Here is a 288,358-nt window from a genome sequence, read left to right as displayed (position 1 = left end):
TTGTTGTGCCCCAACACTGTGGTTAAATAGCGTTCTTTTCACAGCTTGTCCCAAGATGGTAAATATAGCCAGCTAACAGAGTTTAATTAGGCCTACATCTCTTATGTGCTCGTTTTCTCAAGAGAAGATATAATTACTCAGTTTCAAGCAGGGCAACAGCTATATTCTTTTTTGTTACTGAGCTGAAAATAAACAAGTTCCCTCTAGAAACCTGTTAGATGAGAAAAGCGTTTTCTTTCATTAGGAAATGGTCCCATAAATTTCAGAGAATTGACTCAGCTGCACAAGATGTAAGGCATAAACATACAGATACTCAAATTTAGTTTTTTCAAGTGACGGACCACCAGAGAAAATTGAGACAAGAATTTGATTCAGTGGTTCAATGCATTGCTCACAAGAAAGTTATCACATTAGTTAATTTAAAGTTTGATCTTTATCAAATATGTATTGTTCACATTGATCTGAAAAAAATAGATGAAAATAAGTTTGGAAGTCTTGATGTATAATTTCTATATCACATTCTTTCCTGTATAGCGCATACTTAGACAGGAAGCATGGCTTTGCGATTAATACCCAAAACCCCAGACATAACACAAATTCTATATAATTTTGTATTGCAGAAAGCCAACATACCATTGGAAAATTGACTCATTTGCTCTCTCCTCTAGTATATGAAGTAATTCCCTATTTACAGGGTAATCTACGACTACAGTCACTTACACTTGTAGAATGCAAACAGTTGGAAATCACTTTCTCAACACAAAATACTGCACCTACTTCAATGCCAGTATATGAAAAAAATCACTGTTAGCCCAGGAGCAGCAGCTAAGTGGGTTTGGATTTGCTGTTGCCCTGCAGCACTGTGTATTTGCACTTTAACTGCCAGGTCACAGTCTGGCTGCTTTATAAAGTCAGCTAGGTGGAATCTGCACAATGAAATGATAAATCAAACCAACTGGCACTTTTTTTCCTTTTAGGAACTGTCGCACTGTACACCATTATTTTTATGCAAATAGTTTTTCCTTAATTGTATAATTATGATGGAACATAGACGTAGTGCCAAAGCCAAATGGCTTGGCTTCAAGATTCAGGATGTCAAAATGTGAGCTCTTGATAGATTACAGAATTAATCATTGAAGTTAAAATGACATCAGAAAATTAACCAAGTTTGAAACTATCTTATTCTGCTTTTCAAGACTGTTCACAACTTTTGATGGGATACAGAATGTTCTTATTTGCTACTCATTCCACTGCCTACAACCAGTAGGAAATGAAGAAGATTGGCCAAAATTTTTTAAACGTACTTGTAAAATAGACCCACAGAGTTCTGTCTTTCAGAGTGAATACTGTTCAGTGATAAAGTGTTATTTTCCATCTGCAAAGTTTACATCACATCATACTATTATGAAAAAAGGCTACTTTTATAAACATCCCTTTTCAAAGGTTTACGTTTGTAGAAGTTCTCCAGAAACTTCCCACTTGAAAAACACTCACTGGAAAACCCTACTGAGGCAAGTGCCTCCAAAAAAATCGTAAGAGTACTGAATAAGCCCATTGTCATGGAAAAATTGTTTTCAGTACCGCTTGCTAAAAAAGATATAGTAAACAAAACCACTAGGACCAGCACTTCTAAATGCAGACATGGCAATTAATATCGCTGGTCTCTCTGCCTTGAGGACATATCCCCAGGACCGTTTTCAGCACTCCTTCATACCTTCCATCTTCAAATGTAGGAGCTTTCCTCATCTTTTGTTTATGATGCTCACCTCTGAACAAACCTATTCATTCACAAAGCAGCAGAAAAGGCTTCTGCAGCTGTATCTACAGTGATGGCTAGCAGTAGAGAATTGTCTTTACCTGTCCAAATGTGTTCCAATATCTGCTTTCCTAAGATGACTTCAAATTTATCACCGGATCTCAGTGTCCTACCTGTTCAGCTTCCTCTCCTATTACCCACAACACAATCTAGCAGATAGAAAAAAGCTGAATGTTAATTTGCTCCTGAATTCACCCTTGCCAATTGCAACTCAGACAGGAAGCATTAAGTTGATGCAAAACAGTTGCTGGCTTTGGCTTTGTAAATGGTGATGCTTATTTTGGATTAAACTTTTATTTAACTCTATTCATGTAGAATAACATTTTAAAAAACAAAACCTCTCTACTTATTTATGCTAATGGGCTTGTTTTCACTGTTTATTCTTTTTTACATTATGCTGTCAAATTAAAGATGGACAAAAAGGAAAATCTGAGTAATTTTGTTTTAGGTGTTCAAAATGGGATGTAAAGCGGCTGAAGCTGCTAGCAATATCACAGAGCCTTTTGCCAGGGGACCATCAACAAACGTACAGCCTAACACTGGCTCCAAAAATTTTGTAATGGAAACGAGAGGCTTGAAGATGAGAAGGGTCATGGATGGTCTTCTGCAACAGACAGCAATCAACTGTGGGCCATTACTGAAACGATCCCATGCAAAACAACTTGAGAGGTTGCAGAAGAACCAAAGCTGACCATTAAACAGTTGTTCAGCACTTGCTCCAAACTGGAAAATGCTTGTCAAATCAGTGCTGAACAAGCTGAACTAAAATTTTAAAAATTGTCATTGTGAAGTCTGCTCTGCCTCTCTTCTGCATAAGATCAATCCATTTCTTGACCACATCATGGCATGTAAGGAAAAATGTATTCTATACAACAACAGCATTCTGTGCAGTGGCTGGACTTCGGTGAAGCACCAAACACTCCCCCAAACTAAAGCTGCATCACAAGAAGGTTACAGTCACAGTTTTGTGGTCAGCAATGGAACGATCATTTACAACTTCCTGAAACCTGGTGAAAGAGACCATCACAGAAGAGAAGTATTGTCAGGAAATCGCCAACATGCAACAAGAACTGCAATATTTATGTCCAGCACTGGTCATTGAAACGGATGGATTTTTATTTATGACAACACCCAACCACATCTCACAGATGGCTCTGCAGAAGCTGCATGAACTCGGTTATGAAAACTGCCTCACTCAACTTACTCTCCTAACCTGTCTCCCACAGATTACCATATTTTCAAGCATCTTGCCAAGTTCCTGCAAGAGGTTTTCCACAACCGAGCAGCAGCTCTAAACACCTTTGACGAATTCACCAGTTGCAAAATTCAGGAATTCTATGCTATCAGAATAAATAGATTTGTGTCTTGCTGCTAATAATGCGTACATTCTAATGTTCTTTTTTGAGTAATACATCTTATGCTAAGCTGAGCTATACTGCTTTAAAGTTGATGGCTAAAAAAGGCAATTATTCTTGCACCAACAAAATAATTTCAAATTTTATTAGCTTTCAAAGGCATACTGCAGATATTTTCCCTTTTTTCAGCCTTTCAGAGAAGAAGCTGAGTTACTTGTCTTTATATGAAGATGTTGATTTTTTTATACATAAAGAAGCAGTGCACAGTAAAGGGAGGAAGCTAATTGAAAATTAGTAAGTTTAGCTATTCTACCTCTTGGGTGAGCCGTCAAAACTACAACAAAAGACCTTATTTAAGCCAGAGATTTTGAATGGAGGAAGACCATTTCACTTGACCACATCATATCCCAGCACCCAACTGTGAGAAGAAAGTACAGAGAGCGCAGCGGGCAGTCGCTCTCATTTTGGTATAAAGAATATAATTTCTACAGAACAGAGACCTAAAAATTCTCTAAAGCAAGGCAGGGCAGCCTTAAAGTCAGCCACATCATCAGCCTCATAAGATTGCTGGAATGTTGGGCCAATGCCACCACAATGAACCAAGCGGTGCAAGATGAGAAGCTGCCTTCTGCCTTCACTCTTATCACCTCTGAAAAACAGTGAAGGCCAAGGCCAGGAAAGGGAGAAAGACAATGGATATTATTCTTCAGTTTCAATTTTAATTCATTCCAGGGTACATAAACCTACCGATGATTTCATGTCCTCTTCCTTTGCATCATGGAGGTTGCTGTAAGCAGAGGCTATGTAATACACTGACAATGACAAGCAGAAGTTCCTGTACCACCCTTTTAGTTGATAATAGAAAGAAGAGTTTCCAGCCAGAGACCTCAGACTGCAAGACTCAGGTTCCGTTTGTTTTGGATTTTTTCAGGCAAGACAGGCATTTAAGTATGTGCCAAATTTATAACATGACTGTGTAAATATAATTTCAATAATCAGATGTTCATCAGTTATGTAAAAAAATAAACCTTCAGAATAGATACAATCCTCTAGGAAAAACATTTATTCAACTGATTTACAAAGTAAGCCAATTACGGCAAACTATATTATTCAGAAATAGACAGGCTTTCGCTGGGTACAAATATGAGATGGCTTAACAGCATATTGTATATAAAAATGTGCTTTGAAAGCATCTAAGAAAGGTAAAGGCAGAGCAATATAAGCTAAAAAACTTCTTTAAGGCAAACAAAAAGTATTTGTTTATTCCACATTTCCTGAAAAAAACAACCCTATTATTACCAAAATATTTTCTTCACAATTACTTCCATATTTCTAAATAAAGATTGAAGACTGTGTGAGCATGGATAGAGGACATTTATAGCCATGAAAAAAACCCAAACAGACAATACTGAAGACTTATATGAGAAACAGTGAGCTCATGACATCAAGAATGCTTTAAGACTTAAAAATGTTTAGGAAACCCAGAACAGCAAAGCAAGTGATACACATCTCACAAATTTCCTTATCAAATTGCTGACAACCATAACTGGACAGAAGAAATCACGTAATTCCCTATGAGCTATGAAGTTTGGAAGCACTGGAGTAAATTATGTTGTTGAAACTGCTGCGACAATTTCACGTGTATGCAGTACCTACTCTAAAAACCACTGAAGCTACACGAAATTTGTCTAGCATTTTAATTGGACAGGAATTTCATGACTATTACTTAAAAAGAAAAAAAAGACACAGCACAGATAATGAGATTACAAAATTATTTAGCAACAACTTCATCTAACGGGGCATAAATTTGTGCTCTTCTTCAGCAGCTCACTGTTTTATGTTGTAAAACTACTCAGCACTCACTCCTGAGATGTTATATACAGACACCAAACCTGTATGAGATTAGGTATCATTTACGCACAGGCCCCAAGAAAATATCTAATGCAGAGAAGGTAGTCTCTGTGGACTGAAATGCATATATAACATACATGTTTTCTTGTCAACATGTTTTTAGTACTAATATAATAGAAATAGCTGAGCAATGATCCCCATCTTTTAAAAAGTATAGTAACTAAAATATCTCAGCAAACGTTAAGTAAGGTGTCAAGTAACAATTGCACATTGCACTTTACAAACTGTAATGCTGTTTATCCCAGTTATAAATATACATTTCTTCTTATTTCCTGTTTTGTGAATGATACTGAAATCATATAGTAGTTAAAATTGCAATTGGTTATTTCCACTATTGGAAATTACCTTCACTTCTTAAAAAGTAAAATACAGTTTACAGTTAGATTACGAATCTGTGACGTATCCACTGAGAATTAGAATATGCAGCTTTCATTTCAATTCCAGAATCAAAACCAGTATTCCTTAGTGTCATGGATCAGCCTTCCTTCACACGGTCCTGGGTGGTAAGTGGTGTTTGTACATTCCTGCTAGAGCCTTAGCTGCACTGTAGATCATCTGCCGACGGGACATGCCAGTGAACACTACGTGCCAATCAGTCCTGTTGACGTTCAGTATGCTCTTCTCAAGCACTTCGCCCACAGTTACCAGCAGGCCTGACCATCTCAGACTGTAGTCTTGAGGAGTGAGACTCTTAGCCTGTGTAACATTTTGAGAAGTGATTATTGAGTTTGAAATTAGTAGTTTTGTTTCCATCTTCACCATTACCATATTTCCTAAATAATCATTCTTATATCAATAGGACTACATGGCAAATTAAAGGGTATCAGAATCCAAATTTTAGACTGCCCTATAACTTGCCTAGCCAACTAAACTTTTTTGATTTCTATGTATCATGATGCAAATAACACATGAACAGTACAAACCTAAAACATGATGCTTAAAAGAGTAAACACATTCTGCCATTACCAGGAAGAAGTTTTCTCTTTTGAAGTAGCCAACAGATGGAATCAATAACGATACATATTTCTGCAATGATTCTTACCCTCCAAAGACTTTAAAAGTGGTTAAAATATACCCCTGAAGCTGGCAAGTAGTCAATACAAGAACATACCTGAGTCTGGCAGAAATGGAAGACTTAGCTATTCACATGAGATCAGAGAGGGATTACCCTGTAATTCCCCGAAGTTGGAAGCAAAAGGGAAACAGTGGGGGAAGTATCACTGCAATTATCTGTCTGATGTTCATTCTGGGCAATGACCACTGGCCACTGTCACATACAATGAACAAAAGACTTTAAGCCTAAGTAAGACTGTTCTTAGTATTACTCAGTTCTTCACAGCACTGCACAATAGGCCCAGTTCTTCATACAGATTTTATTTTGACAAATATTTGAGGTAGTCTGTGTCCAGTGCATGTAGAGCAGATCAAAGTTCATTAGTGTGTTCCAGCCTACCTAAAACTACTGTCTTGCAAAAATACGAGCATATATTTGTTAGAATATACAGTCTGCTGCAATATTAACTCATTATTATAAAGAGGTACAGAGAAGTCAGATTTCTTAAGCAAGGGAAGGGGAAATTTTCCTTATTAGTCAGAATATACTGGCAGTAAGAAGTAAATAAGATATCTGATTATGATATCTACATTATGATCTGCAATTACATATAACTTTAAAAATTAATTATTTGCTATATTTACTGCTAATAATCAGTAAACTTCAATAACAAAAAACCCCAATCCTGCAGTATTACAATCTCTGGCTCGCAAAGCCTAGATGACACCTGTTCTCTTAACAGAAAAGGTTCTGAAAACAAGCCATCAAATCCATCTTTTCACTTTCTCAAAGATTTAGACATATCAACAGCCATTATGCCCTCAGAAAATTCTATGCCACTGGTAAAGGCATTAACAAAGGAGTATCTATTCCACACAGATAGTTTTATCACTAATTCCAACAAACAGAACAATAAAATGCACAACTAGGAAGAATTTGGAGGAACACAACTGCTTTTAATGTTGCCCCTATTAAACCTTCGTAATGGGAAAACCAAATAATATTGCCTGTCCAACACAATTTTTTTCTCATTTCTGAATCTGAAATAACTATACAATTGCTGTTTTTTTCCTGTTGTAATCTAGTTTTCTTGAAAGATATTGCACTGGATTTATACAAATGTGTGTTTCTTGTTTACCCCTGAGAGAAACCCATTTTGGTTCTAGAACAGACACAACGGGGAAAAAGGTAACAAATAGGGCATACAAACAATGAATAGCCCAATGATTCACCACCACACATTATGCACAAGTTAATTGAAATATACAATAGCAAGACTAGAAAAAATTTAACTCTGAAGGTTTGAAAAAAAGCTACATTTTGTTGTTAATGTATATACAAGAACAATTTTCTTTAAACGGGAGAGGAGAATTTAATCTAACTCAAGTTTAAAGGCTTACAGTTCCACTGAAAACTACACTATAAGACACTAAATGGGTAGCATAAAAGTTAAAACAAGAACACCTTCTGCTATCGCAAAGTAAATCCTACATTCCACAGCTATAAAGTAAGCTTACCCCAGAGAACAACTTACACAAAAAGTTAAGCTATCAACTACAGTTTAAAAACGACAAGAGGATATTTCGTGAAACAAAAATCGAGGCTATCTATTGTTCTTTAAGTTTTAAAAAATCATTTAGTTCAAATCAATGTTCCTTAGAGAATATGGAAACTACTAAAGTAGTAACTTCACATTGCTGTGCCCATTTTCATAGCATCCCAGAATGGTTTGGGTTGGAAGAGACCTTTAAAGATCATCTAGTCAATGAAGTTGTATGTGCTCAGATATATTTTTTCCCTTCACACTTTTTAGCTTCACACTTTTCTCCACTATTTTTGAAAAGCATTCTGGAAAACTACAGAGAGACAGAGGAGTTCTTCTCCTCTTGTCACTCATCAGCTTTGCAAAGTTGTAAGAACGCTGAAAAATAAGAACTAAATACAACAAACGTTCACTCTGTTGGGATTGGTACTACAAAAACAAACAAACAAACAAAAAAAACCCCACACTAAACCCCTACAATTACTAATTACAGTTACTAATTGTTTTCTCAAAATACTTCCTGGGGATCAAACCCCTGACAGTTTTGGCTTTAAATTCTTCATGGACACATTTATTTCAGAAGAAATTTCAGACCCAAGTTAGCTAATATATATATATAATTATATCTGCTGCCAGGCCAGAGTTCGGAGTAATTCCCAGTATGTGCACAAAGAAATGTAAACAATCGCATGAAAAATTTCTTTTGGTGATATTTAAGAACTGCACAGTACTGCACTATTTTCAATGGGGTCAGCCATGGTATTTCCAACATACAGTCTTTCAGTTTCAGAAATTTTACATCCTTGCCAGAATACCACAGCCAGAAGTGAAAATCAGTTTTTCCTTTTAGGCAAGTCTATATGTTCACAGTGGAATTAAATACAAGCACAGATCTGAAGAACGGGTATCCTGTATTTAGTTATCACAAAAATGAGTTTTCGGAATACTAATCAGTACAGCATGCTGTCTGTTTGCTGGTAATTAACAACATAAATACCAAGGCTTTATGACCTTTATCAAAAATTGAGTGGTAAGAGCTGAATTTATAAACTTGTTCCTAAATTAAATATACACAACTGAACTCCTAACACGTATATGTATGCACACAGACACTTCACTATTACACAGTTTTGTGGGCATTAGCTGAAACTCCAATACATATGTGAAGTAAATTAAGGAAAGACTTCAGAGGGGTAAGAGAGCTTACTGCAGCTTCTTGGTGCAGTTGCTTAGTGCACTGCTTAAGCTGCAGAGACCTCCTGCTGCACCTGAGGAAGAATGCATATTTTTATCTGTGTAAAGATTCACGAGAATTAATTTTGAGTCATTGAACCAGACTGGAACAATGCTACAATGATTAAAGTTACATGTCCTTTCTGAGGGAATATTACTGTGTGGTTAATTTCTTCTTGGAATATTTCTTTTTTGTTAATAGAGAAGTAAAACTAGTGCTTTCAAGTGCCATATATTGCTGAACGAGACTCTTGATTAAGCATTGCTTTGCCCCAGATGCTTGAAGATTTTTAGGTAATACATACACATGATTCAAAAATAGTTTTTATCCTCATTTTGTAAATTAAAACATTCAAATAGAGTAACTCCCAGTAAGAACTGACACCATAAATGAAATTAAAACTGAAGTTGTGTGTCTTACCTGCTAATCCAACACTGACAGTAAAATTGAAAACTCACCTGCTGAACGTACTGCAAAGGCACTGGTGTTGCTTGGGTAAAAGCTTCCAGATGAATTCCATGAACTGGATCCTCAATAATCAGACATCCAATGTCAAACCATCTGCAAAGATGTACAAGTTACTTTCCTGTTGAGTACTGAACATCACTCTATCGAACAACAACATGTTAGCAGTTGAATTATGACCATTCTACAATCTCTGCTAAAAATACAGTAACAATGAGTTTAATAAAATATTAAATTATTTCTCAAGTAAAGTTTGCATATATCGATTTACATATATATAAAATTGCATGTAAATACATAAAAATACACACGTAAGTACATAAAATATTTATTACACATTAAAAATTATAAAAAACATAAAACTTACAGATGAAAAAAGAAAGCCAGTGGAGTGGGCATGCGTGCATGTATGTTCTTTTTGCCATATTTATTATGCCGGAATTTTTGTTCCATCTTTGAATGAATGTTTCTCATTAAGATAACCTTCTCCAATCACTAAAAAAATAATCTATTTATCAGTCATTATCTATATTCAGAAGATTTTTTTTGTTATGCTTAGTCCTTTAACAATCATTTACATGATTTATTTAGAGAAACGCTTCTGCACCTTTCAGGAAAGATGATGCCTGCTGTAGCAGACACAGTAAAGGCTACTGAAGCAGTACCCTAGATCATTCCCTATCCAGCTTGCAAAAACAATAAATCATTTCTCTGTATCAACAACCTAACAACCCTGACATGACCCCAACAAAACCAAGGACAATGTATCATCACTACCTCACTGTATTCAATTCCTATTACAGTTTAACAGTTGAGTTGCCACAGGAAAAACATGCTCCAGGGAATGCACAAACATAATATCAAGGCTAAGAATCATATAAGATTTTAAAAGGAAAGTATTGTAGTTGTTTTTTTCATATATGTTATATACATGTCTATATGTAAACTGTATTTCATTCTTTAAAGTGTGGGAAGCAAGTTATAAAAAGAAATGCAATACTCCAATTTTAAAAAACACCTGACTGGGCCACATAAGCTTCATGTTAAGAGTTTAATAGAGCAAGAAAGGAGTACTTCACTTGCATCATCTTTGTAGCGAGGAACAGAATACTGGAATGCTCTGTGACAGAGTACTACTTCACTTGCAGCTACGAATGACTGTTGAGAAAGATTCATGGTTAGAGATAACTTGCTCCAATTAATAAAGAAGTTAGAGTCTACAGGGTGAAATTGAAATATATGTAGAAGAGTTTGGAACCTTTTCTGAAAATAGACATGCAACTGGAAAGGAAAGTAACATCTAGAGCTGCCTGGAAAACCAAGAAGTTTAGCTGCGAAGACTGACTGATCTATTCAGCGTTAGGTGCAGAGCTCTTAGTATTGGTGATAGTTATTTGAAAACTCCTCTCCTTTGGACATGTATAAGCACAGTAAAAATATTAGCAAAGTACTGACTGAATCCCCCATATTACAATTCTAACACCAAGATGCTTACTTCACTATAATAATGAACCAATTATGGGCACCATGACTTATCATTTCATTGCAGAAAAAAATAGGGCCAAAAGTAGTTTACATCACTTTGTAACGCCATGCAAGGAAGCTTACAATGTTGCCTACTGAATAAAAGTCAAAGCATGCATTAAGTTATTATTTATTTCTACTGTAACTAATATTGAAGAGATGTTCCTGGGGCCTGTGATTTGTGGACAGAAGAGCTAGCATTCCTTTCAATAACACTGCAGTCCTTGGTGAGCTCTTTCACATCAAGTACTTCAAGCAACATTTTCAGATTTAGGAATAAGTACATTCAAAGGATGAGAACAGCAATTACTGTGGAACAGAGCTGACATTGCCATAGTTACTCCTTGGTGAAAGTATGATACAATATCTAAATCAGACTAGGTGGAAATAAACACTCAACAAAAATTTAAAAGCTTCCTAATTCTATTTACTATAAAAAAATCACCACCATCTTCCACTAAAGATACTAAATCTACATTTAAAAACTGAGCAAGAACAGAGTATGTGTCAAAAAAATAAATCAAAGCTCACCACATGAAAAAAAATGCAAACATTAGAAAACCTATTTAAGTTTGCATGAAGAAAAACACAACATTGCCCTTAATATTTTAGAAATTAATTGTAAACCTAGTCCAAGAATTGTCTGTCAAAAATATGCTAGGAAATCAAGTTGTAAGTATATGAAAATACCATTGTTATGTCTGTGTAGTGCAAATTAAAAGCACTAAGTATATTCTTGGTGAAATGGAAACAGATAATATATTACCTGACCAAATTATATTACTAGAAATGCAAGAACAACTCCCAAAATACTTTCCGAACTGAATATAATTTCAGGGAAAAAGAAGAGAGAACATTCACACAGGAGTGAGCAAACTACTAGCCAAAAGCCAGCTTTCATAGCTCCTAAACATTTGACAGTTCACTATAACTTCCTCTTGTTCTAAAACTGTGAATCTTGGAAAACCTGACAAGGCATTTGTATATTAAAGACTTGAGATATCTGGATAAAAATCTGGGCCATCACCAAAACCAAGTCTGCCAAAACAATACTGAAGACAGGCTCTCCTTTATTCTGCTTAGAGTGATAACCAACCATCAACTCTTTATAGGCCCCTTGAAGTCAACCAAGAATACTCTTTTTTTTTCTTTTTTTTTTTTTATTCCCCGCCTCCCCTTCCATGAACATATTTAAAGTTCTCACTTGTCGGGAAGCAACTCCTCAATGAAGTTTTCTACTGATACAGCAGGCTGCTTTTCATGTATTACTCCAGTCCGACGCAAGCTGTCTATCCTTTCTTGGGCTCCCTAAATGGTAACATAAGTTAGAAAACATTCTCTTAGCATCACAACATAGCACAATGCTTACAGATGAAAGCAAGAAGAACTCTAGAACATACTTCAAGTTAACCAGAAAATATGAGTGTTTTTTTAAAATTACTCTTCTTTCAGCATCAGAAAAAAAATTAAAAGTCATAACAGAAAACGAAGAAGTAACAGAAACTATGATAAAACTAATTAAATATTCTTAGTTTGTTATTTTTCCCTGAAAAACATGTAGATTAGCATACATAGAATTCCTAACCTGTAAACGTGCCAAGTTTATTTACTAGTTAAAGCATCAGTGTACATTTCTGTTACTTACATGGACATTTTTGCAGCTTAAGATTTGTCAGATTTAGATCCTTTATAAGACTAAGGGAGAAAATGTCTTTGTTGTGATGCCTATCCAACTAAAACGGGAATCATTTGCTCCAAGCCTGTTATCACTCTGAAGCTGTAACAGAAATACTACCAGTATACTGCAGTAACTAAACAGGTAAAGGAACACATATATTACCCTCCTTTACCTCAATATGAGATTGTATCAGTTAATATTTTGCTATGAGGATAGGCTTTACTCAGCTGTGAACACTGCCATAGCACTTAGAAGAAAATACCTCCTTTTTAATGAGGGGTTTAGTTATTGGCCAATGCGGTGATTGCAGCTAGATACACCTGACAAAATAATACATTTTTTAAATCTGGTGAAACAACTAACCCTTACTCTAGGCCAGCACAGCTGTTTGCGAAGGTGCACAATGAATTCTTACTCTTTAAACATAACATAGATTTGTTCAAGAAGACCCCTGACAACTGCTGATCACACTATCTTTGATCTACAGAATTAGCGGAGAGACACCTCAGTCTCAAACAGCCTTTTCTCATTTCTAACACTGACAACATGGTGTGCTAGTAAAAACTTCTGAAATCCTTTGCAATTACAGTAAGATCACAACATATGCACAATGTGACGGCAATCAATGACAGTGTAAGAAAAATCACACTGATATTCTGCATTTGCTGTGAATGTGTTTGCAAAACAACCCCAAAACTATTCCAACTAGTAGCTGTAAAGTGATCTAATGATCCAGGTTGTTAAAAAAAAAAGTAAAAAAAAATAAGATTACTTATTCCACAAATTGACATTCCATTCATGGAAAATCAGATTCTCCCTGGTAAATGTTATCACAGTCTCTCTTTGGATTCCAGGTATTACACTTTGTTACTGTTCTATATCAACTTACTTTTAAACCTGCAGCATAGCCCACAGGCTGGGGTGCGATGTTAGACTGTGCAGCCTCTCCAGTAACAACAGCCATTCCAAAAACTTCTTGAAAGGCATCTCGAATTGCTGCAACTTTTACCTCTTTATTGGAAGTAACCACTATGTCCAGTTCTCCTCCAGTTTCTGTAAAAAACGTGTGTGTGTGTGTATATATACACATGTATTTTTCTCTCATTCCCATTATAAGCCAGTTAAAATACAGTCTACGTTTTAAGAGCATGATTCAGTTACTCTCCTCTTTCTCGTGCACTGTAGAAGAGTTCTTCCATGAAGCAGAAGTAATAAAAGCTAGAAGTAAAAGTCAGATGAACAGCTAAGTGATTCATGGATGAAAGACAGACAACAGGAACTGATGGGGTATTTAGCACTTGAAAAGTAAGCATACCGCTCAGCTAAAATGACAATTAATGGATTTAGGAGAATAACTCAGACATCCATTTCTAAGAATGTTTTGGTGTTCTGGAAAACGGCAAGCAATGATGGTGTGACACAAAATCTTCCTTGTAAAAGTGACAAAGAACACAGATGCAGTTCATAAAATCCAGTGAACAGCTGCTAAATTACATAAGCTTTAGAAGAAAGGCTTGCATTACCTTCTAGTTGTCCCTGGATTGTGAATTTCAGCACATTTTATTGTCTGTCTGCCACCCTACAGCTTTATCCTGTTTTGAGATATTTAATATCTACAGAACCAGAAAGTTTGAAGTATTTCTGAACTATTTCCATAAGGTAGTATCTCCATAAAGACAGATATGCTTTCACTAAGCTTTTTTAGAATAAAGCCAAACAGTTAATGAATTTAAAAAATTCTAAAATTGCTATGAATGATTGATGAGCTCAATTATACCTCACATGTCTTCTTCACAGCTGAATGACTTTTATTGTCAAACTTACTTTATGCAAAAACACCTCATAAAACTTGCACCTGCTGTGACAAGCCTAATAACAGCTTATACTTTTTTCAATTATGAGATATGACATCAGAGAAAGCTGCATAAGTAAATTGCATCAACAAGTTTAAAGGAAAACTCAATGGACAGTATGTCCATAATCAGGCAACAAAAGTACTATGCATTGACATGCCTCTCCACACCCTTAGCCCAATGGCTGTGGATGACCAAGGAGTACAAGGATAAAAGACTACAGAGGTCACCATATTTACTGTCATTTACCATAAAGCATCTCCTGTTGCTTCTGCCGAAGACAGAATATTGAACTAGAAGACCCAATGGATCAGAGCATCTCTTCTACGAGGGAAGACAGGTGAGAATGTGGAGGCTGGAAAAGAAAAAGCTCAGGAAGACCTTATTGATGCGTACAAATATCTGACTGGAGGCTGCAAAGATGATGCAGCTAGATTCTTTCAGTGGTACCCACTGAACAGAGGCAATGGGCAGAAACTGAAATAGAAGGAGTTCCATACCAACAACCAGAAAAACTTTTTTACTGTGAGGGTGACTAGGCATAGGGCACAGGTTGCCCAGAGACACAGTGGAGTCCCCATCCTTGGAGATATTCAAAGGCTGCCTTGATGCAGTCCTGGCCAACTGGTTCTAGGTGGCCCTGCTGAAGGAAGGGGGTTGGACAAGACGAGCTCCAGAGGTCCCTTCCAAACTTTGGGATTCTGTGATCCAGCAGGGCACTTCTTATATCCAGTAGTAGCAGACTAGTGAAGAAACTGCCTTTTAATCTGTCACTTCCCAAGCCCATTAACTGTATAAAAATGTGTTAAGCTGCCTCTTAGCAAAGAAAAGAACAGAACCCAGGGGTTTTACTTCTAAATATCAACACTCCATTTAATACACAGGCTGACAAATACTGTAGTATTTATCCTGATGTAGGAAAATTTCCTCCACTGATAATAAGCTTGAAGCTTAAATGTTAAGGAAAAGTGTAATTTGTTCCTTAGTGCTTGTTACTTAGCAGGCCTCAGTTACAGAAAACATCTTTCTATGAAGAACTGCCAGAGATATGCCAGAACAGGTGGTAAACATTTTATTTTTAGGCTATGTTTTAAATTTTTATTTGTTTATCAATTGCTTTACTGAATGGCATTGGGTGTACACATCACTGAACTCTGAGCAACTGTTTTAAACAGAGGGTAACATTAGAACTGAAAAATTATTGAGTATCATAATCCATCAATTCCTACTTGACAGAATTCAAGTTACCAATAAGTAAACAAGTGCTTAAAACTGGCTGCAGGCTTTTGCTGAAGTAAACCTTGTTTGAGTGCCCAGGGATATAAAAAACATTAAAGAGTTTTTAGTGCAGCTAAAAACTAACCCATAACACACCTAGTAAATTACTATATGGTAACTGTGCCCATTGTTGCGTATTGCTACAGCAGAAGAGAAATTATGCTCTTTTGTATTGAGGATCAATCATGTATCAAAAGCATATCTTTGTTCATCACAGATACTACGAAAAGGAAGCAAAGATACTACATGCAACAAAAGAAACACTTTGTGACATCTGTGACACACTATAGTAACAAGGAAATATTCTGGTAAATTCAGAGACAGAACTGTCATATTAAGTTAAGCTCTGACACTTGAACATAAAATTTCATTGTATGTTGTGTATTATAAACTGAAATGATAGTTCCACATGCAATTTAAGATTCTCCATTGTATTTATAAAAGCATTAATGTTTATGTTTACAAGTTGACCATTTCATGTGCAGACAATTTTCTATTTCAGGTGCTTGCTTCAGATCATGTCTTTATAAAGTGCCAATGAAAAAAGTACCTCTCTTTTCAAGAAAGAGATTACAGAAATACTGTTTGGTCACATAAAAAAAAAATTAACCTCCTCATCCAGAAACTTTGGCCATTTCAGGCTCTGCAATGACAAATCTGAAATTTGTTTAGAATTGTAGCAGTGGAGAGTGAGCAGAGAGGAGTGGGGCCATTTGTTAAGGACATGTCTTTTGTTGATACCAGGAAATATTTCTAGAAGGAGGTAAATACGAGTTTACAATTCTCTACCCTATCTTCTCTTCCTGCAACTTCAAAAAAATTGCAATATATTAATGGCCAAGATGTATACTGATGTTTTCCCTTCCAATGCTACTTCAGAGAAGTCTGAGATAAACACTGAATTTATTTACTCTAATTGAATCTTACAAGCAAAGCATTTAATTAGAATTACTTCCTCTCATAGGTAATGTTGTTCTGCCCAATAAATACAGAGCCTAACTATCCAAACTACCATTGTATACTGACAGATCCTATTTTAAAAAGGGACAGTTGCGACTGCAATAAAAACTTTAAACACAGTATGTTGAATTGTGCATACTCAACATTTACTGTAGCTTTGCACTGCATCCCACTACTCTTCAAATACCTTCTCAGTTGCTGGCTGCCCTTCTCAGTGATTTCATATTCCACTCCCTTCTCACTATTCAGCTGCTGGGATATTTTCCTTTAAATGAAAGACAATTAGGTACTACTCAATAGTTAGGTCATCTTCCCTTTTTACTCCACTGGATTAGTACAATAGTGCAGCAATGTGGTTAGCTGGATCACAGACTGGGCCCAGTTGAAAAACAGCTCAGAATAACAAAATGCAAAACATTTTAATAGTTTCTTCTCAGCCTTATCAGTTTCCTGACAAGCTTCTTCTACATGCAAACAAAGGGCAGTTCTGGCACAACTAAGGAGGAAATGTGGAGAATTGCTTACCAGACTGCTGGAATAAACAAAAAAAACAAGCCACCAAAAAAAAAAAAAAAAACCCAATCAAAACAAACAAACAAACAAAAACAAAATAAAAAACCAAACCAAACCCATCCAACACCCTGAAAAAATTACATCTTTTGCTTCTGCATTTTAATGAAGCAGAAATCTCAGGTCAGTTATGCGTAAACATGCAAAGTAATCTAGTAAAACAAAAAATGGTGAACACCACAACACTATGCTTCTCTTTCCAGGTTCAGTGCTCAGTAATACTTCAGACTTTGTTAGACCATTTCAGAATTTTAACATTCCTACTAACTGATTCAGGAAATTCTTCAAGTTTGCCAAATTTCCTAAAAATAGTATAAGTACTATTAGGCTAGAAAAGTGGAACAGCTGAAAGTCAGAAGAAAGTCTCAAAAGCTACGTAGATACCTCTGCCCTACGCCTCTCTGAGTATGTCTACCTTTTGCCTTGTTTTAACTAACATTGTAGCTACCACAGCGGTATTTAAGTATATGATCCAACAGAAGACGTAAAGTATATTTTAAACTCAACTCCATAAGGATTAAATAGTGGGAGAAAATTATGCAACTTAGGGATTATAGACAAGGTCTCTTCATTGTTTTCTTATATCTTCCATATCTTTCACAATCTGAATTAAAGGTATTACTATGCTACTATCTTAACTATAGCAGAATACAAAGTCAAATGAAGCTCAAGACACATTTTAAAAATTCAGCCTCCTGAGTGAGAGTCTCACTGGACAATACACTTAAGAAATCAATACAGTACTGTGACTTTGAATCAACATGCTACATATACAAACTTTAAATGTGAAAGGCATGCGCTATTATACTAACCTCTCACGTTTTACATGTAGTACGTAATGGTTTGTCACAAATACTTACTGATATATGGAACCATGCCAGGATCCAGCGTAGTGATCATGGTCTCTACTGAATGTTTGGTTTTATCAAGAACAGATTTCACCATGGGATTCTCAGCTACACCCTAAATTTAAGCAAACAGATTTCCATATTATCTCTTGGGGTTTTTCCCCCACCCAGGAAGCTCAAAATGTTACAGTTAAACAACAAACAAACAACAAATATTAAGCTGTTTTGTGGTTTTCTTACCGCATTTACACTTCGTAGCATTTTTTACCTTTACTCCTAAGCACAAACACTACTAAGATATGGCTATCAGTGCATGACTTTTCAGTTGCAACATAAAGTTCATATATTATCTTTACCATCTTCTTCTGCATTAATGCAGAAAGAGCCCTACCAGTGACAGTGGGCAAGACACCTGTTCCAGTCATATTTTGAGACCAGAAGCCTTAAGCACTTAACAGAGTTGTCAATCCCCAATGCTAAAATTATAGGTATCATTAGACTAGGTAACTAGGTTTAAACTTGTAACTCAAGCTTAAGAGCCTCTCTTTTTTAACCTGCTTAAAGATAACAGAATCTATGTTTGAATGGTCCATTACTAAAGAATACGTCTGGAGCAATTGAGCTGGAAGTCCTCCTACTTTATAAATAGCCTAAATATTGCTGGAGAAACGTTCTACATTCTCCAGCCAAATCACAGGTAGAGCGGCTGACAGACCTAGAAGTTAATTAAACATAAACAGGAACGCTGTCCTATGCCTTGCAAATAGTCTTAATGAATGCCTGTATCTCATCAAAGTTTATTTAAATTCAGGTAAGATCACACAGTGAAAGAAGATAGATACCAATGCTGAATCAGTGAGAGATAAAGCACTAGAAACTACTTTACAGAAACCTTTTACAAAATTATTTTAGTTCATAGCCTGCTTTCAGTCTAATATAGAAACTGCATATGCTTGTATCTGTTTTACTAAATGACAAGCATTACATATGACAGCAATGTGCACATACATTTTTCCAAAAAGTGCTTGCTTAATACACATACATAGTATTTTAAAGAACTGCAGAATCAGAGATGCTTTAATTATCTCAGAATAACTTTTGACCAGAAAAGCTTATTTTCCATAAACCATTGAACGGTTTGCATTAGAAGGGATATTAAAGATCCCCTAGTTCCAACCCCCTGGTGTTGGCAGGGGACACTTTCCACTTGATCAGGTTGCTCAGTGCTCATCCAACCTTTGAATGATTTCTATTTTTTTGTAGCAAGCTTAACAAAGAAAGGAAAAAAAAAAAACAAACCAAAAAATTATTCAGATACCGTAAAGCTACTAATAATGATTATTTTGTCCCATGTCTCATGCTGAAGTAGTTCACTACTTGGTTCAGGTACTCTTCTGACCACTGTGCAGACTGACTACAGAATTTTGTAAAGAAATCAAAACAATTACTCACTCTAGCACAATTAAACTTTTTCAAGCCAGAGCCCAGCGTAGCCACTTGTTTTGCACAAATATAACACAAGACTTTTCTGAATGGTAGCACTTACTTAGTAATACATAGACTCTCACGACTATTCATGCATGTACAGGATGCCATCAAGAGCAAGTGTTTATAGTCCTCTTGCAGCTCTCTCACAATATGAAGTTTGTCTGTTGTTTTAACAAAAACTGAGTAAGTGCTATGACATCCTCAGAAATATTTTAAGTAGGAATTTCTAGCAACTTTCCAGTAACATAAAGCCAAGCAGTACTCTGATCGGCACAGTGGCTGTCTAGCTAACATGAAGTTACTATACATTTCCTGTAGATAATCAGGTTCCTCAGCAGCAACAAGCTGTTGCTTCTACCTGTGGAAGATGCCTTAAAGTTCATCAGCCTAGGATAAACAGGGAGAAATAATCCATAGCTTTACACCAATGCAAAACAACACTGGGAACCATAATGCAGTTAAGTTTGGAACTTCCACCAAGTCAATTCTTAGTTAACAGTTGCTTAGATAGAGAAACTTCCATATCAGCAGAGTGCAAACGCAAATCTTTTGGAAACTCAAGTCCTGTCTTCATTGCACAATCAAATATGCAAGCTGCCAGGTGCAATGACTGCAATAGTATCCAACTTCACCTCTGATATACTATGCAGAAACCAAAGTTGGAACGCCGAGATTCCTTAAGAATCTCAGAGGAAAAAGGGTTGTTCAAACCACTTCAAGATTAGAAATAAAGATGTGCTGCAACTACTATGTAAGCACTTCAACAGGGAATCCAAGAAGCATTTCTGTAACAAATGCCAGTTAGTCTTCCACATTCTGGCCGATTTTTAAAAAATACAGTCTGATGCATGCTTATACACAAAGAGAACTTGATGGCTTCAATATAATTAATTATTCCTCATTCTTTCACCTTGGAAACTCTCAAAAAGAGGTCACTGAACACAGAGAGTTCATGGAATGCTTAACACTTCAACCAAAATTTATATTTTATTATTGGCAGTCAATTACACTTCTCCATAAAGAGAAACAGGACACCTTTTGGATCCTATCAGTATAAAAGCAACAGCAATGTGGATGAGATTGGCTTTTCAACTAATTTGCAACTGCAAGCTCTGGTACGTTCAAAAGGGCAACAGAATCACAATATAAGAAAAAAGTTCTCTTCTGGAACATTACTATATATTGCAAATATTAAGAGGCATATGTTGACCAAGACAAAGACATTATTATTTAAATGGAAAAAAGATGTGTTTTGATGATCATGAGAAGATACCTCTCCTTGAAAAGGGCAGCATGACAACTCTGCTCTCACCATACTGATGGAGAATTAACCTCAAGTGCCGAGTCTGCCATGTCACACACAACTTTTTCTCTCAGCTTTTCATGTTCAAAAGGCCTCGAAAGTTCCTCCAAAACTCTGCAGTCCCACTGAGACACTAATCTTCTTGATTCTTCCTTTACATTTAGTACAAAACAATAAGAAAATGGTGTTGCTCTTGAAGATAGCACAGTGTTCATTCACAGTCCTTAAATCTTTTTGCCGCCATCTTCATGATGCTCCTTAAATGCAGCATTTGTCACAGCTCCAAAAATGTTACAGGCTAATGAAATTCAACCAGTTGATGTTGCTGCATGATAAGATCTCAGTACAAGGAGTACCTTGTCTGTACTACCTACTCCATGCCTTCAAGCAGAATAGAAAGATCCTGCAAAATATCTTAGATGCTTCCTAGGTAAACTCTTCTTTGGTGAAAGAAATATGTACTTGCCTCTCCTTGAAGAGGTTTGTTTGTTACAGAATAGGCAGGACTTGCATCCCACAGAAATCATACTCAGTTCATTAGGAAATTATAAAGAAATGGGGTATGTAACCAATCACTGTGAAAAAAAAAATTAGCTATCAGTTCTTAAAGAGATTCTAAAGCTTCTCCTGATTTAAGAACGTGTGACAGAACCTGATAGATATGCACATCTTCCTATCACAAGCACTAAAACTAACCTAGAACACCTGCATTTGCGTAGTGCCCCTCTCTATACAAAGGAAGAGAAAAAGCATAGTTTCAGCAAACACCACTACAAAAAACAGCCACCTTGCATATGAGGCCAAGGAAAGGATTTATAGTAATATGCATTTAAAAAATAAGATGTCTTATTATAGTCAGCAAAAAATGGCAATTCCTCAAGAAGGGTAACAGATAAAATCCCATACCTTTATAAACCCCCAAAGTCCTCCTGCAGGTCCTCCGCGTTGGGCAGTAGATACTCTGGGGTCTTCATGCTCCTCAGGAAAAGTGATTGCAGAACCAGTTGCAGGAGCCAAAGGTGATGAGAAAGTTGCTTGTTGAGTAATAGGATCTGCCAAAACACCTTGTAAGAGCGGAAAATGAAAATGCAAGTGTTCATTTATTTTACTGCATTAAATTTGTTATACTGTAGCAACATATAACTGTTCAACACAAAAATAAACAGAAAGAACAGAAGAATACTGGACTGATTCACTTGATTCCTTGAAATCCCCAGGATAATTCTGTTTCTTAAAGATTAGGAGATATAAGTAATGCAAGTTCAACAAGATCTGCTAGTAGAGACAAGACCACCTGCACACTATGTATAAAATTGAACAACAATTTTTTTCTTAGCAGGTTAGTTTAACAGTGCTGCTTTTTATTGTACTCAAATTTTCATAGTAAGCCCTCGGCAAAGGAAGAAGATGAACGGTTGCTGTTCTCTGAACAGAGACAGGCATATTCACATACATAAAAGAGTGAAGTAGGAAGTTTTCTAACCCTGAGGGCTTGAAATTAGCAACAGGAAATGAAGCAAGCAAATGAATAGCTTTACATATTTTAAAGCAGAACAAAAGAAACTTAAACAGTAGAAACTTCAAACATGAGCCTTTGCCCTATTATTCAAACCTATTTTAACAGATTTTCCAACACTAGCCTTAATCAAGAGTTATTTTTATTTTACACTGCACAATTGGTAGGTCTTTTTAGACATTTTCCTAATACAGACTGCTCAAGAGATACCACCAATAATAGCCAAAGCCTGGCTCAATTGCAGTTGAAGAGCCAAGTTTCCACTCCACTAGCAGCTCAGGAACTACAGCAATTGCTTGAATGGAAGGCATGTATTTTTAGATGTCCTAACGTGCTTTAGTGGCTGGAAACAAGAAAATAGAAGCTGGTGTCATGTGATGGATGGTCTGTTTTATACATAGCTTTTCAGAACAAAACCCTGAAACTTATGAGATTACAGCTCGAGATATCGTATTATTCTGTGGAAATACAATGACTGAAGCTGACTCTCTGATCTAAACAAAATATACGTATGCATGTTCAGCCGGGATATTGCATGCAACTTTACAAAAAATTAAGCTATAAAAGACTTTTCTATAAGCCTGAATGCTAGCAGAACTCTGTTGAAGAGAGCTCCCTGTCCTAGACCATGTCTATGTTTCAAAGGCTACTCTCCCTTCTGCTGAGTGCAGCTACATTTACTAAATGTAGTTACAATAATAAAGAAGCTGGACTTGCAGAGTGGTGGAAAAAGCCGCCCAGGAGATCCCTCACCCTGCCTTGCAAACACAAAAGCATAAAACCAAAAGGTTACCTGTGACTGGTGGCGCAGAAAATGATGGCATTAGTGGGCTCTGTGGTGCTCGACCAGCATGACCTCTGGTAATGTCATAGGTTGAAGACACAGAAAATCCTGAAATGGGGGGACCAGTGGGAGGTGCAGGAAGACCAGGGCCAGTAGTAGAGCTTAGTGGAGGAGGTGTAGAGAAATGGGACATGGAGGTGGTGAAAGCTGAAGGGGCAGGAGGTGGGGCAGGAGTTAGAGGAGGTGCAATAGTAGAAACCGTTGCAGAAGGCACAAGTGGAACAGAAGCTGAAGTCATCATGGGAGGAGGAAGTGGAGACACTCCAGCTGGTAAGGGTGGAGAGTATGCAGGAGAAGATGGCATGCTTGGTACAGCAAGAGGACTGGACAAAGCTAGGAAAAAAAGTGAAAAAAGTAATTTTAGAAATACTAAGCCTTGATCTCACAGATGAAATTATGTAATTATTCAGATATTTTACAAGTAAGTTTTGACCTGGTCTTTTTTCCCTTCAAAGTGAATTTTACTTCTGCTTGAGTTTGCATACAACACCAACTGTGCTCAGTTTTTGGTGGTAGTATCCTGTAAACCTCTTTTTGTTGCATGACCCTATTTGTCACAAACTTAAGAAAGTGAGTCAACATTTGACTACTGAATTTATATATATTATACTAATTTATAGTCAGCCTCAGAAGTTTCTAGTTAGTACTGTTCTTTCTGAGTGACTGCCTAATCAATAGGAATGATGATACAGGAAGTGCTCATCTTTAAGAATAAAATACTTTTAGTATCTGGGAGAGTGGGAGTTGCTTCAGAGGTACGGTTCTACAAGATGGTTTGAGCACCAGGCAGCCCCCTCTTCCCTGGCACCTAGTCTCCTAATCCTTCTGCTTTCTCCGTTTCAGTCAGGTCCTCATTGTGTCCTTGGATTATCTATCCAGTTTAGTCAGAAAATTAATTAGAAAAACAGAAGTTACCATTTCTTGTAGCAGCTCAAGCTCTCACTGTCCTCTAAAACATCCATGACAGTCAAATGATATGCCAAGCTGCACTAACGGGCTGGTCTCCAAACTTTTATCACAAATATCAGTAAAAAATTTTTGACCATGCAGTCCTCCACATGGCAAATACGCAACTTCATTTATTTATAAATGTCTACTATGTATATTATAAAACATACAAAACAGCTATTTTCAAAGGATGAGATAAAGATGGATAAAAAAATTTTTTTTATTTACTAACAGTATAAAAATCTACGCTGCTACTAAAAATTGTTTTATTAACATACTATTCATATGACACAGTCCACTAATAAAAGTTATTGTATTATATACATCGTATATAATTATAGTATATAATGCAATTAGCTGTAGTTTTTTAGTGTGAGCAATGTGATTGAGGAAGCCTCATTTTTTAAATCTCAGTTTAACACCTCAGGATACAACAATTTGAAGGTCTAACTCTATGTTCAGATTATTTCAATATTTGGTTTTAATGGCTGCCATAGCTGGAAAAGATACCTCACAAAGATATAGAACTAAATGGAAGGAATGCGTTGTTGGCTGTGCTTATTAAATCATGCTATTCATTTTCCAAGCCCATCCACTCATTTATGCAAAGGTTTTTCTTGAAACTCAGCTAGCCAATATCCACCTTCACTGATGTCAACCAATTGATCTTCCAAACTAATCAGGTGTTGCACACAGTATTTTTAACAAAAGGTTCAAAATCAACTGAAATTCTTCATTTGGAAGATTTTTACACAGGACAGGAAATTCTCTTCACAAGGCTGCCTGTACAAAACTGACCTTTTTTATATGCAATACTTGCATTGGTTTTGGCAACAGATTGCATAATGATGGAAACATTTCCAGATATCAATTTTCAAAACGTTCTCTCAAAAGTTTGACTGTCTTACAAAACGTAGTTACAGTATCACTCCTTGTTAAAATATCACCTTAACCTTGAAGGGACAAATTGTGAGTGCTGGAAATACCTACTAGGTAGCTTTCAGCCTCTCACTGTCACAGAAAGCAACAGCAAGTCTGGGAGGCTTGTCTTCTTGTAAAAGGAAAATGTTCACATCACCTTGAAGTTCAACAACTCTTTGTAACACCTTGCTACATGACAACCAGCAAACCTCCATGTGATACAAAAAAGTGTCAGTTACTCCCCATCTCATTACAAAGCAGTGTTGCAAAAATTTACTATTTAAAGATTATTTTTATAAAATCGACTACATTGATGACATCCTGTAGAACTTTGTGCACGTCTAGCTACAGCTCCTTTGCTGCGATAGCTGTATGAGGTAGTGAATAAAGATCATGTGTGGTGATATCTCTGTAAGCTTATTCCAGACTACATTTGTACCCTAGCCATAGCAACTGCTCCATTAGTGGTTACACTTACATAGTTTTAACAAAAACATTGCTTTTATTAAAGAAGTCATTTACTCTTGAGCATGTATCTTGTCTGGCACATCCTTTCTTTAGTATTTAACAATGAAGTAGTTCTTTGTGTAGTTTATTATTCAAACAGAATTTAGCAAAAAACCTATGATAAAATTTGTTACGAACATCTGTACTACCAGGTAACTGTACAGCAAACCTCCCATGGTGTGTAATTTGTTCTAATAGTCATTTCTACAAATCTTCAGCAATATTTTCTATGTGTCTTCCGACAGTAATTTGCTAACAAATGCATCTTTGTTTGTCACTATATTGTTATCCACATATTATTTCAGACATTTTTACCATGTCAGGAAGAACAAGTGTTTCCCCAATGTACACAGCTTTCATCTTCACTATTAGGTAAGAAATCTCCAAAGAGGCATCTAAATGTTTATCACTAAGTATACTGCATCTTTTTAAGTACTGGGGTAAGTACTGTATGACTTGAAACATTATGAAAAAAACCATTGTAGAGCTTTGTTTTCACGTTCTGCTTAGTCTTCAGATGTCTTGCTAATCACAGTGGCTTCATACTAAACTAATATCTCAAAGTACAACATACACTTCAGGTAAGGTTCACCATTAACAATGGTGAATGCCAATTTAGACTGCAAATAGTCCTACTGAAACTTCATTTCTTTTCGCCAACATTTTGTCAGATCTATATATGATGTTAGCCATATTAAGAGACAAAAAAAATGGCAAAAAGCTCGTACTAGGAATCAGAGATGTGTCTGCTCTTCCATTTCCCTGTTGTTCGCTTGTGCTCCCATTATTAGCAGTGGGTTTAGTCCACAGTCTCTTTGCAGGACTCTCTTTTCAGTCACTTGTCCGTTTGGTGAGGGTTAGTATAGTTAAAACAAGATAATAAAATCTACAAATCCACTTAAGAAGGCACACAAACTGCAAGGCACTGCGGTACTAGGAAAGGGAGCAAATGAGCGAGAGTGCTACTGTCAATCTCTTGGCATTATGTAACACCCACTCTTCCCTCAGGATATGTGAATGTCTGATGTATGGACCAACCAGTGTCAAGGAGTATATTAAATATTAGTAAAGACTAATTTCTTTCTTATTTTTAAGATAAGTATAAATATTAATGACAGTCCAATCTTTTTTTCCCACACCCCAGTGGACTGCCTTACACATCCTCTGGGGTAAGGGCACTCCACTTTGGAGTCCACCACACTAGTGTGACTCAAGATAATAATATCAGATGTATCAGAAAATTAAATATCTGGTATTCAGAACATGGTGTTCGGTTTCTTGAAAAATCAAATAATGTGCTTGGACTATCATGTTAAAACCCTAGTGATCATCCATTCTTACCACTATATCTTACAAGACCGTAAATTCATTTTGGTTTTAACTCTGTTCTATGCAGCTCAACTAACTGTACACTGCAGTGGAAGGTATTGCTTCGCTGGCCCCACATCATTAAGACACACAAATTCATCCACGTGAATAAAACAGCTCTAAGAATAAAGAAATTTTTAAAACACTATACATCAGATGCATGTCAGATAAGAAGCACACTTCCATGATAAAGAACAATTCAAAATCTTCCAGTGAGTCTGGAGAAAAGCACTGTAATATGGACGATCACAAAATCTTTGAATGAACTGCTGTGCTTCAAAAGACATTTATCCATCTGATTAAATTGTAGAGGAAGTTTCTGTACCTAATGAGACAGGTGTAGCAGCAGCAGTCACCACCCCTGTTGTGCTTGGTGGGGGTGTGCCAGGTGGAGTCGTCTCTATTCCACTCTCTTCCATCATTTTCCTTCAGCTACTAAAACCTGTGAAGGGAGGGGAAAAGTATATCTTGAGAAAAGAAGAAAAAGATCTTAAACTAGAATGTAAAGGCCACAACATGATTATTTATATCTGCGAACAGAGCAGGTAATTCAAAAGCTAGCTCTAGAAAAAGAGAAAAAAATGACTGATCTCAAGTACAAAATCACCCAGCATGTCACAGTTCTCCTGCATATTCCCTCTATTTTTAGCACAGTGATAATACCTCAAACTCCAAGCCTCTTTCCAAAAACAGTGCTGTGCATGCCCAGTTACTGCTTCCAATACATACTGGTGGTACTTAGATGAGTAGTAATAGAGAAGTAATTACACATCATAAAACCCGTATCCTATTGCAAGAAACACTTAACTACGGGGTAGTATTTTGCTGCCTTATTAAGTTGTAGTAACTCAAACAAGGAACTGTTATTTACAGAGCTGATGCATGACAGGATGCAACACGTGGCAAGAGGCAAGACAGGGGACTGAAATCTCCTCCTTCTGGCAGCAAAAATCTAGCCAAGAAACCATAGACCTCTTAGGCTTAAGCACTTCAGCAGATGCTTCTGAGCACCACACCAAAGCACAAGCACCTTACTGAATACCAAAAACAGCAGCATAGCTGGCAATAAAGAATCCTGGACTTTGTGACCTAAACTCTAACAATGACCTTGTCTACTTCAAAGCAGAAACATTTTGGGGTCAGCTAAATAAACCTACAGAAAAGCCAAATGAAACCAGCAGAAATTCACTTCCAAATGAATAAAATTACATTGAAGTTAATTTACATTCAACAAGTTTTCCAGTACAGATAATTCCAGTAAAATCCAAATATCATACTGCTCTGATGACACCATCAGATGTGAAAGTAATTGAAAACTTTGGTTTTTCTTTGAAGGTCAGACTATGTTACAAGTATCCTTTAGCATCTTCAAGTAAACTTTTAAAGTATACTGCTTCTGCAAAAGTAAAGCTATATGCTTATTTTAAAATCTTAAATTAATGTAAAAGGGCTCAGAAGAAGAAAGCAGAGGAAAATTAATACTTTCCTGAACACCTGGACGTTTTTGCTCCTCGGTGCAGAGGCAGCTAACAGAAATCTCTGCTTCCTCCCAGGTCTAGCAAACTAATCAGCAATGGCTCATACCACTCCCTGAGCCAATAAATCTTGAGGAAATCTTAATGAAATAAAAATCCTATATAAAGTAACTATATGTATGAAAATAGACTAAAACATTTTTCATCATTTCCATTATGTTAGCAGCTATTGAGGACTGCCAGCTTATTCCCTTTAACAATGCAAAAGGCTTAGATAATGTGTTGAGTAAAAATATTCATGTGCATATAAAAATAACTCCAGTTGAAAACCCCCGTTTTTTGTCTCTCTTTCAACTAAAAACCCTCATTACCTCACAGTTGTTTTGAATGTATATACAACTCAAGTTTAATATGGAGGGGAAACTACTGTCATTACCAAGCTGTAAAATCCAAACAGTAAGATGTCAATGTTAGTCTTCACAGACTTACAAAAAGTCTCAGAACCAAATGAAAGCATCAAAGTCACACAGACAAATTACAGTCTCTCTGCCAAACCAGCGTGTTTTGAGTAAGGAAATCACAGAATTCAAGGTTAAACGTTTGAACCCAGCCTCAGAAAGCAAGTAAATGCGGTTATGTACAGCAACGCTTCATGAAAACTCTAATGACAGAAGAATTTTAGGTTGTGAGTATTTCTTCAACTCATTTAAAAGCTTCTCTTCAGATAGAATTAAAGGGTCAGTAATTGCCTGGTGTGGAACAGACTGTCCTTGCTGAATAAGTACATCACATCTCATCATCCCTTAGAAAGTCCTCTGTTCAAGCTCGCTATGCAGAAGAATTTGCATTAAGATTCTGCCTTTTAATCAAGCTACAGCAGTTTACATTCCCTCTCTTAGAAGAATTTCTAAAGTCATTCTTCTTCTAATTATACACTGCAAAGCAAGAAAGAATTTTCCATTGTGCAACTAAAGTAATCACTGACCAAAACCTCCTAGAAACATTTTAATTTGTCAAGTCTATTTTAAACTGCTGCTTGATTTCACCTAATGCCATGATTAAAAACTGCTGAGATGTGCTTACTACTTAAAATAAATACCACCAACATGTAGAATGACTGAAAACTGTCTTCAGAGCAGCTTTTAAAAAAGTTTGTATAAAGCTTTTTTAAAGCTTCATAGAGCTGTTAAAGTTGAGAGAGGGGGATGTGAACAGCTCAAAAAGTAACCTAGCCGACATCTGGAAAGTTAGTGATTAGTAGAAATGTAAATATAACAAATGTAAAAAGCAACTCTGTAGTTGCTTTAACCCTATGACCTTTACAATAAGAAAAGTGAGGCGAGCATTAAACAGAAACAAGAATCCCAAATTTGCAAAAATTATGTCGGTTGCTGAAATATGATTAAAAAACAAACACAAAATTTTGCATAGAAAAAGAAAATAAAAAAAACCCAGTAGTTTCACAGTTTCTGATCTCACTTGTAAGCCTCTTTGGGAAAGGCAACCGTCTGCAAATCCAGCCTGGCCAAAAGACGGAAGCTTGAGAGGGAAATGCTGCCAGATGTAGCGTTTATGTCCATTCCCTTGGACTTCACAGGTCCAGGGATACAGTGTAGGCAATGTGTCCCAGTAAACTAGATGCCCTCACAGGGATGTCCAGTCAGAAGCCTACTACTATCTCCCTTCTATTCTGGCTTAAATTTTATCCTTTGACCCTAATACATCCCATACTCTTTCATATATTTTCACTATGATCAACTGGGTTTTTGCTGATAGGTGGGGAAAAGATGTCTCCCTACCTTTTCCTTTTCTTTAGTAACAGTAGACAAATTCCTCCATTCTCTCACTTAATGCACAATGACAACAGCCTGTAGTATTTTTCTCCTACTCTCAACTTCTTCTTTTATCCTTTTCCATTTCCATCTATCCACCTGCATGCCAGTTAGAGAACCCTGAGGCCTAAATGCTGCCTATATTCTTTCCCCTTTAGTTTCCTCATCCCCTCACACAACCATCAATCTCAATGTGAAGTCCTGACCTGGCAGGGATTGACATGAACCCTGCATAAACAACAGCTTTCTGTACACTGAATTGTGAGCATAAGCCAGGTGTAGATCGCATGTGTTGTACAAAAAAAAAAAAAAAAAAAGAAGAAAAGAACTTAAAAAAAAACCCAAACAGTAAGGCTAAGGAGAAAGATAAGACATGGGAAGAGGGAATACACAGAAGGAAAGGAAAGCAAAAAGTAAAATAGGTGTATCTAGAAGCTAATAGCTCAGTATGTTTGAAGAATCCAGCATCACATATAATTAAAGCTGATCCTATAGGATATAGTTTAAAACTTGAATCTAAGTGGCCCCTGGAAACCAGCTATATGTAAGAAACTGGGAAGAACTGAGGTGGATGAAGACGGCAGGGAAAAAGCCCAAATAATCCACAGATTTTAACAGAGTTCAGTCTTCAACGAAGTTTCCAATGAGGGTTTCCAACTTCCTGCTACTGACTACTGGCTGTGGAACTGGACAGTCTTTTTAGTGATTTTTTTTTTTTTTTTTTTAGAAATGATACTAACAATCCTTTATATTCCAACACATAAGTGCATGAAAGTTCAGCCTAACTTCTTAAGGAAGGGACTTTTGTGCCTTCTTGCAAACTAGAAATTCTTATATTATTAAAACAAAGAGACAAAAGAGAAACTGCAAACAGCAAACTAAAGCATAGGTGAAAACAAGAGCAGTACTGCCATCTACCGATGTGCGATCATAACCCCTCCTCATGTCAGTACTAAAGAAGGCACAAGGATGATGTTAAACCACAACATTACACAAAGAAAATACAGTATACCCACGATGCCTACCCTCAGTTGACTCTAACTATATTTTACTGATTCTCACCAGCTAAATCTCATCCATTAACCTAAGAACTGAACCTCAGCCACTAATCTAATCCCCAAATACAAGGCCTGTGTATACAGGAAGAAAAATGAAGCTAAAGTTCTGACTGAAAAAAAAAAAAGAAGCTAAAGTTCTGACAGGGCTCATGTTAAAAGCAGGTATTAAGTAATTTAATTTAGAAACTAAAAGGCTGAACTGGCAAATTATTAATCTTTTGACTTAAGTTTAATGGGTAGTTATTACCTTTGTGCTAATACTTTGCAGTAATCTTAACACCATAACCATACTTTAAAGGCATTCCACAGGTTACTACTCTAAAAGATAGAAATTCAGTTAATATAAAACTACCTACAAATGGAAGTTAGCAAATTTCACATGAATAAAAAGACATGATCTAGAAATCAGTCACTTCAGAATTTACAGTGAGAACATATTTTCAGTCATCCTTCTTTTAACTTCTTCTTGGTTTTCAGTAGATGATCCCGCTAATAAAAAAACACCACAGTATACTTAAGAACCCTAAGAGGCAAACCCACTCTCTAAACAGAGCCTAAAATGAAACAAAACCCACTGCAATACTAAATTGAAATGTTACTAAACTACTCCTCTTTAATCAAGACAGGCATAACTATTTTAATTGTGTGCAACAGTACTGGTCACACATATTGTTAATGACTAACCACAAGCTGACAATTGTCCAGAGTCTAGAGCAGTAATTTATTTATTTGAACAAATAAACTGTTTGGAGCCATTCCCAGTGCAACAACTCTTTAAAGAAAACTGTTACATCCTAGGTTGCATTAACTGAAAGACAAATTCAAAGGCATATCCTTTTCTATTCAACAGAAGACACAGGGGAAAAAAAAAAAAAGCCCAGGAACTCATAGAGATTCAAACAAGAGAGATTAAAACCAGAATGACTAAGAAGAAATAAATTGGCAAAAGAAAAACCTTCAGCTATTAAAGATGGAGTGAAGCTGACATAAATCAAAAAGACCACACTCTTCAAAGCAAAACAAAAACTGTCGAACTGTTAGTATACTTAAGTTTCATTTGAAAAAAATCCCTCACTGGTATATTCCATTTTAGAATGGGAGAGCACACACTCCGGCATAAAACCTTCTTCAGACTCCATTAATTGCAGGCAGGTTCAAGAGGACATACAACAAAGCCTCCCTGAAGCTAAAGGAAGAGCATAGAGGGATCATCAGTTCAAAGACCTGCTGTTAAATTACTTGTTCTGAAGTCCAAAGCCTTATAGAGACGTAATCAGGAAAGAAAATGGCAGGGGGAAGAGAACTCTCCTATACTCGTTTCATATTCACAGCATAAATAATACTAATCATAACACTTGCATCACTTTTTCTTCCTCTTTTAAAAAAATAAAACCACCTGTATACCAAGCAGAATCCAGTATGACTGACCTAACACAGCACTAACATAGCTCAGAACTCCAGGCATGCCAGAAGGGGTTGGCGTTGTCTTGAGACTACTGCAGATGAAGTTATCAAAGGCCACAGATACCATAAAAAAAAAGGTTAAGTTCCACTGTTCTAAAAGCTTCCTAATCTCTAAGAATTATTTTGTTTCCTACATATTTAGTGCCATTTTCAGCCTTCAAGATTTGTTCCAAAAACATACACACTCCTTTACTATCAAGTATTTATTTTTAAATACCACAATGTTTACATAGCTCCACAGACCGCTTAGTGCCAGGTCTCTGATGACCATAGTTAAAGAACTGTTGATCTAGTACACAATGTTACATACGACTACATTAAACCACCAGAAACAGCCAAATAAAATCATGTACATTCTATCAATCTGCACCAATAGCTAGATCACATGATGTGATGCAACAGCTGCAGCACTTTCGGGGTTTTTTTCACCAACAGAAATATTTTATTTTTTTTTTCACATGACCATAAAAATAAATAATATAATAGCCAAATAATGTCAACAATGCCTCCAGGTGCATTAAATAACCAGTAAACCTCCTGAAGCACCACTGCTATCTGATACCAAGAGATCCTCAAGGGTGTGGATGCCTACTGTCAATCCCAGTAAATCAAGCTGAAATCACAGGGGTTTACCAGGACCAGCATTTCCACCCTTAGCTGCAACACGGGAATACGGAGCCCTGAAGCCAAGCATTCAAACTCTCCACACAGTGCCCGGAGGAAACTTGGCCACTCAGAGGAGGACTCACAAGACCAGAACATGACCTAGGCAAGGTATCAAGACCAGCCAGCTGGAAATTCTGTGAAGCACTGGTCCATTTGCCCAGCCACAAAGGCAGGAAAGTCCCGCTATGATGACTCTGATCTGCAGTCACAGCCCATCAGCCTCACCTTACAAGACACCCCCCTCAAGGTAAGGCACTCCTCATCAGCAGGGAGGACAAGAGCCTCCGGTGCCCTTTGGAAAGAAAACGTGGTTCAGAAGTAGAGGAATAAGTCAGAGATCCCCTGGCAGCTCTCCAGGACTGATGCCAGTGAGGGCCAATGCCGTGCACGCCAGGTGTGCCACCGGGGGCAAGAATCAGAATAGTTTGGGTTGGAAGGGACCCTAAAGATCATCTAGTTCCAACCCCCCTGCCATGGGCAGGGACATCGCACTGGATCAGGCTGCCCAAGGCCCCATCCAACCTGACCTTGAACACCTCCAGGGATGGGGCAGCCACAGCTTCCCTGGGCAACCTGTGCCAGTGCCTCACCGCCCTCACAGTGAGGAAATTCTTCCTCATGTCTAGTCTAAATCTGCCCCTCCCCAGTTTATACCCACTGCCCCTCGTCCTACCACTACAAACCTTTGTAAACTGTTCCACCCCAGCTTTCCCGTAGCCCCTTTCGGCACTGGAAGGTCGCTATAAGGTCCCCTCGGAGCCTCCTCTTCTCCAGGCTGAACAGCCCCAACTCTCTCAGCCTGTCCTCGTATGGGAGGTGCTCCAGCCCTCTGATCATCCTTGCAGCCTCCTCTGGACCCGCTGCAACAGCTCCATGTCCTTCTTGTGCTGAGGATTCCAGAACTGGACACGATACCCGAGATGAGGTCTCACAAGAGAGGAATAAAGGGAGAGAATCCCTCCCTTAGCGATGGCCACGCCACTCTGGATGCAGCCCAGGACACGTTCGGCCCCCTGGGCTGCGCTGACGCTACTGTGAGGCGACCGGGACGCTGGGACTCGGGGCCACCGCCCGCCGAGCCCCTTCCTCTTCCTCCGCCCCCGCCAGCCGCCAACCCGGCACCCCCCCAGGCCCCGCGAGCCCCACCGCGCCCCCCGGGCCGCGACCCGCAGCACCCACCGGCTCCTCCACCGCCTACAGCTCCCGAGAGCCGCCGCGGCGCCGCACCCGCCCCGCGCTGCCACGTTCCCCCTGCGGGGCGCCCTTCGCCCGCTCCGGACCCGCCTCCAAAATGGCGGCGGCGGGGAGCCAGTGCCGCCCCTGCCACGTCCGCGGGCGGCCGAGGGGGAGGCGGGGCGGGGCGGCCTCGCGATCGCCCCCTGGGGAGGGGAGGTGCGCGGGGGCTGCGGGCTCCGGGGAGTGGTAGCGCATGAGGGACGTGGCTCGGTGTCCAGGTGGAGATCCTTGACAAGTGGGCTCCTTCAGGGATCCGTACTGGGATCGGTGCTGTTTAATGTCTTCATCAATGATACAGACAGTGAGGTTGAGTGCACCCTCAGCAAGTTTGCAGATGACACCAAGCTGAGTGACGCAGTTGCCACAGTGGAGGGATAGGATGTCATCCAGAGGGACCTGGACAGGCTGGAGAAGTGGGCCCGTGTGAACCTTATGAGGTGCAACGAGGCCAAGTACGATGTCCTGCACCTGGGTCGAGGCAATCCCCGATTTCAGTACAGGATGGGGGATGATGTGCTTGAGAGCAGCCCTGAAGAAAAGGAGTTGGGGGTGCTGGTCGATGAGAAGCTCAACATGAGCCGGCAATGTGCGCTTGCAGTCCAGAAGGCCGGCCGTATCCTGGGCTGCATCAAAAGAAGCGTGGCCAGCAGATTGAGGGAGATGATTCTGCCCCTCTATTCCTCCCTTGTGAGACCTCATCTGGAATATTGTGCCCAGTTCTGGAATTCTCAACATAAGAAGGATAGGGAACTGTTGGAATGGATCCAGAGGAGAGCAACGAAGATGATCAGAATGCTGGAGCACCTGTGCTATGAGGACAGGCTGAGAGAATTGGGCTTGTTCACCCTGGAGAAGAGAAGGCTCCAAGGAGACCTCATAGTGACCTTCCAACAGCTGAAGGGGCTGCAGGAAAGCTGGGGAGGGACTGTTCACAAAGGTTTGTAGTGACAGGACTAGGGGCAATGGGTATAAACTGGAGAGGGGTCATACTTAGACTAAACGTAAGGAGGAATTTCTTCACCATCAGAGTGGTGAGGCACTGGCACAGGTTGCTTAGGGAAGCTGTGGCTGCCCCACCCCTGGAGGTGTTCAAGGCCAGGTTGGATGGGGCCTTGGGCAGCCTGATCTAGTGGGATGTGACCATGCCCATCAAAGAGGGGTTAGAACTGGATGATCTTTAAAGTCCCTTCCAACCCAAACTATTCTATGATTCTATGATTGTGCATCCCTGATGAACCATCAGGTGCCCCTTCCTGAGCTTCTGCTTCTGGGACTTGAAAGTAAATTTTATTTAACAACCACTTGTAATGAGAGATACACTTGACAAGGACAGGTCCAGCCCCATGGCAGTCAAAGCAGGCTAACAAGCCTGTACAAAAGCAGAGGCGCTCTGCTAAGGACAATCATAGAATCATAGAATGGTTTAAGTTGTAAAGGACCTTGAAGATCATCTAGTTCCAACCCCCCTGCAACAGGCAGGGACATCTCCCACCAGACCAGTCTGCTCAATGCCCCATCCAGCCTGGCCTTGAACACCTCCAGGAATGGGGCATCCACAACTTCTCTGGGTGACCTGTTCCAGCACCTCACCACTCTGGTGTTGAAGCATTTTATCCTTATGTCTAGTCTAAATCTGCCACTTCCCAGTTTACAATCATTGCCTCTAGTCCTGTTACTCAAATGAGAGGAAATGGTGGGCATAGCCCCAGGAAAAGGCAGCAGAAAGCAGCATGGGTGGGGACAGCAATGCCACCTACACTTTTAGTGACACCGAGGCTTTTCTTCAGTTTTCAAGCCTTTCTTTTGTTTTTCTGCCTGATAACAGGAGCTGGAGAGGTGAGAGGACTTGAAGGCCAGTGCATGCCCCAGCTGCTGGCCCAGCCCTGGCTTGGGCAGCGTCTGGGGTGTTCCTGTAGTATTGCTGGTGTAGTGGCTTCTTCTGGGCTAGAGAAAAGGCCTTGGGGCTGCTGGTTCTCCTCTTTAGGGGTTGCTGTGGACCCCTGGGGAGCATTCCCTGCCCTGTCTGGGAGCAGGTGCCACAGCCTCCTCGGGCTCCTGCTGGGGCTCTTCTTGCTCCCAGGGGATAGGAACAGGGGCAGAGGAAGGACTGCTATAAGGCTTCATCTCCCCAGGCTTCCATTCTGTTGCTGCAGAGCTGCATACAGCTGAATGGCCATGAGCTCCTCCTGTGTGGTGGCCAGTGATAGATGACACTGCAGATGGTGTGACACCATGCTCCTAAAAGTTGTCGTCTGCCTGCACCATGTGTGTGATGGAGAGGATATTCCTCTTGCATAGGGGCACTTGGGCTTGCTCTCAGCCCACTGCAGGTGCATGAGTAACAGAACTGGTGCAGGCATGGCATCACATAGCTGTCCTCCTCCCAGCTGTCCAGCCGTATTGGACAGTGATTGTCCAGCTCCATGACCATGCTCTCCGCTTGGCCCAGTGTGCTGGTGGTAGCAGGGGATGGTGAATGGCTCCCTCTCTGCAGCATTGCAGCAGCAGGTGCTATGCTAGAGAGAAAGACAGACCTTAATTGTCGGCTGACCCTGTGAGGAGTGGAAGGAATGTCCAGGTGCCTCCAGAAGGAGATCCTCCCAGCTGCCCAGGCAGAGGTGTCCCTGCATAGCTTACCTCTGCTGCTGCAAGCACATCTCCGGAGTGCCCCAGCTGCCTGAAGCTGGCAGGGCTGGGGAAAATCCTGCAACAAGTCTGGTGTCAGAGACCTGCAAGGAACAACTCTTCAGTCAGGACACCAGCACCAGCTCAACACCCCAGCCTTGCCAACTGCTTAGCTGGAGTGAGGGCACAAGCCAGCTGTGTGGAACTTGCTCCAGTTGTCTCTAAAAGAGATCAGACTTCACTTGCAAAATGCAGACCCTCTGGCATATCTTTAAATGTTTCAAAGCAGTCAGACCAATAGTTTCTACCCTGTTTATTGTAAAATGTGTCAGAGAAAGAGTCAGATCTTTAAGGAGGTGGAGCTCAGCCTCACCTGGGAGTGAGCTTACTCAGCCTGTCTGGAGAAAATGAAAAATGTTTAAGGTCACAGGCCTAAAAGTATTAGAAATCTGCCAGAGGTCATTCAGGAGACCCAAGATAAAATGCGTTTTGCTAATCTGAAAGAATTAGGTTCAGTGTCTCCAGGGTTTCAGGTTGAAGACATGGGGATGACACCAAAATGAACAGTTGCATCCTGCAAGAAAATCCTCTCCAGATGCCAGATAATGTCTTTGAATGAAGAATGTGAGGCAGCTAGGAGGAAATCTGGATCTGATGTCTGTTAGGAGTACAAGCTTCGGCAGTAGAATAATGATTGAGAAAACTGCACTTTGTTTTCTAAAATCTGTTAAGAAGGTGTTAGCAGCAGAACCTGGGGCCAAACTCAGTAAGCCTTGTTTTAAAGTAATACTAGAGGCGTGCACGCGCGCGCGCACACACACACACACACACACACACACACGTATGTCCAAACCTAATTTGAAAAATCACTGACAAAGTGTGTAATCTCTCCTCTCCTCTAAGTGTCGCTCCTACCCCAAGAATTTCCTATCAAAGTACAGGCATAGAAACTGCTTTTTCTCGAATGGAGCTGGCTGTGGGCTTAAGTTTGTGCAGGTTGTATGTGCTTGTCAAGGACTAACAGTACTCCTATTTACTTTTAAAAGTAATAAAAAAGGTAACATGTTAGTGCTGCTTCATCATTCCAAGCTGGTTCTTGGAAAGCAGTTTTGTGTTTAGCTGTCAAGCTATAGTTTTTAACCTTTAACACTTAGTCAGTTAATTATGCAAGAATTACCAAGGAGTAGGAAGGAATAATGAGTTTTCTGTCTGAAAGAACGCAGGTGGTGCTTTCAAGTTTGAAGATTTTTTTAAAAAAGGTAACAATTCATTAGATTTTTGAGGTATCTGTTTTACCTATTTTTAGTGTACCACCTTTCTGATGTTTGGCAGCCAATTCAAAGTTAAGCATGAATTTTATCCCAGATATTGAATAAAAAAATAAATTACTTCCTTATTCCCTCTTGGTTGTTACTCTACACCACACTGCTCTAGTGTGATAGACTTAGATATTCGTATACACAAGAGGAGGTAGTGTTTTGCAGTGGCATATTTACTGGAAATCACAGGCAAGGAAAATAAGCTATCTGATGAAAAGAAAGGCAGGGGAGAAAGCAACAGATTTTGTAGCTCTAGATCTCTAGCCCAGAACTTTGGAGAGGATATCTTGCACTTCACTATTGTCTAGCTGTGTGCATATTTTCAGAACTAAGTCACCTCTGCAAGATGTTGAAGCGATTTTTGGCACAAGGCTTGAAAGGGTTATTCAGATGTCTTTGAAATTTTTGAACCAGTTAGGGAATTATTTGGGCCTTCAAGAAGGTTAGAAGATGAACAGATTCTTAGACTTTGCAAACGTAGTTCTAGAAAGGCATAGGAGTTTTCTTTTGCAGCTAGCGTATCGATATCTTAGCAATTATGTTATTTGTATTATACTACTTTCTTTATAAGAGCCTTTAGGAAGTACATTATTTTTAAAAAAGGCTTTGTTATCAAAACTTGCTTTTCCCACTGACAGGCTACTACAAATTATAGCACCTTTTGTTCATGAGATAAGAGTTTTGTCTACTAATTCTGAAATGTTTCTTTTATCAGTAAGAATATTAACATAAGTTCTTTTCTGATGCTCTTGTTCTCTTTGCAGCAGTTAACATTGTTTGCTGTTTCAATAATGCTTCAAGAGAAGTACACAACAGGTACTTTTGCAAATGGGTGCAGAATCAAATAAGAGCCTTTTAGCCTTTTATAAGATCCTATTCTCTGCTGAGCAGAGCAGATCCCATTAAAGTTAGCATGGATGAGCAGTCATTTATCCCTGGCTGGAATTTGTCTCTTTGTGAGATGCCATTGGAATTAATATCCAAATCTCTTACATCATGAGGAACTAAGCTTTAGGATTCCAAAAATTCTTCATGTGCAAGAAGATGATCAGTGTAAAATTATTCTACAATGATCCAAGTATAAATATCACCCAGGACAAATTTAACAGAGTACCTGAAACTTAGGACGCTGTGACATATAAGCACTGATTACCCTCCTGTCCTGCTTAGAGAAATTTCTAAAGGAATGTAATTCTAAAGGTAATTTCTAGTGATGAAGCAGGAAACACTGTACTGCTACATGCTGGGCTTTTACATACAACTAAGGACCACATGTACATTTAGTGTAGTCAGTGCAAAAATGAAACTAATTTGGGGAAATTATTGCAAATGGTGCCCACACATTTGGGACGACTAAGGTCAAAATTCACATTGAGACACACACACAAATCATGATAGTCATAAGATCAGAGTCTTACTTGAGAGAAAAAAAAATACAAGAGCATGAATCTATACGCATACATATAAGGCTCCTTGAAAACAGTTCCTGAGTAAAAAAAAAAAAAGGATTTCCGTTATGGAAAAAGTAATCTGCTTTTGTCAGTCCTTTGTTAATTTAGCTGCTGAGGGGAGTGATAGATAGATGGCTGCTTCTCCTGGGGAGAAAACAGAGGTTCCAGAGAGCCATTACCTTGGATATCTCATCTAGGGCACACTAATCAAGAGCTAGCAGCTGTTTCAAGAGATAATAGCTCTTTCTATCTCTAGGTGCTTGGAGTTGTCCACAGACTGTATGACCATGCTTGGAAGCAGAACTTCATGAAGATGCTTTCCCTTCCCATGGCCACCATAGATAGGTATTGTGATCCCCGAGTTGTCATGGCAGAGTGTCTAGTTGATATAAAAGTGTATGAGATTGACTACTGGCCAAGCCCCTCCACTCCTCTTTCTTGCCATCAAGCCCTGCCCAACTACCCTCATATGTGGCTGCACAAACCATACTGTTTAATCGCTGTGGGTTTGAATCTGGCCTTTTGCTTCAGCCAGCAGGGCAAACGAAGCCAATTGCCTGGGTACAATCTGAGAACTCAGCCTTGCAGCAGGATACAGTCCTGGGAGAGGGACACATGCCCATAGGAAGACAACATTTGTATTGTTGATTTTTGGTTTATTTCATTTTAGTTGCTCATTCATGCTGTGGTGGTGCACTAATTTTTAGAGGACTTTCTTGCTGGATACTAGAGGCAGGAACAAAACACAATTTCAGTCAGTAAAGCCTAAAGGAAATAAACAATTCTTAATTTTCTGTAGTTAACTTTAGGCACTCTTGCATCATTTAGTGTGGATGTCAGTGAAGGGAAACTTGAAGAAGGGTTATTTTGTGAGTATCATTCTGTGAAAGGGTCAGATCAATTCTACTGAAGTACAGAGCATCTGTCCAATAAGCTCTGCAACCTGGTATAGGTCCTTCTTTCTTAATAATTTGTTATGTACATACCAATGCAAACAAAGAAATGCACATGATTCTAGGAAGGCTCATCAGGAAGACATTGCTAGTATGAGACTATGCCCTCTTACCTTCTGCTGGCACACTGTTGTGGTTTGAGTTAAAGTAGGATCAGTTTCTGACTCTAACTCAGTTGCTTCAAGTAACTTCAGGTAATCACGTGTTTTTGAGACAGTGTACCTCTCTAAAGCGATAACATGGGGCATTGGTATGCAGAAAGGCCAATGCTTATACTTATTTCTATAGCAACCAAGGCCATACTCAAGCTGGCAAAAAAAGGGCCGCATCTGCAAGGAGAGGCAGATAAGACAGGTGACCCTAAACTGACCAACAGAGTATTCCATCCCATATACGTCATGCTCTGTATAAAATTGAGAGATCATGAGGGTCTTGCCCTCTTCTGCGATGGCCAGTGTCCAGTGAGAACCACATCTGTCTGTTGCTTATGATCCCAGATCTGTGCTTTCCTGAATCCAGTTACTGAGTCCCACTCCCTCCTAGCCATGGATCCATTCTTTCGTGTCAGCTTTATAGTATTCGTGGTGACCTATAGTCATGGGGGGGTGGAGTAGGGGCATGATGTCATATATTTGTATATATTTTACCACTTTCTAATTATTTTAATTATTATTGTTTAATTAATAGTTTTAGTTTCCAACCCACAAGTTTTTCACTGTCATTTTCCTTTCCCAGGAGGTTAGGGGAAGGGAATTGAGAGTCCAGCTGCACAGTTTTAGCTGCCAAAATTAGCTGGATCGGGGCTAAACAGTGACACACGCAGAAGAAGAATGTTTATATAATTATGTTACTAGTAGTATAAAAGGTAAGAACCTGCTAGCAATTACTGTGCCTATTTCAAGTTCTACTTCTATCCCCTTTCAACATGTGAAACTAAGAATTACTCAGTTTACACTGAATTCTTGACTAGAAGGGTCATTTATATACATCTCAGTATTAGCTTTCTCGGCCAACAAAAAATGATATACCCTCATATACAGTAGTAGCTATTTATTGCAACACATTTTTTAAAGTAAAACTCTTTGTACACATGTGTTGATAGATGTACACAGGGATTCAGTGGCTGCTGAAATCTCCACCAGCGATCCCCTGGCACATTGTAATGATTTCAGAGCCAGAGGGCCTGTATGGGCTCTGCTCTTGTATTTTCTGAAACATTGCCTCTTACCTCTGCTTCAGTACAGGTAATAAATTCTATTGCAAACGACTTCATATTCATTCATATTCATACTCTCTGCCATTTAAAACACACAACTCCGAATTAAAGGGTTTTCTGGAAAGCTGAATTTGGCTGCGATAGCACTCCTGCACACCAAGACCTTTGCTCACTGTTCAGATCTCTACAAGCAGCTGAACTGAGTGCTGCAAGATGCATAGTATTCTGCATATCTCTTCCACCAGCCCTCAACAAGGGGGCTATAATCTACATGCATTTCGAAGTTTTTGTTAGAATTTAGCCCTGCTTATTAATTATGACCATGAGCCAGGTGAAATTAAGCAATACTTCACGTACTGGCAGAGCCTGCTTAGTCGATTCGATATAAGGCTTTTAAATAATAATGAATAATAAAATAGTAAAATCTAAGAATATTTGTATCTGCATTGCTTTCAGGAAGTAAGAAGCAGCATGGCAAAATTAAATACTGCCATGGTAAGAAAAATAAAAACCACTTAAATTTGCAGAGCGGAAATTCTTCTATACTCGTAGTGGTTGTACACTGTGGTATTTCTAGAGTGCCAGAACTGGAAACTTAGTAGCCAAAACCATGCTACAACTTCCTTATGAAGTTTTGGTGAATCTTTTATTTTCTTTTGCTTTCAAAATATTTTTTTTAAAATGGCTACTTGAGTGGTCATCTAGTTTCCTTGGCATCCATAATCCCTTCTGCTTCAAAACTCAGGGCTACAGATAGCTAGGCTGTGAAAAGACACTGCTATGCCAGTCCTGAAGATTGCCAAGCAAGACTGGAAGCAATTTGACAGGTGTATCTAAAGCATTAATTGAAAATGCAAGAGGTTATCGCTATCAATTTGAGGAGGTTTTTTTCTGATTTTCAGAAGTATGGAAAACACACTGAATTTCCATTAGAGAGAGCATACACTATCAGAGTATATTACACAACTCAGAAATTATGTTTGTTCTGGATTCTGCTAGCTGCAATTATGCCAGTAAGGGAAATAATAACTGGCAGAAGAGCAGTATTGTTGTTGTCAGATATATGGTTATGTCTATATCTCTAAATGCTATATTTATCTCTCTCAATATCGGATGGGTACTTCTCTGTTCTCCCCCATACGCTGAAAAGATAGGACTTGAGATGAAATCCTGAATATTGTATTTTCTAGTGTATTTTCTAGTGTGATCATCCCTGTCTAAGACAGTTTTAACATTGTGATTTGCTGTCCTATGATTTACAATATTTTATAAGACTTTTGCCTAATACCAAGTTTTAACAGCTGGTCAAACTTAACAACTGGTCAAACCAACTAACTCACCAGACCTACATTTTTCTGTCCTTTTAAGTGAAATGAACACAGATGGTGATCTTTTTCCCGTGCTTTATTTATTATCTTATTGCAGCTTTTAATAGCGATTAAACTGAAATTGTATCAACACACTAATCACATAAATACTGATAAAGCAAATCCTAAAACATTTCTGGGATAAGATTGTGATGTACTGATACAACCTCTTTGTTATCCCATTGGTTAGACAGATCCTGCTGCTATTGGATATACTGGCTTCAACTGAAGCAGAATTGGGTTCTGAGGAAGAAAGTACTGTCTGATTTTATTTTCAGTGAATATCATGGTTTGGTGTTGGATTTTTTTCCTAACAGAAAAATGCAAAATGCTTTGGAGGAAGACTAGCCTTAACTGCATTGAAATTGTCTTGCAGTTTGTTCCCTATGCCAATATTCTTATATTAGAAATCCCCTGTCATGTTTAGGTAATCACAGTTCTTCACTCTGAAACATTGAATGTTTTTCGTAAGAATTCTTTATGAATAAGACTTCGAAAGAATTATTCTACAACCTAGATGCTGGACTTTAAAAACATAATATCTGCCTTGCTAAAGTATTTTAAAAATTCATAAGGCTTTCATTTGCCTTTGTGTTCTCAAATGTATGCTGTGAAAACCGGTATTTCCAATACCTGTAACGCCCTAAAACAAACACTGGCAGTCCTTGGCTTCCCAGCCACATAAAAGAAGAGGCTGTTGGTATGAAACTAAATATAAGGGCATGTCTGAACTTGAAATCTGCTGCATGTTTATTACATTTGCACTGTCATCCACTGTCTATTGCAGGAGCAGACAGACTGTCCATATCCCAAGATTTCAGTATTTTCACTGAAGGTATCAGAAAGCACTGTATTGTAACTCTACTCATATGGACCCTGGAGCTAAGTTTCTGGCAGAACCAAAGAAATCCTAGTACTGTGCATCAGTCTGAGTCACTCTTCTTGATCCATCACCACACATGGGTTGTAGTGTCTAGCTCTTTTTGTGGGGTTTTTTTGGTTTTTTTTTTTGTGTAAGCTAGCATTGTTGTTCTTATGGTCAGGCAGTAAGAAGAAGTCAGCCTAGTGAGAATGGTGGTGCAGGTTTCAGATATAGTTAGCTATTTCTCCCATGGCTTTTCCAGATGCTTATTCTCTTGAATAAAGGAGCTCAGACTGTTGAGAGAGTAGCATATGTGAAAGAGAAATAGGCTGTTAAAATCCAGTTGCCTGAAATTCTGTGCTGAATTTGCTCAGAAATGTGGATCATCAACTACACAACTGCACATTTTTACACGGAGACACCAGGAAGCTCACTATGCCTAGATTACCTGTCAGATACTAGCACAGATTCAGAGCATATGTTTAGTTTCTTTAAGATGTTTAATTTTGCACCCACTCACACTTTCAACATTTTTTTCTTTATCTCTAAAGGCATAAGAATCTTTTAGTTAGAATTTTGAGTTGTGATTAATTAGAGGAATTCATATTATTAATCTTCAAGAAAATCCCATGAGTTTTATAAAACTAATGACAAAATCACAGAAGTTGGCATCAAGTGATGTAATCCCAAACCATACTCTTACAAATTGAATCAGACTTGTTCTGTCACCAGCTGCAGCAAAATACTCTCATGTACTGGAGGGTTAGTACCTCTGCAATTTCTTAGCAAATAGGTTTTTTTATAAAAAAAATAGTACTTCTGTATAAGCATGAGGGATCTATGCTAACAAATATATTCTTAGGAAGGAGATTGTGTGTTTTTGATCTGGTTTATAGCCTGTTCTGCAGAAATGCAATGTTTGTAGTTTTGCACATTAGTTTTTAGAGTGAGCTTAATCGGATCTTCGTATGGAGCCATATAATCATCAGTTTCTGCTTCTCCTTTATCATCTGCAGTTTCTTTCTTCTTAGGGGTTTTGCAGTCACTGTGGTAAGTGACTCTAACTACGACTAACACTTTTATCACCTGATCTCCCCCATGGGTACCTCAGCAAAGCAGGTAATCTAAGCCAAAATCAGCCACCCACCCCTATGTGCGCATTCTTTGAAATATGCATCCCTGTGTAGTTTAGGATCTGCTTAAGCAACGCAAACTGAAGAACGGTGATTTCAATAATGAAAACCAAGGAACACTGCAGCTCTTGTGACGATTCTTTTTGCTTCTGTCTTTCCTGCACTGCTACTCCAGGCTACATTCCCTTCTCCTCCCCCTGCTTTCACCAGTCTTGCAGCTGCTCATAAGCATGCACATACTGCGTCTGCATCCCAAATAGATTTGTTCATCTTGTTTTCATTTCTTCTGGAGGAAAAGATCCCACAGAACAGTAAATAAAGTTTTCTAAGAAAATCTTCAATGTGAAAGATTAAGCAGAAATGAAAAATTGAGTTTATCTTGTACTTTTAAACAGTAATTTTAAAAAAAAAGCAGATTTTTTTTTTCTTCCCATTTCATTTGTGTGCAGGCGATATTGAAAGGTCAGTTTGAATCTTTGTCAGATACAGTGTAAAATTAACATTTTTAAAGTGTTCTTTAGGCAAGTCTTCAAGTTACGCATGAAGGGACCTATTAGGAGTAATGTGGTCATACATGAGTTATTACTATACAGAGCAGCAATTAGAAACACATGGACCATGCTGTGCTTACAGTTATCTAACTGGCATCATTTTTGTGTTACTGAAGCCAAAAACCAGGGAGGAGTATTTCTATTACCCCATCTGCTCATGTGAGGATTCTCCAGATCGTGCTGTCTTTCTAAAGAGCTGTAGACACCCCTGTGCTACTCCATCCCACTGCAGCTGCATCTCAAAATGCAGCAAATAAAAATAAAATGAGATTCTGTTCCTTAGCCGCTGTGACTGTAGAAGTGATCTCTAGTCAGCATTAGCTAGGCAAGGAAGTTAACATTTTGGCTGACTTGCCTGAATTACATCCGGTAGTGTTTACAATGTATATAGGATAACCCACACCAAAAAAAAAAGGAATCTCCTGAAAGGGAGTTTTCTCAACACTGGAGTGCAATCTTAATTGAACTGTGTAGCAGGCCCTGGTATGGTGTCACGTGCATACAAGCTTGTTTTGCGCTCACATATGAAAATACTGAATGAAGCTGACAGAAACAACAGCCCCGCTACGTAATGCAGGACTGTAACTCCTGCTGTTACAGAAAAACATTTGTATTTGCTTTTTGGGTTTTTATTCTGCTTCTTGAAAGCGCAGGCAGCAGCATTTGCTCTGTTTGACTCTTATTTAGCAGACATTCCTTAATGGGAAACAGGTAATATTTTCTGACAAATACTCAGATGGGGTAAAATTTGTCCATTTTTTCTAAAGAAGAGTCATATTTGAATCCCTAAAGGTAACCCTCAGAGTACCTTTGCAGAATGTATTTACCATGATTCTAGACCACTTTAAAGGTGAATTTGGTACAACCACAAATGATTATATACAAAAAGTCTATTTTAACAAAACAAAGTTGGCAACAGTAAGAATGGCTGATTTTCTAGGATTTACAGAATTTATACTAATCTCCCACAAACTTTCCCAGATTCTAGGTTTGTTTATTTATGCCAGTGTACAAAGAACAGCTTTGCTGTTAAATGCGCATGTTAGAAGGTTTTTCTTTAAAAATATCTCAGTTGATGAAATACCTTCCACATATAGTGGAGGCGAGTCTAAATATAGTGTAGCCTGCTGTGTCTATAAGATGTGCACATGGCTGATATATGCAATTTATGCTGACTGCAAAGGTATTAAATTGCAGCTGTGATGGTATTTTGAAGCCGTGGTGAATTAATTGTGATGTATTTCAGAGTTCAGCTCTAAGAGTGGTGACGTGTATCACAGTCATAATCAATAAGCTGAAAATGTTTTGAGTCAAGTTGCCAGGCTCATGGATAAACATCACATTTCTTTGTTTTGGATTTCTGAGGCAGAGAAAACACTCCTGGTTCCCTCGGGCAGCCGCCTGGAGGCATGGGAGTGTCTGTGCTCAGCCCTTCAGGGATTCCTTGTGCCTCTGAGCAGTGACCCCTCTGGCTGATGTAAAATGGCACTTAAAGGCTTTTCTATACAAAGGAAGCATATCACATATGCACGCTGTATCACGGCCAAGTTGCTACGAGCAAAAAGGAACAGTACTGATCTTCAGTTTAACAAGCGAAGTATTCGACATCAGCAGAGGCACAGTTTGAAGACTGATTATTTTCTTACTTTCTTTTGCAGCCTAGTAAGAGCAAGATGAATTTAAACATGCAAGTAGCAGCAAGAAATCTCAGATATAAGCAATTGGCAGAGAAATCTGGTGGTATGATTACTGATGATTAATTTGCTTCAATATGGAAGCCAATCCAGCTATTGAAACTACACAAAAGAGTATCTTTTCATTAAAATTTTAATAGATTGAATTATTACCTTTTTTTAAATGTATATAGGAAATGCTACATTGATATTTATTTTTTTCATTAGATGTAACAACAACTTAAAAACACAGACTGGTGGAAAGTAAGAATGGAATTGGCAAGATAAAAATTTTGCTTTTCACTCTGTAATTATAATAAGCAAACTTATCTGGCCAGCCTCTAATCCTACAATATTTGTTTCGACGTAGTTTTTACTATATTAGCTAACCTAATTTGCTAAACAAGACCCATCTAATTTCATCTGAAGTGGTAGGCTGCAAAGGGAAGTACAGTAGTTCCAACAACAAAAAGTTAAAGCTTGAGGCTTCTGAGGAGAAAGAAAAGTCTCCATACAAATTATTCAGAATTCAAATACATCCTTTTAATCTGGGAAGTGAAATGAAACAAATCCCACCCATAACTCTTTTGGTAAAAAAAATCCAACCAAAAAATTGGAAAATCTTTGCTTCAGGCACACTGACTGTAAAACAGATGCTGGGGGGCAGGGAGGGTATAATGTATATTTTTATAATAAAATTAGAATCTAGTTGTTTGAAACACAGCACTAAATTAAATCCTGGAAGGAGACAATCAAACTCAGCACTAAACACCTGCAGAGTGCTTAGCTTATATAATAACAAAATTTCCCAACTTTATGTTTCTCTTGTACTGCCTGTGAATACAGATCCTTTCTGTATAGTGCCAGATGGAGTGTAAAAGTATCTTGGGCTATAATTCTACTTTGTTGAAAATTTTATGTTGCAGCAGGTGCTATAGATATTCCCCCCACCCCAGCTGCTATCACTTTTTTTTAGCCAGCTTTGCTATATTTCCAGAGGGCTGAAAAAGAGCAAATTATGGTAACAGGCAGAGAAGGAAAAAGAGAAATAAGTAATGGTTTGTATCAACAAAGTGGGAAAAAAGCAGCAATTCCCTGCTACAGCTAAATTACCTTTATTTATATACACCTCTATGACTGGAATACTTTTTAAAAAAACAAAACAAAACAAAACAAAAAAACTTTAAGGGAATGTCAGTTAATAGTGGAAATTTGGAAAAATTGCTTTCCTAAGCTAACAAAATTGAGAAGGCACATCCAGGAAGCAAGACATTGCCCTTATGTCAGTTCCTGTGGAAAACTGCCAAGTTTCTGGAATCTCGTCATGGCTCATTGCAGAAGGAATCTTACGAAAAAACTTAAAAGATATTTAAGTAGGGGAAAGTAGTAGTCTTTTCCTGAGGACAAGGCATCTCTACAGGAATTTCTGAAAGACAATGGGTTTACAAGAGAGACTTTGAACTGTTCACTGTTTTCCTCTTTCCAGTTTCTAACATCCAGCTGGCAATGCCCAGTGGACCTAACATAAACCAATCTCCAGAAGGCGCAGCCTAGCCTATGTCATTGCTTGTGAAGGGATAGTCCTGATTTAAAAGCCATACACCAGAACTTCAGCAGGTTCGGTTCCACATGGATAAACGTGGCTTTTTCACGTGTTGCACTCCCAGCACTGAAGGATACATGCTTCTTGTGTTTTGAACTTGTAATTAAGGACAAGACATTTCACTTGCAATAAACCTCCAGGAGCCGGTCTAAAATAGAATCATAGACTAGTATGGGTTGGAGGGGACCTTAAAGATCATTCAGTTCCAGCTCCCCTGCCATAGGCAGGGACACCTCCCACCAGATCAGGCTGCCCAAGGCCCCATCCAACATGGCCTTGAACACCTCCAGGAATGGGACAGCCACGGCTTTCCTGGGAAACCTGTGCCAGTGCCTCACCACTCTCATGGTGAAGAAATTCTTCCTTATGTCCAGTCTACATCTGCCCCTCTCCAGTTTATACCCATCACCCCTCGTCCTATCATTACTTTGTGGACAGCCCCTGCCCACTTTCTTGCGGCCCCTTCAGGCACTGGAAGGTCACTATAAGGTCTCCTCAGAGCCTCCTCTTCTCCAGGCTGAACAAGTCCAACTCTTTCAGCCTGTCCTCGTATGGGAGGTGCTCCAGCCCTCTGATCATCCTTGTAGCCTCCTCTGGACCCGCTCCAACAGCTCCATGTCCTTCTTATGCTGAGGATTCCAGAACTAGACACGATACCCCAGATGAGGTCTCACAAGAGGAGCAGAGGGCGGGGTACCCTCCCTCCCTCCCCGCGTCCCTTTGTCCGCGGCCGGAGGCGGCAACAAAGGCCGGGGGGGGGGGAGGGCGGGGACCCCCTCTCGCGCCCGCCGAGAGCCGCGGGCGGTGGCGCGGTTTGAATTCAGTCTGGAGCCGCGGCCCGCCTCGGCTGGCGATTGGCTGGTGGGCGGTCATGTGGGGCGGCTGCGGCTGGGGGCCGGGGGCGCGCGCTGGCGGGCGCCGGCCATATTGAATCGCGCCGGTGTGGTTGAGGCGGCGCGGGGGCATCGCACGAGAGGCGACGGCGACGAGCTCCGCGGCTCGGTCGCCGCCACAAACCCGCCGGTTTGGTCCCGCCGTGACAGCCGCGCCGCCTCCCCCCCGCCCTCTCCGACCCCGTCTCCCGCTCTATCGTGGGTCGCGGCCGCCGCCCCCGCCATGGCGGCCGCGACGCCGCTGGGCGCGCGGAGCCGGGGCTCGGCCGCGGCGGCGCTGAGCCCCACGCGCATCTCCCGGCTGCAGGAGAAGGAGGAGCTGAGGCAGCTGAACGACCGCCTGGCCGTCTACATCGAGAAGGTGCGGAGTCTGGAGGCGGAGAACAGGGGCCTGCAGGAGCAGATCACCGAGCGCGAGGAGGTGCGCTGCCGCGAGTTCACCGGCTTGAAGGCGGTGTATGAGGCCGAGCTGGCCGACGCCCGCCGGGCGCTGGACGACACGGCGCGGGAGCGGGCCAAGCTGCAGATCGAGCTGGGCAAGATCCGCGCCGAGTACGAGCAGCTGCTGGGCAGGTGAGCACGTTTGGGGCGGGGGCGGGAGGGGAGATGAACGCTCGTCGCCTTCCCGCCCGCCGAGGCTTTGAATGAATGAGCGAGAGGCGGTGCCGCGCTCCGCCCCGGCGGGAATCGGCGGCCCGGCCCCCGCCCGGCCGCGCCGCCCTGCGCCGCCGTGGTGGCTGCCGGCTCTGCCGAGCGGGTTCTGCTGGTGGAACGATGTCGGCGGCGCTCGGGAAACCTCGCCGGAGTTCGCCCTGGCGTGATCGAGATCGAAGCGTTCCGGGGCTTGAGAAGGGATGGCCGTTCACCACTCCCTACAGACGCGGATGACTCTGTCTGTAAGGCTTAAGCCGCTTCAGGATGAAAAATAGGGAGTGATGGTACTTCGTGTTGTGGCTTTTGCAGGTGTAGGGTTTCTAAGTGTCCTTTCCGAAAAGTGTGAACTTCATAATATAAAAATACACGAGTAGATAATATTTAGTATTTACTTAAAAAATAACTATAACAACGTATCATTTCTGTTCGTTCTACTGGATATTCAGGTGTTACAATGGGTAGATTGTTGGTATTTACCTTAAAATTTGTTTGTTGCTGCTGTAGTTTTCCAGTAGCAAAAGTGAATCTTGGGCTTTTTTTCGACTGTTAGGGCCACTTGCCATTTGAACTTTAGTCTTGGGATCACGGTTTGTCAAGGGGTTGATTTTGGAAAAAGAAGAGCAGAGTTGTTAATCTTGATTTACTGTTGTATAACCAGTTAATTTTGATTTTTGGTTGAATACACTTTCGGCTCTGATTTTTTTCATAATGAAATATTTGTTTCATGTGTGAACCAGCATGTTATTTTTATGTGTCTGCAAACAGCTCCAGTGTCTCTCAGGCTCTTAATTTGTTAATTAAAAAAACAGAAACAAACCACGAACTTCTAACTAGCAAGACTAGTTGTTCTTGTGGTTACTTCTTGGTGCCCTGTGTTACATCAAAGAAATTATTGACAGTGACCAGGAAGGCAAGGATGTAGTTGCAGATAGTCATTGAAGTGACTTGAAAGTCAAATTGGCGATTTCAATCTCTTAGTAACTTTGTGGAGGAAGACAGACTCTTCTGTCAGCTTCTCAGAAGAGTGTTTGTGGAGGACTGGGCTCAAGGTACAATCTATACTAGATTACTTTTCTGTGGCAGTAATTGGGGCACTTAATAATGCGAACATGGAGGTAACTGCGTATTCTTACTTACATTTTCCTGTAATGCAGTACTTTGCAAAAACATAATGATTTGGAGGAAGGCAGGAAATTGCTTTTGTGCTGCAGTTATGACCTCTTATGAAGAGTGAGGTCTTAAGGCTTGGTAGTCTGTCAGTAACTGTCTCGCAGCTATCTTTGTACACCACTGAATACCGACTATAGTTAGGTCAAAAATTCCTGTATAGTTTAGCAAAACAAACACTTAATGCTATATAAGGCTACAGATTCTGCATGTATTTCTATGTGGCTATTTGTTGTTGTTTAGTGCCAGACCTTACTGTGGCATGCAGTTTCTTAAGTTGTCTTTAAGTATTTTAGAGATGGGTGTCCTGAGGATATAGAATCTTATCTCTAATTCTGTTTATATCTTTAAAAAGAATGAAGGGGGTATGTGTGGGGGGAAGGTTAACCAGTTTCACAGCTCACTCTCTGGTGGCTTCTTTCTTAAAGTTGTTGTATTGTATTAAAACCTGACAAAAATACTCCTAAAAGTCTTTGCAGGTGTGCACAAGAGTGCTAGCAGTGGTAAACATCTCTGTTGGCAAGGTGTGATGAGAATGTGTGTTCTCTTAACAGAATTTTCCTTGCCCTTTCAGAAAGCTGAAGTGCAGCCTAGTACAGGAACTGGATTTATTTTAGATAGGGGTAGGGTAACTGGCAGCTTTGATCTAGCTAACAGAGAGACGCCTGAAAAAATGGGGAGTTTTCTGGCATGTTTGACGCTATTTTTATATCCTTCCGAAGTAAAATTTATCTTGCCTTTATTTGGAAAATATTCATTGTGGTTGTTGTGGTGAGATTCGTCTTCTCTACCCTTGCTTGTGAAAAGTTACAGTGGATGCACAGCTGAGCCAATCTAGCAGTGCACTGCTGCGGAAGCAAACAGTGCCATACATTCCCATCACCATCCTACCTGTGGTTCTGACTATTGTCTTTGTTGTTCAGCTAGCTAAATTAGGTCACTAAAATGGCAGAAAGATGCTCCGTTCTGCTGGTGATCTAGTTTTCTGCCAACAGAGAAGTACCAAGACTTGCTTATAGCAGCTGACCGAGAGCAAGGGAGGGGAGTAGGCTGGGCTGGGAATGTGACAATTGCTAAGCTGCAAACTGTTTGCCTGGCTTAAGTGTCCTGGTAGACACGTCATAAGAGTCAGGTAAGTGGTGCCTATGTATTTGGTTCCCTTTAGAGTCAGCAGAGGCAAATGGTAGGAGAAACTGCTTTGAAGATGTCTTGGGATTGTGGAGGGAGCATAGATGATTCACTACTTAGCTGGTGTACAACAGGTCAAAATCCATAGCTGGACTTGCCTGTGTTGTGATTTGTGAGGTAATCACGCTGTTTAGGAGGCATGAGCTGGTGTTAATGCTAGTTTGTTTGGGAAACTCCTTGTTTACATTTGTCTTCTTGTTTACATTTGCCTTTGACAGGCTGAGATTTCACTGTGTCAGTTTTCAAATGCTGAAGTACGTTTGCTCTCCTGTAAGAGGAGACAATGTGATAAAAGTAATTGTGTTCGAAGTAATGCAGTTTATTTAAATTATTGGTAAAGGATATAGTGGTCATTGATTATCATCAAGTGCTTTGTAGAGTGCAAGCAATTATAGTAAATGTAATTGTGGCAAAGAACTATTTTTATGCATTTTTAATTTTAAAGAGGTTATTTCTCTAGTCGTCTTGCTTTCTGTCTTCAATTGGTCTTCTTTCTCTTCTGTATTCTGAAATTAATTTCTGGGGATTGGGCAGTAAAATAAACATCAGTAATAGCTTTGTATCAGCCTGTGGCTTGAGTTATTGTGCAAGTATGTGGCACTCTGCAGCTGGCATACTGAGAAACTACGCAGAACCATTCTGTGTTTAATGCAAGCAAAATTGTAACAGATGTTCCAGAGTTTCCTGTGGCGTGTATGTTGTATGTAGTAAAGAGCTAAAAGAACTGTTTTGAGGAAGCAGACTTGAAACTTCTCAAAGCTTATTTTCACTGTTGTAGGTGGTCTTGAAGTAAGGTGAAGATTGGTGGCTGGGGATCTGCTGAGCTTTAGTCTGAGATCTACCACTATTCTGAAGTGTCCCATAGAAAGAGCACGCAGAGAAGTAAGGAGAGGAGTAATTGGACTTGCTGTACAATTTAAGCAATTGAAATGTAAGAATATAACTTGAATTACCTAAGAGGGTCTTCCCTGCAGTATCGGACGTAACGATGCAAGGAATGAATTGCTGTAGGGTTAAAGATGGTTTCAAATATCAGGATGTGTAATGATAACGTGGTAATAGGCAGTGACTTGATATGTATGCACTGCATGTGTAAAGGTTCCACCTAGGTTGCTGGTTAAAGTACTGGAATTCTCATGGTTGACTGAGCTCTTCAAGAGGGGTCACTGTTGAGTAAGTGGCTTGATTACACGTTTTGGCATGGTTTCAAACACTCAGCAACTGTCTCCAGTTAAATTAAAAGGGTGACATGAGGCAAGTTGAAATCAACTATTTTACAAGGAAGGCAAACTTGTTCAGTTACTCTTGTTGATCCATATAAAAAAACTTTAATGCTTTTAGACAGATGTTTCTTATGTTATCATAAATCACTTCCAGCTTTGCTGTTTTTTCTGCTGGGGGGAAAAATGATGGAAAACTGTCAGCTGAACAAAACATAAAGCATTGGTTATGGTTTTTGTTTTGATTTTCGTATTTCTCTACAACTGGAGTGGAAAACCAGCTCAAAGTGAAGTACTATCTAATTTTATAAGGATGTAAATCTAGACTGCATTATCGGGAATTACAACACTTTTGTTACTGTATCATTAACTGGCTGAAAACCAGTTTTCAAGGAGGGTTTGGTTAATGTTGATAACACTTAGCTTTGTGATCTGACTGCATATACTGGCAGAAGTGAGTGTGTAGGTGACGGAGGAGATAAAAAACCCAAATCTTTTGTACCTTGGTGGCATCCCAGATTTGGTCAGTTTCAAAGGAACCTTAAATTATACCTGAGTTCTAGACTGAAAGGAGGTGTCTTCCTGCTTACTTTGCATTAGGTGTCTGGTTTTTTTCAGGCTCCAGAAGGCCAATTCAACTTACTAAACCCGTAGAGAGTTATTTTTATCTTTTCCTATGTGGCTTTTCTACTAATTTATCAAGAAATTTAAGGAGACTACAGGAAATTCTAGGTTACTTAGTCAACTTCGGGGCCGAGGGAAGAAGAGTGATTGTGCAATGGGTTGAAAAGGGAGCCTGCTTCTTTCAGTAGGCTGTTCAACGACTTTGCAATATCACTGGACTGCAAACCAGATGGTCCAGGCAGCCTCACTGGAGTCAATAGTTGATGTCTGTATTTGAGAGCTTTGAATTAGCTTTAAAAGAGGTAGTGCAGGTAACCAGACACAGCTTCGCTATGGTACCTTATATTAATAGTTGTCTGAGTTGATTTACTCCACTTTACAGGTTATTAAGTTTTGAAAGTAGTCAGCAAACAAACCTGCTTAGAATCTGTGTCTCAGGTAGACTGCATCTGGTACCAGAAATTAGCTTGCTTAATGGTGAGCTGGGCAGGTGTACTGCAGCTATTGGAGTTATTTGTACTCCTGAGGAGGGCAGTGTGGAATGCTTACTGCTTTCAGTTGGCTTAAGTGGTTGGGATATATTGGGAAAAACAGATTGCATTTATTTTGTTGTGGAGTGTGCTGAGCTGTTTCCAAAGTATCTGTAGCTGCAACTCCCTAATTGAGAGCTCTGCTGGCAGTGCTAGGTAGGAGCGAGACTGAACTATTTACACTCTATAGTGCTTATGTGAGTTAATTGTTCTGGATTAAATTTCTGAAGTGCAAGTTTTCCCTTAAGTACAGCAAAAATGCATGAAAACTCGTTCTTATTTGAGCGGATACTAGTTCTACGCTATTAAAATAAATTCCAGTTCTATGGATGATATGATCCAATTGCAAGAGCTCTCTTCTCAGCTTTCTGCCAGTTTGTCATTGGTAGAGGTGTTTGGATTGAAAAAAAAAAAAAAAAGGCCCTGTGTATGTGCAACATTCTAGTTGGAGAAGCCAACTTGATAGGCTTAGTTTCAGCATGAAGTCTTGTGAAAGAGCCAGTGTGACACAATTTCTCTGTGTTTTGAATAAAGCTTGCTCAAGAAGTGATCAAAAACCAAAGGCTTGATGTGGACCCTTATAGTTCCCAATAGATGGTGGAGAAATTTTTGTTACAGACATACCGTACCTTTCCTTCTCTCTTTCCTTCTCTGCTGTACAGCTTCATTGTGTGCTGAAGTTCCTACAGGGCTAGGTTTGGAGGGACATACAGGTCAGGGGCATCGGCGAGTAGTGCAGATTGCTGCAAATAGGAGCCCACGTGGCCAAACAAATTCTGAGCTGTGAGCCCAACTGCCTTGAACTGCTGGGTCTAAGAAGTGGTGTGTAAAACACAATAGGGGGACTAGATAGTGTTGAGCAGCAGAACAGCTGAGTATAGAAGAGCCTGTGTGTGTGGCAGGCTCTTGCAGTCAGCACTTGAGCAATTGTGAAGTGTGTCCTTACTCAACAGGAGCGGGATTAGCTAGTGCAAAGCCTCTTATATAAAGCCTGCCATCGTATGGCTGTAGTGCTAAAATATCCAAACATAGATTTCATTTGTACAGATGTTTTGCAAGCCTTTGTGCGCACTCCTTTCTTGAGCATGATGTTAATTGTGTATGCTTGGGTGTAATCTTGGAAAAGCATCTTTCAAATTTGAGAGTCTCCTTTTAAAATTACCTGTTGATTTTATGTTAGTTTCATTTTGCTGTGAAGTAATGGTATTGTTTCTTGTAAGCAATACAGGGATTAAAAAACTAGTGAATATATTAATGCTTTAACGCCTTTGAATCTTGTTCTTAAGAATCTTTAGCCAATTGTCAGTCTCCCCAGCTTAGTGTTGTGAATTCTGATTTTTTCACTTCTGCTGAGAAGTGTGAAAATTATCTCATTGAGCCTGAATTTGTCTCCTGTAAAATGGTAGCAGTTTGATTATGAATATCTAGATCTTCTGTAAGGTACTGCCCTTACTAGATGTATGGGGGTATTCCAGAGACAAAAAGAAGAATCTTCAAGGTGATAGAATGTGTTACATATTTAGACACAGCTGCTTGTGCCATCAGGAGTTCAACAGTCATTTGTGTGAATCTGTGATTTTGATTCCTGAGGATAGTTTTCCTTTCCCCTATTTTTGATAGCAGCCTGTTTGTAGCATTATTTGTAAATAATTAAGGTAGTTTGAAGAGTTTGTGTTTGTGGCATTACTTTACTTTTCTCATTAGATTTCTTTACGTGTACTGTTTTAGAGAGTAAATTCCTTGAAACTGACCACTTGTGTAGACACTAAAACTATTTCGAGTGCTCACTTGTATAGACAAGGCTTGGGTGTCTTTCCTCAGGTCGGTGCAATTTTGCCATTATGTATTATTAGAAGGGTACCGCAAAGCAGTTCACTATGCTACAGCTGTTGCTTAGGAAGGACTAACTTATGGATAGTGAATATAAATTTTCATTGAGAATTTTGTCTGTTAATTGGAAACAGGTTATTTGCGGCCCAGGTAGTGGATCTGTGCAAGTTCCTGTGTGACTAAAAGGCAATGAGGAGAATTTACTTGTTTCTACCCTATGGAAAGAGCTTTCTACTGGGAGAACTTAATTTCTTTCTTTTAAGATTCTGGTGAAGGTAGGACATTTTTACAGTGGCTAGCTAAAGACAAAACAAGATAAGCCTTTAATAAACACAGTTTTCCCTTTCCATGTATGCCTTTCAGACTTGTTTAGTGCTGTGAGTTTCTCCTGTGGTAAGGATTGTACAGCACAAGTGAAATGTTAAGCTGGTGTTATATCAGATGAGAGAGCAGAATGAAGGAGTTGATTTAAATTAGGAGTAAATTAGGCCAAGGCAAGATATTTTTGTTCGGTGTCTTTCATGTTAAAGGTTCAGAGTGCACCTTGTTTAATTAGTCAGCAGTCTTCTTCGGGTCATTTCTAGACTGTCTTACCGCTTTCTCTTATTTATTCCAGCTATGCAAAAAAGGAGTCTGATCTTCACGGAGCCCAAGTCAAACTTAGAGAATTTGAAGCAGCCCTCAATTCTAAAGAAGCTGCCATGGCCACAGCCACTGGGGATAAGATAAGTCTCGAGGCAGAAGTTGAGGATTTAAAAGATCAAATTGCACAGGTGAGAAGAAGAAATATTTAATCATCAAGTTTCTGTCAGCAAGCGAGGTGGGTTTATATAAAATACATCCATGGTAAGGGTTCTCATTCTGGTAAAATACAGCTTTGTAGCCAAAAAATGGATGCAAACCTGTCGTCTAATCACAACTAGAGCAAACTGTGGTTCACTGTCAACACTAGAAGCAGCACTGAGTAGACGTCTGTGTCAAATACTGTTCAGTTTACTAGTAATGTGAATATGGAATAAAGTGCTTTTAGAAGTGCAGGCTCTGAAATTGCAAGGGGTGGTACTTCTGTTGAAGAAAATAGGTCAGGAGTCAAAATAAACTTGACAAGTTTTAGAACTGTTTCGAGGGAGAGACTGACTTCACAAATGCAAATAACGAAATACTGACAAGTAACAGTTTGATTCTCACTGTCCTTTTGCTTCTGCCTGTGGTTCTCTATTTTCTGGGCACCTAATAGAACAAAGAGCAGGGGGGAAAGGTAGCCTTGTGCTAGTTTTGTTAACCCATTGAAACATGATTTGTGATCTCGTGCAACACCACCTCAAGAGGATGAGCTGAAGAGAAGAGGAAACTTGTATTTCTCATGTAGTAAAAAAGTTTTGTAAGGAAAATTGCTAAGTAGCATTTTCATGCTTGTTACCCTTGTGAAATATCTAGAACTCACTTGTGCAAGCAGTTGCAAAAGGGAGGGAAAAATATATTAGTAATGCAAATATTGGATTTGATTGTCAAGTTAAACCATAACATGCAGTTAGCTTGTACTTCTAGGTGTCTGAGGTCATTGTATTATGTGTGTTCTGCTACATAATCATTGTGTCAATTATTTTATTTCTTAAAGCTTGAAGCTTCTCTAGCTGCTGCCAAGGAACAGCTTGCAAATGAAACCTTACTGAAGGTGGACCTGGAAAACCGTTGTCAAAGTCTCATTGAGGACTTGGAGTTCCGTAAAAATATGTATGAGGAGGTAAATGCTTTAGTCTCAAGAATTCACATTTTTAAAGGGAAGATCACAGCTGAGAGTCATTCTAGACTACTAAAGAAATTTAGGCTGAATGGTACCTCAGATAGTTGTCTGATCTGAACTTCCACTTAAAGTGGGATTTACCTCTATTCTGGCTGCCAGATTGCACCTTCTTTTTCTAGGAAAAATGATGTTTGCTTGGAACTCTTGTGATCAAATAGCTGCATGTATGATGTTATTTCATGTTAAATTCTGCCCATAGTATTGAAATTTGCACATCTTTTCATAGTGATAGGAAAGTAGGTTAATCATTTCTCTCATGATCCCTTTATGAGAAATAAAGTGGAGAGAGACACTCATACAAATGCTATGAACTTCTACTGGTTTTTAATTTCAGAACTTTCTAAAACGTTATTTTCAAATAATGGAAAAAGAAGTTCATGAATATTTTTAGAGCTTTTTCTTGCTGTGCTTTCTATCACTTCTGGTAGTTGAGGCTTTCCAGGAGGAACCTTGGAGTAGTAACAAAAGTACCTAACCATACTGGCTTTTGTTCTGTGTGCACGTTTCCTTCCTATTTGTATTTTCGGCTTTGTCCATGTTGTTGGAATCCCCTTTCCCACATACCATGGCCAAGCATACAAATAAATCAGGAAAATGCTAGTTAGTGAAAGTGACTGTTTAATTACGGAGTAATTTTGTTTTGTGTAAGAGCAGAAGATTCTTAAAGAAAGAGGAGATGTATTTCTAAAATCTAATCATATTGAAGCCTAGTTGTTGAAAATGCAGTTGGCTCTTAGAAAGAAATGTCTTTACATGCTGGTGGTATCTTAGCTCTTATTTTGATGACTGGCCTTTACAAAATAAAGTACTATGCAGATCAGACTGGAGAAATGGCCGTGTTTCTACTGAAAGTTTCAATTTCAAATTAATTTTCAAGACTAGCTAAAATCTGCATTGCTACCAGCTCAATGAATTGTCTTCTAAGACTTGTTTTGTCTCGCTGACTGAATGTTATTTTATTTTTCTGTTTTTCTTAGGAAATCAATGAAACAAGAAGGAAACATGAAACTCGCTTAGTTGAGGTTGATTCTGGGCGTCAAATTGAATATGAACATAAGCTGGCCCAAGCCCTTCGTGAAATAAGAGAACAGCATGATGTACAAGTGAAGCTATACAAAGAAGAGCTTGAACAGACTTACCTTGCTAAAGTGAGAACATCTTTTCGTACAGTTATCTGATGTACTATATTTTCGTGCTCTTTAATGGAAAGATACCTTAACTACTTGCATTTCAGAGAGTTTTACTAGGGAGCTTTGTTTAAAGTTGCCATGGTTTTGAATGCAAATTTGCGTTTTCAGGTCTCATTTTGGGAGCAGGTTTAATCCTTTGGAAGTACAGTCTTATAAGAGTAGGAAGCATCATGTGAAGGTGAACTGCAGGGTAAAAAGTAATTAGTACTGGGATTGATGTGGGCTCGAGGGAAGTTCCTGTGCTATTATATATCAACTGTAACATAGTCATGATGATCAATAAGGTGTCCCGTATTTTGTATAAAGCTTGTTTCATAATAGGGCTTGCTGAGAAGACAGCATCTTGAGTCTTCTGACCCTGTGCAAAACATGTAAGTTGTATCACACCTAGTGATTTCTGCTTTTCGCTCTTCCAGAGAGGAAGCACGCTCAAGCTGAAATCAGTTATACTTCATAATTACCTTCCTCTGTTATGATTCAGCATTTCTGTCAGTTGGGATCCTCACGTCTCAACTGAACTTGGTTTTCTGAGGCAATATTTGTGGCAGTTAGTGTTTTTAAAAGTGTTTTTTTGAATTTTTTGGGGTAAAAATCTTTTGGTTGCGGAGGCTTCCTTTTTGCATTTCTTCAGGCATACTATCTCTGTATTTTTGGACACTCTTATTTTTAAAAAAGTTTTTTTCAGGTTCTATTTAATCTGCAACTGCAAGTTCTCTAGCTCTGTGGTGCTGCTCGAGTGGATGTGGTAGTGTTCCACAGGAATGATGTTGTCAGTTAAAAAAAATGAAACTTCAAGCTCAAATAATTTTGACAGAACAAAGTGAAGTGGTAGTGACTCATAGCACTGGTACTGTAACCTGGAACACCGTGCCAGTTCTTATGTTGGCTGAAAATTAACTTAAGTTTGCCTGGTTTTAGAGAATTGGTTATTTTAAGTTTAGGTGCTTCAATTAGGCATACTCAAAACCAGTGCTACAGTAATTAAATATATAAAGCTAAACATTGGCCAGCGTGAAAACAGAACCAAGCAGTCCAACTTCAGTAATGTCTACAAATAAAACTTTTAAGTTTTTTATCCTAGAAAAAATGCTTAGTGGATTGTGATTTTGTGTAGAGAGATCCAGTAGGGTAATTGAGTCACTGGTTTTAATGCCTAAAGGAAGAGATGTTTCCTTCTGTCAGAGCTGCAAGGAGAAACTTTGTGGCTTAGTGTTGTTTCTCTTTTACTAAAAGTTACTTTGAAACTGATGTCTTAATTTGCCTACTGCAGATTGAGAATGCTAGACTGTCCTCAGAGATGAGCAATTCTGCAGCCAACTCAATAAGAGAAGAACTCAATGAAAGTCGCATACGAATTGATAATTTGTCATCCCATCTCGCCAGCCTTCAGAAAGAGGTAACAAGCTATTTGTGACTCTTCAGTCTTGCTGATTATAGCTGTTGATTTCTTTATTAAAGGGCATTCTTTCACTGAACTTTTACGTTCGGCATCTTGACTTGAATTTGTCTCCTGTTGTGTTGTTTTCAAATTTCTTAATGTCTCCTTCAGACAAGGAGTATCCTGCCACAGAAGGAATATTTGAAAGGTAGTACTCTTAACTGGTGGTTGCGGATAGATGGGACATTTTTATACAAGAGCTATGTATTAAGTTCTTGATATTTTACACAGCTTAGCTCTACTCTATAGTATTTTAACAGCCATGCAAAGGATTCCACAAAGCAACAGCCAAAGCCAGAGGTGGAATATGCAGTCTCTGCTTCATTGGTGTCTCTTTTTGTCCTAGATCCAGTTGACATCTAGAACTAAAAAAAAGGGAGGGGGGGGAAAGGAATGATCTTACCAGGATTAGGATGAAATATGAGACTGAGAAAATACCTCAAATACCAGTACTTGAGCTTTTGTAGCAGAGGATCTTGAGCAGAAACTAATCACACTTGATCAGATCAGAGCACGTGAATCACACCCAAAGTGAAGCATGAGGCAGCCAATGATAGTCTACATGTTCAGTGCTAGTTTATTTGAAGGGAGTTACATCATGTGCACTGCAGTGGGAAATCTAGTGTGAAGGTGAGAAATCTTAGCAGTTGGTTCTGAAGTGGGCTTTTGTACCTTATTAATAAACTGAAAATGCAACAAAACATTAATTTTAAAAAAAATATTAAATACTAGTAATATTTGGCTTTGATTGTTTCTGTGATACATTTTTTTGTATTATTTCTCCTGTACAGTAGAGTCTTTTAGGAATTAAATTCTCTGTATTTCAAGTAAGTTCCATATTTTTTCAATAACTTCTTCATGGAGCACTTACCGCTGTACTTACAGCAAGCCTCAAAGGCTTTGGTAACAGGCAGACAGGCTTTCACTGACAGCAGCCCCTATTCCTTTAGAGGAGCTTCCTCAGATTTCAGAATTGGTAGCAATAAACTGAAGCAGGAAGTAGACAATCCAGAAGGCAAAGTGCAATTACTTACTGCCATATCTGAAGTACACTGAGATGCACTTTGGTTCTGTGTCTTGTCTGGCATGCTTTAAATAGCTTGGCTCTTGAACTCAGGTTTTTTAGACTGAGTAAACTCAGATGTACTAACAGATCTTCAGATCTCAGAAAAATGGAGCAAGTAGCTGTCTTCCCGTGAGACTTAACGTACTTTGAAACTTAAGGTGTTGTGTTTGTAGTACATGAGGTGGAGAACAGGAAGTTGAATAGATGCAAGTTTGAATTCAGAAATGGGGGAAGGTGCTTAACCTAATATTCTGAATTCTGTGTCACATGAATAGCAGAGTGTGTGGAGGTTTGGGTAAGCTTTCTTTTGCGTCACTGATGTTTTCAATTCTTTCTAGTCCAGAGCATGGCAGGATAGAGTGCAAGAGCTTGAGGACAGCTTGGCCAAGGAGCGTGAGAACTGTTGCAAAATGCTGTCCGAGAAGGAGAAGGAAGTGGCAGAAATAAGAAATCAAATGCAAGAGCAGCTGAGTGACTATGAACAACTTCTGGATGTTAAACTGGCACTTGATATGGAAATCAATGCATACCGGAAATTGCTGGAGGGTGAAGAAGAGAGGTATGAAAGAATGTAGTAACAAATGCTGGCATCTGTGTGCTTCACTTAGTTGTCTCACTTTCTGTTAAAAGACAGTTCTTACTGGGAATGAATTCATTAGGTGATTTGCCACAGCTTCCCCAGCATTGTTTGTATTTTCTTCCTCCTGTCTGGCACACTTATTTCTAAGTCACCATGAGAACAATTTGCTGGGGTATGAGACAGTAGCTGTCAAGGGAACAAATATTATTTATTCTCTTAAGATATAACACTGAGGACGTAATGAATGAATTATCATTTGTGGGTCTGTTTGGTGCTAAGTTTAATACTCTTTCGGAGTTAGTTACGGAGTTGTATATTTGCTAGCCAAATTTCTTTAAGTATAGAATAATTTTAACAAAGTAGTAGCTGTTATGATTGCGTAGCTTATCCGGTAGCTGCATTTTCCACATCTGACGAGTTCAGCAATACCGAGAATTTTTGCTTGCTAAGTCACAGCTGTGACTTTAAAGTAGTTTGATACTTCACTTTTTTTCTGAATCACATCCTACTGGCTCAGGCTGATTCCTCTCAAGTGTGTGGATGAAACAGCAAAAGCTCTTGTGACACTGGGTTTGTGCATAAATTTCCTACAATGGCTTAAGTCCCTTTTATGAGTTTTTTTTCTTTTCTTGCTACATCTAGCCAGGAGTGCAGTCTTTAACAAATGCATAGAGATGCCTTTATATTCTTAATGTAGTAGTCCATCAGTATTTTGTGCTCCACAAGCACTAATCAGTTGTTTATTGGCATTTTATTCAATTCTTCAAAAAGTATATAAGGCTTCCTTTTTTTATGAAGCATGCTTTGTTTGCTATGCTTCTGTACTTTATTGCTGTGTAGTTCTGTGGGAGGAAGAAGAGAGAGGAAGTTTATTTTGAAAAAATAATTGAAAAAGTTAAACCAGAATGTGACATATGCATATTTTTTTCTTCAATGTAGGTTGAAACTTTCTCCAAGCCCATCTTCCCGAGTGACAGTTTCACGAGCTTCATCGAGCCGTAGCGTGCGTACTACCAGAGGGAAGAGGAAGAGGATTGATGTGGAGGAATCTGAAGCTAGCAGTAGCGTTAGCATTTCCCACTCAGCTTCTGCTACTGGCAATGTCTCTATTGAGGAGATAGATGTTGATGGAAAATTCATCTGCTTGAAGAACACCGCTGATCAGGTTTGAAAATGAATGCATTTCATGACTTTATAATGGTCTAGTTTAGAGTTAGAAAGCGTCCTCAGCACCCTTTCAGCCCTAGGCTTCATGTTGACCCTGGAGCTAAACGGCACTGTGTAATAGATGGCAGGAACAAACTAGTGTGCCACAAAATAAGCTTTCATACAGTGCTGTGGATTGATGATGAGTTCTTTCTAATGACTTTTAATGATTTCCGTAGCAACTGTTTTATTGATAGGTTGCCTACCCACCGAAGTGTTACCTCACTTGTCAGAGTTCTGTCTTGCAAGTGATCTGTCTGTAAAGCTTTTCAGATAACATGGTCGCTGATAGGGAATAGTGCAAGCAGACACTAGACTACTTTCCAAGACTTTTAAGAACTTTCTTTGACTTACAGAGTCCCAAAAGAGTTACATTCCAATGAAAATAAATAACTTAAATATGACTGACCTGTATCCCTTGTATTTTCATGTAACTTCTCTAAATCTTGTTTTTCATTCTTCCTTGGCTGCATCTGCAGTTTTTATGAGCTCTTAGTTCCTGTGCCAAAGGCACCTTTATCATGGCTACTCAAATTATTTCATTCTGTGAATAGGTTGGAATTTGTACTGAGGGAAACAGACATACCTGTTTCTCAAAGGGCACTTCATTTGAGTAATAATCAATAGTTTTTCTTATGCTGCCCTTGGAATAGTGCTGTTACATTCAGTAGACTTCCTGCACTTTCCCCTCTCTCCCCTGATTTCTTGCCTTCTCCTGCACTGTCTGAACTTCAGCTATATGTAGAAGTTTTAGGTTCTTTCATTGTTTTCAGTGACACATGGGCTTTGTCTAATATTGTTAGATCCTTTACCTTCACTAAAAGGCAGCTCATGTTGATGCTTTAGATTACAAAGACCGATCCAGTTCCAAGTGTCTGAGTTCCTACTAGTCAATGAAGAGAGGGACAGACCCCTACAGATAGCGATACATATGTATCTTAGTTACCTTCTTGGGGTGTTGGCTGGGAGTGCCAACTTAATTCACTGAATGGAAGAAACCTTGATAACTGTCTTGGTTTAGACAGCTAAGTGTTTAGATGACCAAATTCAGACAAATGGAAGACTACTTCTAGTGAGTCAGGACCTGACATTCTTTTCCTTTTGGAGTTTTTCCAGACTTAAGGGATTTCACCCAAGCACTGGGTGTACCATGTGGGTTTCTCCCACACTTTTATTTAACTACTCATTCGTTTTTCCGTGGCAGGACCATCAGTTCTGTTAATAGTTTGTGGTTATATCGCTTTGCCAAGGATCTAGAGTTGAGCAGCTGTCTATAGTGAAGTGTAATATGCTGCACTCGTGGAATTTTCACTAGTGTTTGACAGTTCATACACATATGTAAAGAAATAGAAAACTACACTTTAAGTGTGTACGTTTATTTGCAATATTTAACGGAGTATTAGCATCCATGACAATAAATAAGACATTTAAAATTATCTTAACTGTCTGTTTTCAGACTCCAGTGGCAACTGTTTAACGTTTGGGAGCTGTCTGTTGGTGAGGGAATTTAAAAAAGGTCTACTCTTGTTTTGAAATTGTCATTCTGTAATGATGACTTGAATATTTTACATTGCCTAGTGCTTTTCAAGTAGTTGATGGGCAAAAAATAATTGAAAGTTAAAAATAATGGAGGCCTTGCAACGGAGTATGTAATGGCAAGTGTGCATATGTAGAAATGCATTTTAAGAAGACTGATAGGAATATTTTGTTTTCTAAGAAGCCTGCTTGTCATTCTGTGCTTCAAAAATGGATCATATGTTTTTAAGGAGATTTTAGTATTTATGTAGTTTTCTGGACCAAGCTATAATAAAACTGATGAAAGATGTAAATGTTAGTTAATATAACATTAGAACTGAAAAGCAGGATGTACTAAGGTTTAACTTGAATTAAGAGGTAAGACAACTAAATATTCTAGGTGCATGCTGAAGATCAAACGATAACAAATGTTTTCACTGGAAACTCTATTTCCATCATGGCCTTGTGTGGAAAATACCCTATACATGTAATAGCAAATAAGTGCTGATGGACACTTTTTTTTTTCTCCTTTTTATTAGGATCAACCTATGGGAGGTTGGGAGATGATCCGAAAAATAGGAGACACTTCTGCCAGTTACAGATTTACCTCAAGATATATACTAAAGGCAGGCCAAACTGTTACAGTAAGTTGTCAAGCTTCAGCTGTTCAGTTGAAATGGGCTTTAGGACAACTTGTGTGTGTTAGTCAGACATACAGTTTTTAGTTTTGTCCTTTCTGTATACATCTTCAGAAAATAATCGCCTGTATTTGTATTGGGCATTAGTTGCATCATTTTCTGGGAAGAAGTTGGGCATAGCCATGTTTTTATAAACTGACTTTATATGGAGCAATAATGTTGACCATAAACAGGTGTTTTTACATATTCGAAAGTCTCTGCATTTAAAAATGAAAGGATGTAAGAAAACTTGTGAGTATGTAGGCAGAGACTAGTATTTTCTTAACTGAAAGAGATTCACCATTGTCACTTAAATGGAACACATTAACTCAATAAATAACATAGAAATGTCTAAGACTAACTAATAATACTCCTGTGACTTCTTTTAACAGATCTGGGCTGCAGATGCTGGAGTGACTGCTAGCCCTCCCACTGACCTCATCTGGAAGAACCAGAATTCTTGGGGCACTGGTGAAGATGTGAAAGTTGTACTGAAAAATTCTCAGGGAGAGGTAGAGTACCTCAGATGTGTTTGAATTTGTCTTTTTGTGGTGCCATCCTTTATAAAGATTCAGGTAGAACCATTGTTGGTACTTTACACATGAATGTGTATTGAAGCATGTGAAATTTTTTCCCTATGTTGAGTATAAGTAGTTGAAGAATGACTGGTTCAGACACTGCCCTCATGCTAGGAATTGGATAGCGGTTTAGAATGAGCTTTGAAGAGAAAAGATTTTAGTAAACTCTTCAGTGATTTGTCTCTTTAATTTTCCTTAAAGCTGTGTGTTTATGGGGGTTGGGGAATGCTCACCTCAAGCAATGAGGCATTAGTTTTGGTAAGATGGGAGTTCAAACTTTGGGTAGGACAGTTGCTATGATATCTTGCAATTGAAAGAAAAAATATAAATATATTTTATAAAAGCAAATTTTGGAAGAACTTGAGTGTCTTTTCAGATCCTTTAAATCATTAAGACATTTAAAACTAAGGTATTGTAAATGCTGTTTATGCACAGCAGTACACATTAATTATATAGGCAAAACCAGTACAGGTAGCTTTCTCAACAGCTGGAACTCCTGTTTCTCAATCTAAGTAGGCTAGCACCAGATCTTAAGGGCAGAGTCTTAAAATAAAACTCGAGTTTTAAAAATAAAACTCTTGTTGCAGGAGGTTGCTCAAAGAAGCACTGTCTTTAAAACAACTATGTTTGAAGGGGAAGAGGAGGAAGTTGAGGAAGAAGCAGCTGACGCTGCGGAAGAAGAGCTTTACCACCAGCAGGTATGTTGTTTTAGGTTAACAAGGTTATTTAGTTGGAAAAACTTATACAGCCTGTGAATTTTTGGAAAAAAAAGCATGTCTGTTTGTATGTGTATGTTCTTTTATTTTTTGTTTAATCAGTAATTTTTTCTTTTCTTAAACTCTGTTCCTGATAAATTTCTACCAGGCAAAGTGTTCATGATAAAGTTTGGCTTAAGCAGGTGCACCTAAAATTACCTGAAGTTTTCAGAACTCAAATCTGTCATTTCCTCTGCAGGAGGACATGAGTGATTTGAAGACACTATCAGGGAAAATATCACTTGCATACAACTTTGCAAGCAGTGGAATAGTGTAAATTTGCAGTGACAATATAAAATGTTTTGAGATATAAGGGAAAATGTTGAGATATCACATATTCGATTGTTTGTGTTCGGAGTTTTATGTTTTATCATTACCTTACTGTTTTGATGAGTTCTTAAAAAAAAAAACCAAAACCAAACTCGAACATTGCATTACAGGAACTTAAGTTTGCTGCTTTGTCTAAAATTTTGCTGTATTTCAGTTAATATATGACTTAAATTCAGTTAGAAAAGATAATATTAGAACAGTCATGAGGTATGCATGTGTAAACAGACAAAAAATGGAGAGTGTTGGCTGTGTTGGAAATTGTATTTTTTGCAACCATAGTTTTTGGCCTAAAACTGAATCATAACTTTGTAGTATTTAACATAGTTAGGGTTTTATTGCAGTTTTGCAAAATTACTGAAGTGCATGCAGCTGCTTTTGTGGTTTCTGGGACTGTATAATTTAGGTAGGTAAAGCATGTCTGAGTAGCTTAGCTTACAAAAATCTTATAGAAAGATAATTATGTAATTTCATTACATAAAAATTCTCAACGTACTTGTATATTCTCCCTGCAGTATTCACCACCTCTCGAAACCAAATGATGCTTTCTTACTTGAGATTCAAATATGATATATTTAAGTCGTATTTTCCTGGTACCTATCCTCCACTACTTCCCATAGAAAAGGATATCTAGCATTCTTATACTTACAGGGAACAAAAGGTTGTACGGCTTTGTATGCCAACACTTGCTTAGACCATGCCAGGCTGACAATTTCCTATATGAAAAATGTACAGTGTATGATTTTGAGTTGCTAAATCTTTTGCTGCTGGATTTTTTTCAAAGATTACTCTTTCTATTCGTAACAGGCAGGCCCAAGGACATCGAACAGAGGCTGTGTGATCATGTAAACTTCCAGTCAGGCAGGTTCATCAAATTGTGATAATCCTTGGGTACAGAACAGAGCCTTCTCAGAAGCACAACATATTTTTGTATTTTCTGTATGTGAATTTTTAAACTGCCAGTCTGATGGCCTTAATTTCCTTTGCCATTGAAAACGAAGCTTTGTAAAAGAAGCACCTGATTTTCTTGCAGGATGTGAATTGTTAACTCTGATGTCCCTGTCTCAAATTCATATGCCAGGTTTTTTTATTGAAACTTTGCTGGAATAGAAATATTCCACTGTTTTGGGGATCGATTTTTCTTAGCTTGACCACCCTAGACTAGCCAGTTGCTGTTGACCTCTTCATTTCTTTAGGTGCTGTTGGCTATGGGGAAGGCATTTTCGATACTGTGAACACTTTTATACTGGAGACTTTTTTTTTTCCTACAGCACAATCAAGGCTGTAAAACTTTTTTTATAGGAAAGAACAGCTTTGTTGTAAAAAAAAAAAAATAAAAAAAAACTAACAAAACTAAGTGAAAACAAAAAACCACACAGATGAAAAACCCCATGGCCTGACTGATGGTGTAAGCACTCAGAGGATGAGGGATGCAGTAAAATTCCTTATTGGTACTCTTTTTCTTATATAGATTTCTTATTCTGGAAGAAGATTCATGTTAATCATATTAGTTGTGTTGTTAAAATAGTCTAACTAGCTTAAATTTTCTTATGTGATTTTTAACGAATAGGAGTTGTTTTAATATGGATTGTCTTGCTTGTTTACAATTTGTAGGAACAAAACTAAGTCTTTTAGGGGTCTAGTCTACATTTGTATTGAAACAATTGTAATTTTGTCAATATGGAAAGTTTTCCTGTCATTTCTGCATTAATCTAATGTCTGAAAAAGCTTTGAATAAAGTTTCTTTTAAGATGTAAAGAACAGCTCTTGGAATTTTTCTTCATAGAACTGAGCTAAAAGTTGGACGAGTGTTGAATACATGGAACTGTTAGGCTTTAAAGCTGGCAAAACATCTATGTAAATGGAATGGTAGAGATTGACTTGATTGATTTTTTTATAATTAGTGGGTAACATATCTTCATGTAGGGAAAATTAATTCTTAGAGCTTTATTCAGACTCATGCATAACTGTATCTTTGCTCATATGCTAATTCTTACTGGAACGGCTTTTACGAAATCATACAAGGGTGAGCAGTTTAAACATGGCACAACAACATAAATAGAAGTTTAGAAATACTGTAAATAGTTATCTTCATCTTAATCTGGTAGATTTTTTTAAATGTGTGGCCAGAATTTGATTGGAAGTTCATTTGAGCTTTTTACTAGCTTTAGTGTTAAGATAAATTTAAGTCTTCGTTAACATGTCTTTCATCTTGAAGTTCCATTTCCTAGTGAACTACATGGTGTCATTTCAACCTTGTGCCAGGAGAAAGTGAGGGGGCAGATGGCCAAGGGTTATGCAGGTAAATGAGGATTCGGGGGACTGTTTCTTTTGACAGTGATGCTGTCTTAAACAACTGCATTAAACCACAGTGTAATAACTGATTTATATTCCTGTTTATATTTGAATGTTTACATAACATAAATATTTTCTTGTTCTTTAATCATCACTCTGTATCCCATAACATTGTGAATACTCGTCAGTTTGATATGTAGGAGTAAAGGCTTTCTATTCATTGTAGTCTTGGATATCTGGAGGCATACACCGTATAAACACTACATGAACACTATATTGTAGGAAATGGTTAATTACATTCCTTGTTTGTTGTTGTCAAAACTAATGGCACATGCTAGCAATGTATTCCAGTGAAGACTTGATCAAGCCAGTTTGTTATATCAAATCAAGCCAGACTTGATCAAGCCAGACTGTTATATCGCTCCCATCAGTAGTAAAGAAAAATATTTTGCCTTGTAGGCACTGAGTACCTAATTCTTTATTTATTGTAGACACCTGCCACTATAATCAAGGATTCTTGGTTATAGCTTTTGTAGAGCCTGGTTTTTGTCACCAGGATGATGGACAGTGCTGTAATTCTTTCAGCTAAATGTACAGCTAGGAGCTGCTACTTGAAACTCGTTTTCTCTATGAAGAGAGCTTTTACATGAGTCTTGTGAATATTCTGGTAAGTAAGCACTCTGAGGGATGACAATGGAAGAAATACTGATTTTTAGAAAAATTATTTTGCTGTTACAAATATTAATGAAAACTAGCATTAAGACTGTTGGGGAAATGACCCTTGCAGGGAGTATGTGTGCGTACATGTGTTCACTCTGACCTTTAGAGTAAAACACACTACCACCAGGTGGAGATCTTGCTATTCAAAAATTAAAAAAAAAAAAAACCAACCAAGCCTAAAACTTCCTACATTTCCCTGCCAGTTCTGTAATAACTTTTGGAAGTTTCTGCTTTATTAAACAGAACAGCTTTAGTTGTCATAGAATCATATAATCATTGAGGCTGGAAAAGACCTGTAAGATCATCCCAAGTCCAACACCTGTATGCCTACTAAACAGTGTCATGAAGTGTCATGTTTACACGTATTTTTGAACGCCTCTAAGGATGACGACTCCTTTGCTTCCTTGAGCAGCCTGTTCCAATCCTTGACCACTGTTGCTGTAAAGAATTTTTTTCTAATATCCAATCTAAACCTTTCCTGGTGCAACTTGAGGCCATACTTGGGCCTTATCCATTGTCTCACAAGTCTAAAAGTGTGTTTTGATTACTGCAAGCTAGGGTGGACCTTTCATTATGGTACTGAAAAGCACGAGCCTCAACTTGTGGAGGAGTGTGCTTTGTGCCACCGCATGAAGCAAATTTTTATGGCAATACTCATTTATTTTTTCTCCTCTGCTACACAATGTCTGAACGTCCCTTGTTCCTGTTAAGTTTGGAATTGCAGTCAAAATAAACCACCTCTGCTGTTGTGGTTATTACCCTAAACTATACCAACTCTTGGTATAGTTTGTGCCACTCTTGGCACACTGATCAGTTTGGTAAAGGTATCTGACCACTACAGAATGAGCTAGTTGGCTATGTGCAATGTTACATGAAATATGCTCATGTTTTCTGGAGGTTGTTAGGTCATCAGCCAGAGAAGAAGCAAAACAATATCCTAGTTTACCTCTTCAGGCATGTGATTAAAGTTTTGGTTGGACTTTTGTTCCTGTTGTTACAGTAAAATATAATGATTACCTTTTAGCCCTTGCTGGAGTTGGCAACAGATACAGATTATCATTATGTGATACTGATCTGTTACACAGTTGACAAGAGATACAAATGGTCTAATCCTAACAGGTGAAAACTGTTCAGTAGCCCATTGTTTGCAACTAGAGAAACACTTTACCAGAAATGTATCTGCTGAAACACTCATTCCTTTGCAAACCAGCATAAGAATCTGTTTAGGAAACAGGTGGTTTGACGTGTAGGGCACTGGTATTGTACAATGAACACTTGATGCAATTCCTGTCAGCTGATCTTGTTTCTATGGGTTTGATTTGTTGTATGTGTTCACAGCAAAAGCAGTAAACCTGTAAACTAATTGTAGTGGACAATTGTATGTAATCAAGTGTATCCCTGTGGTACAAATTATTTTTACATAGTGTAGTCAATTGTAGCTGTATGCTACAACTGGTCTTACCCTCTGACTTTTTTGTCTCTGCTGCCTATACCTACATCATATTTGCCCAAGCAGACAGCAAAATAGAGGGAAGGAAATGCATATACAGATAACATGAATACCTTTTCTATTCAGCAGATGCTAATTATTCATTTATTCACTTCTGTAAAAGAAGCAATTTTAAATGCTGGTCTTAGTTTTTCATGGAGAAATTTAATTGTCTTAATAATGTTTCATTTTGATAATAATCTGAGGGTTTCTGGAGTAAGAAGTGTTTTATGGGAAACTCCAAATTGTGAAATGATGCCTCTTATATTCATACTGCACTGTGAGCAGGGTGCTGGGTGCTTCTAGTAGGAAAAAAATATTAAAAAAAAAAAAAAAAGAAAAGACTACTGCTTTTGCAGAAATGCCTGCATGGTAATTGACTGAAGTATTTTTCTTGAGGCAAAAAAAAAGGAAGTAGTTAATGGGGCATAAAAGCTTTTAAAGCTCTTGTCCCAGACAGGACAACTAGTACTTAATGGTGATTTTTATAAAGGGAATGAAGGCCATGTATGATGCATGTGAATGCTTATTTAGCCTTTCCTGGTATATGATGGTTAACCTCAAGCAAATACTGGGACACTTAATTATTTATAATATTCAACTAGATCCATGGCAAGATTATGGCAGAAGTGGGCTATTTTAGTTCAGGTTTTACTTAGTGTGCATTTATTGCTCAAAGTCCTTTGCTGTTCTCCTCTGCAATACTTTCATGGGTTTGCATAAATACAGGACTTTTTTTCCTTTCTTCAATGTTAATCACAGAGAGAACAGTTATATTTAGTGGCATCAATAAAGGCATATTTCATCTTCAGCTGATTGTTCAAATGGTTTTTCTTAGAGTTATAAATTCTTGGATGTGAATCTTCATAGCTGGTTTAATTGTTAAATTTTGTGAACAGAAAAGATTATCAGCAAGCAATTCTGGCATTCTTCATAATTTAAGACATGGGATAGTTTTCTTTACAATTGTAGCTTTTTGTTTCTGAAGGTGTTGTGTTTTGTTGTTTTTAATGGGATGTTGTAGATAGAATGTCTAAATTGGTTTGTATTTTAACAAGTTTTATCAGGAAAGTATTTTGTATGCTTATGAATAAAGTTGAAGCAAAATCACAATTGGTTCTATGAACTTCTAACTTAAAAAGGAGGAAAAAATGTTTTGTAGCATTGCTTCAGTGAGGTGTAAGGGGCTATCAGTAAAAAATTTAAGAACTGAAGGCCATCACAAGTATTAAACTCAGCAGCTATTGAAAGATGTAGCTTGATTTTTGAAAAAAGCTTTCTTATGTGGAAATCCATGTGGAAATTAAATTTAAAATGTGAATAACAGCAATGAATTAGTATGCGGTGTGGTGCTGTTATCAGTTACATTACATTCTATATACCCGTACTGTAGGCTTGCTTGTTGTATTGTCCTGCTAGGTGTTTATAAAGCTGGGAGCCTCTGTTGTACATTTTGCATCGTCTAATAGTTTTTAAAGATACCTTTGAATACCCCAAACCAGTATTTGGCAGTAAATAAGCAATACTCAATTTTGCTCACAAGGAAAATGCTTGTTTATTAACCAGCTGTGGACTCACGTGCAGCTTGGTCTCAAACAAAAACAGATGAAGAGCTTAATTATTAACAGCTGAATTTTTTGAACTTACCTTCATTTGGAAGGAGTGGCTCTTTTAAAGCATAAGGATTTCCCACAGTAGATTTTCATCTCTCCTGATGGCATCCATTGCATCGAAGGCCAGTTGCATATGTTGGCCCTAATTTCTTTTATGTACTGAGTTGATACATTGCACTGTGTGACTTCCTATTGTGAAGCTGATGCAAAACTCATTTTAATAAATGTAAATGACAGATTGAAGTCACAGTCTGGTAGAACTAACAGATTCAAGTAAAAAAAAAACCCTAACAAATCAAAAAAACCTGAATTTGCTTTAATAATATTTATGCTGTGACTTCCCTACAGTTAACGGAAGGCTAGGGTATTTCTAAGTCTCCAATTACATTCTTCTGTATCAGTTTCTTCTACCACTGAATGTGCTTTCACTCCTTCTTCCTAAGGGTTTTATACTGCTGCTTCCTTTGTTTTATTCTCCTCATTGTGATAGGAAGTGAGGACTCATGTAGCTTCTGGCTGTGGCATCTTGTACCTTCTCAGCATTGTCATTTTGTCAAATACCACTGTTTAACCTTACATTAATTTTCTCGTGTTTGCTGTTTTATGTAATGTGATAGTCCCTGCGAGACTAGTCTATGTAGAAGTAGTAAAACTTTTCCAATTCACATTGCGCTTATCATTAATACTGAATTGTAGAGGACTCTGGGTATGGCAATCTCCATCATCAACAAGCAAGATGTGAAAAGAAGGAACAAGACTGTATTATGTCTGCAGCTTCTTAGGGTTTTTTTAATGGCTTAAGTTCCTGCTGCTTTTATCACTTGTAGCTCAAGACATTGGCTTGAGTATTGTTCCTTCTATATAACTTACAGGGAAAAGGAATGTAAACGGCAAGGCCAGCTGCATGAGAATCGAAAAAAAAGACACCTCCCCCATCCTTTCATTAGTTAACTTATTTTTACTTAACTGGGACCTCTATAAGGACAGCATAACAAAGATGTCATTGTACTGCCAAAAGCTTTGCTAGCTGTAGTAGGTACCATCGCTACTGCTGCAGTTAATTTTGCCTTTCACATCTATTCAGACAAAAATGAGTATTGCTGCTCTTGTAGAATATTTGCTGTAACGATCCAGTTCTAAAATTGTTAGTTGAATATGGACTTGGTGTGGCAACCACAGCCTGAATTAGTGGAAGTAAAAGCAATACTTGTCAGGAAGAGTATTCTGTCTCCAAGACTCGATTCAGAACAGAAGTGGAAATAAGTATCATCCACCTTTATGTTCTTATGTTTTAGGAAAACCAAAGAAGAATATGAAGTATGCTTTTTTCCCATGGGTTTCATTCAAAAGGCTAAGTGTGGGACTGGATGTTTTTTGGCATTTTTTTCTCTCAAGAAAACACATGGGAAAGTAGTGACTTTACCAGTCAGTTTTGCACTATTTGTGCATCAAGCAGAAAAACTGGAATAGGAATTTCTCTTTGGCGGCTTCAATATTTTTTTTTTCCAATTAATTAATCTGTTTTTAAAGAACAAGTTAAATATGTAATAACACAGGCAAGCCGGGCCAAGTCACTATGCTGATCTGTGTGCACGTATGCTGTTTGATTTGAATAATGGTTTTATCTTCATAGTTCTTACTTAATTTTGTATCTTTTTTGGTTTTTTTCCTCTCATGAAACAAAACCAAGAATAGTACTTAAGAATAATGCTTCTTTTGTCGGCCATCTTTCTGGGGTATCTTCCAAAGAAGTGGAAGTAAAAACAGAATTCTGAAGCAAATGTGTAGGTATTAACACACTGTGTAACAGTGTCCTGACCCAGCAAGACGTGCTGTATTTCTGTGCCCCTGGCTAGCAGGTTTGCTTTTCACTTGGAACTCTCTACTTACATGCATGTTGACTCTTTTATCCAGATAGTTGCCTTTGGGAAGATGGTTAAAAAAAAAAACAAAAACAAAACACTGCAGGTTTTAGGCCATCACAGAGTTTGTGGTAAGCCATGTTTTCCGAATCTTTTCCCAGCTTTCTCTGGGAGAGAAGCAGATATTCACTTCCAAATGTATGTCTAGCCCTCGATCTTATTGTCAGACTAATGGGTATGGATCTGCAAGTTCATTATTTTCTTACACATCTTGCCTTGTTGCGAAATTAGCTTTATGTCTGAATGAGGCTGTTATTGCTTTATATATGTAGTTGATTCTTATATCTTCATGAAATCAACAGTTATGAAGAATGTTGTTATATAACATGACTAAAGATTGACAGGTCCAAAGACAGAATAAAACAAAGAGATTTGGTTTTGTGTACTAGCTTTCTCTCCTATGGAGCACACACAACATCAAATAAGCTCTTTGTGATGGGGAACACGCATAATACCTTGAACTATCTGACTTCTAAATTATTAGCCTTCTTGCTCTGTGTTCCTTTTTATTTTCAGTACCTACGGAGTTTAGAAAACAAAGCCCATAGTGACATTACCTTCTATATAGGCTTCTAAAAAAATTCATGTATTCAAAGGGGCTAAGTTTCAGTTTCTAATTCTAGCAACATTTGTTAGTGACATTTTGTGTAGTTCTGTAAAATAAGTTTATGTCTTTTCTGAGACTGAAGAATTTCTGAATGAACTGCGCATAAACCCAATGTGAAATAGATAATGTTGCCCAGGAATAAAATCTGGTCTTTACACTTCAATCAGTTTGATCACCATAACAGGTGGTATATTACTGTTTTAGGAAAGAGCCTTGGTCTCCGTGCTACAATGAAGTCAGCATTTACATACATTCTGATAAATCTACCTGTCAAGCTGAAAATTCCACAGCTTTAAAATAATGCTGATTTTTATGCAAGACAAGTTCCTGCTTCCTAAAACGTGTCTAATGATCTCATTCGTTATGTATGCAGAATTTTCCTTACAAAAGGTTCTACAATTAGGGTTAAATTCAGCTTGGTATAAATGCAAAGTAAATTGGCTAAGTTTGAATTTATGCCAGGAGAATGCGCACTGTAGTACAGAATGTGGTGCCTAATTTGTTACTTCTGAGTGCAAAAAGTACAATTTTTTCTTGAGCACTACATGCTAGACTACTTTTAAATAGAAAGAATTTTGCAATTTGTGTAATTTCTTTCTTTTGTACATGATAAATTTATTAATGAATAATTTTCCTATCATAATTTCCCTACTAAGTAAGTAGCAAAGAAGATAATTTTCTGATTCTTTATAGATTTAAATAATATGCCACTTTGTAGAACTCATTACACACCATGCAGTAACAAAAAATGTTGATATAAAGGACCTTCAAATAAAATTAACAGGAGGAATACCATTGCTGTGCTTTAGGAAAGAAAAAGAAAAACAGCACTGGTTAATGTCCAGCTACCTAAAGAAATAAAGCTGTAGGAACAGGAAATTATTAAAAAAAAAAAATCACTTTTTAAACCTGTTTTGCATTGTTAATTATCATGGTTTAATATTTTAAACAATAAAAAAGGTTGCATCACTTGATAATGGACGTATTAACATGAGTTTGTAGAATTCCATATGGTATCTGCTACATTAACAAATCTGGCAGCTTAGCAAATATCATATGATTGCAGCATCCATGATCTTAATTCAAACAGTGTATTCCTCTTTAAAGAGTCTGTAAATAGGGATAGCACACTCCTGGGTTCTGGATAGTGTCTGACCCCAGTGAGTTTGAGGAAAAAATTTTTAGTGCATGGCTCCTGTGCAGAACTGCCCAAATCAAACGATTGTCTCCTTTGAGTTCCTTTTGAGGGACTGCAGGCCCAGCAAGGACTGCTGGTTGGAGGGGACATTGGCAGATTTGGGGATTAGGAGTATCACCCGCTGATTGGTCCGACGCCATTCATTGTATAATCTGCAGTGATACCTAAAGGATACCTGGGAAGAGAAAGGAGTATAGAGTCACTGCAGTTCTCCAAGGAATCAGTTTGGGTTTAGGTGAAATGCCTTCAAGCGGAGCAAAACACTGATAAGAAGGCTCGTTGGGTGGGATAAAAATGACTAAAAAGTGGTGGGCAAAGATGAGACCTACCACATAGACAGTTTGTTCCCCAAGTTGCCACAGTAGAGAAAAGCAGCCCATGCCCTACTTTTTACTTTTGCCTATCTCTTATTCTCCCCCCCGTTTTTATTTATAACATGAAGAATCAGACATCTTGCTTCTGTCTTTCCCAAGAAATAGAATTTTTTGGGGCCACTCACAATGAAAATGAATTTGGGGTATTATCATGCTGCAAGTTGCTGAATTGACAAATAATGTTGAATGGTGAAGGTGTGCAGGAGCTAAGTGGTGTGCAAACACTGGCAGGGGCGTATGTTCTACTTGGTAATGCTTTATAGATTAGTGCATCAAATTCAAGATTGCACGGATGCAACAAAGTGAGTGTGTTGGCAGATGGCTCATGTGTATCTCAATTTATATTTTTTTTGGTTTTTATTCTTAGCACCTAACAGACTTCTACCTTAGTGTGATTCTGTTAAAAGAGAAATGACTGATGGCTGTGAATATTCAAGATAGTTTGGCCCTATATTTTTTTTAAGTAGTTTACTCCTTATTTCTTTGATTGCCAAGTGTAGTAAGTTATGACTGTTAAAGACAATGTAGAGCTGAAGTTTTTTTAGGAGAAAAAAACCCAAGACAACCTTTAAACTGGCTTGGAAGCTTTTGGGTGAAACATGCCACATGGCAATTATCATGTTATTGAGTTGTGCACAGGAGGTATCCACACAGAGAGCACAGGAAGAATCTTCTCTTTTTAGCTGTTCTGTCTTCATGTACAGCTGGTCCTTTGCCTCTGATTTTTAGGCAACTGTGCCACTTCTGTAGGTCAGTGCTACTCAGAGGGCAGAAGGTGCCATAAATGCTGGGGATTACATGCTTGATTTGTGCAGGTGGGTGGAACATGCTGCTGTCAACAGGGGCTGCACTGCTTGTTTGCCTACCCCTACAGCACTGACAGTCTGGCAGCCAGCAAGGTACAGCGGGATATTAAGTAGTATACATGCCTGTGATTGTATCCTTAAAAACCCTTTCCTTTTTGCAGAAAGGGTGCTTTTATCTATATTATTTACCTTTCTATAAAATCCTGCTAGGAACAAAAAAATACTTTCTGGTTGGTTTTGGTTTTTTTTTTTTTTTGTTTTTGTGGTTTTTTTTTAATTTGATCCTTATACAGCTGTCTGCTGTTAATGAGGGGAACTTGTGGAGCTTTTGTCCACTAACTAGTAGTCAAGAGGCAACCCTTCCAACAAATAAATTGGTTCCTCACTTTTCAGTCTCTTCTGCTCCCCCTGAAGGTAAAGCAGTTTGCACCTTCTTCTCTGTGGAACATCGTGTATGAAAGAATATGAGAAATCTGTTTAAAAAGGCACTGCGGTATCAGCGAAATCATGTGGTAGAGGGAGGAGGGAAGAAAAAATTCTACCTGCAAAGATGGATGCTATGCAAAATGCAGTGACTGCTGAGCTAAAATTTAGGTTGAATTTTCAAGCAACATCACATAAGATACTTTGAGGAATGGCTTCGTTGTTAAGCCAGACTTTAATGGCTTGTTTGTTTAAGGCATTTTCACAGGATATCCTTAGTTCAGTTCGACAGCTTATTTACAGTGAGTCCTTTCCTGGAGGCATTTTCCAAGTGATGTCGGCTACTGAATTTCAGCAGAGCCATGGTTACTTGGGCTTAGCTGTTAACACTGGATGCAAAACTCCTGAGATGCTGAACAAAGGCCAGATGTATATTGCTCCTTGGCACACTACACTCCTTTGTTCATATCTTCAATAGATGTGAACAAGGGGAGATGGCTGTCTTTCTAACTTAATCTGAATTCATTTGGGCTAGCCTTTATTTTAAACCTGTGGTTACATTATACTGGAAACTACAGGGCCAAATCTTGTGATACTACAATACGATACTTGTCCTTACAGGAGTCAAGATTACCTGCGTGCAAGAGAAAGCAGAGTGTGGCCCTGAATTCTTGCTTTAAATAGCTATCTCCATTTAGTGTCTGAAGCCTTTTCTCTTGGGAGTAGGACGCCTTTTTGTGTGCGTGTATATCAGTTAGAGTGATTAAACAAAGAGGGAAAGTAACAGCATTTTTATGGAGCACTTTGTTCTTTTAAGGGAAGGGATAAAACAGCTTGTTGGATGCTAAAAATAGCACCTTTCCTCTTGTCTGCTAGCTGGAATAATTATAGTGGTCAGCTTTTGCCTCCAGAGAAAATAAACTGATTTATTGGAAGTAAAATGAAGTTTCTGTTTTCTTATCTTCCCACGACCTAAAGAAGCATTATATCACATGTTGTGTGTAACTTACTCCACAGCATCTATTCCCTGCACTGCCATAGTAAGCAAGCAGCACAGGATTCTCCCATTTCTGAAAACTAAAGGGCAGTTGCTGCAGCAGCATTTGACAGGGTTAGCACTTCTGTGTGTGGGTCCGCTCCTTGCTGCATGGCAAGGGGAGTGCAGAGCCTCCCTAAGGCAAATGCAGGTTGGGGCTTTCCTGTATGCCTGATGTGCCTTGGGCCACCAAGCAGACAAGGGGCATGTCTTCCATGTTAGGGTGCTCAGTGCCATTTGTACAGTAGTTGCTTTGAATCTCTACCTTGACTCCACAAATCTGCCTTCTGAAGTGTGTGAAAGCTGCCACCCAAGCTTATTGACCTAATCTGAAGATTCACTAAGACTCTTCAAAACTCTTCCTTCCAGCAGTGATATAGGTGAGGGCAAAGAGGGCATCTTCTGTACTGTGAAGAGAGTCGGAGGGTCCTTTCCGCCATGTGTCTTTACAATCCTCTATGGACAAGAAAGGGTAGCATGGTTTCTTTGTTTCAACTCACCTCCGCTTTTCCAGGCTTACTCTGGGCTCAACTTGGGGGTTTCTTGCTGTGGGCTTGCTGAGTTCCTAAAGTGCCACCTCACCAGCAGCTTACACTGATCAAAAACTGCCGGAAGGGGTCAGATGAATATCACATGGCCATATACACTGAAGAGAAGAGCTGGCGCCTGGCCTTGTGGGATTACTGCCCGTGCCAGCACCACAGGTAGGTTGGCCTTGTCCTGACTCTGGGCAGCATAGGCTCAGATGAACTTTTCCATACCAGCACAGCCTTGCACCATTGCACAAGCATTATTCTGTTAGAGTGAAAGCTCTCTGTCTGCACCCATTGTGCTGTTCTCCTTCCCCCAGCAGAGCTAGAGGCATGAATATCAAACCCAACAGTAACCTGGGGTTTTCAGAGAGCTGCTAGACCACAGCCTGATAAACACTTATTTTGGCAGCTGTCCTCTGGGTTCCTTGTGTTTCTGCTGGTTCAACTGTCTGTTGGTGCAGTGGGGGAGGATTTTATATCAGTTTAACAACTTTGGCACAAAACAAGTGGCTTTTAGGTTGGATCAGCATGCATATGATAGCACACCTAGGTACAGGATAGAAATAAAGCAGCAATTTGATCTGCACTGCAAAGGCAACTGCATTTCTACAGAGCTAGGTGTAAGGTGTGCTCTGTCATAGACTTCCCATAGCACCACAAGAACTAGGAATGGGAAAAACATGGGATGCGCCCACATCCATGGCTTCTGAGTTGTAAAACTGGCCAGATGTTGGATTAGAATAAGATCTGAATCCTCTGAGGCATACAAGTTGTTCACCTGCAATATTATTGTGCTCTGTGCCATCACCTCTTGCACATTATCTTCGATGAAACTCCCTCCTGCATCATCTGTGTTGAACTCTTCCATTTTATTTCCTTGTCTCTGTCTTGCTATCCCTCTGGTGTTTCAGATTTGGGAATTACTGATCCCAAAGGCAAACCGTCTTTCTCGATTTCCAGAGAACTTGAATGATGTGGGACAAAGAGGTTTCTTGCACGTGTAATTTAAATTTATCAGTACAGAAGGTAAATGTAAGCAATGCTTTGTACAATGGTTCATGCGCTCTACAGCGCTCTGTGTAATTGATTTTCTGATTTGTTCTTTCCCTTATTCCTGTGGGTCGAATAGAAAATCAGTACTTACCAGGGTCCAGAAGAGGTAAATAGTGAAGAGTGCAACGGTGAGTGCAATGAGGCCAACAGCTTCTAGCCTACTACTAAAGTGCAGATGGTCCACTGCTCCACGTAGACACAACCAGCCAGAGATGGTAGCCAATGGAGTGATAAACAAGAAACACACCATGTCTCCAAAGAGAGTCCGTTTCTCATGCTGGGGGCCTGGATTCCTCAGCCACTGCAGGCAAAACGCAGACAAAGCAAGTGTCAGCACAAGGAGCAGGTTTTACCTGAGACAAGCTGCTTTCTTGCAAAATACAGACCTGCCCCTTTGTGAAGGTAACGTGGGCCACACACAGGATGAGGCTTTGATTGTCCCAAGAAAGCTCCCCCAGAACTTCTCCCCCTTGCTGCCTGCTAATACACAACTCCAGCCATGTGTACATACTGCATCCTCTGTAGTAACAGCTGCCTTGAGAAGGGTAAGAGTTTTGCATGGCGTAGTTCCTGGGATTTGGCTTCTGAATTGTTTGAGAAACTCCATAAAGTAGAAAGAAAAGCATGCTCTCCTGGCAGATCAAGAGTGCAGAAAATGTTTGTTAATATTTTGTAGGGTATTTCAAGCTATATATTTTTTCCTGTATTGGTTGTAGTGTTGGCTAAGTCGTTTTCTACTTGCTTTCAGATATCCACGTGCAAGCAGAGTTTAAAGCACACAAGGTTAGTTTTATTAAGAAGATCATAATAGTGGGGGATGATGTAATTGAGACCAGCCCTGCAGAGAAAGACTTGGAGGTGCTCATTGACAAGAAGCCTGGCAGTGAGCAGTTGCAGCCCAGAAGGCCAACTGTATCCCAGGCTGCATCAAAAGAAGTGTGGCCAGCAGGTCAAGGGAAGTGACTCTCCTCCTGTGCTCCACTCTCGTGAGACCCCCATGTGGAGTATTGTGACCAGTTTTGGAATCCTCAGTATAGGAAGGATATGGAACTGGTGGAATGTGTCCAGAGAAGAGCTGCAGGGATGATCGGAGGGCTGGAGCACCTCCCATATGAGAACAGGCTGAGAGAGTTGGGGCTGTTCAGCCTGGAGAAGAAAAGGAGAGACCTCTATAGGAGAGACTATAAGGGAGATCCTATAGTGACCTTCCATACCTGAAGGGGGCCTACAAGAGAGGTGGAGATGGTCTTTTAGCAAAGGCATGTAGTGGTAGGACTAGGAGAATGGCTTTAGACTGCAGAGGGGAACATTTAGATTAGACATTAGGCAGAAATTCACGATGAAGGTAGTGAAGTACTGGAATAGGTTTCCCAGGGAAGTTGTGGCTGCCCCATCCCTGGAGGTGTCCAAGGACAGGTTGCATGGGGCCTTGAGCAGCCTGGTCTAGTGGAAGGTGTCCCTGCCCATGGCAGGGGGGTTTGAACTAGATGATCTTCAAGGTCCCTTCGAACTCAAACCATTCTATGATCTTATTCTTGCTAAATAGGCTCCCTGAAATCAGCTGCTAAATCATAGGTTCATTTAACAGCTGTCACAAAGCCTACAGGTCCGTGTTTCTATAAAGATGATTTTAGATGACAAAGGTCTAAGAAGTTCAGTCTACAACAGTACACTGAGACCTTCTGATTAAAAAATCCCCCTCATCACTCAAGTCTATATTTGAATAAGGAGACTACCAAACCGTGTGATTTTTTCCAAGACAAACCATAGGATTTGCTCAAAACTGCTCTGCAGCACCCTTTTAATTTTTTGTTCTTTGAGCATACAACACATATGTAGGCTACTACCAAGGATAGCAATGTTTCTTCTGTGGCACCTGTGAACCCCAACCAGCCTGGGAGCTGTACATATTGTTACCCTAACCACAGAGGGCAAACACACCCTGTATCGCAAAGGGCTGCATCTGCCCCTGAGAGTCCATGATCTAAGACAGAGGAGTCAAAGTCAGGAACAGGCAGCAGAGGTGTAGCAAGCTGTCATAACCTCAGCTGCCCGTGCAGAATCTGGAAGAACACAGAGATATGTTCATAAACACTTTTTTTTTTTTTTTTTTTTGCAGTATGTAGGCTTTTAATTTACTTGAATACTTCTAAAATCCTAAGGAAGACAGAAACGATTCATAACTGCTACGTACCAAGCAGGAAGATGAAAGGGAAGATGCTAGTTGAAGATGGTGGCTCAATATTGTTTTTCCTTTTCAAGCAGTGTTTTGAGCTCAAGATTATTTAAAATACCAGAATACCTATGAAAGGTTCATAGCACTTTCCTTGGAGCTTTCATTCCATTTACTTAAAAACACCCCAAAGGCTGCATGCATGAGAGTTGCAGGTTACGTCTGGTTGTTTCTAGATAGGGCTGATTGTAACCTTCACCTTGTTCAATTTCCACAAATCCCTGTAATACAAAAGCACCAGGAAAATGAGAGGAACTGAAAACATCTGGTAGAGCAGAGTTTGTTTATAAAGGGGATTGTGAAAAGGTTTTGTGAAAAGTTGTTTGTTTAAAGGGTGACCTGCAAGAGAACTGCTGAGCATTTGCACTTCTCCTTGATCTTAATGTGAATTGCAGGTGTTCACCACTTTTCCAGGACAGACCTTAAAATGCTAATTACTCCTTATTCAGCTTTGTGAAGAATGTACTGCAATAGTTCAGAGTCCATTTAGCGAAGGCTGCATCCTGAAATCCCAGTCTGTTGTGATTTCCTTTGGCATCCATGCAGCTCAGTTAATGCAAGAAAAACTGTTTATTTCCTCTGAGTAAGAAGGAAGAACCTTAACAGGCATGTGTCGTCATCTGTGCCCTACAACTTTCAGAAGACACAGTACAATACACTTGAATTAAGAGAGCATTTTACAGTGTGCCACCTAATGACTGAAAGTTTGAGTGGACAAAAATGTTGTGAGACTCTTCCACAGGTTCCCTGCAATCCTTATGTCTTGTCTGACCCCTATGAACAAAGAATCAAACCCAAGAAATTGAGATATTAGATGAGGCTAGGACAGACAAGAGTAGTATTAAATAATAAGTAAAAACCTCACCATTCTACATTTGAATCTTAAAAGCTGGAGAAATTTCATTCGATAGTTCTGAAATGGAAGTTAAAAGCAACAAATAAGTAGTTTCAATGGTTGCAGAGATTTCAGTCACAGCATGTACTTTTCTCCTGAGTTAGTGCACAGTGTCTCTAAATCTGTTTCTGTTTAGATTCTAGGTTTCAGTCTTTTATTTTGGTTTCAGTCTTTTATTTTGGCAAAGTGCACTGTCAGGTTACTTTATAGCTAAAAAGCTAATTCAGCAAATACTTTTGTGAAACGGAGACCCACACAATGATCCCAACAAAGTGTTCAGCTGATTAATTAGCATGGCAATAGAGTGAAGACTACCCTGCTAGAAAAGAATGAGATATAAGGCCAGATGCAACTGTCAGATCTGCACTATGATACACTGAAATCTGTTCTATTAAAATGTGTCAATGTGCTCAATTATTTCTGCACTAAATTGAGACCCTCACAGTGGTAATTTCTATTTTTTTGGGAAAAAAAAAACCAATAGGAAAAAGAGATCATAAAAAGGGTGATATTTGAAGCAAAATGCTGGTCAGTTTATTATTTTATCAGGTGCTATTTTGAAGTGAATAGAGATTCCTGTGCCCAATATACACATGGAGAGCCAGACACGAATTGACTTTAGCAACGTCAGCAAGCACAAATTCAAGAACACATAAGCACAGCACCTGATGCACAATCCATACTGGGTCATGACTGACACAAGCCAAAATTCTTCCTGTTTCTGGAGACTAATGAGAATCCAGCCCTTCAAAGGAATGTCCCATCTCATCCCTCACAGTGACATGTGCCAAATGGGGTCTACTCAGAAGCAAAACACTCCCCAAACCCTAAGATAAAGTCTTGGCTGCATGATAGCTCTCAGCTCCCTCAGCTGTCCATGCCATCCCTTGGCAGTGAGTGCTTCTGCTGCAGTCGCATGGACCACAAACGCTGCTCCAGCACCAGGGCTCTCTGCTCAGCCGGGTTCAGCTAAACAGGGCAGGTGTTGCTGAAACAACTCGGACCATCTGCCTGCTTTGGGGCACTCCCCGAATGGCAGCCACAGCAAGTGGTATGGGCAGAGCAACATCTTTGGTCATGCATTTCTTTGCCCAGCAAACATGTGCCTAAACCTATAGGCAGTGGCAGAAGCTCTCCTGAGACACACTGGTGAGCTCCTCTGCTCAGATTGTTTCAACTGGCCAAAAGAAAGGTGAACAGAAGGAGGACACCAGTGAAGGAGAAGTGCTGCTTAGATTAATGGACAATATTGGCTTAAGAACAAATGGATGATCGTTGGCCATAAATAAATTGAGAGTAAGAACCAGAAAAAATTCCCAGCCTTCAAAGCATCCAGCTCTGGAATAGCCTCCCAGGAACAGTGGTGTACTCTAGAAGTCCCCAAACCGACACAGTTTTGCGGAGGAACTTGGTTAAGTTTTAAGAAAGGGATTTTTGAGATACTGCGTATAACATGAGAAAACACTGTTAATACACCTGAGGCTCCTTCACCCCACACATTGACACCCCATTGCATTGACAAGTGCAATAAACATGCAAGGAATTGTTGGAGTCACTCCACACAGAAGAGTTGAATTTAAATTGTTATATGCCCTGAGAAGATTAAATTAATCTCTTGACCTTCATCAGAGCATCCCCAAATTTCCTTCAACTGAATGCAAACTCTAGTGCTCAGTAAAGTTAATTTAAATGTACAACAGCCTCTGGGAGACTTTTGGCCTGTAAGCCCACTAGTAGCTACAAAATTTTATATGATTTTTAAAACTGCACATGAAGCCAGAGCTACGAAACTGTCCAAAATCCCTTTTCAGTGTGAATGTACAGAAATGTATATTTGACGCAGTCAAATAATCTGAAGCTGAATTATAGAATAGTTTGGGTTTGAAGGAACCTTAAATATCATTTAGTTCCAACGCCCCTGCCATGGGGCAGGGACACCTCCAATGGATCAGGTTGCTCAAAGTGCCATCCAATCTGGCCTTGAACACCTCCAGGGATGGGGTATCCATGACTTTCTCTGGACAACCTGTTCCACTGCCTCACCACCCTCGCAGTAAAAATTTCTTCCTAATATGTAATCTAAATCTACCCTCTTCCAGCTTAAAACCGTTATTCCTCGTTCTCTCACTGCACTCCCTGATAAAGAGCCTCTCCACAGCTTTCCTGTAGGCCCTCTATGTACTGGAAAGCTACTGTAAGGTGTCCCCAGAGTGTTCTCTTTTTGGGCTAAACAAGCGTTAAGCAATTCAGATTCCTGAAATGAGCAAATGGGCTCAGTTTCCTTTTCACTAGTTTACTTCATCCTGACCCTGGAGATCTGCTCATCTCAAAACAGAGACAGGGTAAGGCATCTGCATGATGCTAGCAAAGAGAAGCTTTACGTTTGGAGAAGGAGATCATCAGAACAAGCAGCAACCAAGGACCAGAACACCTTGATGAGGTTCAGACTGGGCGTCCATCTGACCTAACAAAAGTGAGCTGCCACCAGAAAACTGCTGTAAAACACCTCCACAAGTTTGAGCTCCCTTACCATTACCAGAGGGCAAATCCTCGAACCACTCACCTCCATAGGTATAACTTCAATTAGATGACTCATGAATGCTAAGTAAAGTATGTGCATTTCCAGATCAGATCCTAAGGTTACAACCAGTTTCTAATGGGAAGCCCTTTCTAGTTCACTACATTTTCATTGGAAAATTGATTTTACATAAACGTTGCTGGAGATAGTCCAGCAGCAAAGAAGATGCCACAGCTTGTGAAGAAAGTCCATCACATTGCTTTTTAGTTAAAAGTAATTAAACAGTTACCACAAATGAAGCTCAGGGGAGAAAACAGGAAAGAATTGTCTTTACTAAATGTGTTTCACTTTGAACTAAAAAAAAAAAAAGGTTATTACACATCAAATGTACCACTTAATTTTGTTCTTTTCACACTGATATCTCTGTAGTGAATCTTGATGAAAGCAGTGTGTATATAAGCAAAATTGCTAGCAATTATTGTCATATCTTGTTTCATGCCAGCAGTGACCAATGGCAGTATTTTGCCTTGGGCTTTAAGAAAAGAATATTCCCTGTTTTTTTCTAGAGAGTTTGACTTGAATGAAGGACATTTTTAAAAACCAAAGGACCATTTATTGGCCAAAAGAAATATTAACATCTGAACATTTTGTCCAAAAACTTTTTTACTTAAAAAATTTTTTAACCTTTTTTTGGTGAAATGTATTGAAACTAAGCTTAACTGCATGTAACTCAAAGTCTCCCAGACCATAGTGGTATTTGTTTTCAGGGCAGTGAAACATTTTGGGCTACTCAAAACTTTCCTAGGCCAGTGTTCTGCCAAGGAAAACAAATATAAGACAGTTGCTTTTCAGTTGAAAAAATATTTATATTTCAGGTTTTGGTTTTACTGCCAGATCAAATACTCAGTGTTATTGTCTTCAGTGTGTCACTTTAGAACAGCCATGGTGACAGCTCACAGAGGTACTCCTTTGGTCCCAGAGACAGAGGCCTGTCTATTTGACAGATAGAAAACTAAACGATGTGATCTCTGTAACTTTACTACACTACTATTATGGCCTCTTTGTAATTCAGAATGCTCTTATTTAAGTTTAAACCTTATTTTAACTCAAATTTCAGGGAATATTTGATTGTGGAGTGAGCCGAAGCTACTTCTTGAAATAGCAAATTAATTTCATTTGCATGTTTTTATAAGTGCAAAGAATACATTATTAATTGTTAAGAGTTGTGTATTATACCCCTTTAATTTTTTTTGTTTTGTAAAAAGAATAACATACAGTGCGGATAGGAACGAACCCTAAGGGGTAGCTAAGTGTAAGGAGAGTACTGCAGGCTGTTGATATCACATCAAAACTGAATTTGCAATCTAGACCGTGGGTAGTTTGCCAGCTGAAAACTAGGAGTTTAATATAAAATGCTCTCCTAAGTAGCAAAAACACTGTCCAGTAGATGTGAATTCCAGCTTCTTGATTTTACAACTTTAATATCTAAAAAGGATTAGTAATTCTCTGATAGTGAGAACAAACAAAAAAGCTTGCTAAATTGCACTATAAAGATCTATGACATTTCTTGCAGGACCAATTAAACAATATTGTATTCTTTAACATTTTAGTCTGGCTTACTGGTATCCATTTTCCCACTATCCACTCTAAGTTTATGTTTCTGATAATGCTTGTAAAAGGTAAAAGATTTCAAGATATTTCAAGAAAAAATATTTTGTGGAGCTTTGGGAGAAGACACATTTCCTTTAAACTGTATGTTTTCCTATGTTTTCTCATTTTATTTTGGATGAAAGTATTCCAAATCAGGCCAACAGAGGTATGCATTCAAGAAAATAAACTAAAAAAAAAATCACATTTTGCATTGTAAATCAAAATCAAAGCAGATTTGCTATTCACAACAAGTATTCCAACACATTGCAAAACTCCTGATTTACAAGCTCAAATATATGGAAACTAAGGATGTGGCAGATAACAAATGCTTAGCAGCTGTCCAAAAAGACAGATGCAATAAAACTTTTCATCTTAGAAATCTGCACATTTTGACTGGCTCCTGTTGGTGGCAGGAAACGCTACCAGCAAGACAGAAATTATAACCAGGCAGTTTAGAACTGTATTACAGAATAACCACGTCCAAAGAAAAGTCACCAATACCATTATCTAAAACAAAAATAGATGTACCTTTGAAAGCCTACAGCATATTCCCTCATCCTGCTAGTCCTTAAAGAACAGCACTTGGCTTTTTCCAAAGCAGCTATTTTCTCTCTGATTGTTCAGTTATTTTCTCCTCAGAACTTTCCTCAACGTCTTTTGCCTTTGATAGCTAGTCCTTTACATTTAAGAAAGAACAGCTACAGATGTGAAGATTTGAAGACAAACTCTGTTCACTGATAAGTAATTTTTGCCTTTCTTCTTTTTTTTTTTTTTTTTTTGTGGGGCTGGGTTGCTCTTGTCTGCACCCTTGCTGTCAGTGCTATGAAATAGATTAGTGCAGGGGAAAAGTCAAGCACTGCAGCAAAATTTTATGTGAAGAACCTAAAATAAATTCAATTTCTTGTCAAAGGAGAGAGAAAAGCTTGTTTTTTCTGTTGTCTCTGGATTTTTCCGCATTAGAAATGAATACAATACGGTATCCTAGGTGTAAAAAGTGTGTTTTGAAGAAGTTATGTTTTCAAAACTGTAGGTGTTGCACAATTTATTATTTATTTTTGCAGTTTTCTACTGGAAATCTACATGGCTGCTTCAAATTCTCCCTGTGTGACTTGAGTTTCTGAGGGTGACCGGGGCAATTTTCACAGTTGAAGACAACTACATACAAAAGCTTATTACCCACTTTGCCCTTCTTATTTTGCCTTTTTTTGGGTCAGGAAGGGAGGGATAACACACATAAGTTATCTGCTCCCAGTCTGATGTGCTGTATCTACAGCTGCAGTTCCCCCAAACATAGATTCACAGAAGTTTTCCTTGGTGACTACAGAGTCATCATTTTCCTTCTGGCTTTAAGAATGGTCCTTCTACGAACTACATGCAGCAAATATGGTGTCTCTTCATTATAGTAATTTAATGTTAATGACTTATTTCACTGACCAGTGGAGAGGAAACCTAAACAAAAAGAATCCCTACAAATAAAACAAGCATGACTCAAAGTCTTGCACAAAAAGTAAGTTCATATTTCAATGAAAGGATTCTGGAAGTCTTAAATTATAATGTAAGCTAATTTTAACTACTTCATGCATAGCTGTAGGTTTTAGCAGTTTTATAAATCTATTTTTCTTTTCTAGCATAATCTCTATAGCCAGCAACAGGTTAGGGAAAAACTGAAGTTAATTTCTGTGCAATAATGTGGCAATTATTGTGACCTTATTTTTTCTCCTAGTCATGATGTTTTGCTTCTAAGTTTTATATTGTTAATTAAATGCTTTCTGTTTCTTTGTTTGTCTGTTAGTTTGTGAAAAAACCAAACCAGTAGGTATAAAGTCCTGGTTGGATTGAAACATGTAAATAACTTACAAGCATCACAAGCCCTACTTATATGGTCACATAATGTTCTTATACTGGATTTATATTGTAGATGGTTGTTCTCTAACAATATTTTATTGCACATAAATAGGTTTGTACTGCCATGTTTTGAGTCTGTTTCTGTACTAAGCCAAGGGAAGTAACATAGGTGTAATATGGAAATTGAAATGAATATTATATATAATATTTATAAAAAGCTGGCCTAATCTTTACCTGAAACACAGCAAAATCATCTGTGTATGTCTATGGAAAAAGTCATTTCTAGAGTGGATTTCCTTCAGAGGACCAGCTGCTTTAAAAATGCAACTTATATAAAAGTAAAGGTGTTTAAAGTGGAAGGTCACCAACTGAAACTGCTGCAATTTGATTTCACTGCGTATGAGATCCTTCCAGGTTTAACATAGAATTATAGAATAGAATAGAATCACTAGGTTGGAAAAGACCTCTTAGGTCATTGAGTCCAACCATTCCTCTTTGCCACTAAACCATGTCCCTGAGCACCTCATCCACCCATCTTTTAAATACCCACAGGCATGGTGACTCAACCACCTCCCTGGGCAGCCTCTGCCAGTGGCTGATGACCCTTTCTGTGAAAAGTTTTTTTCTGATATCCAGTCTGAACCTCCCCTGGTGGAGCTTGAGGCCATTCCCCCTTGTCCTGTCCCCTGTCACTTGGGAGAAGAGGCCAGCTCCCTCCTCTCCACAACCTCCTTTCAGATAGCTGTAGAGAGCAATAAGGTCTCCCCTCAGCCTCCTCTTCTCCAGGCTAAACAACCCCAGCTCTCACAGCCACTTGTCATAAGACTCGTTCTCCAGCCCCCTCACCAGCTTCGTTGCTTTTCTCTGGACACACTCCAGAGCCTCAACATCCTTCTTGTGGTGAGGGGCCCAGAACTGAACACAGAAATTGAGGTGTGGTCTCACCAGTGCTGAGTACAGAGGGAGAATAACCTCCCTGGACCTGCTGGTCACACTGTTTCTGATACAAGCCAAGATGCCATTGGCCTTCTTGGCCCCCTGGGCACACTGCTGGCTCATGTTCAGTCAGCTGTCAACCAACACCTCCAGGTCCTTCTCCCTCAGCTTTCTAGCCAGATTTCTCCTAGTCTGTAGCACTGCACAGGGTTGTTGTGCCGCAAGTGCAGGACCCGGCATTTGGCCTTGTTAAACCTCATGCCATTGATCTCGGCCCAGCAGCCCAGCCTGTTCAGATCCCTTTGCAGAGCCTCCCTACCCTCCATCAAATCGACACTTCCACCCAGCTTAGTGTTGTCTGCAAAGTTACTTAGGGTGCATTCGATCCCTTCATCCAGGTCATTGATAAAGACGTTGATCACTGAGCCCCAGGGGACACCACTTATGACCGGCCTCAGCTGGAGTTAATTCTGTTTACCACCACTCTCTGGGCCCGGCCATCCAACCAGTTTTCCACCCATGAGAGTGTGCGCCCATCCAGGCCAGAGGCTGACAGTTTCCGAAGCAGAATGCTGTGAGAAACAGTGTCAAAGGCTTTACTGAATTCCAAGAAGACTACATCCACAGCCTTTCCCCCATCCAGTAGTTGAGTCACTTTGCCATAGAAGGTGATCAGGTTAGTTTGGCAGGACCTGCCTTTCATGAACCCATGTTGACTGGGTTTGTCATAAAGAACACCAGGTCTATGCCTACCAATTACCATATTAGAGACCTTTCTTTCCTCTGCTGTCTAGAGTTTCTGCTGCTTTAGGCTGGGCCCTCTGTGTCAAACGTAGCCAGACCCTCACTGGCAATGGGGTGACCAAGACATGAAAGACAGAAATCGGGCTACTCAGACAGCTGCTTTTTTCTTTACAATACATCAGCCCTATGTATAGTCATCATCAGTTATCCATGTGTCCAAGCGTATATCCTGCACAACTCTAATTTCCAGCAGATTGTACAGGGATGCTGTGCATTTAGCAAATAGCAGAAGAGGTGGGTTCAGACCTTGCTTGTATCTCTTGAACTGAATTTTGCAGTATCATGAGCCCTGGGACTCAGGGTAATGTGCACGTACTGGTAATGTGTAAATGGACAAAGTTTTGTGTTATTGGCAAATAGCTACTTTAAACCGATTGTAGAGCTCTGGATGTCTCCAAACAATCCTCCTATCTGATGGAGCTCCTCTGAAATCAAGCAAAAATCTGCTGGTGCCTGCGAAGTGCTTTAACAGCAACATGTTGTCTAGCAAAAAGGTGATGCCAAATGGCAGCTCCAGAAAGCTCATGCTCTGATAGATTATGTCTGATTCATATTGTAGGTTTCAATTTTCTGTGGTACCCTCCAGCTTGCTGGGTACCCTCCAGATGGGAGATGAACAGGAAGACTCAGTGATCGTCAGCATGAAAAAAACCTTTCTATATCACAATCCATCTCTTATTCCTTTACAAACCTATATCATGTTCTCTCCAACACAGTTGTTGTGAACAAGTTCACGAGTGACTGAGAAATAAGGAATTCCCAGGTCCCAATGGGGAGCTGAGGAGCATCAGCCCAGCCGCTGAGCAGAGCTTCTACCACAAGCATGGTCATCATGTAGAGAGAGTGCGACAGTTCCCAGTTAGCCAAGTCCATAAGCAAGGCAAGGTAAGTTCTGAAAGTCAGGCAGGGCATGAGGAAGCGTTGCAACTACCTGCAGTACAATGGCTATCCACTTAACAAAATCTACAGAGGTTCAACAGAAAGCAACTCTTATTATTAGCTGTAAAATCACGCAGGGCACATCTGACATGTGCAGACCAAGAGTACAAAGGCAAGGAACTGCAAAGGATACCAATCTTCTTGGCTGACCACTCAGTGTAGCAGGAGGTAAAATACACAAATGGTGGATAGTAATGAACAATCACTTTCCTTGGATAGCCCCACAAAAAGGCCCGATTCATAATTCAGAAACAAAATTCAGCTGCAGAAAATAATCTGAGCTTAAAAAAGTAGACCAAAAATGCATGAAGTTTCAGAAATGCAATATTGAGAGGATGGATCTGCTTGAATAAGCTGTTCTACTATCTTCTGCCTCTCTGTTTGGATTTTGGACATCAAATGCTTAGCAAATTGTACATTTCTTGGGAGATGTTTCTTCTGTAGACAACAAAAACATGTCCTGTAGCATAGATAAAGGAATGTCTCCCTAGAAATACTTGATTTGAAATTCAGCTGACAAGGAGAAGCTTATGGTGGAGAAAAAATATGAAGGATAAAAGGGAATGGAGGTAAAAATTTCTCTTTGCTTTTCCTTGCAAAGAAACCTAGGAAAAAAACCAGGCTGTTGTGTGTAACCGAAGATGGAGACAGGAAGCAAAGGCGAGCTCCCTGCATTTTTGCATCCTCTGCATGATATATGCAGGAGGCAGGATACAGTTAGAGAAATGTTGCTTGTATCTGAGCTAAAGATCTGTTTGAGTGCATAGAGTCACATCCTTAGCATGAACATGGACAACTCCATAAAAGAAGGCAAAAAGCCATCTTGTATCAAATTTGTATTAAGCACTCACTTCATAATGAATTAATGGCAAACTAGCAACATGGCTGGAGAACGGAAAATTGCTATGTGTTCACTAGCCTGTTCTGATCAAATCAGGGACCACAGCAAGAAATCTTCTGCTGCTTTCATAATAATATACATGAAGGAGGAAGAAATATGGCTGAACAACAAGCCGCGCTACTTACTGCTCAGTTCATTTTGAGCCCGTTACTGCTGCAGACCCTTCTGGTGCTAACAGCAGCAATGGAATACAAATGTGACAATTCCAGATAAAGCAAGTGAAGTATCTCCATTTGTTTCCACTGAAATTTCTTTCACATCCATGGCTAAGCCTCTAAGAAAGAGTGATGAATCCAGTGAACAGATGAAGAGAAAATATAATACCATGTTATCTCCTTCTTTTTGGAGCCCTTTAAGAAAGTGAATAAGATGTCTTATAAGAGTCAGACATACCTTTTTTTTCTGATGGAAAATCTCTAGGAGAAAGGATGAATATGATGATTGATTGCTTCAAGCATTTTTATACTACCTGCCACTGATCAATGAATGGGATATATTCTCTGCGTGAGATAGGGCCTGCTGAGAAGTTACTGGATAAGCTTCTATAGACTATGCTCTACAAATGACTTTACGGGTACAATAGTCCCTCTTGATGGCCTAAAATGCATTGGCAAACTCATCATTCACCTTCACTGAAAAGACCATGTACCACGTCCATTATATAGTTCAGAGGAATCTTCGGAGAATTAATTATCTTACTAAATGAAGAGAACTTAGACTTCTCTTCCCTAAAACTCTGCTCTCCTCCTCAGACCTACACACACCCCCCCCACTTCCACCCCCAAGACCCCATACAATGGAACTCAAAGCCGGTTGGCCTCTCTGGCTTGTCATTTGCCTGAATACTACAGCATTTTTTGTGAAAGATGGTCCTACGATAACGGATAGACACCTCTCCTTGCCCTCATACTCTAGGTAATACAGAAAGACAGACAAGATAGTGCTTTTAGGACACAGAAGATGGGGGAATCTGGTAACTTCCATCTGCTTTATTCAAGCTTTGGTAACTTTGAGATTTGCTCTAAATACTTGCACAGAGAGGTTGTTGGATATTGAAACACTGTTTTTTAAGTAAGTACGATCTCTAAGGACAAGCTTAAACTATACTAACAGAAATCAAGAAGTTTGATATCTTTCTTCTTAACTTGTCCCCTTCCATAGAAGACTTATTACTGTTTGTTTCCGCTGCTCTCAACTTTAAAAGTACAGCTTCACTTCCTTTCTAAACTGAAAACATACTATTTGCATGCTACTTCAAAAATTCAGTGGCCTTTCTTATTATGTTTTCCACAACTGCATGTAATTGTTGATGACTTCACTAAAATATTGTGGATATGGTAGCTGAGAAGCAAGAAAATATTAGATAGTGAAGAGAAAAACATCACTTAACACTGTAATATGTTTCAGAAATGTTCTTGCATCTGGTTTTCATTTGTCCTCAGCTGAGAAACAAAAGACAAATTTATAATTATTATTGTTACTATTGTTGTTGTTGCTATTATTTATCACTGCTTTTGTGAAAAAGAAGCCTCACTTCATCACAGCATGATCAAGTGACCAGACTGCCCCAGCCTGGGCAGGGTCAGCTTTGCTTTCAACTTCTTCATTAGCTCTGAACAATGCCACATCTCATTTATGCAAAGCAAACCTCACGAGCAGCTGTTGCGATGGAACAGCTTGAAGAAGCTGGACTGTAAAATCAGACTGCTTACTGCCACAGCATGGCTTATATTTCTTTTCAGAAGGCAAATTCAGAGTGCCAAACTATGCAACTGAACATTGCTTGGCGCAGGCTCAGAGCAGCTGGCCAAAAGATGTTATTGTCTTCATTGGAGAGAGCTCAGTCATAAAGGTTTGGCTGCTGAGTGGCTGACAGCCTGAGAACAATCAACAGCAGCGTTTCTCATACTGGGACCAGCTTCCAGGGAGAGTCTGGAGTCCTCCTAGAAGCACCAAACAACAACCTGAAGGCAATTGAACACTGCTGTTCTAGGGTTGCTCTGGTTAAGGCTTGACAAGACTACAGATCTTGTGCAAAATGTATCATGCACTGTGTCATGTATCTGTTTTTTGCTGATCCTAAGGAAGAGTGAAGGTATACTGAGGCTTAGACAAAAAACGTGCACTCATGACTCAATCAAGCGTAATGCAATATACGTAGTCTTCAATGAGAATCACCGCTTCTTTGCATGGCCCCCTGTCCTACTTCACAGCAGTCAGTTTTATCCTGTATCCTCTCATCTGTGGATAAGAGTAAAACAAGATGTCCCTATCCCCCCTTATTTTTAATACCGTATCCCCTTCAACCACTTCTGCTAGAGTTTACAGGAGTAATGAATATGCAGAGAAAGTACATGCACTCCTGAACCCAAGCTTAGCATGTAAGCATCTGTGTCACCAGCTGGTACAATAAGATGCTTCCCATTACTTTTTTAAACTGTTGTTATTTGTAATTTGCTTTTAATTGCAACACAAACCATAATTTTTACCTGTCCCTCGCCCCCCCCCCCAAATTGAAACAGGGGAGGAGAAGATCAGTAAGAGTGTAAAGATTTTTTCTTTCTTTTTTTTTAATCTTTTCCTGAGGATCAATCCCAAAAATCCTGGCAAACTTCATGTAGTCACTAAAGCGTTTATAGTTGGCAAAAACTGTATTTTAATTGATAGGGGAGAAACAATTGTCCAATTCACAGTTGAGTTCAGTACACGGGCAGAGGAGGCCAAAAGGTCACTCACAGATTACTAAAGACACCAGGCACAGAGCAATAGCAACTCTTTCTTGCAGGCTTGACATGGAAACCATGTTTTTAAGGCTCCTTGGTTTATTACCTCTCTCACAAAAGCAAGAACAAAAAATATTCTTGACTTATACTTAATACGCTGAATACTGACACTTGTCTCACATTCCACAGAAACTGTTACCCCTCCTCCATCCTCTACGAAGCTGGCTGGTATACGAGAAATTTGCTGCAGACTGTTCCCCAGATTTTCACTCATGTTTACAGTGAAGGAAACCCATTGATTTTGTTCTTCCTTGCTTTGGTCTAGTTAAAAATGAAGGTTTTTTTATTTCCCTGAACTTATCTTGCCAAAACCAAAACTCAGAGCTTGATTTGGCTTCAGCAGACCTGCAAATGTTTGTGATTCCTATATAAAAATCAACAGGACTCACTCACTGAAGCGATGCTTCTGGGGACACGCCCCATGTACTAACCTCTAGCAACGGTCTGGGTTTGCGCTCCACTGCAAACCTGAAGTGACAGAGTTCACAGTAGCTGGTGTTTGAAGATGACAGCCAACGCTCCAGGCAGCTGCGGTGAATAGTCCCCAGTGTCCCCGTACAATCACAGGGGGAAAGAAGGTCTTCCCGACTGCTGCCTTCATGGCAGATCCTACACATTGGCCGGTCATAGAAGGGGCTGCTGGAGGAGGAGAGAAATCTGCTGGTCAGCATAAAGGGCTGTGGTCTGGCCTCTCTCTCTCTCTGCATGTCACAAATTAACAATGTGGGAAAAATTAACAATGTGGGAAATATTAACAGCTTTGGTACTTGCTCTGTAGTTATCACACAAAGCTGCTGGGGTAATGGCTGCAGGCACTTGGTATTCTTGTTTAAAATACCTCTTGAGGTGGGGAACAGGGGGGCAAGTGGAGAATAAAATACATAGCAGAGCACTGGATGAAAGACATACAAAATAGTGCTTCTTTCCTTTTGTATTTCTCACCTCTTCACAGTGTAGCAGAGCAGCCACTCAAGAAATTTCTAAATGCATCAGGGAAGTTTCAAACTTGCCTCAGCTGGGCACCTCTTATGCTAGTGATGACCTGTGCCACCACTCCTGAGCCATCACGTAGCATCTCTTATTCTAGTACCTATATAGTAAGCTGTTTTCAGTGATAAACTGCAAACGACTTCTGGATCTAAACAACAGCAGCTTTCCCTGCAGCATTGTGAAGGCAGGACCACAACTTCAGGCAGGCATGTGCAAGCAGGAAGCTCCTGTCAGTGAGGAGGATTTACCTTGCTTTGGGACAACACCCCACCAGCGGTTCAAGGAGTGATAATACTGGCACCGAAAAGGAGGACTGTGCCAAACACCTCCTACCTCATTGCTGCCTGTGGCTATTTCTCCTGCACTGCCTCCCTGAAAGCACTCACCTTTCTAGTGGCAGGGTGCCAACATGCGAAGGGGGATGAGTGCTCCTCCTGCTAGCAAAAACCTAAAAATTCTGATTTTAAAGTGTTTCTAAAAGTTGCTACAAGTAAGGGGAAAAGGTTCCTTCTGCCTGTCACATTGCACATGCTGCAACTCCTCATAGGAGTGCCGTGAATTGGACCATGTTTGCTGTTTTGTGAAAATCCGGGGTCCATGCAGGAATTCCAGTGAAGTGGAACATGATTTTGACCCAAATATCAAGTCAGGACATGGCCAAACTCTTAAGCATTTTCCTTCTTGCTTTTAAAGAAAACAAAGTCAACAAAAAGCAGGTCAGCATTTCAAAGTGTATAGTTTAAATGTACATTTTGGCACTAATCTGTTGTTCTAAACTGACAGCAGAAAGTGCTTCTCTCCATTACTTGGATGATGGCTGAAAAGGCAACACTTGTGTGTGCACCTCTGCTAGAAATAATTTGTCTGGCCACTCAGCATGCTGGCTTGGGAAGTGTGAAGGAAACGTGCCATAGAAGTGCTGAAAGCAGCGCGCAGGCTAAACACTGCATCCCATGCCAGCCAGCATCTGCCAAATGCTCCTGCCGTGTATTAGGGAAATCATTGCAGCTGGCGCACTTGAGCCGCAGCATCCCCAGGCAGATTGCTTCCTGCTTCTTCACTGACTATAACGGTGAGGGCTTAATTACATATGTAGCCTAATCATTATAAAGTTAGTATGAGGGTGTAATTACCAGTGCACCACGGTAGGACTTCATGGAGCACACCACCACACCTTCCTTTCAAGAGCCCGTGGGACTTGTGGATTGCAGCTGGGGAGGGTGCACTGGAGCCCACACAGGGAAGGGGTCTGTGTTGTCCCATCACCCCCCACACCTACCTCTGCGTGGCCAGTGTCCGCACAACGGAGGAAAGAAGCTGCCCATCTTTGGTCGACACCTGCATGACATACTGTGGGCAGACACTGCCGCTGCTGTGCAGGGTCTTGACACCTGTTGCCGACGGATGCGGGTGCTCTGGCAGGACTCCTGGCAGACGACTGCAGCGGCTCATCCTCAGGGTGGAAGGTGGCTGGTCCCCATCTAGGAAGGAGGGAGGACAAGGCGGTGGAGTGGGAGGAAGGAGCACGTCCCTCCCTGTCTGCAACTCTGCCACATTGATCCATACCAGGTGTGAGAAAAAATGCACACATACACACACACACTGGCCCTGCCCTCAAAACGCACTCAGCAGGGAAAGGAAGGCTGACGAAGTTACGTGTTGTGGAAAAGCAGTCTGCACGTCTCAGAGCTGGGGCTCTGTGCTGCTTTTCTTCTCTGCAGACTCCTAAAGTCACAGGTGATAGATGGAAACACTGAACCTTTTTGTCTCTCCCCAACAAATGCTGCAAAGGAAAATTCAATCTTCACTTTGTGTGCTTATTTTTTTAAACTTAAAGACTGCCTTGTCCACCAACAGGGGAAGTTATGTATCAGAGGACAAAGTGGCCTATAAGCTCCAAATCCCCTGTGAAAACACTCCTCTGCTGCCAAGTGCCCTCCATCACCCACCCACGGACCTGGCAAATAATCGTGTACAGATCTTTTGTCACACAGATCTGCTTAATAACAGCCTATGTGCAGTAATAATTTATGCCACAAGGTGAGGCAGAAATCACAGTGTGCCTCTGTTTTTCTCCTCTGCTTTGCTCTTTCTGCCATCACTTAAGAATGTATTTTGTACAATGCCGTCAGCCATTAGCAACTGGGAAGCAAGTGTTATGGTGGTAACAAAGAGCCTGGAAACATAAATTCCTGATACCTTCATACGATGGTCCTTGCTGGATGTGCTTGTCACTGAGAGGAGACTGCGTGGTTCTACAGGCAGAGCACCAGGCTGTGCACCTGTTGTCTTGCTCTCCAGGTCAGTCACCACCAGCATATGTATAGAGTGGATTAATCCCTCTGCACAAGGGGTGAAAGACTTCCTAGCATGACTTGAGGCAATGGGCTACTGTCGCAGGTAAATGTCATGGGCTACTACTATGATATTCACATGTTGAAATCCGTGCATTTCTCTGCACAGCATCTAACTCTCAAAAAAAAGCATTTTGCATCAGATAACATTGTTACTTGTGTGGTACCCATATTGCAGCAGGAAACAGAATCCTTAAAAATTAAATAAACATTCATCCACTCTTTTAAACAGAGGTATTTACCAGGTTTTTAAGAGAAATCTTGAAATTTTATCTGATTGGATTTTAACAAATGGCAGCACTAACTTTCTGAACTCTCCTGTATGGATGTCTTTGGCAGTAAGACTTTGCAGCGTGTGAGGATGTGATGTGGGTGCTGGGTGACTTGTACTATGCAAGTTTTCACATAGGAACCTATATTCTTAGAAAGGCAGAGTCTTTGTTTTACATGATTATTTCAGCTATTTTAAAACCATTCATACTCTAGAGAGTGAACTGGTGGCTGATGAGACAGCTTACAGGAGATACAGTATTCAGAGAATGGGGAAGGAAATCAGACTCTGGACCTCATTTACAATGGAAATTAAGCAAATGACTGATTTCAAAACCATTAACACATAAAAGATGCAGACTTCTTAACAGAGTAAGTGCCACAGACTCTCCAAGGAGATTATAGTATCAGCAATATTTTAGTTTTTAAATCCATGCTGAGACTGTCTAGCAAGAATATTCAGCAGCTGAGTAGCTGCTGCTTCATTAAACTTAAAAAGTCCAGGCAGTACCATGCTTACAGACCCATATCATACAATTATATATTTCTTTTCTGGTTGCTTCATTGACCTTGTTAAGTTCAACACTGGGTTTATTGTTGCATATATAAATCTACCATCCAAGCCTTTACAAACAATCCATCATTCACTTGATGAGTTCAGAGCATTTGATGGAGCATCAGATGATGCAACTAAATGCAAAGCTTGAAAGCACACCAGAAATAATGTAGCTATATCCCAACAACAATGTGAATTCAAATATCTGTGTACAGTATCACATTGATATCTCACTTTGGTATGGCAAATAAATGTAACTACTTTCTACCTAACTCTCTTTTTTGAAGAAAGTTGGAAGTTACAACATATTTTCCTGATTTCAGAAGAATTATTTTCACACAAAATCACTGTATGTGCACAAAGTAACAAAATTATGGAATTAAATAATGTCCCTCAGGGATCTGTGCTGGAACCAGTGCTGGTTAGTATTTTCATCAATGGTATTTATATTAGGTGCCAGAAAACTGAGAGCAAAATGACTGAATTTGGCAAAGTGGACGGATGTCTGAAGAAACCTAGTAATTATCTCTTTTTTTTCTTTCTGTGTTACTACACCCACTCTCCTTGCATATCTCGTCTATTCAAAACCTATTTTAAGACTACTTTACTACTAGGATATTTAAACCAGATCTTGTTTCTGTTCTAGTTTTTCTGCTTTGCCTTCAGTACTAGTCTCCTTACTCCCTCTTCCACCTCCATGACATGAGATCTTCTGGTGAGAGTCTTTCAGAGTGACTCTTCAACTTCAGCACTGCCTTCCAACTTTCCATAATAAATGCATAGCTCTTGGTGTATTTCTTCTCTTCACCTCCTTGTGCAATGACTTCAGTAAGCCATATAAAAAACCTAATTTTCAAGGTATTTTAAATGATTACAAATTCAAAAACCCTGAGTTAAGAATAATTTTTTCCCTTGTGTTATATGTACCCTGGTGTATGTCTGTATATGGGCTTATGGGTATCAGAGTAAAAGTAAAGATATTGCGTGTATTTTCATTGTACCATATGTGTACTGGGGCTGAGTGTGGAGTGAAAGCAGTCAAATTCTCAGAGCTGTTCTGTGTCCTCAGAAATTTCAAAATCCTGGCTGGAAAAAGGTCGGTACAGGTTTTCTTGTTGAGATGACAGAGTGGAACAGCATTCTCTTAGTCACTGATTAGAGTGTCCTAGTTGTGATTTACAGCTTTCACTTCATTCATGGGCTTACGGAGTAAATATTCCTCAGTGCGCACTGCATGTCTCATTTATGTTCCTCTTAGTTTTGCACTCAGTGCTCTGGTTTACAGACATGAAAAGCATAAGTCTCATAGAAACAAGCCTACTCTTTTGTTCATTTTGCACAGTTACAGATGCACTGTACTCAAGCAAACTGTCTGACGTCACGCTGGAGTTGGGTAGAAGATTCAAGTGCAACCTACATGCTTTGTCCCATAATAATTTAAAGGATACTGTTCTATCAAATGTTAGAATAATAGAATCATAGAATCAACAGGCTGGAAAAGATCTTGGATCATTAAGTCCAACTATTCCTATCTGCCACTAAACCATGGGATAGCTTATGCTCTTTTCTTCTCTCCCGATCTGCTGGCTGCTATCACCAGTGTTAAGATGTAATCATCATTATCTGATTATCTGCCTCTCTCTACCCTCCCCCTCTGCACAACTTTTTAAGTCATTCCAAAGTCCAGACAGCTCTCTGGGGCTTCAGTGGTTATTAAGAGGTATCTGGAAGTATTTTTCTTCATGACATTATGGGAATGAATGCAAATATTTTGAAAAAGTGGCTTAGGCCCACAAATAAATGCCACCAAATAGCTGCAGTCTTTGTTTCAGAGACAAGAGAGTTCTAGGCTTAGCTAATTGCTGATTATTGCTAATAATACATCCCCACTGAGCTTAACAAACACGTTTTAAATGTTTTAAGGCATTTATAGCATATCTTCTTCCAGATGCTTATATTTCTTTTTAAAAGATTTATAACTTTTGTATCAAAAGAAATCATGAGAGTCAATGAATGCCACTAAGTGAGGCACTGCCGCTCTCACTGAATCACACTCAAATAGGAGATGTTAAAAACTACCATTACTGCCCTGAAAAGTAATTTAAAGAAGAAACCATCTGCATTTACAATAAGCATCTACAACTGGAATCATCACTGCACTCTTTCCTACTGTGTGTGAGCTGACCTCACTTCTTAAATCCATATAGTGTTACAATAATGAGTTAAATTATCACAGCAGAATTTTTTTAGGTAGTGGTGCTTTTATACTGAAGCTGTGAGTGGCTAAGATTTGCATGAGACAAAAAGTCTTACATATGTATTATGGAAGGAGAACAGGAGCACGAGTGGTAAAAGTTACTCTGAAAGGGAGTACTAAAAACACACTGCTCTGAGACAAGCATCCTTAGTAAAGAAGGATGTAGTAATTTTCCTTGCAGTTTTCAGTGGAAGAGTTGAAATTATAAAGTATTTTCCAGCTTCTTTGCCCAACCTGGCTTGTGCCGCTTGCCACTATAAAAGTCTTTTCAGTAACCTTCCTTTCCTGAGAAAGCTTGGAACTGGAGGCTAAGGCTTGCCTGCACCTGCTTCTGGGTGACTACACTCAGGCTGAATCTCTGCAAACAGAAGAAGACACTCACCCCAGCACATTCCCAAAATGCTCCTTTTTTTTAATTGCTACATCCTTTTCACACTTACCCTCTCTTGTTTTCCCAGTCCTGCCCACAAACATTCTGCTGATTCTGGCCCTGTTTAATGACAAATTCTGGAAGACAACGAGATAAAGCTTTCCCCAGGCAGCAACTTATACTCCAACAGCCTGGTGGTCTCTGTACCTGGGGACCAGGGCTGACCTTGCACCACGCGTTCACAGGCTGCAGCCACAAGTGCATGAACAACCCCTTGGGCAGAAACAAAAAGCTACCTTTGATAAAAGACCAAGTCTAATGCTGCAAAACGATGATTACTGCCAGAATTATGCTAAGTGCTGGGACAGTGCTTTTGTCCATTTCTTTCGATTAGTGGGTAGAATCAGGGAAACAATGTGGCTTAATTAATAAATATAACTCCTAAGGCCTGACCCAGAATGAATCTAAAGGGTGGCTTCCCCAGTGGCTGTGGGGATGGCATTGCCCTGAACCAGTTTCCAAGTGATTTATTTACATTTTGTGTCATCCCAGAACATGGTGTTAAACTGCAGGTGTTTTCACACTTAAGCCCCAAAATGCAGAGATGGAATTAATATCTGTAATACTTACATGCTGAAAGTTAAGAGGCCTGCAAGCTTGTTTTTGCACTAGAAAGTAAGCTCTAGATTCTCTTTACTTTTCTTAAATTAGGTCACTTTACCTAGATAAGACAAGCAGATTTTGTAACCAAATGCCAGACATACACATTTACATCTTGGCCTAAAACCTGTAAGATGAGGATTTAATTTCTCTTCAACAGGGTCCAAAGGGTAAGGAAACGCATGTCAATCCTTTAACACCAGAATTCATATCTAATAATCACTAAGTACTTTGTTCAGAAGAGCAGCACTCTTTTTTTTTGTGCAATACATATTACCAATACTGCACTTTCTTTGTTTAGAGCAGGAACTGTAAAACTTTCAGAAATCCATTTCTCTGCAAGTACCTAGGGCTTGATCAGAAAACCCATTTTTTTGAGATCTCCTACAGTACCAGTTTTTACTGGATTAGTAAACACCTCTGAACTCTGTTTGCCCTCTCATGTATATACAGCCTTCATTTCTGGTTCTTCTTTTATCACAAAAAAATGTAATGGAAGAGCTCAGGATGCTCCTTCCATGCAGCACATCTCATCACACCCTCTGGGACTCACTACATCTGCATACTTTGGGGCAGCTAAGTGCACCAAAGAAATGTAGCAGAAATTACACCTACTACACCCTACTGCTTTATGGCTAAGTATTGTGTCAGCAGCAGGTGAGGACCAGTGTCTGGTGATTGCAAAGTCTTGCAGTCTTCATTAAATACAAAGTTTTAACAGAATAAGAGAAGTCAGACCAGATCCTAACATGCTACATTTGATGGAAATGTTACTACTGACCTCCCTTAGTTTTGCATTGGACTCAAAGTTACTGTTCAGTGGCTGTAGGATGGAGCTCAGGGGAAAATGCTCGAAGTTAAATCTTTACATACTCTCAAGGCCATATTTGCCCCAGGGAGCATTAAAAAATAGCTCTCGCTATTTCCTCGCAATGCTAAAAGGAGCGCTGCTAACATCACATGAATTATGGCCCTGTCCCACATTATAAATCCTTACCTGTGCTTCATTTTCAATTCATGGAAGTAAACATTAGCTGAATTCAACTGATTATTCCTGAACAGGGAAGGTCAAGCTAAAAATGACTTGCTTAAAGCACAAATGGTTAAGTATTGCTTAACTTCTAAACTGGCATTTAGCAACGAATTACTGCTTGTGTAAATCTTATGTAAAAGAATTCTTTCACAAATGTGACTAGTTTGTAAACCTGTGGTTTTACATGGCTCAAAGTGGTCTAGTTCACATAAATCTTGAGCAGAACTATAACTGAGCAACTTTTCTGTACAAGAGCTTGCATAACAGAGAACACAAGCAGCACTGGCTAGTGATGGGGGCAAGGGTCTGAAAACTTCAGAGCAAAGAGAGTCAGGAGTGAAAAGTGAAAAGCAGGATTTTTTTCACTATTAAAGGAAAATACTTGGAGAAATATGGTTGCAGTATTTCTACAGATAGCTTAAGTAAAATGCTAATTCTTTCGTTCATTAATGCTAAGTCAATTATTTGCCCACTTTTAGTAAATTTGGTTCTTCCAGCTCTTGCAGTCAAGGCTGCACTCAGATATGGCCTCATTAAAAAAATCACATTTATAGTCCACATCATTGAAGGAAAAACAGTTGAATGTATGAAAGTTAAAAACCATACTAGAATTGCTTTCAAATTAAAATAAGTAGAAAAATAAAACCATTTCTCTTTCTAGTAGCTTTATATTCTAGTTCTAGGGTTTAGCAATATTGACTACATCAATCTTACACTTGCTAACAAAAACTTCATTAGAAGCTCAATGAATATGACTCCTCTATAAGTCTTTTAAGATTCCAGTTTTGAAATAAAAAACCAAAGAATTTTGTCTCACCCTGAAAATTTCTTCTTCATGCATTTTAATTAACCTGAAATAATTAATATGCTTTTATATTAATTTTTTCCTTAGTCTTCATCTGCATTAATATTTAATACTAACATTTAATTCCCTTACAGAGCATCCCTCTCCTTCCTACGTGATGCATCCCAAATATCTTACCCTGTGAAGCCTTTCAGTTGTACCCTGCCAGAGATATCTGCATCTGTAAAGGCATCGACTGGTACTGTGTATTGAAGCCTACATTAAGCATTAAGCATATTGAAGAATTAAGCACAGTGGAAACTTAAGCTGAAGGAAGGGAAGGCTTCTACCTCTTCTCCCCAGGATACTATGTTAGTACTACAATGAGCCTGCAAACTCCTTAGGGTAGATTCAAGTCTTCTAAAGTTTGTTGAGGAATGGATCACCTGATGACACTTTGTAAATACATTAAACTTAGCTTGTATGTGATGCTTTGCAAAGCATGCCGCAAACATATTTATATGTAAAATCTATGCTTTCTCTTATACTAAGATTGTGTGACAAACACCCCATGTGTTTGTAAAGGTGCCATCTAACAAGCCCTTCTCTGTCACTAAAGACAATTTACTTTGGTAGTGCTTTACTTGGCAATAGCTGAGCTTTTGATGTTTACTGATGAGGGAATTATTCTTCCAAAAATATTGTTTTTTAAAACAGTAACATTCTTTATAGAAAAAATACTCAAAATTCAGCTCTTTTCCCTTTTATCTTTTTAACCTTCAGACAAAAGCTCCTGAAAATACTGTCACGGCATATTCCTCCACAGAGGAACACACAGTCATATGACAACAAAAAGTTTAATTCTCTCATCAGGAACACCATGGTTTTCTACAATGTTTATATAAAGTTTCCCACTGAATTTGAATTCTGGGGGGAAAGAGACTTCCATCAAACTCAAAGTGTTACACTCTAGAGATCACTCCAGATGCACATGGGAGTGGTTAATTAAAACCAGTGATGGTTCCCCATGCTAACTAGTTTTGCATGCTTATCTACTAACAAACTAGACCTGACATGCAGACCTGGGAATGAAAAATAATTGCTGTAAACAAAGCATATAAAGCCCAATTTTAAGCAAATTACTGAAATGCCCCAGTAGTGAACCAAAGTCAGAACTAAATCAAAATGACATAGGTAAAATTTGATTGGACATTCTTCTCCTTATCAAAACCCAATGAAATACCAACAAGAAAAATGATAACAAGAGTCAGATGTTAACTAGGCATTAGTCTTAATACTATGAGAAATAAAAGCAACGGAACTTTGGAGTAAGTGCTGATCTCAGGTGGGATTTTAATCTGTATTATTATGACTTCTGCACTGAAATCAGCCCGAAGATGTAGATTTTCTTGCTTGGTACAGGACTTGGTACAGAGACAGCTTGATGATGACACCTCAGCTTGTACGAGTGCTGTTAGTGCTTCACAGCAGTCTAATAACTATTGTCTTACTTGTACCATCACCACCTATTTCTTCAGGGTCTAGATGTACAGCATGGTCTACCTGACTCATACATTGTTCTCTCAACTTGTGAAATTCTTATCTAGCCATCACAACTAGATTCTGCCCTCCTATCACTAAGATAACATGAGTTGTGTTCTTCCTCTGATGCATCTGCAGGAGTGTTGTTGAGTGTTGTCTTCCTATTCTAGGAAATTGCATCCAGCAGTAGCAAGTCCCAAATTGCTGAGAAAAATATCATAATTGCATCACAGACAATTCTGAAGAACAAAATGAGGAACATGTAGTTGTCCATTTTGAATGACCTTGAAACAACTCTCAACATTTCTCAAGATCTGGCTTCATGCTCATACTTCACAAGAATACATTCCAGTTTACAATCATGAGACAATTTACTTAAATTTCTTTGGCCAGAACAAGTTTAAAAAATCATCTCATACCCCTATCTAAAGGGACAACATTCATCAATGCACAGCAAATATTCAGTCCTGTAATGAATGTATATGGAATATGAAATCTTTAGAACTTAAATTTAAGATAATATCATTACCTGCCTTCAGCAATGCCTTATGCCAACTTATTCACCTTTCAAAACACTATCCACTCTTAGAAAATAAGTAATTAAGGTTTCTCTTCTTTAGCTCCTGAGCAGGGTAAGACTTGCCCTCCTGTCACTGCTTGTTGGCAAGGCAGGTAGGGAGAAACACTCGGTTTAGGATGTAGGATTTCCATAACCTGTTGATTAACTTCAGTCCTCAGCGACACATGACTTTGTGGCAATCTGTCCCTTCCACTACTCTAAAAAAAATATTTTTGGCTGGCCTTACCTCAAATTAAGACTATGGAAGTTTGTAGAGTTTATTCAGTGACTATCTTCTAAACCTCATGAGGTTCACAAGGTCAAGTGCAAGGTTCTACACCCTTGTCAGGGCAATCTGTGGTTTCAATACAGGATGGGGGATGATGTGATTGAGACCAACCCTGTAAAGACTGATGAGAAGCTTGACATGAGCCAGCAGTGTGAACCTGCAGCCGAGAAGGCCAACAATGTCCTGGGCTGCATCAAAAGAAGCGTGGCCAGCGGGTTGAGGGAGAGGATTTTGCCCCTCTCTCCACTCTTGTGAGACCACACTTGCAATACTGTGTCCAGTTCTGTAATCTTCAATATAAGAAGGATATGGAACTGGTGTAACAGATCCAGAGGAGGGACACAAAGATAATCAGAGGGCTGGAGCACCTCCCATACAAGGACAGGCTGAGTGAGTTGGGGTTGTTCAGCCTGGAGAAGAGAAGGTTCCAAGGAGACCTTATAGCGACCTTCCAGTACCTGATGGAGGCCTACAAGAAAGCTGTGAAGGGACTGTTTACAAGGGCATGTAGTGATAAGACTAGGAGGTATGGCTTAAAATTGGATGGGAGGAGATTTAGATTAGACATTAGGCAGAAATTCTTCACAATTAAGGTGGCGAGATGCTGGCACAGGTTGCACAGAGAAGTTGCGGCTGTCACCTCCCTGGAAGTGTTGAAGCCAGGTTGGATGGGGCCTTGGGCAGCCTGGTCTGATGGGAGGTGTCCCTGCCCATCGCAGGGGGATTGGAAATAGTTGGTCTTTAAGGACCTTTCCAACCCAAACCATTCTATGATTCTATTGTGACATCTATGGTCCCATGACTGTACACAGCAGCTGAGGAGACTATAGTTAGAGACTATTACCAATGGAAGCCTTAAAAGTCCTAAACAATAGCTCTAGCTAGGTAGTCTAGTTCTGTTTCTTAATTAAGACCCATTTACAGTTATGTAGCCCATAAAATGTGAAGATTGAGTATCTGGCTTTGAAGAGGTTGCACAGAGCTATACACTATTTAAAAAAATAAACAAGCATAGCACATTCTCTACTAAGAGCACTTTCCTTTTTTCCTTTGTTCAGATTTTACCTTTTAAAGCACATTCAACAATAATCCAAATGTGGTCAGCAAACAAACAGGATCAAATGACTAGCTTCCAATTCCGTCTGCTTATTTAGCACATAATGAACACTGAGCTCTGCTCTGAGTGACAGAGGGAAAAGATGACACTTCTTGTCCCAGGAGGATTCCACGCAAAGATGTCTCAAACTCAAAGTAGTAAATTGATTACATAGATGATTCTGCTGGTTCTGGCAACAAGAAAAAAAGCACATAAACTACTTTTAGCATGGCACTTTATTATCAGTTTAATGGCGTCCAGGTTTATCAGTCTGTCATTCAGAAAAGTAGGTACGCCTTGTTAGAGGGAAGCACTGAAACAAATTTCTTCATTAAGTATCAGGTTTGATAGTTTTTTCTGTATTGGTAGAAGGATAATTTTTCACCTGATAAGTTGGATAACTAAGAGTCAACAATTTTCTGCTTTATGCTAGTCTATCTCCATCACTTTTGCCTTTCTTGTCTTTGGCTACTGCATTTTAAGTGGTTGCTTCCTGGTCTTGATATATTTTCCATACATATTTTATAATAACATTGATACTGAATAAAAACTGATCACTTTATGTATGAACGTCTTAGCATACTAATAAATCTTAGTGAACTTTTGTCTCATAATTTTGAGACTGCTGCATTGCCAAACGTTAATTATACTCCCCATTACCTCTGGGCAGTGTTCTCAGTTAGTCATCCTTGTCCTTAAATTTGTTCAATTTCCAGTCAAAAGCATCCTCAGTATTTTTGTTAGGAAGCTCACATCCTCCAACAACACTCCTTCATTTTTACCTCCTAGTTTATCTCTTACCACAGCTGCGAATGCAGAATGAATTCCTAGTGTCACATCATTCTATGAAATATATCTTGATGCTTTTGACGTACTCGTCTATGTAATATCCTTCAAGCATATAATTTATTTGTAACCCTAATGAATAATGTTTATTCGAGAGTGCGACAAAAATTAGTTGAAAGTAAGCCAAAGTTTTCTTCAAATCCCTCCTCAACCAAAGCTGAACAGTCCCATCCTTGCAATAATTAAATAATTAAAGCACATCTGTCCATTTAATGCTTGTGAGATCTGCTCTTTCTGACAGTCAGTACTTTACATTCACACACATTACATTCCTGACTACTGATAGAGCCAGTGGATGGACTAATTATGGACAAGTATTTGTGACCATGTATTCCCAGAAACTAAACTGAGGTTGTCTGTCTCATCACGTACAGCCATCAGCTCAGAACTGCCAAGATCTCAAAAAAAGCAAAACAGAGGTACAAAATTCACTGTCTCAGCTACAAACATTGGATCACCCTGGCTCCTGACAGAGTTCAGATGTGTTATTGAAAGAAAACCAACAGAAGCTAATGCAACTAACTACAATAGGCCAGTGCACAAATAGGTGAGGGAGTCAAGATGGTGGCAAATTTGACTCATTTAATTGTTCTTGTGCAAACTGAGGGCAGTAACTGACTCATTGCCATTTGGGTCTTCAGGGAGGAAAAAAAGAGACATACTTGCTTATGCTATAGAACATGTTATGCTCCTAATGAAGTGTAAACAATCTAATGGTGAAGGTCTGTCAGCCAGTACACAAATAAGCTGGATGAACATGTCCTTGTATTGTTTGGCTTTAACATATAGGCATACAAAAAACGTCAATTCCCATGGCAAAACTTAAGCCATAGTCACTTAAGTTAGTAATTTTTCATTATTCCACTCTGATTTAGTTACTAAAAACTTTCAAATCAAACTAACAAGATCAAACTCTGTATGAAACCTGTAATAAGAGTTACCTGCGAACAAGTGGGTGAGAGTGAGAATAAGCAAGCAGGAGCAATATGCACATCTATGAAATATCTCAAAGGACCGAGAGAGTTGCCCATTAGTTTCTAAACCTTAAAGGCAATAGGGCATGATTACAATAGTAATGTCTAGTAAGGTTGTCCCAGTTCTTCCTCGCTGCACTTTTTGCAGTTCATGTAAAACACTGGCGGTTCATATAGATAGCATCTGAGTGACAGGCACTCAAAGAGCAGATACGAATTAACTCTACACTGTAGGTCACCTTTGAAAGCCCTCAGCAGCCTTGCAGCCACCAATTACTTCCAGTCCAAGATGTGTCCTTAAAAGCAAGATTATCGTACCTCTGCAATACAACCCTATAGTCATAATCAGTGACTGACTGATCATTCCAGCAAAATGAATTCAGCTTACAGTTACAAAGTTAGCTTTAAGGGCTTTATTATGAATGAGTTCCTCCTATGCTACTGAAAACACTTTGATCTCCCAGGTTTTAGCATATCCTAAATTTAAAAGAAGCTCTTAGAAGGGAAACTATCATTTTATGCTTCAATAGAGCTGTATGGATTGAAAGGTTACAGGCACAAGTAGGAGGAAAGTAGAATGGAAAGATTAGCTACCATATTCATCTTTCTGTCTGCCTTGGCACCAGGCAGAGAAACTAGAACTTCAACAGCCATGAAAAAGTGGCTCTGCATTTTGCTGGGAGGGGAAAAGAAAGAGATAAGATTTAATTTCCATCTTGTTAAGATTTTATCATCTTCAGGGATGGGTCCTAGAAAACAAAGCCTATTTATTAATATTCCCATTCACACCAAGTAATTCTTCTCCCCCCTGCTGCACCAGTCTCCCTTGGAAATGATGTTAGCCGTCATACTACAACCTGTTATTCCTTATGCATGCTCTTAGAAAGGGAGTATTACATACCACATGCTAGATGATGGCCACAAGTCCATCCCAGAGTCGAATTCTCCAAGCATACGGGGTTCTGATCTGATCTCTTAGCTCTGGGCAGCAGTTTGTGCAGATGTCTGGGGTCCAGTCAAAGCCCAGCATCTTTGCATGAAGCATTCAGGAAGATAACCGCTGCAATCTTTGTGGTCCAGTTGCCTGCTCCAGTCTTAGACATATTTAGCTGCTGCCTCGTATTAGATTTTCGTGACCAGTGTCCAGCTAAGTGCATTGTGCAGGATAGCCTGCATCAGTTGAGGAGCCACACAAGCACCTTCTTCAGCCCCAACAACCCTTGCATAGTTCACGTTAGGAAAAGTCAAGTCTAATGATCTCTGTAACATTTCATAAGCTCTCCAGCAGCATCCACAGAAGTTATTTCATTCTGTTTCACCTGAATTCAAAGGGAATCAGGCCTTAAAGATTAATTGGATGGTTCAAACAGCTCAAAGGATGAGGCTGTAAAGCTGTCCTTGCGTGAAGATATAATGATGACTCTGGCAATATTGAGACCTTAAACAAGCCTGGTATGTTTAATAATCCCAGTCATAAACATGAACTGCTACAGCATTTTAATTCCAAACATTTTAGAGATAAACAGATTTCATGCTTCTCACAAACAACCTAGACCAGATAAGCAGACAACTAACTTTTGGGTAAACACTGACTTGTGTCAGATTTATAATTTTAATTTTTGTTTAAGCCCTCAGAAAAGCAATTATCTAAATCCTAAGCTGGTTAGGAGAAAACTAATCTTCCAGTCTTCAGCCCAGTGAGGCTTGTTAACTACCTGTCTGAGAGAGGCACAAGACTTCCCTTGAGTAGGATAATGTGCCAGTCACAGAACAAGCTCTTTCTGGTTTTGTTGCTCCAGGCCTGTCAAGTCAACTGCCAGTTCACCAATAAAACCTCTATCAGTCAATTGGGGCCGCTGCTGGAGTATTATGGAAGAGCAGGAACAAGGAGCAGTTATGGTGCCGAAAATCCATTTTCAAAGGATTATGCAAACACCAATAAATAATGGGTCAGATCCCTGTTTTACATAATCAATATTAATCAAATTCAGCTGAGGGCCATTTCTCTGACTGAGGAGAAATGAGGGGGAGAAGAACTTCAAAAAGGTCTACAAATGATGGCAAGGCAAGTTTTCATGCAGATGACACACTGACAGAAGAACCACATGGATAAAAAAGGATCACAGACTATTGCTGGTTTGACTTCACCTCATGCCGCTGTCTCTCCTGAGATAAAGCACTGGTCAACTACAATGAGAACTAGGATACCAGAGCTCAGTTTTTCTGACTAAAGACAAGGAAAGTCTGCTGCTCTTCGCCTGCAATCTGACAATTTTGGATTATTTCCTCTTCTTTCACATCTCTGATGGTGGCTTAATGGAAGAATTAAGCACCAGTAAGGAAGCTCATAGCACCAAGCTATGAGCAGACACCTCACACTGAGCATTCCAAAGGTCTGTTATCAGACCTTATGCCAGCTGCTGCTCTCCCCTGAAATTTCTACCCCACTGCTCATGCAGAAGAGGTTGAGTTTCTGACTTTCTTCGAAATGTTGATAGGCAAGAAAACTTAGTAAAGATCTACAAGAATCAAATGAAAAAGATCCAAGATCTGACTTGAGTATTTGGAGATATTTTTTACAAAATATTAGACTAAATACTTTGTCTTTGCTTTGGTAATGTCAGCAATGATTAATTATCACTAAATACTGTTGAATAATTAAAACTAGATTATATTTCCTTTCCCTTTTAATACAATTATTTCATCGTCCTCCTTTTTATTTTCTTTAAAGGAAATGTCTACCAGTAAATTAGCACGCATTTTTCTAGGATGCGTTCAGAACAGGAATACACTAACTGTTCAGGTGAAAGTAATTTATAGACCACATTATCCTAAGTTATTTTTTATTATTTTGTCCTTGGTAGATCAGTGTTGCAGTATCAACAAACAAGTTAACAACAGGACATATTAACAAGATTGCTCATTTCCTTAGTTCTGCTAACAATATAGACTCACCACTCTATTATATAAAAATGAATGACAAGTATTACCATATTATTACTTTTCCTCAAAAAACAGGCACTACCAGTAAACAAACCCTCAGCTCAGTAAGCTGCTGTTAATCACTCCAAAGAAAAAATCCCAGATCCATGAAACCTCTTCCTCTCTATATTATATTTCTTCTAATAATGTTGCTGTGAAAAGAATTTGATTCTAAGTGAGACTACATCTCGGACATTCGTGAAAGAGCATCTTTGCCACTATGGACAAGTGTTTACAGAGGAAAAGGCTTCATCCCTCCTATTGATGTTTGGGCATAAACTAACAGCTTTTATTAATTTCACGAGTGAGCCTTGAGCTCAGTAGGCTTTATCCAAGCTGCATGTGACCTTTATCCCATTGCTTATAGGGCTGCTGTGTGCAATGACCTGCAGATAGGACATAAATAGATATAGCCAGTGGGATTTTCACACAGAACCTGTTTTCACAACACAGTAATATTTGCTTCCTTACATACTAATTGGTGGAAATTAACACTGTATTTCAATTTGAAGAGTAATAGAGGAAGAAAGGCAGTTTTCTCAAACCAAATTGAGTGTTTATCCTTCATTTTCAGTACTTTCTAGAAGCACTTACAGTTAAATTTTAAACAAAACTGTGACAGAACACTAGAACTTTTGGTAACATTAAAGCAATGCTTATATTAATGTAATTTTTTAAGAACACAGGCTTTCCTGGAAAACTTGGGGTGCTCTAGAGAGCTATAGCCACAATTGTTGCATCATGTTACTAATTCACTTTAATTTTAGAATAACTTCCTGGACTCTGTATGCTAAGTTTTATGAAAGCATAAAGCATTTAATGTTTGCATACCTCCACACATGCTTAAAAAGCAGACAAAAGAGTTAATTTAACTTGGGCTGTAACTTATAACATACAGCTTTTCCTTCAATATCTGATAAGGAGGTATAAGCTTTATTCCAACAGTGGTAAACATTGTACCTTAGTGCTTAACTTTTTAAGAAGAATTACATATTTTCAGAGGGAAATTTACCTCCTCACACTTTGGGAGACTTTCAATACTCTGTAATGAGAGGGTTTGTGTTTGTTAGAAAGTGTTGAAAGCTTCAGCTATGGGCAGAGGCTGGGTGTTGCAAAATTTTGATCTCTTTCACCCTAAATGCTTTACAGGTTTTTTATGGGAACTGCTCTTAATACTGCATCTACCAGTACTTTATTCACAGACCTGTGTATAGTGTAATCCAAAGTTACTGTCCTTTAGCCAAGGACAAATTTTTAACGTTTCTTAGTTTATGTTATTCTTTTTCAAAAAAGAGATCTATATATTCTCAGGAACAGTATTTGACCTGATTGCATATGTAAGTATTTATTTTCCACAAGGACTGAAGTTAACAAAAAGAATGCTATTTTTAATTTCAGACTCTAAATTTTTAAATAATTGCTTCCCTAGGCACCATATAATAAAATGTGATACAGAACAACAGACAAGTTTGCTTCCAAAGTTTATTGCAACTGAATGGAGTCCAGCAGCTTGATCCTGTGACATGGTGTTGGACTGACCCGAGAACAGTATCAGCCACATAACACCTGAAAGCAGTGACAGCTTTTTTTAAAGCTCCAAACTGGGGAAGAACTGGATTTTTGTGAAGTGTGTGACATCAACAAAGCACAGCATCAGACAGGTATGCTAAGCAGGAGTTTCGTCAGGTACAAATCCACTAAAGTAAGCAGAAGAAAGAGATAAAACCATCCTTTCCTAGTGACCAGCTCAGCATATAAAGTCTAGCTTTTTCACCAGGTGCTTTCCATCAACTTCCAGCAATTCTCAGGGCTCTTTATTCTGTAGGGATGTGGGCAGAACAGCACAGCAGAAACCTATTGTCCACTTGCTTTCCTAATTTAAGAAACGCTGATATCAAGGCCTGGTATTATTCTTTGGCACACATGCTACCATGACCGTTTGAAATTATAAGTCTCCTAGCAAACACATTTACTGTTGCTAAGGTGATGGGTTTGGCACTGCCCCTACTGTGAACTAGATTTGAGGGATTAGGGGACATTCATGTACCTTTGGTGCACAAAACACTAACATATACCTTAAATGTTCTCCGAAAGTAACAGACACACAAAAAAGTTTCACCTTTACTATGCTAATTCAGTTTCTGCATGCTGAAATGAGTCTGCCCCATCAGACATAAAGCTGTATCCAAATTGCAAGTGGTCAGCTCCCCATCCATCCTCTACACCTTACCATTGAGGGGATATCCAGTTTTCACTGGCTTTTTCTGTGTGACATCTCTTTGTTCCTACAACTCACTGACGCCTTATCATCTTACATCATTAAGATCCCTTCTCTTGGTACAGGCAGAAAATACCGGCTTAGATCCAGCACCTAAAGGTGACGTCTTAGTCTACTGACTTTAAGGAAAGGTTTGCCACAGACTTTAACAGGGCCAAGATTTCCTTGCTGTTAAGGGAGGCCCCAAGGCTTTGGCCATCATCACGTAATGGCTTCTTAAGCAAGTCCAGCAAGATCAAATATTCTGAATGCTTACAGAATAGGTTTGGAAACACAGCTTACAAACTTGCCAATTAGAAATGCTAATAATCCTAACAAATAGAATTTACACCAAGTAACCTTAGGTGCTTTGTGCCAGCTGACAAAATTAATATAAAATTATTTCTCTCTAATTCTTCACTTCGTATTCAGTTATTTTGTGTCAAATATTTGGTGACTCATTTTACTTTCACTGTCTCAAACCTCAGAAATTTCAAGTTAGCCAGAAGTGGCTCATGGCAGCCTCGAGGAAGACTGAGCAGTTTTTTAACAGGTCAGAATGACAAATTAAAGTTACACTCTACACATTACTATACTACAGGTTAGTTGCCACAGCACTACAGCAGAACAGAGATCTGCAGCAACGAAAATTTAGCTAACCATCCAAAAAATTAGTTCAGCTTTTAGCTCTTTTTTGCTCTGTAATTGTTTCAGTGCATTTGCATACAGGGATAGGTGTTTTAGAGACAGTGGAAGCGCAGGCAGTAAATCCATCTAGTCATCAAAGTAATCAAGAAACACTTGAAAAATCAGGAATGTAAATGCTGTTTGCCAGCAACCTGCCAGGTAGGAAGTCAGTACTCACTACATCAGTATTTCTACATTTGATAATGAAAAGGAACTTATCATTTCTTTAACTGTACAACCACACCAATACGGAATGGCACATGTTCCCAAAATGCTGGCAGCAATTAATCGTAGATGCTTCTAAGACTGATAAAGCTGAAACTTATTCTGTAGAAAAAATGTCTGAGATATAGTTTTAACTGTGGAATTAATGAGTATCCAGGTCATCCATTTCAAGGTTAGGCACATAAAACCATAGACAGATATCAATGCAAGGGAAAGAAATGCTGTTACTCAGCATTTCTGGCAATGTTCCACTCTCAGAGAGGACAGGTGTAACTGCTTACTAAAACGCCTTAAAACACAAAAGCACCTGGCATCTCTGAGCTTAAAATGAGAGCCCCTGCTCTGTGTGCCCAGTCATCTTCATCCTCTCAGAAAATGTTGTCTCTGCTTGGGACAGAATAGATAGAAACAGCTCTTCCTGGAGTCAAAGCAGCCTGCGCAGAGGCACTGTGTCCCATGAAGAGAGATGGCAAAGGTCTGGTTACTCTTTGTGAAACCTCAAACTGAATTTGGTTAGAATCTGTCAAGAAACAAAATTGCTATTGAAAAGATGAGTTGCTTTATTGTAGTAGAACTTCCCTGCAGTGAGTCTTGTTTCTGACCCTGGTCTTGCTTGGGGTAGGTTAAGTCCTTGCAGGGAAGAAAGAAATCTTACTGTACAAAATGCCAAGATGTGGAGGAGAAAACTATGTTTGCAGAGAGACACCTGCAACTAGGAGCTCCTCAGCAGTTCAGACAAGGACAGAGCAAGACACATTGACTCCTACCTAAAGAAAGAAAATACTCAAATTCAAAATGAATGGTGTTTTAAAGAGGAAGAACTACCAGTGGATTATTATCAAATGGTTTTATTTGCCTCCATAACTTTGAGGGCTGTTCCTCTCTGACACAAAAGAGAAATATGCTTTAGTGTGATGTCTTGACATTGACATACATAGTTGGGAAAAAAATAATTTCTTCCACTGGCTAAGGCTTTATGGCATGAACTTCTGTAGGTACTTAAATGAAAACAAATCTCCATTCTCAGAGGACCAGTTTTATACCATGTGTGACACTGGAAGAAAGAAAACGGAAAGGAAGGAAGTGACAGGAAGAAAAGCTTGGAAAAAAAAACCCCCAAAAAAAAAAAAACCCAAGAAAAAATCTCTGAAACATCCCAGTCTTCCAGCCATTTTACAAACTTACAGATTGGTAAGAGACCTCTGAATAGATGCATAAAGGGAATGGATCATGATGTCAGTGATAAGGGCACAAGATTTCTAGGCATTGGGAATGAACACTTTCTTACAACTTAACATATCTTTAGAACAGCAGATAGAAAGAGAGACTTCCACGTAATGCATTACCCTAGCATCCCCAGAATGACTATTTGAACATAAAGCTGTGCAGACAGGTTTGTTTGTTCAACTGGCTACCCTTTTTCTATTAAAGACTTAATACAAGAAAAGCTGACATTCAGTTTTATGATATCTGGTTTTGTTTAGTAATTGTGATGCAGTTCCAGAATAGCATTGGAAACTATGAACAACATTGTTGCTCAACCATAGCTTGTTGAAAAGGACAAAGATGGTTTAAACTTATTGGTATCTCTCTTTCTGGATGCATTGGTTAACTAGAACATCCAAATTCAATTCGGCAGAAGCAGAAGTGCATTCTGTTATCTGATGCAAAAGATGGCATCACATACTTTAACCCACTTGCTTATTTCCATCCTTGATAAACAGATTCTCTGAACTTCTGGTAGTAAAATAAAAAGATTATTTGTTTAGTAGTCCCCACAAAACTGCAGAGATCTTGTTGGCTGGACATAGTTAAGTTATTTGAGAAACTCCTGTGGACAAGGGCTGACTTCTGGGGGTTTCCTCTTCCACTAACTGAGTTCCAGGCACTCACACAAGGCTCTAAGTGGTTCAGTGTTACAGCATGATTTGTTTAACAAAGCCAAGTACAATGTATGCAGAATACTTTTCCGACAATCCCAGACAAACTCTGAAGCATTGAGTATATCTCTGTATATGAGTGCATAGCCTCACACCCACACTAAGATCATACAAAACTATGAAGGAGGGTTTTGTGCAACTGCATCCCAAAATATTGTTTTCTCAAATTTATTATAGGGTCAACGCATAGGTAACTGCTCACTGAACAAAATTCAAACCCATCCTCTCTTACCAATAGGCACCATTTCCTACAGAAAGAAGATGTAATACTCTAGTCTATATGATACTTCAGGCATGTGTCTTCTCCAGTTCTTTCACATGAGCTTCGGGAACATACTATAGTGGGAGCTGTTTATAATTCTGAGCACATGAAGTCATTACCAAATACCAGATGGCAAAGGATACCTCAAAACTGAAAAAGGATCTTGAGAAGTTCAGTGTAAGTTTTTCATTAATGTTTACAGGAAAATATTCCTGCCCATATTAAATAAAATTAAGAGCAGAGAATGTAGAACTCCATGAAGAACTTTAAACAAAAATAAGCATGCCAAGTTGGTTTCCCAACTGACCCTCCTATATTTGGAGGTCTTAAGAAATATTCTTTTGCCAGTATGCACATTGCATGAGTAGACACAGTGTAATGGAGCCTTTACTCTAGCAAAACACAGACAATAATTAGATGATACATAGGTAGTCAAATTTATATAGACCTATACATCACTATTATTTCTCTCTGGTCTTCAGCTTTAAATTTTCAAATGCTGCAGCTATCAGTAATTTCTGATTTCTGTATTTTAATGATTTCTGTCTTTTAGAACTACATCATTTACTTTCACAGAATCTTGACACAATTAGCACGAAAACTTCACAAGGAGATTTCAAAACTCAGCATGTTTAAAAAAAACAAGAGTACTTTCCACTTCCAGAAACAGCTTCCTGTTCCCTCTCAGGTTATCTTCCAAGCCTGTGTATGACCCATTTTCTTTCATAAGGTGTAGGTTTAAAATAAAAATATAAATGTCCTGTAAAAATCTTTTGCTCACCAAACCACAGTCACACACTTCAATATCTGAAAAACAATGTATGCAAAGCAAAATAAAGAAGCAGGCCACACCCTGGATTTATTTTGCTTCTTTTTCTCTAAATCAAAAATGATAGTCCCTGTGTTATATCTCCCTTTGTACCTCTGTATTCTAGCAGTTCAAAACCTAACATATGCTTCCCTGGTAACTTTATTCTTTTTTTTTTCCTTTGGATTTCCCTACACTGATTTAAAGATTAAGTAACTTAAAAACTTGGGAAAATGTACCTGCAAATCCTCTGCAGTGACTAATTGAGCATACAACTGTACAGCATGCAAATTTATTCCCATAGATGTATTCCCATGGAGAAAAATTAATTCATTGTAAATTACATCACTCTTCCAAATAACTCAGGATTTTGAAACCACTTACTGCTATTTAACTTTTTCTATCGCTTCTAGCTCACAAATGTCTTAATTAACAGCTCAATGGGTTTGATTACAAGGTGACCTAGAAAGGATAGAACTGATGAAACAATGGAGTATACTCTTCCAGCTGGGAGCACATTTTTACACTCTTTTTGGATCCCTAGCTTGTGTTAGTAAAAAAAAAATAAATTAATTAATAACCTTTCTGTGCTACAACCACACATACAGTAAAAGGAGCAGAAGTTAGCATTTATCTTGTTCAATTTCATCGAATACTTTACATTTTTGTTATCTTTTTCCATCTTTACACACTTCTCATCTTTTCAGCAGAGTCACAATCATCTGAGCATTTTCAGCTGCCTTCCATGATATTCTTAACACCTCATTCATGCATGCAAAGCCCTATCTCGCTAGTCATTAGTGCTGCGTTTTTTTTTTCAGCTGAAAGGATTGGATCTGTGATTCCATCAAGAAAACTGCATGGCCAGAAAGAATGTTATAGAAAGGCAAAAGACAAATGTAGTATTTTCTGTCCTAGAGAATAAATGCATCTCTTACACCACTGACTATAGATCTTGGCTATTTTCCTTCCTATTAAGAAAGAGAGAAATGGAAAAGTATGTCTCCTTCATCACTAGGTATTTTGAAAAGTCATATCATACACAAAGTATTACACCGACACGTTCATGTCATTTCACCCCGACAGAACAAGTCATGTTAGACAGTTTGAACAACAACTTAAAAGCAGTCCTCCCTGCTTTCTCTTATCCTCTTTACAATGTGTCTTCCCTGTCTATAATTCACCTGAAGCAGTGAGACCAGCTCCGACAGCTGAGCCCACCACTATGGATTTATCACAAGGGGCTCCAAAAGACCACTGTCTTCCACAAAAGACATCAGTCCCCTACAGATTCATTGGAAAGGGTCCTATTGCTATTGTGGTGTGAACTGAATCATCACCAGGTAACCACAACGTGACAGAAGCCATCACTGCAAGTCGCATTGCCCCTGAAGGCATTCAAAACAAGGATATTATTCCTCCGTGGAGTAATACCACAAAGTGCTGAATCAGTTTGAGTAAAAGCAGAGATGTAGGTCCCACTGTCCACTGGGAATACCATAGATTTTTGCTTTGGTCCCATGCCCATAGCATTCAGCAAGTCTCCTTTATCATATGGGGTGAGCTGTCTCAAAAAAATCCAAACTCCACCATCTCGCTCACACTGGAGAGGCAGAGATCCTAGTTTCCCATAGGCTGTACAAGTTTTTCCTGAGCAGCACCCTAATCTATTTTGACAGGACAGCAATCTGTAAATGTCAGCACCAAATGGACTCCATGCAACTGTTTAGCATGTTTCCTCCCTTCTCTAAATTAGATCAGAGAGATTTGTATAAATAAAATACAATAATCCACAGATGCTAAGTGCTCAGATGTGAGTGGACAAATATTGTGATTAGTTTCACAAACTCTGACAAAGCCTGTCAGTGTATTTCTTCAGGAAATATTTCTATTACTAAAAATAATAGAAAAAAATTACTCTATGCTGCCTTTGATCCACATTCCCATCCCATCGGTTTTTGGACAGCAGCAGGATGACGGACTGCTACGGACTAGGGGGAGACACACAGGAGACACTGCTTAACGGAATAGTAGTTTTTTTTCCCAAGGTTACAAGTGACATCATCTTACCAAACACAAGAAAAACGAGCTTTTGAAAGAAGTCTGGTAAAAAAAAAAAAAAAATCCAAAACCTCTATTCCCTTTCAAAAGCAGAACAGACCCAAAATCATAGAGCAGATTCAGAGCATATCTAAGACATAAGTAGTACTAAGGTCCAACACATTATTTTGGGCCTTTCCTGACTTTTTTGGTTTTTTATTTAGTGTATATACTGAGAAACTCAGACACAGCTGTCAATGTCTCTAAATGACTGCTGGTTAGGTATGGTAAACTGTACCTGTAAGAAAACTGAACAAACCAACACTGCATTAGTTGTGGTTTGGCACAGCTTCACTTTGGCTGCTTCTTCTGGACAGAGTGCAGGGTTTGGAGAGCTGCCAGTAGAGCTGATAAAGTGAACCAAACCATAAAACAGAACACAGAGGGATAAAAAAATTCTTTTGCCAATGAAATGCTTTGGCAACAGTACAGCATCCTCCTGTAAACTTTTAAACACCCTTATATTATTGCATAATACTTTAAAAATCTTTAATATGGTATAAGTTGTCCTTCTTAAATCATAAAAATTAACAGCTGACAGTTACTTCCATTATTGCTTTCCCCCATATTCATTAGCACTGTCTTATGTTCCTTGTTAAACACATTCCCCAGAGTGACAGATGTGCCTAGCAAAGTGCAGCCTTAACACATCAATCTAACATAACTCTCCTTAGATTTTTCTGGGTACTAATGACCATTCAGAATTGATCTATAGCTTTTGGTGGAGGTATTTTATTCACGCCATGGGGAATACAGAGAAGCTATCTGCTCAACTTCCTGTGAAAACCCTAACCGTTCTAAAAAACCTTCACAGAAGAGGCATACCGGTTCTCCATCGAACACCTACAGCGTAATGAAATGGCTCTATTTCTGCTACTCAGCTGGTATAGTCAATACAAGCATACAATTATTATCCACACATAGTGCAAAGCTAATTACTCCGCCTTTCACTCTACAGAACTACTACAAATTCCAGACAGAGATACGTAATCGGCTGTAACCAAACACCATCATAAGCATACAATTCTTAAGTCCAAGGATTTGTAAGTGTTATTCTTTTTCCTTTAAATAACTCAAAACAAGACCCTAAACAAGACTCAAGACTTCTTCTAAATAGTATTCTTATCTTTGTTTTGGTAATCAGTCATATACTTCAGCAATTTGTGCTGAATGACCATGACTCATCAGAGCAGAATAGTACCCAAAATAGTTTCAGTCATGCCTGCTAGAGCATTGTACTGGAGTATGTATCACGATGGTGACATAAGACAGGAGGAGAAGCATATAAGGTTGAGATTCACTTCTTAGAAAGTCAATTTTTATATTAAAAATGCAGTAAGAAAATAATTGGCCTTGAAAACATGCCAAATACTGCATCAATGTTTCCCTTTGGTTGCTGCAATGCGATAATGAATTTAGCAGCATGTCCATCTGGAGTTCACCTTGCACACATGCTGAGAGGAAAAAATTGAACCTACTAACCAAAAGCTTAATAGTTCAATATAAGGATTCAGTGTGTGCCCAGGACAGCCTTAGAGAAGAGAATAACATTTCTTCCTTAACTACAACATTCCTCCCTTTCAATAAAATGCCCAAATACCTAACTGCAGTCAAACATTTAACTGGAGTTCTTGAGCCCACCAGCAGTTGAAGGCAGAGGTCGTGTAACAAGCAACTGTCAAGGAACATGTCCCTCCTGACAAAAGGCAGGCCTGCAAGAAGAGCTTTCATCTATTTATACAATTCCTCTTCACCTGACCAAATCCCTGCTGTGTGATGACAGTCCTAGCTGTCATTACTGGGAACAGACCTATCGCAGACAGATGAAGTTTTACATACACAATAGTGAATTCACTGCAGAGGGTAGCCTGGATCCATGACCACACTACATGGAGCAGACATTGTGTTTATATTTCTACTGCTTATTCTTGAAATATTCACAGATCCATAACTGGATTTAATCAGAAGCAGACAGATATAGAGGACAACTTTTTCCTCAGTGACTAATGAAATAAATTCTGCTTACTGCATTGCTTCTGATGGGATGAGACAGTAGCATCAGTTACTCAGAAGCCTTGAAATGTTCCAGAGTAGGTTTCCATCTTGCCAGTCTGTTCTCAGAGACCACATTGAACGCAAGAAATGCATCAATACCTTTTGTGAGCATCTTGTGATCTTAAAGAGGAAGATTGGTAGTGTCAGCTACCTTAGATATTCAGTCAGATTTTTCTCAACCTTCAAAGACTTCTAGTCTCATTTCAGCTAAACAAGAGAGATAAATGATGAGCTTTTTCAACTTAGGTTTATTTATTTTCCCAGGTGTTAATTGAATAGCCTTTGTGTACCACTACAGAACTCTGCTGATGAGAGTCCAAGACGTTAAGACCATAGTGCTGTCTCCTATTATCATACATGCAGTTGACTTGATAGCTGAGTGCTATGTTCATCTGAAGAACCTCTTTGTCAGCATGAAAAATATAGTACAAAAGCTTTACAGACAGCCTTTTGTTCCTGTGCCCACCTAGCCAACACAAATTATGGGACTTAAAAGCCAGAGATGCTCATAGCAGCTGATGCTGATAAGCCCTGAGGGGTGTGCATGGGGAGATCACCAAGGACAGGAAAGAAGAGAAAGGTAAGGGAAGCAGATGAGAAAGCAGGTAACAAAGCAAGGCAGATACAGAGAGGAAAGGAAGACAATGAAATGGTAATCTACCAGCAGTAACTCCTCAATTACAAGCAGTAACTCCTCAATTACAAGAGCTAAACCAGAATTCAGGTGAAAAAAAAGCAAGGCTTTTTTTTTTCTAGAAAGGAGAATACATTTGTAAGACTTTGAAAATTACTGACAGTTGGCCAAGTTAAAAAATCAAACACTATTCTGTCCTTGTTAATGACCATATGAAACTCCTTTGTGGAGCTTTGATCACAATTATCTTACTTAGAAGACTGAAGCAACCTTGAAGTGGAATGAACCGTGCAACAGCTTCAGCATAGGAAAGTAAAATGCAAAGCTAGAGAAAGATCAAGTCACTATTCCCTTTAAATATCATTAAGGGAAAGTCTAGTGATTGGTGATCACTGCCAGAAGAGTTAATAATCTACCAACAGTTGAGTCACACAGGCTACCTGAAGAAAATCAGCATACCTGGTATGACTTTATAAGATATCCTGAAGGAACCTGGTCCTTCAACCATCATAGACAAACAAAACTGCTAATTGTCACTTTACGGAAGTTATACGCAGCATGCAAACCTGTAACGCCATTCTAACAAAAGCTATCAGTACTAAACTATTAATCAAATCATCATTTTAAGGCAGTCATGTTCATTTTACAAATAATAAAACCAAGGTGGAAAGATGTACTGCGCAGCTTTCTCCTGCTTGCACATGGAATAAATTGCTGTGGTGGGAACCGGAAGCCCTGGCTGCCAGGTTTCTCCTTCTAACCGCTAGGCTGAACTTGCTTTCCCCAGAGGCTATGCTGCCAGAGCAGAAATATTCAGTACATGTGAAGTGTAAAAGTAAGATTGTTTATACACTAGCAGGGCTCTGTTGACTTACAAGGACGATTTGGCATCACTTTCGTTGGCTGCACCACAGAGTACCATGTACCACACACATCCTGCACTGTGCTCCAAACACCATAAACAAATGTAAAATCAGCTGTCAAACAAATGTTACACAGTCAAATCCAAAACATCTCTAGATACAACCTTGCTTTCCACATAAAATTTCACTGAGCGCAGTTATGTTCACTGCTACTAAGCTTAAACTCCAGTTTCCATGCCAGCCTGTCTATTTGTGCTTCCTGAAATTTCTTTTTGATGAAACCATGTGTATTTGATCTGTAGCCTTTTTCCACAGGGAAGCTTCAGTTTCAGAGCTTAGAGAGGCTAGATAAGGAAATCTATCCACTACTACACTTTGTGTATTAGAAAGAATTTTGCATAAGCTTAGATTCAGTCTTGGCAATTTCTTTTGCAATGGCGACCGGAAGTGAGAGAGGATTGAGAATATGTATATACCACAGGTTAGGGGAGAAACGCCTGTATTCTGCTGTTTCCCGCCACATATCTATAAAGCCATGGCAAATTGTGGGAAAGATCAGAAATAGTCAGGCTTTAACTTTTCCTGAAATAACAGGACAGGGTTTTTTACAGGATCTCTCCCTATAATAATTAACAGTTTTCTGATCAAGATCTTCTGTCCCACTCTAATAGAACATCGTGTCTGGTGCCAGACTCTGGTGGCTGTTCCAACACTACACGCAAATGAACAGACACAAAAGAGAAGTTTCAGCTTTTGCCTTATAGACCATCTGGATCACACAATACACAAAACTGCTCATTTAATGAGGTAGAACGTATTAGTCTATTTGTATTTGTAACTTGCAGCTGCTGTGACAGTAAATTCAATGTATCTGTAACTCTGGCCACAAACTATTCTTCACACAGGTGCAAGGGTGCTGCAGAAAAGGCTTACTGCTGAAATTCTTACAGATTTTTCACATAAGGCTCCATTGCAAAGTGTCCAGGTAAGATAAAAGAGCACTCACCTCTTCCTTATTTACAAATGTCCAGAAAACCCTTGGTCTCACCTTGACAACACTTTGATTACACTCTGACAAAGGCATAGCTCTAGGGGTTCTCTAGGACCCACAATTGAAACTAAAGTCAAGGGATACTGCAAGTATTCTATAGCACTATGCCTGTGACTGAGAAACATATTAAACCCTAAGATTAAGACCAATACTAACATTTTGTTCCTATGGATAAACCTTAAAAAATGAATCTAGTCACAAACAGCACCAATCAAAATTGGTTTTAGTATTGCTGGTTAAGTACAGAAAAGAAGGATAATGCATAATGATTTTATCTTTTTATTATAGTAAGCAAGTGACCAAAGAAAGAAATAAAAGCTGTGTTCATATGTTTACCGATCACTACATATACTCTGCAGTCTACACACACAACAGAGAATATTCTCATTAGAACTGATCATGTATAGACACTATCACGTCACAAACTCCCGCAGTGAACAAACCTTCACTATTCTCAGCTATTGCAGTACAGTTCCCGAATACAGGCTTCTGGGAAGTCAATGGAACAGCCTTGAAATTTGTATTTCTAAGTAAAGTTATGCTTCTGTTCTTGTATGTTGCTGCTTAACCATCTCAAATATTAAGGTACAGATCAGCAGTTCAAAGATAATTCAATCATCCTTTTTTCAGGTTAAATGAGATCCCGCAGTTTTTATCATCCAAAACATCAGGCATCTAGAGAAGGACACATACATTAATATGAAGTCATTCTTCGCAAACCACATCCTCATTTTCTTGAATTTCTAGACAGTAAAAGGAAACTACCTCTTGCTGAAGTGTATATCAGTCTTTGTTAGTTTTGGCATTCCTCTTGGCAACAAATGAAGTCAGAGTCTCAAAATACTAAACTGGTTTGAAGCAGTTTGTTATCTGACAGCATGATGGGTAACAGTCCACGTGCAGACCTTCAGCCTTGATTAGACCTGAAGCTGCAGTTTTGTTTTGGCTTTCCAGAATCTTGTAGCATGTGACAACAAGGACAACACATGCAAAATTACAGCAAAACTCCTCTTGAGTGCCACAGCTATTTACTCTGTATTGACAGTGGCATTACAGTCTAAGATGATTTGCTGCTTGCTTGTCAATGGTTGTGCTAATATATGAAGTTCTTTGCAGAAAGGAAAAAAAAAAGTAAACTCCTTGGCCTAAAGCATTTATAATCCAAATATAAAAAAGCAACAGAGTGTAAACAGAGCATAAATTAGAGAAGAATAAGAAAATCAATTCCAATGAAGTTATTCTAGATAATTCACCTTTTATAGTGTTACAGTGATTGTTTATGAGACAGGGCTCAACACTCACATCATCACAACCTCCTTTTAGGTAGTTATACAGAGCAATGAAGTCTTTCCTCAGCATATTCTTCTCCAGACTAAACAATCCCAGTTCCTTGAGCCGGGCCCAAAACTGAATACAGTGTTTGAGGTGTGGCCTCACCAGAGTCGAGTACATGGGACGATCACTTCCTTACTCCTGCTGGCCATACCCTTTCTGACTAAGACCAAGATGCTGTTGGCCTTCTTGGCCACCTGGGGCACAGTGCTGGCTCACATTCAGCTGGCTGTCGACCAGCACCCCCAGGTCCTTTTCTGCCAGGTTGCTTTCCAGCTATGCTTCCCCAGCCCTGTAGCTTTGCATGGCTTGGCACTTGGTCTTGTCGAAGCTCAAACAATTAGCCCCAGCCCATCAATCCAGCCTGTTCAGATCCCTCTGCAGAGCCTGCCTTCCCTCATGGAGATATCACTCTTGCCCAGTTTGGTGTCATCGGCAAACTTACTGAGGCAGCACTTGATCTCCTTGTCTAGCTCATTGATGAAGATATTTAACAGAACCAGCCCCATCACTGAGCCCTGGGAGCACCACTTGTGACCTGCCACCAACTGGACTTAATTCCACTCACCACAACTCTCTGGGCTTGGCAATCCAGCCAAGTTTTTACCTAGTGAAGTGTACATCTGCCTGGGCCATGAGCCACCAGCTTCTCTAGGAGATGTCATGGAATGTTGTCAAAGCCTTTACTAAAGTCAAGGTAAATAACATCTACAGTCTTTCCATCATCTACTAGGCAGGTCACGTGGTCATAGAATTAGACCAGGTTGGTGAAGCAAGACCTGCCTTTCATGAACCCATGCTGGCTGGGCCTGATCCCCTGGCTGTCCTGCACATGACTGGTGTGCACATTCAAGACGAACTGCTCCATAACCTCCCCTGGTACTGAGGTCAGGCTGACCGGCCTGTAGTTCCCTGGATCCTCCTTCTGGTTCTTCTTGTAGCTGGGTGTCGCTCTGGCAAGCCTGCAGCTGTCTGGGACTTCCCTTGTTAACCAGGACTGCTGATAAATGATGGAGAGTGGCTTGGCAACCTCCTCCACCAGCTCCCTAAGTACTCTTGGATGGATTTCATTTGGCCCCATGAATTTATCAGAGTCCAGGTGGAATAGCAGGTTGTCAACCGCTTCCTCCTGGTTTACAAAGGGTTTATCCTGCTCTCCATCCCTGTCTTCCAGCTCAGGGGGCTGGACTGACTGTTAAAGACTGAGGCAAAGAAGGCATTAAGCACTTCAGTCTTCTGATCAATCTTGGTGGCAATGTTCCCTTTCTGCATCCGATAAAGGATGGAGATTCTTCTTGGCTCCCTTTTTTGTTGTTAATGTATTTGTAAAAACACTTTTTTGTTATCTTGTACAACAGCAGCCAGAGAGAGTTTGAGCTGGTCTTCTGCCTTTCTTATTTTCCCCCTGCATGACCTAACAAGACCTCAGTACTCTTCTTGAGTTGTCTGCCTTTTCTTCCAAAAGTGGTAAACTCTCATTTTTTCCTGATTCCCAGCAAAAGCTCTCTGTTCAGCCAGGCCAGTCATGTACCCTGCTGGTTCATCTTATGACACATGGGAACAGCCTGCTCCCACAACTTAAAGACTTCCTTCTTGAAGAATATCCAGCCGTTCTAGACTCCTTTGTCCTTCAGGACTGCCTCCTGAGGGACTCTCTCAACCAATGAGGCCAAAGTCTGCCCTCTGGAAGTCCATGGCAGTGGTTTTACTGACCCCTATTCTTACTTCACCAAGAACTGAGAACTCTTGTCATTTAATGGCTGCTACTCCAAAGACAGCCTCCAAAACCACACCTCCCAACAGCCCTTCTCTGTTGGTAAACAATAGGTTAAGATAGCCACCTCCAACTTACCAGCTGCATCAGGATGCTATCTTGCACACACTCCAGAAATGTTCTTGCCTGTTTACTCTCTGCTGTGTTATAGTTCTAAGTTGAAATCCCCCATGTGAACGAGGGGGAACAAGTGTCAACAAGGGATTGTTAGAGTTCTGCCAACCATTTGTAGAATGCTTCATCTACCTTTTCACCCTTGTCGGGTGGTCTGTAACAGACTCTTAGTAGGATTTCTGCCTTGTTGGCCTTCCCCCCAATACTTACCCATAAGTAATCAACCTTATCACCATAATTACTTGTTACTTGGGTAACAGGCAGGAGGAGCTGCAAGTTACTGTGCTACTTGAAAGCTATGATATGGTTGCCATCACAGAAACATGCTGGGATGAGTCCCATGACTCGAATGTGGCTATCGACAGCGACAGGATGTTCAGGAGAGACAGACTGTGAAGGAGGGGTGGAGGCGTTGCCCTCTATCTCAGGAAAGGGATAGAATGTGAAGAGCTATTGTTGAAGAGTAGCCATGAACAGGTTGTAAGCTTATGGGTAAAAATTAAAGATGGAAGAACAAAGAGGAACCTTGTGGTTGTTTTATACTACAGGCCACCCAATCAAGGTGAGACAACTGATGAAGCCTTCTTCCTCCAGCTATAAGAGGCTTCATGCTCACAAGCTCCAATCCTACCCGGGGACTTCAACCACCCAGACATATGCTGGAGAAGTAGCATGGCAAGCTGTAGGCAACCCAGGAGACTCCTGGAGTGCATTGAAGGTAATTTCTTAGTCCAGCTGACAGAGACAGCCACCCGAGGAGAAACAATACTGGACCTTATGGTCACTAATACAAGTGAACTCATCAGTGATGTTAGGATCGGTGGCAGCCTGGGCTGCAATGATCATACACTGGTAGAGTTCAAGGTCCAGAGGGTTATGGGACAGGTGAGGAGTATAGTCAGGACACTAAACTTCAGGAAAACAGACTTACAGCTCTTCAAGGAATTACTCGGTAGGACCCCCTGGGACATGGTCCTCTGAGACAAGGGAGCAGTGCAGAGCTGGAAAATATTTAAGGAAGCTTTCCACAGGGCCCAAGAGCTCTCAGTCCCTATATGTAGAAAATCAGGCAGGAAGGGGAAGAGACCGGCATGGCTGAGTTGAGACCTGCTGGTTAATCTGAAAAAGAAGAAGGAACTGCACAGGCAGTGCAAGCAGGGACAGGGAACCTGGGACCTGTATAGAGACACTGCCCAGTTGTGTAGGGATGAACTCAGGAAGACCAAGGCACAGCTGGACCTGAACTTGGCAAAGGGGGTAAAGACCAACGAGAAGGGCTTTTACAGGTACATCAGTTAAAAGAGGAAAATCAAAGAAAGCGTATCCCCACTGATGACTGGAAATCAGAATCATGTATCAACAGATGAGGAAAACGCTGAAGTACTCAACAACATTTTTGCTTCAGTCTTCACAGATAACTGCTCTCCTCGCCCCTCCTGGGTCATGCAGCAGCAAAATGGTGACCAGGGGGATAGACCCCTCCCACAGTAGAGGAGGATCAGATTCGCAAACACCTGAGGAATCTGAACATATCTAAGTCCATGGGACCTGATGAGATGCATCCCAGGGCCCAGAGGGAATTGGCAGATGTGGTTGCCAAGCCACTCTCCATGGTATTTGAAAAGTCATGGCAATCAGGAGAAGTCTCTGGTGACTGGAAGAAGGGTAACATTGTGTCCATTTTTAAAAAAGGTAGAAAAGATGACCCTGAGAACTACTGACTGTCAGCCTCACCTCTGTGCCTGGGAAGATCATGGAACAGATCCTCCTAGAAGATATGCTAAAGCACATGGAGGGCGATTAATGGCAGCCAGCATGGCTTCACCAGGGAAAATCCTGTCTGACCAGCTTGGTGGCTTTCTAAGATGGGGTAACTGCAGCAGTGGACACAGGTAAACTGACGGATGTGATCTATCTAGACTTCTGTAAAGCCTTTGACACAGTTCCACACAACATCCTTCTCTCTAGATTAGAGAGATATGGATTTAATGGGTGGACTGTAACGTGGATAAGAATCTGGTTGTATAGTTGTATTCAGAGAATATTGGACAATGGCTCAAAGTCCAGATGAAGATCTGTGACAAGTGGTGTCCCTCAGGGGTCCATATTGGGACCAGTGCTGTTCAATGTCTTTATCAATGATATTGACAGTGAGATTGAGTGCACCCTCAGCAAGTTTGAGGATGACACGAAGCTGAGTAGTGTAGTTGCCACACCGGAGGGACGTGATATCATCCAGAGGGACCTGGACAGGCTGGAGAAGTGGGCCTCTGAGAACCTCATGAGGTTCTACAAGACCAAGTGTAAGGTCCTGCACCTGGGTCGAGGCAATCCCTGTTTTCAGTACACGATGGGGGATGACATGCTTGAGAGCAGCCCTGCAGAGAAGGACTTGGGGGTGCTGGTCAATGAGAAGCTCAACATGAGTCAGCAATGTGCACTCGCAGCCCAGAAGGCCAACCATATCCTGGGCTGCATCAAAAGGAGTGTGGCCAGCAGGTCAAGGAAAGTGATTCTGCCCCCTATTCCTCTCTTGTGAGACCTCATTTGGAATACTGTGTCCAGTTCTGGAATCCTTAACATAAGAAGGATATGGAACTGTTAGAACGGGTCCAGAGGAGGGCTACAAAGATGATAGGAGGGCTGGAGCACCTTCTCTACAAGGCCAGGCTGAGAGAATTGGGCTTGTTCAACCTGGAGAGGAGAGGGCTCAGAGGAGATCTTATAGAGACCTTCCAGCACCTGAAGGGGGCCTACAGGAAAGCTGGAGAGGGGCTATTCTTAAAGACTTGTGGGGGTAGGACCAGGAGAGAATGGCTTTAAACTGGAGAGGGGAAGATTTAGACCGGACATTAGGAAGAATTTCTTCACCATGAGTGGTGAGACACTGGCACAGGTTGCCCAGGGAGGTTGTGGATTCCCCATCCCTGGAGGTGTTCAAGACCAGGTTGGATGGCACCTTGGGCAGCCTGGCTTAGTGGAATGTCCCCGCCCATGGCAAGGGGGTTGGAACTAGATGATCTTTAAGGTTCCTTCCAACCCTAACTATGATACTATGATAGTTATTGAGCTCCATACAATCAAACCCCTCCTTAACATACAGAGCCGTCCCACCACCTCTCCTCCTCTGCCCATCCCTGCTGAAGAGCTTACACCTGTCCATGGCAACACTCCAGTCATGAGAGTGATGCCACCATGTTTCTGCGAAGGTAAGTCACAGCTATCCTGCCGCAGAGTGGCTCCCAGCTCTTCCTCTTTGCTGCCCATGCTGCTTGCATTGGTGCAGAGGCACTTGAGCCGAGCTATTGATTTCACCCTCAACACTGCATGCCACAACTGCGCTCATCTCTAGTGAGCCTCGTTACACTCCCCTCCCCCTCTGAACCTAGTTTAGAATCCTCTTCATGAGCCCCACCAGCTCATGAGCAAGAATCCTTTTCCCCTTTTAAGACAGCAGAAATCCATCTGTTGCCAGTAGGCCTGTTGCCATGTAATACTCCCCATGACCTCCAACCAATTGCCCCAATGTCCTGAAGTCCCTTTTGATCACTTTTGACTTATTTCTGTAACCTCATCCCTGCCAACTTATGTGCTAATGTTAAAAACTACTGAACAGTTGGTCAAATATAGCTCTTCCAAGGAAAATGACAGAATTACAGAAAAGTTGAGGTTAGAAGGCACCTCTGGACGTCATCTCATCTGTTCCCTCTGCTCCAGCAGGAATATATAAACTATTTGCAGTTACCCTTCATGTGTCATTATCAGTCAGCAAGTTTCCTTATAGGCACTGTGTCGGCCATTTATCTTCCAAAAGGGTCTGAATGAAGAGACAAGAACCTTCTGAGGACAAAGTCATGGACAGCTTTCGACATATGAGAGCACAAATGAAAACATTGATATGATTACAAGAGACTTAGTCAAACAACATGAGGCAGGCCTGAATGGTCGAAGAGATGACAGAAGTGACTGTAACATACTACAGAAGAGGTGTGTTAAGGAGGTAGAATTATGCGAGATTTTGAAGTGGATTTTAATTTTGTTCCACGGAGACAACCGAAGAGGAGGTGATAAATCCAAGTCAAGGATTGTTGCAGCCATTGGGAAGAACAATGTGAGAGCAATCTACAGTTAATTGCCTGTAGACAGGATCAGAAAGAAAATGAACAGCCGCAGATAACATGGAAGAATAATTAAAACCACTCAGTGGTTTTAATGTTCTCAGTATGCAGCACAACTGAGCAAGAGATTACAGTACAATTGAGCAGGAGATTACAAGTCTTGATTATGAGTTTGACAAGCTAAACTGAAAACAAGGAGAAGCAAAACCAACACCCAAATTCACAGATAAGTACAAAGATAATCAGTCTATTTTTTTGTACTCAAGTTTTCTAAGAACCTCATTTGGGAAGCCTCAAAGGGATTGGCTAATGAGGAAATAACAATAGGTATAAATGATAAGAAAGGGGAACAGGCTTAACTGTTACTTAGAGTGACAACTGCAGGGGTCATATAAAATAAGATGGTGGAGGGCAAGGAATGGGACCACAAAGGACTCAAAACAGACCATGTCTGTGGAGTAGGGCAGAACTCTTCCTCTGCAGTTTTAATCTCTGTGCACATATCAGTGCATCCTGGTGGTGAAATAGGTACTACTCATAGACAAGCTGGTCTGTCACTCTGTGGCATCTCTAGGAGCTCACTGCAGTACCCTTCCCACCTACAAAGTTTTATTTCAAAGGAAACAAGGTCTGTTCTTGAGTGCTGACAAATACAGAGACAAGAGAAAAAAGAACAATGAAAGTTTGTTAAAAAAGAAGACCTCAGGATGTCCAGAGAGGATCCAAGAGACTCATACCAATACGATAAGGAAGATAAATATAATTCAATGAAGCAGTAAATACTAAAGGATAAGAGTTTCCTAGAAAATGCATTTAAGGGTTTGATTTAAAATGAAGTGATTTCCATCAGGCTTTTGTGACACCAATATCAGAAAGCCAAGTTTGGGACTCCTTCTAAGCAATCTAACCAACCTGTTATCTCTTAATTCAGTGTAGTCTTACAGGAAAAAGCGCATAAGGCTTCAACTTCTAAGTTTCCCCTTACCTGAGGAAGCAGAGCCTATTCAGTGATTTTTAACTAGTTTTCCTCTTTTACCATCTTCATCTAATGTGCAGAAATTTTCCAGGATGAAATGCCTCTGGCTAGTGACAGCAGCCCTGTATAGTTGCTAGGAAAGGGGGCAATGTCAAATGCTTTAGGTCAAAAAGCAACCAAACTACCTAAGGTGAAATTTCTCATTGAAAAACTGGGGAAAAATGAAGGCGCTGATGTAACTTAAACAGATCAGTACTGCAGCACAAGCCACCAAACCAATCAGTCACTCTTCCAGAGCAGCCTCATATTATGTAGACACACTAAGGCTCTGTTTTTTGCCTTCTCAGCAAATTCATAATAATTTCCTCATTAGGAAATCCACATTTACATTATGTAAGACAGCATTCAAATTAACTCATCTATTTAACTACTTGTCTTCCATTGCCTCACCTCATAGTAAAAAAAATATGTTTTAGCTTGTGTTTTCTGGTGAGACTTAGAGCAAAGAAAATCAAAGCTGTGTTTTGCTTCCATGTTTCCAGGTTGACTCCCAAGTGCTGCTGTGGCCAGCAAGATCCTAGACTGCACTGGACACAGGACAGGACTCAAAAAAATCCCCATGTGCTTCCTATCCCCCCGCCAATGACTTTCACGTCTACATTTGGTGAGGAACAATGAGCCTTTTACCTTACCCATATTAAATGACATCCATATCACTTTCTGTCCCATTAAGGTAAAAAAAAAATCAAAGAGAGTAGCATCCTCCTGGAAGACAAATCCTATTGGCTGCCCATGCTCCTGTTCCCATTTCTCTTGCACAGAGCCATGCTGGGCTGAACCTGTCCAGCAGCCAATAGCCCATACAGCTTTGCTCACTCCCCACCCCACCTGCTCCCAGCAAGCAGAAGAGAGGACATGAAAAGCGAAAGTCAGAAAACTCATGGGTAAACATAAAAGCAGTTTAATCGATGAAGGAAAAGGGTGGGGTGTGTGTGTGTGTGTGTGTGTGACACAAAGGAAGTCAGTCACCAGTTCCCAAAGGCAGACTGATGTCCTACAATGACCACCTTGGAGGGCAACACCCAAACTCCATCCTTAGGTTTTAGTGCTGGTCATGACACTATATGCTATGGAAAACCCCTTTGGCCAACTCAGGTCAGCTGTTCCCTCAAAACCTAAAATCTACTCACTGTAGGGGCACGGGCAGGAGGGAGGGAAAGAGACCAAAAGACTTGACAACACTGTTTTGGCCACAAACCCAAAACACAGTACCTTATAGGCTGCTTTGAAAAAAGTTATTTCCATCCCAGCCAGACTCAGTAGAGACATGAAAAGCAGAGCAGTGTAGTGTAGAACCCCACTGGAGCTGACTGGCCAGCCGCACACATGCTCACAGTAACCTCATACCAGTCAGGATGATTTTGTCTGGAGAGCATGGCTATATTACACATTGCAGTCCTGCACTGCACAGGGAGTCATGCTGCAGTCCATACACGAGTTTTATAGGCAGAGCATCACTGAGCTGTTTCCTGTTTTCTCCAGAAGTCTATTTACTACAGGCACACAGCAAAATTCCACTGCTGTTCAATGACCTCTACCAGCATCTTGCACATCACTGGTTTCTGTTGGACCTCAAACTCCCTAACAGTCCTAAAACAAACCTATTTCTTAGGGAGGGAGGAATTCCCGGTCACATCTGTAGACCTGATAAACATTATGGATCTGAAACTTTATACTAAAGGATCATATGCCATTGGAAGCTCCCCTAGAAGAAAAACCTCCCCTGAATTCTCCTTTCAAAAGGCTGAGAGTGATTTGAATCCTGCTGTGTAAAGTTAAAAGTGTTTAATCCAGAGAACCGTATGTGACAATGTGAGTCTAGAAGTTTCTGCACATTACTGCAGCGGCTGTCTGCATGGCGTACCCTGTGTTTATAAGCTTAGGTTATTTCTGGTCAGGACTTTCAGTGAGTGAATGAATACTTGCTCTCATAACAGATTCAAATTCAATCATCGCTGCATGACTCTATCTACTCATCCAAATAACCCCAGGCTTTTTTGGTATGTATCCAACAGTTTAATCGAGTGTGAGGGGATGGTTCCTATCAGTAACCAAAGCCAGGCCTTGGTCTGGTACCAGCTCTCCTGGAAGCAGACTGGACTGGATGCAGAAAATCTTTCTGTTCTGCTCCAAAATTCTGCTTAAGTTAATAGCAAGCCTGCTTTCTTTTTTTCTTCTCCTTCCTTATTTTTTTTTTTTTGTCTCTTAAGAATTATAGTTTGCAAAGATAAAATGGGTTGTTTTTTTCCCATTCCTATAGAAGCTTGAGGATTCTTCTAAAGAAGGTTGAGGATTCACATGTATCTATGAAAGTTTGTGGCTCTTGCCTGTTCCTATTTTGGCTCACAAGTCAATTTGTAATCCATTATGGAAAGTAAATACAAAATAATTTTCAGCAGAATTTCTACTGAAGAGAGTCAGACATCTAAAAAAAACCCAGCTCAATAGTCCTGGTGTTCTCACTAAACAGAGAGCAAACAAACCACTGACGAATTACAGTCATCAGGTTCAACTTAAATACATGAGCCATGTATTTGGGATGGGCCATAAAGACTTAACAGCTGAGACTGGCTAAGCAAAACAGAATGTCAGGCAACCTGAGAATTTAAATGAAAATAGCTACATAAGTTTTACCCAATTATAGTAAGTATTTTCTTCTCTTGATATCATATCCCATACTTTTCATAGATTAAATAAAAACCTATTCCTAACAGGGGCACAAAACTATTTCAGAAGATAAGGCACATCAATTGTGTCTTGGCTGCCATGCACTAACTAACCCCTTCTAAATGTATTCTCTGACAGGAATACTAAAGCTTAACCATTTCACAAGGAAACAGAGGCAAAGATGAGAACACTTAAAACCAGAGAGGGTCCAGTGAAAATTCTGCTACAGAGATGGTCAGCAGCAGAGAAACTTACACAATTCTTACTTTTTTAATGGAACTGAGCTATCTGGAGACAACAAGGAATAATAAAACATAGTTTTTCCTAAAGCTGTTCCTAAATGCTTCCTAAACTTCAAAATTAAACTCTAACAATCTTTCAGATATGCACAATGGGCAACAGCAAGGGTGGCAAGATGCATTGTTTTGGCTTCTAAATACTGATTTTTCCTGTCTCATATGACACTACTGAGCAACCACCTTGTTCAGTTTTTACATGGGATTTTCAAATCTTAAAGCTCAGATCTGAAATTTGAAAACTGCATTTTACATTTCTTGGCCAGAAACCCACTACGACTAATATCAGGAAGTTCTTCATCTGAGATACTGGAAATGCTTTTGTAATTTGCTTTTGCATCACTGAAACTTTGTGGATATAAATGCTGCTTTATAATCTGTTGCTTCTTACTTCCATTTATAGTTTTTTTTAAGACATATAATGAATGATCTTTGCCGTTATGAACAGTCTTACAGAATGGGAGAGGAAAATAAGTCTTTCGTGATGAAGTTTTTCAACTGCAGGAAAAAAGAAACTTACAAAAACCCAATTTCTTTTTACAGTGGCTTATATAGAAACTAATTAACTTCCATTGAATCACAGAAAGATTTGGGTTGGAAGTTCCAACCCCTCTGCCATGGGCAGGGAAACCTCCCACCAGACCAGGCTGCTCAAGATCCCATTAAACCTGGCCTTGAACTCTTCCAGGGATGGGGCATCCACAATTTCCCTTGGCAACCTATGCCTCACCACTCTCATCCTGGAATTTTAATCTCCATTCAATTTTACAGAATGCTTCCACAACTCTTAACACAAAGCTAAGACTCAAGTAAGCACAGTGTAAAGATGATAACTCTGCTATGTCACTCCCACAGAGATAGCAGAACTGCAGTTTTTATGTGTTTTTGATAAAAAATATTGTGGGCACAATTTTCAGAACTGTCTTAAAATTCCTCCTTGTGTTTACAGTAGCCATGGCTGCATGAAAGCAAACTTCCTTGCACAGTCACTGGAAGTCCAGACAGCAAAATTGAATCCAAAAGCACGAATGTTCAAAGAAAGGGAAGAGTTACAATCATGGAAAGCAAAAGGAAAACATTAAAAACTAATTTTAATTAATCACTTGGATTAAGAGACTGCATTAAATGATAGTACTTCTAATCAGAGGTCTTTGAAAAACTGTAGTTTAGACATCTCTCTCCTCTCCTTTTAGTTAAAAAATAGTTAAATGCAAATTACCTCTCTGAAGTTTGGCTGAAGTTATATTGATTACTTATCTGGCAAAATCTACTCAAAATTTGGGGTTTTTTTTCCCATCTTTATTCACAGATCTTAAGCAAGCTAAGAAAGAACTGCTTCACTATGAACGAGTTACAATACTGTACCTCACATGCTACTGCTGCCAGCACATAAATGCATTCCCAAAACTCCTGTCTTCCAAACCTTCAAATCAAGACAGAGGCAGCTTGCAACATACCTGTTTAAATGTATTTCAGAAAATCTAGGTCCACTTCTTCCACAAAGCAGCTGGTTTTGCAGATCACACAAGCTCTTTCAAACACACCATGCACACAGAAAAGTGCACGCTGAGCTCAGGCTCCATCAGAGTCTCACTTGCAAGACTCACTTGCATTACTCCAGCTACATGTGCATAACCATTACGGTCTCCTTCTAGTTGCAACTGCTTCTGCTACACATTTTCTATAAGCCCTTGCTATTTCCTAACCACACAGGTTGCAAAGCAAAAACATCTTTGTGTCAAACTTTACAGGACCATCTTAACAGATATGGAAATGCAGACAGTTACGTGGAGGCTGGAGTCACCTTTAGAAAAATATCTTGTTCTTACCAATGCTCTAGTAATTGTCTTCTTCATGGAAACTCATTAGGAAATGGCATTTTAAAACCATTTACATGATATAATTAATGACTGGAAATTCTGGTTGGAAAATTATATTAATAGAATCAAGTTCTAACATCCTTTGTCTAAACTAGGTCTGACGTCATAGCTGGATGTAAAATAAGTCATAGTAAGAAAGAAATTTTCCTTACAAGAACGTAAAATATGTCTGGTCGAGACAATCTACTCTAACTCTTCTTCCCATGTTCAGTCTTCCCAGGATTATAATGAAGAAGAAGAGTTTCCTTAAACTGGTCTGAAATGCATGCAATCATTTTACACAGTGCACTCTCAAAAATTCAGGCAGAAGTGAAAATACTCCACTTGTCAAGATCTGGAGAAAGGCATTTGCTATTCTCTCTCACAAAACGTGGTTTCAGTCTGCTAGATACAATGGAACAAAATGGTAAGAAACTAAATGTGCATACCTAGAAGACAATGTCCCCAGAAGAACAATTGCCTCTCACAAGAAAATATATTTAGTTTCTTAAAATGAATGGAGATATTCATAAAATTAATACAGATAACTTATGATGATAGCTTCAATGTTGATGTCTGACTATGATATTACCAAAAACCAGAAGAACATTACAAATGAACCAAAGTACTTTGAGATATCCATGCATGTTACCACATTGCAGCTATCAAGTATAGATTTGTTCATAACCGCCATCCATAGAAACACTGAATTTAAAGACTGATAAACTGTAGACACTTCTACTATCACTCCTCTTAAGTACGCCTGGTTTTCTTTGTCAGTCCATACTGGTTACCAATTTTTTGGCTATAATCTGTTAGACCTTTAATTGTTTCTGTTTGTATTGAGATATCATGATGTCAAGCCCCATGTTCCACCAGCAGAAATAAGTCTGATATTGTTAGTGATTATTCATGGCATAAGAAAATCGAACTGAGTGACAACTAGAAGAGGAAGATAGTTGTTCAGGAAACAAGCATGTTAGTAATCCGCACTTCTCAGAACAAAACATAGCAAATGCACTGCTGTTAGATGGGAATTTGTTACAACATCCCTATGTCGAGTAACATTTACACAATTGTGGCCCATTTTTAAAAGAGCAGCTTATAAGAATCTCACTGGCTGCAGTAGACCAACAAGAACACAGTGAAATAACCCAAAGAAAAAGGCAACAACAGAACAACTTATGTGGACTGTGAGAAAGTCCAGAAAAATGCTTTGGTTTGGCTTATGGCTTTGTCCATTCCTGTGCTCCAGGTGCAGAGGCAAATCAACATGTGTGTTCATGAAGGGGAACACACATTCCAAGCATTTTGATGGCTGCTTTGACAACGTTGAAACCCTGCCTACATATTTCAATGTGTTCATATGCGCATGTTACTGGACATGTCATCAGTCTTGGTTTATAGATCCAGGATGTGAAGATTGCATTTCAGTTAGAGTTAAAATGGTGACTTCTCCTGCCTACAGCCATGGCTGCATTTTGCCTCATCCCTTTATTTTATGTTGCACTAGACCAGCAAGGTGTGACAACATACATCAGCAAAGTTAGAAGGGCTTTGTGCCCCCCAAAGGGTAGATGCCATACACCTCGCAGCTGTAGGCTGGTCTTCATGGTCATCCACATACCTGCTTGTCACGTTGATGTTGCAGGAGTCTGGAAAAGCTCCAGCCCGGGGTTAGCATGGGACACTGCAGCAGGAATGATGCTGAAGCAGGGTGTGTTTACACAAGCTTTTGTAGGCAAAGAGGAACCTTAACCTACCTAATGCTCCCAGCTAAGCCAGAACTGTATGACTGGTTTTTTGGCACATGTGCGTATATGAGGACATAACTCTAATGTAGCTTGGAGTAGAGGCAGAACAATTTTGCTCCTACCTGCAAAACGTCCTTAAATGTACCCTGAAGACCCATTAGATGTGGCTGGATAGCATGCTAGCAAAGCAATACAGCTTCTGAAATAGAGCTGGCTTCTCTGCTGCTCTGGGCACAGGGAGAGTGAGCAGACACCTGCCTGTACCTGAGGATGTGTCCATACCTACTGGTTTTACAGGCACCCAGGACTTGTAGGAGACTTTAAGCAAGTTATGTTTTACACCACCAAATAACCACTATTTCCACTCTTATTTAGATAAAATATAACCAGCCTGAGGAATAATTCAGGAGCTTACGTATACACCACTGTTGCTTCCAGCCTAAACCAAACCCAGGGCCTAAGCTTGTCCAACTTTATTAAATAGCTGCTGTTCATAGAACTAAGCAACCTCTACATAGGAGCTATGAGGCTGTCATCTCTCTGTCCTGCTTCCTGTAGCTAATTTGAAATGGCAAGGCTCATTAAACTTCCACAGCCAGGTTGTTATTTGCCTTATCCATGAACAGTGTACGGATGATATTAGCCATTACGCTGCATTGGGCAATATGAATTTGCTAATAGACTTTCTATTTGTTGGCATGCACCGACTCAACTCTAAATAACATCACTGCTGAGAGAACAAAGATAAGAATAGGAAGGTGCAGCTAGAGATTGAAGTGCCATGGTCACAGGAGACAAAAAATTTCCAGCATATTCGGCAAAGCACACGGGCTACAGTTCCCCCATTTAAGCCAAATTACAGTACTGCTAAGACTGCATTCTCTCCTCCCTTTAACCACAGTACTGATTCTTCACTGGTAACTGACAGTGATACAAACCTGGGAGGAGGGTTATGCCCAAATCAGTCCGACCAGAAAATAAACTGCAGTTTTCTCCCAGCTTACTTGTCTGAGCCAGCTCATCACTGAGCCAGCTAAACATTAGTCCTGGCCCATTTCTCCCTATCAACTCCTTTGAGAAGGTTCCTTCCCACTTACAAGAGGCCAGCCTTCTTCTTGCAAGCAATGCTGTAAGTCGTCTGGCATCTGCAAAACCTCAAGCATAGCAGGTTTGTTTCAGCTCCACTGAGCGCTTGGCAGAAAGGAAGAAGATTCTCCTTCTAGGCAGCTGTGAAGGAGGTGCCCTAGAGCAGGAGGATGTTTGAAGGCTCCCTTGGCTCACAGGGACAGGACAGCTCCATGCTCCGAGTTTGTGAAGTTTAGCATACGCTTCATGCAAATTTCCACAAAGTTTCAGGAATGACTCCACCACAGCATTACAAGGAAGGTTTTGGGGAATGCATTAAGGAACAGCCCTCGTTTGTTGTCATGGTATGAGTATCTTCCACAAGTTTCTTCATCAGTTTATATCCTATGTATGTCACCCTACAACAGAGGAAAGTGTCTAGGTAGCTCAGGAAGCCTGTTTCCTACTCCCAGAATCTAATCTCTGTTGCCACGTAGAAAAGAGTCAGTTCTTGATTTTTAGATGAATTGTTTCATTCCTATTTCACATCTTGCAAGTACACATTTCTTGGGGATCGAAAAGCTCTCTGTACAATTCAGTAGTCCCAAGCACAACATGCTCTGTGTTTGCCACTTCTGCTCATAATAAAACTTTTTGTTGTTTGATCTTCACATAAAACACACTGCTGAGAAGTAGAAACAATTCAAAACAAATTGTAAACAAGGGGGAAATACAGAAAACACACATGGAACCTGGAAGTTTATCTCCATAACTGATCTCTGCAATAATCAGGGCTATAACCATGATTACTACAGTAGTGATGCTGATGTCCAAGCATGGGGATCTACTGCACCAGGCACTCTACAAACACAGAAGGGTGATTAAAATCCTTGTCCTGAATTGTTTAGAGTGTGCTGGTTGACACTGAACAGAGAAAAGGAAAACACAGGATCAGAATGATGGTACTGTCAAATATACTTGTTCTATCTCCTACATTTTAGAAGAAGGCCAGCAAAGAAACAAAGAGTGTGAGGTAAATACCAGCAAAATGGAAAAACAGAAAAGTACAAGAGTTCAAGGCAGAAAAAAGATGAAGACAAGGAAGCATGGAAGAATGTTGAAGTGCCAAGCCTGGGAATGCAGACATACTCCAGGTCAGAACACAGCTTAGACAGATTTAACATGTGATTTTGTTACAATTAAGTGTCGTGTGGATGTTATTTGATGTTTTTAAAAATCTTTAAATGGTGTTCCTCAGCTTTTTCAGTGGGATTGAGCAAGCCCTGTTGAAACTATTTTGCGTGAATGAGTCTCACGTCAGAAACTTTCAACATGAAGTCCACCCACAGAATACACCCTTATATTGGGAAATAGTTACTGAGGCATTTTGTCTTAACTCTTAATCTGAATCTAAGCATTTAGTTTCTGGGAGTCATCAATCTGTGAGAACTTCTGAGCTTCCAGTGTCCCACAAGAGAAGCAGCTTTACCAGGGGAGGACAAAAAGGCTTTTCGAAAGACCAAGGATGTTGGGCTGAGACAGATTTATGTTGGGATTAGCACAATACTTGGAAACTAAATATTATGTAACTTTAGAAACATCAAAATAAAATGTTCTGATACTTCTAAGCAGGACTTTTTCTTTTTTAATTTTCCACTAAGTCTTTAATTTCAGGATGGAAGCAATACTAAGACACCAGAATCTTTAACACAAGAATCTCCATTTCTAGAGTTTACCCAGGAGGGCTGTGACAGAGTTATGCTAGTCTTCTGGAAGAAATAGCTCCTCCATCTCTCCCTCCCTCTTTGTCCATCAAAATTCCAACAAAACTACAACAACTTAGACAGGCCAGCCAGAATATCTTATTAGATTGCCCTTGGCCACTCTGGGCCATTCAGCTGAATGGACTGCTGGCAGGCTCATGTAGGCATGTATTTAAGAGCTTTGCTGGCTTTCTTGCTGCAGTGGAAAGAAAAAAAGAAGTTGGAGCAGCATCAATCTTGAATTGAAAGTTCATCAATATTTCCAAGACAGAAAATATAATTGGAATTAATTATTAATTCTGGTCTACAGTGCCTTGCAGAAAGCTTAACCAAGAGTAGAGAGATATTCGCTCCTTTTCCCTTCCTGCTATCTTATATTCATGTGGAAACAGATTCAGTAATCAGAAGACAGATATAAGACATTGTGCTGTGGGGAAGAGGTGTATTATAGTAAAGGAAGTGAGGAATAACCACAGCACACTACTGAAAGGACTGACACAGCGAGTATGACATATGCGTAAGGTGAGAATTCCTTGATAAGAGGTCAACTTTGTATTATCACTTTGGTGATTTTGAGTCCTTCGATTTTGTGACAAGCCTTCCTGCATAGTGTCATCAATATTTTCCCTCCCTTTTACACTGTAGCTCAAAGCAGCAGCAGTATTTCTTCCCATCAGCTTCCAGAAGGAAAAAAAGACATCCCCCTAGCATCAGAGATGTGCTGTGTCTGCCTTTGAAATGCTCTCACCTACTTTTCCTCAGTCTATAATCTATGTTCTAATTTAAATGAAGGATGTTCAAAATGGCTCTTCTGGGCTTGCTCTAGCTAGATGGAGTCATCTTTAGGGCAATAAGTCATTCAATCAATGACAGAATAAATCCATTCAGAAGGTTGGCAAAACCAACCCCTCTATCAGGGCACCTAAAGAAAAAGCTAATTGCATGTTTGGGCTGGAAGGGACCTTAAAGATCACCTAGTTCCAATCCCCCTGCCATGGGCAGGGACACCTCCCACTAGATCAGGCTGCCCAACGCCCCATCCAACCTGGCCTCGAACACCTCCAGGGATGGGGCATCCACAGCTTCCCTGGGCAACCTGTGTCAGTCCCTCACCACACTTACAGTGAAGAAATTGTTCTTTATGTCTAGTCTAAATCTGCCCCTCTCCAGTTTCAAGCCATTCCCCTAGTCCTAGCACTACAAGCCTTTGTAAAAGACCCTCCCCAGCTCTCATGTAGGCCCCCTTCAGCTACTGGTATCTATGAGGTCTCCTTGGAGCCTCCTCTTCTCCAGGCTGAACAACCCCAACTCTCTCAGCTTGGCCATGTGTGGGAGGTGCTCCAGCCCTCTGATCATCTTTGTAGCCCTCCTCTGGACCCGTTCCAACAGCTCCATATCCTTCTTATGCTGAGGATACCAGAACTGGACACAGTATTCCAGATGAGGTCTCACAAGAGAGGAACAGAGGGGCAGAATTCCCTCCCTCGACCTGCTGCCCACACTACTTTTGATGCAGCCCAGGATACAGTTGGCCTTGGTGTGCTGATAGCCTTTCCGGCCTCCTGTGAGGTGAGTTTTATAAGATGATTCCTGCAATTTTTGTCCCTTGGACAAACCTTGTTGTAGAGCATGCATCAAACCATGCAGGGAGATGTAACCCCAACTCTGTGTGAGCAGCTGTTTGAGACTTCTAGAGCATGTTGAAATAGCATAGGACAAATGGGTATTGTGGTACTTTAGAGAGCTCCTCCAAAGACAGCACAGCTGATTAAGGCAGGCATGATAGCATGTTCTGTGTTGCAGCTGCAAATTTTCTTCCAAAATTTCTCAGTCCACCATTGATTAGGTGCAGATACTGAGAATATTGACCTTTAGGATCCTGCTCAAGGCTAGCCTGTCTGTCTGTAGTGGCTGGATGGTAGAGATGAATCCTATTTATTTTGCATCCTTCTTTGACACTACTGGAGTTGGATTAGCTTCAAATGTTTCATATGCTGTTGAAGATTAAAGAGGGAACAGCAGCTATATATTATGGCCCTCTGGCAGAGTCCTGCCAAGCAAACTTCACTGCCTTGTCAGGGGCAGCCCTGTCTGCATGAGAGACGGGAGGAGAAAACATGGAAAATAAAAGAGAAATTGAGGAGACAATTTTCTTGCTTGCTTGTTTGCTCTTCCCCACAGCTGGGGGCCAGTGTGGCATGTAAATGAAATAGGACCTTGTGGAGAGAAAAAAGCCAGTCCTGCTTTACCTAACCTCTGGCTGCAGCCCTAAGTAGAGGTGGGCAAGCCCAAGTACTCTCTGGGCTTTTTCCATGGTGACACTGGTCTTTACACATGCTAGTTTATCTTCTGTGTTTAATGTGCCTACGCTGTTTCTGGTCCCTCAGCTGACTCCTGTGACACGAGTTGCAATGTGTGTGTGTTCATAGCCTGCATAGTTGCATTGGAGAACATCAGATGGAAAGCTATTATATGATTCTATGATTCTGTGATTCTATGGGATAGTGGAGGCAGCCCATCTTCCCATCCCCATACAGGGCTGAGTAGGCTGAGAAGTCCAAGCTGAAAAGTATCTTCCTCTCTTTCTCCAGAAAACCATCACAGGGTAAGTCACAAAGCCTCACCGTAATCTGACTTCCTCAACAGGTAAATTTAGGAAAGCAGAAGAAAAGAGCAGAAACCAGGGTATTGTTTTTTTCGTAACAGCTCAGAAAGAATTAAGAACTTTCCAACAGTAAATCCAAAGTCACTCTGAGGAGCCCTGTCTACTTCATTGTCAGACAGTATTTCATCCTTATTCAAAGAGGAAGTGGGGGCTCTGCCAGCACGTGTGCCACAAGATCTCTAATTATCCTCATGTGTTTTAATAAGCATTGAAGTATGTAAAATGTAAATACATAAAATATGTAAAATCATATTTTGATACACTAAAATAGCTCTCATTCCAGTTACAGATATTTGAAGTAGTAGATATTACTCACTTGTTTAAAGCTTAAGCCTGAGAATCCCTAGGCCAACGGAAAAATGCTTAAACTCCTGCCGTGGAGGAAGCCTGTCGTTAATGGCAACTGAAGACCACACACAAGTTATGGGCTTGATACAGAATTTACTTGTGAAATTCTGTGGCCTGCATTAAGCAAGAGGTCAGAACAGACAATAGACAAGGTTCCTTTTGGCTGGCAAATCCGGCAACCAGCTAATCCGTATGTTCCCAAATGAGTCTATTATCTGAGAAAGACTCTAACTACCATTCACGAGTACTCCATCATCTGGAAGTTTCAAAACAGGCACTGTACACCCCAGATACTGTCACAATAGTCACTAGCACAGAAAGACAAGATGCAAGTTTGCTGCTTCATCAGCCCAACAACAACAGACTAAGCCGTTAGCAATTAATTAAAGATCAATGACAGTTCAAGCTCTGAAGGACACATACCCCAGACTATTTATAATTGGCAAATACATTTAGATAAAGCAAGCCATAATCCCACTAATTGTGGTCTGCTGCCACCGTCCACCTCATTTCCCTTCCTTACCTGAGGGTACCATAGGAAGGTTACCTACAGTAGTGCTCTGCTCAGGATCAGCACCATACATCTTCCAACACCGTGCACCTGGCAGCCTAGCCTGAAGCCCATGGTCAGGAGTCATAAGTGAGAGTCTTTCTGCTTATTTCAATGGGCATTGGATGGGCTATAAATAACCTTGCCAAAACCAGACATTTCTAATAGATAAATATTTTCTGCTCTCACTGGTTGCATGACTTTGAAATGGCTGGGTTACTCTGTACAGTCAGCATACCTCCTGCACGTGCTATCAAGAGCAAACATCTGAAGATGAGTCCAACACAAAGTTAACATGAAGTTTAAAAATTTGTTGACATAAAAAGTGAAACTTCTTTGACGTATGTGGGAATTATTACTGAATAGTTTCACAATCCCTTACAGCTGCAAAGAGTTGTGTGAACTTTGGCTATTAAAAGGGAAAGGAGAACAAAAACAAGGCAAAAAGGCATGAAAAACTCTAAGGCTGAGTCTCAGAAATGTCCAGGGTTTGTCACAGCCTCTGCAATAGAAACAAACAGTGTTTCTCATCTTTTTCTTTTGTGGCAGTATAGCTGAGGTTTAATTTTAGCTCTATCATTAGGAAAAAAACTCAACAATTCCAATAATAAATATGTCCAGCTTATAGTGGCTGCTGTAGCCTAAGACTTTCTCAGCCAGAATTCAGAATTCTTCGGGACCCCCCGGGGGTGGGGGGGGATAGCACTTCATCTCCCTACACGCCACGCACCCTCAGAAGCAGGCATTTTTATTTGCCAATACACTTCCTTCAGACTCTCAGCCGTCCTTCCAAAACACAAACCAAAGAAACAACGAAAAAAAAAGCCACGACCAGAAGCCACCAATACCCGAGCGACTCACGCTACCGTGCCTTGGCTTCCTTCCTCCTCCTCCTGCTCGCGGCAAGGCGATGCGTCCTCTCCCTTCAGCTGCCGCCGCTTTCCCTGCGCGGCGGGGACGGTGCCGGAGGTGACCGAGCGAGAAGGCGGGTGCCGCCTCCCCCGAGCGCCGCTGCCACCGCCCCGCTGCCACCCCGCCGCCTCCCCCCGGGGACAGCGGGAGCGGGGGGGAGCGAACAAGCAGAGCGTGGAAGAGCCGTTCATCACGTTCTTGCCACGACGAAGTTAAAACCGCACGATAGCCTTTCATCAGAATTTTGGGAGAAAAGGCTTTTCTGGAGGACTTTTGAACCTGCGATGCTTCTGGTGTCAAAGAATCACAGAATCATAGAATACTTAGGGTTGGAAGGGACCTTGAAGATCATCGAGTTCCATGGGCAGGGACACCTCCCACCAGACCAGGCTGCCCAAGGCCCCATCCAACCTGGCCTTGAACACCTCCAGGGATGGGGCAGCCACAGCTTCCCTGGACAACCTGTGCCAGTGCCTCACCACTCTGATGGCGAAAAAATTCCTCCATATGTCTAGTCTAAACCTGCCGCTCTCCAATTCAAAGCCATTGCCCCAGTCCTATCACTCTGCGACTTTGTGAACAGTCCCTCCCCAGCTTTCCTGTAGCCCTTCAGCTGCTGGAATGTCACTATAAGGTCTCCTTGGAGCCTTCTCTTCTCCAGGCTGAGCAAGCCCAACTCTCTCAGCTTGGCCATGTGTGGGAGGTGCTCCAGCCCTCTGATCATCCCTGTAGCCCTCCTTTGGACCTGTTCCAACACTTCCATATCCTTCCTATGTTGAAGACTCCAGAACTGGACACGGTATTCCAGATGTGGTCTCACAAGAGAGGAACAGAGGGGCAGAATTCCCTTCCTCGACCTGCTGCCCACACTACTTTTGATGCAGCCCAGGACACAGTTGGCCTTCTGGGCTGCAAGCACCCTCTGCCAGCTCATGTCAAGCTACTCAGCAACAAGTATCCCCAAATACTTCTCTGCAGTGCAGCTGTCAATCACATCATCAAATGTGCAAGTCACTGAAATGCAGTTAAAACTATATCCAACATTACAGCTCTAAGTTCCTAAGATAGCAATGAATAACCTAAAGGAAACCTGAAGGACAATATTTTCGTTTGCTTAATTATAGTTCTTCATTTCATGGCCTTTCTCAAGTAAGGACCACCCTCTGGCCACCATACCTCACAGAGAAACTAGTGAACACCTGTCTGTCCTGCTGGTAATCTCAGCATTAGTCCTTAAATATTTCCTTTAAAGGTCTCATATGTGTGTTTTATTTGTACAATAATTGTAGGCGGCCTGATCTAGAAGAACACGTCCCTGCCTATGGCATCTGAATTTTGCAGTGATCCTTTTTTTAGACTCATAGAATATTTTGGGTTGGAGCAGATCTTGAAGATTACCTAGTTTCAACGCCCCAGCCATGGGAAGGGACACTTTCCACTAGGTCAGGTTGCTCAAAGCCTCATGCAACCTGGCCTTAAACACCTCCAGGCATCAGGCTTCCACCGCTTCTCTGGGCAACCTCTTCCAGTGCCTCACCACCCTCACAGTAAAAACTTTCTTTCTGATGTCTAATCTAAATCTCCCCTCTTTCAGCATAAAACTTCTATCCATTGTCCTATCACTATACTCCCTGATAAAGAGCCCCTTCCCATCTTTCCTGTAGGCCTCCTTCAAGTACTGAAAGGCTGCTATAAGTTCTCCCCAGAGCCTTCTCTTCTCTAGGCTAAACAAGCCTTTCAGCCTGTCCTCGTATGGGAAAACCTCCAGTCCTCTGATCACCCTCATGGCCCTCCTCTGGATTCACTCCAGCAGATCCATTTCCTTCCTGGGCTTAGGACTCCCAAGAAGTGAACACAGTAATCCAGGTGAGATGTCATGAGAGTAGAGGGGAAGGTTAACCTCCTTCAACATGCTGGTCACACTTAGAATCATGGAATGTCTTGAGCTGGAAGGGGTCCACAACGATCATTGAGTCCAACTCCTGCATGGGACAACCCCGGCATTCACACCATTTGTCTGAGGGTGTTGTCGAGATGCTTCTTTGATATTGTCAGGCTTGGTGCCATGACTGCTTCTGTGGAGAGCCTGTTCCAGTGCTCCACCACCCTCCGGGTGAAGAACCTTTCTCTAATATCTAACTTAAACCTCCCCGGCACATCTTGCTGCCATTCCTTCACGTTCTACCAGTGGTCACCAGAGAGAGGCAGTAAATTGCGATGATGTCTCCCTTCAGTCTCCTCTTCTCCAGGCTGAATAGACGAAGTGACTTTAGCTGCTCTTCATACAGCTTCCCCTCTAAACTCTTCACCAACTTTGTGGCCTTCTGGGCGCTCTTCAGTAGCTTGATATCCCTTTTATACTCTGGCCCCCAAAACTGCACACAGTACTCAAGGTGAGGCTGCACCTGTAAGGAGTAGGGTGGGACAATCACCTCCCTTGATTGGCTAGCAATGGAGTGCTTGATGCACCCCAGGACACAGTTGGCTCTCTTAGCTGCCAGGACACACTGCTGGCTTGTGTTCAACTTGCCATTGACCTGAATCCCCAGATCCCTTTCCGCACAGCTGCTCTCCAGCCTCTCGCTCCCCAGTCTGTATATATATCCAGGGTTGCCATGACCCAGGGGCAAAATCTGGCACTTGCTCTTCTTAAACTCCATGCATCTTGTAATTGCCCAGCTCCCAAATTTGTCCAGATCCCTCTCCAGGGCCTCCTCTAAGCACCTGTCACCAGCTAAACAGACTACTCTGTGAGAAACAAAATTAATGAGCCTTGTTACCGGTGAATTTGTGTTCTTTATCCCATAAACTTCTTTCCAGTGCACCAGTGTGACTCCTTGGCCTAGTTACCATGGTATGTCTTCTGAATGAGAGATGTTAGATGTCATGGTCAGTACAGAGCTACCCTTCTGCTCCTTGCTTGGGAGCAGTCATTTGACCAAAATGCATGTTCTTTCCCCACTGGGTGACATGGATGGAGAGATTTCTGCCACCTCCCTGGGAGCAGATCTTCAAGAACTGCTTAAACGTAATTGCTGAAAAACACCACCACAACCAACCAAAAACCCCATCTGGATCATTTTGTTGAACTCATCTCTGAGTTAAACATTTCTGGAAAGGCATCAGGGAGGAAGGGGGGAAGGAAAGGAAGAGAATTGGACTGATACAAGATTACGTGGTCCAAAACTCATTTCATTAGGAGACAGGCTTGAAATAGATGGTATATAGTAAAGCCCTGTATTAAAGCCGACAAGTGTTGCATTTCTTCAACAACATATTATCTACATGCATTCCAGTAATGTATGTCACAAGTTGTTCTTCCATTTTCACCTCAGAAGCAGTGGGTGTAGTCGTGTATCATCGTAGTTAAGATTTTTGTGCTTGTGTATCACTGGAGAGGATTTATTTTGTATTCTGTGCACAGAGATCAACTGTATACACTCCAGAAGGCAACATCAAGGAAAAATGCAGAAGGTCTGGAATGCCCTCAGTCCCTGCAGTGCATTCCACAGACAAGACAGACACTGAGAATATTTATCTCCTGCAGGAACTCATTTTACCCTTTGGATATTCTGGGCACATGTCATGTATCACCTGAAGATAAATAAAGACAAAGGACTAGAACTTTATCTGAAATGCTATGAGAGGCAATTGTAAGAGGCAGAGGGTGGTTTTGTTATTGTTACTATGTCTTTTGCCACGGCAGCACAAGTCAGTGTTCAGTTACAGTTCCCTAATTATTGACAATTTCCTACTTGAGTGTATCTCACAGTTCCAGACTTGCCCAGCAAGAATTGAGGTTTGGGTATCCAAGGCCCAGCAGCTTCACAAGAGTGTGGTGGATCGTTCTTGCCAGCAGGATGTGATACAAAGCAGATGTGGTATTGGTACATTATAGATCAAAGCCAACTGTAAAGCACTGCTGTCACCAAGGAAAAAATAACAAGCTGTGGTCTTGCAAACACTTGCTCATGTGGCTTTGTTTACTTCCACATGTTCCTGCACTTGTAGTTAATCTAGATAGCCATGTGATCAAAGATGAATGCATGCACAAGACTGAAACAGAGTTTAATACTTCTAGAATTGGCTAAGTTGAATGTTAATAAGAGACATAAAGAATACGAATGAGACCTATGCTTTACAGAGAAGCATTCTTTAAGAAGCTAGCAGGGTATCTGAGATAATGTTTCACAGGCCAGTTTGGATGGAAACAAACTGTGCTAGGGGTGCTATGCTTAAAGAAGTAAGTCAACCCGTTCTATGTACTGTGTGCAATTTAAAGTCATAAAGAGTCAATGAAGTAGAACATATAAGCAAGTAAACCTGGTGAGTATATGTTATTTATAGTTACTGGAAGAAGACAGGACATTGTATATGTGCTTTTTAATTGGCCAGAAACAGGAGTTCATCTTGTATTCAACCTCTCTTCACATTACAGGGACAGTACATTATGGAGATTTGCACTCCTGTTCACTGTCAAAAGAGTAAAGTGCCAGTTTTCATCGAGTTACCTTTACCTCCACAAATATATGTTCAGCAGGGGCATGTGCCTTCTTGTTTTAAGGTTCTACTTCAACGCATGAGATTAGAGAGATTCATGTGCTGGGAGCCTGCTGTATTAATTATATCAAAAAAGAATTAACCCCCACACACACACTTTTTTTTTTTTACATTCTTTCTTGGTTTTGGAAAATGAAGACGGCAGACCTGCTAGTCATGCTAAGTGACAGAAGACTTGTTCAGTCTCCCCATATGTCAAAAGAAACGGAAAGGAATTAACTACTTGAGGTAAAGTTCTGGTCCCACTGAGATTAATAAATCATTTCACCTACAGGATGACAAATTCACATGACTATTTTAGGACTGATAATGGCAGCGGAATGGAAGATGATACTGAAACATTCTTTGTCTGATCTACTGCTTAGACGATATGAAGTCTTGAATGTTTACATGGGAAGATAACTCACTGAATGCCTTATTACTCCACTGAGCGGAGCTGCTGGCTTCAGAACAGAAGGTAGTTGTCTTCCTGAAGTTTTTACTTCAGTATTTTGTATTCTTCAGAGAAGTAACAGAGAAGCGAATAACATCTTCAGCAACCTTGACAGAACCTAATTTTGCCACAAGAAACCTGCAGTAACACTTAAAGTCCAAGGTAAGCTGCCAGTCTCTTGCTCTTCACCATGTCCTGTGGCCCCTTTCATCCAGAAATGATCACAGTGCAGCTCCTTCTTTGAGCTGTACCACCAGCACTCCATATTGACAAGTTTACACCTCCTATTTTTGCGTCCAAACTGATGGGAATATGGCTTCCTCTCTCTTAAAACAGTAGAACAGTAACATCTTCTCTGATACTGCTGGAAGGTTTTGACAGTACATCCCATGTATTGACTTTGGAAGGACAGGGTGGTGTCTGCAGAGGAGTGGCTGGCAGTTATCTTTATGTATCAGAAAGCATTCACCCTTGATTGCAGGCACATGATCTACAATGACCTGTCTCACACACCTGAATCTGCTATTTGTGTCGATGAGGAAAATAGGATTGAGACATGCACGATACAGGGTTGTGTTTGAGCATAGACTAGAAGAAGAGCCAGAAGGAGCAACAACCCTTTCTCTGCACATTATATACAACCAGCACCCACAGCCAGAACAACTGGAACATCTTATTTCACTGATGAAGTCTACATGCCATAGACAAAAGGTATTATAAAAATCCTGTTATCATTCACTTTAAAAATAAAAGTGGGAAAAAAATCTGGCACTGGCTACAGAAAAAAACCCACAGTCTGAATGAATAAGGAAAAAGAGATTCATCGTATTCTGTATGATTAAGAAATTTGCTTTAATTTCCAGTTTTCAATTCCCCAAACAGACCTTATTAAAAATAAAGCAAAAGACAAATTGCTCTCTGATGATTATTTCAGCCTCTGTCAGTGATGTATATTTGGAAACGAGGCAAGGCCAAATGACCCCTGTCCTCCATAGATTTGAGATAATAATGCTATATTTTAGTAACGTGCTTGAACTATCATTGAAAAGGGCTGTATGTCAGTTTTCTTACAACAAAACCTCACCAAGGAAAAACCTGTGCTGTCTGAAACCATCTCACTTTATAGAAGGAAAGCAAATGGCACTTGCTGATACAGCAGAGGTAATTCTGACCTATTATTTAGCAGTAACTCATGTTATGCTTATAAGTTTGGCTGTAGCATTATTAACTGCAGAAAGTATTGAAATTTTTATCTCTAGGGTCCTGTTCATCTGTCAATGGTGATGAAAACTGTGAAAGCTATGCTGCAACATACAATTCAAGAATCACCTTGCTGTTTCAAGTTTTGCCCTCTTTTTTGTCTCCCTCATGCTGGGGAAGGCATCACAGTCAACATTTTGCTGGGTTTCAGCAAGGTATTTTTTTCAACAATCTTCACAACTTACTCTTCCTTTGCAATGTAAATAGTCTCATCAGGGTAACGCAGCAGGCTCTAAAGGGAAGTAAGGCTACAAAAAATATAAACTCATGACTTAAAGCCAAGAGAAGTGTTTTCCAAAGCAACAGTAGGCTGTTGCTACAGATCAAACAGCTATGGAATTGCTGATGAAAATCCTTCAACAGGTTTTTAAGGAGATGTTTAAACTTTAGTTCTTGCAAATCTAGTAAATCCATCCTGTTTGATGCCACTCTTTCTGCAGAAATGGAAGTTTCTGAAGTCCTACAAATCACAGGGTATATAAAGTTAGATGATATGACTGAACCTACCTAAAGCTCTCTGCTATGAAAAAGGAGCAGCACTCTACCTCCTGAGTACTCTTGGATACTTTCAGACCCTTTCCTGAGTGCACTCGAGTTGCTGAACTGAAAGAAAAATTTAATTTCTCAGACCCCACGGCCCAGAACTTTTTCATCTTGCAGAATACCTCAGAATTAGAATCATAGAATCATAGAAACACTAGGTTGGAAGGGACCCACTGGGTCATCGAATCCAACCATTCCTAACACTCCCTAAACCATGTCCCTCAGGGGCCCAGAACTGAAAACAGTACTCCAGGTGCGGTCTCACCAGTGCTGAGTACAAAGGGAGAATAATCTCCCTGGACCTGCTGGTCACACCGTTTCTGATATAAGCCAAGACGCCATTGGCCTTTTTGGCCACCTGGGCACACTGCTGGCTCATGTTCAGTCAGCTGTCAACCAACACCCCCCAGGTCTTTCTCCTCCAGGCAGCTTTCTAGCCAGACTTCTCCTAGTCTGTAGCACTGCACAGGGTTGTTATGCCCCAAGTGCAGGACCCGGCATTTGGCCTTGTTAAACCTCATGCCATTGGTCTCAGCCCAGCGGTCCAGCCTGTTCAGATCCCTTTGCAGAGCCTCCCCACCCTCCAGCAGATCCATGCTTCCACCCACCTTAGTGTCATCTGCAAACTTGCTAAGGGTGCACTCAATGCCTTCATCCAGGTCATCGATAAAGACATTGAACAGAGCTGGACCCAGTACCGAGCCCTGAGGGACAGCACTTGTAACTGGCCTCCAGCTGGAGTTAACTCCATTTACCACCACTCTCTGGGCCCGGCCATCCAACCAGTTTTCAACCCAGGAGAGTGTGCGCCCATCCAGGCCAGAGGCAGACAGTAACTGAAGCAGAATGCTGTGAGAAACCGTGTCAAAGGCTTTACTGAAGTCCAAGAAGACTACATCCACAGCCTTTCCCTCATCCAGTAGTCGAGTCACTTTGTCATAGAAGGGCATCAGGTTAGTTTGGCAAGATCTGCCTTTCGTAAACCCATGTTGACTGGGCCTGATCACCTGGTTCTCTTGCATGTGCTTCACGATAGCACTCAAGATCACCTGTTCCATGATCTTCCCCAGCACTGAGGTCAGACTGACAGGCCTTGTAGTTCCCTGGGTCCTCCCTGCAACCCTTCTTGTAGATGGGCACATTAGCCAGCTCCAGTCCAGTGGAACTTCCCCAGTCAGCCAGGACCGCTGGAAGATGATGGAAAGGGTTTTGAAAAGCACATCTGCCAGCTCCAATACTCTTGGGTGGATCCCATCTCACCCCATAGACTTGTGGGTGTCTAGCTGGGCAAGCAAGTCTCTAACCACCCCCTCTTGCATCATGGGAGCCTCATTCTGCTCCTCTAACTCCTGGGTTTGTACACAGGGGGAACAACTTCCCTTTCTATTAAAGACTGAGGCAAAGAAGGCATGAAGTACCTCAGCCTTGTCTTCATCCCTTGCCACTCTTGTTCCTTCTGCATCCAATAGGGACTGAATATTCTCCCCAGTCCTTTTTTTCTCATTAAAGTATTTGTAGAAAGATTTTTTATTATCTTTCACAGACTAAGCCAGTGTGATTTCTAGTTGGGCCTTGGCCCTCCTGATTTTTTCCCTGCACAATCTCACTTCCTCCCTGTAGTCCACCCAAGATGCCTGGCCCTTCTTCCAAAGCTCATAGACATTCCCCTTTTTTTGATATCTCTCAAGATCTCCCTACTCAACCAAGATGATTTTTTCCCCCACCGGCTCCTTCTCCGGAGCATGGGGATGGCTTGCTCCTGAGCTGCTAGGATTTCATTTTTGAAGAGCGCCCAGCACTCGTGGGCTCCCTTGCCCTTAAGGACTGTCTCTAATCAGACTTTGTTATCCAGCCTTCTGAACAGTCCAAAATTAGATAGCAAATGATCTGTCAAATGGTGAAGACACTGTAGGATGGGGCCATACAGGAACTACCCACCTTCACCATAGGAAATCAGCTGGCTTCTTATTGAACCATAATCCAAAAGCTAAAGTTCATAATGAATTGTAGTGAATTTCACTTTGGTAAAGCTTTTGACATCATTTCTCACAGTATTCTACTTGCGAACCTTGCTATTACTGGCCTGGCCAGGCACACCCTCTGCTGGGTAAAAAAACTGTCTGCATGGTTGGGCCCAAAGAGTGGTGGTAAAAGGAGTTAAATCTAGCTGGAGGCCAGTTACAGGTGGCATTCCCCAGGGCTCAGTGCCGTGTCCAGTTCTGTTCAATATCTTTATCGATGACCTGGATGAGGGGATTGAGTGTACCCTTAGCAAGTCTGCAGATGACACTAAACTGGGAGGAAGTGTTGATCTGCTGGAGGGTGGAGAGGCTCTGCAAAGGGATCTGAACAGGCTGGATCAATGGGCTGAGGCCAGTGGAATGAAGTTTAACAAGGGCAAGTGCAGAGTCCTGCACTCGGGACACAACAACCCCTGTGCAGAGCTACATGCTTGGGGAAGAGTGGCTATAAAGCTGCCTGGCAGAGAAAGACCTGGAGGTGTTGGTCAACAGCCCGCTGAACATGAGCCAGCAGTGTGCCCAGGTGGCCAAGAAAGCCAGCAGCATCTTGGCTTGTATCAGGAACGATGTGGCCAGCAGTGATTCTCCCTCTGTACTCAGCACTGGTGAGGCCACACCTCGAATACTGTGTTCAGTTTTGGGCCCCTCACTATAAGAAAGACATTGAGGTTCTGGGGCATTTCCAGAGAATAGTGATAAAGCCAGCGAAGGCGCTGGAAAACAAGTCTTATGACGAGTGGTTGAGGGAACTGGGATTGTTTAGCCTGGAGAAGAGGAGGCTGAGGGGAGACCTTATCGCTCTCTACAACTAACCGAAAGAAGGTTGCAGAGAGGTGGGTGTTGGTCTCTTCTCCCAGATGACAGGTGATAGGACAAGAGGGAATGGCCTCAAGCTTCATTAGCGGAAGTTCAGATTGGACATTAGGAAAAATTCCTTCCCCGAAAGGGTTATCAGGCACTGGCAGAGGCTACCCAGGGAGGTGGTTGAGTCAGCATCCCTGGAGGTATTTAAAAGATGGATAGATTAAGTGCTTAGGTAGAAACATGTTTTTGCTGTTCACTGGATTTGCAATGGTGAATTATGCCACACCATCTCTAAGCAGGGTAAAAGACCATGTATAAGAATGGGACATGTTTGGAGTTAATAAATGCTGTTTTCATTACAGATTCGGTTCATTTGGCTCAATTATAATTCACTCTATTTTTTCTTGTGACTGGTAAGTACTAAGGAGCTCAAAGTTTGGTGTGGAGGTTACACCCTAATGGAGACAGAGTAGGACCCAGAACTGCATTTAAACAGTTACTTTGTTACCTATAGTGTTACAATTCTAAGTCAAGAACATAAGCTTAAGTCTAGACCAGTATTAACATCCAATAATAGTTTTGTGAGGGACCACAGACCTATCCGGAGTTCAGCGACAAAGTCTTTATAGATGTGTCCATGAAGTTTGCTGCAGGTGAAGTTTTTGCAGATGCTTCAGTGTTTGGAGGGATTGGATCCACGATGTTATGTTGATGTCACTCCTCTCATCCTCTTATAGCCCATTCTGGAGCGATAACATCTAGGGTATCAGCCCAGCTTCTTATCTTTCTTACCTCTCATCAGTGGCGCTACAGGTAAACGACACAGTGGGTTACTTGCCCTCTTTTCTAGTGTGACCTCCACCAGCGTATAGGGATCCAAAAAACTTCAGGGTCATACATCAAGCCATTTCCAACACACAAACCCCACAGTTTCTGCCCATAAGTCATCTAAGCACAACATACACTGGTTTCTATTCACAAATCTTATTAATACTTCTGCTCTCAGGATCACCTCCGATTCTTTGTTCTGTGGCTATGGTGTAAATCTGCTATATGTGAATAATTGCTTTGATATGTGCAAGGGAGTGACTGGGGGCCAGTTTGATCATCCCGATAGGTTAACAAGTGGTGGAGACATAACGGCTTGTTTATTCTCCTCAGCTCATCAAGCGTATAAGCCTTACTGCACACATGGGCTTTGATGTGGCTGCTGATGTGGAGTGGCCACCAGACGTTCATCTTGCCCCCCTCCACCCTGTGACTCGGCAAAGCAGTAGCCCTCTTCAGGAGGGAGTAATATGTCAATAAAATAGACTTAAGTACAACATATGTTCCTCCCATTAAAAGAAAAATTATTCAGTGTTCATGTGTTAGTAGCAGCTGTATCAAATTGTGATGATTGTTCTATAGATACAACTCTCCTTCAGGGAGAGTGTGCTGTCTTTAGTCTATTGTCTTTTTCACTTACAGTAAATGCTCTCTTCATTTTAAACGAGCACTTTGGATGGACTCCTAGACTTCTTCAAGGAAGTCTCATACAGACCTACAGCTTACCCATACCTACAATCTTGAAACACTGTGGTAGTTTGACACTGGCTGGACACCAGGTGCCCACCTATGCATTCTATAGCCACTCTATCACCTCCCTCCTCAGCTTGGACAGGGGAAAGAAAATACAAAGAAGGACTCATGGGTCCAGATAAGGACAGGGAGAGATCATTCAGCAATTATCATGGCAGGCAAAACAGACTCAGTTTGGAGATATTAATTACCGATCAAATCAGAGTAGGATGAGAAATAAAACCAAAGTTCAATAACACCTTCCCTCCACCCCCACTTCTTCTCAGTCTTAACTTTACTCCCAATTTTCTCTACCTACCCCCTCCAGTAGCACAAGGGAAAGGGGAATAGAGGTTGTGGTCAGTTCATTACACCTTGTTTCTCCTATTCCTTCCACCTCAGAGGCAGGACTGCTCACATTCTTCCCCTGCTTCAGTGTGGGTTTCCTCCCATGGGAAAGATCTTCCTCCAATGTGAATGCTTCCGAACACTACAGTTCTTCACAGACTGTCCAAGTGCGGGTACCTTCCATGGGGTACAGTCCTTCAGGACTGGACTGCTCCAGTGTGGGTCCCCCACAGGGTTGCAAGTCCTGCCAGCAAAGCTGCTCTGCATGGGCTTCTCTCTCTCCACACCCTTTCCAGGATGGGCTTCCCATGGGGTCACAGTCTCCTTTAGACACATCCACCTGCTCTGGTGTGGGGGCCTCCACAAACTGCACGTGGTTACCTGTTCCACCATTAACTCCCACGAGCTGCAAAGGGACAGCCTGCTTCACCATGGTCTTTACCACAGGCTTCAGGGTATATCTGCTCCGGTGCCTGGGGCACATCCTTACCGTCCTCCTTCACTGACCTTGGAGTCTGCAGACTTATTTCTCTCACGTATTCCTACTCCTCCCTCCAGCTGCCATTACACAGGTAATATTCTTCAATATCCAATATGTTTTCAGAGAGGTGCTGCCACCATTGCTGAATGCCTCAGCCTTGGCCAGTGGCGGGTCCTGCTTGGAGCCAGCTGACATTGGCTCTTTCAGCCACAGTGGAAGCCTCTAGCAGCTTCTCACAGAAGCTGCCCCTGTAGCCCCCAGGCTACCAAAACCTTGCCATTCAAATGCCATACAAACACTTAATCTGATCCTATGGAGCAGCATTTACTTTGCCAGTGAAAAGGACAGCAGCAAACTAATGGTACAGAAAAGGTTGCTACTGATGCATCTGGGCTGGATGATCAAAACAAAACCGAATACAAGTCCCTCAACTGTTATAGGTCACTGGTACCATACGTTCTAAGAAACCTGATGCCAGATAATGAATACTGATTTTTCACACAATTTAAGTTGCATAGTCTTTTCAGAACCACACCAAAGCAGCTGCATTTTCTTCACTGGTTTTCATCATTTTGCAACTCCATCTTCATAAGCTGGTCCTCAAACTTTTGAATGTCTACTCGATGCTTCATTAGGAACTTCCCATTTAAATGAAAAACAGGTATGTCATATTTGTATTTATCACACCACACTGAGTTCTCTGAAAGGGTAATATCCACCTCCTGCAAAATAAACTGTGACAGAAAAGAAATATGTTAGTACCTATTGGACACTGAAAAACAATACCTGCTTGTCTTTCGATCAATGTATTTTCCAGAAATGCAGAGCTGCTTTCTTGGTGCTTTTGGATTTATTCTTTCATGTTTCAGACAACTGCCCATTTTGTGGATAAAAAAATGTATGTAGCCAGAATCTCTGTCTCTGTGTCTGCAAAGGACTCTCTCCCTAATCCACGACAATATTCTTGATCCTCTGTGCAGAACCACTGTCCTACGAGCATGAGCCACAAGTATGTAGCTGGCAATACAACGGCTGCCTGTTAGGCTATGTGCAACACCTCTTAATGCTTCTATTAACAGTTACTTCCTTCTAGGAGATAAAACCCGGTTGAAGAATATGAAAAACTGCAATCACACACAGTTCAAATAGTTGAAGCCCCACTTACTAATACCCTTCCCAAATGCTATCATTACTTGCCTCATAAAAGTTGCAAACTCCTCTGTCAGACGAGGCAACAGTATTTAGAAAAGCAGGGATTTAAAAAACTATTGCAGCAAAGTGTTTATTAGTTTAGTTTGCCAATCCTTATTTGAATAGCATTGTCAGAAAATGCTTTTGGATAATGAGTTTTATGGAAATTGGTGCTGAAATTGCCCTGAAGAGGTCACCCACGAAAGAAACGTAAACAAATCCAGGCAATGATTAACTGTTCTTTCCATATAGAAAAGAATCCTGATTAACTGTTCTTTCTATATAGAAAATCTATGTAACACTGCAAGACATTACCCTTCCCTTATATGGCTCGAGCGCTTCTTTTGCTTCATCACATAGAGGGCACGGTTTCTAGAAGAAAACATTCAGACCAAATTAAAGCATACAGTAAAACACGTACTCCCTCTTTTGGTCAGCAGGAATGAATACACAAAGCATTGCCATCACCAGCTGAAAACAACTGTGGGTACCACTCTCGACAGAAAAATTTCCCTCTATAGAAGGGGAATAAGGAAGTCATATGACTAATTTCCAATCTGTTTCAGATTTGAGTCACTTGGGTCAGTTAAAATAGCAAAAGAAGATGATTTAAGGTAACCTGTCTGACTATGCCTGAAAGGAATTAAGCACGATCCTCCGACCTGCAAATCCAGGACAGTAACCTTCAACAGGGAGAACTGGCACACAGTCACAGTGTTTCAGTCTGTGATAGGGTCAAAGAAAACCTCTCATTTTTGAAAACTCCCTAGTCTTCCACTACAGTTACACAGCTGACTTCTGCTGATTGTGCATTACGATCATTACAGCAGTGCATACCTGAACGTGACTCACACGAACACATGTTGCTTCAGTGTTTGTAATGGCAGAATTTCACCTATAATTCACATAGCAGAGTATACAGTGGTGAAGATGATGGTTCTGTTCCTCTGACACAAAATGCCTCCTCTCCCTTCCACTTTAAAACTTTCTAGGTCTTGTTTAAACACGGAATTATTCTGAAACAGCAGCTTCCTATCTCCTGTGTGTGAATTAATTTGGATTAAATTCACAAATAATCTAAATTGTCCTTTCCACACAGACAAATCCTAATGCTCTGAAAAGCTATGCAAGATGCTAAAGATCAACAGCGCTATGTTCTTGCTAGTTCTTGTCGCTTTTGGAGAGCCTGATACATAGATATTGGTGACTGAAAGGAATGTCCCAGAATCCTGCACCTCAGTTTTGTAACATGCCAGCCTCCTTGCAGTTCAAATAGGACACCTTCAGTTCCCCTAGGCTTGTGGAAAGCTGTAACATGTTTTCTGGGTACTCAGCCTCATGAGCCAGAAGACAGTGCGAGACAGCAGAACAAAGCTCTTGTGATGCATGAGGAAATGGTTACAGACCTGCTTTGCCAATTAGGCATTCGTAAGTCTATTTGGCCAGATGGGATCCACCCAAGGGTATTAAGGAAGCTGACAGAAGTACTTGCCAAACTCCTTTCCATCACCTACCAGCAGTCCTGGCTGACTGGGGAAGTTCCACTTGACTGGAGCCTGGCAGACGTTACAACCATTTACAAGAAGAGCTGGAGGGAGGATCCAGGAAACAGTTGAAGTCAAGTCAGCATAACCTTGGTGCTGAGAAGTGCTTTGCATTTCTAGTTGTTCTCCTCTTGGAGGCTACATAAACCATAAAAATGCAGCATAGTCCACCATATGCCATCCTATCTAAAAGTGCATAAGACCTGTGGCTCTTGATGACAACAGAGGCTCTTGATGACAATTCATGGAATGAATTCTGCACAACAGTGCACTTCACAATGACTTGATGATTTTAGAAGTCTTTTCCAACCTCAATAATTCTGTGATGGTTCTGTGATTCCTGTGCATCACAACTAAATAAGTATGCTTGTGTTCTCTAAATATGCTTAAGAATCCTGTCTGCTCAGGCCACAGACAAACCTTTGCCTGCATTTAATTCCTGCTAGTGTTACACAGACAATAAAACAAGAAGAGTATAAAGCACAATCTACTTTTTCTTCATGAGCTAGCAACACTAACTGGATATATTTTCAGTCTCACAGACAGTGTTGGAATTAAACATCAGTACTTTGAAAAGCCTACTTGGGCTGTTGAATCTTGTCCTGGGCAGATTGTGAATCAAAAACTCATCTTTGTTCTCCATTTCCGCAATGGAACACTGGCAGCAAGAGAACAATTTTCAACTAGTAAATGGGCTGTAGTGTTACTGAGACACAACTACCTTGAAATATTAATTTGTTGGTTGTAGCCACCTGCTTGCTACAATGAGACTGTGCTGCGAAGCCTGGCATAAAAGATACCCTTGAAATAAAATGCCCAACACTACCCAAATTTGAAGGGACAAAAAGCGTTGGCCAAGCCATGTCATCTGGGACTCATGGATATCAAAGCTGATAAGTTTCATTGATGACATATACAGCAAGTTTGCATGTACCCTCACCAAGTTTGCAGATGACACCAAGCTGAGTGGTGTGCTTGTCATGCCAGAAGGATGGGATGCTATCCAGAGGCACCCGGACAAGCTAGAGAAGTGCGCCTGTGTGACCCTCATGAGGTTCAACAAGTGCAAGGTCCTACTCCTGGGCTGGGGCAATCCATGGTTTCAATAGAGGCTGGGGCATGATGTGATTGAGAGCAGGCATGCCGAGAAAGACATGGAGGTGCTCGCTGCTGAGAAGCTTGATATAAGCCATCAATGTGTGCTTGCAGCCCAGAAGGCCAATCACATTCTGGGCTGCACCAATAGGTGCTGCACCAATGGCCAGCAGCTTGAGGGAAGTGATTCTCCTGCTTTGCTCCTCTCACATAAGACCCCAACTGGAGTGCTGTGTCCAGTTCTGGAATACCCCACATAAGAAGGATATGTAACTGTTGGAATGGGTCCAGAGGAGGGCTACAAAGATAATCAGAGGGCTGGAGCACCTTCCCTACAAGGACAGGCTAAGAGAGTTGGGCTTGTTCAGCCTGGAGAAGGCTCCAAGGAGACCTTATAGTGACCTTCTAGTTCCTGAAGGGGGCCTAAAAGAAAGCTAGGGAGGGACTTTTTACAAGGGCATGTAGGGATAGGATGAGAGGGAACAGCTTTAAACTGGAAGAGCAAACATTTAGACTAGACATTATGCAGAAATTCTTCACGATGAGGGTGGTGAGGCACTGGCACGGGTTGCCCAGGGAAGCTGTGGCTGCCCCATCCCTGGAACTGTTCAAGGCCAGGTTGGATGGGGCCTTGAGCAGCCTGCTCTGGTGGAATGTGTTTCTACCCATGACAGGGTGGTTGGAACTAGATGATCTTTAAGGTCCCTTCCAATCCAAACCATTCCATGATTCTATGATAAATACGCAGTCTTGCCTAGCTTTATTCCACAAACAACGTCTACCTTGGTGAATAAAGTCAACACTGGCTTATTTGCGCTGGCTGAAGAGAGTCGTCTCCCCAGTGGACTGGATGAATATCTTGCTAGTTGCGGTGTTCTGCTCAGAAAACTAAGCAGTGTCATCCTGTTAAGGTAAAAGTAAAATGCTTAGTTATTTTATGGCAAGTTATAATCTCATGAAATTTCATGTTAGGACAAATGCGATACTTCAATTGCAGTTTTAAAATGCACACAATGAAACGTTTCCCAGGATTTTTATATTCACAGCATTAACACATTAATCAGAAAAATGGTTTGCTATGCAGCAGGCCACAAACATTGCATAACTCAAAAAAGGTAGTCCCAGTTTAAAAGAAAACCTATGTTTTCTTGCCAAAATGCCTGTTTTAAATTCCCTAACACAAATGCTGACATAAATGCATTACCTTGTTCCAACCTCATAGATGCCAGTAGGAATTACATGATATTAACAAAATGAAAAGTGCTGTGCTCTGTATCTCAGTAATCTTGCTGCAGTACCTGACATATTCTACTTACTCAAAATTATTCCATCAGAAACTGAATCTGTACCTAACCAGAATATTAATATGTTTTCTGCAGTGAATAAAAAGCTGCAGCCAAGATGGTTTAACTTGGTGATAATAAAAGCATGCACATTACCCTCAGTCTTTACCAAAACAGCCAATTAATTTATGAAAGACATTGATAGTTTGATTTTTCCTTTGAGACAGTTTAAGCAAATTTATTTTTGTTGAAGGATGCCATATTGGAGTCTCACATATTCATAATAACACTAATAACAACAGTGCCTCCTCCAAATTTGTGTCTTAATGGGACCTTCATTTTAGGACTGAAAAGCAGAAAACAGAAGTAAAAGGGAGTCTGCATGGAGACTATTGGCAGATGTGATACTTGACATCAGAATTTACATTGGGAAAATCAAGTCCCTTTTACATAAAGCGAAATTGCTTCTATTCAGCTTCTGTTCAGGCATGACTTACCCGTAGTTCTACTAACTAGAGCTAACCACACAATGTAACTGCACAAGTTTAAATGGCCTAAGTGCGAGCAGGACTGCATTAGGATAAGCATGTTCTAGGATATTCAGTAACTGAACAGAGGAATTCAGTGAATCTCTCAGTACTAAGACTACACGGTTTTGTTTTGAGAGACAGTTTAGCCAGCATAACCACTAACGAAGAACAAAACATTGCACTGGACTCAGAACTTTAACTGATGTGTTTCTAAGCAATGACCATAAGAAAAACCAAATGTGTGACATGACACAGCTCCATTAGTCTTACTGCACTGGCAGACAAGTTTTTCCCAGAAGTCCTTTGTAAGTGTAACTTGCCATGTTTCCAGAATAAGTTTCATCAGACCAAATACAAAGAAAAGGTACTACCCTTTGAAATCTATAGCCTGAGTTACCAAATTGTAGATGCTAGGAAAGAATAATTTTTTTCTCTTTGACCATGTAAAAATAAAGTTGCCCAAAATGAAGTATTTTGCAACGAACAGGCTTTGGGTTTACTGTTAGAGTGGGACAGAAGGGGTTCTCTATATATCAGACTTGACAGCAGTAAGAGTGCTGTCACTGCAAAGTTGCAGGTGACTGGCACAGCACACATTGCCATTGGTCATAGTCCTTGGCAGCTACTACATTTTTTTTTACTTGGCCAGTTGGAAATCTGTATGTCTAGGATTTTACATCATAAATACAAAAATAAGCTTGAAATCATCCAGAAAAAATGTGAATCCAGATGACAGTAAATAGGCTCAGTCATACTTAGAAATTTTTATGTTCACAGTAAATAGATGTTCAGAATGGATTTGTTATTGACATAAAAAAATGTAGCATGTTGGTCTGCTCACATGCAAGGTAAAAATGCCAGAACAATCATTCACATTCTGGCAAATTTTTAAATGAATGCTTTTGTAGCCAGCTTACCAAGCCAAATTATGTCCCCATAAAACAAGTAAAATTGTCCTAACTGTTCTGTGAAGAACGAATAATGCACAGATTTCTATGTATATTATTCCCCCATATATACACATATGTGTATAAAATGCCTGTGTTTCTACCTCTTTATACTCTCTTTTCTCACTCCTCCACCCTCTGCTATATGTGAGTGCAGCAGACATCGCCTACCAAAACATCAACTGAAGGGGAATGAATAAGACAATATCATATAATCATGGAATAGTTTGGGTTGGAAAGGACATTAAAGATCATCCAGTTCCAACTCCCCTGCCATGGGCAGGGACATCTTCCACTAGATCAGGCTGCCCAAGGCTCCATCCAACCTGGCCTTGAACACCTCCAGGGATGGAGCAGCCACAACTTCCCTGGGCACCCTGTGCCAGTGCCTCACCACTCTCATCATGAAGAATTTCTGCCTAATGTCTAATCTAAATCATTCCCCTTCCAATTTAAAGCCATTACCCCTCATCCTATCCCTATATGCCCTTGTAAACAGTCCCTCCCCAGCCTTCTTTTATGCACCCTTCAGCTACTAGAAGGTTGCTATGAGGTCTCCTTGGAGTCTTCTCTTCTCCAGGCTGAACAAGCCCAACTCTCTCAGCCTGTCCTCGTATAGGATCAGCCCTCTGATCATCCTTGTAGCCCTCCTCTACACCTGTTCCAACAGCTCCACACCCTTCTTACATTGACACTTAAAAGCCCAGTCTTAGCCTACGCTGTATTTTGCAAACACAAACTGGACTAATTTCCTGTTGACAGAATTTTCATCACCTAATAAATCCTCATTTGCTGGAAAAACAAAATGTGACATTAAAAACCACCATTTGTTAGATGAGAAAATGGCCTGTATAAAGTTTATCTTATCGTCGATCAGGGCGAGACTAACACGAGTGATTTCTTGCCCCGACTAGATACCTTCTAACGATGCTGTGTCTTCTTACAGAATCCCAGCTTCAAGTCACAGCAACGCTCCTGCTCTTCGCGGTTCTGAGCGTCTGACTTGCGTTTGTCCGATCTACTTCCTTATTCCGTAACGCCCACTACAGACACGGAAAGTCTGAAAGACATGTGACACACAAAAACGAGACGCAGAGCGCCGCCCAGGCCCGAACAGAGCCGCCTCGCCCGGAACCCTGAACACACCCACCTCGCCGCGGCTGCCCGTCGCCTCCCCGCGGGCTCCAGGCGGCTCCGAGTGGCGGCCTGACCGGGAAGGACGCAAGGCCTCGGGGGGATCGCCCTGGCGATCCAATAGCCCCGCCCCTTTCGGAAGCAGTGCCCACCTCCGCCCGCCCCGCACCACCGCGGGCCCCGCCCCATCCAATAGCCCCGCCCCTTTCGGAAGCAGTGCCCACCTCCGCCCGCCCCGCACCACCGCGGGCCCCGCCCCATCCAATAGCCCCGCCCCTTTCGGAAGCAGTGCCCACCTCCGCCCGCCCCGCACCACCGCGGGGCTTCGGCTGCGGGAGGAGGTTTAGCGGTGGAGCTGCAGCCGCGGTGGTTGCTGTCTGGATTGATTAGCTACAGCGGCTGCTGCGGGGCTCGTCGGCCGGCTCCTGCGGGTGTCGTCCCGGCCGGAGCAGCCCCTGCCGCCGGAGCTGCCTGGCTCTGCAGCACCCGGGGTTCAGCCCCTTTCTGTGTTCTCTGCTGGAGAGTCTGTGGTTTGCAGCCTCGACTCCGCGCCGCTCCCTGCGCTCTGTTGTGTGTTAAAAAGCAACCTCCTCTTCTGCTCCCGCATCCCGGCTGGATACACAGGACCTAGAATTCGGTCACCCAGTCAGGCTGGCAAAGGAATGCCTCTAAATATAATGGACATCACCACTGGCTTCTTTGTTATTAGACCATATCATTAAAGCAGTGAGGAAAGAAATGAATTGTTATAAATTGCTAACCTATTAGGTATTTGACTCGATGATCTAAGAGTTCTTTTCCAACCTAGCGGTTCTATGATTCTATAATTCTATGAATATTATAGATTTGGGCATTTTAGTACTAAAATATGGGATTAGTTTGAATAACAACATTTAGCTCGCCTGCGCCTGGATACTTATGTTTAACTAAGGACTTTTAACAAGGCTGTGGTTAGAAAGAATGGGGGAGAAAGTGACTTTATCTAGTTAAGCCAGATAACAAGGGCTAGCACAATGATAGGACTAGACATAAGGAAGAATTTCTTCACCGTGAGAGTGGTGAGGCACTGGCACAGGTTGCCCAGGGAGGTTGTGGATGCCCCATCCTTGGAAGTGTTCAAGGCCAGGTTGAATGGGCCCTTGGGCAGCCTGATCTAGTGGGAGATGTCCCTGCCCATGGCAGGGGGGTTGGAACTCGATGATCTTTAAGGTCCCTTCCAACCCAAACCATTCTATGATTCTACGATACAGGAAGAAGAGCCAGCTAGGACCAGATGCAGCCTTGAAGAGGTGCCCAAAGAGTCTAAGAGCATGTGCAAGAAGGAGAGTTAAAAAGTTCAACTGAGGAAGATTTATGGCGTTCATCCAGAGACTCCTGAAGAAGACAGCCAGAGGGCAGAGCACGTGCACCAAGAGGAGGAAACTTATGTAAATACATTCCAGGAACTGATTATAATAGACACACCTGTTCCAGGAAAAGCGATGAAAAATTATGCTTTATCTGTATACAGCCTTTGTGAATTGTACTGCAAGTGGTACGCACATTAGGTGGCGTGATCCCCTGCATGCCTGCCATTGCATTGGAAAATACCTTACTTAATAAGCAAATTGGCGTTGATTATTGAGTATGGCTTTTCACAGCATCAGCAGGAAGGGTCACAACAATGAAGTCACATAGGGATCGTAAGATAAAGGTATGGGGGGAAATACACGGAGGCAGCATAGGTAGAAAAGGCAGAAATTTCCCCTAAGCCAAGGCCTAATCCTGTGCTTCATGTTGCTTCTATTGGCTTCATGTCGATTAAAGACTTTAGATTCTATCCTTTGAAATTGCCACAAGTTTGTCATAAAATAAAGTAGTGGACCTGGATTGTCTTTTTGGTAGTATGTAATTTGAGTTTTTGTGTTGATTGACAGCCGCCTGAACATGAGCCAGCAGTGTGCCCAGGTGGCCAAGAAGGCCAATGGCATCTTGGCTTGTATCAGAAACAGCATGACCAGCAGGTCCAGGGAGGTAATTCTCCCTCTGTACTCAGCACTGGTGAGACTACACCTCGAATTCTGTGTTCAGTTTTGGGCCCCTCGCTACAAGAAGAATGTTCAGGCTCTGGAGCGTGTCCAGAGAAGAGCACTGAAGGTGGTGAGGGGGCTGGAGAACAAGTCTTACGAAGAGTGGCTGAAGTGGGGTTGTTTAGCCTGGAGAAGAGGAGGCTGAGGGGAGACATTATTGCTCTCTACAACTATCTGAAAGGAGGTTGTAGAGAGGAGGGAGCTGGCCTCTTCTCCCAAGTGACAGGGGACAGGACAAAGGGGAATGGCCTCAAGCTCCACCAGGGGAGGTTCAGACTGGACACCAGAAAAAATTTTTCACAGAAATGGTCATTGGGCCCTGGCAGAGGCTGCCCAGGGAGGTGGTGGTCAGCATCCCTGCGGGTATTTAAAAGGTGGGTAGATGAGATGCTCAAAGACAAGGTTTAGTGGTTGATAGGAATGGGTGGACTTGATGATCCTAGTGGTATTTCCCAACCTGGTGATTCTATGATTCTATGATTCTCTGTGGCTCAAGCAGCAGTGTTGTAGGTAAACCAGATTTTTTATTAAAGGCACGATACAATGCTTTTTTAATTTCTAACTTTTAAAATCTAATGCAAGCAGCAAATATAGTCACGATTGAGCACTACAGACTTCATTCTAAACACGATATTCTACTATTTTCATTAACAGCTTGAAGCATTACATGGTAAATATGCTAAGCAAATTGAAAAAAAAAAGAATGGGTCGTGAAGCAGTGTGTGAGAGGAGGGAGAGGGTTCGTGGAGAACACTGGGAAGTTATGCAATTGTTTCTGTGGGGTTCACTCACAGCAGAGAGGAACTGTGCTGGGGAAGGTCCTGCAGAGAGTGTGATGGGGAGGTGAGGTGGTGGGGAGGGGCACTGGGTAACTGATGGCACCCATCTGCCAAAGAGGGGTCCTTTCAAAGCAGAGGAGAAAAGCACCAAGGCTGGATCTGGATAAGTGGGAAGAAAGCAAGTCTCTGCTGAAGAAAGACCAGAAAACATGACTCAGTTGTACTCAGATCTGCACAGAAGGGCCCTTCAGGTCCATAGGGCCAGGGTCCATGGTGCTCAAGACAGTGGAAAGGACCCTTGCAATAGCACAGGACCAGGCTCCATTGCACCTTGCTGAATGGCAAGGGGTCTTGCAAGAGAAGAGGACTAAGACTGACAGTGCTGTGCTCTGGGGGGAGATGCACTTGGGAGTGCACAAATCCAGCCCCGTGGCAGTAAAAGCAGGGCAATGAGGCTGTGCAAAACCAGAGGGAGAAGCCTCACAGTTCTTTGCGAAGGTATAAGAGGGAATGGTGGACATAGCCCAGGAGGTGGGGTAGAAAGCAGCATGGGTGGGGACAGCAATGACACCTGCACTCTTAGTAACACCAAGACTTTCCCTGCAGTTTTCAGGCCTTTCTTTTGTTTTACTGCCTGATAACATGACTTGGAGAGGTGAGAGGCCTTGAGGTCCAATACATCCTCCAAATGCTGTCCCAGCCCTCGCTTGGGCAGTGCCTGGGGTGTTCTTGTAGTGCTGCTGGGGCAGTGGCGTCTTCTGGGCATTCCCTGCCCTGGCTGGGAGCAGGTGCCACAGCCCCCTCAGGCTCCCAGGGCATAGGAATGGAGGAAGAGGAAGGGCTGCCAGGAGCCTCACAAAGGGCAGCTGCTGAGGTGCTGGGGAGGTCGTCTGCATTGGCTCATTCAGGGCTGTCATAGAGGGCTGGGCCAGGTGTGGTAGACCCTTCCTGGGAGGCAGCAGGGCTGGGGGCAGCCATGGGGCTGCTCTCCCACCCCTGACAGCACGGCCGTCCTCCAGGCCCAGCAGACAATGTGCCTCCCTGCTGCACCATTGCACAGCAATGTCAATAAGCTGGGGCAGAAATGTCACTGCGTGGTTTTGGTGACTGGGCCTCCCGCAGCTGCACCAGAAGATCTTCATCCAGCGCAAAGAGAACCAGGATGGGCATGAAAACGTCCTCCTCTATGTCTGCCTGCAGACTCTGGTTCCCAAAGATCAGTCCCAGCTCTTGATACACCCAGATTGGAAGGGGCTGGAGGAGAGGTGGGTGATCCTGGAAAAGGGATGCCCAGGTGCTGAGCTGGAGGCCACTGAGAGGAGACCCAGGCACCATCCCCACAGGTTGTCATTCTGTTGCTGCAGAGCTGTGGGTAGCTGAACAGCCACAAGCTTCTCCTGCCTGGTGGCCAATGATAGATGACACCACAGATGGTGTGACACCATGCTCCTCAAGGTCATCATCCACTTACACCATGTGCATGATGGAAAGGTTCTTCCTCTTGCAGAGGGCCCAGTAGCAGAACTGGTAGAGGTATGGCATCATGTAGCTGGCCTCCTCCTAACTGTCCAGGCATATTGGACAGCAGTTGTCCAGCTCCATGGCCATGCTCTTCACTCACTGCTGTGGTCGGGGGGCAACTGGGGATGGTGAATGGCTCCCTCTCTGTGGCACTGCAGCAGTGGGTGCCATGCTAGAAAACAAAGAAAGACCTTGATCATCGGCTGGCCCTGAGAGGGTTGGAAGGCCCAGGTGCCTCCAGAAGGAAATACTCCCAGCTGCCCAAGGAGAGGTGTCCCTGCACAGCTTACTTCGGCTGTTGTGAGTGCATCTCCTGGGTGCCTGGCTGCCTGAAGCTGGCAGGGCTGGGCAAAATCCTGGGATGGTTCTAGTGTCAGGCATGGAGACCTGCAAGGAACAATTGTCCAGTCAGGACACCAACACCAACTCAACACTCTAGCCTTGCCAAATGCTCAGCTTGAGTGAGGGCCACTGGATAGAACTTGGTGCCTGGATATAAGCAGTGAGGTGCACCTGGTCACAATCCATCATGGGAAAACAGCTGTAGGACATGCTCACCCATGGCGCTTACCCTAGAAGAACTGCTGCCCCAGCACTACAGCCCCAGCACACGTGTTTGGGGTTACTGTGATTCTACTGCTCCCCTTGTCCCACCATCTCGTGTCTTGTGCTCAGCATCAGTGTTTTATGCCAGTCGCAGGCCTTGGTTGTGTCTTCCCAAGGCCCTGTCAGGTTGCTCTGGCCACAGCAGATGTCTCCAGGCACATGTGGCAAGAGCATTCACTTGGTACACCCTGTGCCTCCCTGGGAGGCTGCAGGACAAAGTCTCACAGGCTCTCTCCACACCCCAGCACTGCTGGCTAGCCCTTTGAGCTCCCATGCTTCCTCCCACGGCAGGGCACAGGTAGGACTTGGCTTCTTCTCCCAGATTTTCTCCTGTCTTTCCTTCTCATCCAAACCCTTCTGTATTTCTGTGATTCTATGATTGGTTCTTAATGCCAAAGCTATCAACCTTGATCAGACTGTGATACTAGAGAACAATTTTCCACACCATCTATCTGTATCCAGTGCTTTAGATTCATCTTGGAGTAGTCAAGAGTTAGAAAACAGAAACTAGAATGTATTATCCCCTTTTATATCATGTTTGTACTTTGGTTGTTGACTTTTTAATGGTTAATCCAAGGCTATTATCTTATTAAAAAGGGGAAATGCCTTGCTTTTGGCAACTCAGCTGCCCATCTTTCTCAAGGTAAAGTTTTAAGCCTTCAAGCGCACTGAACTGAAAAGTGAAAGTACTGCTCTGTTTACAGAATTAATTCCTGCAGGACAGTAATGGCAGAAGTTCAGCAGTTCAAAATCAGCCTTGGTTTTCTGCAAAGAATCTCATAAACTGTTTGCTTTCTATGAGACAGAAAATAAAATACATTACTTGGTGGCCCAGCATGGGCAAGGATAACATCTTTTGTATTTCCCATGCTATTTCAAGATCCATCCTAAGCAAGTGAAAAACAAAGAAAAGACCTTCAAAGCATTTCCCATCTTTCATTAGAAACTTTATTACATTATCCTACAGGTATGTGAAGTGAAATAAATGATAGTGAAGGGCAGAATGATGAACATTGGTCATCTTTGGAAAATAGATATATTTTCACAACAGAACACTTTTTTGTTACAGCTAAGAAAAAAAGCCAGGCATACTTGATAGGATTTCTTTAAAAATATATTACAATTCGATCATATCAAAGTGAAATCTTGTGGGCTAAAATCTAAAGATAGAAGAGTTAGGTTCAGTGCTCTAGCACTAGTATGAGTGTACCAAATGACAAGGTTTTCTGTACAGTAATTAATAAACATGCACCCATTTCTTTCTGTCATTTAAACTACTATATATACAATCTTTAATATAAAGCATTTTTGTCAAAATTAGCTCTATGTTCTTCAGTCTGGACTTTAGAGCTTCAGTACAAGGATTGTTATTTGGACACATATCTAATAAAAAATTCAGTTGTAGTCACAGTACTCGGAAAACCCAATGTTTTCTAAATAACACATTCCTCACCTTTGATTTTGTTTTATTCTAACCTTATTTCAATACTAACTTGACTTTGCAGATTGTCTGAACAGGAAGTATAAGTACAATGAAATCTTCTTTCCCCTGTAATCTGCATGTGCTTCTCCAATTAAAATTAATGGAAGTTGTCTGGGTGGATCAAGATAAGTACAAATTTTATGTGTAACAGTGTATTGTGATTAAAAATCTTTGATACAGTCAAAAGCCTTGAGGTTCACTATACTTCTAAATTACCAGAATTAATATGCATTATTTAAATCTAAAGTTTATACTCACTACTTACTTTAAAATCAGCCATTAATTTTGTGCGGCATTTTGCACTTTATTAAATTGATTACAAATTGCTAGGGGATAGTTATTGCTGTTTTTAATGTTATGTTTCTCACTATTGTAATGCTAGTGTATATAAGCAAGGCACCTCTTTCCATTCCTGTCTGTAGTGAAGCCATACTCTGAGTAGATGGTGGTTGCTAAAATTATGGTATCAACTTACTTATTAAATTCTCACCACAATATAGTATGCATGTTGAGAAATATTTAAATTCTCTAAAGAGCATACTGGGATCTAGAAAAAGGGCTCTGTGACAGTCATGAGGATTGAGTTGGAATTATCTTCAACTGACAGTAGAGTGTACTCCAGAGCAAGCCTCCCTAGCCATACGCAAGACAACAGGATTGCTAATTCAAGTCCCATGCGCTTTTTCCCTCTGCAATGACACACTGCTGTCATTAAACAAGAATATATTACCCCTGCAGGCAATCTGCTCTGTGAGTGTCTACCAACACCATTCACAGAACTAAATTCACAAGTTGTTCACTTGACTTATTGCCCAGATCCAGCCCAGATGTGTGCACACACTGCTTATACTGACTACCCAGCAGGAGTTTTACCAACTTATAGAAAGGCAGATTTTGGTAATGTGTATATTTAGAACATACATAATAGGCAAAATTATCAGAAACTCATCTGTTTTTATGAATATTTGCCTGACTATATCACTGGAGGATATGTGACATACTGGAAATTTTAAAACAAATACAATTTATTCAGCTCTTTTTCATATAAAAAAAGCACTGCTTATATCAGGAAGGTTATTTCACCTAGTGGTCTCCAAATTTTACACAGAATAAGAAAATAAATTTTTGTGAGCACACAGTTGCTAAATACAGTATTTGCTATTCATAACTTCAGAGAAGAAAGTCTTTATTTTAAAATGTTTCACACAGTACAGACATGTATGTACCAGTAGCTCTACATGTTACCTATATGCACACAAACACAATCAATACTTTGTCTTAGAGGGGTTAAATTAACTGGCTTTTGAAATCTCAATTAATTTCTGTCCTTGCAAAATCCAAAGATAATCAAATTATTTATTCCAAAGATGTACAAGAAATACTCAGGGAATTGCAAAACAGCCAATGCTCATGGCCAGTGAGGACTGAGAATGCTACGGGGCACTTCATACAGGCTTCATACACATTCTCAGGCTTGGCACATCTGCAATAACGTATTTGGATGCAGTGCTCTAATTCATCACCAGTTTAGTGACAAGAAATAAAAGCAGACTGTATTTCCATTCCAACTCTGGGTTTCCTTCTGCAAAATTTTTCTAAAAGCTTTTTCACTTTTTCTTCCAGTTGATTCTCTGTTGCATTTAGTATTCCAAAGGCAACTGTTTGTGATTTTCTTAGGCATATATCTATGCTGTCACAACAGTGATAATTCTTTGTCTCAGCTGTATTGCAGTCCAGATGTAAAGATAGAAACAGTTGCGGCATGCTTTTACTAAGCTGGAGAGCACATATTCCAAACTCTTGAACTATAGATTGCCCTTCACATTATGGGTCTCGTGCCAAAATGTGACCCCAACAGAGAAAGAAGAGAGGACTAGTGCTTCCCATTATATGCCATATGATGCAACTACCCATATCCTTTCCCCAACAAGCAGGGATATACCAACTCTCAGGACAAGCTATTTAGTAGAAGCTATAAATTTACCACTAGGGCAGTGTGGAAAAGCCTGCTGGGGCTACGTTTCAAGCATGTTAGCAGGTAGCATCACTGATAGCAGCAGGAACTGGAAGCAGAATCATAGAATAGATTGGGTTGAAAGGGGCCTTAGAGATAATCTCCTTCCAACCCCCCTGTGGTGGGCAGGGACACATTCCACTAGATCAGGCTGACCAAATAATATTGCCACATCATTTTTAGATTTCTTTCCACTGAAAGAGAATGTCCAGTCTGTATCGTTTTCGTTTTAGGCTTACGTGTTCAGGGGACAATTTCGCTTCAAAGAATGGAGATCTTGGTAAATTTCATTTCCACCAAATTAATGCAGTTCATAACAGACTGCTTTGGAGGGAGAGAAAAGAGCCTTTGGAAACATGGCCTCCATTCATACAGTAAATAGAATAAACTAAACTTTAAAGGGGACTGTTTTTAATTTTCTTCTTCTTTCTTGTTATTATCCTTAACAAAAACACCTTGTTTTTTTCCCCAATCAATTAAGTTAAACTATTATGTATTAGCTAACCACCTCTGATAGACATGACATGATCTCTTACTTTAATCCTCTCCCTCTGCCCGGAGGGCTCTTTAACCAGACAAAATAAAGGCCAGTTGGCAAAAATGCAAAAGAAATAGACATACAGTAGAATATTTTTGCAATTACAAGCTAGATCACTAGAAACACAGACACACAGCATAAAAATGGAGACAAGTTAATGAAGAATGGGGGGAACGTGTCACATTGTTAGCAATGCAAAAGACCAGCTTAAGCATGTTTCCCTACATCAACTATAAAAAGGAAAAGGTGCCTTTTTAGCAAGTATGCACAGAGATTGCTTAGTTATTTCTAAGAAAAAAAATCAGAACACTTTACTATTTTTATCCTATATTACAGTCATTATTACTACCTGTTTATAAAATGTAAACCTTTCTTTGCAGTTAAGATTTACAGCAGTCATCACCTTTCTCCACTCCTTACATAATCAGTCCATGGTGACAAAAATAAACTGATTTAATTTACATATTTTATGAGTAATTACTGATATGTTATGGATTATTTGTTGTGTATGGCAGAAATAGTGGTCAGCACTGCAACATGAATGGCAGCAAAAGATTTATTGAAGACTGGTGGTGGAACTTGAATAGCAAGAGATCTTGAGGTGGCATATAATATTGACGTATGCAATGCTTTGATCTCCACAACTATTCAAGCAAGGAAGGCCCACCACCAGTAATGGACAAAAAAGCCTAAAGATGGATTTCTCAAACAACTGCAGCATTGTGCTTACTTATCCCCATCAGATCTGTTTCTCAATATGTCTTGACTGAAGATAAGACTGGAAGGTAAAATTTGGCACGGCAGTTTTTCTTCTACACAATTAGTTATTGAGATTACCTGTATGAAGTGGTATTTGGTAAACTGCACTGTCCTGTGAGAATTTCTGCTCTGAATCATGAAGCTTATATTTAAGTCACTGAAATAGGATGTTGTCAAAACTGATCTGCAAACTACTATTTTTAAGCCAGTATATTACAGTATAAATGTGTTGCATACCTGTTTCTATAAAATTTACTGCCATGAAAAAAAGAACGACTAGGATCCCCAGAGTGTGGCATTTGTCCATCTGTCACTTGTATACACAATACAAACCTCATGTTGAGATTCCGTTTAATATACAGCAATTGTCTGCTGGACAGATTAGGAGCCAAATACGATGGTAAACTAGAGGAAGGAGCATAACAATGCCACTTTGCCCCTTGAGAGTCCCACTATGCTACACATCAGCTTGTGGGGTCATTCACTGCTGACCTCCTTCGTAGAGGATGTGGGGCTATCTCGAACTGGTAGTAAGTCATAATGACATGGAATATGACTGTTTTTTGGAAGATCATAAGGATCCTGGCTGAAACGTCCACTGCTGCTGAATGCTCCCTGGACAACACTTACTGTAGGTTCTGTGATAAAAGAAAGATAATTCAACACTAGAAGCACCAAACAAAAGGCAAACACTATTTCATTTCTGTTTGTGTTAAAAGATATCCTCTCCTTCCTGCTTCAACATAGATATTCCTTGTCTCACTAAGTCCTGAAATGCAGGTGTAGAAACAAAGGTTGATTTTAAGGTGTTTTTGTCTTTACACTAAGTTACATGGCAGAGCCCTGCCATGATTATATTTACTGACAGAAGCAAGTGGACCAGCATCTGTTCTATTGTTCTTTGTGTGGACAAACTGAAAAAAAAAGCCCCAAGTTTGAGGCTTTTAATAAGGATTTTCTAAAAATCCTTAAAAATGCAATGCGGATATTGATGGATTTCAGACGAATCTCTAACTGGGAACAGAAAAGGAAAATGTTATACTATGCTGCGTGGCACACACTTTATTCCATCCACAGACCATGAGGATAACTACTGTACTACAAGACCCCAAAGTTTTCTGTAACTACAGTAATGCAGTAACTAGATATGGCCCATATCAGTGAAATATGACATCTGTGGGTGAAGATGCTGGTTTTTTACTGATCAAGAGGAGGAAACAGACCTTCTCTGTCCCTCCCATACACTTACTCCAGCTGTGTTCAGTACTTAACAGTCTAATCTAGAGTTGAATTATACTGCATTCAAATGCTAAGCTTATTTTATGCTCTTGTTTAAAGAAAGCCTTTCATACTAGGGAAATTCATAGGTACCTCTAGGTTATAGAACAGAACTTGAAGTAATTTTAAACTCTGTTCTTGTGAATTACACTTATCTCAAAAGAATGAAATGGTTGTTTTAGCTTTCAAGCATAAAATAGAATCTGAATGCATAATTTTTTCCAGTGATTTTACATATGTTTTGATTGAACCGATTCAAATTAGAAAAAGACCTGTGGTCTTTGTTCTTAACCTTCAACAGCTAGAATTAGATTATGTACTTACCAACTTCATAAACGTTCTTATTGGCTGAAGCAGAGCCAGTGATCTCAGCATAAGGGGAGTCCCTGCGTGCCGGTGACTTCATTTCAACATATCCACATTCTGAACTTTTTGGTACAAGAGCTGGTGGGTCTTTTATAGTAGCATACGGGTTCTCAGAACTACTTAATGAGCAATTACTTAAATTGTATTCTGAGTTCTTCACGAGATCTGCAAAAAGAAAATCATACTACTTTCTCAAGCATGCTACATACTATGGACATTGCTACTGAACAGAATGTACTTTAATTTTGAGTTCTAAAAAGACACTCATAAATGAATATTTAAATCGAAACCAGTTATAACACTTCAAAATTTTTATACAGGAGTTCTTGAAAGCACCTCTACTGCTATGCTTTTTCAAGGGCTGGATCTTGCCATCAGCAAATTCCTGTTGCAAAATCTGAGCACTTTCCTTTCTAGTTAAAATAGTAGCTAGCATTAAATACAGGTAATGTGTAGAATCAGTTTTTAATAGGTACTTCAGAATACTTTTTCCCTTTCCAAGTGCTAAACTCAGGACACTATTAAAATAAGTGATCGAAGACTGTTTCCAGTAGCAAATGTCTGGGCAGATGGTAAGGTGACTTCTAGGGATGGCCTGTTTGGTGCAAAGTTTGAGTATGCAGCCACAATAAAAGAATGACCAGCTTCTTACGAGTTCCCATAAGGTGCATGTAGAACTGAAAAGGTGGCTTGTCATTTCAGTAGGTGGCTTGTCATTTCAGGATTTAGCTTAAAGATAGACAACTCTAGTTTAAGAGAAGATGCATTTTCTCACAGAGAAGACATCTTGTGGTGTCTGTGTTACTTTGTTCTCTGTGCTGTTTTGTGATATGTTGTGTTATTTGAGCTTTAGAGCTGAGTCTTTATCATCTTGTTCCTGACTCTGAATATACAGCATGAGACTGACCTTTGTCAACCTGTCAGTGGGTAGGTGTTCATAACTTTGTGACTCTTTTAAGATATTTAAAATTTAAGAAATTAAAATCAGGCTTCCCCCAATCCCCCACACCCAGGAAATGTCAGACACAATAAACCACTCCTTCAGCTTAATTGTCCTGTATTTATATACACGGTGTGAAAACAGCTGCTTTTGTCTACATCTTTAACTCATTATTCATATGGAATTAGCTACACTTTTTTCATTGTTTGGATATCCAGGCATTCTAGTCACCCTTGGCATACCTTAATCATATAACAAAAAAGCAACACACACCACTATGGTCTGGTATAAAGTTTTATATGAAAACTGGATAATTCAAATGATCAAAATATCATCACTACCCTGTGTTTCTGATGATTTTCCTTCCTCTCTACATATTCTTATTTTGGTATCCTTTCCAAAGGCCTCCAGTGAATGTCATGCAGCACTGCAGGCCTATAATCATGCAGTCTTACATTGACAATGCCAGTTGTAAGAAGAACTGGCTCTTTTTAAGGCCTTTCATCAGAGGCAGCATGTGTCCTTATCTGACTCACTAGACTGAATTCAAGTGCCAGCCCTCTTCTGCTGTCTAGAATAGTGCCATTTTGTGACTCAACCATTACAGAAACAGTCAATGTATGTGACACACAGGTGACTTAGAAAGGCTTGGTTTGCTGTTTGTTTTTTTTTTTTAAATGATCCCTTAAAAAAAAAATGCAAACCAACTTCATGCACTGATTCATTGTCTAGGAATTATTTAGTCTAAAGTTATTTTATATTTTCTTCATGTAGAAACCAAAGACTATTTAGAAGAGTAAACTCAATGTGTGCATAATTTCTTCTACATGCATCAGAAAATAACCTCACCTTTCAGAGACTTTCCCAAATATCCCCTATCAAGTCCAAAAGCACCTGAGAAAAAATGATATAAAAAACAGAGTAGTTTCAAGTTCAAATGAAAGTGATTAGATAACAGTTTCTAAATCCTTAAAAATTGTTTTGGGACTAATTTCTACCTTAGCAAAATAATTCTATGTGCATTGTAAAACTGCTCAGTATAGAGTTACAGAAGAATAATTAATAGTTGCTTACATACTTTCAGACAGTAGCTTCCTGAACAGTGAAAGTGGTTAAAGTCATAAGGGACCATTAAATTACCTAGTTCGACCTAAGATGTTGCACAGGCCACTATGTCTAACCCAGTCACTCCTGAATGAACCTAATAGCTGCTCTTTGATTAAAGCATATTTTTTGTCTGGATAAACCATATCTACCAGAAAGGTATCCCATGTTGAGCTGAAAATCTCAGGGTATGCAAAGTTCACCCCAATTCTTGCTACTTTGCTTCCAAAGCATTCCCATTCTGTTGTCTAAGGCCACACTGTTCCAGTCCCCTGACTTACAGGGATGTCCTAAGCACCTAGTGCCTAAGTCTACAGCTTTGCAATTATCTGTAAGTTAAGGATTTCACTTAATATAAATTTCAATACAATCAGCAGTAAGCAATGACTTACAACTGTCTTCAGAGAGCTGTCTCCTACCTGGCTACTAATCCATGCAAACACCTTTGACTGATACTATGGAGTCCTAATTTTTAAATTGCATTGTATTATAGTACTATTCTGGGAGCCTTACAAAAGTCTAAAATTATTTTCTCTACACAATACCTCTATAAACAAAATTCACAATATCCAAGAACAAAATTCTCTTATATGAGGAGATCTAAACCAATTAATTGTATTCCTTACCAGCCCATATTTATTTATTAGATCTTAAACTAATAATAAGTAAACCTTTTTACAAAAATAATTTGAACTATTTTGCATATCATGTCTGCCGTAAGCATCAGAGTGACTCACTATTCCTCACAAGGAGTCACCTTTCAATCTCTAAGGGTACTGCCTTAAAGGAAGGTCAAACTCATAACCCTGAACATCACACACACTCTGACAAGCGTGACTACACTGAGTGGAGAATGAGAAACACATCCCTACTTTCCAATTCACTCCAAACACAATCAATAGCATTCTCATCCTTCTCCTTATTTTCTCTTACCAAGATCATTGAGGTAGCCACCATGTTTCCAGTCTGCAGGCAGAGTTCCTGTGTAGTCCATGATGGTGCCTCGTTTTCCAGGTTCCACATTTTTAAGGTTCACAAACAGCTGATTGTTTTTTGCCTATTTCAAAGAAATATATGTAACAGAAATAGAAACTGATGGGAAGCTGCTGAATTTCCACATGATAATACGAGAAAGCAAATATTAACCAGATATGAGACATTAGAGAACATAAATAATATAATCCAAAGGCTAATCTACACAGAAACATCCAGATTTTTATGCTTTACCTTTGCCAGAGTCAGTCGGTCCATATTGTTGACGTGAGGTGGGGTAGTGCATTGAGTTAGAGTATGATAACTAGGGTTAGAGAAATAGTGACTACTAGCATTTCCACCATTACTGTGAGGGATGGTTTCTGAAAAGAAAAAGAAAGGAAAATGATCAGCTAAAAATAATACGTAATTTCTTTCTTAGGATATGTTTTTGACAGTGCTGCACTGATTTCAGAATGTGATTTAGAGTTTCCTGAAAAAAAATTCTAACCGCCTTGCATTTATTTAAAAACGTACAGACACAGAGCAGTACTGGCTATTCATGTCCTTACTTTAAGCCAAGAGCTTTCACAAGTGTTACTTGCCAATTTCTCTTTCTGTTGTTGTCCCTAGGTCTCTTTTGCCTCTCTAATCATAATATTGTCCTAATTAAAGACGTTAACCATCAAGTTCATAGCAAAATTCTATGGTGCTTCAAGAACACCCTATCTTTGCTGGTACATCTTTCTTGACTTTGACAACTTTGACCCCCGGTCTCATGTGCCAGTTCACTGGCACCACTGTTAGTGTGGCCTCTGGGGCAGCTCTCCTGCAAAAGGCAGTTGAGAGCAGCGTCTCAGTTTTCCTCTTCCTAAAGAGGGAAACCCTTCCTTGCCTCTCTTTCCAGGAAGGTTTCCAAGGCAGAATTGTAGACACCCTTTCCAAAATCTAATTGTACCAGCCCTCACTAATGTAAAAAGGAGGAACATACATGTTTAAGTCCTGTTTGGGGCAGATCTGAACCCCTTCAGAGCTCAGCTGAAGAAGTACAAAGGCAAAAGACAAGAGAAAAAGGCTTATTCTAAACATAATTTACCTGAAATGGTGTAATCTGCATTGATGACCCTCATAGCAGGGGTATAAGTCACTGCAGGCATATTTGTTTCTTTTCCTTTCTGCTTATGTCTGTAAATGATGAACAGCACTAGCAGGAAAAGCACAACCAGGACAAGAATGATGATGCCTGCTATTGCCCCTATCTGGTAAGAATCAGGAGGGATGGCAGTACTGGTACGGCTTAAACTGTTCAAGTTTCCCACTATAATTACACCAGCTGAAATACAAGAAGAAATGAAAATAGGTAGCATAAATTCAGAGGCTTATGTGTCAGGAGCAGAAGACAATATTTCACCTCTAAATCTTTCTTCTAATGTAACTGTATTTAATTATGCCAAATAGAACTATGTCAGAAACCGACATGAAGACAATCCTAGTCTTATAGCATTCATCTTTTTCATAAAAAGAGATATTTTCATGCTGTTGAAAAAATAAGAATGTTCTCAAAGCAAAAGCACAGAGCAGGTAAAGCACATGCTCTATGAGCAGCTTTAGACAGCACAGCACTGTAAAACATTTCATGCAATCTACGCTTGAATGCTTTGCTCCAATAAACTATCACTGAGACATCTAAGACAAAACCTACAGAATGCATGTAATTTAATAGCATTGAATATTTAAACACACATTCCTTATCACATTTATTTAATAAATAATACAGGATGGCATTTAATAGGTTAATCCAAGTTTTATATTAAATAATTACAATAGTTTTGGTGCATCCAGGTTTTACCTTGATCACACCTTGCCCCTTTCCAGCCTGGGCTGCAGTAACATGTTCCCGTGATGTGGTCACAGGTTGAGTTGTTCAGACAGTCACATATCTGCCGGCATCCATATCCATACGTACCTTGAGGGCATTCTGCACAAAATAAGAGCAAATAAAAATAACACATAGTCAGTACTTCTTAAATGTTTTGGTATGACAGGTCTACAGCACCATACATGCTACCATTCGTTTCCAAACCCACATGGTTTTGTACAGAGCCAGCAGATGGCAATGTGTTATTAGCGGTAGACCTCTATGGAACAGATTTTAAGACACCTCTGCATAAAGTGTGTGCTTGTGGAAAAAGAAAGGGAAAACATATTTAGAAGCAACTTTCCTTTACTTGCAGTGTTCCTGACATTAAGGCATTGAAAATAGGAAGGGAAATAAATAAAAGAAACTGAACAAACCAACCACAAAAAGCTTAAAAGGATAGAAGATGGTGAATAAATGGACAAAACGTGAACACAGTGCCAGTTCTACGCCACAATGTCAGGTCTCTGAGGTTATTCAGATCCCAGTGTTTGAAAAATCACAAAATCTTATCAGTGGAGCCAGACATCTGGCTGCTGTCACATCGTATGATAGATGGTAAAAAAGCAAGAGATGCAGGCCAAAAGAATGAGTCTAATATACACAACACATTTATATAAAAATCAAACTTGTTCTAGGCTGCTTATAGCTTACTTTGATACTGTAATGTATATACTATTGGTAGTTTATCAGTAAACCATCTACAGGAGAAAAATGCTAAGAAGAATAACCTGATTGGAAGAGTTCTACATGATTTTTTCTCTCCCAGAATGATTTGAATACAAAAACTAATTACTGATAAAAGTGCCTCCTACATCATGTAATAAGCATGGTAGGGAATTATCCTACACTGATAAAAATTATTTATCCTGTCACCTCTGTTACTGAGTGGCTTGTTACATTATTGTAGTTCTGATGGTTTGAGGAAGTGTGATATTTCTTCATCTTCTGAGACTCAATTTTCTGAAGTAACTCAGGAGTTTTGTAGCTATATTAATTTATTTTTCTTTTTGTCATTTTTTTTAGAGAATCTTACTATGTATTCCTAATTTAGAATAATTCAAGAGATAATGTAACACAGTAGATGCCAGGGAAATATTCTTGCAGTCTTGATAAATCCAGATTCAAGTGGAATTTCAGGTTTCTATACCTTCTCGTTCTCTTGGTTTCACTCAATGAAACAAGGATGTAACTACTGAAGGCAATGGCTGGGCAAAAAACATCAAGCCATAATGTATTTTGGAATTTTGACTTCTGAGCTGGAATGGGAAGTCGATTTTTAAAACTGATGTTCAAACTCAGAAATACCAAAACATTTAGTTTAATATTGTTAAATAGCTATTACCAAATTATAGGATAAAGTATGAAATATATAAAACATAATAATAAACTTAGATTTGCCAAAGTATTCAAAACTATTTTTTAATATGACATCAAGAGAAGATCTTAAAGAAATTATATTTTCCTGAAAAATATTGCTCTTTTGAAGTGAAACATTGAAATAATCAGATTAGAATAAGAAAATTTAAATGGCTACTAATTACATGTTACCAGCTATTACTTGACCGAAGTAAATATATTCCTCCAAAAATTCAGATTTTGTTGCAACCGTATTTTCATTAGGAAAAACTCACTTCTAGGCTTTAGCGGTTCTACCATAGATGCTGATTAGCCTTAAAAATGTAACTCTCATTGCAGCTGGGGTTAGACCCACTGCTTAGGGAATCATCAATAGGGACAGTAACTTTCCCTCTCTTCTGTTACAGTGCTGCCAGGTATGGCACATGCTATCTCAGTCACTGCACAGTCCTTCAGATCCAGATACAGCTAAATCAGTCCTGGTTATAGCTAACATGTGGTGTCATCCACATACGAAAAGCAAAGCACTGTGCACTACACTAATGCCAAAGACAAGTTTAAACCTTCACAGTAGTAGGTTGGATTGCATTGCAGTACAATACATGAATGTGGAAGCACCATTGTAATATTAGCAAAAGCTGGATTAACAGTTCTGTGCTTATGAGCCTGATTATTGTTTTAATGTTGTATGCTGTACCATCACTGATGTCAGTAGTGTTATTCTTATTTTCTTGGGTGAAGAATCACACACATATGAAAATAAGATGCCATCAATTATGCTTTTATTATCCAATTGTATTGTAAAAACACATTGCAAAGACAAGTTTTATCCACTAGGATTGATGTGCTACTTCTTATCTTTAGTTTTATAACTATTAGCTTTCATTTTGGTTTATGCTAATGACAATTACTTGGATTCATTTGTTACTTTTACATGACAGAGTGGTTGGAGGTTTTCTAGTTTTATATCCAAAGCAACTAGAAGGTAGTACAAATGCCTCTTGCATGTAGTTTCAAATTGAAAGGAACAGCCATCACAATCCTAATTGGTCTTACTAACCAATTCTACAGGCTGTTTGGAAAAAGCCTAGGTCCAAATCCTGAAGTTCTTTCCCCATCAAAATTTCCACTGAAGCCAAGAAGCTCTATCACAGCACTGGCTAAAACAAGATGGTTGGCACAGAGTTCAGTATTTGCTATCACGTATGAATAACTCCCATCCATACTCACTCTGCTCACAGTGCTTCCCCATGAACCCTGTACGGCAGGTGCATTGCCCACTGATGTGGTCGCAGTCAGCTCCGTTCTGACATTGGCATATCAATGCACAGTCCTTCCCATAAAACCCTAGGGGACATCCTGCAATACAAGGAAGAGGAAGGGAAAAGAGGTGAAACAACTGCCTTAGAAATAAAACATAAATATTCTGGTTAAGTATGTTACCAAGAAGTAATTTTCGTAGCCCAGCTACTCAACATGGCATTCTATAAACACAAGAGATGAAGACATACAGCTACATAAAAATGAGGTTGGGAAATCTTGTAGACATACATGTTCAGAAGAAAGCAACAAGAAAGGCTCCTCGAAGAAACTGATTCAAGAAGATATTTGAAGAAGGAGAAAGAGGGCTATTTGTGAACCAAGGCAGGGGGTCTGTTCACTGAAGAATGAAACCCTGGACATATGTTCTGCACAGTTGATGTTGAAGTCTAAACAATAAAAATAACATATTGTATCTCAGCTCCTTACAAAGACACCACTTCAGTAGGAAGAAGACATATGACCACAAAGAGATCATTATTCACCAGCAGGAAGCAAAGCAACCATGATAGCTGACAGCTGAAATGGTATAGTAGACATCTTCCAGAGCTGCATTCCTATGGTCCTATAATAGATATGTTATTTCCTGCCAGTATGACATTATCTAGTTGAAAAAGGAGAGTTCTGATTTTATGAAAAAAAACCCCAAATGTGTATTTAAACACTGAAAGCAAAATACAATTAGCATCCTTACTTTCCTTGAATTCAAAGACAGTGGTGATTACAGACACCACTGGTGGTGCCTGAAGATAAACCAAATTGAAGCTCTAATATGATAAAGATCAGAAGTCATCTCTAGCAATATCTACTCTAACAGACGTTTCTTCTTAAAACTTTGTATGAACTCTTCCCCAGCATATAATAAGTGCCATGTATCTACACCCAGTCACTGCACTGTTTTTATTTTCTTTTTAATGAAAAGTTCTTGGAAAAAAAATCATTATTAATCTATTAATTACATGAAGAAAATTTCAAACCAAATTATAACATTACAGTCTAGTGAAACGAGACTGTAATAGCCGCTGGGAGGTAGCTATGACAGATACGAGATGTACCGTAGGATAAGTAGACTACAGCCACAGCTAAGCTAGAGGCTGTTCTGATGGTTTCAGTCAGTTCTGTGTTATCTTAGAATCTGGTTGTTGTGTCCCTGCTTCTACAGTATTTCTTGGAGAGATTTCAGAGAAGAAAGGGATTAGACAGTACCATCTTCCTACCCTATGGGATAAAGCCTGCAGAGTTGAAACCATCTACGTCACAGAGTGCAGGCATAACTACACATCTGCAGCGGCGGCAAATATCAGTCATTCATTGTGCATATGCACATGACAGACTCTTCCACAGGAATGCCCAGTTATGGCCAAAAGTTGTTTTCCTCTGAAAGAAGGTTAACAAGGAGCCCAAATGTAGTGGCCAGCACTCTGTAGTGCTTATACAGGGCTCTCCCCTGAAACCATGGAGGTATGTGTTGCATCTTCTGGATCAAAAAAAGTTCAGCACCATGGGACGAAATCAAGTATGAAAAAAACTGAAGGAAAATTCTGATTTGTGGATTATGAATGGATAAGAGAAGTCACTTACTTTGTGTACAGTAAAGGCCTGTCCATCCCGGGGTACATTTGCACTCTCCATCATAGGCACTGCAGTAAGCTCCATTATGGCAGTTGCACGTGTGGATGCAGTTTGGTCCCCAGTGGGAAGGTGGGCAAGCTAAAACAACCCAGAGAAATTAATTAATCTTAAATGACAAAGATTTCTGATCACAAACAGAGCTGCTTACATTCACATAGAAGCACTGCTTTGATTGGAATTTTTTCTTTTTCTTTAAAACACTTTTTTTGTCTGCTCCATTCTGAACGAATAGCCACAGCATTTTTTTGAATTAAGGAATCATTTTATCCTAGATAAAAAGTGCTGAAAAACATTACAGGTGTGAAAGCAACCCATGATACATACCTGATAATCATAAACTAAAGAAAGCCACATAAATTTCTTTTCTGCATTTTTTTTTTTAATCTGCAAACAGTTTGATTGAGCACAGTTAGAGGGATAAAAGCTTTTAAGCCTCAAAAGTGAAGGAGAACAGAAAAGGCTGAAACACATCTTGCAACCTATATCTTTAGACTCAATACTAGGCTTACATTTTTTATTTCCACTGTTAAGAGTCTCCATAATCTCTTAAATGTGGTGCATATAATCAGGACGGTACCTGAAACAAGTTAACTCAGTTTCTTTTGTGGGTCCATTAATCAATATAATATTTCTAAAACCCAGGTAATTATCCATAAAGTGGAGATTGTTTTCACTCACAATCATGCTGACATGTTATAAGATAGAATTTTACTGACTACTTTGAAAATGTCATGGTGAATTAATTTGATACTATGTGCTACCATTAGAATAGTGACGAGGTTCCAAAACACTATTTACTCTTCAATGATAGCAAAAGATAATTTTCTTCATGTCAGAATATGACCAAGTGCAGAGGGTATTCCAATAACAGCCCCCTTCTGTTGATTAGGATTAATATCTTAAGGTTTTTGTTTCTTTAGTAGAGAGATGCATAATTAAAAAATATTCTTTTGAAGTACAATGTGAGTATTTAACAGCAGAGAAGAAACAGGTCAGACACAGAAGTCTTAGCTTTATTCCTGTGTAAGTTTAAAAAGGCTGATGAAACCCTTATTGTTGTGTACTGATTTGGTTGTCCAGAGACCTGTCTGAGAGTAATAAAAACTCTTGAATTCTTCAAATGTTTGCAAAATGACTCATCTATGTGAGGGCTGTATTTTTTGAGAAGTGTTATCTTTGCCCAAATTTCACTTTATTAAGAAATACACTACATTATATTGAAGAAAAAGCACTAAGCTTGCTTTTTCTTGTTTCCACTTCAGTTGCGCCCTAAAATGATTTTTATTATTCTTTTTTGTTTGAAATTAGAGGTCAACTAAGAAGGAATGTAAATAACATACAGACAAAAGGTTAGAAGTTTCAAAAAGGTCGCTAGTTGCAAAAGAAATTAATGAAATAATTATTTTCCACAAGAATGAAGGCCTTTATACAAAGCAAATACAATTCCTCTGTTACAGTCCATGAACACAGCCTCAATAGATGCTTCCATTCATATTGCTGGCACCATTTTCTTGTTATCGATTCAGTAAGTCCCTCCTCCTCCTAAACACTCCTTTTCTGTTGCTTCCCTAACTACCTACTTATTTTACCATAAAAACAGAGACTATTGTTGCTACTGGCTTTCACAGAAACAGGCTCAAGATTTATTTTGATATCATGCTAAGTTATGCATGCTAATCACATCAAAGAATTTAGCCAGCAAAGGGCTTTTTCCAAACTGACCAGATGTTACATCCCACTGGTACAGAGACAGTTAACCTGGACCAATCAAACCATATATGATAAAACCCAATGAGGCATGTTATTAGGAAATGCATATCCCTGGAAAGCCCAGCACAGTGATTTTTGCATTTTGACATATCAGGGTCTGGTACAGCATCTTTTATTCATAAAAATGGGTTGACTGAAATTTTGGCATGTGTATGTTTCAGACTGTGTTTATTTAGTACCTTATGCTTCTTGTGAAAATTTTGCTTCAGTTATTTCCTTCCTGTCATTAGCAATTTTCATAGATCCAGTGTGGCATCGGGAGAATGCCAACAAAATTAGGGCCTAAGCCTTTTCTTTTTAAGTCAGTATCAAAGTCTTCATTGATTTTAGCATACCAAGACAATGCTATACAACTGAGGTAGAATGACACTAAAAATGTATATCTGTGAAACATTTATAAAAGCAAGACTCAGCAAGTTCCATCAAAAAGTTACAGGCACTTAAAAAAAGTCATAGTGCAAAAAAATTCTTAACCAAATATTCAAATCTTTAACGAGAATAAGAATGATCTTGCAGCCAGAGCACTAACTTGTACCTGAGAAAATCTCAGCTTTGTTCCAAGCCTTGTCAGTAGCTCTCTGTGCAATCACAGAAAGAAAAGACACCCTGTGTTTCAGTGCCTCAGATCCCTATTTGCAAAATAATACCTCTGCTATTCCTAACACTGCCATAAGGATACAAGCCCCAGGATGTTCACAACACTATTGTGATAAGACTAAATAATTACAGACAATCAAGAAACAGGTCAAGAACCCTCTCTGCAATGCAAGATTCATCATTTCACGATGGAAGAGACCTTTAGCATTACCTAGGCCAACATTCTGCTCAAAGGATCTTTAATGATGATAATTTCATCACCTCTTCTAGACCGAAGACTTCAGAGCCTTTCTGGACAATTGCTGTGCTTGACCACTCTCACAGTAAAGACTTTTTTCTTGTATCTTGTTAAAGTCACCCTTGCTGCAACCTGTGAGCACTGCCTCGTTGTCTTTTCACAGTGCGCTTCTGAAACAAGTCTGATTCAGCTTCTCTACAGCTCTTCTTTGGGCAGAGGAAACTGAAAATTGATCCCTCCTTGTCCTATGCCCCAGCCCACTTACTAGAAAGACCACAGCACTTAGACAGTGTTTCTTCACCAAACAGTAGAGAATTGAAATAACTGAACCCTAACTGATTGTTTTAAAAATATAGGGAAAAAAGTTGATACTTACGCTGAGAGCAGTCACTACCAATCCAGCCAGGGTAACACTGACAAGATCTATCAATAGGATTACATGTTCCATTATTGGTGCAGGTGCATATTCCAATGCAGTTCTTGCCATACCTGCCACTGGGACATACTGAGAACAAGTTGTCAGAATTAGAACTCAGTAGTAATCAGAGCAAGATGGTATTTTCCTTATTTCAAGAGAAAGCAACTGACATTTGGATCAAGAAAGATATCACTTAGTATAATGTTAAAGTAAGGCAATATAAATTCTGTTAAGTCTATTATAAATACTCAGTATACAAGTAGTACAATTAAAAATACAGTGGGTCTCATACTTAAGGGTCAAATAATCAAGTTTGAGCTCTTTGAATAAGATTCCTGATTTATCAGCTGCACATACTACAAGAGAAACTACTTTTGCGTTTACAGCTTCCAAGTGATGGAATGAGAATTATTACAGTACTTAGTCTCTGAATTCCATAAAGTCTCTATTACAGCTTGTACCTTCATTACAGAGAGTTCCTGTAAATCCAGGTAAGCAGTCACATAATCCAGTAATATGGTGGCAGGGACCACTGCTATGTACGCACTGGGGACATGTCTGGCTGCAGCGGTGTCCATAAAACCCAGGAGAACAAACTGGAATAAGAAAGAACACCATTATTGCTTCTGGCACTTTCTATACTGCCACAAACTACTCTTCAGTGCACCTGTTTCTGACTTTGAACTACCGCTGCTTTCTAAATACACAAAAATTGCAATGGTGTTTGTTATTATTCATACAGTTCAATGCTTTACACTCCAAAAAGGAGATTTGCTCGTCTTCTTCAAAGGTTTACTATATACTAGTTAGTAATGACTTCATTGACATTCCATTACTTGTCAGGCCACATTGTACTTGGGTTATCTTTGAAATGCATATATACTTTATATATTATGCATATTTGGCTATACGTACATGTCCTCCACATCATGAACATCTTTTAAAACACATTTGAAGACAACGGATTAAAAAAAAATAGAGTGGATTTGGATTATTTCATCTGTAGATGAGTAGGGTCATCTTAGGCCTTGAATTCTTACATGTTTGCTAACTTGGAATACTAATACCCATTATTTCACTAAAAAAAATGTACAAATGTTTTCCAGCCACACTTTCACTGAGAAAGTCACTGTACTCATGTGGTACCAACAGCTATGCATCACCTGACTTTTAGAGAACCTGAGACCAGAAATACAGAGTTGTCCACTTAAATTCCTACACTAAAGGTATTAATTTATTAAAAAAAATGGGGGGCAGTGGACACACTGTGCAGAAAGGCTGTTGTATGAAATCTCCTTCTTTGTTGCTCTAATTCCTTTTGGCACTTATTTCCTCATAAATTAGAATATTAGATAATGCATCAAGAGAAATACCTGTTGCACAGCAGCAATTAGCACTGATGAAAACTAGCTTGGAATCTTTTCAATATTTTAGTTTCATTGAAAATTCAGTCTTTTAATTATACACTCGATACAAGTTATGCAGCCAGATCTCTCTAGAGAGATTAACTTTTCCAAGTGGAACAGTGACAAAAGGTCTTCCTGTTTACTGAAAAGGCACTTTCTGACTGAGATCCAAATTATTCGTATGACCTTTGTATTCCTGGCCTCTGGACTGTGTCTCTCAGAGCCACTGGACTGGAAGCCTCTTGAACAGGTTATAGGCACAGTTCCAAAACTCAGGGAACATTTTTACATGTAATGTTACACTTAGTCTGTCTTTGGATTAACTGATTAACTGCAAGGCCTTTAGAGATTAGATAGTGAGAATAATTACTGCACTTAGAAATGCTTAAGGAATATTAATGCCACACTTATATCGGATTTAGTATGTTATAGCAAATCACATTCTTCAGCTTGCAATCTTGCCACTCCTGAACTGTCAAGACTTCACCCTCTTCAGGTACTCCTCCTACCTTCTAGTAAGCATTTCATGCTGTCTCCAGCCTTTTAAGCCTCTTTTAGAGGACCTAGTAGCATCTCCACTTTGTTTTACTCCACCTGCTTCTTGATCCTGTTTCTGGAAGACATCTGAAAACAGCGCTACGCTCCAAGTGCAGAGGACTTACACTACTCTGAACACCTTTCTCTCACACCTTCCACAACTCAAATCGAAAACAACTAGATTGCTGCCAAGCTATGGTACTTCTTCTTGGGAGAACAGATATTTTGCACACCATTGTTTTTTCTTCTCTGTTTCTGCTATGATTTGACTCAGTTCATCTGCATCTGTCTTCTTATAACATTACATTTTACAGAAACAAATTTTTCAAATGCAATTATGGGTAGCTAAGATATCCTCTCCTTGCAGTGAGGCTGGATTCCACTGGCCATTCTTCGCTGCTTCTAAATAAATTTTATTAAAAAGCAGTAATTAAGGAAATGATTCCTACCAGACTCAGTGGGAAGCTAAGGTTACTAGGTTCTGAAACCCACGCATGTTTTATTTACCTAACAAAATACGTATTAGAAAATTAAGATTTGTCAATCACATTTGGGAATGCTCGACTTTAGAATGGAAACGTCTTTGAAATTTGTTTCTTAGGAAGTCATGTGCACAATGATGTCATGGCACAGACAGTGAATAAAAGTAAAGTTGTACCACAGCAAGAACACCACTACTAGTTGGAAACATTTGTTAACTTCAGGTAACACTTATTTCTGTATATTCACACGTTTTGACAAAATGTCCCATCAAAGAATGTTTCCTAGCCCTTCACAGTAACAATTAACAAAGCATTATGGTTTTGTATCAAATGTATTCCAACTAAGGGAAGGAGAAATGGATATTTTAAAGCATTTATTTTGTCCTTACTTCTCTGGCAAGTGGTGCCTCTGTATCCTGGTGCACACTCACAGATTCCATCATCTGGAGAGCAGGACGCTCCATTTTTGCAGTAACAAGGCAATGAGCAATTTGGACCCCATTGTCCCTCAGCGCACACACTGTCACAGTGAATACCTGCAACCATAAATAAAAAAGCTGTCAGCCTTTGTAAAGAACTCTTCTGTGTACTTAGTTTAAACATTTGGTCCTCACAGGACTAATTTTTAAAATACAGTTCACAAAACCTATGAAAATATCACTAACATGAGGAAATAGAACCAGAACAAGGTAAACTTGCATCTCTGCTCCTGCCTTCTCCCAGAGAAACGGATTTCTTTCATACTACAGTATTGAGGATATGTAAATAAAGGCTGATACTAAGTTCTGTAACAGGAAGGCACTTTGTCAGTGCACAGATCAAGACAATATAATTGATATGGAAACATAAGGGCTCCATGGCACGCTACCTACAGGGTTTCTGCCCACTGATACTTTGAGATCTACAAAGACGAACGCGAATCTCTCAATAGTATTAAGAGTTACATAATATTCCAAAACCTTTATGCATATAAAAATTTACAAAGGTCTTTCATTCCTCACACTGTCACCACTAGTATCAATGAAGAGAATTGAAAGTAGAAAGTAATTAAAATGCAGAAAAATAATGGCTTTCGCTTCCTCCTTAACGGCTGTTTCAAAAAAGAGCTTATTTTCAAATCTTCTGTTAAGGAAATGCCTTGCAAAAGGTATTGCACAAACTTTTCTTTCTGAATGTAAAAATTCTTAAGGTCTGACACAATTTTGTGTAATAATGGTGTGCAGGACACAGAATGATTTCTAATTAGTGGTGAGCTGATTACTGCTAAGCCTCATACCAAATGGAAAAACGTAGCACGCACAAAGGGTTTACAAACACACCATGTGAGCATTCCAAAATGCTTAGCTGCAACAGTGTTAAGGATGCTGGTCAGCCAGTGCTTTGTCTAACCCTTTTTGGCATAAAATCGATTATAAAATGGTCAAAATCTGAACCCCTACACACAAATGTAATATAAACCATTAATTATAATCATCCAATCATGGTATGTTTTTTTTCTTTGCAAAGAAGCAACATGAAGTGTAACTTTGCTGTTTGTTTTTCCACTATCTACTTCTAAAAACTATGCTGCATGTTAAATGCCAGCAGGCACCACTGTGGAACTCAGGCTGTATTGTGTCTACAGTACTTTGCATTAACAATTGAGTATTATTGTAGCGCCTTTACTGAATGAAGCCCTTTGCTAAGGGAAAAGTGGACTGAATCCAACAACAAGCATGTCTTGCTTTGTAAGCACTTCCAGCAAAATATGACATAGGTTCATTGATTATCAGAGTCCTATAAAAGCAAACCAGTTTCATATGTGAAAAAAAACTCGACTTTGAAGACTGAAACCTACTGTTTGTAACAATACTTCAAAATAATTACACTATTTTCTGAGAGACTGGACAGAGGCAATTCCTCAGCTCCCACAGTACATGCCTTGTAAAGCTGCCTATATCCAAAGACTAACTCTCTAATTAGAGGAAAGGTGAAACTCCAGACTTTCAAACTGTTTGTTTCTCTGTAAGACAATTAACAGATTGAATAACGAAATATATGGTTTGACAAACTGAGCCAACTGATGCCAGTAAGAGAGAAAACACTTGCCTTTTAGAATCTAGATGCTAACCATCACCAGACAGTACACAGGCGACCTAAAAGCCCTAACTGTACAATGATCACTACTCACTAGTGATCATTGTATTCACCTAAACCAAGTTTATTGTAAAAAAGTGAAAGGATTCTTGTATCGCTAATTTTTCATTTTTGCCTGCACAGGCAATGTTATTCTCTAATCTTATCTACATTTAACTGGTGGTGTACACTTGCTTCTCACTAGCCTAGGTCAACCTTTTCATTAACTTTCTATTAGTGGATAAATAAAGAGAGTGGTTTGATTTTGAGAGATGCTGATGCACGTGAGCAGGATGAGATCGCCGCTTTTTTTTTTCAGAAACAAGACCATTAATTTCAGAAGTGTACAAGTGCTCTGCTTAAGACCCCCTAATCTGAGAACTCAGTTTATAAGTCTGTGAAAGCACAAGCAGACACGTGCAGAGGATTTCAGAACTGTGCTTGGCAAGTGTTATCTGTCATATCATACATAGTTTCACTCAGTGAATGCTGCTAGAGAAGAGACATTTTTCACGGAGTCTTAGTGGGTTCCAGTGGTGTTCAGTATACAATGGTCACTATTACGAGTCAGCAGTTGCCAGGAGTTACCATAATGCATTATCTGAGATTATGTAGACCAGTGACATACAATAACACCAGGCTCAATTATATTGTCCTGATCTGTGCACAGAGGATGCTTTATGACAGCATGGTGTCAAAGGGTGATACTGGGCACACTGGGATAGAAAAATACAATGGGTCCCATGCTGCAGGGAGCCACGATAGTTAAAAAGAGCCAACTAGCATTCAAAATGAAAACCGAAAAATTTCCTCCAGTACACATCAGGGAAAATTATTCATCAGGGAAAACTGAAAAAAAAGACCTTTTCTTCCCCACTTTCACCTCTCATAAGCAGGTAGCTAGGTAAAGAATGATATCCTTCCACTTAGCAAAGAAACACTGTTTCCTAAATAACACTGAATAATATATTTATTACAATATAACATACTGAAAGAGTGCTAAATATTACATCTGCTTCACTATAAAAGGAACTTTAGTATATTCACTACTGATCATAAGCAAAATCAATTTCACTCCTCTCTGTGTGTGTGTCAAGAAGGAATATAGCAAAGCAGAAATAATAATTCATTTAGTGATTTATTGCATCTCTACTTATAAAAATAGTTTTAAATTTCACTCAATTGCTGTTAATTAGGTTATCTCACAAAGCATTTAAAAACGAGATACTGAGTTTCACATCTTGTAGCTGTAAAAATCAAAAGATGTGGAATTTCGAGAAAAAATAGACTAGAAATACTGAAAGGATTAAAAAAAAGGATTTTCCAGACTCTGATGTCTTTTAAGAAATTCCAGCAAAGAAAGCTATGCTTTTATAGGAAAAAAATTTCTGAGGAAAAAGAAATATTTTTACTAGCATTTACAAAGCAAGTTTTGACACAGCTTTTACAACAATGGTGTCAACAGTGTACAGCCATATGATTGCCATAATTTCAAGCGAGTATTAATCTCTTGTGCAATAAAATTATTTTTTAGAAGTTTTCATGTTGATATTCATACTGATAAGGATATCTGTGAGGAAAAGTTTTTGCTGGAGCTATGGACAAAGAGCTCTTTGATGGCCTTCACAAGTTGCTAGGCAATAGCTGAATGGTCATGATAAACTTCAGCTAAGCTGCTCTGAAGAAATGCTCATGCATTTTATGCCCAGGGCTTTATGCTGGAGGCCTCACATCTAAATCAGCATTCCCCCAGCATTCGTAATTGCATGAATGAAGTAAATAATTCTTTGGGGATACAAGTATTTCTGCTCATGCTAGCAGTGTGTTGACATACCCCCTATGCTATATTTTTACGTTGAGATTCAGTGATCCATCCAAGACAGATCAACAGAGATCTAGCTTGTTTTAACACTCAAAAGGAAAAAAGCCTATGAATTATTTCTTCTGATCTTCCCAGGAAAATTTATTATTGGACTAAGTGGTATTTTCCAGCTTATTATGTACTCTAATCTGTTAAAAAGTTATCTAGACTTCAAAAAGTTTTTCATAAAGAATGTGTATTTGCTATACAATTTCTCTTCACAACACATGGCACTTTCCAGTATAGTCTTTCAGAATTAAAACCTATTTATGTATTGGTGTATTTGTCAGAGCTAAATTAGATATACAATGGCCTAAATAAGAGAAAGATGAAGCCCTCGAAACTTGGGGAAATCTTTGAGTCATTAAACCTAGTGATACATTTGCACTATGGTCCAAGATCTTACTCTTCATATTTGAGAGAAACAAACACTAGATCACTTCTGTTCAAGGAAGCTGAGACTTCTGATGGTGGGAATTTCTTCCCTACTTCTCTGTCAAATGATGGATGAGAAGCCCAAAAAAAGCGAGAAACAACAAAGCAAAGTTGTGAAAAACTTCACAAGCACTATTTACAAGTACCCTCATTTTCTCTAGAGGAAAAGTACCTTGCTCCTTAGCTGAAGACAGACAAAAGACTAAATAAAAGCGTCTTGAACTAAAGGGGCTAATAATCATAGATTTTTCTCTAGAAGTTCCTACTGCTGCTTCTCCACAGCAGCAGCAGGAGAGTTTGTGCCTGCAAGTTTTGGTAGGAAGCCAGCTACAAAAGCTTGTCAACTGAAACAGTGCTGAATCAGAGTTTGAAGGCAGACATCAGTATCTGCAAATTACAGTGGAAGAATTGCTTTTGAGACATCTGCAATATCTTTCTGGAGGCCATACTGTTGCTACACAGTTATCCACTTCAGTGGGGCTCATCTACCACATTTTAGTTAGCCACAAGAAAATACTACTCCTTTTGTTACCTTCTTGATAGGTAGAAAATAAATGTACTTAACATACTGATTTAAAGTTCTTCTAAAAGACTGGTATTTCTTACACATAAAGACCCACCACAATGCACCGGCAACAGAGATGCAGACACAGGTAAGTCCAGATGTAGGATAGGCCAAAAATATTACTGAAGAATTAGTTTCATTATGTTTGGCAGGTAAATATGGCATTTATCATAACACAGGGCCAACATGTGATTTAATCTTGCAGCACATTGAATATCTATCGCAATCGACTTCATGACTCAGGACACTGGGGAAATCAGAGAAGGTGGAGGGAAACCTACGGTCTTGTAAGAGGTTCTTTGCTTGGGTGCACTGGTCTGCCAGCAGCACACACCTCATTCTAACAGCAGCTTGTTTCTCAGTCTTAAACTGAGAAAGACTCATGATAGTACTCTTTTACTTCTTTTACTTCTGAGTGGGAGAGGAAAAAATACATACACATTAAAAGCTAAGAAGCAAGGAAGCGTTTTAGCTCACAGTCACCAGGGGACGTGTTTGTTTTCATCAGTGGGGCAGGTGTCAGATGACAGTCCTTCGTGTTATAATCCAGCAACAAATGTGTTTCTTAGAAATAATGTCAGGGGCACATGGAAAGTCACAGCATTTCCTCATAGAAAAAACACATCTGGTGATGGGCAGTCTGACTAGCGTCAGCAGATGTCCAGCCCAGAAAAATGTCATCAACATCCTGTCTGCTGTAGCATATGGATGAATACTATGCATGTTGGTAAGATGCAGACTGATAGTACTGCATCTGTCTTCTCCATAAGCCAATACTATTGTTTTGGCACAGAGAGCAGACTAGTGGTATTTCATAATCCCTGGCACAGCATAAACTTTAAATTGATTTTAAAAATAACAAATGTTCTATCAGTATGACATGACATTTTTTCACAAACAGAAAAATCCAACAGAATTGCAGTCAAGAGAACACAACAGCAACATGTTATCACTAACACCCACATTGCTTGAGTAAAACCTTTGCCCTTTTTACAATGCTTTAATGTGAAATCTCAGTTTGTAAAAATATGAATTCTCTAATCTTTTAGGCAATTCAGTAAAATTGCATTTTGATAGGTGCTCGCAGAACAGATAAGATTAAGGGATGAACAGTTACCGCGGTGCTTGCTGGATTGTGGTCATTGAGAGAAGCAGTAGAGGTGGCTCTTTGATGGAACTTTAAGTAAAGTTCTGGCATAAATTATGAGGAAAATTAATTATCATTACCCATCGGGGGAGTGTACTTTCTGCATCTTTCTTCTGCTCTCTGTTTTAATGGTTCTTACTCTTTTCCACGGTCTAGCTATTGCACTCCCTCCAAATGAGGGAAGTTATTTATAAAATACAGTGAAAATGTCAAGGGACGAGAAAGTTTGGGACAGACATCACTCTCTGTGTGGGTGGATATTTTTAATTTGTGCCATCCCGTCATGTGGCTCCTGGAACATGATGGAATAGTGAGATTGCCAGGAAAAAAACATCACCCTTAACTCTTGCTTTTCTAAGCAGAATTAAGCTGCTGTATAGCGAGCACTTTGTGTAGTGGGTTTACATAGAGTGAATTACACAGGGAATTACACAGAGAATTACACAGAGGGTAGGATTTCTAACAGGAGTGCTATAAACAAAGCCCTCTTTTGTTCAGGATGAAAAATCTAAATATCTTCCTCACCAACAAAACCTAATTTAAAAACAGAAAACTTAAATTAAAATAGAACCTAATTACAACTAATTACTATTTTTTCTTGAGTTTAATAACAGCTCATTACCGGCAATAGTATAACTGAACGTAACACTTTTGCTCATAACTAGGACTTAAAAATCAAAAGATAATTCATTGGACATGTTACAAAATTAAGCCAAAACTACTTAAAAACCCTGAACTGTGCAACATCATATTGCTGAACAACTGATCTACACAGCTGAGAAAAACATTATAGTTAAAATATTCTTCCAGAAACTTCATATAATTTTGGTGGCATCAAAACATTTGGACAAGTCCAACTTGAATTCATCCATTCATTGTTGTGGAAAAAGAGAAAAGAGTCACCAGTTCACATATTTAAGCTTCTTAAAATTTATTTATTTTTTAACACTCCCCTCCCAATGGTTTTTAGACAACTAAATCCTTTGTTGGATAAATATTAGACTAATCTAAAATCAGTTTCTCTCTCTTTGTGTTTTTGAATCTTTAATACTAACCATTAGCAAATCTGAAAGATACTTTAACAAATCTAACAGAAAAAAATCTAAGCTATTCAAACATAATTTGTTGCAGTTTAGTGCCTTCCTATGTTCTTATTTATCCTCTATTTGCTTCTTCACCTATCATTCATACAAATATGTACACGAACTCCCTTCTTAATGCTACAATCTAATGCTATCTCCGCAATGTAACATTACAGTACAGCTATTTGAGGACCTGTTTCTAAAGTACTCTGTTTTTTTTTTAAATCATGCTAAATATAAGTATCTACACAAAGACCAGATTCCTTATGGGTATTACCCTGACATGTGGAGTGTGCAAGAAGGATTTTTCCAGACACTAAGTATAATGCAAACTATGCTGTTTATGTCGTATTTTGTGTCTAGACATCACCAACATGCTGAAACTAGTCTGTTACACAGCCTATTGTATATGACATCATCCAGGGATGGATACGCAATTTTATCTATAACTACACATAAACTCTCTTCCTAGTGAAAACTTTTTCCTTTCTAAATATGAATAAAAAGTTTTCACTAAAGGCAAAAATATTGCTTCCTATTCAACACCCAAGACAAGCACAGTCAAGGTTTGTGCTGTGCTTGAAGCTTTGTCATAACCCAGGTTAGTTATATCACACTGGCTAAGTAATTTTTATAACCAGTTATAAAAATTGCTAGATTTTTAGCATGGTCTTTCAAAACTACCTGTTTTAATCTGGCTTCATTCATTAACATAGTTTTGGTCTCTGATGATTTGTCTCAGTTTTGGAAAACTCCTAAGGTGTATTATGAGCAGTATCACAGAATCATAGAAGGATCTGCGTTGGAAGTGACCTTGAATATCACCCGGTTCCAACCCCTCTGCCATGGGCAGGGACACCTTCCACTAGGCCAGGTTGCTTAAAGCCTCATCCAACCTGGCCATGAAAACCTTCGGGGATGGGGCATCCACAACTTCTCTGGGCAACCTGTTTCAGTGTCCCATCACGCTCACAGTAAAAAAATTCTTCCTACTATCTAACATAAATCTACCCTTTTTCATGCTAAAATGATATTGTTACATATGTAATTTTAATTGATCTTAATTTAATTTAATTTATTTAAAAGGAGCAATATTTATATTATACAACTTCCTTCACTAGTCCTTATCTTATATTTTATAGAATCACAGAATGTTTTAGGTTGGAAGGGACTACGAGGTCATCTAGTTCCAATCCCTTGCCATCGGCAGGGACACCTTCCACGACATCAGGCTGCTCAAATCCTTATCCAACCTGGCCTTGAAGACATCCAGGAATGGCACATCCACAAATTGCCTCACCATCCTCATAGTAAAATCTTTCTGTCTGATGTCTAATATAAATCTCTCCTCTTTCAGCTTTAAACTGTTCCTCCTTGTCATATCCCTGCATTTTCTGATAAAGAACCCCTCCCATCTTTCTTGTAGGCCCTTTTAGGTACTAGAAGGTGCTATAAGCTCTCCCCAGAGCCTTCTCTTCTCCAGGCTGAACAAACCAAACTCTCTCAGCCTGTCCTTGTACGGGAGGCTCTCCAGCCCTCTGATCATCTTCGCGGCACTCCTCTGGACTTGCTCTAGCAGAGCCATCTCCTTCCTGTGCTGAGGACTCCAAAACTGAACACAGTACTCCAGGTGAGCTCTTATGAGATGGGAGTAGAGGGGAGAATCACCTTCTTTGACCTGCTGGTCATGCTTCTGCTGATACAGCACAGGATCTGGTTGGCTTTTTGGGCTGCAAGCACACATTGCCAGCTCATGCCAAACTTCTCATCCACCAGCACCCCTAAGGCCCTCTCTTCAGGCCTTCTCTCAATCCATTCTCTGCCCAGACTGTATGTGTTTGGGATTGCCCTAATGGAGTTGCAGGACCTTGTACTGGCCTGTCAAGGTCCGTCTGGATGGCATCACTTCCCTCCAGCATGTCGACTACACCATGCACCCTGGTGCCATCAGCAAACTTGCTGAGGGTGCACTCAGTCCCACTGTCCATATCTCCAAGAAAGATGTTAAACAGCACAAGTCCCAATACCGACCCCAGAAGAATGCCACTCATCACTGGTCTCCACTTGGACATTGAGCGATTGACCACAACTCTTTGCATGAGACCATGCAGTGAATTCCTTTTCCCCTGAACGATCTATCCATCAAATCCGATTTAGATACAAGAATGTTGTGTGCGACCACAATTCCAGGCAGATGATGTCAATTGCTCTTCCCTTATCCACAAATGCTATAACCTTGTTACAGAAGGCCACCAAATTTCTCAGGCTCGATTTGCCCTTTGTGAAGCTATGTTGGCAGTCACCAACCACCTCCTTATTTTCCAAGTGCCTCAGCAGAGCTTCCAGAGGATCTACTCCACGATTTTGCTGGGCACAGAGGTGCGACTTACTGGCCTGTAGTTTGCTGGGTCCTCCTTTCTTCCTTTTATAAAAATGGGGCTCGTGTTTCTCCTTTTCCAGTCAGTGGGAACTTCATTGAACTGCCGTGACTTCTCAAATACGATGTATAATGGCTTAGCAGCTTCATCTGCCAGTTCCCTCAGGACATGCAGGTGCATCTTACTAGGTCCCATGAACTTGTGCACCCTCAGGTTCCTTAGATGGTCTTGTACCTACTCTTCTCCTAGAGCTGTCAGTTCTTCAATCTCCCAGTCCCTGCCTTTGCCTTCTGAGACTTGGGTAGTGTGGCTTGAACCCTTATGGGTGAAGACTGAGGCAAAAACACTGTTGAGTGCTTCACCCTTCCCCATATCCTGGGCAACCAGGTCTCTCATCTCCTTCCAGAGAGGGCCTACACTCTCCCTAGTCTTCCTTTTATCACCAGTGTATCGACAGAAGCTTTTCTCTTTGTCCTTGATATTCTTGGGCAGATTGAATTCTATCAGGCCTTTAGCTTCCCAAATCTGACCCCTGGCTGCTTGGAAAACTTCTCTGTGTTACTCCACGGCTACCTACCCTTGCTTCCACCCTCCATAAGTTTCTTTTTTGAGCTTAAGTTTCTTCCAGGAGTTCTATGCCGACCCACTGGAACTGTAAGTCACACTGCAGCCTGTGGGAAGAGAATAAACCTAACAAACTCCTGACTCAGTTAGATGAATGCTAGCTCTGTAAGCCTCTCCTTTTCACACCGAAAATGGTGGCAATGGGCAGACCCAGCAGTGAGACAGGCCTTCTCAAAGAACTTGGCAGAAGCATTACATACAAATTGCACACATAAGAAATGGGTTTGGTCTTCAAAGCAGTGCAGGAGTCCTTCTGGCCCACATCCATATCCCCTCAAATCTCCACTCTCTACTCCCCAATAATCACAAAAGCTATATTCAAGTGAACAGACAGTAGAAAGAACACCAGGGAACCCGTAAACAACTACAAACACTCAATCTGAACTGCAGACATAAGAGTATTGGGTACTTTGAACAAAATACCTGTGACCCATCTACAGAGCTAGAAAAAAGAAGCATATAAAAAGTTTGTGAAAAAAAACTCAGTAAAGACTGCATCTGAGGAAGTCATAAGCTCTACACAAACTTTTGTGAACACAATAATTTTCTAAACTTGTCCAATGACTTGCTGGTCACCTCCATCTACTATGCCAGGAAGCACCAGAGGAAAAAAGAAAACAATTATATCATGAACATGTAAGTTATTTAGGAAAAATATTAACTTATAAATGGTGGGTTGATAATAAATAATACTAGATGATATCTGAAATCACACAAATGCCTCATTTCTCGACACCTCAGAAACTTTCTTTGTTCATTTAAGATGTGTTTCCATGCTGACTTCTTATAATTAAACAGGAGTCTATGCACATGGGTAACATAAAATATGACCCTCTACAGCATCACAGTGAGACACAAAACCCAGAACAGTCCAAGAGACAAACTTATAATGTCAATAAATCCTTATTGGAGGTAGGAGAGTTTTTCCAGCACTCAGAGATCAGAAATCTGCTGGAGAATTAAAAATTCCTTCTAGAGATAAACAGAACATTTCATGATAGCTTTCCCTTCTCCATAGCTTCATCACGTTCTCAAGAAGTCTTGCTTTCCACAAACGAGAGTGCAACAACAGTGTTAAACACCATTTTGATGAATAAGTAAATAAATATAGTTCTTAAAATCTCAATGAAAATGCTGGAGGAATTTTCTTAAAGAAGTGCAACAATGTTCGTACAAAACAAACTCTGTCCGGAGAAGATTAATTTTTGCAGAGGTCTGAGAAACTCAAATGGCAGCACAAGTTCTGAACAATTTATCCTCTTTTTGGCTGCCTAAGCAAAGCTTTATGAGTTCCTGGATGTGATGCTTTATCTATCCAATCTGCCAGCACAACTTTGAATATTTACAGTTATTCACCACTTTCATTAGGAATCATACTGTGCATGTGCTCAGGTTTTAAGATTTTTCCTTCTATTTCCAATTTCAACACAGTTTCCATGCCTCTGATTCACAGGAAGGGACACAGAAGTCACAGAACTGGCTCTTTTTTCTTTCCAATCCCACAAATTCCTCCTCTACCTACAAAACTGAAATGCAAGACCAAGTCCCAACATAGTGCAAACTCATTGTCCTTCACAATGGTCTTTTTTTGTACCTGACCATCCTGGAAGACAGCGACAGTAACCTGTGGCGGGATGACAACCATCTGCATGGCTGCAGTCACAGCGTTCAGCACAATCCATACCATATGTGCCATCCTGTGGCAACAAAAAAAGACAATCAATCAATGATGACAATTGGGAGTTAGGGGAATAAGATCTGCTCAGTCCTGCCTCAAAAAGCAATTGCAGATCAGTCCTGAATCCATAGTGCATTTGATACAAAATGCTTCTGGCTTTTGGAAAATTTTAACATCTTACATTTTCATTCTTTCATTTGAGAGCAGAAAATAAAGAATTAACTACGTTCTCTTGAAAAATGCCAATCTAATAGACCTGGAGATGCTGATTCAGAGGACAGTAACTTACACTATCAGTGGCTGCAAGGAAAGCTTTCTTATTCCGTACCTCTAATTCTGCTTTTAGTGGAGTCTCTACTCCAGGACCTGTGGAAATTCAGTTCAGTTTCCTTTCTGCCTCAGACCCTGACCTCCCTACATATTAATCAAAAAGGATATTATATAAAGCCAAAATTTATAAAAAATGTCTAGAAAAATATTTTATTAAGATATATCTTCAGTGTGCTCATTGCATAATCAATGCTAACTGCATAATTTTCTTTGTTAAAAATCCTTCCTTCTGCACTACAGCATATACTGTGTTAAAAACAGAAGCTCTTTGGCTGTAAGACTGTACACAAAAAGACTTAATTTTTTCAGCTATGCAACATTTTTTTAACCAGCAAGTAAGAGAGATTAAATTACAAGCTGAACACCCCTCCTAGCTTATTGAGCTGTGCCAAAAAAGCTGCTTTTCATGGAACAACACCTAAACATTTGAATTTGACTTTTTAGCTTTCCCACAGAAGATGGCACATACATCAGAGCAAAATAGTTACACCAGTCTTCTCCAAAAAAGGTGAAGTGAAACAGTAAATTGATCTTGCAGAAGTGCCTAAACCAAATTTTAAAAAAAAAAAAAAATTGAAAAAAGTCAGTATAACTTAAGGTAACACTCCTGGGGTAGGTAAAAGTGTAAAGTAAAACAAACGTAAAAGTGGACAAAATCTGTCAGGTTTAAAACCCAGTCTTTTAAATTCAAGGGTAAAAATTGGTCTCAGTCACATTAAAAAAATCAGAATAAAACCTGTAAGAAAACTCATCTGCTGTTCTTTCATGTTCATGCCTACATTTCTAATGAGTTTCACAAGACTTAGCTATTAATTCCTAGTCATTTAGTCTAAAGTAGAACAAAATCTTACATTAGTTGAGTATAAAAAGCCTTTTGCTCAACTCAACAACTCGTTTTTATACATATAGAAAGAAAGATTAAGCATTTCCTTTGCATATAATCAGACATGTAAAAAAAGGAAATCCCGTAATATGTTGTTGAAAAGAAATATTTTCATTCTGCTACGTATTTGGACTGAAATCCAAGCTTCAGTTAAATCTTGAGTAATAATCTTGGTAGTGATATGAATTTCCTGGAGTTATTAAAACAAATTCAAATACATCGATTTAAATAAATTCTGCTCAAACAAGAAAAAAATTCAAATGACGTTGGACACATCTAAAGAAGTTTGTTTTTTTCTCCTGCTCTGGAGTTCTGAGGCAGAATATGCATCTGAAATATGTAAATGCTTGTGGACATCATTTGACACAGATAGAGAGAGAGAGAACACATGAGACAACGAGCATGAGCATGCTAAATTATCTGACACAGAAATACTTTTAAGCATTATTTTGCTAAATTTGGAACAGTGAACCAATATAGATCTTTTTGAATACGTCAGTTTTGGAAGAGCTAATGGAGCTTGGAAGATCTCATCATCCTTCAGAACTAGACACTAAGTGATAAATATGCTTTAGAAAAAAAAAATAGTATTATGGTGGAGATGCGTTGTTGCAAATGCTGCATAAATATGCACAGAAAGTTTTTTAATCAGCTTTCCAGAATATTTGAGAATTTTTTTGCTACTTTACAAACTATATTGGTGTATGCCATACCTCCTCTTAAAACCGAAAGCAACTCTGAGAAAATAACTTCTGAGTATTCTGAGAGCAGCTTAACAGAACAAATTTTCATTCAAAACAAAGTTGTGGTTTCTAGTCTTACACTGTAGTTCAGCTACTCTTATCATGTTATTGCCCAGCAGAGCTAATTCAAACCAACTGAAGTGTGAATGTGATATGGATAGGGAATTGACAAGGTCCATGTTCAGTTCAGCTGATTCCTTTACAATTATACTAAACCAACAATCTGCTATGCAGACAGTACTACAGAAGTGAAGAAAAGACAGTGGAGGTGGAAAGGAAAGCAGAGAGAAGTTTCTTAAATAAATGAACTTTGTTAAAAATTTCCCAGAAAATTGAAGTCCATCATTGGAAAGGATAAGACTCTGGAAACCCCCATTTTTTATAAAATACTTCTTTTTTTTCTGTATGAAATGTAATTAAAAGCAAACAGTTAAATTACAAAACAAATCAGTTCTGAATCTTTCAATTATTAAAATGTTGAAATTACGTTTTTATGGCTTGCCTAAACTACAGATTACAAGGTGGACACAACTGAGGAGGACTGCCTTTGTCAACGCAATCATTTCCAATTTTGTAGTTCTTGAAGTTTGTATATAGTGGAAGTCAGAGCCCTGATAGAAAGGCAAAGACCTGTCTGTCATGGGACGGGTAGGAGCCTTCTCACATCTGCCTGAGAAGGAATGAAAGTCCTTTGTTTAGACTTTACCCCAGATAATTTGATTAAAATTATCTTGTTAGATGTGGAATATATTTTTGCTATATTTTTCTCTCATCATTTTTATTGAAGTAGCTTAATATTAGCAGTTTGGATAGTATTTGATCTTGATGGAGGGGACAAATTTGGTACTGTGTTTTTCAACAAATTCTAATGGACCTGTTGAAAAGTTTGAAGTCCAACTTTGACGTGCAAAAGCAGAAAAAGTGTTAATCTGTGCATCTTCACTTTGTGTAGTCAGGTTTTTTTTTGTGTGCTTCGGTGTGCTGCGCTGCAGAGTTTTTCCAGAATAATTTTTGGTGCATGTCCCTGGTCTGTAACACAGTCATATATAGGCTACCAGGTACAGTGCACTTGAGGGACTTACACCCATGAAGTCAGAAGAATGACAGGAACATCCCCCTTCCCAGTATTATTCTACAGTGCAAAATTCAGTGAAATTATTAAACTACCTGGCAAGGGAGTTCACATTTTTCTCCTCTCCAGCCTGGGGCACAGGTACAGGTTCCGTCCAGGGCATTGCAAGCCCCTCCATTAAGGCACTGGCACGTTAAGTTACAACTAAGTCCCCAGGTACCGCTGGGACAATTTATTGAGCAATCCACACCATGCCAACCTGCAAAAATTAAGAATTAATGAGACAAACTAACCAGGTTTTATCTATCTCCATTCACTGAAGATGTGTTTCCCCCACATCCCACATGGCATCTCTTGCAGATGTGCAATACCACAGTAACATTAACCACAGGCTATTATCAGCCATTTCAGCTGAGGATTTGCCCAAGTCTGAACAAAGGTGCTCAAGGGCACCTTGGAACATCTGTGCACAGCATACATTTGCAGATGAGTGCCAACATACAAAACAATTGATGGGATATCTGAAATGAAAACAGAGACACCTTGAAATTTCACTGAGAATCACTAAACTATACTGAAAGCTTTAAGGCACAGCCTCAAAAATAGGAATATTTTCCCCAGACTTAAGCTGCTGCTTTCCTAATTCTTCCACCAGTGTTCAATCCAGACAGTTCTGCAATATGATTCTAGCAGAAATCTTAGACACAAAAAATAGAGAAAACATAATATTGACTAAGTTGGATTCCTACAAAGTCACATCAACGACCTTTTCAATAATTTCTGTACTTCTCCCCAAACACAAAAACTACTGTAATGGAAAATTGTTCTAAAATACAGCATTCACCACTGACAGCAATGATTTGTAGATGGTGCATGGGATAGACAGAAATGTAAACAGGTTTTAAAAAAATGCTATCTTTTATGGGATGCAACAGCAACAGAGTGAGTCAGTCATATGTTATCATCAGCAATGACACAAGCCAAGTTTCTAATTTTGTATCTTGTTTACAAGTAAGCGAAGGGAAAAATAACTCTGCACTAAGGGTAATCAATAGTCTATGCAAAACACATGTACTGCAATGAAGCTGCCTCATGCCCTGGATTGATAACTTTGAATCTGATTTCAGGGGTCATCTCAGGAAAAAATGTCATACTCCACTAGATAGAAAACTGAGATGCTTTTTTCAAGCATCTTCCAGGGATCTATATATTTCCTTCATTTACACAAGTATCTGGGTTTAGTTTAATTTCACCATTTGCTGTCCTTTTTCATTGTAGTATGATTAAATAATCACATAATGCACAAGAAGACACAGTAATGCATCACACAAGGTACAGTCCTCCTTCTCACAACCTAGCTATTTGGCTACTTTAATAGACTTAAGTCAACTCCACCACCTCTGACTAAAGAAGAAGCTGGAAACTCTACATATTTGTTACACAACTGGTTCTTTTGTACCAGTGCCTCACAAATTTTGTGGCTATTTGTCTAGGCAACTCTAACACTTCTCCCACTCCAAACCGGGTGGGTATGGGATCTGTTTCAGAGCATTCAACAGCCTGCCTCTCTCATCTCAGCAACCTGGCACCACACCTTAGGGACACTGGACTTCAAATCCTTCCCCATAGAACGAAAAAGACCACAGGCCTTCAGAGTGCACTGCAAAAGCAGACCTGTAAGTGGAGTTCAGTAGTATGTTTTGGGTTGAATACGAACACCATGTGGACCGGTAGAGTTTTAAGTGCGAAAAGATCTCTGTGGTACCAGAGCTGAAGATATTTGAGATATCTTTGTTCCAGCCAAAGGTATATGCTACTGGGAGATGGAGAGATGGACAGCCACACATAGTTTCTGGTGGACACGCAGTGACCATCAAAATTACTGTTGCAAGGAGAGAGCCTGGCAGAGGGGTAGAGGAGCAGAGTCCCTTCACACTAATGCTGAGAGACTCAGAAATTTTCTTGTGGAAGCATGGAACAGCAGAGGGCACAGGCTGGCAAGCGGGTTAGACAAAGCTTTGTCAGAGAATTGCTGAGGAAAAGGGAAATATAAACAATTCCTAGTAGATACCCGCATCAGTGCTAAACTGGCAGGAAGAATTCTCTGTGATGCTGAGAGGGGCGAGAGTGGCAGCCAAAGGTGGTGCTTACCCAAGCTGAGGGGAAATGATTTTGCCTAGAAAGGCTGACATCACATAAACACCATACCAGCAGTCCTTCCAGCAGACCACGGCACTGCCACAAGAGACATTTGGCGGCCCATCTCAGGGTAAACATTAGTAATTCACACCGCCACAGTATCCAGCCCACTGAGAACTGCATTCAGGAAACATGAACACACACCCTTCCACAAAGCAGCAGAAGCATAAAGTATCTAGTTTCCGTCAAGGTGGCCTGATTTTATTAATCACAGAATCATGGAATCACTAGGTTAGAAAAGACCTTTGAGATCCTCATGCTCAACCGTACCTGCCCACTACTAAATCGTATCCCAATCCTAAATCGTACTGGGCAGCCTGTTCCAGCATTTGGTAACCCTTTTGTTGAAGAGTTTTTCCTCACTTCCAGTCTGAACCTCTTCTGGCACAGCTTGAGGACATTTGATCTCATCTTATCATCTACCACTTGGGCAAGGAGATCAACACCCTCACCTCCACAACTTATTTTGAGATAGTTGTAGACAGTGATAAGATCTCCCCTCAGCCTTCTTTTCTGGAGGCTAAACAGTCCCAGTTCCCTCAGCCACTCCTCATAAGACTTGTTCTCTAGCCCCTTCACCAACTTTGTCGCTATTCTCTGGACATGCTTCAGGACCTCAATGACTTTCTTGTAGTGAAGGGCCCAAAACTCAACACAGTATTCGAGTTGTGGCCTCACCAGTGCTGCATACCGGGGCAGAATCACTTCCCTGGTTCTTCTCAACACGCTATTTCTGATACGAGCCAAGATCCTGCTGGCCTTCTTGGCCACCTGGGAACACTGCTGGCTCATGTTCAATTGGCTGTCAAACAACACCACCAGGTCCTTCTCTGCCAAGCAGCTTTCAAGCCACTCTTCCCCCAGTCTGTAGCGCTGCATGGGGTTGTTGTGTCCCAAGTATAGGACTCCGCACCTGGCCTTGTTAAACCTCATCCTGCTGGCCTCAGCCCATCACTCTAGCCTGTTCAGATCCCTTTGTAGAGCCTCCCTACCCTCATGGCTGCTTCTTTCTTTCTACTGCAAAAACTCGATTTCGTTTTATAATAACAGAAAAAGAACATTAATCTGAAGAGACACTTACCTGCTTTGCAGGTACAAGAACCATCTACTGGTGAACAGATGGCTTCATTTTTGCAGTTGCATACAGATGAACAGTTTACTCCATATGTCCCAGGAAGACAAGGAGTACCACAATCAGCACCCTGAATTATACAAAAATAGAGTCTAAAAACTATTTCACAGTTATTATTCCTAGAAGAACAGTCACACTGTAAAATGCTTTATAGTTTAGACTAGCTTCCAATGCACAAGCAACAGCTAATGTGTGCAAAAGGTGCAGAATAATCTGTCCTAACATTAAAACCAAATTTCTTTGCCTAGAGTTTCTGTGGATGGAGCATATGGAGCTGTTGCAACAAGATGACTGAAACACATAATTCCTCCTTGTATTTACACTTCAGCAGCCCACCCTCATTTTTATCAATGTCTTACAAAGCAACTAACTTCTGATTCTTAGAATAGCTTCATTTTAGTGCTAAGAACCAATAACAGATTTTGCCTTTTCATGGTCTTTTAACACATCCAGTGGTACCTAAATATCCTTGCACCCCTTACTGTTGGTGGAGAAAGGACATCCTGGCATCCTGAAGAATTTGGCACTTAACTAAAGCAGTAGAGTCAAAAATGGTCTGTGAAAGTGAGACTTATTTACCTTAAATCCAGGGGCACAGGTGCATTTTCCAGTCACACTATCGCAGTCAGCACCATTTTGGCAGCTGCAGATTTGCTGACACGACTCGCCGTAGAATCCTGGGGAACACGTCTCATTGCAGTAGAGCCCAGACCAGCCCGGCTTGCAGGAGCATTCCCCAGACGTAGGGTGACAGCTGTCAGGAGGGGATGCAAGGATAAATAATTCAGGACTAAATGTGACACCAACATTTTTTTTCCACAGAACAAAATGCTGTTATAGATAGGTCGCATAAAGGATACTGCATGCTATGCATAGAGATGTTTTTATTCCCCAAACCACACAACAAAGTACTCTCTTTATATGTATGTATAAATGCGTGCCAATTAAGATAAGAAATGTAAGATCATACAACATATAGAAATTTTGGTAATAACGGGAAGAAAAAAAAAGATGTATCACTTTTCTACAGCATGTTAAAAGACACTTATCTGAAACATGGTTTTTACCATAAAATAGATATCCATGGTTACAAATATTAAAGGCTATTAAATTCCCCCATATGCATTGTTAGCTGTCCACTGCAAGTAAAATGGGATCATATTCATAACACTGCCCAGACTCAGTGGCATACTGTCTGATAAATATGATGCTCTACTAAACAGTGTAGCACCTAACCCAAAATAAAAATGCAGCACCCAATGACTAGCAAGCACGCTCTTTTCTTTAAATAGTTTGTTGAAAAGAGGATGACCAGCATCTTTCTGGGAATGTGACAAAATCATTTGCATTGGCCAGTAGTCAGATATAGCATCGGAACAGTGGACTTTTGGAGGGTATGTCTTCTGTGTTGGCCATACCTGGTGACACGCCAGCTGTCCCTACCTGCAACAGCAGTTTCATTGAATGGCTAGTCAGACAGCTGTTGCCTCACAACAAATGGACATCATCAGCTGTGCAAAGATATATGCGCTGGAAAAGTGGACACAATGGGGTACTCTGTAGCACTTTGGCAGACAAAGCACTTGCTTAATTCTCACCAAAGGAAAGGCTTAATATCCAAATCCAATGTATTTACAATGGGAAGACTGTTTAAAGATATTTGTCTGTCACTGATTGAAGTGAAGTTCCTTTAAGTCTAGGGGGGAAAAAAAGCGCCTTTGTCCAGATGCATTAAATGACCCATGACAAGAGCCTGATTTTGCAAGATTTACTGACTCCTACTTTGGGGTTGTTTTCTAATCATTTGAAAGTATAAAAAATTGCCTAGTACACTTTCATGTGCTAGGACATAAGTAATAATATTCTGTGGAAAAGTTAGAACATAACAAATAAATACAATGTTAGTTGCAACTTTTCTTGGACTTGAGCACTGCTCGTGTCAAATTAAAAGCTTCCTGTTGCTGAATATAACTAACGGACAATATACTGCTGATTGAATAAAGTATGAATTACAAAGGTATGGAATGTCATTATGCATTCTGCTTTCTCTCTGTTATTGCATACACTATGGCACTATAAGAATTCAGGGGTCCTGAAGATATGAAAATATTTTTAACAGTATTAAACTAGTTTACATAAAGCGAGAAGAACAATCTTTTCAACTAAACGATTTGTGCAGAAATGGTTCAAATCTCATGGTATTTGAAGTTAAGAGTACCGGTTATTTATTCAGTTATAACTGCCATGAAATAAGTTGAAATTAAACTGTTCTCTTATAAAATGCATGCAAAATTATGAAAACAGATGATGAAGCAAGATAATCGGATTTATCCCCTATTCCTAACTTCCTGGAGGTACCAAGTGACATTTTGTTTCCAGTTCCCATGTTTCTTATTAGTGGAGGTATGCAGGGTAGGGAATCCAAAAAGACTTTTCAATCTGCAACTGAACACACATTAGGCTATGAGTCTGAATATATTTAAAACATGAAGTCAGTAATGCTGTCGTTTTACGGCATAAATCCCAGCTTTGTTTATTGCTGATTATTTTTCCTTTCAGGAGAGGGGGAGACCACATTCATGAGCAAGCACTGGGTATGAAGCAGAGGCATTGGTATTCTCTGCCCCCCACTGAGCTTTACTAAGGCACACAGGCACATATATTGATTGACATCAAAATTAGTATTCCATAATCTGTAATTAGATGTAGGAAGCTGGAGCACTTCTGAAGCTTTTTGATGGGTTCTCATGCAGCTAGCTTAATTGGCAATACGATTTATATATTAAGATAGGGAAATAAAGAGATGCTGAGAGATGCTGCCAGTACATCTGCTTTTACTCCTGGTCTTCCGTTCATACTTTCTGGAAATACAAATGTACAAAGACAAAATATACTTTCGGGTCGTTGATAATATACATTTGGAGGACTTGGATAAACTACATGATTTTCATATAGTTTATATAGGTCTTGCATTATTATAATACCCAACTGAATTCTGTAGCAACCTATGCAATACCAACTTTCCATAAAAAGCTCTACAAGTAACTGAAAGTCTATTAGAAAAAGGATCTTCAGAATGACAAGCTTCTGTAAGCCTAACAAAACATGGATGCAAGTGACAGGGACGCATGGGTTTGTTTGCACCAGCTAACAGCGCTGCTGTCTGTATTCCTTAGAGAATACATTTTATGTAGTCTTAGTCTAAGCTATCTAGTGCTCACTCTATGTTCTTTTTTTAACTCAACTATTGAGTAAAAAGGGAAAAATCGATAGCGTCATGTAGTCACAGAGAACAGAGATCTGTGTCTGATTTGCTCAAATCCATTCACATATATAAAAAGATGGGATAGAGAACCATTTGTGAAAAAACTCTTCACACAAGAGGGTTATTACCTGTTGCTGTCCTCTGAAGCCTCAAAAAGAACAAAATCTCTCAAGCACATCTGTATCTAATCCTTTCCTAAGTATTTAAAAAAGACTGCTGATACAAGTAAGAATAAGGATGCCTTTCATTCCCAGAAGCTGACATCAACCACCATCATCAGCAAAATCCCTGTAGCACAGCCTACCCAAAATGCAAATTATGAATTATTGCGAAAGCCGTTTTCATGCAATTTCCCGAATCATAAAATAGCAACATAAATATGCATACATTTTAGAATGATGTTGTATCATACTGTTTTTGTAGTTTAAGTACTTAAAGAAAATGGGTAGGCACATTTTTGTATACTGCAACTTATGTACACATAATTTACAGTACTGTTTTCTGATGTTAAGTATTTTTTTAAACTAATCTTTAGTTAATTTCCATATCTATGAATGCCAAGAATATAAGTAAGCTAGGTCTCTAGACCTACCAACAGCTTCTCTTCAAAGACATCTAAATCAAAAGTCATTCCAAGATAAAAAAAGCTTTTATGAAATCAAGGCTCCTAAAACTGACAGACTCCTAGAGCTACAGATGTAAGTGTATTTGAAGAATACACTTTTTCACCCCCTGGGGTTATTGGTTGTTCCATGGCTTCTAAATGGGATACTGCTATGAAGATGATCCCTCAACTACAACCAGCCCAAAAAGTACTTGTGGTAGGTAAGTAAGGGACAAGGATACTCCCTCACATGTTTAAAAAGTTGTTTCCTGGCTGAGTAATGATATTTAATGAGTGACAAAGACAGGGAGATACAACTGCTTTCTCAGAAGATTCTCAAAAGCATGAAGTGTCTGCAGGGAGCTCTGTCTTCTGTATCATTACCCAGATGACCTTTCAACTCTGTTATTTGGTGGTCTTAATCACTTCCTGACTCAGGGGAAGAACCCTATATATGAAAAATATACTTGTGAAGACATGAAAATCTTTGTTTTCATGACATAATATTATGCCTTTGCAAATATGCTCCCACAATAACAAGTCTGTTAAGTTCCTTTCGATTTGTCATAAAGAGGGGAAAATGTTCAAAAAAAGACCAGTTACATGCTGGTGTTTACACATGAACATTTGTGGTCTGACTTGACCACATGCCGACTTCCAGCGGTATAAATAAAGGAACAGCTGTGCTGAACATGGATCAGAAGTAATCCCTGTAATATCAGAAATACTATACAGTGTAATGTGTTCCTGTCAAATAAATCTGCTACAACAGTCTGCAGACAAACTTTCAGGAAAGCAACTAACCATAATTCATAATACAATAGTATCTGGTCTGCTAGCGTAATTTGAGAGCTAGCTAGGTCAGCATTACGGTGCCATTCATTTTTGAATGCACTGCCCAAAGAATGAATTGCTTGATTTTATAGCCAAAACTCAGTACTTTTTCAAGTAAATGGGATAAAGAGAAGCACAAATACATGACTGTAAAAGTGTACAAATGGAAAGGGATAAGAATTCGGTTTGTGTCACATGTTGTATCAATGACATCCACAACGTAATTTTTCAGAGGCCTAAAAGAATAGGTATTTCCATAATATATGCTTAAATGCTTCCATATCACTGCTAAATTATTGCTAAAGGCTTTTATTTATCCATGAGGAAAATTGTATCTTGTATATGTAGTACAATGGCACCCAATACAACAGTCAACATTTTATGCAAGTTTCTTTCACACCAATTTTATCAGCAAAAATATACATTATGCTCACAAATGTTATCTAAGGTATAGTGATTAGTAATGAAATTAAGTCTCAGTGAATGCACAATGCCTAAAGTATTTAATCAGAAGAACCAAGTTTTTTAACAATAGAAAGCTATCATAAGGCTATAGATCCATCAATTTCAATTCACTTATTTCACATGTACAGTGCACTTGAATATGTGAGGGACATATGGCATATACTGATTTCATATGGTGAATAATGCAGTGATTTATTCATGAGGTAAATACAGACAAAGGTCACATTTTGTCTTAACATTTATTTCATATGTCAGAAACCAAAAGCAGCAGTGAATATAAGATCAAATATAGTTGCAAGCACTAAAATTCAGAAGCTCTTTTGGGTTGGTATTTTCTTTCCTGACACTGTTAGAGGATACCAAATACTCTTACAGGTCTTTAGCTGCTTCAGCATGAAAGTACTAGAAAAATCAGGAAATATTTATTTTCAGATCGTATTCAGATTTCTATGTTCTATATACAATAAGAAAACAGGCTAAATGTTGTAAAGCCTACCTCCAGGTATTGGGCATGTGGCAGGGGCACTTTTTATCACATTTGAGGCCATAAATTCCCTCAGGGCAAAGCCTTGTTTCACAGTGCTCTCCGGTGTATCCTGGTTCACAGAAACAGGCACCACTAATATGGTAACATTTCCCACCATTCATACACTTGCAGGTCTCGGCACACTGCACTCCATAAGTTCCCACTGGACACTCATCTTGGCAACTGTGAGGAAAAAAAAAGAGAACCAAAATTTAGTTTTATTTCCCATAAACTACAGCTTTTGGAGATAACGGAAAATATACTTTATGAGGAATCTCTTACACTGGTCTAAAACACCTCTTAATTAGCACAGGAATTTATATAACTTCATTTTAAAAGCGCCTGTCTCTCTTCTTCCGCTGCTCAGCTAGACAGGCTTAGAAGCACTGGCTTTGCAAATGCCTTTGGGAAAGGTCTCCTTTCCCTCCAGCAAAGGAAACAATGTGCATATACAAACCATTGCACTTTGCATTCAGCAATCTGAAAAGAACTAAACCCTCTTAAATCAGACCTGAAGTATGACGGAATAAAGTTTCAAGTATTTTGCTTCAAAAGACATTAATCTGTAACTTCTTGAAGTGATCTGGGTTCTCCATTTAGCAACAGTGAGAACAGCCAGCACTCATGCACCCCTGTAGACCCGCCAGTGAGCTCTCTGGCAATCATGGTCAGCAGTCTCTGACAAGAATATTTTCTAATTCTGTTTCCAAGCACTTGATGTTTCCAGAATACATTTCTTTTTCAGAATGCCATTCTGGATCTTTCTCTTTTATATGTTATTTTTTTCGTTGATTTTGCCTTCCAAAAATTCATAGGATGACATGGAAAAAAAATCTTCCAGAACCCAAACCCCTTCTTTTCATCTGACTTTTCAAACAGATGAAAGTGAAAATTGAAAGTCTTCACTAAGACTTGAATTTAACCTATATGGGAGAGTAGCAATAACTTTTGTTGTTCCTTAAGGAAAATATATTCTAATAAAGAGATTTCTTCACCAAACTTTTCCCCTTTCATTCACAGAACTTTTAGAAGATAGCTATTTCAGCTAATTCTCCTATTACCTTAATGTTTTACCTATGAAAGAACTAAAGAGCAGACTGTACATTCAGCTGAACAGCCTGACTACTGAAAGACAATCTTCAGTACCCTGCTTCTAAAATTTACAACTCATTTATTAATGAGTTTCCAGCTAATAATTTAATTTGGTGATGTCTTTAAAAGATAAAATATGATTTTGATTTTTTTCAGCTTTAACTTCTCTGTTTTATGAATGGTTAAAATTCAGAATGCCACTACTACTACAGCATGACTAAAGGCTCCGGTTCTCAGTGAACTTAAAATATTTGATTATATGTATGAAAGCAGACCACTCAACTCAACAGGTTCATGCCTCAAAGATGACAACATTTCATTGTTTATGTGTCAGGGGAAATCCCCATATTTTTCAATACAAGCATCCTATAAACCCTGAATTACATTGACATATAAAAAAAGACAAAACAGGTAAATCCCAAAGCTTTAGGGCCAGAACATGCTGACAGTGAAATCCTGAGATGTGCTGTGAAATCAACAGGTGATATTCAGCACGTAACACCTTCTGCAGTTTGGGTACCTGTAAATTTTAAGAAGTTCCAGACTGTACAAACCCATTATTTGCTAACACAGAACATTATTAATGCTCTTAACAGCTTATAAACTTTTCATTTCCCTAGTCCTATGAAAGAATTTGATTGGTGAACTCTTTCCATTTTTCATATATACTTGGCATTTTTTGCATGTTTTTTGAATAACTGGTAGTTTATTACAGGGGAATTTCAAAGATGTGATGCAAGGCACAACAAATTGTGACTTAGCAGAGCCTTTGGCTGAGGTGAAATGGGTATATACTTCCCTTTCATGCTTCTGCAGCATTTGCCTCAACCTGAAATTTAAAGGTATTGGTAACTCTGCCATAAATGAAGCCAGTAATGAAACCCCTTTTCCTTCAAAGGTGTAGCATAATAATAGAGGTAATAACCCTGCCCTGTTTAAATGTTTCCTAACGAGTTATACAGATAAAGTTGAGAATTAATTTTCTCCAAAGGGCAACCAGGAATCTCAACCAAATTAGACAAAATTTAACCTTGCTTTTTTTTTTTTTTTAATTGCATCTTCATCAGCTTCTGAAAGACCATTTTCCACTTTGCGGTGAGGACAAGTATCAATCAAAAAATATTACGCAAGGTAGTTTAAACTAGATTCCCTTGTATTAACTTAGAGCGCCTCGAAACATTTTCTAGGAGTCCTTGTTTTCTTGCTGTATGACAGTTTTTTTCAAACTTTGCTCAGTTTGAAGAGGAACCAAATGGGCCTCCCTTGCTACTATGATTGCCAAATATCTGCACAAAACCAAGTGCTTCCCTCCCTTCACTATATCCCACTGCGAGTCCCCTCAAGTGAAGACCCACAAGATACCACCAGAGCATGAACCAAAGCAGGAAAATCCTTAAACCAAGCAGTTCTTCATAGAAGTGTCATCACATAGGCACTTTCAACTTGTGACCCTCCTCAGCTAAGTGACATGGCAAACAGACTCATAACACTCTTTAAATTATATCACAGGTCTTTTCATTATGCTTTCTACTAGCTTCTTAACTTTCTGTGTCATAGCAGGCCTCTTGCAGGTTCAGCAGTCTGGCAAAAGTAAGTTTTCCTTACCGTTCCCCTGTGTAACCTGGGCTGCAATGGCATTGACCTATTGCTGCACCACAAGTCGCTCCGTTGTGGCACTGGCACTCCTGGGAGCAGTTTTTTCCGTAACGACCCTCAGGACAAGGCTGACCACAGACCACCCCCTGTGTGTGCAGTAGAAACAAATAAATCTTAATAGTAGATTCAGGATTACAACTTGAATGAACAAGGAAGCAAAGTCTGAAATGAAGGAAGACCAAAGAGATCTCATGGCACTCATCTAATGCTTTTCATGGAAATGCCAGACTGTTCTCCAGCTTTAAACGTAGAGCATGTTTCTGCACTGGAGGAACAATCTTCTAGGGTTTCCATTCTGGAAACCAAAGACAGTGAAAAACACTATCTCTAAGCAACAGTGAAAACACTTAGACATTTAAGACTAATTGATGTCAAGCTCTTCCAGATTTATTTATCAGGAGCAGTATATATCAAGACATCCAGAAACGCCCTCCAGTTAGTAGTGGTGTAGAAATCACTAATTGCTGTAATGTCCTGATTATACTACTTCATGATAAGTTGCTTTTTTTCTGATTAAAGGAAAAACTGTTTGCAATTTGATTGAAAGCAGCATATCTCAAATGCTTAGGTAGGAAGCCTGCTTCCCTTCAATAGGTTTTGAGTTTCTCCTATTTACATCCTTGGAATTACACCTGCATAGAGAGGGGAGTATCAGATCTTAAGAACATCTTTTTTCAACAAAAACATATTTAGACGCATTTCATCAGACAGAAGACATGCAGATATTTCAGCTAACACAAGATACCACAGAATTTATACTTGGCTACTTTAAACATTACTTACATTAAAAAAAACATAAAAGGGTTACACTGACAAAATTGTACTTTACAGAACTGGAAAAATCTAAAACTAACAAAGAATTATATTTAAATAACTAGTTGGAATGAAAAATCATTAAAAGTGCTAAATAGTAATTTATTAGCTAAGGCACACACTAGCATAAAATTTACATCACTGCTTCATATGCTATCTCATTTTTCATTAGCTATAGTTAGGCAGATAAAGGGAGTCAAGAATTTATGCAAAAGCATTTGTATTCTATGACCAATAATTTTGTTCTTCTAACCTAGAGTGGAATAGAAAGTAAAAATGCTCATAATCCAAGTGAGTGGCATTATTCAAACACACACCTAGAAAATAATTTATAGCTATGTTCTCTAGTTGGTGAAGAAATGACCTCTGCCACAGGTTATCTCAATATAACATCCCAATTATCACGAGATAATTAAAGATTTAGTAAATGCGGATTTTCAGTGAAAATGGAGATTTAAGTAGGAAAAGTTATTAACAAATACTATGGAGAAATATTATCTGCAAATTTAGTTAAAGAAATTATTTAGGCTTTAACCACCTTCCAGGGTTTTGATCACTTTCTAGCCACATTATTTGCCAACTCAGAGGTGGCAGCTTGGTGGCAAGGAACGCTACTTGCAGCTCTGAGGTCAATTCCTCTTTCCCTATCCACTAACAAAAGGGCAGAACGTCTGAAGATAATGTCAGTGTTCTGATGTCCCATTTCCATCACCATCATTTAACGCAGTATTTAATGGTTTAGGGTTTTTGTCATGCATACTATACATACGAAAACAGGCACAAACACCACTGCTAAAATATATAATGGTATCACGTCCCTACAATATCAGATTATATATAGAAATTTATGGTTTCCAGACAAGATAGGAAGAATGTTGCATTGTCACTACATGATTAATTTCTTTTGCTTCCTAGAATCTGATAAGGTTAAAATGGCAGTGGAGAACTAGAGGATTTTCAGTAACAGATGGTTTTGCAAGTATTTCATGCGTCCCTCATGCTAAAATACTTTCCTCATTACTCCCGGCTACAAGCAGACTGCATTTGCTATCCTCATTTGCTACCCTTTCCTGACTCTGCCTGAAATCTACAAATATGGAAGTTTTATATGGTTGTGTCGGTTTCAGGAAGTGTTTTTACCATCCATCCTGGCGGGCAGGCACACTCTCCAGTGACATGGTGACAGATGCCTCCATTCTGGCACGGACACCTCTCCTCGCACTGCGGCCCATGCTTCCCTGGGGGACAGAGGTCCTCGCAGCTGGGGAGTTGGTGTTGTACAACAGAAACAACCGTTACTTCAGCATATGCTCCAGTCTCCAGCCTCCTCTTTATTTTTAATGCCATCTTTAACTTTTCTGGCCAAAAGTATGAAACAGAGCAGTCCAACAAAAAGAGACACATGCTGAATACTGCATAGCATCCATGCAACAAAACTAAGGAAACAGACCTGACAATCTAGGAATTATTTATTCTTAAGGGTATTTCTTTCTACACTGGTTAGTGCTTATTCATTGTTACTGACAAAGGCAAACAACTTCATATTTCAATGAGATTTTCCAAATTTGCAACCAAAACATTTTCATGATGGTCATGAAGAAGCTCCTGTGCTACTTCTCGCGGCTTTTAATTGGCAGTCCAGATCAAGATGGTTTTCTCTCAGCTCATATCCAAATGTGCTCTGCAACACGGTCTGCCCAGCTGCTTCTCAGCTGCCAGCACTGCTTCTCTGTGTTACACAGCAGCCAGATCAACAGCATAGTGTTAAAAGCTAATCTAAACTTAATTTATCTTGTTAACACTATTTAAAATTTGTATCTCTACCCCATAAACAATATACCCCCTGCATACAAGGCACCAGTGTATCCAGGAGGACATCTACACTCTCCAGTCACATGGTCGCAGGTGGCTCCATTTTGACACTGGCATTTTTGATGGCAATCATTTCCGTATGTCCCTTGATCACAGTGTTCCTCACAGCGCCAACCTTTGAAACCCAATGCACAGTGGCAGGCTCCAGTGATGGGGTTGCACAAGGCTCCATTTTTGCACTGGCAGCGGCTGCTGCAATGAGGTCCCCAGTGGTCACTGTCACATGCTGAAGGAGTAGAAAGAAAAATTTACTGCACTTTTATAATAGCTCATGTTGTAGCACTGAAGACACTAAAAGTCAATTGTAAAAAAAACCCAAAACACCAAAGTTCTAAGATGGAAATGATTATGAAGCACATCCTCAGTTCTCCTTGGTCCTCCAGGATCTTGGCAGACAGGCAGAACTTAATTTCTGCACACCAGTCATAAAAGCTAACACTTTAAAATGTGAAACTGTGAAGTAAATGCAAGTTCAAGACTTTTCATCATCAAAATTCTTCATTATGACTTTCCATCAGTTAACAGTTAACCAAATAACAGTTACGGTTGCAGTGACTTTCTATCAGTTAACAGTTAACAACCAAATAACAGTTACAGTTACAGTGAGCTTCCATTCACACACAGAAGTCTTGCAAACATAAAAAAGCAAAATAAATGTAGTCTAAACCCATAAACAACTGTCTGAATTCCACAAGGAAGTTGCAGAGCTTACTCAACATAAGACTATGATTTTTTTTCAAATTCAGAATTTTCTACATGTTTAAATAATTGCAAATATTTCCTTTTCAATCTCGCAATATAATGATAGGGCAAAAGAAAACACAAGAAGTGTTTCACCAAGCAAGAGAAATTAATGATTCTATGGTTAAACTTCATCTGGATGTTACAAATTTGGTTATCTGTTGTGTTTTCACAATCGTTCAAACGCATCTTTTTTTTGTCCGCCTGAATGTGGTCCATTAAAGCCCTACAAACAAACCCCTCAGAGCTATTTCAGTATCAAAAGAAAAACCTTAATGTCAAGGAAGAAAACATGGGAGTTCTGTAAAAAGCCAGAAGATTAAGGTCACCTGGAGTTTAACAGGAATGTGCTAATCATATGGTTAAATGACCTGATTTTATTTTTATACGGTGCTGATTACAGCAATATAACAGGAAAGCCTCAATTGCAGCGACTGGAAGCCTGGGCTCTTGTCTTGAAGACTGACAACTATTGTTCTCCCCATCTTTTCCTGGGGCAAAAACCCAGGCAGAGAACAGGCAGTCTTTCCTAGAGTAATGCAAAGCAGTCCAAGAATCATCCTCAGGGTAGGAATCATGCAGCTACAGGAGCTGTTCGCTCAAGGCAGACAAATAAAAAGGGATTAGGGTCTTTCAAAGAATTTTTTTCCCAGGAAAGGTCACTAGAACATGAATCCATAATGGAGATATTGAGAGCATCTACACACAATAAAATACAGAGCAACAGGAAGTATTATGTGTATTACAAACAACCAGCAATATTGTCTAACTGACTGAACCATCCATCTTATCTTTGAAGATGTGTGTGTTTTGTTCTAGACTACACAAACCACACTGCTCTCTACAGCACACGGCATCTCATTAGCTGTCTGTCCCCATGACAACTTATGTTCATTCAAAACTGCTATATGTCTATTTTCAACATATCTACATGGAATAGAAAGTGTAAACTCACGCTTAGCTAGTCCTCAAATTATTGCCAGGAAATTAGCTGTTTTGAGATACATATAAATCTATGTGTTGGTGGTGAGATGTCTGAGAAAGCCACACACGTTGTGTCACGATTAAGCAGACATCCCTGCACATTTTTCCAGTTAACACATTGGTCTGAATTCAGAGAACAGTCTTCTTCCTGCTCCCAGACAAAATAGGGAATTTCAACTTCAGTCATTCCTCATGGAATATTAATAATAAATATATATATATATTAATAAATATATATATATATAAAAAATCCCTTCCAGCATTTCTTATAAAGAGAAGAATTATTCAGACTGATGGCCAGACCACAACTGTTCCAGTGCAGCGGCCAGTTAAGGATTAATCTGGCATGAACACACTCTAGATATAAAAGTTATGACTTCAAAAGCATGCTTTAAAAGCATGTACTGCACAGTATATAATAGTTTATTAGTTTCCTGGTGTGATCTTTTAACTGTATTTGCAGGAAATCATTCAAATAAAAAAACATTGGATTTCCAGTCTCACAATCATTCTCCTGGCAACAGCCAGGTGAATAACAAATATTGACTATGCAATTTATCACTTACTGCACAATGGTGATTCATTCCACCACGACAATGGTGGCCTCACCATAGTACAATTGCATGATAGTCCTCTATGCAAGGTCTGTCACCAGCCTATCATCTATCTGTGAGCTACGGGCAGAACTGTAGAGAAATTTCCAGGATTAATGGGAATAAATAATAATTCTGAATGAGAAGAATTTATAAAATATTTTACCTCTGTGTCCCCTGACTGATAATCAATAATGTTCCCTACAGGAAATTAAAGTGATTTGTCAGAAACTGATGCTCAATTCTACTATTAAAAAAGAAGAGGGGAAAGGGTAGAAATGTTTCCTGTGTGATTTTGGTTTATTTTTATTTAGTTTTGGAGGTTAAGTTTACCAACTATTACATCAGACTATTTCTGTTGCTTCCCAGTATTCAGACACTAAGAAAGCTGGGCTGGAAGTCGCACAGCTGCTAATCTGGTGGAATGGGATAGTCTTCGAGTTAATGACTATCATCAGGTTACAGACTGTCAGCTGGAGTTTAATCAGAATAGCTGCTCTGATTGTCCTGACTGCATCAAGGTCACAGGCACATGCGCATTTGCTAACACTACATGCATGCACATGCAAAAGTATCAGCTCCAGCCTCTAAACAGATCTGGAGTTGTAAATCATCTGTCTCAGCACGGGGCATGTGTGAAAGGGAAGAAAAGTATAAAGACAAAAGCCCCATGTTCAGAATGGCTTTGGTACAAGGATGATGCATCTCAGTCCCAATAACTCCTGAAAACAGGTGGAATCCTGCAGAAGCGCAAAACCCAGTTAGTAAACCAGGGTTAATTTTTTGCATTGATCACACAGAACTGGCCTAATGTTGCTTTGTTTTACACAGAGCACCTGCCTTACAAAAGTAGATTTCCTTCCTCTTTTCACATAAGTTATGTTCATCTTCAGCTATCTGTACTGCTCACTAACATCTGTACTGCTTCCCCTAACAGGGGAATAAAAATAAATGTTTAAGAACACTGTGGTATTAATGTCCCATCTGGTTGTCATTTTTGTTTTTATACATTCTGTTCATCTGGGAATATCTTGTCACTGCAATACACGCTGTGCACATTACACAGTGCTACAAATGCAGGTCAGAGAACTTCTCAGAAGGCTACTTGGTGAAAGCAAAACTTTGCCTTTGGGAATAAGGGCACTATATTGTATAAACCCTCATTTAAAATGAGCAAGTAAGACAATACAGATTTGCTATCACAATGAAATATTCACCGAAACTGAGTGCCAAACTTTAGAAACTTTAGAAACTGCTAAAGGACTCAATGGTGAAAAAATTACCTTCAAGAAGAAATGGAATCTTTGATGCAAATTGCTATCGTTTTGGGGCCCTTTGTAGCATCTTTGAAGATTTAAAGTTCTGTATTTCCAAGTACAATAACTCTGATGAACATTGTGATTGTGCTGGGCTAGATATGGTTTTATGCACATAGTGGCTGGTGACTTGCAAATTGGTATGGAGGGAACCCTGATATTTTATAGCACAAGGTATGAATTTTCATATTAATCTGAAGCACATCTAAAGAATTTGGTAACTCCTTTATGGCTTCTTATAAACAAAGACTAGATGTGGGTTTTAACTAAGCTTGTCATATACTTGTAAGGATTTTTTTCTGCCTTTTTTTTCATTGATTTCATTAAAAGGCAACAAAAAAGAAAAGAGCAAATAAGTCTGAGTTTATTCCTGACAAACCCACCTTGATCACCTACAATTCCCTACATCTCTAAAGATCTCTAAAGAATGGCCTATAATGAGAACTAAATGAAGCTATCAAATCAAGTCAAAAAACATTTCAGAAGAAAACTCTCCATACAAAATCTAACTTGCAACTATCTTTAATGTATTCTACAGTTTCCTTTACAATATGATATTCAAGACAAGACAACGGTTATTGCAATACTTTTTAAAAGATCTTTATTCTCTTTTTGTCTTTCTTTTTTGCTAATAGGGAGGTGAAAGAGAACAATGACAGCAAAACTAAGATTTACCTTTCTTGCCACCATTTTTTGTAGCTGTCGTATCTGTAGCAGAGATTTTACTGTAGCTTACACATCTTTCTGCAAAACGCACTGCTCTGTGTTTCTGGAAATATGTACCGTTGTCTTCAAAACAGAGGAGATTCTCACCACAGTATTAGACTAATCTATTTTTATGGTCTTTTGAAACGTCTGAAAACAAAATTCCCTACCACTGACAGCAGAAACAGAGTGAATGTTCCCTCACTTGGAATGCAACACTGTGAAATAAAAATTTAAAATAAGCAAACAGTGGCAAATATGCAGAATTCCTATCTCTGTGTCTCCTCAAAACTCCCACATAATTTCCTCAAGATAGGGTCAAGGAGCCACAGCATTTACTAAGTGCAAGTTGATTTTCCTTGCTCCAGCATGTAAAACAAACCGAAGCTATCTATAACTTAAACATTGTCTTTGACTGACCTTTCTTCCTTTCTAGGTTATCACACCAAGGACAAATCTATATCTTTCTAACTTCGTTTGCATCCGTCTTTGGCTTTCAGATTTTTATTGACTTGTCCTTACTTTGATGGCCTTTATGGTCTATGCCTAATCTATCATTTCTCATTCAGTATTCAAATATAAGCCCCTACATTTACATTGCCTCAGACATTAGCCCCTTTGTTGCATTTTCAGACTACAGTCTTCCTCGTCTCTCCTAAGGATGCCTCTATGACTTGGCACAGCTGCCTCAAGCCATAAAACTGCAATGTTGTCCTCCTTTACATCCCTACCTTATAAATCCTTCTTCCTGGGAAATTAATAAAAAGATGATATGGCAAGTCTATCAAAACCTCTACCACAGTAATTTACTAGTGATAATTTCTTTCCACATCTACTACGTGTTTCCAGCTTCGTGTCATATCAATTTTTTTTCAAAAAAACCACAGGTTCTTGGGCTAAGAGGCAACTTCTAGTTCTGTATTTTCATTTGCAGAAGGAGTCCACATATCCCCACCAGGAACACCCCTGAGGTCCACCAAGAAGCAAGAATGACCATAATCTACAACTAAAACTAGACCACTAGTAATACACACTCTTTAGAAACTATTTCAGTCTTTTGGATCAGTGGATATAAATAGACAAAGAGTAATATATCTAGGAGGGTCCACAAGTGACTTGCATTATCAGGGAATAACGACTACTAACAGCCAAGCACAGCCAGCGCAACTGAAACCATCGAGAAAACTTTGACTTCTCCAAAGCAGTAGTCCACTGACAACCTCATTACCATAAATCGCCAAAGGTTGCCCAGAGTTTAGCATCTGGAAGAATGACTTTTGTTCCAGAAGCAAGAAACACGCTTGCCTTAACATAAATATACATTAGTGGAACTAATATTTTAGGTATCTAACTGCCAGTAAGCAGAATCTGATGAATCTCAGTAAGAATTTTACAACTGAACAGAATAACTTCATATGAAAGTGGCATTTAAATTCATAGGTGAGAGGAGCCACTCAACTTCAACTCTGTTTCTAATGGCCTTGGTAAGGAAACACATAGTTTGTGCTCAGAACAGCACTCATTGATTCACTAAGCAAAAGCCTTGACAAAAATAAGATTGTTGTCACAAATCTAAATACACATCACTCTTACTGGAAAGTTTAGAGAGCATTCTTGAAACTACTCTCTGCTATTGCAATTTGGGTAGCCATGGATCCGAACTGGTGGTGTTCGTTTCCCTTAGGAAATTCCTGCAGGATAGGAAACAGCAATTCTCACAACTGGAATTTAAACCAAATAAAAGTAAATCCCTCCTAATTCTGTAAGCTATAAATACTCAAGTGTGTTCAAAATTTGACAATGTGTATTAAGCCTTTAGTGACATTAACCTGTATGTCAGCCTGGATTGCAAGCAGTAAATGTGGAACATGGCAAACACAAATCCCAGAAATGAGTTGAAAAACCCAGAAAACAAAGCCAGCTATTCTGAAAAGTACAATAAAAATATCCTTGAGAAAGCCTGAGATTATTCTCCATAATTTTTTTATATGCTCTGTTCTAGTCACCTCAGGATGTTATGAAAATAGATGCAAGTGCATATCAGAAAATAAATCTTTTTCCTCTAGAGAATACTTGTAACAATTATAAAATGTCAATGCCTTTTAGTAAAAAACTTGTTTTACCTACATCCCAGACAAAGAAATGCTTAGTAGTGTTTTTTCTCAGAATGCACATTCTATGAAATTTGGATTTGCTTTGAGTCTTTTGTTTTCTGATTTCATTTGTTATACTGCAGGCTTTTTACCCTCAGGCATATTTTTCATTCTTACTTTTTGTTTTGTGTATAGAAAGGACTGTATTCAAAATGCTAAGATTAATTTAATTTAGAGATTTTTCTTTTTTTACTTCATAAAAGCCTTTTGATCCATGAAGTGGAAGAACAATGAAAATGTGTTTTTCAGATCCTATAAAAGACTGGAACTATATGCCTTTCACATGCCATAAATTTCAGAAGGGTCTTTAAAGTGCTTTGGACATCAGAACACAAGGTTGGATAATGGTGAAGGAAAACTCACAGAGATGGCTCTTGGTGTTCATTTTTATCCTATTACTGAGACAAAATGTGTTAAAAATAATCACTATTAAAGGAAAAATTACACAATTATGAGAGTTTGGTTGTACTGTGTAAGACGGACTGTTGTCCACAACTTTGATTTTGCACAAATCTCCTTGCAGGACCATAAATTAGTCTTTTTACTTCTTTGCAATAACCGATGCTCATCTTAATTTTTAAATTAGCAACAAATGTTATCCTTCACATCCTTGAAAACCTGCTAAGTGAGCCACTGACAACGCACAAGTCCACCAATATTCAAGGCAGTTTGCAATTAAGATAATACTAAAAATACTTTTGTTCTGTTGCTAGAAAAAAAAAATAACACAGATATTATTCAAGAAATCAACTAACATAAATACCAGAAATATATTGACTTCAAAAATTGGTGAAAATCAGAAATGAAAAGCTTTGATGATCCAGAAAGTATTTACAAATCAATAAAACTATCACTATTTCCTGTAATGCCTTTCTTTAGTGAATCTCAACATTAATTAAATTTAATAACTCAGTTTTGTAGAAAACATATTTTTGTTTCTGCTTTTGCTTAAAGATTGGAACTGTAATTCAGCAAAATGCTGACTCTTTTCAATACAATCTATTAACTTCCATAGAACTTCAAAACTAAAATGCTTTATATGACAGAAATTGTACTAGGCATCAGAAAAATGTAATTTCAAATACATTGTTATATTGAACTCTAGAAAAACACAGCTGTTATATAGCCCTGGAAATTTTGATACGACCTGCTATGGTGATGCTACAGTGACTCTGTCGACAATGAAGGTGATGGCAGCTTCCATTAATACCTGTTTTCCCTAGCAGCCATGATCTAACTTGCTCATGGGTTAGTTTCTCAGCCCAAAGATATTCAGCCTTGTTAGAGAAGAAAGCAAAAGAGTTCAACTGGCTAAACAGAGGAAAAGTCAGTTAGGGGAATTACAGAAGTAATAATTACAGAATTAAGGGTGTGAACAGCATGGTGAAGACGCACATGATAAGAAAAGTCTTAAATTTAAGACTGTTTATGACTTCCTCTCACTTTTGCTGACAGGATGCATGTGACCATTTGGGAGCCAGACCAGGAGGTAGATCTGCATTACTTGAACGAGCTATTTCTCTGCATTTTCCATAAAAGCAAACAGCTCTCTGTCAGGATACTCTGCAGTTTCATTTGTGTGCCTAGCAGTTTCTCAATCCTGTGAATCTAGCCTTTCTGCCATGAGCATGTGGTTAAAACTGGAACCTATTTCTACAGCCAGTTGAATGGCTTGGAAAACTTAAGGATGACCTAGCTTTCTAAGCATATCTCGCCAACAAACAAACAAAAAAAAAAAGCTAAGCCTTGGTCAAAGAAACTCAAATCAAGATTAACAAGCTATGTCATTAGTATGTACAAGATGCTGCCAGGCACCTTGCCCAGTACTCGCAACAACAGGTCTGTTTCACTCGAGGTGCAACAGCATCTGTGGAAAATAGTCACATATCCACCTCTGCAGGGTTAATGGAAATTATGAGCTCCGCTGAGAAGCTGGCAATGCCTGTAACTCACGTGAGCGTCCCACACAAGCTATGCCAAGGGATCCAGTTTCTGCCATACCGTGCATCTGCTGAGTCCCATGAAGAAAACAGTGAGATTTTCATGGAATCTGTGAACTTCACAGGCACCCATCACAGTAAGGGAAATCTGACAGGAGCAGAGCTACTGTACCTTAAAAATTTCCCTAACAAGTGCATTTAAAGGTAAGAAGATGTTTATCTGAGATGCCAGCTTTACACATTCATCATAACATATTAAGGAAAAAGCCAGTTCTTTCCTCATGCTTTATAAAACCCTTAAGCCATATTATGCTCTAGTGCCATTTGTTCTACATCCACAGCCTCAGACTATAGTCCCAATAGAACTCTTATTAATTACCAACAGAATCAAATTACAAATTAAAATCCAGTGATTCAAATAAATCTCAGATTACTTAAATACAATAAAAATAGAAAATGCCTTTTCACTTTTCCACAAATAATCCTACCATACTCGTCATAAACCAAACCCATGTCATTCCCTTTTTGCTTCACTACTCAGGCCCGCTGGGGGATGACAAAGGCTATAACCTTTGTAGATGGGTCAGTGTAATATTGATTTTGGTCTTCTGCCCCTGCTCCAGCTTATTCAGAAAGTGTCCTATTGATTTTGAAGGAATTATTTGTGGACTACTAGGCATGAGAAGAAAAACAAAGTGGATGTCCTGATTGCTTAGTGGGGCTCCATGTTAGGCTGCATGTTTATCTACCTTGCACGCACATTCAAAACTGACAATCAGGTCCATATATCATGCATTTTAGCAAATACTGTTGCAAGTTTGTGAGCATTAAAGAGGAAAACCGCATAATATACAAACGTAAAACACGGTTTGATCTTCACATCTAGACAGCCAAATACCACTACATGTAGCAACTTTTACAGAAGACTGCTTTGCACACAACCTGTAGTCAAAACGCTGTTAAAATGTAACAATCCAATGAGACATGGAACTTAAAAATTTGATATAAACAATAATCTAGTTTGGGAGGAGAAGGGTTGGTTAGTTTGATTTTCAATAAAACCTATCTTTTTTCATTTTTAATCCACAAACACATCTATTTTTACCACTGTGTCCTTTATTTTCTAAATCTTATCCCTGTCCTCAGCCTGATTTATCTTTGACCTGAACACTGTGTTCAGTCAATAATTCTTTATTATGATAACTTATTTCCCATGACTGCCATCTCTCTAACCATAATGGAAGTGTTCTGCAAACGACTGATAACTTATTCCAAGTAGTATTTCTTTTCGGATATAAGTACATTATCATCATCTCCTCCACAACCTCCCACCGAAATTCACTGCAAGCAAATGCTGCTTAACAGTATGTTTCCTTTAACTAAAAGAAAAGGCCAGAAGGAAATATACATCTAACACGGGAAATGTTTCCCAAGGAGATATTACTTAATTACCCAAATTCCAAGACAACGATTCAAATTTTACTCACAGAAGAATACATGAAATTCTATTTTCCTCTCACTTGGGATGTAAGGTTCTCAGAAAGACAGAGAATGTGATGGAGAGGAGAGTTATGGGTTGGACTAGAATTAAGCACTGAAAGAACACAGCATCAGTAGTCTAATTAAATCTTTATCACTATTCTGCATAAACTGAAAGCAGTCACTGACCTAGGCTATCAGGAATTGGATAAGCTTTGTCACAAAAAGGAGTTAGTGGTTGCTACAAAAGGAAATGGGAAGTCTCCCAGAAAGTTTATTCCCTAGAGAGGCTATTAGGCCATAGCACATACTGATATGAAAAGACAGGGGAGGAAGCTTGCTGATTCAGCTGTTGCTACACAACACACAAATTTAGTCCATGTAATCAGTCCGTCATTTTTGGAGAGAACATTACAGCATTTAGGAATTAGTTTAATAATTTACTTTAAATGCACTGGGTAAATACAACTGAGAAACAACAGACACAATCAAGCCGGTGGTTGGCAGGTGGACTGGCTTTGCAATAGGACTAACTCTGTTCTCGGACACTTACAGATGAAATTCCTTTGTAAGGAAAATAATCAATCCTAACAGAGAAAGGCTAGTACTTTGGAAGAAAAAATTTATTCCTGCAGTTTTACAGAAAGTTCAGTGCCCAGGTAGAACAGTTGCATCTGACACATTTGCGTCCATGAAAATGAACAGGTTACTAAATCTGGAAGTTTGCCCACTATCTCACACTTCTGTGGATAATCTCTCCCTATGAGTCACAGTATTTCATCTGGTCATCAGTAAACATTACATCCCTGAGTGTCTGCATTAAAAAAATACTGGCCTGCCTTCTAATTCTTGGCCCTTCTCCTTTATTCAGTTAAGTATTTACATAGTTAAAACCTTTATACATTAGACATTATTACAGCATGACAATTTATATGTATTTTTCTTGAATAAATTGCTTAACCGCATCAACAAAATAATTATTTTTAAGAAATCTGTTTTACCTGACTATACCTTTCTGTTACTAAAACTAATCAAGTTGGGGATCATGCAGAAAATGTAGCTAAAGGCAAAATATGAAAATCTTCTACACAGGGCAAGCAACAATAAAATTCAGTGCCAGAAAGCTGAAACTCTATCACTACTGTCTTTCCAACACCATCCACTGCTATTCAATTCCATTTGATCTGAAGTAATTCAACATTTTTCTCAAATGTATCCAAATCGAATGGGATAAATTGCAAAACTCATGTCCCGTAGCATATGCAGACAAATATTCTCTTTCTCAGCCTACCCCGCTTCTCCTAGGACTACACTAATGATCTGAAACAAATTTTGGCAGTTACATTTAGCTTTCGCACCATGCAGAAGCTTTTAGAGGATCACCAACCTTCCAGAGATCACACCGTTCAAAGGTATATGAACAGAAGCTCCTTCAGCTTTGGCCTGTTGTGCTTACACCAGAAAGTATTTTTGCTATTGAGACTGCTGTGACAAGCAATCAAAGGCCACCAAGTGCAGAAGAAGCAGAGGAAAAAAGCTGCACGTGTATTCAAAGTGGACAGGTAAAGGAAATGGACGCTAGAAAATCCTATGAGAAGAAGGATTATTTCCAAAGACAGCTTAGAGGTTCCTGTCTCACCTAAACTGCCCATTCACTGAGTACTGAACTTCAAAATCTCATTAAATAACAGTATTTTCCCACTCTAACTTGTCTAGTGATACATGTTTCTCCTGCATCTTTGATTAGTTACAGAACAACTGGATAATAAGCTTTCAGAAAGAAAGCTAACATTTTTGTTGACAATTTCTTTTGACTAACACTCTAGATTTAATCTAGCACTCTGGACTGTGGTCAGTATTATACTAAAATTGCATTGCTAACCCTTTCAGTTTTATGCTTTATGTGAAACTTCTTTAACGCTGTTTATGAAAAGATTCACATGTAAATATATACAAAGACTGTAAAACTGATGTAATAACTTTTAAATGGTTCTTTCTCATGTAATTTGCTATTACTTATTTTTATTCACTCTCTTTTGCTCCAGTTTCGCAAAATATGCTGTCTGAACAACAGATCAGCTCCAGACACAGAGTCACTCTAGCACCTTGTTTAGAAAAAAAGAACTGCTTTTGTCAAGTGGAAAAAAAGAGGGTAAAAATACAACCGTATTATTTTTGTCCTACCGATGATCTAGGTTTTTCACAGTGTTTATTTTTATAGGAATCCCAAACCAAGCAAAGTAGCAGCATAATATCTTTGCAAGGCATCATTCTCTGGTTTATGAATTAGAATTTTGTATGGTCTGTTAAATTTAAATTATAGAAATGGTTTTTAATTGTTGACTAGAATATGTCCAGCACTTTCAAATGGACAGACATTAGCAGTGTTTGAAGTTGATTGTAATGAAGTACATGATTGTAACGTTAGCCTAAACATTACATTTCCAAAGATCTTAGAAAGCGGAACAGAAAGATGGAATAAACAACAAATTGTAATGAATAAAAACCCCCAAGAATTACTCTCAGAAACTCAATTTCAATCTAAGGGAAGAAAAACAATTAACAGTTTGCAGAGACTATTATCTTTGACAGAGGAATGGATACTGCACAAACACTCCAGCCCTGCCACTGAGGGATTTCTGCCCTCTGACAAGACCTTATTGCCTTACTGCAGCCTGCAGTGCCTGGTTTTACATGCAAGTAGTCTAGAAAACAGTGACTCAAAAGGTCATGACCTAATATTATTCTTCTAATTCATTTTCGTTTTGACATTTCGCTATGTTCTTACATAAAACCTGTGCTTGCCTTGATGTTCATAATTTCTTTATTAAGCTTGACCACCTGCTTGCTGGGTTGCATGTGACTGCACTCTCATGCCAAGCAGGAAAGGTGCCAACCTGCCCCTGCCTCCTGCTACATGTCCCCTCGATAGTCCTCTCTTGCTCTCCTCATCTCCTGCACGCGATGTCACAACAAAGGGGAAGGAGAGGAAAGTTGAAAAAAACTTGACTAGTAAGAGAGACTAAAACGTAAAGAAACTGAGCAGACTGGGAACAACTAGCAATGCAAGAGAGGAACGCAGAGGCAGGGAGTGGGGGTAGAAGGGGAAGTTACTGGAAGAGCAAAAGAGAAGGATAGCATTGTGAGGAAGGCCTTGCTTACAGGTTTTAAACATGACCTGTCAGTGTCATTCTTTACACGTTAGGAAATTAAAACATTCAGAGATTTTCTTATAGTTAAATACTATCTACTTTACTTCAGATACTGAGTTCTGTATTATCCAGCATGATTGTAAGCACAAAACCACTCATGACATTTAGTCATATAAAGTAGCACTATTTGCAAGTAAACGAAGAAAAATCAAGTCATGTAGAGCAACTTGATAAACCAGAACTACCTCCTGACTAGTGAGCAGGAGTCCAAGCATGGGATTGATGATAATCAGCTGAAAACAGAGGACAACACTGAGGAAAGAGCACAAGACAGGCAGAAGCAGGTGAAAACTCACCACTGGAGCAGTTGGGTCCTCCCCAGCCAGGCTCACACTGACAGGTGTTTGGAGCAATACAACGACCATGGACGCATTTGTCAGCACAATGAGCTGTCAGAGAAGGAGATAAAAAAAGAATTAAAGAAAAACTCCTAGCACTAGGAAAAAATATTTTAAACTTATTTCTAATCCAGATCTTTCATGTCTAAATATCTTTTAAAAGCAAAATAAACATTACTGTATTAATGTCTGATGGCATATCTTGAAAATACATTTTCTTACTTCACTTTCTTCTATTTCTCCTAAGTTTTAAGGCTCCAATAAAACCATATTTGTGCTACTCAAACACTTCTGCATTTAACAAGGAGAAAAAGTTGTCCACATTTGATTAAAAAAGTATCATAGTTTAACATAGGTTGCAAACCCGTCTGAACATGATCCTGGGCAAGAGGCGGTAGGTCCATGTGCCTGAGAAGAGAAGCTGGACAACATGCCTTCCACACATCCCTTCCAGCCTCAACCACCTTGTGATTCTCTGAAGCAAACTCTCACACCAAGAAAAAGAGGGGAACTTCTGCACGCATAAAAACATGGGTTCTCTTGCAACAGCATGGATGAAATACAATTTGCAACACATCAGGATTTTAATATTGATTTTTCTCAATGGTTGCGCAGTTCAAATGAAGCACAACAAAACACTGATGATTATTAAAGTGAGGCATGAGAAATAAACCATGTGAATCACTACAGCCTTTATTGCAAGTGCTAAGCAGAGCTGCTTGAAATTTGCAAGCATATATTCCTACAGTTAAGGGTTATATCAAAACAGAGCTTTAATTTGAAACTTTTTCTTTTCACAGATGGCAAAGACAGGGACTAGAAGAGTGAAAAATTGCCCACTGTAGGAGAGGAGCAGGTGCAAAACCTTCTAAGGAACCTGAAGATGCACAAGCCCAAGGGACCTTATGAGATGCATCTGTGGGTCTTGAGGGAACTAGCGGATGAAGTTGCTGAGCCACTATCCATCATATCTGAGAAGTCATGGGAGTTCGATGAGGTTCCCACTGACTGGAAAAGGAGAAACATAACTCCCATTTGTAAAAAAAATGAAAAAAATAAGGAAGACCAAGGGAACTACAGGCCAGTCAGTCTGTGCCCAGCAAGATCATGGAGCAGATCCTACTGAAAACTCTTTCCATGAGGCACATGGAAAATAAGGAGGTGGTTCGTGACAATCAACATGGCTTCACTAAGGGAAAATTGTGCCTGAAAAATTTGGTGGCTTTCGACGTTGGGGCTACAGCGCTGGTGGATGAGAGAAGAGTGATTGATAGAATCTACCTGGACACGCGCAAAGCATTCAACACTGTCCCACATGATGTTATTGTCTCTAAACTGTAACGACATGGATTTGATGGATAGACCACTCTGTGGCTGGATGGTCGCACACAAAGAGTCATGGTTAATCGCTCAATGTCGAAGAGGAGACAAGTGATGGGTGGTGTTCCTCTGGGGTCAGTATTGGGACCATTGGTGTTTAACATTTTTGTTGGAGACATGGACAGTGGGATTGAGTGCACCCTCTACGACACCAAGCTGTGTGGTGCTGTTGACACGCTGGAGGGAAGGAATGTCTTGCAGAGGGACCCTGACAGGCTTCAGAGGTGGGCCTGTGCAAACCTCATGAATTTTAACAAGGGCAAGTGCAAGGTCCTGCACCTCCATTAGGGCAATTACAAGCACAAATACAGGCTGGGCAAAGAATGGATTGAGAGCAAGGACTTCGGGGTGTTGGTTGCAGCCCAGAAAGCTAACCAGATCCTGGGCTGCATGAGAAGAAGTGTGACCAACGGGTCAAGGGAGGTGATTCTCCCCCTTCTAGGAGTCCTCATCGCAGGAAGGACATGGATCTATTAGAACCAATCCAGAGGAGGGCCACGAAGATGATCAGAGGGCTGGAGCACCTCGCATACAAGAACAGGCTGAGAGAGTTGGGGTTGTTCACCCTAGAGAAGAGATGGCTCTGGGGAGACCTAATAGGAGCCTTCCAGTACTTAAAGGAGGCCTACAGGAAAGATAGGAGGGGCTGTTTATCAGGAAGTGCAGGGACAGGACAAGGGGAAACAGTTTTAAGCTGAAAGAGGGGAGATTTAGATTAGACATTAGGCAGAAGGTTTTTACTGTGAGGATGGTGAGGCAATTTGTGGATGCCTCATCCCTGGAGGTGTTCAAGGCCAGGTTGGATGAGGCTTTGAGCAACCTGATCTAGTGGAATGCACCCCGGCCCATGGCAGGGGGGCTGGAATTAGATGATCTTTATGGTCTTTTCCAACCCAAATAATTCTATGATTCTATAATATAATTATCATATGAAAAGCAATCTGCACTTACTCTTGCATATCTCCTTTTACATCTTATTTCCCTTCTCTTGTGTCTTATTGCTTTCTTCAAAATATTTTCTAAAATCTTGCCTTGAACAACTTAGACATCTGTTTCAGTGTACCAAAATCCTCTCATTTCCTTAAGTAAGAAAAGATGGATTCACTCTTTATGATTATAGATTATCAGGGAGCTTGAAGTAGCTACAAAATGTCTGTTGCCATGTGTGCAATTTCCTGCAGCATCCCTCTCTGCACCATGGAAGGAGCTGTCCCGTTCCCTGGACACAAGTCCGCTAAGCTGCTTGAGCTGTGCTGCCACCTCAGTTGCAGGCACTGACACTTCCGTAACCAGCTAAAGGGCCATGTCTTGCTGAGAAAGCTCAGCAAGGGAAATCTATGCGTAAAGACGTGTAATCCACCCAGGCCATCAACACCATCAGTACAGCAAGCTGAAAGCAATGTAAGGCAATGCCAACATGCTTGCTGACATGCCTTAGCACCACGGCTTCAAGAGGGGACCTCTTATCAGGAGGAATGCGCCAATCTGGCTGGAGGCATAGACTATACAATACATTTTTAGGCCAAGCTGCCACTTTCAAACACTGATCACGTCTCAGACTGCTATCAAGAAAGAGAGGGAGACCGTCCTCCAGATCAAGAGAAGATTGCAATTTAAATGACTACTCCTACGCTGATGGGCTCCAGAATACCCTCTACGATGCAAACACAGATTACTCCTCCATTGCTATACCTACAGAAATATTATAGCTGAGTGGAGTAACTCCCATGTGTCATAAGACTCCAGTTTCTGAACTAGAGTATATATGAAAGGTGGAACATGATAGAGTTGAAATTTCTGAATGGCATTTTATGAATCTGTTCTCTGTGACTAAGCAAGTGACATGAAATGATTTCATTAGTCAAAACAGATAACATTTAGACAGCTGTGCATTGCACTATCAGATGATAAAACAGGATACTGAAGAATTTCCAGTGATAATATTTGAAGAAAGATATATTTATCTTTAATGAAAAGTTATGCATGGATTCTAGAATTTGTTAGTTTTTATTTTGAAAAGCCAGGTATAAATCAACTAACATAAACAAAGCTTGAAATGTTTTGGTTTTAATTATAATTTGCATATAAATAAATGGCTGGGGTAATCAGTTATGGCTCTGGAATTAGACTTCCACCTTTTAAACATATGATTAACATCATCAAAATAGCAGATACCTGAAATCATACCTGATTTCATGAGTTTTCATACCTGAATTCTATTACAAAATTCCTATCAACTTTACAGAGAATTTATATTAGGAAGACCTAAGTAAAAGCTGAACTAGGCCTGCTTTTAAGTTGTAAATAGATTTCTGTATCATTTCTTTCAGATAAATGATTTCCAACAAAAGAAGTCTTACAACATGCCTGACTGTGTTTCATGCTTAGCATTTCTTCTAATACCACTCTATCCTGATTTGGATACCTAGTCTTTGAAAAGAACAAATTTAAAAAATATATCCTTTACAAAACCAACAAATAAAAAAAAACACTAAAACCAACCTCAAACCAAAAACCCCAACCCCAAACCCAAATCTTCTTTAGCTCTTAAAGTTCTCAAAATTTTGTGAATTAAATGCACAAACCATTTCAAATTAGAAACAGAAAAAAACCACTTCTACATATTCCACAAGGTTCAACTTCAACTTCTTCAAAATTAATTAAATAAGGTCCCTCAGCACTTACTGTACAAAATAAAATTCTCATATCCCTTAAACTACATTATAAAAGTGTCTTTGTCAAATAAATTATCACTTCCATACTGTATGCTACGACACATCCTTCAGTTAATCTTTTTTACCTATGCTTGATGACTAGTTGCTATTAAAGTGATACTCAGTTATGAAGTAAGATACATGGTTTAAGAGCAAAAATAATCACCCGATGACTTTGTTTGTTACCAGTAGTGGTATAAATGTAGTATCATTTCAACAACCTCTGAAACATTGGAAAGACAGGTATCTGAGTCTCTCAACAGTCACACTAGAAGTAGATATCTGTTGCCTTCCTATCAATGGCATCAGTCAAATGAATAGGATGCTAAAATTCTGTACCAGCTTAGACAGTTGACAGCACAACAGTTATTTTTAATTTGGACAAAACCAAACAAATAAATTTCCATATGAATGATAAAAAGGCCCGTTTCTGTACATATATCCTCATGTATATATTCATAGATTTTTACATATACATATGGAAACGCTGTGTGCATTGTTGAGCAGCAACAACACAGCAACACTTCAAATGGCTTTGACTCTCTTCTATCTTCGCATATTAAAAAGGGGGAGGTACCTGTGTGGTGCTTTTCAATGCGGTTGCCATTTTCTTGCAGAAAAAGATTTTGTTTGGGCTTTCTGCCAGTGATCGTTCTGCTGTGACGACACAGGAGAAGAGTCCTCCTCATATCACTGTCTCTTACCATTTGATCTCAGCTGACAGCATCACACTTGCTTTGTGAGTTAAACTGGATGACACAGTGTTATTGCAGTGTAGGCAGGCATTATCTACTCTAGTATGTACAAGTTCACTATGAAGCAAGCTGACTGAAACAAAGGAAAGCCTGAAATATTTGCTACATTCTAGTAATTACTGAGCTCCTCCTTGGCCCTGAATCCTCAGCTACAACTGAAAATCATGAGGACTGAAGGTCCTTCCAGGGTCAACCATCACAGAATCAAATAAATGCAAAGTTAACGCCACTAAAGAATCTTTATTTTTACATAATTTGAAGTCTGAGGCAATCTAAAATTGCTTCAAAAGTCAGAGCAGACACATCCTGAATATCAGCATTTGGCATCATTTTATGTAATAACAGTAAAAAATCAGTACATCCAACGCGACCTGCATTTATTAGGATCTGAGTATTACTATGATAATATAGAATGAACTTACTACATATACTATAACTAAAAGCTATAGTCACATAAGAGACTCATCATCAAAATTCTCATGTGACCAAACTGTTACATACTTTAAAAGTACACTACTTAATAAAACAATTAAATATGATAATTCAAATATGCTGTATAATAACCAAATGTAGTTAGAAACTGACTCTTGTAAGTGTAACACATTAAAACCAAAAAGGTTAAAAAAGATTGCCAATCTGCTCTTAGATAGACCCATTTTTTAAAAAGTTGTTTCTTGAAAATACCATTTTGACCTTGCTTTTTCATGTGCAGAAAACACTTTAAATCAAATATCTTACTGCTACATTTTCAAATTCTATACTTTAAAACAAAAATATAAAGTAGGGTAACATGGTGTCTTATGACATTCACATGGAGTAATTTTCCAGGGACAGAAGGAAATCCTATTGGTCACTTCCAGTATGCACCTCACAACAAGCAGAAAGGCACAAATTAAGACACTATTTTGCATTTGCATTGAAGAAGTAAATCTAACATATGAACTGACATTGATTTTCAGACTTTAATTTATCAGTAAAGGCCAAAGACTTATTCACCACACTGCTGTGTCCTAAACCAGGCTACAAAATCCACTGTCGATGACAAATCTCTTGTTATCCTTTATTTCACATAACATTTTCCTGGTCAAGCTCCTCCATACCTTCAAGAGCTAGGCTCCACCACTGTCATTGTAGCCGTAAGGCAGACAATAAAGCAATGAACATATCTTCACTTTTCTCATCCTCAGCTGAGAAAAGAACACCTCTTAAGGAGTGTGCCTTAGAGAGTCAGTTTGAAAATGTGCTGTTACAGAGCCAGCCTTTCGTACATACTTCGGTCCAGGTCCTGCTCTGGGGTAGAGGGAGCACGCTGGTAAGCTCGCCACACAGACCATCCAAGTCAGGGTTTGACTCAGGGACATGATGCAGACGATCATACAAGAGGAGCCAAAGCAGCTGCCAAAACAGCTCACACACTGCAGCTTTTCCAACAAGCTGTTTTTTTCACCTTTTTCTCCTGGCAATGCTTGCCATTCATTTGCCTGTTCAGAAACTCGTCAGCAAGCCTGAGGATAACTCCACAGTCCAGAGGCTCCAGGCCCTCTCCAGTCTGCTCTTACAGGGCAATCACCTCTTACAGAGCCCAGAAGCAATACAACCTCTGTCCATTTGACATAGTTCATTAAGGTTCTGCAGGATTTTTAAATCTCATTACTAGAAGAGCTAAAGAAAGCTAAGGAAAGGATATAACTGTTTTTCACTATAATGCATGCCCTTTCTGTCTCCTAAATTTAATAGAAGTATACACACACGTCAACATCACAAATGACATTACAGATAAAAGACTGCCCCTGAAAAGTCCATTTTTTTCAGGAGATGAAAACATGAAGAGATTTGGTTTCCTGAGTTCTGGAAAATTTACTGTTGCAGTCAATGCTGCACATGTACATTCACAGGGACAAATGATTTGAAATACTATTGAATTAATTTAATTTTTAGCCCTACACATTTGCCAGTCACCAAGGACATGCAATCCTTCACAACTGCCTACCTATCACAAGTTCACTGCTGTCAGTCCTGCCAACACCTAACCGACTACATGACTTTGAACAATATTATGTTAAACTACTAACCATACACTTCCAGGATTCTGGATTAACATCTCTATTTTCCCTTTGTCTTCCTGCTATGCTCTTGAATGCACATCATTTTAAGCATCAGACCTCTCTAGGTCTGCACATGGCTGAACAATAGATAGAAAAAGGGCTGAGCCAAGGCCACCAACAGGCTCTGGACAGCTCTCTTCTCTTTAGATTTAGGAAGATGTGGAGACAGGGGCATGTGCTACATCAGCGACCATCAGTTTTTCCAGATCTCTATATCAGCAAAGGAGGCTAAGCATGGGGGTCAACCAGGACCTACACTACCTCCCATCAGGTTTTGAATCTCATATTTATTTACTGTGTTGGAAAACGCACTGACACTCGTGTTCTGAATTTTCCATATGATCATTAGTTAGCACCACATTAAGGCCGATTGCTTAGACATCTGAGATCCAATTATCCTGTCATTTGCATATGCACAACAGCAATTGACTTCAACATGAGCACGTGCACCACTGATGAATAACTGAGCCCATGTGACTCAGATTCCACAAGCTGCCTATCGAAAGGGAGTCAAACAAGCATCATGATAAATGTATGGAATTTCAAAGCAAAAAGAAGCTAAACTTACGGACACACATTTCCCTGCTTTCATAAAATCCAGGGCAGCACTGAGATTTACGTCTGTACATTGTTTTTTCACCATGTCTGTAAGCAGTACGGTAACTGATCCTGAAGAAAAGAATGACTGGTTGTTACATACAATTCACGGTTCAGAAACAAAATAATATATATTCTTACACATACTAAAAATCATTCGAGTGCCATGAAGAGGAAAGAAAAAAAGCTCAAAGAGACCTTGATTTATCTGTGGCTGAGTTCAAGTGGTCCCTAACAAGCCCTGTGTACAAGGGTTGCCAGAGAGCAGGAAAAAAGGATGTTGACTCCTTAACTAATATGCAAACTGAAGTATCACTTCTTTAGCAATTTGCATCTTCTAAGAAGGCTAAAGGCTGCCAACACAAATCAGTTTGCTGGATCATTACAGCTATTAGTTTCCAAAGGAAAGTCTTCTGGGAACCATGCTCCCGAGGACGAGTCAGTTTTCCAGGGGCAGAGATGTCATAAGAAGAGCAGTTCTGGTTAAGGCAAAAGACATGAGGGCTCAGGGAGAGTTTGAACCCTCTGCACAGCCAGCAGGGCTGTACGTCTCTTGCCAGGTGGGCAGCTGTGTTTTGCAAAATGCATCCCTGCCAGGCAGTGGTGAGCCACAAAATGTGAAACCAGCACATAAACCAGTTGAGATCTGCAGATAATACAGGTTCCTTCTGACACAAGCAAGTAGTATTTATCAGAAGGTTCTCCCACCACTCTCTCCTCTCTGCTCCTCACTGTGTCTGTAAGTCTCCCTGCTTTGACTCTCCTGGCTGCTGACCACAAACTCCAGTAAGCAGGAAATACATCCTCACAACACCTGAGACAGTCTGAATTCCCAGCAAAGAACTGCTTCTATGTAAGTGGTGTTATAAATAAGCAAAGTGTAATCTCCCTTTGAACTCAGTATCTGCTTTTTATGTATTACCTGTACTGATCTGTCTTCTACAGGTGCTGCGCCCTAGGAAGCCTTTCTGACTGCTACTGGTTCTTACTTATGGGCATATTGTTCTGAGGAAAATGCTTTTTACAGCTGCCACCAGTTTTTCAGCATTCATATCTTGCTTACTTTCTGTAAGCACAAGAAGTTTCCTTTAACAAGTCTCTATTTTCCTTTCAAGTAGTGCACACTTTCCCCAGAACATAACGTTGCAAGCAGCAAGGAGCCTCTCATGACTTTTCCCAACAAATGCACTTTTCAAGGTCTGAGGATTTTAATTTTGTGTATTGCATGCTTTTTCCCAGCCTGTTCATTTTCTGCTAGCACTCCATGGGATGATACACCCTGACTTGCTACTAAAACATATGAGACATCCTTGGACAAACATTTTCCAGTTGACACAGACCATAGCAGTTAGGGTAGTCAATATAGCTAAAATATCCTACATATAATGCTTGATTTTGACTGACACAAAATCTTTACAAATATCTACCATATCAGCAGTTTGACAATAGCAAGAATTATACATCACCTGTGTCGTGTGCACTTAAACCAGTTCAGGATGTCAGTACAACTGGTGTAGTAAATTTGATCAAAAGGGTGTGGATATGACTCTTGCACTGTAACCGAATAACTGAGGAGAGAGAGAAAGCAGACAGATTATCAAGCAAGTCCTTTATAATACAGTCTGATTTAAATAAGTCCTGGTACAGAAAGGGATAAACATAACAAAATTCTCACGTTCAACAAAAACTCGCAGGAAGTTCAAGTTAAAATATGAAAAAGCTAACTTTATAAAACAGAAGATAACAATTGAAAGGCTTTTCTTCCACCAAACAAAGAAAAACACACGTGAAAAGTCATCATGCCTCTATTGTGTAATAACTTTGATTGAATAGAATGATAGAACAGTTCAGGTTGGAAGGGACCTTAAAGGTAATCTAGTTCCAACCGCCTAGCCATGGGCAGGGACACGTGCCACCAAACCAGGCTGCTCAAGGCCCCATCCAACCTGGCCTTGAATGCTTCCAGGGAAGGGGCATCCATAACTACCCTGGGCAACTTCTTCCAGTGTCTCACCACCTTCAGTGTGAAAAATTTCTTCCTATTCTAAATCTTTGCCCTTCCAATTTAAAGCCATTCCCTCTCATCCTATCACTACATGCCCTTGCAAAAAGTCCCTCCTCAGCTTTCTTGTACACTCCCTTTCATGTACAAAAGGCTGCTGTAAGGTCTCCTCAGAGCCTTCTCTTCTCCAGGCTGAACCACCCCAACTCTCTCAGCCTGGCCTCGTATGGGAGATGCTCCAGCCCTCTGATCATCTTTGTGGCCTTCCTCCAGATCTGTTCCAACAGTTCCATACTCTTCTTATGCTGGAGATTCCAGAACTGTACACAATATTCCAGGTGGGTTCTCACAAGAGAGGAGTAGAGGAGGAGGATCACCTCCCTTGACCTGCTTGCAATACTTCCTCTGATGCCGCCCAGGATACGGCAGGCCTTCTGGACTGCAAGCACACATCGTTAACTCATAGAATCATAGAATGGTTTGGCTTAGAAGGGACCTTAAAGATCATCTAGTTTCGATGCCCCTGCCATGGGCAGGGACACCTCCACTCATGTCAAGCTTCTCATCAACCAGCACCCGCAAGACTTTCTCAGCAAGGTTGTTTTCAATCACATCAACCCAAATCCTGTACTGAAACTGTGGATTGCACCTAACCCAGGTGCAGGACCTTGAACTTGGCCTTGCTGAACCTTGTGAAGTTCACACAGGCCCACTTCTCCAGATAGTCCAGGTCTCTCTGGATGATATCCTGTCCCTCTGGTGCACCACTGAGCTTGGTGTCATCTGCAAACTTGCTAAAGGTGCACTCATTCTTGCTTTCTGTATCATTGATGAAAATATTAAATAGCACTGGTCCCAGTACAGTCTTCTGAGGGAGACCACTTTTCACAGATCTCCATCCGGACATTGAGCATTTGACCACTACTCTCTGAATACGATCATCCAACCAACTTCCTATCCACTGAACAGTCCAATAGAGAGAGAAGGATGTTGTGGGGGATAGCGTCAAAGGCTTTACAGAAGTCCAGATAGATCACATCTGTTGGTTTTCCAACATCCACTGATAAGGTCACTCCATCATAGAAAGCTACTTGGCTGGTCAGGCAGGATTTGCCCTTGCTGAATCTGTGCTTGCAGTCTTGAATCATCTTCCTGTCTTCCGCGTGCTTCAGCATTGCTTCTAAGAGGATCTGTTCCATGATCTTCCCAGGCAGAGAGGTGAGGCTGACAGGTTGGTAGTTCCCAGGTTCACCTATTTTAAAAATAGGCCCAATGTTGCCCGTCTTCCAGTCACCAGGGACTTCTCCTGACTGCCATGACTTTTCACATATCATGGATAGCAGCTTGGCAACCACATCAGCCAATTCCCTCAGGGCTCTAGGATGCATCTCATCAGGTCCCATAGACTTACATATGTTCAGGTTCCTCAGGTAGTCACAAACCTGATCTTCCCCTACACTGCGAGGGGTTTTACCCCTGGTCCCCACCTTGTTGTCCACTGACCCAGGACAGGGGGAGCAGAGCAGTTGCCAGTGACGACTGAGGCAAAAATGTTGTAGAGTACCTCAGCCTTCTCCTCATCTGTTGATATGAGGTCACCATTTTTGTTCATCAGTGGGGGTACACTTTCTTCAACTCTCTTTTTCTGGCTGACACACCTGTAGAAGCCCTTCTTGTAAGTCTTCACTTCCTTTGCCAAGTTCAGCTCCAGCTGCACCTTGGCCTTCCTGACCTCACCCTTACACAGCTGGGCAGTGTCCCTATACTGTTTCAAGGCTCCCTGTTCCTGCTTGCACTGCCTGCGCAGTTCCCTTTCAGTTTGATGAGCAGGTTTTGACTCAGCCACACTGGTCTCTTCACTTCCCTGCCTGATTTCTGGCATCTGGGGATTGAGCACTATTGGGCTGTACGGAAAGCATCCTCAAATATTTGCCAGCTCTGTTCTGGACCATGAGGACCACGTCCCAGCGGGTCCTACTGATTAATTTCTTGAAGAGCTGGAATTTTGCTTTCCTAAAATTTAAGGACCTGACTATACCCCTCGCCTCTCTCATGTCCCTCCAGACCTTGAACTCCATCATTCCATGATCACTGCAGCTCAGGCTGCCTCTGATCTTGACGTCATTGATGATCTCACTGCATCAGTGACCATCAAGTCCAAACAGTAGCAGTAGGCATTTAAAGAAAAATAATGTAAGCCTAAATTTAAAAAAAAAAAAAGCAAACAAGCAGCAAATTGAAGTAGTGTTTGATTCCTGTTCTCCTATAGCAATAAAATTTTACTTATATGACTGGATAGCTGGAAAACCAGGCAAGAGAGCGAACAAGGGGTTTCTTCCGTTAACATACAAAACAGAAAAATCTCACTGGATTTTGTGTGAATTTCTTTTAAAAACTGTAGCTGTATCCATAGCAAAATATCTTCATTGGCAGTGAAAGTTCTGTCAATGTATTTAGATACTAAGTGGATGTTAGCACAAAGTAATAATTATTGAAAAATTATATTAAAATTATGCCATCTAACAGTTTATTGAGCAATCTGAAATTATACAGTATTAAAGTCCATATATTCATTTATCAGCTAATTTTTAACAGAGGATCATTTATTTTTTTCAGAAATAATACACTGAAGTCCTGTTATTATTTTCTGTCCAATTATAAGTGCGATGTCCTAAAAGTAAAATCTGTCCTCTGAAGTCCATAGCCTCCAAAGCTGTAGTGGGGCGAGAGGAATAAAGTCCTGTTGCAAAAGGCAAAAGTATTGAATCATCCTAGAAAACTCTTCATGCAACTTAATGGGCATGCTTGCTAGACATATTTTTCTTTCTGCAGACTTAGATTAGTTTGTTTTAAAACACATTATGCAATGTAAACAGTTATATTTGGGGGGTTTTCCCCATTTTGTTTTTGCTATATTGTAGAATCCTTCAAAATAACTTTCACCTATAAAAACAGTAAAAAAAGCATACACAATATTAGAGCAGGATCCAGTAACATTGTCTGCCTAAATACAGTAAACAGGTATTTAATATGGTAACTACTTCACGTACACATTATTGTATAAGCCAAACTATAATCAATGGTAGGAGTAGAAACTTGAATATTTCAAATGAAACTCAGATAAATTCCTGTAAAGCCCTTAAGTGATTTTTTTTCCCACAGAGAGAATTTTTAAAAAAGGAAATAAAAGTTTCAATATTCTTTGTAAACATGCAGTCATAACAATCACAAAGAAATGAACAGTGGCTCAGCAGCACTCACAGTGATTAAACATAAAACACAGCTTACACTAAAGGCAGGAAATATTGAAGTCCTCAAGTGAACAATTAGACTGTCTCAGGGACTAGTTGAGCAATCACAGGCTGTTATTGTTATTGTTATTGTTATTGTTTTTGGTTTTGTTTTTGTTATTGTTATTATATTGTCCCTCTATTCCTCTCTTGTGAGACCTCATCTGGAGTATTGTGTCCAGTCATGGAATCCTCAACATAAGAAGGATATGGAGCTGTTGGAATGGGTCTAGAGGAGGGCTACAAAGACGATCAGAGGGCTGGAGCACCTCCCATACAAGGACAGGCTGAAAGAGTTGGGTCTGTTCAGCCTGGAGAATAGAAGGCTCCAAGGAGATCTTATAGCGACCTTCCAGTACCTGAAAGGGGCTACAAGAGAGCTGGGGAGGGACTGTTTACAAAGGATTGTAGAGATAGGGCTGGGGCAATGGCTTGAAACTGGAGAGGGGTCATATTTAGACCAGACACAAGGAAGAATTTCTTCACCATTAGAGTGGGCACTGGCACAGGTTGCCCAGGGAAGTTGTGGCTGCCCCATTCCTGGAGGTGTTCAAGGCCAGGTTGGATGGGTTGGGCAGACTGCAAGGTTGGGCAGACTGGTGTAGTGGAAGGTGTCCCTGCCCATGGTGGGGGGGTTGGAACTGGATGATCTTTAATGTCCCTTCCCTTATTCTGTGATTCTATGATTCTATTATTCTAATAATAACAACACCATAAGGCTTGGTTTTACTACTATAACCTTTACACAAGGAAAGACCTAAACAAAATGCTTGCGGCTCTACCTCTCCTAGTCATTGTGGTGTTTCCCTTGCAATTAACATGAAACTAGTGGAAGAAATGGACCAAATGAACGGATGCATTTCACAGAATCACAGAATCACAGAATCACAGAATCACAAGGTTGGAAAGGACCCACTGGATCATCGAGTCCAACCATTCCTAACACTCCCTAAACCATGTCCCTAAGCACTTCATCCACCCGTTCCTTAAACACCTCCAGGGAAGGTGACTCGACCACCTCCCTGGGCAGCCTGTTCCAGGAGCCAATGACTCTTACTGTGAAGAATTTTTTTCTGATATCCAACCTGAACCTCCCCTGACGGAGCTTCAGGCCATTCCCTCTTGTCCTGTCCTCTGTCACTTGGGAGAAGAGCCCAGCTCCCTCCTCTCCACAACCTCCTTTCAGGTAGTTGTAGAGAGTAATAAGGTCTCCCCTCAGCCTCCTCTTCTCCAGGCTAAACAACCCCAGCTCTCTCAGCCACTCCTCGTAAGACTTGTTCTCCAGCCCCCTCACCAGCTTTGTTGCTCTTCTCTGGACACGCTCCACAGCCTCAACATCCTTCTTGTGGTGAGGGGTCCAGAACTGAACACAGTATTCGAGGTGTGGTCTCACCAGTGCCGAGTACAGAGGGAGAATCACCTCCCTGGACCTGCTGGTCATGCCATTTCTGATACAAGCCAAGATGCCATTGGCCTTCTTGGCCACCTGGGCACACTGCTGGCTCATGTTCAGTCGGCTGTCAACCAGCACCCCCAGGTCCTTTTCTTCCGCGCAGCTCTCCAGCCACTCTTCCCCCAGTCTGTAGCGCTGCATAGGGTTGTTGTGCCCCAAGTGCAGGACCCGGCATTTGGCCTTGTTAAACCTCATGCCATTGGTCTCGGCCCAGCAGTCCAGCCTGTTCAGATCCCTTTGCAGAGCCTCCCTACCCTCCAGCAGATCGACACTTCCTCCCAGCTTAGTGTCATCTGCAAACTTGCTGAGGGTGCACTCAATGCCTTCATCCAGGTCATTGATAAAGACATTGAACAGAGCTGGACCCAGTACTGAGCCCTGAGGAACCCCACTTGTAACTGGCCTCCAGCTGGAGTTAACTCCATTGACCACCACTCTCTGGGCCCGGCCATCCAACCAGTTTTCAACCCAGGAGAGTGTGCGCCTGTCCAGGCCAGAGGCTGACAGTTTCTGCAGCAGAATGCTGTGAAAAACTGTGTCGAAGGCTTTACTGAAGTCCAAGAAGACTACATCCACAGCCTTTCCCCCATCCAGTAGTTGAGTGATTTTGTCATAGAAGGTGATCAGGTTAGTTTGGCAAGATCTGCCTTTTGTAAACCCAAAATCTCCAAACTGCACACACAAAAAAGAAATAACGATTATTAATTCAAATTCTGTGAATGATGAATAGGAAGAATCAGCATAAACAAGTTTGGCTAAACTCTAACATGGTTAATTATATTTTGCATACACAAAAGCTTCTTTTCACTTAAATTAAAGAACTATTTTTATTCACTTTTTGTATCCAGATGCTTGTGTAACATTGCTAGTGCCACTGTAGAGTTCTTTGCATCTTAACTCCTAGTGCAGTGACGACTGCATTTCAGCCCAGTGTGAAAGTCTTATGTTTATCCACGAACATTCCTTGCCCAAGCAGTAATGTGAATTTTTTTCCCCAGTTTAGTACTCTACTAAAAGCCTTAAATAATTTAAAATGTGCCAAGTAAAACAAAACAAACTTATTACAGTTAGAATATGTCATCTATTTTCCAGAAGAAAATATTACCTTTCCCAGTGGCTGCACACATTGGGATCTTCTAAATTCAAAGATAAAGTTGTCCCCATCCAGTAGTACAGGAGTATGACAGGGAAGTCAAAAAGCGAGTTCAAATTAGGAACCATCTCTCAAAAAAGGTGGCTGCAAGAAAAAAATATTTAAAACACCTTAACAATATTATACAAAAGGTAAAGGAGCTAAAACTATTGATCTATACATTATCAATATAAGAGAGATAAAGCAACAGACACTTCAATAAAGACACTGCTTGCCTAGCAGCAGCAATATCATGCCACTTGTGGAAGAACACAAATGGAGTAGTTGCATATGACTGGCATGGTGGCCAGCTGGCGAACAAACAATATTTTAGAGGTCCTACTGTCCCATGCAGGCAGCCAGGCTCCGCCTGTCTAGTGGTGGTTTGTTCACACCAAGTGAAAAAGCTGCAATTTAAAATAAAGGCTGGTATTTTCTCAAAATCACAAGAGAGTAGGAAGATTCAACTGACGGCACACCATAAGAAATCCTGCACTTCATTTACTCACAGGAAGGGCTTGTGCTACTCTGCCCATTGCCACCACTACCCCCAATTTCTGTAGCCTATGCTGTCCTCTTAAAAATCCCAGATGCTGCCCTATCTCAAGCACTGCCTTTCATAAAATGGTCTTCTCCAAAATTACACTTGATTTCACTATGTGGCTTCCCTAAGAATGCTTGAGCATGCAAACCCCAGGTGATCCCCAGGATCTACTTGGGAAAGGCTGTGCCCCAACACCTGGGAACTACCTTGACCTGGTCCATAAACTGCTTTCCTACAGGACCCAGGAAACATGGAGAGAAGCAAGTCAGAGGAACAAAAAGCAATATAAAGATGTTCTGTAGGACTCAGGGGGTGGTGATGTTTATTTTGTAATAATATATAAATGAATTATGGAATATTCCTTATCAATTCTTCAAGATGATAAACAATACTGTCCGAGAGTGAAATGCGAACTCAGGACTTGAAGAAAATGACACGGTGCTTTTACTAACTGATCTATAATTTTCATGCAAACAAATTAATTAATCACGGGAAGAGCTTAAATGACTTTGTTTTATGCTGTTAACAAAGTCTCACATGTTATCCTGAATTGTTACTCCTCTTTAAATTCACGAAACAGTTTGCAAAAATACTCCCTCCTCTGTCTCTTGCACAACTCCCAAATACAGTAAAATTATGCAAATAAAAAATTTATTGTAATATAAAAATCTAAAATATTATCCTAAAATTTTTACTAAGTCTACCTTCGTTTTCAAGCAAATGATTTTAACTTGCATGCTAAAACACTTTAATTCAATCTGCCACTAATCCCCAAATGCCAGAATGAATACTGATAATAAGTAATTTGTAATGACCTAAGCTACTATATCTCCTTTCCACTGAACATTTAGCCTTATATCCTCATTTTCAGACAAATTTTAACAATATGTGGCTAGAGAGATGTAGTATAATAAGCAAATAATTTCTAATAAATGTTTGTTTTGAAATAATACAAGTACTTTAAGTAAAGTAAATTAGAAATAGAAATTTCTTATTTTCAATATTATGCAACAGAATAAAGCAAATCACATCAACAACTTTATTTTAAGAGAAAAAAGTCCACGGACTTATGAAAAGAAAAGAGAGATGAAATAGTCTTACTTTACAATACCTTCCTCAGAAGTCAGTATAAAAAAGGTCACAAAATGAAACTAGCATATTTAAGATATCTGAGGATACAGAGCTTATCCTGTTTTGCTAAATCCCCCTTGAAAAATGAGCGCTGCTGAAAGACATTTCATGGTCTGTAACTGTTCCTCTGCATGCACACTGCATGCACACATAGTACTAAATGTGCAGTTGCTTAAAAAGCAGCAAAACCAGCAGTATTTTCAGCTAAAAATTTCAACAAAGTAGTGATTTCTCTCATCATAAATAGTCACTTTGATTATGCAGACTATGAACTACATTTCCTTTTTTTCTTTTATTCTCAACTTCAGTAACTTTCCTTCTGGATACATTTAACAAAATTTAAAATTAAAAAAAAAATAATTTGCATGAACCCCCTAGTGTAAAACTTGATTGCGTTCCAGATCTTTTGCTTAATCATTAAGGAAAATCAAAACAGAAAATCAGCGCAACTGATTAGCATTGCTAAAGTGTTTATATTAGCAATAAAAAATGTAGATGACTCATTTAACTCTTGCTGTCTACAGTACGCACCAAGTGAACCAACCTGTTCAGAGGTTCACTTTTCTTATTATGTATTTCCTAAGTTGCCTTACCCAATAACACAACAGTACCTTCAATACCTACATATACATATACCACGGTTTAAGTACTGAAAATGCTCATGCTGGAGAATGCCTTTGCTATGCAAATTAGTGATTAAGAAGACATATGAAAGAATAAATAACTCATGCTAAATCAGAAAGTGCCTCTGACCTCCAACAATATATTGTATAATTTAAGTTCCTGAGCTATAAACAGGAACTTTGCTACCATCAGGCATTAAGCCTTCTACTGTTAGTAGTACCACCCACCTCTGTGAAAAAGAACTTCAAAGAGGCAAATTGTTCTTCATAAAATGCTCTCCAATATCCAGCAACACATTTGCATATATGGGAGGAGGGAAAGATATTCTTCAAAATACATTCTCCGATAATTCTGATTGTTAATCAGCATGTATGACTTTCTCAAGGTAAGTGAGATCCCTGACTTCACAACCCAACTGTTCACACAAAGAAATGTAACCTAGCCCATTGTGTTTTACTGCTAAGTCTCTTCCCAGTAAGGTACATGATAGAACACGTGTGCCTCCAAAGGACACTAAAATCTTATTGCCCCTCACCATTTTTTACACTATTTGAAGAAAAAAAAATGAGTTGACGAAGCTGCATCTTTACTCTCATTTGGGCAAAACCTTTAAGGCAGGTCCTGTGCAATATGAAGTCTGTCTAGCTCAGAGACTTTTCTGTTTCCCTGGACTTCAACACAGGCCCATGGTTTAAAATTGTTAACAGGAAAGCAATGCAGCTGGATGAAGCAACCATAGTCTACTCCTCCAAGTTTCTGTGATCTAATTAGGGAAATATAGCTCATTACGAATTTATTATGTAAAAGGAAGATATTAATAGTATCAACAGCAGTCATATTAAAAAAAAACCCAATCATCCTAAGGCGTATTATAATTACTAACAAGCTCACTTTAAAACAATGTAACAGACGTACAGGTATCCCCAAAATATAATGCTATAAATTACAGGTACTCCCATAAAACACATTTTAACTTGAGCAACTACACAAACTACATATTTCTCACTACTAAGTAGATGAAAATTCAATCAATTTTTTTTGCATGCATTCTGCTTTAGTTTGTGGGGTTTTTTTTCATATAGAGTTTAGGATCAAAACCAGAGAAAGAGTAGATAACTAAAAAAAGCAAACAAATGCTTCTCCTGTATGTAGTGAAAATTGAGACATGGCTACAAATTAATCTCTTCACCCATCCTGAGGTTATGCAGGTCTCCATCAGATTCGCCTCAGCAAGAGGTAAATAAATATAAGTGGAACTCGGGGAGTGTGGGGCAGGGGAAAGTAAATCAATGCAAAACACAAAAGAAGTGAAGGTTGTTCAAGGTTGCAAACAAACATTTTTTAGTCCACAAAACGAAGTGCTGCTAGTGAATTAAGCAGGATTAGAACTGCATGAGCAACAGAGAATAGCATGATACAGTTGCTAACATGACATAATGGACCCAAGACCAAGGGAAACACTGATACAGCTTTCTCATTACTGTTGCAAAAGCATTTTTACCATTGCAACATAAAAAATGCAGCAGGAACATGCCATTTAGTTTGAAGATAAATTTCAGAATAGTAAGAGCTTTTCATACACTGTTTTGGTATCTGTAAGGTTTACTACACTGATTTCTGTATTTCTGCAGTGATACAGCACAGGGATGTCAAACTGTCCTCTAGGCTGTAATCCCATGGGCTGTTCTTACACTGCATTAACCTGCATGTACAGCAAACGATACTTTAAAAAAAAATCTTCCTTCTGTCCATCATAGTTAAACTTTCAGACCGAACTGTAAACTACAGAGTCATTATGCAGGATCCCTTGCTGGTGCCTCTGCTTTCGCAGTCTCCGGAGCACGATAAAGCCAGTACCTCATAACTGACTGCTACACTAGAAATCATGGCTCCAGACAAGATAAATTACTTTTGCTAGAGATTTTCTGGTGAAGAATTGCTTGGTCCTTCACTTCCTACATAGTGTTCTTCGTAACATCATACTCTTCTCACCCCTGAGGTTCAGCTCCTATAACCAACGGCACAATTTGTTCATAAAATCCTCTTTTACACTACCAATGTCAGGCAAAGCAAAATTTGAACTTGACCTAATATTGTCAATGATGATTAGTCCCGTGTTAACTTCTGTGAAAAAAAGAAATGATTGCTTTTATTGATTACATTAGTGAATTAACAAGTGAAGAGCAGAAGGCGTTTTTCCTTTGGAAATGAGTTTGACGCTGTGTCACATGAAACCTTACTCATAAATCAAATACAAATTAACCTGAATAGCAGAATTATGACACAGACCTTAAGGTGGCTGAAGAAGTACAATCACTGCAAATGTAAATAAAGTGACTAGTCTTTTCTTGAATCCTCAAAATATGTCACTGCCAATTAGGGTAGCTGAGAAGATATTGGCATACAATTCATCTGGCAAAACTGAGACTTGTCAGAAAATCTGTGGAATCTGGAGAGCAAAATGACAGTTTGATAAATGATAAACCAACAGTGCCCTAGACTGAATGAACCTTTCAATTTTCCCATGATCAGAGATTACAAGGGCATTTCTTGATGCAACTTAATCAACTCCGGTCCTCTTAGCTCATTCTTCTTTACATTTAATCCTCACTGCTCATCCGAATGTGTGCCAACTGACAAGTATTGCCTCAGCCTTACTGACAATCTGACCCTGCTGGATGAATTTGCTAAGTATATGACTAGCTATAAACAGTACTAACACAACCACTGAGCTCTCCTCCAAAACACAGTATTAATATCCTTATTTCATACTCTAGCACAGAAAAGTAACAGTCCCTCCAGGTTTTCTCTTCACATATTTATTCTTCAGAAAGCTTTCTCACTCCCAAGGTCCCTCTTGGGGTGGAAGCCATTTATGCCAAGTAAGATAAATTTAGGCTTACAAGCCAATGAAGCTGCATCCCAGTCTTCCCTTCTCAAATGCCTGCAGGTCTTGCATGAAAATGAGAGTACCCCTAAGGCACTCAAAACCAGTGATGCTGCAGACAACGTCTCAAATTTGAGTTAGTACCTAAGGTTCAAAGTGAAACAGATATATTTGAAGAGTCAAAAGTGTTTAAGATGGACCAAGTGCATGCAATGGAGAAACAAAATTAATTTATACTGGTACCTGAAGAATAACCAAATCAGAGGCTGAGTGTATTCGAACAAGTCTCTTTTATGGGGACAGATACACTGCTAGTTTTTTCAAGTGTCATGCTACCATTTTTATTAGTCTGTCTCTCTTTATCAGAGGCTTCTGGGAAAATCAAGTTTATGTAATCATAGTGTTTATGTATGTGTTCTGGTCTCCCGCCCAGTAACTTCCAAATCCACTGGTCATTAAAACTGGAGCTGATGGAAGTGAAGATGTCTTGAATTGTGAGGTTCCAGCGAATCCATTGGTAACCCACAAGTATGGAGGAAACCAGGCTTTATTTGCCCATAAATCACGGAAATATCTGTTTTGAAAGCTATGGCATCACAATCCTTTAAGTAATGTTATTATTTTGCAGGCTGCATATATGAACCATTTCTTCTAAATATAAACGTCATAATACATCATCTTCTCTTAAATTACGGAGAACACCTTTTTAATTGTATTTTGGAAACAGGCGCCTTCTATTTAAATATGAAAACGTTCAGATGGAGACTGGGAGCTGTGACACTGTACACTGTTTGACAAGCATCAAGCAATCTCTTGGACTACAGTTATAAGGACAGTCAAATTCCCCAAAGTAAACAAGGTAACTACAAACATTGGAGGAAACAGAAATCTTTAACTTTCAGCAAATGCCAAAGTTTACAATAGCAATGCCACCCAGTGCCATGCATGGTCCTAGATTGCTGGCCCCTCCAAAAGCACAGACCTATTTCATCAATAGCAGAAACCGGGTCCCTGAGGATATTGTATTTCCCTGCAAATCACTCAGTGTATCTTCTACAAGATTTGTTCTTACTGAAAAAGACCAGATGAGAGTCCCTCTAGGATTCTCTGGCCTCAAGACTTCTTGGCTCTCCAGCTTCATTCACTGCCATGCAACACCCTCACCATGCAGTGAGAGTTTCTGAAGACGCTAAACTAGCAAGGATGATATACCCACTTAGCAGTCCTCTGCTTCCTCAAATCAGTATTAAAAGGAGAAGGAAAGAAAGTTCAGTGGAAGTCAAGTTTGCATGAGGCAAAGAGGCATGGTAAAGTCAAATCCCAGCATGACAGAACCTTTGCAGATGGAGTCATTATTATTCCTCTGAGGCAGGCTGTCAAACATCACAAGTATGGGGTCACTTCACTGTAGCTGTCATTGTTCACTAAGTTAGAGCACTGTTCGCATTAGGGAAGATCTTTTTTCAGGCAGATATCAAGTACAGGTCTTGAACACGTAAACCTGTGATTGTTAAGATTACCTACTGCACATGGTAGCGTATGTGTAAAGATTATTCACATGGGGAGTCCATAGGATGAACTGTTAACCAAAATCTTCTGGCTAAATGTGCTGTTTGGTTATTTTACACACAGATTATCAAGCTACCAAATAAAGGTAGTTAAATCTGTCTAGAATCCAAACCAAAGTATCCAAAAAGTACACTTTCAGAAGACAAATTACCAGTTAGAATATAAACCCGATCCACTTCTTTTACAGAAGATGCTTTAAGGGAATCATATAAAACTATGCCCAGTAAGTATATCTATTGTCTATTTCTGCTCCAGGTACTAGTACTCTGGGTGCTAGTGGGCAATAATTTATTGCTTTATCTTCAGACTCTCATACCCAAAAAAGAGGGGAAATCCATCAGGATGCTTAAAGCTCCTTTGTCTCAAGTCAAATAATTAAACAAGAGTAAGTGATGGGCAAAGATACTGTATGTGAGACAAAGAAGGACAAATTGTTTCTAAAAAAAAAAAGTAAAATAAACCAGTTTTGTAAACACAGACCACTGAAAATCTTCACAGAATGCGTCTGTACTGTTGATTGTAGCATTCCATACTCAAGGTTGTGAATCTGGGTAATGCCAAAGTGCAACTTGTCAACAGGAGACAACTTAGGACTAAGAGCACTTCCCCTTTCTATGCATAGGGAAGGCATGTAGGAGCACTTTCTTAGAAAGGCCACCTTCAACCACCATCTCTCTCTCTTTAGGGTGTAGATACATTTGCAGGTCACCAATTCCCATAGAACTACCTCCTTGTGGGCAAGCTATTGCAGCTGTTTGTTGCCTGCATGCTCCAGTGAGACCTTCAAGATTTTCCTCCTCCCCTTCCAGCCTCTCTCCACAGCTGTAGATTGCATAGCTACTCCCGGGGAAGTCAGTCGCCATGATTTAGAAGAAAATTGCTGGGATGCAGAGACATGCAGGAGCCAGGGACTGGCTAGGATGAGGCTACTGATGCAGGGACCAGGAGATTTCTGGTTGTACACAGATGGCACCTATTAGCCCTGGGCATCTTTCCCTGGATGACTGTTGACAGTTAACAGTAATGAAAGCAAATAACACATATTTTAAGAGAGACTATATGGTATAGACCTTCATAAAAAAATTACACAGACAGACTTTCTTTCCCCCCTTTCCCTCTTCCTTCTTTAATCAAATAATGTATTCCTTACTGGGTCATCAGTCTTTATATTAATCCCAGGGTTGCTATAATAATACAGGTGAATGCTATAATCCTAAGAGTAACAATGGCTGGATGTACGTGATAAGGAAATTTATTTCTCAAGTTAGATGTCAGTAGCATGTATGAAAGCTTTGTTTATTATAGACTAACATGATACGAAATCTGTATTAAGTTCCCTAAGCAGACAGCATAACCAGACATCTGATATTTCATTTTTTTTTCTAAAGGGAATCATAAGAAAGAGCATTGTATTCATGGATGCAACTGTGAAAACTTTGTGGTTGCTGACAAGTTGCCTGCGACAATCCTAGTTCCATTTCTGTGGAAATTCTTCTTTATGGTTTTATCCTCTCTTGACCACAGCTTTTGTGATGCCTCTTCTCCTACTATCTCAAGGATCAGTCTTCCAGACACTACGTCGCTTCCAGTTTATCGTCAAATAAAGGAGTATAAACACAGGAATTGGACAATTCCTTTAGCTTCCTGTGCAATTTAGGATCCATTTCAAATCTGCCTGCCTTCCTTTAAAAGTCTTCTGCTTTCTTGCTTCAACCCTCCTCAAAGACCACCTCTATTACTTCCTCCGCTACATGCATGTTCTATCTTTCCACAGACAATCATACCTACATTCTTCCCTTTCCCTGACACAGCCTCTGTTACATACTGGCAAAATTCTTCAATCTGCAGTTTCCCACACTTGAGACAGCCTTTCACTGGACCCTTTCACTACAAAAATCAGACAAATGAAAACGCTTATTTGTTTGTATCTTCTAGTTGTTAATAAATTGTTATGATATCATTTGTCAACAAATTTGTTGGTAATACTGCTTCAGTACATTTATCTTTGTAAATAATGCAAGGAAATGCCATTTTGCACATAGCACTCCGCAGAAAACGAAGTTGTCATTCCTGTTAGCTCCTGTTATAAAGATTTAGACCAATCATTTCACTCCTATAACTCCTTATCACAGTACATTGTTACAGATTTCAATTTTCAAATGATTTTTTTAAATGTAATTAATTCTGATGCCATCTCATTTTAACAGCTTCTGAACAATTCAATGCATTACTTATCATCCTTTTTTCTTTTCCAATTCCAGCAATCTGGTTCAAAGATTCTGTGATTCTTTGCATGTGCCTTCCTCCAGCCCCTGCAAGGTGAATCCAAAACAATCTGGTGTTTTGGAATGGGGAACCCAGAAGTGATTCATTTGACACTTCATACATTGACTTCTTTCATCTTTTATTTTGATGTTTGCAAAGGTTAGAATAGACGTTGGACTCCTGCATTCTTTCCTCAAAGGGGAAAATAGAAGACCATAATGCAAAACCAAAAGAAACCAGTCAATTCTTTATGATGAGGGTGATGAGGCACTGGCATAGGTTGCCCAGAGAAGTCGTGGCTGCCCCATCCCTGGAACTGTTCAAGGCCAGGCTGGATGGAGCTTTGAGCAACCTGGTCTAGTGGAACATGTCCCTGCCCATGACAGGGGGACGGAACTGGATGATGTTTAAGGTGTCTTCCAACCCAAACCATTCTATGATTGTATGAATTCTATTTTTTATCAAAACTACATTGGACAAATCCTATTCCCATTGAAGTCAAAGGCCCCTCTCCCCTTAACAGCTTTCAGTAAGACTACAACATAACTTGATGATCATATAAAGTGCGCAATTTATAAGACCGTGGTTTTCACAGTAAACTGGCTCAACAACACTGTGAGATCATTTCAGTGCATCTTTTGGAGTTGCTCCTAGCTGGAATAAATGGAAGGAACTCTATAGACTAACAGACCAGACCCTTTTTCCCATCTACTAATTTCCTGTCTCATCCAATTCCCTATCTCTCTCCACTTCAGCTAATTTACTGCTGCTTTAAGGCCTTGATAAGATGCCATCAAATCATCATACTGTGTCCATTTATACTGGTGGCAGTTGTATATCATTGCTACTGCCCCAGGAGAAAAGGGCAAGACTTAAGTTTTATTCTAACTCTATAACTTCCATAATACCTGTAAGCATATGCAGTTATGAAAACAATGCTTGTATCTGTGACCTTCTCCCTGACCTTTACTTACTAGTTTCTTTGATTTGCACTGCTCCTTGATGCTGCAGGGTGATAAATTGTACCCATTATCTCATCTGTAGCCTGTAATATCTACAGGCATAATATAAATAACACGCTAAGGAACAGCTTAACACCTAAAAAACACCTAAACCAAACATTCCATTCTTCTAAAAAAAATTACAAGCTTAAAACCATGTTTGCAGTTGTATAATTTCAGTGCTTGTGATGGGCAGTAAAAAAAGTGTTCTTCCTAACAATAAACAACTTTGTATTCTATGCATAAAACTGCTTTGATATTAAAATAGTAATTTCATATCAAGTTTCCAGTTCTGATTTATATCAGTTTCAGTTTTTTCGTACCATAATTTTCAAGGCACCTCAAATCATTCATTTCCTAAATTGATTGCCTTTAATGATGAATAAGACTCTCCCTTAAAAAGCGTGCATGGTACATCATTAAAAGAAATTAATGAAGGCAAATGCCTTAGAAGCTCTAACAATCAAAAGAAGATTTTTTTTTTTAATTAATATCTTTTTTTCAAGATAATTTCTCTTATCAAGAAATGTAAATTTACTTTGGTTACAGGTTATCTGAAACATAAATATCTGCTACCAATCCCAGCTGACGGCAGTGTAATTTGAACCCAGAAGAATCAAGACCACATTTTTATTAGCTTGAGCACAAGGCCTTAAATCCCTCAAAATGTTATCCTTCAGGACATGTGTTGCCTTCTTGAAACTTGTACCTCTTTGCAGTATAGGCTGTAAAAGGACAGAAGCAGCACAAGCACATATCTGTCATTACAAAATGGTCTATTCATAGCACTGTCTGACAAAGCACCTTTAGAAACAAGGCACCCTATTCAGAGATCCAATATTTGCAGACATTTGTATGCCAAATTAAAAAAATCTCTATGATGGTGGGCTTAATGAGGTACTTTATTATTCTCTGTAATAAAAATTAAAAGAGAGACAGAATTCTCCAGCTTAATTGCCACATCTGTTATTAGGCACTTCTCTGTGATTGACTAGAGTGTATGTGTCAAGACACTGTGCCAGAAAACAGGCAAACTTTCTAAGTTAATACCAGTCCAACTGATATTAACAGCATCTCTGCTACAACTTCTGCACCACTCACTTACAAATAAAGGAACATTGGCCTTAGTTCAGTCCTTCATTAAAAATAAAAACAAGTATTATGAATTGTGCATGTTTTTCTTTAAAAGATAAATTAAAAGCACTATTTTCAGAAGGAAATTCAGTAGTCATCTGAATGTGTCGTCTTTCATTAATAGATGAGAGCCATCAGGAATTCAGAGTTTGGAAACTGTACATGACAAAGCTTCATGTTCAGAAATACATCTGCTGCCTTATTCCACTTGCAGGTGAGCAACCAGTTGAGAAGGCAGTGAAACTGCAGCATTTGCAAAGGGACTGGATGATCACAGTCAGGGAGTTTCTGGGAAGAGTGAAAAGGGAATGGACACTCTGATCTGTGTGGAAATTTGGGATGAAACTGGAACTTAGAAAATCACCTCTTCTATCTGAAACTCAGAGCAGACCAACAGCTCAGTGCTGCTAGGCCACCTCACTGGCTGCACCAGGGACACTCCAGGCAGCTGAGCTTGGTGCCTTGTGCAGAGACATCAAACCTGACTCCGGCTCCCTGGCAGCAGACAGTGCAAATGAGTAGGGGAAAGCAAAGCCCATGTAATAGGCAGAGATCGGAGAAGCCACCTTCAGGGATCATGTGATGCCAGAAGGAAACACGTCCCTCCTCCTGCCCATAGCTGTATGCTGGGTGGTGATAACCAACTTTCGACGACTAAATACGCAGAAGCACAACCACAACACCTAGTGAAAACTCCACACTTGGGCTGGCCAATAACTGTTACTACACTGTTTTTAATATGATCTGATCATCTTTTACCTCTAAAAATCAAACTCTTAACATCTACCAGTCCTGACATTTCACACAGGCTTTCTACTAAGAGCACAGAAACATATGTAGCCATTGTCAGCAAGGAAGATCGACAGGCCAGCTGCCATATTGCTTAAAATTACTTCTTTTCATTGATTTTATCCAGTAAGGAGCAAAGGATTATTTGACCTTCCTTACTGATTTTCTACGCTGCTGCAGGAAGTGTGAAAAAAGGTAGGAATGTGCAGAAGAGCCACACAAATTGTACCAATACCTCTTGTATCTGCTCCTGAAAGACTGAAAGATGCCCTTGTGTTGAAAGCTAAAGCAAAACTGTCTACCACAGGCCAGGACAAGCAACAGGCATTTTGTCTGATCCAACCTATCAGCTGCCCAGTGAACTAATCCATGGATAAAACTTTCTTCTCTCTGGAGGGCAAACTGGGACACTTTAATTCCCTCCCTCCAGGAGAGTAAGTGACTGTTTTTTGGAAAGAATCTCCTCTAATGGATGGGTGAGATAAGTCAATTGCAGATGCTCTCTGCCACTGTCTGAAGGTCTTTGTTGTGCTCTCCATAGTCCAACTCTGCTCCACAGTGCAAAGGATTCCAGCAAGTTTATGTGTGTGTCTCTGTCTCTGGGTTCTCTTTCCTTTCATGTGTCTTTTGCAAATACCTGATCTCCCTCGACCTCTTAAATTTAGCAAAAGATAGGATAATAATTTCACATGCAGTACTTTTATCAACATATCGACAACACTTTTTCACACACTTTAAGGTTTTTTGTTCTTATGGCTACTTTTAATAACCACATTGTATATGGAAAGAATTTAGACTCCTATATAAATATTTTATCTCATTTTGTTATTAAAATCAAAAGCAGAGCTGAAAGCAGACATTACGTCTGCTAGTCTACATTTTCAGCCTACCCTTAGGACCCACGCCTCCAGTCTATATTTTGCCATACTGACAAAACCATGTATATTGCGTTTACAATGCTTACTGTGGCATCAGAATCATGAAATACAGACTTTTCGGTCTTAGACATTTAAAAAGGAATCACCACACACAATATCACCACTGAGAGAAATTTTAACAGATTTGGGTCGCCTCTGAAGAGGCCAGTAATGCCCTTTTCTCTGCCTGCTTTTTCATCTCTTTATTTTTCCCACTGGTATTCTTATCATAAGCTGCAATGAAGAAAACCACATATATATGCCTAAGAGAAAACCTCAATGTAAAAACTTTGGTATTTCTCTCAAGATAGGCAATAAAACAGAAAGAAGGGTAATTTTTGGAAGTCTAGTGAAAGAGTCCTATAGGAGAACATGAGGAAGCTTAAAGTATATCCTAGGATGCAGCCTTCAATTGTGTTTCTGAATGCTGATGGAGCGACTGCAATTGATGTCTACTTTATTGCAAAAACTTCCTACTGAAGACTAAGAGGCTGCAACCTCAGACTTTTTTTTACATCTTTTCTCACTGGTAGATGAGAAAGCGTATTTCTTCCCTGCATCCCAGTACTGCTTTACCAAACCAAACCACACCAAGCCAAAATCTATTTTCTGAAGTTGATTCACTGTCAAAATAAAAAACAACTTGTAAAAGGGTGTGATACACATAGAAAGGCTGACAGTCAGCAAAGACTCAAAATAAATCTGTACTTTACTGGCACAGATAAGAACCCCAAATCACCGCATTCTTTAAGGTTCACTTACCATGAATACGTTTCCAGGCTGTTGTTATTCATATATAATGTAAATAGACATGAAATACTGTTCAGCAAGAAAGAATGGAGCATATCTTAACAGTGCGTTAAAGTTGCAGAGCAATAATATTGTTCCAAAGATGAGGTTAAAGCTCAGCTCTCTGGGTTGGGTTATGGACATGCAAAATCTACTGAGAGCAGCAGAGATATTTAAAGAGAGGAAGCATCTCTCTTGCTGTGTTTTTGTTTTGTTTCTTTAACAACTACTCATCTAGTTTCTTGTTCAATAAATTAAAGTGAATTTTTTTGTGGATTCAGAGTTTAAACAACTTCCCTGGAACTAGAGAACCTAACTTCTAATCAGTACCATTTCTGTCTTAAAGTGATGAAACCCTGTAGCATACCTGCATGGCAGTATTTGGAACATGTAGTTCATTTAATCCAAAACAACCCTAAGCATAAAAAGCACTAATGTTGCTACGCATTCTCAGCAGAGCCCTTTGTACAGCTGGCAATTCAGCTTTTTTCTATAAGAAACTTTAATAATCTACCAGAAGATGCCCACTGTTCTGGTTTTAGTGGAGGCAGCTTCGGCAAGACACACAGTGGGGTGCATGTGTGTGCTTGTCTGCGTGTGTGTCTGTGTGTATTTTCACAAACCCTACAATGCATTACGCAGGTGGTGCACAAGGGATCCATGTTGATGTACCTCACTTCTGTTACTCTGAAAATCCACTGATTTCACTTGAGCTATTGTTGATTTACTCAATGCAAATAAGAAAATTGGGCCCTCAGCCTCTGTTCTCTTACACCTTTCATTTTAAAAGAAATGAAATTAACTAAAATTAAATTATAAAGAAAATTTAGCACATTTTTTTGCTCACTGCTAAAATCTTCATTAAATCTACCCCTCAATTTAAAATACGCATTTCAATCTCACTGGTCGGTACCCTTCAGAAACAGTTGTTATTTACAAGATCAGTCTGGAGAGGAAAAAAAAGAAAGGCGAAAAAAAAAGATTAAAAGATCAAGTTTCTCTTCACTTCCAAACAAGCCTGGCCACAGCTGTACGTCAGCTTCCGAACAACTGCTCCGCAAACACACAAGAGAGCTTCTGTCTTCCCACAGGGTTTGCTCAGGTCACCCGCATGTGGCGTGGATTAAAGCAGCACTAAAGCTCCATTACAGCACAGGCGGAGCGCACCAACCTATAGTGGCACTAGTAGATGTCCCGTCTGGCTCTCTTTCCCAGAGGGTCTCTCCCGGTGCCAGGAGGATCCCATGCACATCTCTTACACTGTACGTGCCCAGGGTGGTAAGAAGGACCCAAACGTTTTTTCTGCCTTTACATTTTCACTATTTAAGCAGAAGGAACTTGGAGGAAGGAAGACAAGTGTGTTAACAAGCAGTTCTGTCAGCAGAAAGAGGATAGTGAAGCGACAGCCTATGGTTTTGGTGGTGACGGATCAGGCTGGAGAGTCAGGCAGATAATGCAAATTATCAAATTTTCTTTAGAAACACCATTGTCAAAACTGAAAACCAGAGGAAGGCGCAAGTCCTCATGTCAAACACCTGAGGACGTGGCAGAGAAGCTCCCAATATGGGGATGCTTCCTCAACATGCTGGAAACGCAGAGCTCATCCCTTAGTGCCCAGGCAGGCTACAGCTGGAGTGCCCAAGCCCACACGAAGTCCACACCCCAGCTAAGGTTTAAGACCTCAATCCCCTGCACAGGAAGGGAAGGAGACAGTTCTACAAGAGCTGTTACACTTGGTAGACCCCCAGCCTTCCTGCATCTCAGCAGGCAAGTGGGACAGTCAGCAGGTCTGGGGAGGTATTTTTGGTTTTGTTTTTTTTCTTCTGGACTTCCAGTTCCCATCTTCAAAAACATGACACTGAGAAACTGCAGAGCGTTATGCATTTTTTCTTTCCTGTGGGTCATGCCAGGAAGGCAACACCAGTGCAGAGGAGGAGCAGGAGTTATGAGGCCACAGGTGCCTAGATCTTTGTCATGGCAGGAAAAAATGTATCTATGACTTAATTGGTATTCTTATGCATAAAAAGTAATCATGTTGTTAATCAGAATCCACTTAATCAATCAATAAATCCATCAATCAAACAAACAGACAAATAGTGCACTGCAGCTAGTGAAACGCTTCTCAGCTGCAGTATACCAGATGCTCCTACCAAAGGGCAAAGCAACACCACCCTGCAGGAATAGTGGCACCAGGCATCTTACTCTGCCTCTCTTCCATGCTCTCCAGCCATCATACAGCCAGTGTGGACAGGTATTAATTACTTCTTAACTGCTTCACCTTTGCGGCTTCCAGAAATATGGTCTTTGCTGGAAGAAGGGACTGGAAACAGCAGCAAAGGGACATGCAGTCTCTGATGGAAACATCACCCAAAGTTTGTGGATATTCACCTGCTCACTCACAGAACACTTGAGATCTCACAAAGCATACGAGTTATAGCTCTAGAAGTAGCATCACAAAACTAGGGGCAAATTGGGCAATAGTACAAAAGGGATTCCTGTTTATGAGTTCACAAAAACTCTGCTTAGACTTAAGTGTCTGTTTATTCCTATTACAGTTACCTAGACTTTCTATGAAAGTAAACACCGCTCCAGAGAGGATATAAACTAAGACTTGTTGAACGCTATTGATAAATCTCCTTCCCACCTTACACTAAATCTTCTTGAGGTGTTTTGATTCCCGGGCGTCTCCTAGTTACATCATAAAATCCTAAAACTTCACAAGTTTCAAAGTGCCTGTATTTTGATGTCACCCATAACGTAATTTGGATACTTCCAATCAGAAAATATCAAAAGGATGCAAAGACCTGACAACACAAAACAGTACCGTAAGACTTCATTCACATCATGAGAGATGGCAACATCTATACAATGCCATACGTAGTGGGCAAAAATCATACAGCACCATCTCTGCATTAAGCCATACTCATAATTTTTATATCACATATTCAAATGTCCTTGTCTTTTGTGGTCCCAAAACCATAATACAAGTGGAAGTGATCTGAATGGTACAGCACATGAATTCATTTGCACAAATATAAACATTAGTATTTGGAAGTAATAATCTCCTTTTCCTGAATAAAAGGGCCATGTGAGAGATGGGATTTCAGATTTGGAGATGCTGTTTACATTGTTGTCTTCAGGAGATGGACAATGTGCAGCTTCACATGACATATACTTTCAAGACATTAATAGTGGTGTTGCAACTGAAGAGTTTCTTATGCATGAAAAAGTAATTGTATAGATAATTAAAATCTACTGCTCTCACAAGGCTATACAGTGGCCTATGAACATCCTTTAATACGACAGCACATACAGAGATCAAAAGCATCGTTTCCAGAGTGCTCACAAGGGAAAAGGAACTCCTAACTTCTCTGCAATCTGGTACCCTTCTAATAAAGGAAAATTATGAAGTACTGCTCCTTTTCTTGAGGATTGTTTGGGGGAAAACGAAAATAATAAAAAAAATAATCCTGTCTAGCCTGCCTTCACCCTCAGCAAGCATTTATTCACCTAACTTACACAGACAGATCACTGAATTCCTTAGACCAACAGCTCAGTCTCCCTCTGACACCAGCTGAAGTATATCCTCATTATTTCTTCCTAGTAAAAAATTACTAAAACATGTTAGGTAAGCATTGGAGGAAGAAGCTGTTCAGGAGTCTAACACTGCTAATCTTTCTCCCCAAACCAAACACCACCTCTTTTTTTTTAACCCTCAAGAGCAGTAAGACTTGAAGCACACTAAGCTTAAAGCAAGAAACAACAACACAGAAAAACATGCAATTGTCAGGCCAAAACTGGCTGAGATTTTCACTGGAAACCAAAATCACTAAGTTCTCTAGTTTTGATCTTCAAACACAAGCAAATTGGTATAAAAAAGAAATTGTGAGTAAAAGTTCCAAGTCCATAAGGAGCCTGCAACAACTTTTGAGAGCCCTGTTTTTAGAGTGCAGAGGGTGACTGCAGGAAAAAACTGGCTGCCAGGGCTGGATGGAGCAAGTCTGAGATTGGCCCTTCATTGGTGTAGGCTGAAGTAACAAAATCATCAGCTCTTCAGGCATTTGTGGATTTAAACACAGCTACCAATATGCCCTGCTTCTTGATTTATCAGTTGTACTCCAAACACAAAATACAGCCTGATGTTCAGATTAATTCTTGATGACACAAAACTCTTAACATTAGCATAAGTAATTTTGGTGATCATCCTTCCCCAAACTATAGACAAAAAACCTTCCAAGGAAAAGTCTAATGACAGAGAAATGAATACAGGAAAAGATGAATGATTTAATACTACTCTGACACCAGTTGCAAAAAATGCCTTCTGTTCCTCTTTGCTCTTCAAAAGCTTCCCTGAAGTAAAAATATGTTAGTATAAACAAAACATGACTGCAGAATATGAAATAATTTTATATTTTTAATTTCTCTATTCTGTAAGTGTAACGGTTCAAAAGGAGAAAACATATCTGACTTCTACATGAAATTAAAGCAATTGAACTTACGGTACTTTGTTTTTACACCAGTAGTAACAGGCCAACAAATAGGCTAAGAATGCCCTGTAAATTACACCATTCAAAAGCAAACACTTATTTAATAAGGTCCTCAACCAGGATAAGAAAAAAGAAAAAGGAAGAGATGGAGAAGGAAGAGAAGAGAGAGAGAGAGGAGAGGGGAAAAAAGAGAGGGGAGAGGGTGGGGAGAGAAGGGAAAGGAGAAGGAAGGGTGAGGGAGGGAGAGAAGAAAGGAGGAGGAAGAAAGAGAAAAGTAAAAGGGGAAAAAAGGAACAAAAGGAAAAAAAAGGCAATGCAGAGCAGTAGATAAGGAACGAGGCCAAATTGCTGTTGCTGGGTCTGATCCCCAGTGACTGCAGTTCATCACAGTGCCACCTCCAGTGCATTGGAAAAGACAATCCAGCCCTCAGGGCTACAAAGGTGAAATAGTTGTTTTTAAACAAATACACTTCTAATTGAAGAGCTTTCCACTCCAGATGCCATATCCGATTTTTTAAGTAGATTTACAATGGCCAATGCAGGTTTGCTGCTTTTGGAGCCAAGACTGACACAGCTCACAAGCTGTCAGGGAAATTTCTTCATGTATCAAGTGTTCTGATTCTCATCAGTTGTCTTGAACCCTTTCAAGAGTGTTTATAAGTCACCAAACAAATGCTTCCCACAAATACATGAGCATTATTTATGCCCAAGTTCCAGTGATCATAACATGCATTGACAAAGTAGTGTGGTCCAAAGTTTTGTGAAAACTTTAGAAGAAACTAAAAATCAGTTAAACGTGCTGAAAAGCACAGGGTAGGAAGTGATCTTGTAACACGTAACAAAGGAACTGAAAGATCTATATGGTCTGTTTACATATTCTGTTTTATCCCACCATGTCTGCTGTCAGTGCTACATTACATGTTTTTTGCTGATTCCTGACACCAAGTTCCAAAAAGATATAAACAAATCAATTATGTAATTTTGTACTTAAAACTTAACCGGACCTTGGCACACACGCAAACAGCACTCACCCCACGACCCCGCTCCCCTCCCATCCCCCCATCCCCTTGTCTTTTTCTTCTTTTTAACATGCAAGTGCTTCTAGTGTATTCACGTTCTTGGGGCAACCAAGCTTAGTCTGACTATTGGCTTTGGGAGGATCTGATGCCAGCCAGACGTACATAATGGCCTCTTTGTCTGCCTGTCACATGAACAGCGTTGTGTTACAATCATTGTCACTCCAGGCTTAAACTGCAAGGCATGCTTTTACACAAAACATTCACTTTGGGGGCTCTTTTAGGCAGAGCCCTGTGACTGAAACTATTTTGCTCCTCTTTAGTTAATCAGTTCAGCAATGCCGAAACTTTAAAAGTCAGGATTCAAAAGGTCTTCCTCCAAATCAACTGATTCTGAAACTTCTCTATGGGTCACATGAACAAAGGGGCAAGTAAAATAAAACAGCCATCATCTAAATCACTACGCGTGAATCAACATCAAACTCAAATGTTGAACAACATGGTTAATAAAAAATAGACTGTCGCAGTACAAAAGGTCTAAATGAAACCAACAGTAGTGAAAACATAGAATTACATTCGATTTAGTTCACTTTTGCATTATGTGAGGTCAGAAGGATAGCAACATGGTAGTGGGATTCTTCCCCAAACCTCAGTCTAGGAGAAGATAAGGACAGTATTGCAGCTGCAAATTCCTCCCCTTTGTACCACTAACAACCTCGCTATTCCCACCTGAGTCTACAATGCAAAGCAGATGCACCCTGAAGCTCTGGTCTTTAAATACAAAATACAACCCTCAAAACTGCATGTCAAAATGAAACTGCAGTGTACAGCTTCCTTCCGTGAATCCCTGTGGGAAACCCCAATGCATAGGCAGCGCTGGAGATGAGGAGCTCTCGGATAGCTCCCATACCCTGGCACAACTGTAGGGCTGTGGCACAACTGTGGAGTACAGGTGATGAACAGCACTGCCAGATCTACTGAGAACCATGGATGAGGATCTCATCCTGCTTTTCCTAAGCCCTTTGAAAGCAGAGTATTTTCTTCCAAACAACAGTTGTGGACAGGAATAAATCCAAACCAAAGTTATCGCCACCTTGAGTATTTTTAATCCTCTACTTTAGAAAAATGTCTACAAGATGCAGTCAAAACATTTCCACAAGATAAAATGAGTAACTCGCCAGGTGACAATGTTATTACTCGTGTAAATCCTTAAAATTCACCAAGTTGCCAAAAACGTCCTGATAAGTTGATAAAAAAGATTTCTAAACAGGAGAAACTTCACATAGATGTTGTACACGTGCTCAACTCACTGACACTCTTAACGGATATCTTTGTTTTCATTAATGAAAAATATTCTCTCAGGGCTAAGACCAAACTATGTTAAGAATGACATCCTTCTGCCCTTGCTGTCTCTCTGAATCATTTTGTGCTGCACATATCTGTGCTGCATATTTGTGGCCATGAAGGCCAATGGCATCCTGGCTTGTATCAGAAATGGCATGACCAGCAGGTCCAGGGAGGTTACTCTCCCTCTGTACTTGGCACTGGTGAGACCGCACCTTGAGTACTGTGTTCAGTTCTGGACCCCTCACCACAAGAAGGATGTTGAGGTTCTGGAGCGTGTCCAGAGACGAGCAATGAAGCTGGTGAGGGGGCTGGAGAACAAGTCTTATGAGGAGCAGCTGAGAGAGCTGGAGTTGTTTAGCCTGGAGAAGAGGAGGCTGAGGGGAGACCTTATTGCTCTCTACAACTACCTGAAAGGAGGTTGTGGAGAGGAGGGAGCTGGCCTCTTCTCCCAAGTGACAGAGGACAGGACAAGGGGGAATGGCCTGAAGCTCCACCAGGGGAGGTTCAGGCTGGATATCAGAAAAAAATTCTTCACGGAAAGAGTCATCAGGCACTGGAACAAGCTGCCCAAGGAGGTGGTCGAGTCGCCTTCCCTGGAGGTGTTTAAGGAAAGGGTGGATGAAGTGCTTAAGGACATGGTTTAAGAGAGTGTTAGGAATGGTTGGACTCGATGATCCAGTGGGTCCTTTCCAACCTGGTGATTCTATGATTCTATTTGTCTCATACATTTACTTACAGAATGTGTTTACAGAAAGTGCTACTCACTTTGCTTACAGGATCTGCTCCTGAAGGAGCAACCTGTTCTAGTGGGACGTGTCCCTGCCCAGGGGAGTTCGAACTAGATGACCTTTAAGGTCTAGTCCAACCCAAACCATTCTATGATTCTATATGAATGTGGCTTTACAGCTATTTTAATGATTTCGTTGTCCTTCCTTATTACCTACTTTCTCATCTTAAATTTTAGCCTACAGCTGTTAACGTCAATGTTTCTATTTTAATATGACACATTGACATGAAGTCTTTATATTCAAGTTTCTTTACAAGAGTTAACTTGCATCTCTGTGTGTTCAACAAAAATATTTTGGTAGGCTTAGAAAAGTGTTCTTTTACAGCAGCAGCAGAAAGATTAAATCTCTGCTGAGGTCACACAGCAAGTCAAGGTCAAAGTTAAAATTATGCTTTATGCTTCTCAATCTGTATTCTTTTGTTGCCATGCACATCAAAGGGGTTTAGAATTAGAACGCTGTTGTTGGCTATGGGCTAATTTCTCTGATAATCAGATGTAAAACACAGATAAAACATGAAGACTTGGCTGTCTACATTTGAATATAAAGCTAATGTGTACATCTTAAGACGTGAACCACACTTACATAAGCAAAATAGCAGTTAAAGACCAGACATTTTGAATAGGTTAATTAACAAGAATGCTGACACAATCAATAAACCTATTCTAGTAAAGACAATCACTGCCCATAGTACTCCCCCTATTTTTCTGACAGATGGCTTTTGACGATACATAGTGTAAACAAAACATATGCAATACCAAGACACAGATTCCTCTCATAGATAAAATAATGCAGTTATATCTAAGTTCATGATTCTAGCATGTTTCAGATCTTCAAAGTGGAATATGAGTACCAAGTTCTAGGAAACTCAACTTTCAATATATTAATTATATTAATGTTAAGCAATCACTTATATTACGTTCCTAATAGTGAGTCAGTAATATAAGCACTATATAGCGAAATCTAATGCCACTGTCATCAGTCATCAAGGAAGAAGCTGCTTAATGGTAATAAGGATGTAAGAACTTCAACTGTAATTCCACTATACCATTCCACTCCACATCTATAGAAGGGCTTACAGGAGATTTTTACTGCTGTATGCTATGTTTCATTTAAAAAACTAATATACTGGATCACATCAATGTTATGGTATTTTCTATGAAAGAATCAACGTATCTTTGTTTTGGCTAAAATTTTAGCACATATGCAAAGAATCTGTTTATTTTTTTCCCTCTTCAAAAGCCACTTACTTCCTCTAATGAGAAGTGAAAATGCCTAAAAAAGAAAAAGGTATGTGAGAGACAGTACAAAACTCTTGCCAAGTAATCTGAATATAAATTCAAGGGATCCTTACCAGCTGCAGTTAAAAGCCCACTCCAAATTCTCTTGGATGTTAATCAAGTTTAAGTATGCTAATGCTCAGTTCCCATATTCTTTGCTTAGGTGAGTTAACTGCTTCTGTTCAACTGCATTGGATTCCCCAGGTGTATGCCCCTATGCAGCAGAATACATAGTTTTGGAAGCATTGTAATCAGAGTCACTGAAGGACTGATCACTTGGTCGAACTCCTATTCACCTGCAGTGCAGAACAGCTCATTTAACACTCTAAGCCCTTGGACAAGTCCTCCCCTGTACTCACTCTGTGAGGACACAACCCCCTATCTCCAGTTGCATTTAAAGTGTGGCATTATCTATTTTAGCTAGAGCAGCTAAATGGTAAAATGTATGGCATACACCATGCTCTTGAGGCAAAGGGAGTACAATTTCTGCCTCCCAGAGCTGTCTAGGCAGTTAAAATTGGTGTGTGCAGCCCTGCCCCTGGAGAACAGTGCAGACTGGGCGATTTCACCACCTGACAGTCAAAGCAGGGGAACGCTGATAAGTGATTTCCAGGGATTAAATAGACACAACCAGCTTACTTCACACAGGTCACTGAGCAGCCAGCAATTGTGAATTTTGTTGCAAGATTGTAATCTGTGAGGGAGACAGAAAATTCATTGCCAGTCCTGTAAACTGCTCACCTTCTAGCAGAGACTTGTAACACTACAGACTTAAACCGCAGCATCTTAAGGAGGCAAACACAAAGCCACGTCATCTCCGCAGTAGATAAACAATCAACACTAACATGATGGAACTGACCCACCTCTTGTACAAATGATATGCATCTAAATTTGATTGTATGACAAGGCCACATGGTGATTACAGTTGACTGTGTACGAAAAATTAAATACATTTTACTACATAAGATCCCATGTTTTGATGCTGTGCAGGCATACAAGTTGTGCAAGCAAATAAGTAGAAACTTGGGTCTAAATAACACTGTTTGTCCAGCTTATTAAAAGTGTGGAGCACACCTGCACAGATAGCTTCTCTGACTTGAGATGGAAAATAAAAATAGGCTTCCTGGCACCATTTCATTCATAGGGCCATTGAGTAGCAGCCGATACAGATAATTTGGCCACCCAGGCTGTTCTTTTACTCAACTGTGTCTCTAGCTCAGACAGTTGCATGCACCCCTGCACTTCAAGAAGAATACACTTACCTAATTACGTATGCCTTCCTCCCAGTATTGTGTTATTGGGCACAAATGCCATTTAAGGTGTTGACAATGAAACTGAAGCTTGAAGCCAGCTTTCTGTTTCGGTCACATCAGACATGCTGCTCAGTCTTATGACTTTTCAGTGTAGACCTGTAGCTTATCCAGTGGGAAACAAATATCACTCTCTAGACCTGGCTTTTTTTGCTTGTTCTTCCAAGCTGCTGGAGAAACTATTTTTTCCCCAAAAGAGTCATTACGTTAATCTGCTTTCCAGGCTGCTGTTGCCCATGTTCTCTTACAAGCCTGGGAAAGCATGCTGTGAAACACGTTCAGTACTACTGATGGTGAGCTCCAAACTGAGGTTTTAAATTCACTCTCTGATCAAAGTTGGTCCTTAACTTCAGAGCTTCATACGATTCCAGGAAATACATGTCTGCTTTTACTACATTTAAGTACGGAATGACGGACGGGCTGTAACATTTAAGTAATTCATAAAATGACCAAAAAGCCCTGCATTCCCAGCTCATTTTAGGAAAAACACCTGTTTACTTTCCCTGACTGATTTACGCCTACATTTCCTGACTGAGCCTACTTGGCTGAAACACATAATAGGAAATATTTACACTGTTATGACTGTAGCCAAAAAAGAAATCTGTACCACACAACCGAGAATTTCTCTAGGCAGCGTCTGCCCAAAGACTCATCCTGTAACAAAGTCGAGTTATTAAACAGATGTGCATCGTCAGGTGCCGGTCATGCTTACTGACGTATCTACGCCAACATCCCCCTATCGCGACTTGTACCTTAGGTTAGGACTGCCAAAAGCGGTCCGTGATAAGGAACGGGAACCTTAGGAAAGAAAAAGGAAGGAAAAAAAAAAAAAAAAAGTACCTTTGGCGCAAATCCTCCGCTCTACGGAGCTGCGGGACAGAAGAGAGGGCAGAGAGAGATGATGCTGCTGCCCGCACTCCCCGAGCCGCCCCGACGCCGCGGGGAGGGGCGCGCTGCCAAAAGCGGGGCTGGCAGCTCCGAGAAGACGCTTCGCCGAAGGGCACCGATGCCGCCTCGTCCCTCCCCTCCACCCCCTGCCAAGGGATAGATGCCACCGCCCCCGGGATGGTCCCCGCGCCCGACTCCGGGGCTTCGCGGCGGGACGCGGCTCAGCCCTACCTGCGCCCCAGCGGCCGCGCTGCGATCGGCTCCGTGCGGCGGGGAGGGCAGCCCCTCCTTCTGCGAGCGGCCAGCCCCGACCCAGCCCCCGGCAGCGTCAGAGCCCCGGCTGCCAGCGCCGCGGGGAGGGGGGGGTCGGGCACCGGCCGTGGGGGGCGTCCCGGGGAGGCTGTGCCCCCCCGCCCCTTCCCCGCCAGGCGAAGCGAGAGGGGACGCAGAGGTGGCGTTGTTCAGCCCGGAGAGGGTCACCGAGGGGGGAAATGGTGAAAGCTTCTCAGGCCCCACCAAGCGGAGCTGGTCCTTGGCTCCGTCGGGAGACCCAAATCCAGAGAAAACCAAGTCGTGCGTCCTCCTTCTGGTGGTGCTCGAGAAAGGAATTGTAGAGTCATAGAATCATAGAATAGTTTGGGTTGGAAGGGACCTTAAAGATCATCCACTTCCAACCCCGTTGCGATGGGCAGGGACACATCCCACCAGATCAGGCTGTCCAAGGCCCCATCCAACCTGGCCTTGAACACCTCCAGGGATGGGGCAGCCACAACTTCCCTGGGCAACCTGTGCCAGTGCCTCACCACTCTCATGGTGAAGAAATTCCTCCTTACATCTAGTCTAAATCTGCCCCTCTCCAGTTTATACCCATTGCCCCTCATCCTATCACTCTGTGCTTTTATGAACAGCCCCTCCCCAGCTTTCCTGCAGCCCCTTCAGGGGGAAGATCACTATAAGGTCTCTTCGGAGCCTTCTCTCCTCCAGGCTGAACAGCCCCAACTCTCTAAGAATAATTACCTTTACCCTTCTATATGTGTTCGCATATTTAAGTGAAGATACTTTTACCTCCAAAACATTTCAGATAAATCAGACCTGCGAGCCTGCTTTGTGAGAAGTTGCAGCATGGAGCACGGGAGGGAAAATGTTTCATGAAACTAGGCAAGCTCTGTTTGTGTCTTCATACAAAAGAGAGCCCAAAAGAGACTTGACAACCATCATCCCGCCTCCATCTCCCACTAGTTTTAACACAGCCTCTGCAAGATAAACAAAAATTACTGTGTTTTAAATATGAAAATAATCATAAACAATGAGGACAGTAGCTAATCTACCAAATTAACTTTTGCAAGGGGAACTCTGCCTTGCGTGACTGGTTGGTACTACTCGGCGCACTGATGGAATTTTGCTCTTTGCACTTCACATACTAGGAAACAGTGCTACTAAAGCATCTTTTTTTTTTTTTTTTTTCCAGAAGAGCTGGTAGGTTTTATTGCCACTGATAACTCCTCCTGGGGTGTGAAAGCAGCTCCCAGTTGGCACAGGCTGGGCTGGGAAGGTCAGGAGGAGATGCTAGTTGGGATTGTTCAGCTTATAGCGACCTTCCAGTACCTGAAGGGGCTGCAGGAAAGCTGGGGAGGGACTGCTCACAAAGGCACAGAATGATGAGAGGCAATGGGTATAATCTGAAGAGGGGCAGATTTAGACTCGACAGGGGGAAGAATTTCTTCACCACGAGAGTCGTGAGGCACTGGCACAGGTTGCCCAGGGAAGTTGTGGCTGCCCCATCCCTGGAGGTGTTCAAGGCCAGGTTGGATGGGGCCTTGGGCAGCCTGGTGTGGTGGGAGGTGTCCCTGCCCATCGCCACGGAGTTGGAACTGGATGATGTTTAAGGTCCCTTCCAACCGAAAACATTCTAGTCTATGATTCTATGATGCGCTGGGAAGCAGTGACACCTGCTGTTGCTTCAGGCGTAGGGGCTCCTAGAAACTCGTTCAAGTACAGGACTGCAGCTACGCAACTGGAATAGGTGTTATACTATCTGTAGATAATATCTTCTGTTGACACTGCCCTCCTGCACAAAAAAGGAGGTAATCCAGATTTTCTTGTCACATATACTCCTAATCCCTGTATCCACCAGTATTTACAACTACTGGTGATTTTGCTCAGATCTCAAGCCTAAATGATTGGAACTCACTAAGAAACAGCAGTAAAATAGCAAATAAAAAAAAAATAAATTTTCAAGCTGATTCAAGTTAAATACCCCAATTACAGCGAGATTTTTTAAGGGCAATTCAGAACAAAATGGTAATTGTCTGCACAAAGAATCTAGACAACCGAAGAACACAAGTGTCAGTTGTATGGTTGGTGCTTAAAATTTGTTAACTTCATTATGCTTCATGGGATAATATATCTGTTCTCTCCTTCTCAATGTGTGTGCCTTAAAACTTTGCAGTGTTTTAAAACACTACAGTTTCTCCAAACGTTAAGTTTGTAATTTAGTTGCACATCAGTGTACCTCCAGTTTTGGTGTCAGAAAGATATATTTGTTCTCAGACCTCCAGTGAACATATCTAATGAAGTTATGCCAGTTCTGTGTTTCCTACAACTTGAAGTACTTCCTCTCTGTTTCTTTCAATCGTTTGTTCATCTGTAATGTATACACATAAATGTTAAATAGTTAGAAAATATATTTATACGTTTCATTCTCTTTTCACTGAGAATCACATTCTTCTGTGAATTGAGTCATTGTCTTTAAGGGAAGTTGTGGCAGAATGAGGAACTGTGTTATAAAAATATGGCCCTAACTGCTCCTGTGAAGATAACTTCCTGTGTAGTACACTTACAAGGTAGAAGATGCAAAGAGAAGATGTGCCACCAGTTAACTAAATTGTTTTTGATAAGAGGTTCATTCTTTTTTCTTCTATTTTTTCTTTTTTTTTTTTGACAATGTTCCTCTTCAAACTGAACTAGTTTATAGATGCGCAAGTCTAACAAATCAGAGCCAGAGCTAAAATTATTTGCTTTAGAAGCCAGTTTCCACAAATCTCGTCTGTCTTTAAGTCCATACTGTTTCCTGATTATTTGGAACACTATTCTTGCTGATAAATGAAGAATGGCTTATTGTCATTTCCACCATCCCAAACTGATATAAATCAGACAAGGTTTAAAGCATTTTTAACTGGATAGCCTCAAAACCAATCTGAAATACAATTCAAGTCTGTATAAAAAATTATGAACTTGTAGAGGATGAAACATTATACTAAAATGTAGTCATCCCTGAAATTTAAGCACCAAGTTAAACTAGTCATCATTGCAAAGGGCAATTAAGTTTGTGTGTGGCAGGACACCTGTCTTGGGATGAGGTAAACTGGCATCTAAAACTGTTTGTCGTTCACTCCTGACTAGCCATGACTTAGATCAGATATCTAAACTTTAAAACTGTGATAGGTGACATGACATGAAAGCTGCCCGATGTTGCATTCTAAGGGACATGCTAGGCAGCGTATCCACATTGCTGGCAAGAAGCATGCACTGAGCTGCAAAGCTTTTCTTTGAAGAAGCTGCTATCAAGAAGTCATGGTTCTCAAAAATTAATTGCAGCAGTAATTCATGTTCAGAGTGCAGAAGAGAGCTATGTATCTTCAATACTGTGAGATGACAAAAATGTCTGACTTGTTAGTGAAACCTGAGCACTCTTAAATACTCTGAGGACTACAGGACAAAGGAAGAGACTTATTATATCTGCACTCTGCTGCTGTCACTAATGCTGACCCAATAAGGCTTAATTTCAAAAGACTGTAGATGTTTTAAAATATTATGATGCCTGTATACGATCCATATAATTTCTATGTAAGCATGATTATTTCTCCGTACAAATAAGACTTCAAGATAAGTAATAGCTAGTTTCACTCTCTGACTCCCTAAGAAAAAAATTCAGTTACTTTTTGGTGTGGATCAGGGGACATATCGCAACAAGTTTTGAAATAACTCCATAAGTGAAGAAAATGATGAAAACTTAAGTATGAAAATGGAATAATCTGTGATTCAAAGACATAGGTTAAAAAAAGGAAGACATTCTGTTGGAATCAATAAGTTTTCTGCTGTCTAGAAGTTAAAATACATTTTATGTTTACCTTTGAAGACAAACTTTCTTCACTTTACAGTAGTGACCTTGAATAGCACACAGGAACACTATCAGGTGAAAAAAAACCTGGTGTGGCTAGCAGACAACTGCTTGACATTTCAGGCGCAACAAAATATGCACAGCAGACACAAGCAGTCTTGTAAGATTATCTCATCAAAACAAATCAAACTGAAATTAGATACAACTTACAGTTTCAGCTTTTGGAGGTGTACAGCATTTTCCATGTACAAAAATTACCTTTACATTGCAATTATCCTCTTGAGAAAAATAATAGTGTTGCCATGTTTGTGTTTGAGGTAATTATTTGCCATTTTTTGCAAATTATTTGCCATTATTTGAGGTAATGTAATAGGAAAATCCTGGATTGTTTATCTTACTGCAATAAAAGGACAAACAAAGATAGCTTAAATATAGTTCTCAAAAATTACTGTTTAGTCTTTTATAACACCATCTTTCTAAAACTTGCAGCTTCTTGCAAGCATTAGTTCAGTAAGTATTGGGATACTTAGGTTTATCATATACATTGGTAAACTGAGGCTCAGCCTGCCTGGCTAGCAAAGCTTAGAACAGTCCTTGGACATTTTTGAGTCATGGTTCCCTACTTGCTAGTAACATATGATAACTTTAAGCTGCTCCAAATGTAGCTTTTCCCCAAAAATTCAGAATTAGTTGGTCTTACGCTTTGCAAATTATGCACAAAATAAGTTGCTTTGTGTGCTTCTTGTAAGTTGTTTTTATGCTTTTCACATGGCGATAAAAATAACAGCTGTAATAGAAGCTACAATTTTATCAACAGATACACACGCTTAAAAAAACAATCCACTCCAATAGCCTGAAGACAATGTTTTTAATTTTTTAAAGTAAGATTTTGGTCTGTGAGTTTCCAGCATGCAGAAATGCTAGTGCCCAGGGCAGGTATTATGCTCCAGTCAGAAGTATTGCTATTCAGGGACATTTCTACCTTGCAGCAGTCCCATCCCCATGGGATACCGTCCACAAGTGGTTCACTTCCTTGTCTTCTCACCATCTCTCTGCTATTGACTTTATGAAAGAAGAACCCTGAGCAGTTCAGATCACTCTCACACCAGTACAGAGCCTTTCTACCAGTTTACTACGGTTCAGAGGAAGCATAGCAGATGACAAGCAAGGACACTCTAAATACATCAACATAAAATTGCATTTATCTCCTGTAAGAGGCAGGTAGTGATAGAATTATCTGAACAGCTAATCTGAGCAGCTCAGCATGCCTCTGTTAACAATGCTTCAGGTCTTTCAACTCTAGCAAAATGTTTAATTTTTCTGTTTCTTTATTTTTTTTTCCTTCAAGCTGAAAGTACTCATTTCCACTTAAAAATCACAGTAACACTTCTGAAGACTATGCAATGTGTAATGTATTAAACTTTCTCTGCTCTAAATGATGATACAGTCCCAAAGTATCAGATTAGCCAAGGACAAGGTTCTGTTGTGGCACAACAGAGCTACAGCCTACCTAAGCAAGAGTTTTACAGCATTCACAGCTGTACAAAACCTATTTTTAATGGAATGTGTGGGGTACAAAAAGGTCATTAAGACTTCCTGTTGATTTGCTACTTACTCTCTGAAATCCGTTTAATGCAAAAGCACAAATTCAGTTTCATCCAAGTTCAGTATTCCCATATAAAGTAGTAAAAGACATTTTTGGAAGATCTTCTAATGTACTTGATTAGTTTTTTAAACCACTTTATGTTGTGCAGAACAGTCAAGTCAATACTTGTTTACAAAGAAAGCCTGTGTAAGAAAGAAAGAAACTATTTTTAGCTTATGCAACCAACCAAGTTATGTCCCGTGGAGCAGCTAGGCCATAACTAGCACACCATCACTGACAAAATCAATCAAATGTACTCTACCACACGTTTGCATATACTGTTAAGATATTTTATCTTCATTTAATAGCTGGTATTAAGCTTGTAGTGTAACAGAAATCACTGTCCTTAAGACCCGAACATCAACTAGAGTTTGATTGTAAGTCATAGGAACCAGAGGCAATGAAGGAGACACAGACCTTGCAGCTTTTCTCTAAGTATATTCTTCTAATCAGCATGGCATACAGAAGAAAAATTAAGAAAGTGTGCTAGCTTCTCTTTTTTAAAACATATTTATACAGCTCGCTGGTTCCCAAACTATGAAACCAAACAGGATATTTAGCATTGCTGTCCATCACACCCACACTTGGGAATGTCTTCCATCACATCCTCACTCCACTCATTCCTAGACGGGTTTTCCCAGGTTGGCTTTCTCACACACTCAAGATTCATTATCCTGTGTGCCCTGTTCAGAACATCTGGTCTTTTAATCTTGTTTTTATTCAGATAGACTTGGTATCAGCTTCATGCTTTTATTTTAGTCCTAATTAATCTTCCACATACTTGGCATCGCTGCCACAGAACCCAAGATTATATTTATTTGCATATATATATATAAATATATTTTTAATATTCCACTATATATAAATTTATTTATTCCATATATGAATAAATGTGCAACAGTTCTGCAAAGAACTGTTAATTCAGAGTCTGATACAGAAAATGAATACAGACCAGTACTACTTTTAATGAAATATTTACTTAAATACTGGCTAACAACATGTAGAAGAGAAAACAACATGCAATCAAAATTTCAGTAACTTTGTTTGTAATCTCTTTGAGCCTCTGAGTTCAAAACTATGGCCCTGAGGTTACTTCTTAGTTATAACCCCCCTTTTTTTTGAGACAGCATCATATAAATGAACCAACCACTGAGTATAAATAAAGAAAATAGATTATCATTACTGCAGAAAATAAAAAGACTTATTTTTTCATTTCACAGTTTACCAATCACACTTCTTAAAAATAGTTTCCCTTCCCATTAAAAATAAATTCTGGTGTTTTGAAAAACATAGCCCAAAATATCTGATTGCACTGGGCTCTAATAACCTGCAACTTCACATTTTTCAATGTTGCTAATAAAGTCTTCAAATTTCCTCTCAGGGAAAATGCTTGTTTTTCTGCAGAAATAATTGTAGGTTTTCAGCCTGATAGATTGCACATGAATTAAATAGAATAAATGAAAATATCAATCATATCAAGACACAACTCCAATCCAATCAAGTAATTTTCATTTATGTGGTGACAACAGATGAACCTCTGCTCTCTGTACTTAGAATCATAAAGTCATATAGTTTGGACCCTTAAAATCATCTCACCCAACTCTATAGTAATAACTAAAAGTTGTCTACCCAACTAATATGCAGGTACCTTTTGCATGTGAAGCAAATGTCATAACCACCATGCTACAGAAACACAACTTATATACTTGCTCACATACTCTGGGAGAAGTGCCCATAGCCAAAATAGTCATGGCAAATAATTTTATTTATTCAACGTCTAGCATAAAGCTGTATTCTTTCCTGTTCTACTATTAGATCTTATGTGTATGAATGGTAAATGTTAGTGTATTTGTTTGAGGTGACGGAAACAAGGTCTGTAATTTTCACAAAGTTCACTGATGTGGCTTTCTAACAGTTTTCAATCCCACAGTAAGGAAAAAAAAGGGAAAAAAAAACTTATTTGATGTTTGATCTGACTTGTAACATTTAAACTCTTATGTTTATCACACTAAATGAAGTCAAATGGTTTTCTGGAAGTGACAAAAAGATGTTGTGCTTCTCTTGCAGGTTTTAGTACCATCTAAGAACATAAAATTACATTTTCCACTTCATTGCAACCTCTTGATAGGTAGAACTCATCTGCATCTGGAAATAAAGGCAACTGAGATTTGTTGGCAGCGGTATTAATGTAAAAATCTTGACTCACCATTCTGCTACTAAAACTCTGAGGCTGGAATGTTGAGTAATTTAACATTAAAGAGAACTTAGAGAAGAGATAAATGAGGCAAGCATACATGTAAATTGGCTGTTAAGAATTTCTTTAGTTTATGGTCTTTTTAAAAAATCTAGTCTATTTTACAGAAAAGTAAAAACAAAATAATAGATTACACCCTTGTAGACAAATTAATCCTTAGAGTTTGGAGCAGAAAATAAAGATGTTCAGAGTCTTATAAAACTAAGTGTTGTTTAAATCAATCACACCTCCTATATGCAGCAAACAGAAGAAAAGCGTCACTCAATTAGTTTCACAGTCTCCAGAGCTCTTCGTACTTCCTGGAGCCGAATGCCAGGGAACTACTAGCTTGCACTGGGAATCATCAGAGATTTTAAGTGTAACAGATTCTGTGGCATTTAAGAGAGTGGAGTGTTTAATTAACCCTCTTTAAATATTCAGTGCTTTCTTATTTACTTTTTTAAGAAAATTGGGTTTGGGAGTTTCTTCTTTTGAATTGCAAATACAGCTCAAACAA

At 39.9% G+C, this 288,358-nt stretch overlaps 5 protein-coding genes across 14 annotated transcripts; 1 reads left to right on the top strand and 4 right to left on the bottom strand.

Annotated features, from left to right (window-relative positions):
* Positions 1-3,558: 3,558 nt before the first annotated feature.
* On the bottom strand, positions 3,559-34,793 carry PRRC1 (proline rich coiled-coil 1). 2 transcript variants are annotated; one of them, XM_054053505.1, is made up of 9 exons: positions 34,659-34,793; positions 27,310-27,426; positions 23,190-23,573; positions 21,787-21,944; positions 18,102-18,204; positions 13,470-13,633; positions 12,107-12,210; positions 9,372-9,474; positions 3,559-5,778 (listed from the first exon to the last, which is right to left on the bottom strand). In XM_054053505.1, exons 2-9 carry the CDS (start codon positions 27,404-27,406, stop codon positions 5,569-5,571), a joined length of 1,323 nt encoding a protein of 440 aa, XP_053909480.1. In that variant the 5' UTR covers positions 27,407-27,426; positions 34,659-34,793; the 3' UTR covers positions 3,559-5,568. The 2 variants fall into 2 exon arrangements, with proteins under 2 accessions (XP_053909480.1, XP_053909479.1); XM_054053504.1 differs by lacking the exon at positions 34,659-34,793 and adding an exon at positions 34,163-34,490.
* Positions 34,794-50,364: 15,571 nt separating this feature from the next.
* LMNB1 (lamin B1) lies at positions 50,365-70,435 on the top strand. Of its 4 annotated transcripts, none has more exons than XM_054055003.1 (11): positions 50,365-50,934; positions 58,191-58,347; positions 59,193-59,318; positions 60,356-60,526; positions 61,839-61,964; positions 63,411-63,631; positions 64,592-64,817; positions 66,913-67,017; positions 67,443-67,562; positions 68,216-68,326; positions 69,518-70,435. In XM_054055003.1, exons 1-11 carry the CDS (start codon positions 50,585-50,587, stop codon positions 69,557-69,559), a joined length of 1,755 nt encoding a protein of 584 aa, XP_053910978.1. In that variant the 5' UTR covers positions 50,365-50,584; the 3' UTR covers positions 69,560-70,435. The 4 variants fall into 4 exon arrangements, with proteins under 4 accessions (XP_053910978.1, XP_053910979.1, XP_053910980.1 ...); XM_054055004.1 differs by lacking the exon at positions 50,365-50,934 and adding an exon at positions 51,093-51,253 and having other exon boundaries at positions 69,518-70,434; XM_054055005.1 differs by lacking the exon at positions 50,365-50,934 and adding an exon at positions 51,122-51,257 and having other exon boundaries at positions 69,518-70,434.
* A 4,365-nt stretch (positions 70,436-74,800) lies between these two features.
* Positions 74,801-162,942, bottom strand: MARCHF3 (membrane associated ring-CH-type finger 3). The gene is made up of 6 exons (XM_054054788.1): positions 162,687-162,942; positions 150,917-151,270; positions 100,553-100,754; positions 98,715-98,922; positions 82,871-83,080; positions 74,801-78,729 (listed from the first exon to the last, which is right to left on the bottom strand). Exons 1-6 carry the CDS (start codon positions 162,940-162,942, stop codon positions 78,571-78,573), a joined length of 1,389 nt encoding a protein of 462 aa, XP_053910763.1. The 3' UTR covers positions 74,801-78,570.
* Positions 160,965-170,829, bottom strand: CZH5orf63 (chromosome Z C5orf63 homolog). 4 transcript variants are annotated; one of them, XM_054055098.1, is made up of 6 exons: positions 170,731-170,829; positions 170,499-170,640; positions 167,603-167,723; positions 165,696-165,863; positions 164,497-164,553; positions 160,965-163,724 (listed from the first exon to the last, which is right to left on the bottom strand). In XM_054055098.1, exons 3-6 carry the CDS (start codon positions 167,720-167,722, stop codon positions 163,545-163,547), a joined length of 525 nt encoding a protein of 174 aa, XP_053911073.1. In that variant the 5' UTR covers position 167,723; positions 170,499-170,640; positions 170,731-170,829; the 3' UTR covers positions 160,965-163,544. The 4 variants fall into 4 exon arrangements, with proteins under 4 accessions (XP_053911073.1, XP_053911072.1, XP_053911074.1 ...); XM_054055097.1 differs by having other exon boundaries at positions 170,499-170,623; XM_054055099.1 differs by lacking the exons at positions 165,696-165,863; positions 170,499-170,640 and having other exon boundaries at positions 170,731-170,823.
* A 4,291-nt stretch (positions 170,830-175,120) lies between these two features.
* MEGF10 (multiple EGF like domains 10) lies at positions 175,121-280,230 on the bottom strand. 3 transcript variants are annotated; one of them, XM_054055028.1, is made up of 25 exons: positions 279,796-279,976; positions 255,054-255,185; positions 248,670-248,771; positions 247,175-247,275; positions 239,611-239,703; positions 226,171-226,417; positions 225,460-225,580; positions 223,456-223,592; positions 220,729-220,941; positions 215,644-215,818; positions 215,014-215,134; positions 211,829-211,992; positions 208,622-208,724; positions 197,210-197,356; positions 194,857-194,991; positions 194,354-194,482; positions 191,322-191,450; positions 189,651-189,779; positions 186,993-187,121; positions 186,240-186,476; positions 185,399-185,526; positions 185,105-185,228; positions 183,917-183,961; positions 182,086-182,292; positions 175,121-175,255 (listed from the first exon to the last, which is right to left on the bottom strand). In XM_054055028.1, the coding sequence occupies exons 2-25, from the start codon at positions 255,167-255,169 to the stop codon at positions 175,176-175,178; spliced, it is 3,312 nt and encodes a 1,103-aa protein (XP_053911003.1). In that variant the 5' UTR covers positions 255,170-255,185; positions 279,796-279,976; the 3' UTR covers positions 175,121-175,175. The 3 variants fall into 3 exon arrangements, with proteins under 3 accessions (XP_053911003.1, XP_053911002.1, XP_053911001.1); XM_054055027.1 differs by lacking the exons at positions 175,121-175,255; positions 279,796-279,976 and adding exons at positions 179,602-181,121; positions 280,075-280,230; XM_054055026.1 differs by lacking the exon at positions 175,121-175,255 and adding an exon at positions 179,602-181,121.
* Positions 280,231-288,358: the final 8,128 nt, after the last annotated feature.

The sequence above is a fragment of the Cuculus canorus genome, chromosome Z (genome assembly GCF_017976375.1).
Source record: "Cuculus canorus isolate bCucCan1 chromosome Z, bCucCan1.pri, whole genome shotgun sequence".
In the NCBI taxonomy this organism is placed as follows: Eukaryota; Metazoa; Chordata; class Aves; order Cuculiformes; family Cuculidae; genus Cuculus; species Cuculus canorus.
Note: the sequence above shows the minus strand (reverse complement) of the source record. Positions and strands in the feature narration are given on the sequence as shown.

Excerpts from the sequence above, each read along its gene's own strand:
- LMNB1 (XM_054055003.1), top strand. The coding sequence starts at position 50,585 with ATGGCGGCCGCGACGCCGCTGGGCGCGCGGAGCCGGGGCTCGGCCGCG. Across the intron at positions 59,319-60,355 it reads GTAAAAATATGTATGAGGAG|GAAATCAATGAAACAAGAAG; the intron begins GTAAATGCTTTA and ends TGTTTTTCTTAG. Across the intron at positions 60,527-61,838 it reads AACAGACTTACCTTGCTAAA|ATTGAGAATGCTAGACTGTC; the intron begins GTGAGAACATCT and ends TGCCTACTGCAG.
- MARCHF3 (XM_054054788.1), bottom strand. The coding sequence starts at position 162,942 with ATGGTGAAGCAGGCTGTCCCTTTGCAGCTCGTGGGAGTTAATGGTGGA. Across the intron at positions 83,081-98,714 it reads AACCCAGACCGTTGCTAGAG|TGGCTGAGGAATCCAGGCCC; the intron begins GTTAGTACATGG and ends TTTTGCCTGCAG. Across the intron at positions 78,730-82,870 it reads TTTACCTCTTCTGGACCCTG|GTATCCTTTAGGTATCACTG; the intron begins GTAAGTACTGAT and ends TTCTCTTCCCAG.
- CZH5orf63 (XM_054055098.1), bottom strand. The coding sequence starts at position 167,722 with ATGACACTGCTTAGTTTTCTGAGCAGAACACCGCAACTAGCAAGATAT. Across the intron at positions 165,864-167,602 it reads TGTTGACTTTATTCACCAAG|CCTCCAAGAGGAGAACAACT; the intron begins GTAGACGTTGTT and ends TGGTTTATGTAG. Across the intron at positions 163,725-164,496 it reads TCGAGCCATATAAGGGAAGG|TTTATTTTGCAGGAGGTGGA; the intron begins GTAATGTCTTGC and ends TTTCTGTCACAG.
- PRRC1 (XM_054053505.1), bottom strand. The coding sequence starts at position 27,406 with ATGATGGAAGAGAGTGGAATAGAGACGACTCCACCTGGCACACCCCCA. Across the intron at positions 18,205-21,786 it reads GACTTTGGGGGTTTATAAAG|GGTGTAGCTGAGAATCCCAT; the intron begins GTATGGGATTTT and ends GCTTAAATTTAG. Across the intron at positions 9,475-12,106 it reads GAGGAGTTGCTTCCCGACAA|ATGGTTTGACATTGGATGTC; the intron begins GTGAGAACTTTA and ends ACATCTTTGCAG.
- MEGF10 (XM_054055027.1), bottom strand. The coding sequence starts at position 255,169 with ATGGTTCCTAATTTGAACTCGCTTTTTGACTTCCCTGTCATACTCCTG. Across the intron at positions 225,581-226,170 it reads CCTGGATACACTGGTGCCTT|CTGCGAGGACCTCTGTCCCC; the intron begins GTATGCAGGGGG and ends CCAACTCCCCAG. Across the intron at positions 197,357-208,621 it reads CTGTCTTCCAGGATGGTCAG|GTATTCACTGTGACAGTGTG; the intron begins GTACAAAAAAAG and ends TTATGGTTGCAG.